This window comes from Anguilla rostrata, chromosome 9, assembly GCF_018555375.3.
Source record: "Anguilla rostrata isolate EN2019 chromosome 9, ASM1855537v3, whole genome shotgun sequence".
Taxonomy (NCBI): domain Eukaryota; kingdom Metazoa; phylum Chordata; class Actinopteri; order Anguilliformes; family Anguillidae; genus Anguilla; species Anguilla rostrata.
In genome coordinates this window covers 27,951,434-28,239,791 of record NC_057941.1, presented here as the reverse complement: position 1 = coordinate 28,239,791, position 288,358 = coordinate 27,951,434, and the positions used below count along the sequence as shown (strand labels likewise).

Below are 288,358 nucleotides of genomic sequence, written 5' to 3'. Positions count from 1 at the left end.
ATATGCTTTTCAACAAAAGACAGAGCACCACAAAGTCTTCAAAATATTACCGGTTTAGCAATATTGCTAATTTTTTAGTTCTTTTCACAACAGAGTTTCTACTTGATATTTGGCCTCAAATGAATGGAAAAACATGTTTGACGGGGCATTAGGTTTGTAACCAATGGAGGAAAAAATAACACAATAGGAGAATGCTGACGTAACACAGATCTTCAAAGCCAGCCAACACACTATCAATCTCTGGATTGCTTCAAAGGACACACCTGTCAAACACTGACATGTTTATGAATAGCCTTGCAAGAAGCACTGCAGCCAGAGAGGCCCTGTTTGCAGTTGTTAAAAATGAAGGCTGTTATAATTGTAGAAAATTCATATTTAAGAGCTGAGCATTGGGGAAACTTTTGTTTGCCCACTACTTCTTTTTTAAATACTTTTTTCTCCGATATGGAACACCCAATGGTATTTTTACTAGTGTTCAATGGCACAACTTTCATATAGTTTCAGGATAATGCAGACAAACATGTGCTCTCCTCCAAAGTACACTGCATGGCCTAAAGTATGTGGACCCCTGACATCCATTTATATGGAGTTGGTCCACCCTTCTGCTGCTATAACAACCTCCGCTGTTCTGGGAAGGCTTTATACTAGAAGTTGGAGCATTGCTGCAGGGATTTCTTTTTGGCCTGGCTCACAGTTGATTTTCCTATTGATCCCAAATGTGTTGGATGGGGTTGAGGTCAAGGTTTTGTGCAGGCCAGTCAAGTTTTTCCACACCGTTCTTGACAAAACAATTTCTATATGAATCTTGCTGTGTGCCTGGGGGCATTGTCATGCTGAAACAGGAAAGGGCCTTCCCTAAACCATTGGGGAAGCACAGATTAATCTAGAATATGATTGTATGCCGTAGCATTAAGATTAGCCTTCACTGGAACTAAGGGGCCTAGCCCAAACCATGAAAAATAGCCCCAGACCATGGGGTTTCTGGATAGTTTTGGTCATATAGTGTAGGTACCACTTCATGTGCTGCTCAATGGGAAGACTTACAAGTATGCCAATCAACCAGTGAGGGTTGCTGGTACAAGATGAGATACTGTCATGCCAGCCAACTAAAGCCTTCCCTTCCCTGTGTGACATGTGAACCAACCGTGTGTCATGCTGTTGCTGGCCACAGTTGGCATTGGCATGGTTGTAATTCAATACCAGTGGGGCCCATTCACACACATCCACCCAGTGGCCCTTGTTCCTCTAATTCCTATTTCAAGGTCATGTACAAATCTTCTGTACTGTATGCTGGTAATTTTCAGGTCAGTCAACAGACAGTTTATTTACAGAACACCAAAGAACATGGGTGGTTATGAGCTACCAACTGTTATTGTTTTATTTTAATATGATTAAACTTGATAAGGTCCACTGAATTCGTATTAATAATAATTCATTAAGAATAATAACTCTGCTATTACTACTACTACTACTACTACTACTAATAATAATAATAAGAAGAAGAAGAAGAAGAAGGAGAAGGAGAAGAAGAATCCATGCCTAGGAAGCATGTGTAAGAGAAAAACAACATTCATCATGGAGGACTGCAGAGAGATAGGTGTACTGTAGGTCCAATTCAGAGAGGCAGAAAGATTTGTAGGATTGGGTTGGTCTACAGAAGAGGGCTGAGGAAAAGATGTACCACTGCAGTCGGTGTGGCTGTAACCTAAAAAGCAACTGCCATGTTAATAGAGGCAGCAGCTTACAGCACCATGTAATGCGACTTCAGCCAAATCCAATGACCGTGCCATTTCTCTTTCATTCAGCCTGATACTGTGTATGTGCTCAAATGACTAAAACCTGGAATCAAAAACTCTTAGGGGGACACGGTATCACTACGACTGTATGAAGTGCTTTCATCCTATCGTTTCTCCTACAAGATTTCTTTCAGATATGTTGGATAAAGTCCTCTCTCTCAACAACACAAATTAAACCTGGCTTCCTTTCCTAGGTGATGTAATATTCTCAATTACTGCCAGATAGGACTTTGGCTCCAGTCAACCTCAAAGGAGCAATCTCACTTAGGCCCAGACCATTACTTCCTTCTTGTTAGCATTCACTTGTGGGCTCCATGTCAATTCAAAATACATACAGTTCAGCCCTTGCACCATGGCCACCTGTCATCCTAATGCAAGGTGACATGTTGTACGTCTTGTATTACTTTTTTGACTCTTTAGGGAAAAATAAAAAAATAGAAACCATTCTGTTATAGGACCACAGTTGACCACAGGCGCAACAAAATGAGCTACAGAATAGCAAAGGAGACCTCAGACTAGTTCTAGTGCCTTGCTCCTACTGATGGGTAGATGGTTCAGCTACTGTGTGAAACAGTTTCATATTTGCTTCAACTTTCTGCTCTTGAAAACATTGAGTTTACTGTTAAGTTTGAACCATGAAGACTGAAAAACCAAACAGATAAAGCAACACCTTGATCACATGATCACAGTGATTGCAGACAGACACACAAACACACACACAAATACAATTTGTTAGATATCATAATCATAATAGAATAAGCAAAGTAGATATCTTCTCTATTAGCTAATACTTATCATTCTATTACTTGTGGTAGGGATGATGAAACTGAGCAAATATAAACATGCATATAGTCACAATTCTTGGTGCAATAAAATAGCTTTTTCTCAACGATTAAGTGGCCAATAATATTTATATGGTACAAAGCATTTGGCCCCAGAGCCACCAATGAAATAATGACCTCACTGTCAGGAGGTTCAGGGAAAACCAATAATGTAAAAACATGTAAAAAGACATACCAGAGAGTAACGGTACAATAGCTGTCCACAGTCAGACTTACGCTTGTGGTAACTCCCGCAGGTGCATTGAGCAGAACAATCAGAAGGATGTTAACATATTTGCTGATATTTTTTCACGTCATTCACGTGGCACGTTTTTGTCATTCACTTTTGACATGTCACATTTCTCCACGTTTCCACCATGTCGACTGTAGAAGAAAATATCGTGATACTTGACCCTTTTTTGGGTCACATATTTTTACTGCATTGGGACAACGTCTTCAGATTGAAAGTCAATTATTAGAGACAGCAGACAGGACCGACCATGGGTGGAGAATGCTAGACAGCCACTGAGGTCCTGGGACTGTGCAGAACTTTGAACTATGGACTCATTGTTAATTCCTTGAATTACAAGGAGAATGATTTCATTATATTATTGAGGGAAGAACCTCATCTTTGAATTTCAAATGGAGTGCTTTCATCATATTCTTGAGGGAGGAACCTTATTCTGATCTATATATTTGTTCCTCTGTTAATAAAATTATAGAAGGGTAATAAAACTGCGCATTTATAAATGTCTCAAGAAAACACTGGCGGTATAAGCTTGTTTGTTTATGGACTGATAATTATAAACGAAAAAATCTCTGCGTGTCATACCGCCAATGTTTGGTTGACATTATGGTTCCATGGACTATGGATCTATAAAAATTGCTCTGTTGCTTGCTAAAGCTATATGACCTCTGGTGGGATGGAACAGTCGCTCCAGGTCAACTTTAAAATGTAAGCCTCAGAGAGTTAAACGTGAGATGTAATTTTTCTTTGGTAATGTCCATTCTAGAGCACCTTTTCATCACACCTGCGATGGGCTTTACTGTGCGCAGCAGAGACTGAACTCTCCCCGGCTCTCTCAACATTCTTATAATATAAGTGTGTATACTTTATTAGCCTGATGTCCAAAAAAAAACTGCATGGCAGTTCATCCGTGAACATTTCTGCTACACGGTGTCCCCAAGGTGCGGCCCGCGAATCAGATGCATGCTGTTCTAATTGTGCGAGTTTCGCTTGTTCTGAGGGTTAAGGCACAGTTCATTTCAGCAGGGCTCCATTTATTTGAAGGGGCTGACACTCCTTGGCGAAACCACTGCATTAGATTAAGCTCACCATCACACATGCCAAACCTTGAAACCTTGTGAAAATATCTTGGGAAAGAAGGCATCTGGTCCTTCTCAAACACTCCGCAAACCCCATGTTTTTGCTGATCAAAGACATTGAATCAAAGGGCCTAAGACTTGTGATATGTTAAAGATTGATTTCTGTGATTTAAGCTTTGAGACACGTTTAGTAAATGCTGCAGAAACATAAGAAACAAAGATTAGTTTGCAGCGTGCACGTGTGTTTCTAACAGATGTCATTTAATTATACTCTGTTTTTACAATTTTGCATTACATACTGTATATACTTTGCAATCAAGGTGCCTTATTCAAGTGAACAACAGCAGAAAATGATACACATAGGAATTGTGAACCTAAGGTCAGGAGTCCTGTGTGTGAACCATGATTCAACACTAAAGTTCTGAATATGCAATTATATAGACAAGTACAGTTGAGTACAATGTTATTTCAGCTTTTTTAAATGCTGCGCTGGCTTCTCATGTCATAATAACGTTTATCCAAAGGCCCTATGATTTCAGCGTTGTGAGATGTGGACTTACAGATATGTCACATGACCAATGACAGGAGACCTTTTAAAACCCTCTACTGTGACTCTCTGTGCGGCATTGGATCGAGTGGAAATTTGTTTTCCTTTTTTGACTCATTCTAATAAATATCACCAATGTTTTCCCAGGATTCCAAATGAGCCATTTTCTTTTCTTAGCCTCTGACTTTTGACCTAAAGACATTTTTTGAAAATTCTTCTTGCTTAAAAAAGAGCCCTCAATTATTTTGGAGAAAGCATTTAGTGGAGTTAAATGCTCAATTTACCTCGAGTGCTGATGTGTTGACTGGCCCACAAGAGGCTGCACTTGAAGGACCTGGGTTCATATCCCTGGGGGAGGGGGTGGGGGGTGCTTATCCAATAAATAGCAAAAAAACAAAAACCAAGGAACTCCATTATATAACAATGTAAAATTGCTTTTATTAAAAATTGATTTGTTGAAAACCCTGGCTTCAAAGAGCACCCTTTTCTGAAATAATGTCTTGAAAGTTTTTTGCATTCTAAAGAGCAAGCTGAAAAGCTGAAGAAGTGTTCCTGTAAGTTTTTCCTCACTTGTATTCATTTTAAATACCTCAGTAAAAACATTTTTGGGAAGTTAGTTTCCTTTAACACTAAAGCAACAGAGAGAAAAGATTAATGTTGAAATCTGTTGCATAACGCTTCCATTGAATTCCATCATGACTTTATTAGTTTACAAACATTTCATCTATCAGTGATAGTCTCTTCAAGAGATCTCATCCAGATGCTGCTACACACAGTACTTAGTTACTCTTGTCTATGTCCAGACTCTCAAATACTCCACCGTATCTCAACAGACAATGTTCTATCTGCAAATCTCTTCCATTTCCTGGATATTCTTTCCCTAGATCTAGATCTATTTCCACTCTGGCTCCAAAGTTGTGGACAAAAAATGTCATCCAAGTATGCTTTATTACAACTTTAAATGCCCACCTTATCCCCTCACTCTCTTCCCCCTACTCCATTGTTTAGCATTTCTCCTTTTCTAGGACTCCTTTTCTTCTCTTGTTATTTGTTCTGTTTTAAAATGTTAATATATATTTTTACTGTTTTATACTTTTGAAAAAATCTTTTTATTATTATCATTATTTGGAATGTGTTTTTATGGTATTTTCAAATATTTTCCAGGTCACACTTTATACTGACAAATGTAAAATGGCATGCTGTAGCAAAACACTTAAATATGGGTCTTTATTCCTTTTCAGACACTAGGGTATATTTGAACGAAAAATGACTGCGATGAAGATCGGTTTCCCAATGCCTCTACCTCAACATGTTTGCAGATTATTCCAAATCAGTTTTATTTTTATTGGTCAAACGGTGTAGCGCAGTATAATGCTGTGTCTATTGTATTGGATTATATTTGCGGCACATTTTGGAGGATGTCTCTTTACCGTTCTCATTAAACTCAACCCCTTAGGTAATTCACATTTTGTTGGCTCAAAATGTGAGTTACTCACCATGTACACTTCTGTTACCCATTTTAAAAGAATGTGCTAAAGATAATTACTATTCTTGTTGTTCAACAACATGTGCAATACGTGCATGACGCTGAGCGGCATTATGCCACAGTTTCAACCATTGTTTGATCATCACACTGCTTCAGTCCAATCACCTTTCCAACCCCTCTGGAACACCGTTGATTCTCAGACAGCAGGCTCCAGTGACAGGGGCATTGAGCCAAATTACTCATGCAATCTCATTTTCTCAGATGCTAATCAGTAACATAAGTGTGCATGGAGCATGCTCCCTCAAATGGCCGGAATAACAACAGTAATAAAATAAACTTGACCAGATGTCCTTGCCTGTTTTTGGGGACTTTAAATGTGTATTGTAGTGGTATTTTGTGAAACTGATCCCTTAAAAAGAACTGGCTGTTTTCCACTGCTGTGGTGCTTTGTGTTCCCTAAGAAGATAACAAGGGAATGTTACCCTGTTTAAGTAACAACTGTTCGTCGCACCCTGGAGTTCATCTGTAGGGGGCTGCTGATCTGGACAAATTTATTGGCTTCACCTCACAGGTGGAGCTCCAGTGCTTGATGACTAATGTGGCAATGTTTTTGCGTATTAACTAAAAAATTGCTATTCATTCACAAAACATTTGTAACCAGATGTGGTTGAGTAGGTTTGTGTTACAAGAGGGATGCTTATCATTGGGAAAATTATCATTGCTTATGTGAATAAAACAATAGGCTGACATCAAGGTATTTACAACAGAAAAAATAAATAAATAAATAAATAAAATAATATATATATATATATATATATATATTTAAGCTGAATTATTTGGTAAATTCCACATTATTTATTTCCTGGGTTCATTGAACACTGTTGTTTTATAGGCCTTAAGTTATTAGGTTTTTCTCAGTTGCTTTGACAATGGTGGAAAAACAACACTATTTAATTTTATTTGAACACTTGTCTACACTTTATAAAACAGTAGGAGGGGTATTGCACTGGTAGGGAATAATTTATCTAAGATTTCAATTTAATGAATGAGCATTCTTTGAGGAGGTGTAACATGTGCAAGGCAGTGCAAATACCTTGACTTCGCCACTGAAGAAGCTCTTCCAGATAGATAAAATGGTCAAGATAAAAAGCTGGACTCTGAGTAATGTTCATAATTATTTATTACATAAAAGGTGGGGAATGGGGGGGGGGAGGGGATACTTAAAACAATACAAGCATTGCCACAGCACACCAGTTCTGGTCTGAACCACCACAAGGACTTCTGTCATCTAGTGAAGCTCCTCTCCACACAACATTGTCTCTTGTGAATCTGTGCCCCTATCCCTCCCACCCCCCCTACCCGCAATCCTCAATCCCCTCCAGTAACCACAGCAATCAGCAATCACTTTCACTTTATCAGTGTAAACAGACATGTTGGCACACAAAAGTGGGTATTACTTTATTCACAATTTGAGCGTGTGTCGCAGGTCTCTAAGGATCTATATAAATAACTGTTACTATCTTTTTCTCATGCATGGCTAATCTGACTATTTGTTTGCTTTCTGATAATTTGTCAGTAATGTCTGATGACATTACACAATTAAATTTGGATCCTAAGCCGTGGTTTTACTGTAATTTGAAATGTGATGCTATGATGTACTGTTTTTAAATCCCAAAAGGAGCTGTGTCCAAACTTGAATCAAATTACATTAGATTTGACCTGAATTGGACAAGTGTTTTCTTAAGCAACATTTATGTCTGGCCTGTCTGCCTTGGAGTAGCTATGAAATTGTTTGAGACAGAAAGTTACATGCTATCAGACTTGGCGAGGGACGCAGACATTCCAGCGTTTTTCCAAATTAGAATCAATGTGATGAAGCAGCAATAACATGTTCATTTTCCCCAAGAGACAGAGCTGGACCTGAATGCTTTTTCTGCTTGTGTCCTGTGCTTTGTTCACCCTTTTGCAACAAAAATATATGTCAGTAATGAACGACATGAAGTGTGAAATGTTCGGTATTAAATCAGCGTTATTTGAGTTAATTTAATGCTAACTATTTTGGTGCGTACTGTAATACATCAAATAATTACATTTGAATACACGGAGGGACTCCATATATATTCACTAATACACACCAATATCTTGTCATTTTTGCTTAATGCATTCTGATGATTATATTCAGGTATATCCCAAAATTACTACCAAAGATTTTGTAATATATTTCTATGTAGTATGTAATTAATTTCTCAATGCAAACTACAATATATTACAGATTTCAATGAGCAGGTTCTTATTTCATAAACAAGTATCAGTGTGTTATGTGTTAATAAGATTCATATGAAAAGTTAAAAGCTGAAAACCAGTATTGGGGATGCTAATCTGAAAATTCTGTAAACTAAACTAAACTAAATTAACTACCACTTACTCAATACTGGAAGTAAAAGTAGTTTAGGTAGGGTCAGAATTTGGCATAAACAGCATTAATCCATGGATTATTCATCCTGCCTTGTGTCAATGGTGCTGGCTGGTGAGCAACTGATCATCATTTAAATGCGACAGCATGTCTAACAGGGTAGTTTATTTCAAATGGATACTTCCAACAGGATAATACACCATGTCACAAAGCATGCATCATCTCAAGATGGTATCATGAACATGATAGACTTCTGTTTACTCCCCTGGCCTGCAGGGTCCCCAGATCTCAATTAAATAGAGAACTTTTATGATGAGGTTGTAGGGCAGTTTACTTCAATAGCCTGCACAGTCCCCAGATTTCAATCCAAAAGAGCCCATTTGAGATGAGGTGGAACGGGATGTTTGCAGCATGAAGGTGTGACTATGGTACTGCGTGACATTGAGTCAGCGTGAACCAAAATCTCTAAGGAATATTTCCAACACCTTGTTGAACCCATGCCACAAAGAATACAGGCAGCTCTAGAGGAAAAATGGGGTCCTTCCTGGTACTCAATAAGTGTGTCTTATAAAGTGTCTACTCACACACATGCATCTCCTGTTCATTTAAGATGGCTGCAGTGGTGTGGGTGCTGCAAGCTCCAATCTGTTTTACTATGTTGCTTTACTAAGTACTTTTATAAGGTACCGTCATGATTCTGAGATGATTTGCCACTAAGATAATATGGAATATGTTTGGAATTCTATACAGCAGTTAACCCACTTTGACTCAAAAACTGAGATGATCCAGGTCAGCCTTAAGAACATACAAGGATCATTGCCTACACTCAGAAAACAAGTTTTCAAACTTGAACAGATGATCAGCTCAAATGAGGATAAATATTCAAGATTTGTTAAAACATGAAAAATACATGGAAAAGAAATTTCTTACCTGAAGGACAGGGCAGAGGATGTGGAGGTCCTCAAATCTTTGCTTTCTTCTTGTCCCCAAACAAGCTGAAGGTCATGATATCCTTGGTCAACTGATCCCACTCCTTCTCGGCAAGGAGAACTTTCCAACTCCCCCGGTCATTGAACATGCTCGCCATTCTCCTACATTCCATTGACAAGATTCAACAGTTGGTCCAAGGCCAACTGTAGTGAAACTACTTTATTTCCAGAATAAGATTAGGACCCTTCGGTTCGCAGGGAGCAGGTGCTGATGTACGAGGGAACGCAAGTCCACATATATCCAGATTTAGGTCCTGATATACAAATGTCAGCAGTTTGATTTCACAAAGAAAAAAAGACTTTGACATGAAATACTCAATGCTATATCCATCCATGTTTAGAGTGAAAGTTGAGGGCAGATGAAGGCTGCTTTGTTGCCCTGAAGAAACTGAGGGTTTCTTTCAAAAGACTGCAACCTAAATTCTCCTTAAAATAAATCATCCAATGTAGACAAGTGTCCTGCTACCTCTCCTGAAACCCGATTTGCATGCTAAGTACTATTTATTTCTCTCTTTTTTGATTATTAAGGATGTATCCCTGTGCACCATGGACTTTCTGTATAGTTAATTTCTAGGCTAATAATTATACTTGTTTGCTCAAGATCATTAAAATGTCTTAGTTAATATTTTTATATGAGGAAAAACAACCAATCATTGTGGCTGTGAATTGAATTAAGTTGGTACTTTAAGAACTAGTAAGTTGTACTGTATAATTACCATATGAATTCTTTGTTTTAGCTGCATTGTTTATGGAAAACATACTAAATTGAAGCTGAAATCCCAATGATCATTTGCAGTGGGATCTGGGGAATCAAAGTGAGTATCGAATTCATGAGATTGTATAGTCAATCATATGTGGAAGATGAATGGGTGGCTAGATGTGAAGAGCATTTTTGACTAAATGTATATGTATTTAACGTATATGTTATTCTTCACACATTTACACAGCTGCGTATATGCGTGAGCCATAGCAGTAAAGGTAGTGTTCCTGCTCAAGAACTAAAACAACACATTGAGAAAATTAAGAGAATTTTGAGACCAGTGATGTCACAGTGATACCATGCTCCACAAAGAACCCCCTTTAAACCTTGACACAAAATCAAAGCCTTGTACTCCCTTGACGGGGATATCTGTGCTCAGAATCATGCAGTTGTCCGCTGTTCCAATAAAGCTCCCCTGGGTAATTGAGAACATAGGTTTTTTGGTTCCCTTTGGACTCCTTAAAGTCCACAGTCAGGACAAAGGTCCCCCTGAAAATACACACTGTCCCCCATTAGTTTTATGAAGCTCGTTGTTTTATTCATTCAGTGTTGGATGATGTCATAGGTCCCATTCCAGGTTTATAATCTCCTTTCCCTTTTCCTTATACCACGGTCTAATAGATTTAGTTTTCTTTAAGCTCCACTAACCCTTATGTTGTAAATTCCAGCATGAGTTCCAGGGGGAGGAAATTCAGCTAGTTCTACCTCCAGGGAATAATAATTACTGAGACATGTATACCATGGCTAAACATGGTTGCTGTCTGGAGTAGAGGAGGGTAGGTGACTCCTCCATCACGACAATGCATGCGGTCAGCAGTAAATCGCTGTTCATTATGGCACAGTTCTGCCTGCAAATCCATACTCTGAGTCAGAACACACATCAGTGGGCCCCAGATAAACAATGAAGGGCCTGTCTCCCTGTGCTGTTCCATGCAAAAATAAACACTGTTTCCAGGGTTACTAATTGTGAACGGTGAGGATTCAGGTTTGCCCAGAGCAGAGCCATGTGATTGTGTGCACTGTAAAGGCTTAAAGCTTTTAAAACTGATCGAAAATCCTTTAAGACAGAGACTCTCAAACTCAGTCCTGGGGTTCCCTTTGTATCCTGGTTTTTTGTTTTGGTCAATTTTGGCTCTTAATTTTGCGCAAGATATTTTATTTTCGTTTTCAGGTGTTCACACTTTCTGAAATTACAACCCATTAATTTCACCTGTCAATGTATGTTACTGCTTGTTACTACTTTCTTAAGCAATCATTTTCTATATAGTTTAAGTGAAACATTAGTTGATTTGACTGATTAAGAGTCCAAGGATGTGAATATGAGATATTTGTCCATAACATGTAGAGCTATTTCTGAGATTTTGGCCATATGAGGGCAATTAATCCCTCAGTAGTAGACATTAAAAGTGTCTAATTGAGAACATTTGACAGCTTGCAAAAATTCTGGGGTTGCAGTTGTGGCTGGAATGAAAACCAGCATGGAAAGGGAGAGCCCATGCCTGAGTTTGAGAAACCATGCATTAACTTACAAAACATTAAACAAGCAAAAAAAAAAAAATGTTTCAGAAGCCCTGTGTTCTAGATCTTCATGATGGATGTTTGCCTTTCTTCTTTACTGTAAGCAAAATTCTGGACTGTGTCTAAGGGTATTCTGAGGTTCCCTCCCAGGATGTCACTCCCACTACAAAACTCCCTGTCTGGAGGGAACTGGGGGGCTGAATCCATAAAATCTCACTTTCTCTTTCTTTCATATTAACCACCACATGTGAGCCATTTTAACAGCTGTCCAATGACTTTTAGAAATGGATGTATTTACTCTGCTGTTGAAAAATGTGCTGAGATGCAGATTTAAAAGCGCGTGACCATTTCCATTAGCCAGAGACAGGGGAGATCTGGGACTGGTGCATTACAACGCAAACTTTTTCAGTTTGCTTTGCAACTGAAATTAGCATAGCTAGACCTGTGCCTGTAACATCTCAGAGTAGGAGTGCTGATCTGGGATTGGTTTTGCCTTAAAGCTCATAATGGATGAGATTATGTATTTGGGCGGGGCACACTTCATCCAAGATCAGCACTCAAACTCCAAGAGACTTTTTTAATATGGTCAATGGCTATAGGCAGGGCCATCTGGATGACATGCAAGGCCCTGTGCGAAGTCAGCACAGCAAGGCTTTTATCATGATACACCTCTTTTTTTTATTTTTTTTACACGCGATGCATTGTAACAGATGCACTCATCATGCACCCACTATTGTTGTGATGTTTCCTAATCTACGCTGCTCTGCTGATAGACAATAATAGAATACTATTTGTACTTGCACTGTGAAACAACAGCAGCGTCAAATGCCCAAAATTTACATATAACATCAGGTCACATATAAGAAAGGGCTGTTCTATAAATCAATTTAATGTCATCACATTGCCTACCAGTGTGCTAGATTTTATATGCCTTGACTAATGGTAAACATGACTTCATGTGTGAACATTTAACATTTAAAAATGTTTTAAAGGCAAAAAAAAAGAAGAAAATCCCTGCCTGGTGCAAGGCCCTCACAGCCGTGAAGCTCTGTGTGACTGCCCCATTCAACCCCCCCTAGCGACAGACCTGGTATTACGCAGAGTGTAGTAACCTGCGGTTCTCCTCCAATACCAATACTCATATCACTGACCTGCTTCTTTTCATACTGCAGCCCACAACGAAGCTTGCATAAAATGAAATCCTTTCATATGCGGCTTTTGCATACAGTCCATCGGTGCCCAATCGAACCAGCGGGGGATGAAACGGGGCCCCTAACCAACTGAAACTTCCATACCCTGCGTGACACAATCACCATTTGCGCAACACTCTATGGGAGTGCCACCAACAGTTGGCACTGGCAAGGTTTGGCTTTGATCTTAGACTATGGGCCTCATCCATGAACCACAACTTGGTTTCTTAACTGAATGAGCCACCCAGCTGCCCCAAACATGCCAATAATATAACTTTCCATTCACAGAGATACAGTATCTAGACAAAGTGTATAAAGTGAGGAGAGGAGGAAGCACTGAGCTCTCTGCAAGAGATGAGCAAAAAGATCTGGTGGTTGACAGGGGAAGTTATGTTTCTTGATGACCTGTTGCAAGACAGTGCTACCAAAAATAACAAACAGGCGCCTTCCTGTCAATAAGCTGTTGTTGACATTTCACCGCCCGGTTATCACAGAGTTTGTTTTTTCATGTAGGAATAAGTGAATCATGAATAATGGAATTGGCTTATACAGATTCCTGATCCTAATGTGGCGTGGCTGGCTGCTGTGCCCACCGCCGTGACCTCAGAGTGAGTTCGGCACGGGGTCTGGGGAGACACAACACAAAGCAATTTTACAAACAATTCGCACTTAACTGGGCCAACGTTACTGTAACGTGAACATTTCCGAAGCTGCAATGTCATGCTCCAGTTATTATCGCTCTGGCTCTGCTATATCTGAGCCAGCTATGATTTTGGTTCAGTTCATTCAGTTCATGAGCTTCAGCAAAAAAATAGCATGGTGGTAGCTCAGGACAGCGAGGTTCAGATTCAGTGTGTGTTTATTTTTTTAGTACGGGGCATACTGAAGGCATTTATAAACTGCACTGTATGTAATGTACTGAACAGAGCATTTCCCCACCGAATGAACATTTGTGAGTTTCCACCTATAGATGTAAAAATTATACTGAAGTGCAACACTGATTCAGCACATCATTGATTTTAGTGCAGGCCCTCAGCAGAATGCTGCACTAGTGGCTAAGGCCCATAAGTTCTAATGAATTTAGTGGCACCGTAAAAAGGTTAAATCATACTTATCTCATCCATTCACAGAATGAACAGGCCCTTCTAAAAACTCTCCGCGAACACATGCTAATTTTCAGCGGCATTCATTGTGGCACCAGTGTGAGAAATGCAGTCACTGTAATCTTCTGATCATCCTCTTTCAGTGGTCCTTCAAAAAACTGAAACTGTTTTTGCCACAAAAATAAGTACAAAAAAACAACAGTTAACAACCACCACATATCAAACATAGCTTACAGACACATTAGGGACATTTTGGACCATGGTCATAAATAACCTCTTGCTTGCAAGCATGTGTCAACATCCACCTCAGTGAGTTCCAACAAAAAGATCTGTCCACTAGGCTAGGCTGTTGCATAATTTGTTTAATTTTCATTTAACTGGAACACAAATTATTAATTACACATTAGTCTGGGTCCTCCGCTTGCAGGTCACAGCAACATTGACCGTGGCAGAGATCCCACAACCCTCCCCAGCACAATACATCTTGAGTTTGTGCAATTTACGGCCCGAAAAGAAGCTCAAAGTGCCTCTTGCTCTCATTTTTCTCTTCTGATTATTTTCCTTTGGCGTAGGTTCACTCATCTGGTCTGTATCACTGTCTTAGATGAAGAAAAAGCAGGTTTATTTATGGTTGGACACATACTGCTGCGTCTTGTGCACAGGCCCGAGAATGTGGCGTGTGATCACGCTGTCAAGGCTGCTGGCACATCTCAGATCAGCACTACATCAAAACCCTGTTACTTCGTGATTTTCATAAACAACAAAAAAAAGTTCCGTCCTTATTTTTTCCTGAATGTGGTGGTGATTTCCTACTTGGAATGGCATTTCCTCTTTGTGAATGAAGAGATGGTAATGTATCAAAAAAGATACAAAGTGGAAGTGGAAACTGAAGTACACTGCATTACTTACTAACACACAGTATTGGTTTCCCTTTTGCAGTAACATTTGCACATCACGTTTTAGCTTTCGCAAGGATGGTGAAACAGTGCCCTACTTTTACAACATTTGATGATTTTCAAGCGCTTGCTCAACCTTTTCCCTGAGATTTTTTAAAATTATTTTGCAAAGGTGTTGTACAGGCCAAAAAAACCATTACTGCTTAGGTATCTGTACTGTATCTCAATTAAGTTCAGTTCAATTCAGTTTTATTTATTTAGCAATTATTTACTAAGACACAGTCACAAAGATGCAGAGGAAGTTAAAAGGAAAATTAAGCAAAAACCTGAATCAGAGATACTAAAATATGTCTGAAATACAGTATTGCTTTGGAATACAGAATACTATATATAGGTGAATACACCCTAAGGTTTTGCAAGAGTATGAAAGTGTTTCAGTATTTTCATAGACCAATGAAATCAAATTATTTTGGACTCTGGAACAAAAACAGCACTTTGCAACTTGGCAGTATCTAAACCTCTGGGTTCTTTGGGCAGCCAAGAGTCGACCTCCTACACAATTTCTCAGTTTGTCTCTTATTATAATAAGAGCTCTGAACTTTTGCAAGCGATTCCAAAATACACAATCATAAGGCAAAAATCAAGCCTAAATTTGAGACTTGAGCAAACATAATGAAAACATTTTGGTCAAACAATGACAACAAGTCAGGTGGAAAATAGTTTTTGTCTCAAGGTTGAGTTCAATGTAACAGAATGTTTGCTTGTATTTGTGTATTTTGGGCAAGAAGTCAAACTTAGAGATTGCCACAGATTTAAACTATACACCAAGCAGTCCTTTTGACTGTAAAGTATAAATTACTTCTAAATACAAAATATAATCCAAATAGTGCAAAAAAAGACATATCAATGAAATAGCCATTTAATAGGTTGCTGTGGCATAACCATTGATTAAACACACTGCTCTCCCCGGGGGTTGAAACTTACAGTCAGACCATCTATGGTTGCTCAGCTGTTTTCCCTTAAAATTAGTGTAAATTGGTGTATGGACGGCACCTCTTTGCTGTGATGTCTTTTGATGAGAGTTCCATGATGACATCGCCTCAGACACTGGTGCTTCTAAGTTGACCTGCTGACCTTCTCAGGTCACTCAATTTAACCATAATTATAGGCAACAAGGCCTACCCAGGATTTTTAATATAATTGATGACACATATTGTATGTCATTAATTTATTTTCAGAAGCTCTTTTTCTGCTTCAAAATAATTTCTCGTTTTATTGTCCACTAAAAAGAAATTGTAAGTATAAGAGCATCTCCCAAGTGATTATAATGCAATGTAATTTATAAGCCCTTGCCACTACGGATTAGTTTAAAGGTGTCAGACTCTTGAAGTTTAGTAGGGCTGCAGTGTGTACTGGGTTTTGTCGTGTTTAACCACTTAAGTCATTGATTAACTAAAAGGTCCACACATCTTTCACTATTACAATCTGATAAACAAAATCTGCCAATATTTTGCTTCTTTAGCAAGATAACATTACTCTCATTTAACAGATACTCTTCTTCAATTTGAATCAAATCTACTGGGAACTGAACTTGCAACCTTTGGGTTACAAGCCCAGTTCCTTAACCACTCTAGAACGCTGTCACTATAAAAACAAAACCAGATTTATGCGTTCACAAGTTCACACCAGCACTTCTCTCAGATCACAAGATCGACCATCAACGGGCAGCTTTAGCACAGCAGATAAAATGAAACGCAAAACCTTTTCGGATTTTCCATCTGCTAATTGAAATGAAGATATGCAGGGCATTGTCTGATATCAGTCATTAACCTGTAATACTACAGACAGCAATAAACTGTAAGTGGCCGTGTTATTCTGTTACATTAGTAGCTGGCAACTGGTCGTGAATGGAAACTTCATAGGTTTCAGCTCGCATGGTTAGATGCATTGCATGCCACAGGCAGAATGGAGGAAAGGGAGTTAAATCCTGAACCCCAATGGCAAACTGGTGGCAGTTTAAAGTAAAGGTCATAATTCAGCATTGTGGCATAATAAAAAACGTGGCATGAGCAATGTGCACAGATGTATATTAACTACGCAGCATATATCACTTCACCTAGGGCTTAGCCTGTGCAAAATTGGGACTGGATTTATTAGCTGTGTGGATTTCCACATGTGCCGTCTCTCAACTGCTAGGGAACCTTTATGAGGTATTAAATTAACAGGTGGGATGTTAAGATGGACACAATCCGCTTTTCAGGATAACTCTTTCTCTGAATACACATTATCTCAGTGGAGTCTGTATAAAAGCTATTTTAATGGTGTCCTTTGTCTGCATGCTTTATGTGGTGAATTTATTTATTTATTTATTTTTACAGGGAAACTGAAAAAAATTGACAGGAGGGAAAAAGCATTCTCAAAAAGAAGATTTAGAAACTGATTGCTGTCTAAATATTTTCCATATGCGTATGGATTTTAAAATGGTGATTGTTCTCACAAAGGCTGTGCTGGGTTTTGTGCAGCTCAGCTAGAGCTTTAGTAACACACCCATGGTGTTTAGTGTCCCAGCACTGGGAACAGAGCAGCTGACATCACACTGACATCACGCTGGCCCCGGCTCCCTCTGCATGTATCCTCAGATTTGAAAGTAAAAAAAAAAAAAAAAAGACAGGAGGATTCTCTTCTGCTGTTTTATTTTTTTGCAAAACAATACAGCATTGCTTCCAAATGAGCCAGGTTAGTGCGGCAACAGCATAATGACCTCTTCCATGCTACTCAGGGCACAGAGGTCACCCTCCATATAAGGAGAACTGATCTGCCTGATTAGGGCGATACTGAATCCACACTCAACATTTCTTCTGAAGGTGCTACAACGCTGCACTGTAAAACAGTTTATCCAACTGTTATCCAACGGTTTGTCTGTGGTAAACCTGAACTGCCGGGCCAGTCAGTATTAAAATCCACACCACTTCCCCGGATTGTGGAGATGATTCAAAGTGAATTATGTCAGCTCTGTTCTCTTTAGAATGAAGGAGTTTGTTTTACAAATTTGGATTTATTCGTAGAAAAACTCATACTCTTTGTCCATGTTCCTTAATGTACCAGTGACAGATGTCTGTGCAGGTGAACTTCTTTTACATCACTGGATTGTCCCATTTTGCTGTTCCCACACTCTTCTGGAGGCAAGGTTCTGGCACTTCTTCAGGATGTCCATACTGTTCCTCACTGACAAGTCAACACACTCACTAGTGCATACTGGCTTTGGTGAATTATTTATAAGCACTCACTTGTTGAAATACCATATGTACAATAAATTCAGTCTACCTAGCTTCTGGCAGGTTGTCTTGAAAGAAACTCTCTCACCCCTTATAGCTCTGTCAATCAGTATCTTGCTGGACTGCTAGTTTACCTTTGTCTTTGTCCTCTGGGGCATTTTGTGTTGTGTAGTTGTGTAGTTATTTGTGCACCATTAGGGACATTTCTTCACCAACTAGTGCTCTACTCTACATATAGCTTGTTTAATGAGAGATAGAGATTGTGATGATAGTGTGTTTCTCCTCCTGGGATTCTGCTCAGAGAGTGTTCATGGAATGAAAGATATTCTGCAAAAAGCGAGTACTTTTATCGTGTGTTAGGTGAAATCCTTTCTGAGTTGGTATGTCAGAGAAATCGAGCCTCTTGTCAGATATCCCTATCACATGCCAAGAGTGGTTTTATTGTCCTGGACATGTTGAATTTGTGTCTGGATGGACACCATAAAACATCTTCTGCTCCCACATTCCTTGGGGGCTCTGGTAATCTGTATTTTATGAAAATGCTCTTTTGTTTTATGGTAAGCGACTTGGAAACTATCAAAGACGTGTTTCAATTTACAAAATAAAATGACGATGATCCACTGTGACAAATAAAGGCCTCTTTATTGGAAGAAATTTTGTTCTCGTTTTAAATCCTCACAGCCCACACTCGATGAAAAATGTAGGCTATTGATGGATTTTAATGAGAACCCTGACCTCCTAAAGTAAGGTGGCCAAATTTTAAGTTTAATCATGTCCTGTCCTGACACATTCTTTGCACTATTTAAGTGTATGAGTGGATGTCCTACAAATGCATAAGATGCTTATTGTACAGATAAAAACTCAGTCAAAGTTGAATTAACACTGAATCTGCATCCATTGTTTGAATTGTCAGTTATTAGACAGATGTACTGTAAACAGAAGACTAAAGCTCATAAAGCACTGTTGTTCATTGGACACACGGCACTGTGCTTCCTCTTTTTAAATGCAGTTTTTCTGAAACGTGTTCCAGGCTTTAATGTTTTTTAAATGAAATCAAATGTGCAATAAAACTTAAGGCGACACTGCAGGGAAATTTGTGGTTAAGCATGACGTCATTACAATGTAAAGGTGACTGAGTAACTTTGGCGGATGAAAAATGAAGTGCGATTAAAAAAACATTGAAGAAGCTCTCGACCGATGCACTGTCCATGCTGTTTCTTTTCATGAGGTGCAAGTGATATATACTGCTAGCCACAAAGCTAATCGATAGATATCCGACAGGAAAAGTTACTGGCCATCTGGGTAACATTACCTCACGGATGAGACAGAGTCGGAACAGCTGATCGTATTTGCTCAGATGAGAGTAATTTGCTTTTGCTGTGATTTCATAGAACCTGACCATGGGGGTCTGCGTAAGCAGCCTGCCAAAAACAATAAACGCAAAAACGCTGCAACATGTAACCTTGAGCCAGTGCTGGGGCTTTCTTACTTTTTTGTTACTACTGGGTCAGTGAAAAAAATGACATTCAAAATGATATAAAACTGTGCATAAAGTAAAAACTCAGCTTTAATGCAAAATGAAATTGATTCCAGGCCTGCTACACTTGAAATTTAGGACGCTATACATAAATGTCCTAGAAATGCATTGCAAAAGCATGCCTTACAATGCCCTTCAGATATTTATATACCAATGAGGCAATGTGTTATGAGAAACTGTATGAGAGACTTCATGATTCTTCTCTATTTTGTCATTTTTGCAATAAACTATTGTCATTTTTGCCTTTCGGCAATTTGGTTTAATTTGACTGAAACACTGAAGAATGTGTTTGTCTACAGAGTTACAGTAACAACTAATTCCACCTATGCCTGGCAGCACACCTCTTTCGGGGAAATCATTCACTTAATTGTAACCCAAGAAGGAACCCAATGAATTAGACATCTGCGCTGCCAGTTTTACAAGATCCCGCATAGCCAAGCTAAAATTGTGGCGCCTGTTTGTTTAGCTGAGGCTGGAAGTTGATTCTGTTGTCTGTGCTGACAAAGGAACAGAAGGAAATCAGGGCTTGTGCGCCTTCATTGCTTTTTATTTTTCTGGTAAATATACAGGCTTTTCAGGGTTTGCGGCAGACAACTGACATCTGCGTTGAATTGTTTGTCAAACCAAGAGCACAAATTTGTAGTGTAATGGTCTGTTCCCGTGAAAAAAGATTTAAGGCACTTACTCTTGTTACAGTTTATGACATTGTACAATAAAAAGAACAAACAAATGGTTTAATTATATTTGATTGTATTTGAAATATAATTAAATAGGGACATTATATAAACATATTGGGAGTGTGACACAATTATTTGGCTCTGTACTCCAGCACATTGGATTTGAAATAGTCTGTGTATGAATTACAGTCCTTTTTATACACAGACCCCCTGCCCCCCCCTTTTTTTAAGGGAGGAAAAGCAATTGGACAATTATCTGTTTCTTGGCTAGCTGTGTATCTTTGCATCATTATTTCATGCACAACAGAGCTAACAAAAGAGTTGATTTGAAGTGAGGAATTTTCATTTGGAATCTGTCGCTGTTGTATCGACATGAGGACCAAATAAGTGTCAATGCAGTTAAAGCAGGGCACATGAGGTTGACAGATCAGAAGAAATGGATCGGAGACATAGCCAAAACACTGAGTGTGCCAAAATCAACTGTTACAACTGATCAACTGATACATTGTTAGGGAGAAAGAATGCTCTGGTGAGCTCAGCAATAGCAAACAACCTGGTAGACCTTGGAAGATCACTGCAGTAGATGACTGAAGAATATGTCCAATTGTGAAGAAATACCCCATTTGAACTGTCAAACAGTTCTGTTGGTATATAATCACTTTGTAATGCTTCTTGGTGGCAACAAGCATCTGCATCCTTCATCCTATAAATACACGTTTGAGGAGAAGTCAGGGTCCTTGAAACATGGAAGCAAATCTGTGATTTGCCCCTTGCATCTATTAAGCCTGACACAAGAGAAAACATTTGTGTATTTTATGTTAGTGTAAAAGTAACCTCTTTCAGGTGTTTTAAAGATGCTTATGACATATTTTCACCCCAGAAATGTATGTATTACTTATTGTATGCATTCACTGCGTGTTTCATGCATTAATTGTGTGTTACATTTATTAATTATAGCATGCATGGATGTGTGGAAACACACATTGATTGATTTAAAGAAAGGGACCGAGAAAGCGTTGCTATTAAATTGTCTTCATGGGTAACCATGGTGATGTGTTCTTAGCCACACATGGTCACAATTACTGTGCCTTCATCAGTAACCATAGTGATGAGCTGTTAACCATATATTTTTGTAAAACTTTTATAAAAAGCAGTGCTGTAAAGAACTACCATTATGCAATTAAAAAGAAAAACACATTTTTATGTGCGAAAGTGTTTTTAATATTCTTCCCATTCCCCACCCATTCTTTTCAGAAAAATTTCATCATTTTGATGTTTATAGCTAGTTATTATTTTTTATTGCTTCATAAAGGTGCTGGTAAATGAGTCCATTTAAAATTGAACTTAATTTGTTCCCTTTTTAACGTTTATCTTAAATTAATTGTCTTTATGCACTTCTGGGCCGCAGTATTTATTTTCACTTGTAAGCAGAAAGGCATTATCACATTTCTGAATGAGGACTGTAATGAAGCGAACGTGTGACATAGGCACCAGCAACACTCCCTCTTGAAAGAAGCGCATCATTTCCTCTTGCTGTGAGTGCAGTGCATCTGTTCTCTGTCACTGGTACATGGAGTTCTGCACCAGTGATACAGTGAACCCCAAAGCCATGCAAACATCTGAAAAGGATTTTGAACATTCCACACATTCACTTGACAGGACAACTGATGATGGAAAGCCTGCTGTTTTGGTGTAGGGGTGTACTACGTATCATTTCAAATGCAATGTCTTTTAGGGGTACCCACTGTCCCCCAGCACCTATCCAGATGCCCCCCCCCCCCCCCCCAAGAGATCAGGCATGAGGGAATCAGAAGGCAGACCCACAGAAATCGATGAACACATGTTGTTCTGTGTACTTCAATGCAAGCCATCTGGACATTGAAACAATAGACCCCCGTGCAGTCCACATAAATGACACTGAGTGATGTTGTAGTGAACTGCACATGAGCACGATCAGTGGCACTTATGACAATGCAGATGCAATTTTTATTGTGCGTTGTGGGTGGTAACAGGAAATATACCATGCACAGGAGCTTTCCTGACAGTGTGAATGCAGTTAAAGTTCTTTTAAAACACAGCCACATTACACAATAGTGCCAACCCATACCTGAGAACAAAACTATCTGTATCTTTACACAAGTGCTAAGAACATCATGGAGGAAAACAACTACATCTGAGCAGTTTCCATTTTTTTTTACAATTCAAACCAGTGAACATTTCCAGTATTGTGCTAACCAACTGTGTTTTTCATTATGTGTTTGGGGGCCTCAAATTTGGGTCTTAAAATGCCTTCATTATGACTTAATCCATATGTGGGCTGATTTCCCCCAAAAAGTTTCACCCATTTCATGTGTTCTCAGAATGTTTCTCAGAATTAGTTAGTTTTCACTAACTCGATGCATCAAAAAACTACAACAGAAACAAAAACAGTTCCCTACAAAACCCAGGCCGATTGGCTGGGGAACAAATCCGAGACAGCTTTTGAAAACAATGAGGACAAATGAAATCATCTGCTCTGTTCAAGAGGGACACATGGTATCGTTAGAATGCGAATCTGGAGCCATGTCTCCCTTGGAGGCCCTCGGAGGGCTCTTCATCCATCTGTGAGAGGGGCACGGTAATGATGTTCTTCTCTCTGATGGCAGGGGAGGTTGCTTATGGTTCTCAGTATGAAATCCAGGCTGAAGTGCATGGGGCTCTTGTTTCAAGTTAAGACTTTACCACCAACACAGCTGGAGCTGTGAGACCAAAACATCCTTCTCAGCTGGGAGCCGGGTTGCACAGAGGTCTTTCCCTGACCTTCAGCTACACACACACACACACACACACACACACACACCCATACATGCAAACACACATACACATAAGCGTGCACATACATGCATGCACACAAAAAGGACACACATACACTCAAGAATGCACACACAAGCATGCACATGCACACCCCCACACAGAGACGAATACACGCACAGGTACAGGCAAACACACACATACACACAATGGCATGGACACACAAGCAGATTGACCACGTAATATTTATTGAATTGTCTTTTGTTTTCAAGAATGGAAAGGAATTTTATTAAGGAACACCCAAAACCCACAGAAACATATGTGCACAGTCAAATAATAATAGTCTATTTCTTCTGAAGATTATGTTTTATGGATGGTCTGTCCTGTGGTCAAAATTCAGTCATGTTATGGTTGATGTTGGTAATGACTGAAACCCTCTGGAATGACACAAATACAATTTCTAGCATAAACAATATTAAAAATGCCTAGATGGTCCTAAGCTGACCTAAAACAGTCCCAAACAAGTATGTGGTTGTGCCAAGCATGAACAGAGTTTTTAATGATATTATCACTATATGAAACTATGGGCTTCATTTATGAAACAATGACATACCACTTTTGCCAATTTTTACACCTATCTAATACCAGACAGGACTCCCCAGTTTTTTGCAGCATGGATTCTAGGGTAGACTGTGGCCATAAAGGGGTGGATATGGTCAGAAATGATGCTTAGGTATGCTGTGGCATTCAAATGGTGCTCATTTAGTATGAATGGCCCACTTAATGTGTGCCAAGAAAAATTCCCCACACCATTACACCACCAGGGCGGCACGGCGGTACAGTGGGTAACACTGTCGCCTCACAGCTAGAAGGTCGTGAGTTCAGTCCTGGGCCTTTCTGTGGGGAGTTTGCATGTTCTACCCGTCTCTGCATGGGTTTCCTCTCGGTACCCGGTTTCCTCCCACCGTCCAAAGACATACAGATAGGCTAATTGGGGACTCTAAATTGGCCATAGGTATGAGTGTGTGAGTGAATGGTGTGTGTGCCCTGCGATAGATCACTTCATCTCCTTCTCCCTCCCCCTCTCTCCACATCCTCCCTCTCCTCCTCCCATCCCCACTGTCACTGTCCGCCGTAACCTCCGCTCCCTATCACCCTCTTCTCTTGCTCCCAGAGTGACTGCTTCCCTCCCCACTCTTCAATCATTTTCCAAGCTCCCCACTAACTCTGCATCCTCCACCCTAACTTCATCTCTCTTCTCAGCACTCAACTCCCTATGCCCCTTCGTCCCTAGGCCAGCACGTTCATCCCCTCCCAGTCCCCCCGCACCTCCAGGGCCAGCCTCCGCGTTGCTGAGAGGAAGTGGGCCAAATCCAGGGACCCATCTGACCTCTCAGCCTATCAGTCTCTCCTGACAGAGTTTTCTTCTGCTGTCACTGCCGCTAAGGCAAAATTCTACCAAACTAAAATTCGTAACTCCATTTCTAACCCTCGTCAACTTTTCTCTATTTTCTCTTCTCTCCTCAGCGTGCCACCTCCTCCACCCCAGTCTTCCTTCACTGCAGATGACTTTGAAGCATTTTTTGACGAAAAGAAAACACTTGAACGTGCTGCAGCTAACCAAATCTCTGCTTTCTTCTCTCACAACAACCTGCTTGATCCCCACCAGTCTGGCTTCAGGCCTGGCCACTCGACCGAGACTGCACTCCTCTCGGTCAGTGAGTCACTTCATGCCGCACCAGCAGCCTCCCTCTCCTCTGTCCTGATTCTTCTAGACCTCTCTGCTGCATTTGACACTGTGGAGCACTCTATCCTCCTGTCCTCCCTGGCAGCAACAGGGATCTGCGGCACAGTCCTTGACTGGATTGAGTCTTACCTCTCTGACCGTTCCTTCCAGGTTGCCTGGGCGGGTAAGGTATCACCACCCCGTCCCCTCGCCACCGGAGTTCCCCAGGGCTCAGTCCTCGATCCCCTTCTCTTCTCCTTGTACACCACATCCCATGGCCCTGTAATATCTGCCCATGGCTTGTCCTATCACTTCTATGCCGACGACACGCAACTCTTTCTCTCCTTCTCCCCATCAGACACACAGGTCCCTGCCCGCATCTCCGCTTGCCTGAGGGACATACAGAGCTGGATGGACAATCACCACCTGAAGCTCAACCCGGGAAAGACGGAGCTAATCTTTATTCCTGCTCTATCCTCTCCCCTCCTCGACTTTTCCATTTCCCTAGGGGACACCTTAGTGACATCACCCTGTGCCAAGAATCTCAGAGTGGTGATGGACAACAGGCTGTCCCTCTCCAAGAACATCGCAGCAGTAAGCCGGGCATGCAGATTTTTCCTGTATAACATCCGCAGAATCCACCCCTTTCTCACCACCTATTCAACCCAGCTCCTGGTCAAAGCAATGGTTCTATCCCACCTGGACTACTGCAACTCTCTTCTGGCTGGACTACCGGCATCTGCCACCAGACACCTGCAACTCATTCAGAATGCTGCGGCTCGTCTGGTCTTCAACCTCCCCAGACACTCCCACGTCATTCCCCTGCTCACTACCCTCCACTGACTGCCTGTTATAGCTCGCATCAAATTTAAAACATTGGTCCTAGCATACCAGGCAGTCAAGGGATCAGCCCCAGCATACCTCCACAAGATATTCAAGCCCTACATGCCAGCCAGATCCCTCCGTTCTGCTACCTCAGGATGCCTAGCACCTCCCCCTCTTCGCACCTGCACTTCCAGAACACGTCTCCTGTCTGTTCTGGCCCCACGATTTGGGATGACTCCTGTGGAGTCAGAACAGCTGAGACACTGACCCATTTCAAACGACGACTGAAGACTCACCTCTTCAGGCTGCACCTCTCCCCATCCCTCCCTACCCCCTGTAAATGACTGTAAGCTTAGGGTTGTAACTAGGCAGCTGTTTCGTAGGTGACTTAGGCGCATTAACTGTCTTAACTACTGCTTGTATTTTTTCCATAGACTGCGTTGTTGCCGTTCTTGTTGTTTAGTGTTAATCAGTTTAACCTTCAGGGTCCAAGTTGAACTATGCGGTTGTTCCCTGCACTTGGACCGGTACTTCTCTCTAGGGGTTTCGTCATACTTGTTCCTGGTTATGGTTATACACTTTGTTGTACGTCGCTCTGGATAAGAGCGTCTGCCAAATGCCTGTAATGTAATGTAATGTAGATTGGTGGCCTGTCCTCTTGCCCAATGCATGCTGGGATATGCTCCAGCACCCCCCGCAATCCTGCCCAGGATAAACAGGTATAGACAATGGTATAGACCAGTGGTGTCAAACTCGTGCCATGGAGGGCCGTGTGTATGCAGGTTTTCATTCCAGCCTCAGATCTCTGATCATAATTAGTTAAATTATTTGCTGATCAGGATGCATTTGTGCACATGGTGATCCCGACGCTATGTGACACATTGTCCTAATAAAAATTTTCTATATTCTGTGCTTCATGCAGTTAAACGCATATGGCTGAATGAGTAATTGGACTCAATTAAGGCAGCATTAATTGGTTGGAATGAAAACCTGCATACACACGGCCCTCCATGGCACGAGTTTGACACCACTGGTATAGACAATGGATGGATGGATTACACCACTAACATAATATGGCATGATAGATCCATGGAGTCATACTGTTCTTGCAAAATTTCGACCCTATCATCTGCATGTCACAGCAGAAATCACGATTTGTCTGACCGGGCAACATTTTTCCTCATTCTGCTCATTATCCTCTGACCGCTCTCACTAACAATGTGTTTTTGAAAGCAACCACAAAACAGCCACTCACTGGATGCTTTTTGTTCATCATACCATTCTCTGTAAACTCTTGACAGTGTAGTGTCTGAAAATCCTAGGGGGCAGCTGTTTCAGAAGTGCTGGAACCACCACATCTGGCACCAGCAATTATTTCATGGTCAAAGTTGCTTAGATCACACGTTCTGGCCATTCCAGTGTTTAGTTGAACAACAACTAAACCTTTTCACCATGTCTGCATGTTTTATATATTTAGTTGCAGCCGTGTGATTAACTGTCTGGTGGAGCAGGCTATTTGCATTAATGTTCAGTTGTGCCAAATAAAGTGACCACAGATTTTATGATCAACTTATCCAGTGCAGTCTATAAGTATTTGGACAGTGACACATTTTGTTATTTTGGTTCTGTACTCCAGCACACTGGATTTTGAAGTAAATATTATCTGCTCAGCTGTTTCTTGGCCAAGGTCCTTTTGAGAATTTTTTTTTCATGCCAACATTATCAGAGACAAGGTAAAATTTTCATTGATACTCAAATACCTTTATGCATCACTGTTTTGGTGCCTCAACAGTGGGTCATATATACAGGTTTTCAAAAAGAGGTGCAAGAAACATAGGACATACTAAAATAAAGAAAAATAGTTCTGGTCCGCAACTTAAATAGTTTATTGAACCAGAAGATGCTGACGTGTTTCGGAGGACAAGCCCTTGTTCAAGCAATGAGAGCAGTAAACAGGCAGATAAAGCTCCCTGCTGAGGTTGTATAATCAAAGGATGATCAAAAGCACATGTAAGGCTAATGTCAGCAATGACTAAAGGACAATGACTAAACTATGAAGAGCCAATTAGTCAAATCTGCTAACAATTAGCAATGAATCAAGACACTGTTAAATATCTTAAGTACATGCTCATCTCAAGTATCACATTATGTTATTTGTTCTCCATTGCATCTGCATCCATTGTACTTGGAAAGACTTCACCATATGTAGCTCATTAAGGAAACATAACATAATAGGATAACATATACTGATGGTAAAAAATCCAAAGTTTCCAATACGTGTCCACAATCACAGACAAATATTTATAATTCAGATTAGTGCACTGAAGTTTGGTTCATTCTTTAGACTCAGTTGTGTACTACACCTCCATTCTAAGCAACAATGTCACAAGATCACCTCCTTTCTTCCATAGCATTGTTTTATGCAATAAAATATAATTATTTGTGGAGCCAATCACAATCCATAGACTCCACGCATCTCCATAAAAAAACCTACAAAATATAATAATATGCATAATTTAAAATGTGACAACCTGTATGATGGGGAATCTGATTAGAACTGTGCCGTACAGACAATATATAATTAAGTCTAAACTCAACCTTATAGGTTCCTCAGTTCCTCCATCCACACACACACACACACACACGCACACACGCACACACTGTTCAGTTTTTCCAACACCTGAATGGTATTACACCTTATGTGGAATAATTTCAGGAAAAAAATTATGATCTTGAAAGATCACTAGAGTGAGCTCCTGATCAAATATTTTCTCAGACAGCTTCAACATGTTTTTTTTTTTGCATGCCTTGCTAAATTATCACCAATAGCTTTTCATTTAGATTAATTACAAATATGTACAATATATAAAAAGCTTGTACCAAGTAGGTATATGTGAATGAAGTTGAACCTAAATAAAACCTTGAAACTAAAATATTTATCACCCTAAGTCGATACTCAGTGGATGCTCCATTGACCGCAATTTTTGGATCGGTCCCTCCATTACACTGTAATGGAAAACTTTTTTGCCCATTCTTCCTTGCTGCCAAAATTGCTTGAGCTCTGACAATAGCCCTGGAGATTGGTAATGGGGATCAGTAATCTTCACATCTCAACATGAATTTTCTCTTGGATTCAATTCTGGTCTTCCAATGAGGCATTCAAGGACATTAACATTTTTTTTCTGAAACCATTCCAGAGTGATTTTGTCATCTACTTGGAATTACTGTCCTGCTTAAATATGGATTTTTGACACTGTTTTAGATTCTTGGCTTACTCCACAAGCTGGTTTTCCACTAGAATTTCCAGATACTGTGCACCATCCTTTCCTCAATCCTGGAGTACTTCTCACTTCCTACAGATGAGAAGCATACTCACAATGATGCTCCCACACTTAAAACTTGTCATGGTGTTGACTGGCTGACATGTTATTTTTGAAGTGGTTTAGAAGTGGCAGTTTAAATGCAATTTTCAACCACAAACCCTGTCCCCCCACCATGTCTGCAGTACTACATGCTTGATCAGTAACTCCAGGGGGGACAAAAGAAATGGCTTGTTTTTTCACCAATCTAGGTAACCTGTACACGGTCTGGGTTATTGTAAAAATATGAACACTTGTTCCCACCTCATACGAAGACAAAGTCAGCATCGGCATCATGGTTGCATCCATTTTGAAACAATTGCAACTTTTCAAACGAAAACTTGCCATTTTCATTTAGGGTTGGCATAACAATTGGGTGAACTGAGAACCCTCATTTAGAATGGTTGTTGTACTGGTTGGGAATAGATTGTGTTAATTATAAATATTAAGTTTCCAGTTTGAAAACTCAGATGGCAAAAAATACAGTGGTCAATATTTTTGCCCTTTAATTGACGAAAGCCATCAGTTTTGAGAAGGTTTGTCAGCCATTGGCTTCTGTTATTTGTACGATCATTTCAGCCTTATTACTGTCTATTATCTAGAAAATACTTGAAATAGTAAAAATGCTGTATTTGTCTTCTTCATTATGTGAAAATGAAAAAATATATTTACAGCAAGATAAATGAAAGGGGTTTCATCTGTCTTGTTCTAACACATGAAAATGAAAGAGGGAGAGGCAGTTTTTTCTCTTGATTGCTTGACATTGCATTTATCATTTAAAATTCCATTCATAACTTAAACCAGTGCAAATACAACCATGTCCAGATGGAAGATATTGATGAATTACCTGCAAACCCTTCAAAAGTTTTTATAATGGTTTTTAATTCTCAAGGCCAAAAGTGCACATTGGTATGTCTGTTCTTATTTTGCTTGAGTGCATAGCTAACCAAACAGAGAGTAAATATTTTTCTAATTGCATTTTATGAAGCCTTTGTGTTTCAGTTGGAGATAATCGTATGAGGAACCATTAGCATGAGTAAACAGAGCTCATACATGCACCTTCTGGACCCTAAAGTACTGGGGTAAATTAAGTGGAATGTCCTTTTGATTGTTTTATGCATTGTGTGTGTGAGTAAGAGTGCCTTGTTCATATTTCACATTTCCACACTGTTAATTACAACAACATGACAGGGGAGCAAATTAAATCTACGAAAGATACTATCAGCTTTATTTTAGGCCCAATATTCATGATCACCTAGATATGCCACAATTTCAAACAAACACTTCTCCACTGTGTGCAGCCAGTTTTCCTTGGACAACAAGGACAGGTGAAGCCTTTGAGGTTGAGATCCCTGCCTTAGGGTATCACAAACAAGTACTGTTTGTTTGTCATATTTTTTATTAATGGCTTACATACTGTATGTCTAAAAGTGAACCATTCAAAAAAGAAAATGGTACACACACCACACTCACATGGACACACACACACCCAATGCACCCACACACGCACGCACACACACACACGCACATATATATATAACACACAGTGGCCAATTTATGTACGTCTATCAAGTATGCTCCGCTCTTCGCTGCATGGATTCAACAATGTACTGGTAACATTGCTCAGGGATTTTGGTCAAAGCTGATTTTATAGCATCACAGAGTCCTGCAGATTTTTTCGGCCACACATTCAAGCTGACAACCTCCTGTTCTGCCTCATCTCAAAGGTGATCTGTTAGATTGAGATCTAGGGACTGTCCAGACCATTAGGAGTCTGAGAAACTGAAGTCCAGTTCTTTTTTAGATTGGCTAAAGGGTCTGCAGACATTCTTTTCAAGGCCTAAACTGACTGCCAACTGAAAGGAAATCACAAAAGCCTGCATATTCTGCAACCCTCCAGGACTGGAGTTTGAGACCCCAGGTCTATCTAAGAATTTTTCCGTAGTACCGTATCCAAGAGCAAAGATTTTGTTATACGCATATTTAAATTTGTACTAATATAAAACAAGTGGGAAACAGAAACAGAGAGTGAGATAAGGGAGAATGAGAGGGCAAGCACTTAAGAGTTCTGGTTCAGAGGCGTTGAACTTTTGAGATAAACCTAAATATCCCAGTGTCTCATAGGGATTTTTAGGGACACAGTTGCACAGACATGTTTTATAAGGTGTTTATCTTATTCTCTGCAATGAGGTAATGGCAACCCAAGTAAACCTATGTACTAATTTTTAATGCGATTTCCTGAAGTCCATCCTGTATAGGTCCTTTTAAAGATAAGGAACATGTGTAAATTTGTTTAATTTACTTTTGAACCAGTTTGTCACTGTTGTGCCCCCTCTGTTCCTACCTGTGCCTCCTTGGTTCCTGCCTCGCCATAGTTTTTGTCCTTTCTCACATCCCTTAGTTTGGTCTGCCTGTGTATGTCTCGTTATTTAATCATTGTTCCCACCTGTGTCTCGTTATCCCTTCCCGCTCTGGATTAATTGTGCATTGTGTCCTCCTGTGTCTTGTTATCCCCTGTCTATTTAAGTTCTTGGTTCGCCTGACTCGGGTGCTGGTTCATCTTGTGTTTCTGCCTCTGTGTGTGTGTGCGCGTGCGTGCGTGCGTGCGTGCGTGCGTGCGTGCGTGCGTGCGTGCGTGCGTGCGTGCGTGCGTGCGTGCGTGTGTTTTTTCCTGCCTGTGATCTGCCCCGCCCGTTTATGTTCTGTGTGTTTCTTGTATTTTGAGAAGTTCTGAGGAATTTTTGAGTTTTCTTGGTTTTGCCCCTCGTGGCCCCTTTGTTTGTTTCTGTTTGTTTTTTGAAGCAAAAGTCTTTGTTTAAACTTTCCTTTTGAGTTTCCGTTTTTTTCACTCCACACCTAGGTCCTCAACCCCAAACTCGTGATACAGTTATAGTATTATTAAATATTACCAGTATTAATACCTGGAAACATGTGTTGGTGCCATTTCCAGGTGACATGCCTAAGTTAAAAAATCTATATCAACAACATTCATTTAAAATTTCTGAAATGGTTAAGATATTGTCCTGATAAGTCATGATTCTTTGTTGAAATTGCATTAGATTGAGTGGACAGTTATTATACTACTGTGAGCACACAGCACTAGCAATAACAGTGATTGTGCTCTGTAATGGATACATCGGGGCAGTAAAAAATTATACTTGCAAAAGGTCTTCAATAGTTTCTTTTATGAAGAAACACCAGGGGTGGCTGTGAAAACACACCTGCACATAAAGGCCATCGAAACAGACCTTTTCGGTTATTTGTAACGATGGCGACGGCATGTCATCATGTCTAAGATCACAATAAAGAGACGGTGGGTTTTGTTTTCAATTCTGCGGTTTCATGTGGTCCTAATCAGCGCATTCCACTTACGTGTGCTGTGGAGTCATTCCGTCAGAGTTTGTGCATGTGACACGCATCATTGCACAAGATCTCGATTGTATTACAAGCGTGGCACTGCCCATGGTCTGTCCTGGTCTTAACTTTAATTGAAAAACAACTTTATCTCAGGAATCTCTTTTAGCTTTACTGAAAGGCAGAATGACAGTGAAACAGATACATTTCCACAACCGTGTCGGAAAGGGTACAGCAATGCAACTCAATCCGCAGGGAACACTCAGGAATATTACTATGCTCCGTAGTTGCTCCAAAGAAGACACAAACTGTACCACACATAGATCTTACTGGTAATAATGCCAAACTAGCACTTGCTGGCTTCTTCCTCTGGTATTGTTTTCATGGAAATTCAGGATTCAAAATATGCTTTTTTTAATGGTATGGTGATCAGGCCATGGAGCTCAATGTCAATCTTTGTAATGTGTTGTCAATTTTATAGTGGCAGCCAGCCATCCAAAATATCTTTTAAAATTCCTTGTTCTCTCAAAGGATGTTAGAGTTGACATAATTTATTATTGGGACTCCCACAAGACAACACCTTCCCCTGACAAAAACATCACATTCTCATCCTTTCATCTACCAGAACACATACAGTGAGTTTAAAAAGCACAGGACAAATTAATTAAATTACAGTAAATCTAAATAAAATGAAGATGTCATATTGTTCTCAGCCTAGTAAACCAGCTGTTGCTTTGGAACAAGAATAATGTGTTTTGACTTGGTTTTGATGAGGTAAACTGCAAAATCTAATCAATAATATATAGTACATAGTTTTCTAAATATTGAATCTGTCAATCACATGCAATGGGAAAAGTTGTATTAAACAAACAGAATTAAAACATTTATAAATACCACACATACGCACATATTGTAAGATGTGTAACCTCTATCTATGTACATTATAAAAATCCAGTGCACTCCAAATAGCGGTACTACACAGGGGTTGGACAAAATAATAGAAACCCCAAAATATATGAATATCAAGTAACAAATAAGGGAAAGAGCACCTTTCACCTTCAGAACAGCTTCAGTGCTTGGGATGCTGTAATACAAGTTCTGAACTGTGTGTAGTGGGATACAGGAAAGGTGTTTGACTTCATGCTGGTGTTCATGAAACCCCTCCTGAATTGGTTTAACAGTGTGTATGGAGGTATTATCATCTTGGAATACGGGGAGACCATGAGGGAACACTGCTAACACCGAAGGATGCACCTGGTCTTGTAAAATGGCTTCATATTCCTTGGCAGCTATACGACCATTCAGAGCGATCATCGATCCCAATGGCTCTCATGAGATGGCTGCTCCTACCATTAGAGATCCACCACCATGTTTAACAGTTGCCAATAAACATTCCTTTGGCTTTCTCCAAACGTAAGCCTGTACAGATGCAGGAAAAAAAAAGTAAAAGACAACTCATCAGAACATATTACTTTTTTATTGCTCAGGGGTCCACCTGTTGTACGCCTTACACCAGATTATGTGTCTTTGTGTGTTAGCCATGGAAACAAATGATTTCCAAGTGGCAGCCCAGCCATAAGTACCAGCTTTATGAAACTCTTGACATACAGTTTTTGTTGAGATGCGGTATAGTATTGAAGTATTGAATCAAGTTCTGTGGTCATTTTTGAGGCTTTACTTGTGGTGTTTAGCAGCTCTCCTGTGAAATGTCTGTCTTTCGTTTTTGATGAGTTTTGACTTGCAACTACTGCTCATTGGAAACTCACACATCAAAGTGCTGATTGTCAGATTTTTATGGCTGACACATACTGCTAATTGGCATGCAACTTAATTTTGCACACCTGCATCCATTGCTTTTGTAATTGTGCTGTGGTTCCATCAATGTTCCTTTTCATGTGGTATTTCTATTATTTAGTCTAATGCCTGAATATTGCAGTGCATACCCAGCATGTCCAGTGATGATTCAACGCTAACAGAGTACTGCACATATGTGTCCAATAGAAACTATATGCACTATGTGAGTTAACATTTTCTGTGTAGATGTATAGATAAGTCATACACTTTGGATTTCCCCATGATACACTCAAGATCATCTCATCAGATAGTAAAATGTCTTGTTTTATAGCTTCACCTCACTTGCACTGATATGCATTTAAGTCTAAGACTGACAGAGGCGTCACTAGGGGCGTGCGGGGTGTGTGGACCGCACCGGGTGACACCATCAGAGGGGGGTGACACCGAAATGACAGCCAATAATTTTTTGTGTAGTGTTTTGATCAATTAAATGATTATAACATATTGTGGTACATATAAATCAGTGGACATGTCCTTAGATAAATAAAGCATGCCAATCGAAATTATATGTATGCATGTACACTGTACATGTTATTACAGGGTTATTATTACTTTTGGCAGAAATATTTGCCAGTTTTATGTATGTGTATATTTGTTGCGCCATGCATACTATGTCCACTATCATTCACAGGGAATTCAGTCATCCATTAAAATGTTGTCTGGAAGAACCATATAGATATATGCAAGGGGAAGACAACAAGTCAAATACACTGTCAAGTGTCAGACCTCAACAACCATTGATTATATATTTTCAATCAGTGATTTCAATTAAAGGACACAGATTTGATTCAACTTAAAATAAAAGGGAACTTGATCTAAGTGTGTTCTATAGCCATGCTGTGCCTCTGGCCCCATAAATAGCTTTGTGTTCTGGTGTCTCTTCCAAGACAAACTCTGCTGGAGGTGGGACCCATAAATCACATGCCTAGATTAGGGTATCAGTGTGACTTTTAATTGCTCCAAGGATGTTTTTCTTATTTGTTTGTGGAGGGGAAACATCAGCATTCTTAGTAATAAATCCAGTTCAATGTTTCTCTCTCTAAGGCCATAATCTGAACACTAGATATCTCACATGCCCTTAAATGGTAAATGGACTGCATTTATATAGTGCTTTTATCCAAAGCGCTTTACAATTGATGCCTCTCATTCGCCAGAGCAGTTAGGGGTTAGGTGTCTTGCTCAAGGACACTTCGACATGCCCAGGGCGGGGTTTGAACTGGCAACCCTCCGACTGCCAGACAATCGGTCTTACCTCCTGAGCTATGTCGCCCTTATTTCTATGATGGAGACTAAGTGCCCCTCAGATAGATGAACAGAGGGAACAATCTCAAGCCTTGGTCTACATAAAGTAGAATTTGAAATCACCACATTATCAAAGGTGATTGAACTTCTCCAGTGTTTCAATGCCAGCCTTGAGAAGACTGTTGCTGCTGTATGGAGCAGGTGAGAGGGCACTGGCAGTGCAGCTTCAAACAGCGCTCAAGAAGTGCATCTTGGATGGGTACAAGACCAGCACCTGCCATGTTCATTTCATATTGCTGGACCCCAGGTTCAAGGATGTTCTCTCCTTGTCATGGTTCTGTGTTTCTGTTTCTGCTTTTCCTTTTTTGGGCCGCCAGATGGCGGCACTTCAGTTTTGTAGTTCTGTTCATTTTTCCCTCATTGCTTTTCCCTGTGTTTAATTGTATTATTGTTTTCAATGATTCAATTATTGTTTTTTGGTTGTCTCCTTATCCCTTCCCTCTCTGGTCTGATTATGCATTGAGTTCACCTGTGTCTGGTTATTGTCTGGTTTATTTAAGTTCTTTGTTTCCCTGACTCGGGTGCTTGTTCCTTGTGTGTTCTGCTTGTGTTTCTGCCTGCCTGTGTTCTGACCTGCTTGTGTTCTGCCCTGCCTGTATTCTGCCTGCCTGTTTCTGTTCACTGCTTCTGCCCTCGTCGTTTGTTTTCTTGTTCCGAGTTTGTTTGAGTTTTTGGTTTTGCCTGTCGTGGCCTCTTTTTGGTTCCCTGTTTTGTTTATTGTTATAAGTAAAGTCTTTGTTTTATATACCTTTTGAGTCTCCTGTTTTTTTACTCTGCGCTTGGGTCCAACCCACCAAAACCCTGACACTCCTCCCCTGCCCAACTGAAGAAGGGAAAAGAATGCCTGGTGTCATAAGTAAAAGAAGGAGATGTCCTGTGCTTGCAGTTAATGACCATAGAATAATATTGTGGTGTGGTAAGAAATAAGTGAATGCTTTTTTGTATTTTAATCTCAAGCTGGATAAAACTACCCAAACCCAAAAAAATGTCCAGAAACCAGAATTTCATCAAAATCACAAACTAGCAGCACATTTTTGGTCACAGTGGTTCGTAAGAGGCAGGATTTTGGTTGGACAGTAAAAGAGTTATGAAATTGAATAATGGCCCAAAGGGACCAGGGTGTTCAGTGACAAATGTCTTTTTGTTCTTAAAAATGAACTTTGTATCTGACTTGCCAACTAAAGCATGAATGGAAAAATGTGTTGATCCTCTTTGCTGTTGTCTCCATGACCACACGCCTTCCTCCTTCCAATTGTGCATCAGCTGTCAATACACAAGTGATTTACTGGAAAATATGTTGCCAGCATCTTTCTCCCATGTTTGGTTTGAATAGTTCAGCAAAACTGTAGGATACAGCATTCTTAACTTGCGTCTAAACTCTGCACGGCATTCACCTTGCCCACAAATAGCACAGATTTGTTCAAGACCATAAAAAACACCCAGTTTTAAAGTGCTCAGTTGTATAGTGGATCTTCGATTGGTCAAAATGTTCTATATGTTGTGACTAGTACAATTGAAGAAGCGTGTGTCTGGTGCAGCGTGGGGCAGTGTGAGAACACCAATGTCATCATTGGGACTTATCAGCATGAATGAGGTGCAATGTGGTAACTGTTACAACTTACGTGATCAAAGAAGCCTCTGCTGTCCTTATGCTGAGGGATGACTGAAATGCAGGTGAGAAAACTGCTTCGGAAATTTTTTTGACCCTCATTAGTTATCAGGATACATTCATGATAAAAATCTCCTTTAAGTAGTACTCTAGACAGGGGAAACTGAACTTCTCAAAACCAATTGCCATTTATCAGTTTAAAGGCTGGATCATGACTGAATGAGTCTGAGATGAGGTCACCATTTCTACATGTCTGACAGGAATCTGCTGTTATACCTTGTGAAAGGGGAGGAAGCCATATTTTTTACTCGCTTTTTACAATGCAGACACACAGTCTGTCCAGTATCCGTTCACGTTGGTCACTCCTGGTTAGTTTCAACCATAAAGGACTGACTAACTGCGGATACGGCTAAAACATATCTGCTAGAAAACAGAAAAAGAGGGTTTCCTAGGACATTCTCCATTTTGTCATCCCTTTTTTCAGTCTTCTTGCCCCCAGCACTAATCCATAGTCCCTGACCAAGCAAAGGCAGAAGTCTTCTAATGAGTTCATGCCTCCAGTCAAACGACAAAAATTGTGCTTTGTGAATGATGTCTTATAGATGCTGGTTCAGTCTGTCACAAAGTTTGGAAGGTTTTATTTTATCTGACTGTAGAAATCTCCCTCTTTATACTATTTCTTTTTTGTATGTAGTATATTTTATTAACATACTAGCTTTACCATTGTGAAATGTGTAAACATGATGCATATACTGTAGTTCATTTATGCCATCTTGGGATAGATTTCACAACAGTCCAGCAGAATATTTGGCAATGTTCTCATCATAAGAGCTCATAACAGACAAATAGGAATCTAAATATTTTGCTTCCACAAAATTCTGGATATTCTTCATCTTTGCTGGGAGTTGCAAGAGAACCTGACTTGATGTTGCAGCAGTTATGGCTTGGTAAACATAATTTGTCTCCAAACGACCACAAACAGAATTAATTCACACCTGCAGATTCAGCTCAGTGCTGTGACTTAATTTATTATTTTTACTGGGGATTCTTGACCACAAGTTGTTGTAGTCTTCCTCCAGAACCTCATTATGCAGGAGGAAAAACAACTGTTGAAATTACGCAAGCAGAGGTTTTATAAGATGTGCACAAGTTCTGTGGGTAAGATTTATCGTAAATAGATGAAAACGAACATTTTATTTACAGCGCCATTTCTCATTTTATTAGTCTTGTTAAAGCACTGAAAATGACGCAAACTGCAATCACTTTACTTGTCCACCCAGTATTTTCATAAGATTCCCCTCTTATTCATGACAGAATGTGCTTGTAGTACTTTTATTAATGTATTTATTCCCCATAAACAAGGAAACAAAAAGGAAAACATTCTTTATTTCTCCTGTATAAAGTGGTCACAAGAAAACAACTCACCAAAATGGACAGACACTTGATAGGATAGTTGCTAACCCCCCCAAACTACAGCCTCAAAAATGACCACAGAAATGAATCAACACTTCTGAGACCCAGTTTCCCGAAGCTGATACTTATGGTAGGGCCACCATTTTGAAACCACTTGTATCCAAGGCTAATGCACAGAGATGCCTCACATGGTGTAAGGAGCACAACACCTGGACCCCTGAGCAATGGAAAAAAGTGGTATGGTCTGATGTGTGACCTTTTACTCTTTTTCCAACATCTGGATGGGCTTACATTTGGAGAAAAGCCAAAACAAGCCTTCAACCCACAAAGTGGCTTCATGAACACCATGATGAAGTCCAAGGCCTTCCAAGGCCTCAAAAATAACCAGATCTAAACATCATTGAACATATATAGAAAGTTCTGGAGTGCAAAGTACAAAGTAAGTGCAAAGTATATTATTCATCCCTCAACCAACCACAAGCTTTTCTTCTTGAAGAATAGTCTAATTACCCCATTACACACATTTCAGACAGCCTGTTTAGACACTTGTGTGAGGGTATTCCAAAAGGGTTTCAGAAGCTATCCTGTTCTGAAGATGAAGGGTGACCTTACTCATTAGCTGATATTCATATGTTACGTGTTTCCATTATTTTGTCCAACCCCTATATACAGTATGCATACAGTATAAGACATTTAGGCCAAAAAAGCAACATCAGTCAAAATCCTTAATTTTACATGAACATACAATGGGCAGATTATTTTACTTTACTTAATGTATACTCAAACGAAGTCAAAACACTTCCGGACAACGAGTGACAGGGTAAGACTGCCTGTAACCAAAGTCAGGTTCAATCGTAAGGACACTGCGTTTACCTGAGCAAGGTACTTAACCTGCATTGTTCATTTATCCACTATATGATACATGTAAGTGCTAGAAGTTTGAAGGCTCTGGATAAGAGCGCGCTATGCCTGTAATGTAATAATGACTTTCACTAAACAGTACTGAGCACATTTCGATTTTGTTGGTGAGCTGGATGTGAGATAGTGTGAAAATGCAACTAAAGGAATAAAATTCAGAGGATACTTAATGGACAGTTTAATTAAAATCCCAGACATAGCTGTCAGATGAAAAACAAGAACTGCTTGGCTGAATTTCAGCATCAGTAAACCCTACACACCAGGGCCTACACACCATTCATTCAACCATTTAGACATTTAGGGCTATATTTTAACGATCTAACCGCACGGTCTAAAGCGCATGGCGCAAGTGAATTTAGGGCATGTCCACTCCAAATCCACTTTTTCTAGTTTAACGGCGGATAATCTGAGCGCAGTGTAAGGCGCATGGTTCAAAGGGGTTGTACTTAGTCTCTTAATTAATCATAGGTGTGTCTTGGGCATAACATGAAATAAACCAATCAGAGTGTCATCTCCCATTCCCTTTAAAAGCCAGGTGCGCTTGCACCTTGGCGGCTTGCTATTATAATGGCGGATTTGCCAAGTAGTAGGAAAGAACGCTTCTTTTGCGATTAGCTAATTCTGATAAATATTATGTCTAACCATTATGACATGTATATATTTTTTTTTAATATCGCGCGTTGTGCACCCGCCTATGTAGGCGCATATTACTATCTTAATAATGCGCCCTTAAAATAACAGTAAAATACTGCGCCATTGACTTAAGACCAGGTTTTTGTTGGTCAATCGCGCAATCGCTCTTTGCTGCCTCAAGATAGCAATGTGCCAACAATGCGCCTGACCACACCTCATTTTAAGACCAACACACCCATGGGCGCTTAGATGGGCGAAAGTACATTTGCTATTTAAACAACGTGGGCGCTGGATGGGAAAATGACAACTGGGTCGGTCTGAAACTAACACAGACACTTGCGTTACGCTTGGCGCCGCTTTGCGCTGGGTGATGTCTTTGGATAGTGGGAAACCGAAGTAGCAAGAGGAAACCCACGCGGACACAAGGGGAACATGCAAATGCACACAGAAAGGCCCTTGGCCAGGATTCAAACTTGGTACCTTCTTGCAATGAGGCGTTACTCACTGCACCACTGTCCTATGCGTAAAGACATTTATCAAAAGAAACATTATTCAGAATCATGTTGCGTAAAACTTTCACATTTTTAATCCTTTCAAAATATATTTCACCTTGCACTTTGCACTGAATCATTCTCTGTTAGAACATTATTCTAGCACTGTTTCAAGCATTTATTGTAATCATTTTTGAAATGATTTGACATTCTGTTCAAATCCTGTTGGTGTGATTTAACGTTTTGAGAATATGTGCTTAAGAGAGGACATGGGGTATGGTTGTTTCCAGAAGCTTTGCGACATTCATTTTAAGATTTACAGAAAACAATATTGATAATTCAAATTCCAAGTTTTGCAGACATGCAGCCAAAATTTGTGGAATGCACGTCTATAGTGTTTAAGTAGTTTAATGAAAGATTATATTCCAAAATTAACATTGCACAAAGCTAGATAGATAAATAAATAAATAAATAAATAAAAACAACAGTGTTCAAAACAATTCATTGAAACTTGTGTAAATGTATCTGGAGAGAATGATATCTGACTTTCCTTGTTCTTGTGATGAATATGCTGTACTAACCTGAGGCAAAAGACATAAGAGGACAGTCTGGAAGCTGCATTGCAAAGGAACTGCTCAGTTTAAGCTGGTGGTTTTCAGTTCAGGCATGAAGTCACATTCACAAGGCTTTGCACACTTGATCCATTGTCTGCATAACTGCAATATAGGACACAGAGAATTGTATGTGTGATCACATGATTTTCCAACAAAATGTTCTCATGATGACATGTTCTCATGATGACGTAGTTCACCATTTTACTCCTGAATTTTAAACACAAAGTATCTATCTTGAGTTGAAATTGTGCACTGGGGACTGTTAAAAAAGAAATTATTTGATGCACTGACCTGTTAGATGTCAACCATTTTACAGTACACATACAAAGTACAAATACAAAAGTCTCAGCTACCTCTAGTGTCTGGAAATGGAAGTTACAGTTTGTGAAATTTGTTTTGGTTAAAAATCTGAATAGTTCATGCAAGTTTCCGCTAAAGTAATGAGTCAATGGTTGAGCTGGCTTAAATCACCCCATCCAATTGGACTCCTAGTTACACAAGATCATGATTCACTATGGCATTGCTGACCTCTTGAACCTTTGTCCAATTTGTTTATCACTACATCAAACCTTTTTTTTCATTGTTGCCCTCATATATCAAACTTTTCTGACCTCTTTGTCAAGTTAGGAAAATTAGACTGCAATGTTTCCAATATTATTCTGGTCTCTTTTAATATGGACTCCTCATACACAAACATTTCATCAGAGGATGCTTGCGTAACTATTACAGACACACTACAGGCTAGGGTGGAACAAAGCCATGCTATTTTGACTCAACTGGCTCTGACATTTGAGGATGACTTATACATTCTATATCTTCTATATCTTGTTTCTTTAGGCTTGCTCCTGTGGGGGTCTAGGCCAGGGTTGTCTGTGAAGTGTATTGTGACAGTTGCTGTGAAATACGCTATACAAATAAAATTTGATAGGACTAGATTATTCAAATTAAAGGTACAGCCATGAAAACGAACTTTTATGACCCGAAGTCACCACAGATGTTACCAAATCCACCAAAACTGAAAAACTGAAGATAGACACTTATCTAATTTCTACATTGCAACACAATTTTCAGCAATCGCACGGACTATACGGAAAAGGAAAAGCAATTTCCTGAAAAGCAGTTACAGCCAGCTTATCATTCAACTCTCCTATGTGCATGCTCTCTTTGCACATAGAGACATACTCCTGATGCCAACACCAATACCCCAAAGTAACGCAGGTAGCGAACCACCATATTGTCTGCAGCCTGCATTACTCCCCACCAGTGAACAATTTAAAAGGAGTTCTACTCAAATATTGGCACATACTGCGCAATGTGGTCAAAGATAAACCTTTGGGGCCTCATTTATAAAAATGTTCTTAGATTTATACTTGAACTTTGTCTTAAGATCATTTCCGACGGTGTGCGACGGTTCAATTCATAAAAGATACTGAGCATAAAAAACCTTGCTTAAGCAGGTTCTAAGAAGGCCATTTGTAACTTACGCACCTGTGATTTATAAATCTCAAATTAACTTAAAATTGACGGCACATGAACATGCCTTACAATCAGCGATTTCCTCTTATATAATGCTAGCACAAATGAGGGTTTAGTCAGGAATAACCATGAACCAAAAGAGAAAAGCAAACTTTTTGGAAGACGAGATCACGGTAATGGTAGAGGAGATTGAAGACAGGCAACACGTATTATTCGGTGGACTAAATAGTGGGTTGACAAACAAAGCCAAAAAGGTAGCTTGGGAGTGTGTTGCCGCTGCAGTGAATGAGCTGGGGCAGCAAAAAGCTCATGCAAAGTTCACCACAGACTTGGACGCATATGCGTCCCAAACTGCAATACCCTTACATAACCTGCAGGAAAATCACTTACATCAAGTCTAGACTTTGCGTAAAGATAAGATCATTTCCACGTCAATGTAAGGTTTTATAAATAACTACTTATATGTGGTTTTCTTTGTAAGTCATACTTAAAGTGACAATCTCGAAGATTTCAGTTTCATTCTCTATGGCGGTGCCAATGGCGAGAAGCGGTAATTGCAAGTGCGTTTTGGGACCTCACTTCCCACAGATCCAACCGGATCCAACCAGTGTCGCCTGTGTGACATCAGTCAGTTGGCACGCCAACTATAACACTTACTTTATAACTTTACTGAATAAAAAACGGTTGTTATAAAAGTAACGTTATGTACATACTCATTCGTTGTCTAACATTAGGCTAACTCAAGATGTCTTTACACTGCCGAGCCGGATTAAAATGTCGTAGCAAACCTGGGGTATTAGTGATGATCAATTTCTGCAAACGTTCTTTATCCACCTTTTGCCCGGTATGAACATCTTTACACTGCAGAGAAGAATTTGCGGGGATTCTCTGTGGCTTGTGCAATTATGTATCTCGTGCACAATAAGCAGTCTTTTTCGTGAATGATTGTTGTGTGATATTTTTGAAACAACTGCCTTGCAAAATGTTACCCCTGGTGTTTCTGGTTTTGCTAGCTAAACTGTTCGAGAATAAAGCTGAGCTGGGTGTTAAATTAGCAATCAGAACAAGAAGAATAAAACAAAAACAAAGGAGATTTCATCAAAAAGGGCATAAAGGCTGAAGGAACATATGAGGAAGCGTAATAAAATAATAACAATGCTAATCCATACTGCCGTATTCTTTTATTTAGTTTTCTCCTGCATGACGTCTTCAGAAATCAGACCCAGCTCTGCTCCACATACCCCGGCTTTATTACGATCATTATAATATATTGATGAACAATGGCAATGTAAATAACGGTAACGTTAAGGCCAGTTCAGATCAATGATTCGCAAGGAGGCGAAACGGTTTTAGAATGTTGCAGAGAAAATTGCAGCAGTGTGAACTGGCTAGTAGAAGAGCCGTTGCCTGCCCTGAGGTTTTAGAACGTTTACAATCAGACGTCTTGGAATTTTGCAAGTTGCACCCAGTCTCGTTGCGAATCATTGATCTGAACTGGCCTTAAGTTAGCTACACTACAACGTTGCAACAAGGTAGCATTGCATTCGAGAGACGGTTTGCGAGGTCGGTAACGGTCGGTAGCGTTAGCTAGCATTTTTTTTTTCTAATTGTTAGCCGACATTAGATTGTGTTCATTACATTAGCTAGCTAGCTAACGCAACGTTACCTGATATGAGAGATGGATACTGTGCGCAACGTTGTCTAAACTAATGTTGTCTTTCTTGACATGGTCCGGTAGCTAGCATTAGCTGTGCAAATAGCTATGTAATTTAGTAAAGTTACATTGTCATTAAATGTAATACGAAATCTGCATCAACAAATAATATGATCTCTCATGTTACACAAAAACTTTTTATGGTTCCATAACTCCCCCAACCCCCCCCTTTCTCTGTTATTGTAACGCATGCAGACACCGGAAAAAACAGTACGCTGCTCACACACAAGTGAGTTGAAGAGCGAGCCTGTTGCGTTAGTTCCGCCTACCTTCTCTGGCGGACCAACCACTGATGGGTGATGAAAAACGTGTCACTAACTGTGCGCCGCTTGTGATTTTTTCCCGGGAATGTCGCCACAGACACCAAGTTTTTTAATCATGAATTATGATAATAATAATAGTATAAATTAATATAAAAATAGGCTCAATCACCATTGTGTTACCCAATGCAGCGATAGATAGTGACTTAAAAGACATTTATTTTTATGAAAATCTTTGAGATTATTACTTTAAGATCAAAATTAATCGTAAATCCGTTTTATAAATGAGGCCCCGGGACACCTTCCGTCGCAGTAGTAATCTCAAGGACAAACACTCACCTTTTCCCCTGCAATAGGTGCCGATTTGAGTCCAACATTATTTATAATTTTATGTGACGCTCCGCAAAGATCCTGCTGCAGTTTGGTATTGCTGAGCTTCTATAAACTGAATGGCAGTTTAGGATCAAAATATAACTTTTTTTAGTGAGAATATGTCAAGATTCACAAGAAGAGGGGTACTTTGGGATACACTTCCCCCTGCTGAAATTCCCATGACATTGTTTTCAACAATATAATGATGTTTAATTATTGTGTATTTTGGCATATTTCACATCGTTTACCTTGAGTAAATACTGGGTCTTTGAAAGTAAACTGTTATTTTCAGCATAGTTATCTCAAGAAATGATTGTACCTTGTATACTTTATACTCTATTTTCAACCTGGAACAATGCAACAAAAGGCCAACATAAACGCACGTAATTTTGTTTGACATAATTTTATCTCACAGTTTTATTTTCCTTTTTGGAGAAGTGCTCCTGTTATCCGGTCAAAATGAACAGTTCACCTAATTGTGATATGCAAGGATTTAATGTAAACGAACTTGAGTTGTCAGTAGCCTGTTGTGCATCAGCCTCAAAAGAGGTAAGAGCTGAGGTCCAGGCCTGTGTGCACAGCCTCTTTATACAGGGAAACTTCTTTAAAAAATGTAGAATAGAACAGTTGAATTTACTACTGTGGCAAGTCAATATATGAGGATTCAATGGAATTTCCTTCAGTAAATTTGTGTAACGGGGATTTAAGCTCTGACACATGCATCAAAGAATTCTATACGCACTGCTCCTGCCCATCTTAAGACATCATTTCATAGGTACAAACTACTGAGGCTTTCAACCAAAACCCTGATACATGTACACGGCACACACATACATTCACAAACACACACACACACGCATGGACTCACGCACAAACGTACGCACACACGCATGGACGCACACACACACAAACACACACACACGTCGTTCAAGCTCAATGCATCTATCTACAAAGTCTGTGTTACATTTTAAACACAGGTTAGGTGCTTGCCCTGCTCTCCCTAATTTTATTCGCGATCATTTTAAAATAACTGGATCAGCCAGTGGAGCACAGAGCAGAGAGCACTATTGCTGGGACAAATGATGTGCTCCACAATTTCTCTTGTGTGTCTAAAGGAGGTCAACGTACATACATAAAGTGAATGTAATTTTCTGTGATTTGTAACAACTTTGTCGTGACTACTCCATGACTTTAGCCAACATTTTCTGTGACAACCCTTAATGACCAGCCTTAATGATTTCATGGCTGCTTAATCTGTACCGTTTGATGATTTCATGCTTGGGGAGCTGAAATAGTGTTATTCTTGTTGTAAAGATTCTCTCAGTGCATCTTTGATATAATCTATAACTGTGTCTCTGTCTTGCTTGCACCTTTATATATGCCTGCTGTTTAGAGGCGTATAAAAACTTGACCCTCATTAATTGCTTGAACTTTAGTAAATTCAATGTAATACATAATCAGCCACACTTACAACACCTCCACCCGTTACTTGTGCGCTCCTCCCTTAAATGCATATGCATTAAGGAGAGAATTGCCCCCTGTAATGATTCATGTATAGCTCCCAGCCCCGTGCGCCAGTTTGATGCATACGGCGCATGTTTTTTTTGGCAGAATGCATCATATCTGCACCAGAAATTGCTTAATAACGGCTTAGTAAATCCGGCCTACAGTCTTTTAAGAGTTGCATATTACAAATGTTTCATTTAATGTAAATATGGTACAGTGTGTTTTAAAAGGGATAATTGGTTTGTTTGTGTCTTATAAATCTGTGGTAGGCAAAAGTTTGGGCACCCCTGGTCAAATTGCATGTTTTGTTTATTTTCGAAGTGAAATTAAGTTGTCACAATCTCTGCAAATATTTATTGTAGCCAGCTAAGAGTCTCTATTCTATTTTTCTCCACTCTTCCTTGTAAAACCTTTCTAGTTAAGCAATACTCTTCTGCCTGCACTACATGTCAGTGATCACCCCACAGATTTTCAATAATAGTCAAGTCCGGGAAAGGCCATTAAACGACCGTAATATTTCATTCCTTTAAAGTTGTCCAAGGTTGATTTTGAGATATTTTTGGAGCATGGTTGAAATAATGTATCCAACTTCTTGTCAGCTACATACAACCCCAGAGCATCCACCCCCATGCTTAAATGATGGCAAGGTATTCTTTGTTATTTAGCTGTAATTTTATCCCTTCAGCTGATTTTGATAACAACTCTAAAAATAATGTTTTCTCCTATCCTTGTGGGAGGGTCTGTTGAAAGACTTTAAAGAGAAGTAAAGAGTTGAAAATGTCCAGCTCGTGGCTGGTTGGTTGGTTTTAATATTTTGATTATTGTCTCCTAACTGAAGCATGTTAATGTCGGCCTGAAGGAAAATGTTCCATTGACTGAATCCCTCTCTCCGGATGCTGGTCAGATTTGATATTAGAACAGGGGCTGAGGGTTTATTTACAATGTTGAAAATAGAAGACTTATCAATGCCTCTTAAGACAGATATGGTCATATATGCATATACATACTTAGTGGCCACTATATTAGGTATACCTATCTAGTACCGGGTATGTCCCCCTTTTGTCTCCAAAACAGCTGGAATTCTTCATGGCATGGATTCAACAACGTGCTGGAACCATCCCTTAGGGAATGGCAAGACACTGGGTTCAAATTTGTGGCGTGTTTGCTATCCATTTTTAACAAATGGTGGATCTTTGCTTTATCCTCATTCTGTCAACACTGCCACCCATACCACTAGGGGGCAGGAAGGAAAGGGCTGCCCACATGTGAATTGTTTGATTACAAATGTAAAATTTTGGAGTACAGAGAAAAATGTTTTTGTCCAAAACATGGAGCTCACTGTAGCTTCAGATTCAACACAAAAGCATTGTGAAATTCTATTTTCACAAAAGGAAGGATACAGTATTGTAAAATGATAGTTACGCTTTCATCTAAAAGCCAGACTAAAGAAGCATTTTTGCTGTCTAACTATTTATTTTCATAAAGTATATTTTCAATGGATGGAGGAGAAAAACAAAATGTTCATACAAATGCAAAAAAATCAATTTGAGCCACCAATTTAGTGTGCTAGAGAAAAATCACAGGACCTCAGAAAATAGTTCCTGTTGCTGAGCGATATTTTGATAGCTACTGATGAACAGCAATCCTGACTTCCTCTTTAACAATATGACTTCAACTAAAAGAGAAATTTTATTTTGACTGCATATATCTTAAAATTTCTACCATTCTTTTTAAAATGATGTTATAGAGGGGAATGGAGTTCACTCCTTAATAGGTGGTTCTAAATCAAATAAACGGTCACAGGGGGCAGAGAGCATGTTGTTCCACGAGACAAACACTAAATAAAAGGAATGATGTCTGCTCATATCAGCCAGAGGAAGAAATGTGAGTATTTTTGCTGTGAAATACCTTTTTGTTTATCCTAAGCCAAAAGAACATTGTTAAAGCCTAGAAAAAAATTCCCAGCCTGCTCGGAGCTATCTCTCATATTGTGCACTGAGTTGACCCTAATTCTTGCTTGCTTGCTGAACTCATTAACCCACTGCAAGTCCATCAAAACCACCGTGAGGTCGCTGGGTGAGGCGGATCATGTGTGAAAATGTGACGGAAGGTCACACAGCGAGTCTATGTGTGATTAACAGGTGCATATTTACTTGCAAATGGACGAGGTTTATATAAGCCGGCTGAGTTTGTGTCTCAGTGAGCTTAAGAACAAATGGCTGCTGGTGGTTCTAAATGGCTGGTTTCTGGTTGACAGCAAAGCCTTTTTTAATCATTTGATTATTTGAAATACTTAGCAGTCCTTTTGTGAGTATGTCTGCAATAGATACGTTGCTTTCTCATGCTCTGTCCAGTGGTTCTTCCTCATACAAGATTGGTTGACTGATTTGAACTTAACTTAAATTGTTATGCAAGAGCAACCAACTTACATTTTATCAATTTACACAGCTGAATATTTTTTACTGTAGCAATTCAGATATATTGAACTGTGGCAATTTTGCAGTTTGCAAGAAGGGTGCTATTGAGAGGTAAATCATCTTACAGAGCTAGAAAATCAGATAGACCAAGTTGTGGACCTATGGCCCTCCCCTTGGATCTTGAATGATCAATGACTGCTGCAGTGCAGATAATGCGTCAGAATTGAAGGTAGCGCTACTTGCTCCTCCTGAACATGAAGAGCCACCAGGCTACTGAAAAGCTGTTATTAAGTTATAGAAACATAATATTGATATAAAGCATATTATTCTTGCATTGAGGAATGTTGACATATGTGGTGCAGAGAAACTTTTATTTATTTAAGCCATTCATTTTCTGTCCAGTTGTGAGAAGGGTTAAGACCATAAAGAGGACAGTGATTTATGTTGTGATGACTGAGGACCAAGGCCATTGTATGAAATAAATCCTATTTAACTATCAGACTTGCTATGCTACACTGTGTACAGAGAATCACAAAGAGTCTGACGTGGAAGACTTTTTTGAGTTGTCAGAAACGCAGTGTTTGTCAGAATTAATTTTTGAGTCTCCCCCACCCCTGTGTATGTTTATGGTGTTTGCCTTCAGTCACTGAAAGATGAGACATCTAGTTTTTTGTGTTCAGCTGTGGTTCTGTGAACCCAAGGAAACAATTACAAAACACCTTTGCTGTGGCACAAATAGCACCTAATTAAGAAAAATTAAAAGCTTCTTAAAATTCTGGGACTTAAATTGCAGTTGGAACGAAAGCCAGCATACATAGGGTTGCCCCAGGATGGACTTTGGGAACCACTGCTATAGAAAGAGTCCATGTAAATTCACAAGGGACAATAGATTACCATTATGGCTAATATTACAATATTTTGCTTATGGAAACAAATATAACAAACACACATTAACCAAATGACGTAAAATGTGACTGTACATTTTTTTGTGCATCACACAAAGCCAAGTTAAAGGGGATATAGCTTTTTGTGATGTTCAGTTGAACAGAGAGAGCTGACAAATGGAGTAACTTCACTGCTTTCTCATGTTCTGCTGCCTGCAGCTATGAGGAAATACTGAAGTCTGATGTGACTATACTTCATTTGGGACTATACAGTAGGTGACATTAGAGAAGACAACAGCTGTTAACAGATGAATAAAATCTACACATTCCTTTAAAGGGGAAATCAAATACATTTTAAACTAGAGAGGCTTGGTAAAAATAGACAAAACTTGGGAGAGTGTGGAGAGACACTCCAACATTTCCTTATTTGGCTTTCAATACTGATTCCTGGCAGGGTTTACTACGTTGTAAAAACACACATGTAAAATAGAGGTCTGAGGCATAGTTCAGGTGAAAATATTCATGCTCCTCTCCAAGCATTATGTTCATACAGTGTGATGTCACTGAATTCCTCTCTCTCTAACAACCCCTCTGACTGAACAGATCTGCAAACTATTAAGCTGGACTGAAGAAACACAAGTCACACGCTGAAGCACATGCTAGACTTTCCAACAACATGTTTTTGCTTTTGTTGCACAAATGAAATCCAAGGAACCTTTTCCATCACTCTTTTCTCATTCCATATATTTATTGATCTAACTGCGAGCCTGAAGTGACCTGTAGTCCATGCAGCGCAGCAGATATGATTCACAGAGATATCAACTGCAAATTTAAGCAAACTGATTCACATACAATGCAGCCTGTAAATACTGTATGTAGACAATGACACATCCATATTGGCTGATCCGCCATTTTTATACATATTTTCCCCATTTTAGGATTACGAATTGCACAGTAATTTGACAATACAATGGGTGGAAAGGGTGTTAAAAATGGGTGAAAAATGAATGTGATGAGTCCTAGTGAAAAACTCAGGGTATTATTAATTTGCTGGACATTGAGTTATGGCTAAGTCAAAAATAAAGTAGGATATGAGTAGTCCCTATAAAACACTTGAAGGTTTGCTGAATTCCATATTTGGCTTATTTTATCGCACAACTTTCAGAAGACCCTGAACACTGAATGGACCTCAAGTACACCCATCTGATTTTGATTTACCAGTCCCTCTTTTAGTGTCAAGATAATGCACGTGCTCCTGCCAGCAGACACCTCAACTGTTGAGCTGTTCCTCCCACTCGTTAGCTTGTGCCATCACTGTCATGTGTGTGTGTGCACGTGTGCATCTTAAGTTGTTTTATTGCTGTCTTACAACTATGTTTTTCACCACCTGTTCAATAAATCACCCATGACATGAGCTGTTACATAACAGGGTAATGTGTGTGGCTCTAGAGTCACCATGGTTGGTCCAGGACCAAGCTGTTTCTTCACAACATGGTTTCTGCACATGAGGTGTGTATGTGTGTGTGCGCGTTTATCTGTGCTTGTGTGCGTATGTGCGCATGCTTGCGTGTGTGTGTGTTTCAAGGAAGTGTGCTGTAATCCTATCACCCACCAGCTACAAATCATTACAAAAAACATTTGCTTCTTGCGTCCATGTACATACCCAGCTCAGGGCAGGAAGACCTGCTGGATGTTTCTATACTGAAATAGCCTGTCTCTCAGTCCGTTCACAGCCCGTAAAAAGGACATTAAATTAAAAGAATATTTCCACCAAGGTGGAAAAGCCTCTCAGATCAATAATCTGGATTATAAATTCCACTCAAGTCTCAAACACTAGCACATCAAGCATGCCTACCACCCAAATAGTTTTGGTCAATTTATCATAAGGACAACGTAGGTTATAAGCATAAGTTTGTCGCCACAGGACTGGGTACATCGGCATTGTACTCAATTCTATTATAGCAGCCGGGAGCGGGCGATCAAGAACTATGGCCTAGCTCTCGGATGCTCCGCCCCTGCCCTTATGACAGCTGTCTTCTGACAAAGTATCCAGATTTGCTTTCTCCACAAGTGCATCATTATACGTAAATTAATTTGTACAAACTAGCCAAAGTTCAGTTGAACATTATGTGTACTGCCTGCTTTACAGTGGCAAACTCACACATGCACTGTATCCTTGGTGAAAAGTTTTTCATTGTGGTCCAAAATAGGAGTGAATCAGTGCTGGTTTATAGAGCTGTTTAAGGAATTAAGTCAGAATAATTAGCGTGAAATCCACATCGGCCTCCCTGGACTGAAGTTGTAAACCCATGGACTATATATTCCAAAAAGACAGTATCAAGTAGAACACGTATAACATAATGGTTATCCCCTGCCCAACCTCTACCAAGACCTGCGTTCTCCATGTTTGGAGTTATTCATAGTGTAACACAGAAAGAGGGTGGCCAGTGGGAAAGAGTGTAGTGTGTACAATTTACCGAGGTCCAGACAGAAAAGTGCAGTTCTCACAGTGAATTCACCAGGCTTTTATTATGAAACTCAGAGTGGAGAAAAACAGGAAGAAAATCAAACAAAAACAAAAGAACTAGCCCAGAGTTGAGCGAAACCAAACTTGCGGTGGACTCTAACTATTATGCCAGGCAGCTACAGTATGCTGCTTACCCAAGCAAAATAATTGTTAGGAGGCAGACAGTGGTCAAAACACAAAGGGGGTACTCACACAGGCAAAACAGTAGGTTTGAAATTGGGTAGTCCTTCAAAGGATGCATAAGTCATACAAAATAAAAAAACACTTCAAAAAGCACACAGCAAAGAATGCTCTCAATGCACACATTAAAACCTGAGGCAACCCCTAACTCCCACATTTCCCGTTGCCGTGTTGGCTTCTTTTATGCTTCACTGCAGAGCGGTAACCCTGTTCTGGTGTTCCCAATGAGGGCATGGCATTGTCACCTAGAAAGGGATATATAACCAGTGGTGTGGAATATACCAGCCTTCCACCAACGCTCCCCCTTCTGCCAAAAACAGTTTTTATCCTAAGTGAGAAACTTTCTCTCGTATGGAGAGCCAACATTTTGTTTCCTTTTATAAATGTCGGGCTTTTGAAACTCATCCTCAAGAAGAGCCGCAGAAAACTCATAGATGTAGACCAGGGGTCACAAATTCCTGCCCAGAGCGGCTGCTGCGTCTGCTGGTTTTTGGTGTGTTTCAGCACTTAAGTGATTAATTTAAGTTTCTGATTGGCTAAACATTGAACACAGCTTGTTTCAAGGGCCTACATTGACTACTGATTAAAAGGAAAAAGCACAGAAACCTGACACAGTGATCGTTACTGGACTGGAGATCCCTGAAGTATACATAGCTGTGTTTTGGTTAATCTGCACTTATTCAACATGACATTATAAACCCATGCCTTGACAGATAACTGGAATCCGAATTGTCTGAAAGTGCTGTATGCTATGTCACAGTTTTCTAGGAACATTGGCTTATTTTTTGTGGATATTTCTACAGTGACATGTGATTCATGGAACCACAATAAACCTGGAGGGGGGTCAAAGGCCCCCAAGCACAGGTCATTTCCTCATGACACCAGAGTTGAGAGCTGAGAGTGTAAATCCAGTGTAAAATTCACACTGTGACATGAGGTGAGCATGTGACCATGTTAAATGGCCTTAGCTTTTCATGGTTAATTTACAACAGGGCTGCTTTTTATCACCTACTTCAGTTTTTTTTAGATGATTTACCCCCTTTTTCTCCTCATTTGGAATGCCTAATCATATTTACTCGCCCCTTACATAGCTGCAACCTTCATTATCAATTAAGAAGAGAGCAGACAAGCAGAATCTTTAGCCAATCAGTGACTTAAACTAGGCTCTTAAGTGCAGGAACCAGGCCCAATTGTAGGCATAGGTGGTATAGGCAGTCGCCTTGTGCACCAAATGGAGGGGAAAAAAGGAAAAATAGAACATGTTGTGTTCAAAGTAGTCGCCAACCGTCACCCACCATTCTGTTGTACTTTCAAAGCAGTGTTAAAGCCTTTGCAACACATAAATTGTATCATATATTTGTAATACAAAAGTAGTAACTTTGACACAAAATGTGTTGAAAATAACAGAAAAAAAGTAATACAAAAAGTGTGTTTTATATTAACACATCCTTTTTGAGAGTGTAGTGCTGGAGTAAATCCAGACTTCACTTGCACATGTACAGCATATGAGAATAGAAATGGCGCTCCGTTTCCATGGCATTCGGGAGAATGCGAAATGTATGATCTCTGTCGGTTGGATCTGTACATACTGTACATTGTTCTAATGAAGGAAATCACATCTCCATACTATGGAAACAGCACAGCAGTTTGGAAAGGAAGGTGAAGGCGTGGGTTGGGGTGGTGGGGGGGGGACACGGAGGGTGTTCTTTTTTTTCAAAACCTGGCCAATGACATTGATGGACTGGTGTTCTGCAGAAAGAGAGAAGGCCTGGCTGCAGGTCTCACTGCCTATTTCAGAAAGCCAGAGCGGAAACACATGCCCGTGTGGGAGCCATTTTCCGCAGAATGGAGGAGAACGTGGTGCATGCCAGCTCTCCAGCTCAAGTCGAGTGCTATGATGTCATTGCTCCCCATTTGCTATTAAAAAACATAAAGTTACCATTGCCATGTTCTAAAACTCAAAAATTGAGGCTTCAAAACTGACATATGCTGTCAGCAATGATTATGATCCAAAGTGCAATTTTTAAATGCAAAATTCAATATCAAACACAGATTTGGGTGTAAGTGATACCTGCCAAAAGAAATGAACTACAATATATGCACATACCAGCCTGTACTACCATGGAACACCTGTACTGCTAAACTGACATGATGAATGTTATTGAATCATAGTCCATGCTTATACAATATTTCTAAAGTATGCTTGTTAGTGTGGATGTGTAACATAAGATTACAAATGGTTCTGACTATGCCAGCACTAAAAGGTGAGACTGGGACAAATTTAGAACATTAACATCCAGTTAAAGTGAAGCTACATATATGCTCTATGTGTGCAAACATTACCAGCACAAAAAATAATTAAAAACAATTATGAGGGTGGCATGTTGTTAAGGCAAACTGAGTATCTGTATCAGCATGATGCTGTGACCCATTAGACACCATAAACATTTTTTGTGTAACCCCTGGGATTATACAATCAGTTTTTTTTAGTTATTCACCCGTTCCACCAGTCAATCAATGTTAGTGCCATCAGTAATGCCAGAGGAAATCGTTAAAATAGCTGGGGTCCATTCAAAATGCAAATACTTTTTGCAACATTTTGCAGTGGTTGTCCTGGACCATAGAAAGTGGATGTAAAACCGAGGTGAAACATGGTGAGGTATAATTTAACGCCAGAGGACAAACATTTAACTCCTCAGTAAAGCCTCCCTGTATGAGCTAGAGACTGTTTTTTTCTCTCCAATCACCAGACCAACGGTGTTGCTCAAGCTCACCTCTCTAATATGTCACCATTTCACAGGCACTTAAAGGTACTTTCTCATAAATTTTACAAAATGGTTAACTGTTTTCAGTGTGCATCAGGCCCCACGGCTTCACCCTGTGGTTGATTTTTGCCAGGATCCCACAAGTGCTGTTAATAGGGTGACCCTCTGTTTACTGTAATGAGTGTGAAAATTTTCCACTTGTTAAAAAGCCATGTGTTCCTTTTTAATTGAATGTTAAATATAAATGATCTCAGATGTTCAAAGGTGTCGTAATTGCTTATTGGAAATCCACATTCTCCACTTACCTGTCAGTATAACTTTTATGTTGAGGCCTGTAAATAGAGAATAAAAAAGGTTAATTCAAATATTGCTATTGTTTACCATGACTAACTTGAAATCTCACTGCATGAACACTTTTTGATATGAACACCAGAAGTCATATTCAATGTATTGTTACTTTTGCTAATCCTAATCTTATGTAATCTACGTTTGTTTTTAATCCTGTACTCTACATGACTGTGTGGCCATTTTCTTTACTACTGTTTTATACAATTAGATAATCAGTGTTGTCCTTGCATGTTTGGACAGTTAGAGTTTTGAACTTGATAAACAGACCAGGTTGCCTAAGAAATACCACCATGACTTTACGATTGTTTTGATGTGGTCCAGAAATGTTCACTCATATATCAAAAGTATTAAGTATTCTTAGTTTCCCCTTTTTTGTTTATGTTAACTTGTTATATTTGAGCTTGTTAGAAAAGAAATCTCTTAAGGAAAGAAAAACATTTCCTGTACCCTATGGTCTATGAAGGCAATATTATAACTGGACTCATTCAGTACCACTGGATCGGATTTCTCTGGGTACTTTGCAAAATAAATGGTATGATTTGCAATACAGGGAACGTTATAGATATTCAAAAACAAGAGGCTCTCCAAATCCTGGTGCTTTGAATTGACTGTAATTTACTGTCCAAAAACAGGTCTAATCCCCACCCCCAAGGCTTTTTATTTATGCGTTTGGGGAATTTTGTTATGTCACACGCCAAGCCAGATGGGGAGGCGTTTTCTTCCTATCGATCCAGCGCAGTCCCGAATACATGAATCACGCCCGCAAGGCGAAGGCACGCTCTCACCCCAGTGGTTGGTGAGATTCTGAACACCGGGTCTCTTCACTAAAGCCTCCCGCCACATAAATGAAGAAATATGGGGGAGGTCAGCTCCGAACACATGAGTGGACACGGCACAGCTCGAGAAGTGCTCCAGACAGGACGCTACTTCAAAGTGTGTAAATCCCGCTGAGAATGCCACGTTTTTTCACAGTCACCTCTCCAGTGAGTGATCTGCAGAGATGTACTAAAGCAAACTGAAACAATCTGGTGTGGGGGTCATATCAATGCAAGGCCAACATTTTTTTTCTTTTTTTTTTTAGAAAGATAATCTTTGTTCATTTATTCCTCAAACAACTGTGTCATTTTCCCTTAATAAAAGTTTTGGTCTTTGTGAAAAAATAAGAATCATTATTTTAAAAAATCTAACTTTGTTTGGGAAACAAAGTAAAAAACAAAAGAGAAGGACCTGTTTGATTTGTATTGTTTGGGTTTTGCTTTTGTTTACATCACCTTGGCAGTTACACTGTAATTGCTATCCATCTTATTTTTCCAGACAGAATGTTAACTTGTGTTGACATTCACTCATTTAGCAGACACTATTATCCAGAGAATCTTACAACACTGTTTGTACAATAAAGTAAGATGTAGAAGAATAGACTGTTCCACAGCTGAAAGAAAGAATCATTGTATGAAACAATGCTGTCATAAGAACTCTGTCCTGCATGAGAGAGACACGTAGATTTGAAAAAGCATATTTTTCATGTACATCACTGTTATTAGTGTACTGTTATATGAGGGATTCCCTTTTGCAGGTCAAACTAACATTATATCAGACTTTCAGTAACACATTTCACCATCAAAGGGCAAATTCCTACCTTTTAATGAAATGATACCTTTCTTAGTCATAGTTTAAATTTAAAAAAATATTGTATGTAAATGCACTAGTGTGATTCCAATATTTGGTACGTGTTCCTAGATTGTGCTCAATTTTCGGTGAAAGTGATACCTGATTTGAGGAATTCCAGTCAGTGGAAATGGTAAATTGACTTTGGCCAGTGGAACGCAGAGTTTCACCTCAGCTCGCCTCCTCTCTCCTTCACACTCGCAGGAGCAGGATAAACAGGAGCACTGAAACTCATAAATCACCTTAAATGACATCTCTACAATCCAGGGAAGGACAAATAATGGTTCTTTTTCAGCTGAGACCCAAATAACATTTACTGGCTGTGGCTGTATGATGAACAATAATAGAATATAAAGTTCTTGTTAAACTCTCGCTGTCTGTATTTGTACTGACGTAGAAAAATTTCTGCCAAAGGGAGAAAATATACAAAACTTATAGTAGCAAGAAAAAACATAGAAGATGGCAGTCAGTAAGGCGCATACCTCCACCTGAAAATTCCTTGCCCCATAACCAAGTTTCATTCAAATCAATTCATAACCTTTGGGGATATCCTGTTAACAGACAGACAAACAGACAAGAGAAGCAGATACAAAATCTCACTGACTTAAAATGTCTACCCTCTTTCTACCCAAAGGTCATCTCACACCCACCTTGAAAACAAAAACATATATTAAATATATGTAAGCAGGGATGCGAGCATGAGGTATTGTGACATTAACAATGTGTGGAGATAGAAATATCTGTCAATCACTGCCTTGTCTGAACCAAGTTCTGGCTTTCACAACAAAACAAAATGACTGGTTCAAATCAGTGTTACTGGTAGCTCCACCCATTGTTGATGTCATGATACATTATGGCTGGATACTTGCAAAGAATTCATTGTTAACATAGAGGTATTGTTGAAAAACAAAACAGTAATCATTTTTGTCATCATATTTTTTTTTTCGAAGTGTGGTGTTCTTCATTTAAATGACCCAGTCTGTGTCACATGGAATCACATGACCTGTGGTATGAGTTACACAGAGAACAGACAGGCATGTGATCTCCACTGGAGTACATTATGTCAGCCCCAGCATCTCATTATACTGCAGTTCAAAAGTCAGGCTCACACAGACATGAGTTAGAGGAAGATGCTTCACATATACCTCAGCAGGTAAACTTGCAGGCACTGATCGACCAGCAAGGGTTGCCAGTGACTGATGGGACACCAACTCCCAGGTGTCCCAGCCGACTGAAACCTTCCCATTTCTGGGCAATGCTAGAGCCAACTGTGCATTGCCCCTTGCACCAACCAGACAATGGTTTTTTACACAGATATACAATGTCAATCTGCAAATGATAAATAACATGTATATCTGCCTACATAGTTCAATATTTGCAGCATATTCCATTTCCATTAGTAAGGTGTGTGAGGGATAAGTCAGCCAGGAACCTGAAGGCATCTAAAGCCATCTCAGATTTCCCATTGACAGCTCTAATGACTGCTCTGTTTTAAAATGAGTTCAAATTATTTCTTTTCCATTTTACAATGAATTAGAAACAGAATACTGATTCAGTCCTGCTTCCAAGAACCAGTTGGATGTATATGACCAGATCTTTCCAAAGTGGAACACTGCCAAAGCTGTAGGATTCAGCCAAGGACTTTTGTCCTTTAACTTGACTCTCAGTTAAATGAACATGTTATATTTTTTTTCTTCTTTTTACTTACAAAGAGAGTTTTTGTCTTTCCAAACTGCCTTTATATTGCAGTCATGAATTATATTTGAATTATGTTTGTGGAATGTCATGGGTTTCCTCCAGCTGGGTTCCATGCTACAACTGGACACCCTCAGGTACAGAATAAGGGACTGACCCATCCTAACGGGATAAAACAACAGCTTCTGCTTTATTGGGGTAGCACGCTTGTGTGAAGTGCGAGGAATTTTCAAACACTGACTCCATTATGACTACACCATGAGCTATGAATCATGAAAGGAATGGCACAGTAGCCTTCATGCGCACACTCCCTCCCTTGGAATTCCACATTGAACAATGCATGAAGTTATGGAAGGGAATTTGTCATTAAGAGTCTCATCCATCATTTTCCAATAAAATGCTTAGGGGGTAATTCAAAGCAAGCATACCCATAGTTCAGCTCTCTCTCTCTAGCTATGCTGTTGACTTATTTCTCAGTATTTGTCATAAAGTTCCTTGCGCTTACTTCAACAGAACACTGTGCTCTGTAGGCCATAGGCATTTCACCATCTGCAGTCACTAAATACCACCATTGGGATTGTCTGTGCTCATCGTGTTCTCCAGTACCTGTGACATGTTTGTTCCGACATATCAAATAATTGGCCCTTCTTAGCAGCATGTCAACATGTTGAAACAGAACATCAATCTAGTTCCATACTGATGACGGAATTACAGTTTAGAAGAATATAATTGAAGTGCGTTACGTCAATACTGACCCTTCTGTTGATGTTCTTTTGAGTGCTGTCAACACTGTAAAGTGCTCCTACAGTACATACATGCATCCCTTGCAATTGAGAAGAAAAAAACGTTCACCATAAATGTTATATTTCAACGCACATTTCCCCATTCTGTTCAGAATCATACAGCATGTTTATGTGAATGTAATTAAAATGTATACTTCACACTGCTTTGCTTGCTGAATTTAATTTTCATGCTCCAGCTCCTTTCTGATCTTGGTTATGTCAGGGGCTCTTGTTTGATGTTCAGCGTTAAGTCATAAGATGGATGTGGAGAGAAATTAAAGCTCAACACTAGGCATGTGGTAATAGAGATATATTTCTGTAGAATGCTGTTATTCTCCTGTCGATATTCCCAAGGGGGAGAAGCAGTGCATCAGTCAACTTGGTCACAGCTGTTTTGGGAACTGTATGTCCTGTGCAAATGGAGTCCAGGCTTGTACCCATTTAAACCATATTTCTGCAAAATCATCCTCCTTTGATTTGACAGGGATTCCTTTTATGCCCAACTATCCTTAACGGTATAGTTCATTTTTGGGGTTTTTAAAATGTTATTTCAGCTTTAGTGTATGTTTCAGATTGACCCAGATCATATCATGTAATTCAAGATATTTTAAACACTCAGGGAATTTTTTGTGACCTGCCAGATTTAAAATGGCTGATATATGGGAATTTGCCTTCGCAGTTTATTCAAGAAAGTCTTGAATGTCATTAAAGGATCAATGTTTACATAATAATTTTTCGTTGCAAGTCTTGAATCTTATTGAATATTATTGAAGACGAAACTGAAAATTCATATTTAAAGATGGCTTCTGAGAAGAATTCATGAATTTTTGAATTCATAAAAGGAACTAACAAGAGGACTACAATAGATTTTTCAGGCTCATGGTTCTGTCAGTAGGACAGGAGAGCTTAGGTGGAAATTAGTAACAGGTACTGTTTTCTTTTCTTTCTTTTTTTTTACACAGTAAGTTGTCAAAGTGCAGAACATCTTGCCAGGGCATGCAGTATAAGCAGAGACCCAAGGGGTGTTCAAGTCCAGGCTTAATCTTGTTCCTAAGTAAATGGCAAGTGTGAGATACACTATAGTTTGTAGTGTAGATGGACTGAATGATATATTATCATCATTAAGTTACGTTCTTATGATGTTGACCATTTTAAACCCAAGTCAGCCATTTTCCTTTGGCTGACTTTCTACACATTTTGTATATCTTGCTGTGCTATTTTTGTGCTATAAGCCGTGTCCTGAACAGATTTGTGGAATGCATATTTGGACACAGTCCAGAGACCAGTTTTTTTCCAGCTTAAGCATGTTTGACAAGGACACATGGTGTTATTAGGCATTTTACTTGAACTTCCAGAACAGTGTGGCAGGGAGAAAATTCATCGCTTCTTCATTCTCTTTTGCTCTCTCTCACCCCATTCCTTCCTCCGAAGGGGCACAGACACAGGGGGAAACACGCACCAGAATGTTTGTGTCACGCTTGAGGTGAGGTGCCCTCAAGCTGAGGTACTGAGACATGAAACACTGGCCAGCCATTCCCAGAGGGGGTAGGGGAGGGAGGGAAAGAGAGAGAGAGAGAGAGAGAGAGAGGAAGAGAGAGAGAGAGTTGTTGTTTTTCTTATGTGCTCAGGTCAGGCAAGGCTATGCATTTCCTCACACTGTACAGTTAGTGCACTTAAACTTGCACTTGCATCACTCAAAAACAACAAAGCAACGGAAACAGAGGTAGGTAGGCAATGTGTAATTTGTTAGAAATCTGTTGTTAATGCTGTTAACACACTTCCATTTTCTATAGTACAAACTGATTTTTAAAACATACATAAAGGGCAGAGAATGTTTCAAAATTAGTATATATAATGATGCTTGTGGAAATAAATGACCTGGCAAAAAAAGCATTTGTTTATAATGTCATGTTATCTTTTTGTCATGTAAGATTTTGACAGTTGATTTCTGGGTGGCTTATTGAGTAGAGGCACTGTTCTAGTGTGTGGATAGGCCCCATGCTCTGGCATCAAATTCAGACCATGCCAGTGTCAGCTATGGCTGAGAGCCCCATAGGGCAGCAGATAATTGGACAGGAATTGTTAGGGGAAGGAAAGTAACCAAGTTGGTGCGATGTTAGTTTGACAGCGATGGCATGGTATATCGGGACTGGTTGAGTGGATCTGTTCTGTTACCAGTGTTTTACTATTCAGAATCATGTAAAGCAGGGTTTTCTGGAGGGCTGCAGTGTCTGCAGGTTTTTGGTTTATTTCAGTTTATCAAGTGCTTTATTTTTCACTCATAGAATGATTAGCTATAAAGTCAATGCAACTTATTTTGTAGGTACAAATTATGGTTGAAAGGATGTATTGCATTAAAGGAGGGCCACATGCAGTGTCTGCAAGTCCTCAAGGAGTATAAGAGTTCTATTCTATATTATTGTGAATGAAAAAAAGAAGATCCCCCCCAAACTACTAATGTATTATTGCATCACTGTGACACTAAGAAGACAACTTACTCTAGCCATAACACTCTGACAAATATAACATTGTAAACATATGAATGTTTTGAAAAATGTAAATATATTTCAAATTATTTTTTTTATTGCTATATATTTGATATGTTTCTGATGGTAGTATATTGTATACTGGCAGTAACCCTCTGTATAGGGCACATAAGGCCATTGGCACAAGGTTTGTAAAACAGGATTCAGGATGCTCACAGAGAGCCACTTATTCACTCAGGAACTGTTCCCGAAACGAGTGCCAATTACCATCTTTTCCGGGAATGAACGACTCCACAAGACCCCTATTACCATCAAATCACATCCAGTTAGTTTAGTACTTAAAAGGCAGGGTCCCGCTGAGATGGAAGACTATGTTAATTGATTAGATATTTATGGGTTTACAGAGAGCTAATGACCACCAATCATTGCATGCACAAATCTGGCGCTGAGCACTAATCCTTAGGCGTGACTCTCCAATTTACTTCATCAGATTAGCTCTTATTCCTTTCAAGGGGATTTTGCACTAATCAGCCACATCAAATAAATTGAACCCTTGTAAAGGCCGCTCATTAGCAGAGTTGCTGACTTAGGTCAAGGACTTGGATCTAAGTCACATTTTTTTTACTTGGAGAATTTAATGGCATTAACTTTACTCAGGTTAATGACTGAAATGAAAAGGTTTCCAAAGTTCCTATTAGCCTGGTTTTCTGCTCAAAATGTTCAAAATATACTGTATATGACAGAGCAACCAATCTGATGGCCTTTACAGAAAGACAGAATTTATTTATAAAGCACGTTTAAATACAACCCATGTTGACCAAAGTGCTGTACAGGCAGGTAAAATCACAAAGTAAGGACAAATCATAGAATAAAAACAGAAACACAGAGTAAAAATCACAGAGTAAAAAGCATAAAAACACACGTATAGGCACAAATCTACAAATCACAGGCATATGCGCACTGAAATCACATCAGGAAGATCCAAACGCTACAGAATAAAAGTATGTTTTCAGCCTGGACTTGAAGGAATCAATAGAGGGGGCAGATCTAATTTAGTGGGGGATACTGTTCCATAGTCTAGGGGCAGCAACAGCAAGGGCGCAGTCACCCCTTTATGTTTTGTCTATAAAAAATACAAAATAAATGAGATTTTTTTTTCTTTTTGGGCTTCTGCTTCTCTTCAGATTAATGAAGATCATTTATGTCTCACATAACTGTCATGTTTATATTGCTTATATCCTCTAGTTGACAGCAGATAATGAAAGCTATGGAAGACAATCTTGAAAGTAATTCTGGAAAAATAAACAGTAAACCACATCTTTTTCATGGACTATAGGCAAATGGAAACCATAGAGACCACTTAAACACTCTTGCATTCTCACTCTTTTAACATTTTGCTAAGTAAGTACTGTATGTGAGAACATCTCATTAATGGTGAATAACCACTGAGCCATGTCATTCCGAACATCATAACCATTAAAATGTCATATATAATATAAATGAATATATGTGAACTGGTGTCCAAACTCCTTCCAGAAATAATATATGATAATGAACTGTTCTCTTGTGTAAGTAAACTCACTGACAAGGTGTACTAAAAGGCTTACAGATGTATACCTACAAGGGACATAACGGAGAAAAAGTAGAAAAGCTGAAAGTAATGACTTGAGACTGGAAAAGAGGAAATTAAGACTTAACTCAAGACTTGCCCTCAAAGACTTAGCCCCTAAGGAGGCTTTGATACTTGATTCAAATGACTTGTTGACAGTGCAACTCATTAGGAAGTTTTCTTAATGTCCTCTCACTGGTTTATTTTCTTTGGATAGCAGAATATATGAAAACCACCCTTCTGTGTTTTTTTATTTTTATAATTTATTATCAGTGCAAATGTTTTGGCTGTGCGTGGTATGTGGAATCTCTGTTGGGAGTGTGTCCTCATCCCACCCAGGAACAACTACACGGACACCTGGAACGTCTGACTGGGAATAAGGCATTTCCTCTGCCGCGTCTGGAGACTGAAAAGCAGGTGGCAGTTTTGGATGATGAGGAAGTGCAATTAATCACCAATCAGGGCACAAACACACAAACGGCCACACAAGGCAGCCAATGGGGAACAATAAATTACATTATGATAAAGTATCTGCTGCATGAATAGTACAGTACAGGGGCAGGACAAAATAATGGAAACAACCAAGAAACTAAGAAGAAGCAGCACCGCCCATTGCTTTCACTATGGCTTCAGCCCTTCCTGAACTGATACAGTACAAGCTCTGAACTGTGTGCATTAGGATATTGGACCGTTCTTCAAGACAGAAAGCCTTTCTCATTCTTTGACGGAGGAAGGAGATGGAAATCTACTTTGTACTGTATCTTACTCGGCATTCCAGTAACTCCTATAAAGGTTCAATGGTATTTAGATTTAATTGTTTGATTATAAATCAGAAAGTGTGGAGTACAGAGCCAAACCAAGAAAAAATGTCTTCATGTCCAGATGTCATGGAGGGTGTTGTGTGTGTAGCTACAAAAATACATACCTCTCCTACAGATTAGTGCATCCTCCTGCAGAGCATAACAAGGCCAGTAATGGGAAGCATCTGCGGGAGGAACGTAGAAAGAATGAGACAGGGCCTATGTTCATAAAGTGTCTCAGAGCAGGAGTGCTTATCTCGGGTCATGTATGTCCTGTCCATGTCCTTAATTGTATCCATTGTGATTTAAAAAGCAAAACTGCTCCTGGATTGATACACCCACTCTGCGATGATTTCTGAATATGGGCCCCAGTGGAAAAAGGTTCAAGTTTCAGGCTTGAGCTCCCCAAAATCATCCCTCACTTTAGCTCAGATTAAACTGTCCAATAGCATTTCACATTACATTGCGTTAATTTTCAGCCACAGTGAAGCACACACATGCCTCACATCATTACTTCCTTACAGAGTGAACTTGTGTGGCAAAGATATGCACTATTTTGTAATTATAAAGGTTTACGACGGGAATTATTTTTTAATTGTTTTTTGTGCATGCATCTGTGAGTATAATGTTACTTATATATATATATAGTATTTTTATAAGAGATAGTTTGAACATTAGAGAATGGAGCCTATCCCAGCATGCATTGGATGAGAGGCAAGAATACACCCTGGATAGGTCGCCAATCAATCACAGGGCAGACACCATTCAGTCACAAACACAGACCTATGGGCAATTTTAGATTCTCCAATTCACCTAACCTTGGCTTTGGACTGTGGGAGGAAACCTGAGTCAGTGGAAACCGACACAGACATTGAAAAGATGCAAACTGCACACACAAGGACCCAGCCAGGATTTGAACCCATGACCTTCTTGCCTCTATGCATGATTGTAAAATATATTTCAAATTTTCACATAAGTCCTCATATTTTCAATATACTGCGGTATATTTCATTTTCTTTAAGGGATGGCTGGCTGCAGTCATGTGTCAGTGTTAAAAATGGGCGTGGGGGCTGTGTGGGTGATTCTCTGGCAGGTTCCTTTGCTCTTGTGGCTCACAATGTTGTTTCATGCAGTTGTGATGAACGTAGCAGCATGGTCCTAAAACGTTTTACACATCCCTCCATGTTCTCTCAGTCTCCATCTCCGCAAATATAAAAACCAAGCTGTTCTCTGTTCAGTATTAAGAAAAAATAATACTTTGTTCTGAAATCTGTGTAAATCTGTCTCCAGCATTATTTTGTATTTTCACTGTTATTTTCAATTCTAGTTAATGCTGATTTATAATTACAGGGCCAATGGAGAAACGCCTTTCTCTGTGAATATTTATTTCTTACTTAAACTCAAGTTTCAAGTGCACTTGCATGCATTTTATCTAGCATTTTTAAAAGATGTATGAACTCTACAATAACTCTAAGTCTATAATTTTCAGTCAACACAACCCTTTTAAATTTATAAGAACTCAACTCCCAGGGAATCATAATTGTGTCTAAACTTGAGCTGTACCCTATGAAATGTTAGACAGATGTAGAATTTGTTTTCCAAATGAAACCCCTGGGAATATATATTTTTTAATGGGTTCAATAAAAAAAATTAGACTTAGATCATGTTGTTGTAAATGAAACAATACAAAACGACCCCTTGAAAAACTATTGGCAAATTTATGGTGTGATGCTATAAAATGAACAAATCAGCTATATAACAAGATTCAGACTAATTTCTTCTTTCATTGCAGAAAACAACAGGAGAAATCATGAATAGAACTGTAAAAATGCAAGTGATTAACACTAATTTGATTTGTAAAAAAAACACAGACAATACTGTGAAGTCAAACATTGATAAGTAATGACCAGCCTCGGAATCCAGACAGTCAAATCCCAAGAGACACTGTCAACAAAAAGGAACAACACACCGAAAGCGGCAGCAGACAATATTGCAGCAATCGACCACACAAGGGACACACCAGCTTAAAAAGTAGCCAGATCCTCAGTGGGTACATTTGCACAAGTGTGACATATTTGGTATAGCTTCTCTTGCTCTTCAATCACTTCCCTGTGTCTCATAGTTCATCGATGAATCACTGCTTTCATCTTAAATCTACCTTCACTGGGTTGATGTGATGGGCAAAAAAAACTGGGTGTATCCAATAGACTGGCTTATATCACATTGAATTGCAACAGAGCAATGGAATGAACTTGGCACACAAGGCCAAAGTAATGACCTGATGTATTTTTACATTACGGGAAGGAGAAAGACTGCATATTTTTTTTATAAAGTCTGAGGTTTGTTACTTAAGTTTTTGTCTGAATACAGGTAGTTTTTTATATGCACATGGTATTGCTAGAGTATTGTTAGAGTGGGACACATGTATTTAAAGGTGCAGAATGTAAGATAGTTGGGTCTTGTTCAGCATTTGAACATAGCTGCATTCTGTTTTTATTATCTCAACAAAAACACTTTTTCAATGTTCAAAAATGCCAAGTTACTCACGCATACGATCTGTAAGTCATTAAAACTTGCTAAATCTAGACCTGCCTAGATATTAGCTATCTTAGCTCACACAAATTAAACAAGATCTATTCCAAAGCAATGCTGCCCTATATTTTCTAAAGTATTTCTTGTAACTTGGTCCTGTGTTTTTTCATCTTACCATCTGAAGTGAATGTGGTCATTCAAATGGATTATGGTAAGTGTTTTTCATGGGTTTTATTGTATACATGATGGACCTAATTGTCTGCATGCCAGTAGATGATCCGTAGGCCTAGGTAACATTAATTTTGGCATTTACAAGGTAGCTTCAGTTATGTTAGCCAAGTTAAAGTAGTTAAACTGTAAACAATAACTGTTAGTTAGGGTTTGGGTGACAACAGCTTAAGTGGGTAAATTTCACTTAGGTAAATCCTCCCCGTAATGTTTCCTTGACACATTGCATGTACTTTAGAAAACAGGGTTGCCAGATGGCTGGGTTTTTTTTTAATCTGAATGGCCGGATTTCAAATATTTCTACATGTCCGGTTTATGTTCCTGACCAGACAATTAAATGTCCAGACCGAGTAATTAATGGAAGAAAATTACTGGTAGTTTGTAATACATTTGCGCACCTGTGACTCCCTGATCTGACCTCGGTTTCTAGGTGGTTCCCCTGGGTCCCCTGCTAGGACGGAGTGTGGCACAGTGGGTAAGGAACTACGCTTGTAACCGAAAGGTCGCAGGTTCGATTCCCGGGTAGGACACTGCCGTTGTACCCTTGAGCAAGGTACTTAACCTGCATTGCTTCAGTATATATCCAGCTGTATAAATGGATACAATGTAAAGTGCTATGTAAAAAGTTGTGTAAGTCGCTCTGGATAAGAGCGTCTGCTAAATGCCTGTAATGTAATGTAATGTAATGTAATGGGTCAAAGGTGGATCTGAGGGTATATATTGTGCAGATAGGGTCAATAAAAAGAGTGATGGCATAACAGGATAAAACTTGTCAAGATTCCGTTCTCACTCATTACAACAATACATTCAATGATGACCAATACCTACTATGTTGATCAAAAGAAATTGATAAGTCACCGCTGCCTATTTGAATAAGTTTATGCGAGGTGACCAAAAGATCAATTACATTCAAGAGATAAAAAATAAATACAAAATACAACATATAGTAGTAAATTGCAGTAAAAAAAATATTTGCAAGAATATAAGATAACAATATTCAGATATGTACTTCTTGCTAAGCAGGATGATGGCTGTAAGGGAAAAAAAACTTGTTTGTTGCAGTTATTGTTCAGCCTGGGTACTCTACCAACAGTAGAAGCTGTTATTCGAGATGGAGGGGGCATGCACTGTCTGACAGTATACTTTCTCTTTTTTGTAAAAACCTGTTTATTTATCTGCTCTGACAGATCTGTCTGTTATGATCCAATGACTGGCCACTCAGGATCACATTTTGGTTTAGTATGTTTCTTATTTAATGTTCATGTTGCGAGCCACAGACTCTCAGTCCTTACAAACAATAACGTGTGTACCCTCAGACAAACATGCTCAATTCAGATAAAACTTTGCACTGCCACACAGGCCAAACTTGGATTATTTGGTATTTTTCCCTTATCTTCTTCACATCCTTATTCATCTTCTGTTTCTGATTCCACTGGCTAATTTCCCTGCCTCTGGGCCTGCGAATACTTATTCTCCACATTAGGCTACATCTGCTTCAAGCATAACCAGCACACTTCAGGCAATCACAACATCTGTTTCTTTATAATACCCAAATGCAGAACAAATATGTTACTGTACATATATGGTACTGAAAGTTTTAATGTCATTTTTAGTGCATTATTAAAGTTACTATTTTTGAATTAATTCAACTCTTTGAAAAGCTATATATGAAGGTCATGAAGTATAATCTTCCATGTGTTTGGAGGTGGAAAGGTTAATGCAGAGTCTTTTTAACTAGGAGTTATGCCATCTGCTTTTTAACAGTGTAAGAAATAATTTTTTTTTTTTTTTGGTACTGAAACATTTGTCTAAGCTTTTGGTTGTGTTCCCAAGCTATGCTGGTATTGTAGCACTCACATACTTTTTATATATATATTTTTTTATTTCTGTCATTGCATACCTGGTAAAAGAAGACAACAGATGGTATAAGATTTCTTCATGTTCAGCTGTAATCCAACCAGACCTTTCACTGCAATTCACTAAGAGTGTTAAAAGAAAGATGAAGTATGCATCTGAATTCTAGGTATTCATGGTTACATACTTAATCAAAATGAAAACACATGACATAACAAACCAAGCGGTTACATTTTTTCCTTTTTTTTTTTACAGATTAATGAGAAACATAAAACCCCTGGGGAGACCTTGTTGAGTGTGTTCCTGAATTTGTCATGAAGACGACCTCCTTCTTCTGGAATGTGAATTTGAGTCTTAATGGACCTTGTTTGCTCTTTTTGGGAACCATGGTTCTACAGGGACCTCCAAATATGGCAGGCATTGAATTAATCCCCACGGAGCGAGATTGAAATGCAACCTGCATTAGAAAATGGACATTAATAGATCTAGCGGGACTACATAATAACTTAAAAACAGCAATAGAAATGAAGCTATCCTTTATTAAGATGTCAGAGGGTCATGCCCCACACTGAAAACACTTCAAAACATGAGAGAGACCCATTTTCCTCAGTCTGAGTCTCCAAGAAGCCTTTAGAGAAGTTAAGTGCTTTCATTCCAAATGTATAATCTTACAGTGAAATAGTTTATGATGTTCTGTTTCCACATAATATTTACGGAACCTAATGTAAACCGACAGGCAGCAATAGCAGGAGGTATTGTGAAGAGAGATATTTCACGCAAGATTGTGAACTGAGCTGTGACTTAGTGATAAACCATATGAGATGATGTAAAACATCAAATCCTGATTGTGCCTATGACAAGTAACCAGACATAGTGCTGCACAGTGAGGGTTCACTCAACAGGATTTTCCTTGTCTCATATCCCCTGCAGTTTGATTGTATCAGCTGTGCATGAAATGTACTCTTTTGAAGCAAAGACTGATTCAGAGTGGGAAAAGCAAGGTCTAGAAGCACATGCTTTAGACGAGACGGCACACCTCTCTGCACTCTCTGAGTACCCTGTGGCAATGAAACCAGCCTACAGATATCACAGGGAATTCCAAACTAGGACCGATTGCTTCTTTTTTTTTAACCAAACAAATATATCTGGGAAGAAAATAACTCAATGGTAAAGCTGGTATTTGTTTGTAGAGATGAAAGAAGGATGAGATAAATGTGTCAAAATGTACTAATCATTCAGAAAACATATCCCATCCATCACACAAACTCTTCACACACAATGATCAAAATTTCACACATTTGTAGGATTCGTCTTGAGTCATAGCAGTAATTTCCCTCCTATACTTTTTCAGTACCTGGCACAGTCAGGGTAGGAGGGCTCTATGGGCCATTTGACAGCACAGCTAATGGCCATTTGGAGACAGAATAATTAATTGCAATACTGATTCCAATCTCAACAGAAATAATAGCCTTGTAACCATGAAGGAATGGATTTGGGAAGCAGTACCATGCAGGGCAGGTGTTCAGAGACCAGCGATTGTTATTTGCCAGGCCTGTTAGAGTTGATATTTCAGAGGCCATGGAGGTGTTGTTGTGTAGCCTCAACAATCCAGCCCTCACTGTTCATAAATCATCTACCAGAAAGTGTATCATAATAAAACAAAATGTCCCATTTGATTGATTGCGGGACATTTAGTCTCCAGTCTTTTCAACGGAACCGCGTCATGGTCTGAATTAGATAAATGAAAACTTCCCCGGCAAGGTCGTATGAATCGGGGCTAAACGACGGAAGAAACGAAGTGAGGAAAGCCATCGTGAAGCAACTGATAAATGAAGGAGCAGATCTGTGAGAGGGGGCACCTTTTTTTTTTTGGTGGGGCAAGTCAATACTTACCTGCGCTGCGCTTGGTGATTAATCGTCAAATGGAGGGAAGAAATATCCAGGCGCATGGTGGAGAGAAACCCTGAGGGTCTCCACGCCATGGGGGTGACTGACAGATCCATGCAGAACACGCTTGCCAGTCGCTGTGTAAACACTGGAAATAAATGTTTGCTAACAGGCAAACGGTCAGAACAATATATCACCAGCCTGGCATGGCCAAGTCAAACAAGTAACCCCCCCACCCCACCCCTCCCTTTCTGGATATGTGATATGTCTCTCCAAACTAACAAACACGGCCTCTTTAGCTGTCTGCTGAGCTTCTCACCGTGTTTGCCTGGGAAACCACTGTGCCTCTGGAACCGCTCTGAGAAACTGCCTGATGATACTGCTGTGACAAACAATCATACTGAAGCTGCTCCAAATCTTCCAGACTTGAGAAAAAAATGGATTTGGTCAGACATACCAGTTACTTTTCACTCTAACGTATTATGCCGAGAAAAGCAGTTGTAGCATCTTTACAGGGAGGGGGAAAAACAATGTGTTTTGCAAAACATTTTTGTTAAATATGTGAAGAAACATAAATCTCTTATGAATTAACTCACTCAGCACAAGGTCACAAAGTCCTTCTTCACAAACATAGTGCAAGCACATAGAATCTGATGTACATTTTGAGTGCCAGTGATTGTACGACAGGTTTGTTCACCCAGTGAGAAATGGCTCATTTCCTAGCATTAGTAAATATACCCGTTGAGACACGTTTGTACTGTTTAACGCCATGGCCCATTGACATTGTGGAGTTTTCGAAGTTTGTTTGCGATTTGAGGTGATGCTGTCCTGCTCTGTTTCCCTGGAGGACCCACTGCATGAAAAACTGAGTTTCTGGAAGATATCCAACCTGTTAAATTTTAGTGAAATTTGGGGTGTGTCGGTCATGAGAGGTAGTTTCCCTGTGTCAAAACGCATATTTCCAGAAGCTTCTTCACACTTTCGGGCCATGTCTATGATCAGGGAATTCTGGACTCGGATATTCCTGATTAATTCATGGACTCTTACCGCACTGAAATTAAATTCAGTGTCCTCAGACATGGATGGCCATGTCTGGTAATTTATGCCTAGTGTCTGGACAAGAACACAAAACTATGTACGTTTCCAACACGTTGGTTTCTGACACTGACACTGCCACACATGGCAGGAAATGTGTCTGTATTTGGACTTGTGTCCCCGTGTAAATGCACCTTTTCATGCAGCGACCTGAGTGGGGAAAATGAAACCGAAGTGGAGCATACTACAATATATTACAATTCCTACATCAATACAAGCTCATCAATACCATGGTCTACACACATACTGAAGAGTGGCCCCATCCAGAGTGCACATTTCCTCTAATATTGGGTATAGCTTAATCAAAAGCCTGTTTACTCTGCATGGCAGATCAATGCTGACCTACTATGGACAATGGGTGAATAATAATGGTCATAATTTCTTCTATACAATCACAGCTAGCAATCATACATCCGTGTGAATTTGCATAGTTGTTTCAAATGAACCTTTTGAGATGTCATTTTCTAAGCAAATTCAAGCATTTTTTTCTGTAGATTGAGTAAACACTTTGTGACCCATTTATATAGTTACAGACAGGTGTGCAAGGCAGCTAATGTTGCCTCTTCTTTCTAAAGTACTTGAACTAACGAACTTTCTCACAGAAAAACCAGACCAGTGTACATTCAAGCCTGCCCACTCAACTGATTATGCACTCCTTGCCCTCACTGAAGTCCTCCTTACTCCTAGGCTGCCTCTTGCTCTTCAGTCCTCATTCTCCTAGACCTGTCTTAGACAGTGTTCTGCCTGACACTGTTATTCACCAGTTACTCCCCAGCACCCCGATAGACCTAGGGACCTCTGGGTCTGCACTCTCATGGTTCACCTCCTGCCTCTCGGACTGCATTTATCTAGGATTGTGGAGGGGGTCTCTGTCTTCACCACGGACCCTCTCTACTGATGTTTCCCAGGGCTCTGTACTGGCCTTCTCCTCATCTCCCTCGACACCGGTTTGCTTGGCTAAATCTTAACATCCCAGAACTTCTACCATTGCTACGCTGATGCTGTCTCTGTTTTCCATCCTCTGACACGCATCTCTGCTTGCCTAACTGACATCTCCAGCTGGATATCTGCCTGCCAGCTGAAGCTAAACCTTGACAAGACCAAGCTTGGAAAATCCTGCCCTCTCCAGGACCTCTCCATCTCAATTGACAACACCACAGTGACTCCTGCCCAGGCTGCCAGGAATGTCTGTGTGACTCTAGACAGCCAACTGTCTTACACGGCCCACATCCTTGCCATAACATGATCCTGCAGGTTTACACGCTACAACATCTGCCAAATCAGGCCCTTCTCCACCAGGGATGCCGTCCAGCTTCTGGTTCAAGCTCTAGTTACCTCCGGCCTCCAACAATGGTCCAGCCCTACACCCCAACCTGTACTCCGACCTAACTCTCCCCACCCTGTGGCAATCTTATCATCACTACTCCAGCATTTATGATGCAACATAAGGTCATAGTGTATCACACTAGATGTTGTTTATATGTTGTTTTTGTTGTTATAAGCATGCAAAAATATTACGGCCAGCATACCGCAGTTGGGGGACATGTTGGCACTTGCACCATAATGCTTTGCGGTGCATTGCCAGTGCATGACCCTGAAGCTAGTCAGGTTTAAAATGATATGGTCCTGACTATCATTTAAGGTTATAACGCATTTATGAAGGCTTAAATATCAATTTAATGCTTATAGTGCACAAACTACTCATACTGAATGCTTCCTAACGTGTTAACATACAAACACTGTTTTCCTGCATCACAGAATTTATTTTCAGTCTTTAAAACAATAAGTGCAGGAAGCAGCTCTATTAGGCAGATTTTGAGACCTGAGTAGTCACACAACACTTTGTTATTGACTGTAAAACAAAATGTAACCATAGTTAGAAATTACATCTATGACCTAACTTCTCCTCAGTCCTTTTCCAAACCATTGACAGCCATAAAACATGTAACAAAAGGGGGAAAAAATAAGCAGAAAAATGAGCTGAGAAGTGAACACCCGTCATTTAAAAATGAACTCAATAACTCCTCTGATTGTAAGGGTTTTCTGACAAAAAGCAAAAAAACATTAGAAAAATGTATTTTAGTGAAAGGAATTTCACTGTTGTACTGTTGAATGCTGGTAAGTTTCAATATTAAGCAGTTCCCAAAGCTTTGCTGTATTGATGCCAAACTTTGTGCCCTTCTTTACCAGGGGGCAAAAGGGGTACACAGCAAGATGCATGAAATTGGACCACTTTGGGGCACTATACCAAGAAAAATCTGTATATGGTGATAACTCCACAATGAGAGCAGATATTTCAACCAAACCTTTCGTGGGCCATTGCAGTAAAGGATGATTTTATTGCAGACAATGAATTGGGCAAGTTACAGAATTGGTTGCATGGAGGCACTATAGCACATGGGCCCTTCATTGCTGCTTGCACCTATATTATTATTATTTTGTTTTGTTTTTAATGAACTTTGCATGATCCAATATGAATAGTATATCTTTAAGAAAAGGTGTGCTGCACTGTTTCTGCCTTGATAATGCAGCCACAAATGGTTAAGAGACCTCAATACATGTAGAGTTAGGAATGCATTCAAGACTATATTTTTATACATGGCTACAGCCCACCAGCCACCACTGGTTATAACTTGTCGTGTTATTCTCCTTGGTAACCTAGGATGTCAGTGTTCATAACAATCCCAAAGAATGATACTATCCCCAACTTCCATCAGATTATGTTAATGAAAGTTGAGGAGGGGTGGGGTGGGGGCTGGGGGGGGGCGGTTGGTGTGTTTGCAAGCACACCAAAAACCTGATCCAGAACCCATCTCAGCCAAGGCCAGCCCATGATGTCATCAGAAATGAGGTCACTACATTATCTCCATAGAAGGGGGGGGGGGGGGCATGGCTGGTCAGTCAGCAAGTGTAGGCTTTCCGCTTCCTCGACCCACCAGCCCTTCTTCTGGCCAAGAGAAACACCCCCGCTTCTGATTGTGTTTTACTTTCACTTAGCCAGTCATCATCCACATGGCTCCATGTGAAAGTTAAACCGAACAGGAGAGGTTATGGGAAAAAATTTTATTGTTAATGTTAATACAGAAGACTGACAGCCTAATACCTTCAGGAGAGGCCCACTGTTCACAAAGGCTGACTGGACGTTTCTTTTGCAAATACCCAGGTCTTTTGTTGAATTGCAAAAAAAAATACAATTAGAAAAGGCAACTGTGATCAAATCTTCTTCCATCAAAACTTTACACACAGTATGTGCCATGTTATCTCTCCAGCCCCAGAACAGACCACCACTGGCAGTAACACTGAACACAAAACACCATGCTTGATTGAAAAATTGAAAAGCCCACAGTTAGATATTCATTAGGTAAAGATATGGCACCAAGTTGCAGGGCAATTTTATTCATTCAAACATTCAAATTGTGATGTCAGATTTATGCAGAAGCAGTGCAACTTCTGGTGAGAAACCTGACACATTTACCAAAATGGATATTCTTTATGTTGCTGTTGGAAACCCATTGCACCAGCACATTGATGGGGACACTGTGCTGTATAAAGTGACATCCTCCAGAACCCTGAATTTCCTGCATGTTTTGATTCCCCAGGCAGCCACTGTAAATATGACTTTAGTAAAACTTTCTCTACTAGTTAAATAAAGGTAACATAATAAATACTGTGTATGCAGCTTGGACGTGTTGCTGTTGCGTTTGTGCACAATAAAAGCACTCCTAGCTTCTGTTAGCAGCATGGAGCCCAGCCTGGATTAGAAGAACTGAGGCTGAATTAAGTCAATTAAAGAAGAATGTTAATGGCAGTCCCTTACATGCAGCAATCACATAATCATGTAATGATGTAAGGGCCAAATGTCCTTTTAGCCTTTCAATTATAACAGAAATGAACAGGGAAATATACACATCATGATTTGAGACTCAAGATACATGGCAATAGAGTGGTGTTGATATGGTGTAAATTATTTTCCTTAGTATACTGTACATAACCTGTACATAAACCTGTCTTATGTTAATGATGAAAGAGGAATCTTAAGAGAAAGAATGACCTATTAGAGGAACATAGTTATAAATTCTGATAATATCGTAGACAAAATCAAAACATGTCATATGTTGTCATGTTCTTAAAAATTTGTGAAAAATGAATATGCTCGTTGAAAAACAAAAAACTAATTTTGTTTTCTTTAATTAAATAATACATCATCAGCACATTTCCTTCTGGCCTAACTGCTTAATTTATTATTCAGCTTAAGAAAAATTACAGCAAAATTTTATTGAGCATGGAAAATGGCTATGCATTCATTCATGTTAAAATAAGGGAGGGGGTAAAAATATCTTTTAAAATACATTTCTTTGTAATTAATACTTAAAGTGCCATGCTAATTTGTATATATACTTTGTAAATAAAATGTGTATATATACTTCGTAGAGGCCTATGTTATTGTAGTTGATATAAAATGGGACATCCCCTACCTCCTCTTTATCATTCTTTAAAGACATGACCAAACATGCCTCTCCCAGGAATGACCTCTCTCTTCATAGATGATAGATTAACACCATTGCTTTGGGACAGCATCTGAGAATTACAGTTTGTGTAGGAAACTGCACCTTACTGACATGTTTGTATTATGTTACCCCAGTTGAACCTGCCCATAGAAAAATGACACAGAGCACGATTGGCTAGCATTTGCAAGCAGCTATTAAAAAACAATTTCACTAGACTAGGCCAAAAGGCAGGGATGACTGTTTTAACAAATTACCAAAATCTTTTATTATAGGTCATCATATACAAACAAGTGGATTTCCGTTAATAGCACAAAAAATAAAAGAGGAATATTGTTATTACCCATGTCAAATCTGCAACTGCCATATGGCCTTGGCTAATGCTTTTAATACTGAGATCTCAACTCCATATATAATGCCTTTAACCAAGATTGCCTTGCCAAAAAAAATCTTTTATATCCAGAATCAATATAACCATTCAGAACACAGCAGACTGTTCAGCGTTAAATTAACTCTTACAGAGTAAATATGGTCCCTGTTGGACCCTTTGGTCCCTATGCACACACAAAACAAGGTCAGTTTCCCACTGCAGAGCTGAGATACAGGGCGCAGGTGCTGTTCGTTTGTTATATAGTTATCCTCTCCTTAAGGATCACTGTTAGGAGAAACTCCCAACTGTGGTTAAAAACCACAGCCTCCCACTGGAACCATTATCTCCTTTGTCTTTTTGACATTTGCGGCATGGACAGTTCAGCTGTTTTGCACATTACTGACCTGCTTCTCCTGACAAATTCTGTCTCCTTACTTGATGCAATAAAGAATGTTTGGCAGAACCCGTATTACATTAAGTTTATGATTGAAATTGTTAGCCTTATTCTGCGGATATTATATAGCGGTTTGCACCAGTCTGTCTCTATCCACATCTAAAAGATTATATAATGGTAAAAGATTTAAATTATTATAAACGTTTCATGTTTTTGTGTGCATAAAAATGATCGTCTCCCCAAACACATCCTGGCATCCCAGTTAAGTAAATTGACTTGACAACAGGATATTTCTGCACTGTCATTTCCCCCATGAGTAAAACTCAAGCTCTCAAACTTCTCAAAATTTCTTTAGTAAATATTTGGCCACATAAATGAATGATAAATTATATCCAAGCTGTGTGCCTTACTCTGGATAACAGCTGTTTTGTCTGCCAAATAAATAGGCAAATGAACTTTTTATATAATTTCCTCTTATTTTCAATATCATTTATTCTTCCACACATGTTCAACACATGTGCTTGATGTCGAGCTACAAAAAGTAAAACTGACCTTTTATATAATTTCTTTTTTCCATTTTCAAGTTAAGTTCATTTCATTTGCATGCATGGTCACCATTTTCCAAATGAATAGACGCCTACAGTGCATCTGCTGACATGAACACACAAATGCTGACACATTCAATAATATTTGAGCCAAACCTATAAATTCAAATACCACATATCTTCGGTGGGAGATATTCAAATCACTCCCAAACATTGGCCTCAAACCATTTAAAATGTCATGTGACATTTTCTAAGCTGACATCATTAGAAGAGACTGCCTGTCAGGGTGTATGATGGTATAATGTATAATGATTAGGGAACTGGGCTTGTACCTCCAGGTTTGTGGGTTTGATTCTAAATTTGGCTGCTGCCATTGTAGCGATGTACTTTACCTTAACTGCATCTGAGAAATATTCTGCTTTATGCATTCGTTTACTGAAAAACCCTAACCCTAACCCTAACTTTGCCAAATTAATTGAAACAATTCGGCAACAAATACTGTGATTCATGCAATATTTTCCTTTGAAGTATACTGTATGTGTTTGTTGAAGCAAATGGAAGTTCTGTGTACTTAGAATTAACTTAAGATGTGAAAGCTCAAGGGGACAGTTGAGAAAGCCCAATGATAAACAAATGATGTGATAACGCAGACAAATAAGCATACCATTACCTCTTAGGTGATGAAATGCAGTTAGGCCGTTGAGACGCCATACTCTTTTCTTTGTGGATGTCAGTTTGTAGTCTTCAAAATGGTGTATTCCAGGAAGTACACCATAAAACTCTCTGGGGGCATTTGCAAAAGAGTGAAAATGCTTTTGCGCTGTCACAGTTACCAGGAGAAACTTCAAAACGATTCACAAAGCACTCACGGTCAGTGGAAAGCAAACACTGATGCACTACACGATGCACTCTCTGGGTCATGCATATTTAATTTCAGTTGATATAAATAAATAAATTCCAGCAACAAGATTAAATTCATGCAAATATGGTGTGTGCCAGATTCTCAAAAATGATCACAAATTTTTACCTCTAATTAACATTAATTTTTAAAAGACAACCTTAAACATGATAGTAATGCAGAACAGTCTATAGTATTTCTCAGTCACAGGTTTTCGATGTGTAAACTTGTCAAAGACCATGAGAGTTGTTATAGTTACAAGAGGAAGACACTACGGACATGTTAGGTTGTAAGAGCATGCATGGTCTACACAAGGGACAAAAGACACACCAAATAATAGACCTACAGTATATAGTCAGGGAAAGGGGATTCCCTTTGTCCAATTTTGTGTGGAGGAAAGTGTTCTTCAGCTGTACATGGCTCCCTCTGTAACAATAGCATACCCTGCCCTAATTCTCAGAAATATCCCTTTTTCATGATTGCAAGTGGTTTAAATCCAACCTAAACACTCCATAAATTGGGAGTTGAGCAACCTGAGAAAAAGCAGTTTCCTTTCCCATGATATCATGCCTTGATGCTGGCTGATCTGCACATTCTTTCAACAGTACAGTTCACTAGGGATTTGAAACTGTTCAAACACCAGTTTGCTGTGAAGATAGCCAACAAACCTCACAGCTGATTTGTGTTCATGTCTGTGAAGGACAAGCAATGAAATGTGTGTGTCCATCTGTGCTCAGCATTATAACCTTCACAGATATAAGAGGTTCCAGACTCAAGTCCTAGTGGGCTGTAGTGTCTGTGGGTTTGTGTGGTTTCCTCTCAATCAATACCCGATTTAGACCTTATAAACAAGGTGTGCTGAACCGGAACTTAAAATAATCATTAAGTGTTAAAACGTACAAAAAACAGCAGATGCTGCAATTCTGGGGGGAAGTATTGCCTGACACCCCCCCACTTCACACCAAAACTAAGCCTGGTGAAGCTGTTCCAAGCCTATGACAGAGCAAACACATAAACACAGTTCCCTTTTAGTTTTATAGAAATAATGACCATGTGTGAGTTGTCCTCCTCTGACATTCTGTCTACTCTCTTGCAATAACCTTGGGATCAGAAAATTAAGAAAAGAAGGTCACCATTACTTGCTTAAAAGGGACAACATTGTGTTTCCCTGTTGTGTCAATGCTGGGATGAACACACTGAAATCCTTGCATACAAAACTGTGAAACGCTCCCCATGATGAATGCTTCGCCCAAGAAAAACAGCTGGGAAATATCCAACATATCAAGAGCTCCATGGTGGAATTAGTAAGAATGCTGTTTTGCTTCCAGATCTTCATTACAGTATGAATCATACAATTTATCATATTCAGCATAATCTCAGATTAACTCCAGTGCATGTGGTATCTTATTAGATAAACTGGCTTCCAACACCTACATGAGTCCTCTGGATGAACCCTAATGTTATAAAATGTAAAACTGAAAGGAGATCCCTTGAAAATTCATTCAAACCACTTAATTTGTTTAATAGATATCCCGTTAAGAATCACATTAAAGACACTCTGAATTTCCTCATCCCTTTGTTTGATCATCCCAAACCCTTGGCCGGCTCCAAGTGTTTTAATACATAGCCATTATCCCAGAGCTCAGAAAACTCTAGAGGAAGTGTTCTAGAACTTGACAGCTGAGATAAAACATTGGCTCAAATGTCCCTGGGTGGAGCGCACATTATTTACACACAATTCAGTTATACGGGCAAGACTGCATGACTGAAACAGCAATTAGAGAACACAGACTTGGCAGAGAGAGGCCATAATGTGTTGCAGACTGTAATGTTAAAAGCAGTCATACCAGCATTAAGCCACAGAAAACTGTGATGCACCCCTTCAGTGCTCCAATAGCCAGTTCATAATTAAATATTTTTGTGGTTAAGGATTAACTCTACAGTTAATCCGTATCCACAGTCAGTTTTGTTAAAAGGAATTCCTTTAAATGTTCTCATCCCATTTCTTGGAACCTTTATACTTAGTCTGCCATGTCAGTTGGTTGCTCAGCAGTGGTTCTAAAGTGGTTCTGTACCATGGACAATGTTTTCATACTGTTGCTATCTAAGAACTGCCCAAAGTTTTGAGAAGATGTTTTTTGTATGCATTACAGTCAGGTGACTGCTTAAAAGTTTCTCCAAATGTTTAGTTGGATGCATGCTGGGGAACTTGCAGAAATTGCAGAAGAGTACATAGTAAGTTGCACAAATGGAGATTCATATTTTTATTGGAAATGTGCAGACATCATGCCTGACCTGACCTCACCTTTCTAAATCATAGAAAAACAGACCCGACCTGGCCCATGCCCAACATCCTATCAGGCTTGGGTTGGACTGCAGAGCCAGTTTATGTCAGTCTGCATAAGAGTGTGGGATAAACGCCAAGATGTAAATCTGTGTAAATGCAAGTGATATTAAATGCATTCCAACATACCACTAGGGGATCTTTTTTTGAGGGCCACCAATTGGAACCGCCCAGTTTTGAAACCACCCAGTTTATGGCTAACTAGCTAAATATGTTCACATAAAACTTGCTGTTTCATAACTTTACATTCAAGCTGATAACATTATTTTGCTGTACTTTCCATACTTACTCTACTTTCTCCTTACAATTATACGCTTTCAAATGTAGCTAAGCCAACTAAAATCTGTCCTACAAACTTTTTTTATAGTTTCACATACTGTAATATGTATGGGGTACATTGAAAGTAAGATTCGGAAGTACATTGAGTCTCTAAATTGTCCAATGAGCAGTTTTTTATTCTTATTTCAGAAAATCAGGAAAGAGTTTCAAAAGCTAACATTTTAGCAGTGATGGTGATTATGAACTGTGGCTCAGTGGCATACTGTAGGTCAGTAAGAGACATAGGGAGGCACTCTACTTCTGTTCCCCCACTTGGAGGAAGGATGAGGGGCTGGCCTCTGATTCATTCTGCAGATTAACAGTGTCCAGTCTGGACAGCCAGGCTGAGGGAAAAAGGCAATAGAAATGAGTCATCTGGACACACTCATCAGTCACATCCATGAGCCAGTCTAGGACGCTGACCCCACTTCCCCTCTGTGTGAGCCCAGCAACAAGGAGGATAGGAGTAATCTCCGAAATGTCTCTTGAATACTCCCGTTTTTTTTTATCCCAACAGCAAGCTCAGCAAAATGTGCTTGAACAGCCGTGAGTGCTGCTGAGTGTCACAGCAGAATCTTACTCTGCATCTTATGTGATGGATATAAGGTCGGCACAGTTCACTACTGCAATAAAAATGTTAGACCAGGATTTGATGTTGCCACACAGAGTGGGGGACAACCTGAACAGTCAAACCATTAAGAATGTGGTCTATGTTTTACAGCATAAAGAATACAAGTTGTATTGATAAGCTTTGTGTAGTAGAATATAATTTCACAATGGATACTGATATATAGATTTTAATTGTATTTCTGGGAATAGCAGTAAATTATATATTATAAGAGATATTGTATATTGTACATACAGTACATTAGCACTTTAAAACTTTTAGCACTACTCTGTAAAGTATCTTTGTGCTAGTTCTCTGTAAAAAGCACTATGCAAATAAAAATTTAATTGAATCGAATTGAATTGAATTGAAAAATTGAAGATCAAAAAAGCAGAGTAATGCACTACTATAAAATGCTGGTACTTTTGAAAAAAAAAAGGAAAAATCACCCCACTCCTTACTACCTTATATCAAGCACATTATGCACTGAAAGGAACTGGTTTGTTCTGGCAGGGGAAGCTGGGAGAGTCAAGGACACATTTTAATAACAGAATGCCTTTATCCAATTTCTTTTCCTCTTCTAATCCCTGGCTTGGACTTCAGCGAAAAGATGTGATTCTGTCCAATATCAGAGGTGATAAAGGACCTGGACATCTGAGGCAAGTGTAATACAGACAGGCTCCTGTCTATATACCAGCAATTTCTACAGGAACAGAATTACACTAGATTAGTGCAATTCTAACTTAAAAATATTAAACCTGAAAATTCACACATGCATGCAGAATCCAGGTGAAGGATGTGTGTGCTTTTATTGAGTGGGTCAGTTCATGTTTACATCAAAGTCTATCCTGAGGTAGCACACTGCAGCAGTTTCCTTTGCTTTGATTTACAATTTCCTGACACATACCGTGGAGTGCGAGTGTGAGTGAGTGCAGTATGGAGCAGAGAAGGACACTGGGTTTTATGACACACCCCAGCACTGAATATCCCAATCACCATCTGGATGGTCCGTTCTGTCAATCAATGACATTTTATTCATTGGTCTCGAGTGTAATTAGTTAGCAACAGTGACCTGATTTTACTTCAAACACCACTGGATTTTTAACAAATGTAAATAAATATAATTTTAGTTAAATGATAAATGTTGAATATCATTCCATCCTGGATATTCACCACACAGTATCATTTTCAGTGTAAAATCAACTCTTATGGAGCACATTGTGATTAACAGAGCACAAATAGCATCTATTGGAACCTCATAAACACTGTTAGAGTTGAGTTAACACAAGGAATTTTGCCTTGTGCTGCACGGAAAGAAACTATGGAAGGCATTCATATACAGCTCTGATTCATGTGGGACATTATGAAAATGTACTCAGTAAAATTGTTTTTATATGCAAAAACAAAGGTGTGAAGATCTGAGTAGTGTCTGATTTTAGTATTTAAAAAGAACTATCATTTTATTATTCTGCGCATAATTGAATAAAAATGTACAAAACATGTTTTAGAGGCACTGGCAGCAGCTGGCCTTAAACGGATCCTTTTAAAAGTATGATTGATCACCGCACAATTAAATATTTAACACGTTTTCCTCATGTAAGAGTCTAAGGGGCGATAAAAAAGCTCTTCCTCAAGTGAGGATACTACCTGAGGACAAACACCTGAGTGCTACCTGACCTTCTGGCCTGACATCCTCTCGGCCGGACACGGTTGTCTCGTCAGCTGTTTTTGTTCATAGCCCTTTGTGGGGGGGGGGGGGGGTCTTGGCATTGAGTGTTGTCCAGGGAACCAGAGCAGACTAGACAGCCCTAAATCAGAGTATCAAGAGTCAAGAGTGTCAGAGAGTCAATAGTATCAAGCTGTTTTGGTGGAGTTCCATCAACAACATAAATAAAAGCCTCCTTTCGACAAATTCAAAAGTCCAGTCTATGTAAACCAAATGTGCTTTTGTGTTGTATAATAATTTTGATCACTACAGTGCATTGCCCTGGAAAGCATAGCAGTGCCTGTGTGACTCCATCATTTCTATATTCTTTGGGTTACCCAAAATACATATGATTGAACAGAGAGAAAACAGTTATAATTCATTTGTTCATATATCTCTCTGTTCTCCAGACCTAGGTCAAATACATGTTTGAAATACTTTAACTCTTTTGTTGCTGATAAAATTCTAAAACACAAATCATAGTGTATTTTCAATGAAAAATGTACAAAAAATGAAATGTACAGTTACATGAAAGAAGAGAATTGTGTTGAGATTCTACTATACAGAACATTCCATGTATAAAATAGATGTTTCTTTCAAAACTGTCAGTCATGTGCAGGAAAGGATTTTACTGGTGAAAAAGGGTTAAAGCATTTCAAATAGTTATTTGACCTAGTTTTACTGTTCTCACAAGACTCCCAGCCATTAAAAACAACATCGTTCTAAAACCTATTGCAAGAGTAGCACTGTGAGTCTGTGAGGTCAAAAAGTGTTGAGTCTCCCAGCCACAGCCAGTGGCTGAAAGCCCTTCAGTGTTTCTCTAAACTTGACACCGATCCTGTATTGAGCTTTATATCTGATGACTTTAAAAACTACAGTTATGTTAAACTTGGTTATTTAGCGAATTAATTACATTTATTCATCAAAATGCAATATATGGGACCAATGGTGTCCTACGTGGTCCTGATCAATTAAAGCTGTTGGCCAGTTATTTGGTTGTTGATTGACAGGTGAAAGCAAAACCCAGCAGATAGCGTGGCGCTTCGTGGTTAAGAGTGAATGCTATTGCATTAGGTGATCATTTTACCATGAGGCAGGAAGAGAAAATTCCATATGCATGATTACACAACAATCAACGTGAATGACGAAAATACGTTTGCTTTGCCAACCGTCAGGGAATGAAAACTCTTGTGACTGATAAGACTGTTGTATGAATTCTCACGGAGAGTGGCACACCTGCAACTGAGGTCCTCGAGGGCCGCAGGGTCTGTTGGGTTTCATTGTCTCAGCACTCACTTAAACGATTAAAGCAATTGCTTTTTGACAGAGAACTAATTCTGTTTTGACGACTAAACCAGGGCTATAATATCTACAGGTTTATATTTTAAAATTTTTAACATTTTACCGTGTTACTATTAGCGAACTTTTTATTTGTATTTTGACGGGTGCATGGTTTCTTATTCCGTTTGCTGTGCGGCGTCGGGGGTTGTGCTAATCAGCGCCGTTTCGTGCTAATCGGCTACTCAGTATCCCTGTTGAGGAAACTGTGTGCTGTTTCAGGTAACTGAGTGTAGTAATCTTCAGAACCGCCTGAGGGCGCTCCGTGATTGCTTTTGATTACGACCGATTGTTTGCACCTGATTGAGAGAGCTTATATACACCTGAGAGCTGTTCGTCGCTTTAGTGTCTGCTTACGTACACGATAGCCGGTAAAGAGAAAAGCTCTCTTAGAATAAAGTGTGGTAAGGAAAAAGGTTTAGGATATTTGAATATTGCTTTTTTTTGATTAGTAGTAAGACTTCAGTCCTACTAGTCACTTGGCTGTATTCTTTATTTTCCTTTAAACGCCGTTTTTGCCTTCCTCGTTACGAGGCACCTTTTCTTTGCTTTTCTCCCGACTGCACTGCAGTCTTTCTAAAATTCTACTCGCTCCTTACGCCTTAGTTTGTTATCCCGCTGAGACTTACTTCGTGTTGGGATATTCTCGCTTAGGAGTTGAGGAAGGAGTAATGAAAAGAAAAGGCTGAAGTCTCTTACTGGTTTTCACTTCGGTCGTATCTTAAAGAAACCCCCCTTTTGAATTCAATGAAGTTGCGTGTGGTCGTTAACACTTCCCCATCCTCACATGCACGTTCATTTGTTTTCCAGTGCGCTGTGTTAATGTCCGGTTATATCATACCACATTTCAAACTGTCTGTAGTAAGGGAATTGTTGCGATGCGTGGGGGGTAGGACCCAAACGCAGAGGGTGGAAAAAAATGCAAAACTCCAAATGAAGAACAAAAAGAGTTTACTTGACACAAAGGGAACAACAGGGAACAAAAAGCCTCGCAGGGCGACCTTCTACAACGAAGGAAAACTACAAACGCAGGAACAAAGGAAATCAAGAAAATACAAAAACACTAGGAAACCAAGACATAGCAGGAGCACAAGGAGTAGGGACATGAACAGGGCGCACAACAACCAGACTTTACCACATAACCACAAGGATCCAGCACCTGAGTCAAGGGAGGGGGAAACTTAAATAGAACACACGCTGATGAGACACAGGAGGGCACCATGAACAATCAGGCCACAGAGAGGGAAGGGAAAACGAGACAATTGAAAACAATGATTGAACAATTGGAAACAATCATACAATTAACACAGGGGGAGCAGGACACAAAACAGAAGTGCCGCCATCTGGCGGCCCAACAAGGAAAACGCAGACAGGAAACACAGGACCATGACAGGAATCCCGGTTATACTCACGGGCAAAGGCCTGCATTGCACTGATCATGGTGTTTATATGCCTTGTGGGTAGTGTAGTTCACAGTGGGGTTTATTGCAGAAGGGGAATTGGCTTCAGTTCTGTTATTGTGAAGTATTGGTAGTGGGGTGTGTTTGTGTTTGTGTATTTTCATGTTTATGTGGGATTGCAAATTACACTTTTTATGACTCCTGTTTAGTTCATTGATTTTAATGGTAATGTCCGTTCTGAGGGGGATATACTTATTTTAGGCCTCCATTTGGATCACTAGGGGAGAGATTGTGATTGAGTGAAGAGCCTACTCAATCCTACTGAAGGATTCACTGTTCACCCTATTTCTGTTGTCAGCCTCCTGTTTGGTTTCTGGCGATCCTCACATGCTTCCACATTTAATTCATTTAATTCATAGATTCCCCACCTCCAGAGGTGGAAGGTCCAGGGGTCAGAAAGTAAAAGTGCTGATATGTGTTTCCTATACCCATCAACTGATTTCACTACCGTGTTCTACCTCCTGGCTGTATAACTGTGCCAATTAGCAAAGCCAGGCGATTAAAACAAAATATAGGGGAAGACTTATTGTCTTAACCAGGATTTTCCACCTCTGCCCAACTCATATAATGTGCAGCGAGCTTCTGTGTTGGTTTCATCCGCTGAAATGATGTGAAGAACTTCTTCATCCAACTTCATTAAACCAATGAGGAGAATATATATCTCTTGCTTGTAATCACATTTAACCATCCTTTACTGTGTAACTGGACAAGACTGGACAGTACAGATAACTGGCCCCTCTGGTGTGTTTTATTGGGCTGACAAATAGCAGTGTATGTCCACATAAGGAAGAAATAGGTCAGTTATTTCCATATCACAGCTGGCTTGTGTGCACAATGTTGATTTAGAACATTTCTCCTCCAAATCTTGCTGATGAATATATCTTTCTGACAAAGAGTTGGCCACGAGGACAAATGAAAATTAAGCATTACATTTTGATTAAAGAATGGCTGAAAAAAAAAAAATTGGCAGGAACAATACAGATGACCTTAAATAACTTATTTTTATGTACAGTACAGACTTTTTAAACATTTTACTTGAAGTGTAGTGAAGCCCCTCCTTTCCAATAAAGCAGTTGTGTATTCTCCACATGTGGCACACAGTATAAATGTTAATGTTAATATGTAATCCCACATAATAAAGGATATATTGCATCCTTTACATATTCCTACGGAGTATTCATTTGTAGTAGAAATTGGTGCAAAGTCAGGAAATTATTTTGCAGTTTGGCAGCATATAAAATTTTAATACACACCATTTAAACACTCGGTTATCATATACAGTATTTCTTTTGTACCTCTTGCAGATTAGTGTCTAGCTAAAATGTGTTTATATGTGAAAAACTGTGAAGACTGACTATGTATAGGAGACACCCTGGAAAGCAAACTGACATTATTACTGGAACTCAAACCATGTATTGTGTTACCATGTTAACAACATACAATACGTAGTCAATATTTTAATAATCAATATTCTCAATCATGTACTTTCATACATGTAAACATTAATGGAAGGATGTAGGATATACATGTACTTTACAGAGTGTTGTACAAAACATTCTTGTAATTGATACATCATGATGGAAATATTTCCTAGATTTTTGAATATACATTTTATATTTGTGACATGTTTCATAGATACTGAAACATGCAATTTGAATATCATATTCCACAGCATAATAGTTTTTGCACTCTTGCTGGAGTAACTTATGCAGATCAAATTCTCGTGAGTAATAGATCCACATCCCCTGCATCCGGCAGGCGGCAGGGATTTGACGAGGGGAAATAACGCAGGAAAAAAGATAAACCCTGAAGAAGACCTGAGAGCAGACCATGAAAGGAAGGGTCAGTAATGAGGATATCTGTCCTGACATATTTCCCCCATCATAATCTTTTCTCTCCAGTCAGGGAACCAGATGTCAGTCTCCTGTAACTGCCTTGTGGTTCAGTGCCAGGGACCGTATTAGCCCGTGTGCTTGCTCACGATAAGGGTGAGGATGGTCAGCACTGGTATGAGTGCTTATAGTCTGCCAGTACTTTAGGGATCATCTGGCACTGCTTATTTACCATGGGTGTGGTAAAACAAGTCATATAAAACCGCCCGATGCCTTATGGAATGGACCTGTCGTTATTGAGAAGAAGATTGCGTGCAATGTCAGTTGGTGTTCTGGCTTCAGGGCTGACCCTAAACAAGAATATTTTTCTGGCTCCAAAGTGCTCCACCACTAAAAAAGAAAAAGAAAAAAGAACCTGAATTGTGCGGCCCATGGATACCAACAGCATTACTCAGTCACAATTTTTCCTTATGCGGCATTCTCCAAAGGAAGGATCTATGTGCATAAGATTGACCAAATAGACTAGGGGTCCTTAAAACTGGTCCCAGAGAGCCCACAGGGTCAACAATCCTTAGAGGCTCAAGACACAAAGGTGAGGAGAGCTGTGTAATTAGTTGCTTTAGTTGATCAAATTACTACTGTATTCTTGGGTCTCTGATTGTTGATTTTAAAGGTGAGAATAAAAAGTGTCAGACCCTGTGGCTCTCCATGACCAGTGCTGTGGTCCCCTAAGGCAACTGGCGGGTCATGATTGAGAGAGGCTGGGGTGGCTTGCAAGATACACATGAAAAAATAACTGCACTTTCCACTGAGATTCACTCCACTGAAAATGTTATATGTACAGTAAGTCCATGTTTAATCATATGTCAGGCTACATTTTTATAAGAGGTGGGTCACAGGAAATTGACTCAGTCATTACATAGGTTGCGGGTGCAGAAAGTTTTGGAACTACTGATGTAGGGACCACTTTAGAAGCAGCTGTTATGGTAACCGTTAGAGCAGTTCAGCATCTCCTTTCAAGTACAGGACCTTGGCTGAGCTCCATGGAGACGGTTTTAGGGTCACATGAGAGCTTGAGGCAGAGAACTAATGAGATGGATATATACCAAACATGCCATATTGAAATATGCAATGTAGACAATTTAGACAAAATGCTACAATTAAAACAAAGAATCTTCCCTTTAATATTCTCGGTGTTTGAAATGAATATGTCTATCCCATGAATGGGCACAAACTTTCCACCTTGACCTCATTCTCAATAGGTTCCATGATTCTCTACAACAAACCAAGTCAAAAGTCTGTTTAGCCTCTGTTTAACAAGATTTTCCTTTAACCTCCTCTTAAATCATGCTGTCAGGAGGGATATTTTATTTCTGGCAAACCTCATTAGCCTTGTTTTTCATCATTTGGCCCTTTTGAAAACCACTGGAGAAACAAAGAAAAGAGATGAACACTGCCTTTGTAATATAAGCCCCAGGACTGCCACTGTCAGACTCATGCTAAGCTCAGGATGTGGGTGGATGACACATTTGTAAGCATGACACATTTGTTCAAATGAAATGAAGAGATTGTCTAATGCCCCTCCACCCCCCCCCCCCCATATTTGTATCCTATGTTCTCCATAATGACAGATTCCTTCAAGCAGAACAGCTGTGGGTGTTATGAAAGAACGTTCCGTCATGCGGGACAGACAGGCTGTACCATTGTAGAACGGGCACGCCCTGTCATAAACCTAGGGCCGAAACACTTCAAACATTACCAAAAACTTTACTGCCCCTTCTGAAAACCAACCTTTAAGAAGCAAATGTAGATAAGTGGTGCCTTCTGACCTTAGCACACATGTTTCTCCACTGGAAGCATGTTTGTTTAATCTGTGATTCTGTGATATACACAGATTCATGCCGTGCGGTTACGAGAATGTGCAAATCGGGGATTTTTCTGTGCTGAATATGAGTAATGCATAAGCTTGTGTAGCACAAAGCATGCAACTCTGGTACAATCCAACATCTCGAGAGACAAATTAATCAAAATACTGCCAACAGCAATTAAGAGCACCCACACAAACTGCATGCAAACAATTTCCAGCCAGCAAACACGCAGTAGCTTCCCATTAGCTGCCCACTATTGGCATGGCTGTTGGTGCATCTATGTTTTGCACATTGGTACTGCAATGATCGACTTGTGGACTGAGCTGGTGTGCAAGATTTATGTCATCTGTGACTGCTACAGAAAGGCTGCTACGCAATTTGCCCAAACGCTCTCTGCACTTTAAAGGTGTTCGAGTTTGTTCAAAAGACCCTGATTGTTACCCTAGTCACAATATTGCCATGCCCAGAAGAAGCAACTTGAGAAAGCATAATGAAGGATACTCTTTAGTGTTCAAACAAAAACAAAAATGAGTGCAAAGCATCCATTGTTTCAGAGAACAGTTAATAATTACTAATTAAATTCTGTGTGATCGCTCATTAAAATGTATGATTTCAGCTCTTATGACCCATGGGAGGGAAAGTGCAGAATGGTAAGCTGTTTGTGTACTTTTACTCCACAACATGGCAGAGAATTGTCTGAGACACGTCTCATAGCTGTGTCAAGCGTCGAATCTGAGCTACAATAATGATGCTCATTCTTTTTTTAAACTGAAAACTTTACTCATCAAACATCTCTAATGAGTACTCAACATTAATATGGTGCAGACCATTGTTGGATACATCCAGTTTTAGACAAATTTCCTGCAAGTGAAATTAAATTTGTACATTTATTAGTTTTTTTAATGCAGTTCTCAGTATCAGCTTGTCTAAAATTAAGATCTCACAAAGAATTGTGGTGCAAATGAACACAAAATCCTAAATAACTAGAAATGATTGATTTAAATTGAAATCAAATATACATACAGTCGACATAGGATTCTTCAATTTATGATATGTCAGTATCATTTGCAAGTTTTCACAGGCAGTTGGCTGGTGTACAGGTAACATTCTGATGATAGGTAACTGCGACAATGAGTACATAAGCAAGAAAGAAATGCGGGAAGAAATCTGTCTTATGTTTTCATCCGTTTCTCCTTACCCTGCCCTAACTTGGAGAGAAATTAGGGAAACAATGTGTCCTACAAAAATGGAAATCCATATCTGAAAGAAATGAAACCTCCTGCAGTTCTCAACCTAAAGGCATGTTTCTCTCTCTCTCTCTCGCTCTCTTTTCTGTGTGTGTGTGTATGTGTGTGTCTGTGTCTGTGCATGTGTGTGTGAAAGTTTAAAATTATGAACATTAACAGATGAGATTTTATCTAATTGTATTCACAGAAAGAAGATATTTGTTCGGGGAAAACTAGAGATACGCCGACGTGGCCAGAGACTTGAATTAAACAAAAATTAAATTAGAAACACTCCCAATGCATAGTGGCTTGTTCTAGTTCAGCTTTTAGTGGATACAGCCTCTGAAAATAACATACCGATGCCATGAGTTGTGAGCACAATACGTTGCTCGATAATGCGACATTGCCAACGAAGGTACAGTTTACCCAGCAAGCAAGGAAGCACCTTTCGGACCACTGTCAGCATCAGCTGTTTTGCTAATCATGACAACAGTGGTCCAATAGCCAACAGTGGCAGGACCATGCACCGCTTGCTCATTTTCCTGCCTGTAACCTCTGACCCTCAGCTTGACTGCCTTGTCTCTACAGTCCACTAGCAGACCGTTGTTGATGACGGGCAACAACGGGCATTGTTTTCTTGCTGGATGGGCGTGAAACAAATACAAACAGGCAGCAAGTACCTATACCTTATTTGCTGTGTGTGTTGCCCTGGAGGTATGCTCAAGACGAGTATGGCCCAACTAACTGTACAGGAAGACATCTTTTCCTTTTATTATATGACTTTAATATATCCCAATGACCTTACAGAGCTGGTATTTTAATTACCAATGTCCATGTAGGGGTTCTACCGGCAGTGCCACTCTTTTGTCAGAATGACAAAATAGGGTAATGTTTAGCAGCTTGTATTTAGTGATTTATTCAGTAAAATCAACAGGTGATGAATTACACTTGAGCATATACTGCCATCTGCTGGTAGCACCAGTCTACATGCTTATGACGGTAAAATGTTCAAAAAGTTTGTCGACAGTGCTCTCTGTTGGCACGAGTACAAGATGCAAAAATTGTGGTCTGTCTTTCTTCCACAAACACTGTGAGCAAACGAGGCAATGAGCCAAAGAGGAACTGCTTGCATTTATTAGCCTAATTATAAAATAAATGGCTCATTTAGAGATGGCATTGTGAGGGGTGCATGCCACAAAACAATTACAGATGTATGAGCAGAGTCAATTCAATTTCAATTAATTCAACTGAAGTTCAAAATGCATTCGCTGTAAAATCCTCATTTCTCAGTACCTGGATTGAATTTCAATTCATTTCCTGAAATCAAATTGAAATAAAAATGACCTCGACCCTGATGCACAACAATAGTATTGTGCCGTTTTGTTGCACACAAATGTGAGACTTTCAGCGGTTTCTGTTCAAATAAAGAACATGCAACAACAGGATGTTGCGCAGGATTTAAAAGTCTTGCAGCTCAGACTTTTCAGTAAACACGCCAATCCCACAAGGAAATGGAATATATTGTAATTCATTGCACTTAGGTGAAATAATTTGAAAATGCAGTGCATTTACAATATCTGAAAACAGCAATAAATTAACTGTTTGCCCATGCATTGTGAAGTGTTGCAATACATTGATTATATATTTTATTTCAACAGAACATCACATTAATTTAGCATTCAGCTTACACCGTAAAATAACATAAGTGCGTTCACTGGAGTTATATGAGTGATAAGCTTATGTGATATACTGTACGTCAGCATTATATTCCATTTCTGTCTTCTGGTTTGCCATTGTAATGTTGATGTATTGGATTATGTTATATTTTTATTTCTCATTGTAAAGTATTTCACCAAAATCACCAGGACATCATAGATAAAAACTTTGCTAAGTATCATGGGAAACAAGATAAAGTTCACACAACTCGACTGACAATTAGGACGAGTACCAATTTAAAACAACTGATATCAAAGAACAACTGGTTCGGACCAAGGTTAAAGACTGTTCCACCAGGACAAGGGTGAATTAAATTCAGCTAGCATTCCTCAGGCTACTGCTGCATTAGCCTATCCCAACAACATGCCAGGTACTTGCTGGCTACCTCATAGTCACATGTGAGTGACATGCCTCTCCTCCAACTGAAAAGCAGCTCTCCTGTAGTACTCTTAACACCTTTGTGTGATAAAAATGTATAGTGGCAAACTGGCAGAGTGTCAGTGAGATGTCAGTAGAAACATGATAAACTTGTTTGAACTCTGTTTTCCTGGTGTCCATAAATGATATGAGAAATATAATTTACTAAACACTTGAACACATAAATGTGACAAAGCAGAAAGGGTAATACTTGGTTTCATTCATTTTTGTGGTTGTCTATTTAGTTTTTGTTTTTAAGATGTTGAGCAGAAACTGACTTGAGATTGGAATTGGAATCAGTAAAAAAAGATAGTGTGTGTGTATCAATATTTACAAATTCCACGTTTCACACGGATAATTTCAAGATAGAAGTGATAACGATTGCACCCAGCATAGATGACTGGCAAAGAGAGAGGACACAAAAAGGCTGAAACAAGATAGATTATTCAAAGTTTAACAGCGTGCTGGCAACAAGCACCAGTATGGAATTTCCATAATGGAAATAAGACTTCAAATAAATCTAAGTCCTATCTGTGCTCTTAACTGGCCTTTTCCCCTTTAGTTCTATCATATGGTTGTTTGCCTTGCGTTATGCAAGATTAAGCATCTTTATTTCTGGAGGACTAACGTTAAACAGATTACTCACTGCTGCCAAAAGCAAACGCGTCAGACGACTTCAGAAGAAAAGATGGTCGTGGGCCATTATGTAACCTTAGACAGAACATGTGTTTTCCATGTAAATGAGGACACAAAATCTTGGGTTCACTGAAAACTGAAACAGTTCTTCATTATTCACTTTCAAACACAGCTTACTATGAGTTTCCCTCGCAAAATTAAAATTCTGACTCAATATTCATCAAAAATTTCAGCCCAAATGATTAAAGGTTTGGTCAGGAATTCATAAGAAAGCTACATTTCTTGCTCTGCAGATGTTTATTTTGGCCAAACAATAAAGTTACTTTCTACGAAAATATTTGTGAATGTGTACTAAATATGGGCTGGGCTACAGTTTTCTTATTTTCAATTATGCTATTTTAATTATTTCTTGAAATTTCATTGGATATTTCTGAAATTTCATTCTATTTAACTCACCTGACAGAAGTGCATATTTCAGTAGTACATAAAACTATATTTTAATTTAATCACTGTGGAAGTCTTCTCCGTGAGGTATCAGCAATCAATTTCATTACAGCACCCCTCCCCTCCAGCTTTGTAGGGCCTTAACAAAACTTTCAAGTAAGGAGTTGGACCAGGGCTGTCCTGCAGGGCAGCAATGTCTGTGGGTTTCTGTAGCTCTTTTTGATGAGCACCCAATTTAGGCCTTGGAAACCTGGTATGTGGACTCTTGCCAATCAGTGACTTCAAATAATCACTTAAGCACTGAAACAACAAAACCAAAAAGCCAGTGGACAATGTTGCCCTCCAAGACTGAAGTCTCAATCCCCTGGGTTAGACAAACAGAGAGTGTAGATCTCCCTTCTTCCTCTCTCGGCCCCCAAGGTCATCAGCCAGGTTGATCCACCTCACTGTGGGGATGTGGGGGCCATTCTGACCCAGAAGGTTCGAATTTGACAGAAGCACATTAGACGGCCCTGACTGTTGGTTAACCTCTTGGGGTGTCCTGAAGTTGTCAGTGATGTAATTCCTCTCAAATCAGAACTGTATCCTTTGAAATCGAACCACCTGTCTGGTTGCCACGGCTGTGCATTCTTCACAGTCTGTTGACGTAAGGTGATGCTAGGGTCACTGCAGAGATAAACATAGGCAAAGTTGGCAAACTGAACGGTAGTAAACAGTTGCCGGAAAGAGCCACTGCAAATTCAGATCTTAATCGGCTTCGAATTTAGACCCAACTCCCCAGTGGGCCATCAGTCCAGGGGTAAAAATGGAGTAATCGTAACCTACTAAAAGAATCTGAATGTGGTGCACCACAGCAGAGGAGCACATTCTCGCTGAGCAGAGTTTGTCATAGGATTTCTTCTCTTTTTTGCCAGCAAATGACCAGAAAAGATTTCAGTTAGTCAGACAAATTATCTAAATTCCTGCCATATCTATTATTTATATTTTCATAACAGGCAGGGGTGTATAAAGACAATTAATAATCTTGCATTTTTGGACTTGAGAACAACAAATATAATGCCTATTTGCATCTACAGGCATTCAGTGTGAGCACATAAGACGATAAAAAAACAATTTGCTCAATATATCAAGCTGAACTTTACGCATATTCATCACGAAAGAGTAAAAACTGGCTATCTATAACAAGCAAAAAATAGGACTATGATTGCTAACCTCCAGCTTAATTTGGCTCTGTCCTTTCATTTGCAACAATACAGGAATGACACAGGAGAACAACGCAAAGCGTTTTATTTCCACTGGTCACGAGTCACAGCAAAACCATAACGTTTTGACACACAATTTACATTAAGAAAAGAACATTCTAGAACAATATTAAATTCAAAGTCGCTCAGCTGTTAAGCAACAACCAGGATGTATCGAGTGATTGAAACACTTCATCGTGTTTTAGACAGCACACCACGTTCGCATTCTTTCATCTTTATCACAATATCTCTCATGTTAACACAGTCACTCAGCCAAAGCTCCCTCCTCTGTCATCCCAGCGCAATGAGAGCAGTCCAAGGTTTGTTCTGATCTTAATTTTCGGAGGTCCATCAGAGGACAAGTTTTATCCTTCCTTGTGTTAATGGTGGATAGATCATATTTTCCCTCTTGGCTGGGGTATTTTAGGAAAAAAGATCCTTTTTTCACATGCACGCACATGTTGTAGATCATGTTAAGGATCTACATGCTATTTTTAAAATGTATATGTATCCCATGCCTATGTTTCTAAATAGATACTGCGGAACATGGTTATCAAAGAACATGCACAACTTGGGTGTTCCCATGACAATATGAAACATTCATGTTATATAAAACAGGTTAGCAGCCATATTGACTGGTATAGTACAACTAAAATATATGGAGTAACTGCCGTAAGATTGAACAGCTGTGATGAAAATACAGCTAAAGTGTGATTGGTGGGCAAACAAAAAAATTACCCACTGGTGGCAAGAGCAGCCAAAGCATCGATTTGGTTCAGTGATGCACCCCAAGGTCCAGAGAACCCTGACAGTACCAGTGTTGACTATGGGCTGTAGTCATCTGAGGCTATCAGGGCTTTAAAACTGAATTTATTTCTATCCATTTAGTCCAAGGAGAATAGGAATTTAAATTATTCTGTTATTTTGTTTCGTCCGCAATATAATGGTCCTGAACGGTTATAACAAAATAGAAAACGGTTACTTTTGTTCCATTTCTCCCACCTGGCAAACATTGAAACCATCCTATAAGCCTCTGACAAAACCTATTTGTGACCGTGTTTTTTAAACTTAGGTAAAGTGAAGTTATTTTTTAGTTGCGCATTGATGGCTGGATCAGAGGAAATGTAGGCTAGGCATTTGTTAAATTGCACAGAATGAAAAAATAAAAATAAAAACATCTTTAACGGTTACCTACATTTTCACTTCAGATTTCTGCCCAGGGACAGTAATGTAGATTTTGTTTCAGTTTTCGTTTTTAATTCCTGCAAAATATTCCTTTGTTTTTGTTCCCATTTTTGTTTTCAAACACTGGGGGCAATACATAACCTGACCACAGTATTTCCCATTGAGTGAGGGTTTTGGTTTGTATAGGATCTTCCCATTTTATTATGCTTGAGTGAACTCTCCAGTCAAATGCTCACCTGCATTTTGTCTGCACCAACTGCACAAGAAATATATGTGAAGCAGTGGTGGACTGTGGAGTAAATATAAGCAGTGGCTGACTGCATGCACTGAGATGCCTGTAATGTAATGTGACTGGCCATTCAAAATGGTGAAAAAAGGAACGCACAGGCAATAATAAGGTAAAAACACCAGTCTTGCTTCACTTAGAATAAATAAATCTAATGTAAGTTGATTATGTATGGGCCTAATACAGGTGTGTCCATATACTTATGATTTATTTGATTCCATGAGAATCTCCCCTCTTTTCTCTCTCTGTCTCTCTCACTCACTCTCACAACACAAGAAGTACCTTATGTGACACACCAGCTGTTCTCATCAGGTTGACAGAAACGTGCGTGAAAAGACCACAAACTTATGAACAAAAAATAAATAAATAAAATAAATAAAAAAGGAAAAAATAAAATCCACTCATGCCTACAGTGTCCTGCCAAGGCAAGGGGAAAAGGCCAGAATATTGTTATCTCTGTTAAACAGAGACAAGCTGATCCTTCAGTATATGAAAACAATGTGCTTGGCTACTTACTGCACAAACAGGATTCCTGTTTATCATTCTCTTCTACCAGATGAGTTCTCAAACCCCCAAAAATGGGATTTGCATGCAAGGAAAAGTACGACAAGAAAGTGAGACGGTAATATATTTTGTATAATTATTAGTCTATGCAAATGCAAGTGAACTGAAGTGTTATTTAAAGAACAGTCATTTTCAACAGTCATTGAATTCATGGAAGATAGCAGAACTAGGAATCAAAAGAATGAAGCAGTCTCACAATAAAATTGTATTTGGAATCATATGAACCAGGCTTTGCATTTTGACTGTAGGAACCAAAAATGCGTGGCAAACGACCTGCACTATAACTAAAGAAGAGATTAAACAACACAAAGCAGTGAATATTAATGACCATATCACAACAGAGATTAAAGGAAACACTCCAAATATTAAACTGGATTAGTTTACTTTTAAGGCTATGCAAATACTGAGATGTGTTATCCTGACACTATTCAAAACGTAAATTAAACACTGTGATATTCAGTGACACGTGACATGTGTCTAACCTTAATTTTGCTGGCAAGTTCATCTTAGTGCTCTGACAGAAAATATTAACAACTGGAGTCATTTATGGCAATATCAGTGCATGCATTCCAGATAGTGAAAGAAGGCCAGAATGCTGAATGAGCCATCTTAGTAACATGCTATGAGAGAGCACATCTGTGCCAACATTTGAGTTTTCTACCCATCTGGGAAATCCAGGCAGCAATCACATAATAAATACGCAGACAGTACGGTCACTAGTTAACAGTAACATGGAGGGGGGTGGGGGGGGGGGGGGTGTAATGGAAAGACATGGTCCCAGACAATGAAACTTCATCGTGTATCTTTCAACTACCATGGATGGCAACATACTGTACACCATGCGCAGAGCACATGTACAGCCTGAGGACAACTTTAGGGTTCATTCAGTTCATCCAGCTCAACATCCACATCAAAGGCCACTGCAAGGAATTATGGGAGAAGAGAACTGCACTTCCATAAATTTGCTCAGTTTTAAAACATAAATATTCAATATATTATGCATGAAAAACACTTATCAAGACAATTCTATTCAGTTGAGATTTGAAATAAACTTTTATGTCGAAAGCAGTTTGGTACCGTTCAGCAGACTGCCAAACATAAGTGAGCTTGAAGTGAATATCCTCACAGAACTTCAGCCCTACAGTGCTCATGTTTAAAAACAACATAGGCTGTACATCAATAGGAAATTTTACTAAATGTTTAGCTATTCCTTTGAAAAAGGTAAATACACATTTTTGTCTTACTCACTTTTTCCTTAATTTACACTCTAAATACAGGAAAAAAAGTGATTAGATGTAGCCAGGGAAGTAAAACATAAAACAGATGTTAACACCATTAGGCCCTTCATGTTAAGAAAGGCAGGATGATATAAGAGAGGATGGTATCAGAACACCAGCTTCCTACATAGAATTTATGTATGAACAGAATTTATTGGGCCTCATTCACAGAACATTTATTACTTTTGTTCATAAAAATGTTTGTACGAGAAACTAATATGGGATTCATGACGTGCGGATCTTCGTTTTTGTGCATATCCCAGGTGTATTAGATGATGAATGCTGACTGTTTGTAAACTTGCAACCCTGCTCATGTGATTAGCATAAGGAAACAGCAACAAACAAATACAGATAAGAAAACAATTATGAATGCCGAAATGTTACCGGAAACATTCTTACACACAGTTTACGATCAAATATGATTGGACACATTTCATGAAAGTGGTGGCTGTACACAGGTGACTATCAAGTCAGGTTTCACTCTACCTGTACATTACAATAGGGTCAAAAAAGTATTAATTTGATTAGTGTACACCTGTACAACGTAGCTTAAGTTTTTTTAAGTGTAAGTAATGATATGAATAATAATATGAACAAGATAATAAAATGATATTGCAGAAAAATCTAACTGCACTTATTTGGCAAGTTTGGCAATCAGTCTTGGAAACAGCAGGTAAACAACAGCAGCCCACCAATACCGTCCAAAGGGCCGGAACTGCAGATGTGGAGACGTCATGCTTTCAGCTGTAGGCTGGAACATTAACTTATTACAGGCCTACATTAGGTGAGAGCAGTGTGAAAGATCTCCCCTCTCTTTGATTATACACTTGGTAGTGATGCACCCACACATGTCCTCAATTTAGTTGTGAGCAACGTACACATGAAAAATGCAAGTTCCATGAATTGCTGTTCGCAAAAAAAAGAGGCAATTTGACGTTCAGTTTTTTTATTGTTCTGAAAATGTTTTCATTAGCACTCATACAGAGAGAATAACACCCTGTGTGTTGGTCATGCCAACAACATAAGCAACAACCGACAGCATTTCAAACAGCCAAACTGTCACGGTGCAACAACATGAATTTACTGCACACTCACCATAAAACTGTAGCACATGTGCAATAACACAGCATTACACATTCAATGGAAAAGGACTCACATCAAAGGACTTCTCTTTGGAAATAACACAGCACTTTCTTTGACCTTCATATGAAATACTGTATCAGATGAATGTAGTTTTATTAGGTTCAGTTCCATAAACACTATTTCCCTTGATGCGCAGATCAGAAAAGTTGGCTAGTGGCGTGATAGTGTCATTTCCTAAATCCAAGTGTACTGTACATAAAGACACAGTAGAGTCAACATTACAAAATTCGGCCAATTGAAATAAGCTCTTTTGCTTTTTCACTAAAACTTGACTGGCTGTATGGAACACAGAAATGGATCCAGTTTCAGTGAATTTGGAGACCGCAGTAGATTGTAGTGTTCTCTGTGTATCAGGGTAAGTACCACATGGTACAGACAAACCTGTGGCTTCATTACAAATTGCCAAATCAAGCACAGGCAATGTAGCTAGATCATTTACTGTGCTATATCACATGATGAACCTTACATTTGAGACTTAGGACAAAGCACTGCATCCCACAATAAAGACAGATGTGGAGGGATGGGGCCAGATGGGATCAGGAATAACAATCCATTTGAGAAGGCTATAGTTCTGACGTCCTGGAATTGAGCAAGACCAAATCTTTATAAGAACTTTTGAGAGTTTGTGAAGACTTCCAGACTTCCCAAAGCGTCAAATAGGTTTTTTTGTTCTGCTGAAGCAAATCAGGACTGATGTTCAGACTATAGGCTTGTAAAAGGCCATGTGGAATTTTAGAGCAATCAATCAATGATTTTGGTTATAGCTATGGAACTTATATTCTCAATGAGTACCAATACTTTGATACAGAGACTATTACTACATATAATTAACTGAATGACTAAATAAATAAATAAATAAATAAATAAATAAATAAATTCTGACAAATTTTCAAATGTAACTATATTTAATGTCTATATTGAAAGCCTCTTCTCTTATTTTAATACCGAACAACACTTTATGTTAGTTGATTGTAAATATTTTAGGCAAATATAATAAGGACTCTGTTCATGCTCTAACCTCAGATAATATGTTTCCAACTGCAGATGATTTTCAAACCCACCTCTTTATGGGGTAATCTGGTCTGTGTCTTGCTGTGTAAAAGTTGAAAATATATTTCAACAGTACCTATTTTTAAACAGCACCTACTAAAAAGATGACTGAGGGCCTGTAGGAAATAAGTTTTTTTCAACTAAAACATAAAAAAGTTACTGACTTATTAGTTGACTTAAGGCTCATCAGAAAATTGAGGGGAAAAACACATTAAGTCTTATAGATCAAGAGTCCATTTCATTGTAATGCAATAAAGGGAAATAAGACATTCCTGTGAATGTACAATATTCAGAACTACTGAACCACAAGATGAGGTAGAAGTAACAAATTAAATTGAGCTGCATATATATGGTATAACTGGTATACACACAGACTAACAAAACTATAAAAATGTATTAATTTTTTCAATGATGAAGGAATGCGTTTCTGTATTTCTGTTATAATTTTTTAACGCCTATGGAATACTAAGTGCTTTGTTTATAAAGCAGCCTTTTTAAATACAAAGTGTTTTAAGATTTATGTTCATTCATTTGCATATACAGCAAGAGCTAGGGGGGATTGTGTTTCCCACTGGAATGATCTTCCACCTCATCCTCATTGCACTCCTGATTTCAGATGGGAACATTTCTTTGAAACTTTAGAACAAACCAATATCATTTTGTTTGCTTTCACAAGCAGGTCAACCACCACCTGTGACTTCAGCCCTTTACAAAACGTCACAAAATGAGGGCTACAAACAAATGAGTGAAAGCTTCTCGTTTCTCACGCGACCGAGCACAGAAAGACAGGGAGAAGAGTTACAGGACTCTCAAATACTACGGATGTGACTGCGACACCAGGGAACTTCAAAGAGCGCAACAGCAAATATTACAAGCCCTCAGCACTGGTTTCCTGCACACAAGACACCAGACCAAACTAACAACACATGTTCCTTAACAATAAGCACAATAATAATAAGCAGAACACAATGTGCTAAACATCGAGCGGAAACACCTAGAAAACACCCTGCTCGGCCCCCTCCGGATACTGGGGGCGTTCCCACGAACCCTTAATACCAGAAAGAGAGGCCGCAGAATGATTAGAGTAGTTTGTGGACTGGATGATTATTGTAGTAGGTAGGATGTACTGTGAACTGAGTTGGACTGATAGGAGACTAATAAGGGAGTCTTAAGCGTAGAGAGGTCCACAGATTTAGATCCTGGCAACTTGTGGAACAGGTGTCCCGGTAATTACAGCTGTGTGGACTGGTGTAATGGCTGGATGCTTTAAACTGGTAACAACAGGCCAATTCAAGCACCTCGGGCTGAGAAATTCAGCACGCATCATCGCAAACCACACTCAGACTAACCTCACTCTGCAGGTGCGCTGACTTTGTGAACGTGGTTATCCCCTGCTTTTCACGTCTGTGTATGGGCATGCGTGTGTGGGTGTGGGTGTGGGTATGCCTGTTGGTTTTCATGCATATGTTCATTGCCTATGTTTGTGCATCCCCTAGTGCGTGTCCGTGCAACTGTGTGTGTGTGCGCGTGTGTCTCTGTGTGCATCTCTGTTATCATGCTGATGGCCTCCTTGCTGTCCCGCACAGGCTGCTCAGTAGCGATCTCTGAAAGACCTCATCAGAGGACTCTGGGATCAGAACCTCCAGCAGCAGGTCACACACGCTGTACACCAGGTGCCTGTAGAGACCCAGAGAGGGGGGGGGTGGGGGGATCAGAGCACAGAACCACAGAAGAGCTCACACCAGGCACACGCTCAGACAGAACAGAGGGGACAACCAAGATACTCCACTCCAACAGAGACTTCTCAACTCACCACACATTTTAACTGGAGTACACAGTCTGCCATGCTTTTGTATCCGTTTGTAGAGATGGAATCACAGTACAGCAAGTTTCACAGGTGGGAATCAAACCCCGGCCAAGGGGGGGTGGGGGCAGATTCTTATATGGGCTTGTGAGTTGGCGGCCCAGTGGACTCCATCACAGCTTCGACTCCATTAGAGCACTTGTACTATCTATCTGCCATCTGGTCTCCAAATGGAATTTTGGGCCCAAATCTTTACGACTTCGTTAAATCAACAGCCTCAATTCAATTCAGTGACACTCGAGACGGGAATGAAGTGGGAATGCATTTATCCTGAAAGAAGTAATTAATTAAAAGACCAGTTGCACGCACACACACACGCAAACACACACACACACACACACACACAGCCTAACACCAGCACAGAAACAGGGCAATTTTCAACAAGACAAATTCATATTCATCAAAAAATAAAGCATTGCTCATTCATTGGGTACAGCTAATTCTTATAAAATCTGAGTGCCGTGCAGTAAAGCAGGGCACGGTGCCGTTCTGTCGCTTGTCTGACTTTCCATCTTTTACCAGGCTGTGTTCTGGCTTTCTGCACATCCCTCAGGGGTCTGCAGGTTCAGCCAAGCCCATCGGAACAAAACAAAAAAATCACTAATGCAAAACACAAGTGTGACCTCTTAATGAGTCACTTAGCATACTTGTGATGGTGTTAGTCTTGGAAAAGCATGTTCCCGTAGGAAAAACAGGACATTTTGGGATAACTGCGCATCGAGGCCTTTTGGTAAGGCTTCTTCATGGTGCAAGCTGCTGGTTCCATCTCCTGCTACAGCAGTTATTTATGTTAGTCATGTAGGTGGCTGTGTGTGTGTGACTGTAATTGTGTTACACATTTGTGATACCATGATTGTTTGTGAGTGATTGTGTGCAGGTCTGTATGTGTGCTTGTGTAACACAAGTATGATAAGTGGTTGTGTGTGATCCTGTGATTGTGCTTTGTGATTAGGTATGTGTGTGTGTACACGTGGCTGCGTGTGGGTGATGCTGATTGTGTTATACATCTGTCATGGTGTGGTTGCTTATGAATGTGTTATACGTGGCTGATCGTGCAGCTGTACATGTGTGATCTCATAATCATGCATGTGTGATCGTATGGCAGTACCTGTGTGATTGTTTTGGTTATATGTATACAGTTGTGCTGTGTGATGACATTCTATGTGTTATATATGATAGTGTAGTTGTGTTTGTGTCATTTGTGTGATGGAGAGGTTCTGCATGAGTGCCCTGCAGTGATATATGTGTGTGGTGATAGAACTGTACATGTGTGATCTTGCGTTTGTACAAGAGTGCTCTTACAGGGCCGTCTGGGTAGTATAGAGGTATAAGCACTCGCCTACCACCGCAGAGACCCAGGTTCAATCCCCGGCAGCGGGGTCAGACGTTCCTATGAACACAATTGGTAGTGTTCACGGGTGGGAAGCCAGTGAGGGTATGAGTCCTGATCGTTGCATTAGCGACTCCTACTGGTTGGTCGGGGCGCCTGTTCAGCAGGGAGGGGATCTGCTCTCCCAGTGAAACTCGTCGTTGTCAGGTGAAAAGAAGTGTCTGGCGACTCCACATGTATCGGAGGAGGCATGTGGTAGTCCACACCCTCCTCAGACCAACAGAGGATAGCACATCGACCAAGGACCGTGATTCATACGGGGAATTGGTATAACTTGGGGAGAAAATGGGAGAAAAATGGCAACAAAAAAGAGTGCTCTTGCAGTTATACATGTGTGGTCATGTGGTTGTACAAGGGCGCCGTTGCGGTCGTACACGTGCGACTGTGTGTGCAGACTCCGCGTGAAGATCACCTGTTGATCTGGGGGTCCTGCAGAGATTCCAGGACGGCCTGCCAGCTCAGTCTGTACTTTTCAGAACCCAGCAGGTCTGGGATCAGATCTGTAAACATGGAGGAGTGTGAGACATCGAAGCGAACAGAACAAACACATAAATCTTGCGGACAGAGACGCGAATGTGACACAGGGGGACTGCGGCGGAACGACCTGTTCTCAAACCGCCTCTCCCACACCGCGGTGTGCCGACTGTAGGTCAGAGCAGACCTCCTGAAGCCCCGATATAAACTGGGCACAGTCTGTCCTATAAGGAGCACTGAAGCTTCTACTCCCTTCTGCTTCTATAACCGTACTAAAGGCTAACATTTATTTCCCTACAGCTTTGGTCTTACAAACGTTTTTTTTTTTTTGATCTGTCACAGATGGACTTGGTTATCCACCAGTAATTTGGACAAAAAGTTATGGACATTTGCCTGATAATGATTTCAATGATTGTAAACATGAAAGAGAAATAGGGGCGACATAGCTCAGGAGGTAAGACCGATTGTCTGGCAATCGGAGGGTTGCCGGTTCAAACCCCGCCCTGGGCATTTCGAAGTGTCCTTGAGCAAGACACCTAACCCCTAACCCCTAACTGCTCTGGCGAATGAGAGGCATCAATTGTAAAGCGCTTTGGATAAAAGCGCTATATAAATGCAGTCCATTTACCAAATAAAACATTTTCATTTGAGTGTATAATATGAGCATGCCAACTTCTCACACATTAAAATAAAAATGAATGAAAGGTAATCTAAGTATGCAAACCAACCATATATAAATCAAAACACCATTAAGCTGTTCATGAATTTGCATTCATACCTACAGTAGACTCCCAAAAAATGGGGGGGGGGGCATAATAATTCCAACAAAATTTTTTCAGTATGGATGTGAATACTCTCAAATTAAAGCTGACAGTTTGCCCTTAAGCCTCATATTCATTGTTTCATTAAAAATCCAATGTGCAGGAGTACAGAGCCAAATAAACAACATTTGTGTCACTGTTGAAATACTTACAGACTGTACTGTAAGTGACAATGACAGCAGATATACTGAATTCAAATAGCATATTATTGAGAAGAGGAGAAGAGAGAGATTTCTGTTCTTTTGCCATTCATGTTTTGCCTTTTTGTAAACCCATTGACTAAAACAAAACACCAAGATTAAAATGGAAAAAAAAGGTAAAACTGACCTTTGAAAGGTTTCAATAGATACTGATGTGAGAGTTTCTTTAGACACCAACCTAGGAACAGTTTCAATAGCGACTGACCTGGAAGCAGTTTCATTAGACACCGACCTAGGAACAGTTTCAACAGTGACTGACCTGGAAGCAGTTTCATTAGACACTGCAAGGACTGCTGTCTGGTCTCCTCCTTCTGCTGGCTGCTGCGGGCGGGCCGCGGCTGAGTGGGGAGGGTTCCCTCGGGCCAAACGGCTTCCTGGAGAACCCGCAGGTAGATTACCCAGCAAGGGGTACTGGTCAGGTTAGCCATACCCACATCAAGCCACCTGGAGTCACACAAACACAGGAAAGGTCAATCAACCTGGTGACCACCGTGTGCACCACCATCACGCACACGCACCTTACACTGCTGTTGTGACGTAGTCTACCTACAGAATACTATAATTACCGGACACCATGTGCAGCTGGATGCTTAATTGTGAATGAGGTGAGGTGCTGTTGGAGCCGACTGCAGTATGGGGGGGGGGGGGGGGGTTTGTGGAGGGTGCTGATACTGATAGGACTGATGGTGGATCGGGAGGGGTTCTAGCAGAATAGAGGGTGATTGAGAAGCAAATTCACTACAAACTACCAGTACATTTCTTCCATCAGTGACTCAGACCAGACATTATATTATCTGGTCGGGATCACATTCCAGACACGTACACATAATTTGAAAACCGGACATCTGGCAGCCTTAAATGAGCGCAACATGAAACATAAGAAAGATGCTGCACGCAATGCAGATCTATTGCAAAACACAACATGCTGTGTTCACAACGGGGTTTTTATTATTATTTTTTGCTTCTCCATTTTTTACCAATTTGTGGCGTTACTCGTTCTGCTTCTATGTCATATCTCAGGGTCTACCTTTAAAGGCAAAAAATAAATCTCTGCCTGGAGTGAGGCCATCAGAGGTATTATGCACTGTGTGACAGCCCTATTCGACCCATGAAGCCATAGGCTTTACAAACTTACATTCTGTCATACTTGTGCTGAATAGAGAAGTACACTTCCCAAATAATACAAAAGGTTCAAGAATGATATTGCTACGATTCCTTTCAGTAAAATGCATTAAAATCCTCCTTGTTGTCATGTGCTAATGTCTCAGCCTATTGGCATGCTACCTCTTGCTGAAAAAATAATGCAATTAAATATTTATACTAATGTTCTACCTTTAAATAATAATAAAAATAAAAATAAATTAGGCAGAGGACACATAAAAATAGAGATTCGTACACACAACACAGCTATTACAGCAAAAAAAAAACTATTTTCATGTGCGTTTTTTAGTAAAAATGAGTGGCAACGTAGACTGAGTGTGTAGACTGAATAAATGCAGACTCTGGACAGAGAAGTAAGAAAACACAGTTACAAAATCGTTTAAAAATGTATTTTAAAAAACTGGATAATAGAAAACAAATCATAAGATCACAACACATATAAATCATCTTTAAAGGCGTAAAATGCATTCACAGTGCATTATTTTAATTTAACAAGAGTGCAGACCACAAGTTTAAGCAATATTCAACATTCAGAATTCATCATACTTGATAGAAGCAAGATAAAACCATGACATAAGGAATTAATATAGCTCACAACAGAGGGTATACCATAACTTGGAGAACTCCACAAAAACATTTAAAGAAAACAAGTCCCTACATGTGCATTTTCCTTAGGATTTCCTGTCCATCGTGTGCTTTTTGAATTGCATAACTGAATTAACTCTAACATTTTGATTTCCGCACTCCGCAAGGCTGGCAGTTCAGAGGAGGTGAGCTGGTCATGAGGGAAAGGATGGTGCGGATCTTTATGCTCAGTTTCCATCACACCCTTCCAATTTACTGTGTTCTATAACAGAAAGACCGGCCCTGCAGCCATCACATGGTGAAGGTCTCACATCTGGGCTTCACAACCCTGTATGCTTGTGAAATTAAAAAAAAAACTGTGCAGAAGCCTATTCATCCCAAAACAATCCTTACAAAAAATACGACTAATACCTGTTTTATGCTGCTTGTGTTGCTTAGGTAGTTTTTTCACTATTATTACACAACTAAAAGGCAGACTCAAAGTTTCAGAATAAGCAGAAGTGTTCAGCCACAGCAAAACTAAGAATTCTACTGATGCCATTGGTAAAGTGGTGCATTCCACATGCAAACCCGAATGCATTTGATAGAATTGGTACATCTGGCTTTAAATATTTCCTAAAAATCCAACAATGTAGCAACAGCAAATAAAGACAACTTTAATGGAAGTTAAATGGAAAAGGTTTCAACTGAAGTTTTAATGGAAAAAAAACAATACCGTTACTGGGCACGTTGTTTTGCGTAGTGTATCACCAGCTTGTTAACGCCAATGATTTACAATAGTTAGCAGCCGATTTGACTAAAGGAAAGTTTTATATTAACAGGAATTTCATTTTTATAAATCCACACAGTACATTTTTGTCCCCCCTCGCTTCCAAGTTTCGCCACAGGAAGCCTCACTGACACGCATCCATTCAAGTCCGCTTTGAAAACCCTTGGCGGGCTCGATTAATCATCTTTACGTAACACCGCTGGCACCGGCAAAAGCGCAGACTCGCGCAGATTAATTCTCTTTTTTAACAAAGCTGAACGTTTGTGGAAACTTGTGGCTCTCGGTAGAGTGCCGCCTTCACTATCCCCCATGTGACTGCGTGTTTTATAGCCGGGAGACGCAATCAATATTTCAGGGGTGCTGGGAGGCTATACAGGAGTTTCAAGTGCGCGCACATACACACACACACACTCACTCACTCTTTCTCTCTGCAGGACATTACTACAATACACAGGACATCGTGGTTATTATTTTCCAATCGGAAATATATGCTTATTTTCTCTGCCTGTTAAATGAATCCAGAGGGAACATTAATAATAATACGTGGTGAAAACCCGTTTTCTCCTGACTGAAAGGTCGGAGTTTGGGGAATATAAGGCCCGGATAAAGAACTTCAGCGAGGAAATAAAAACCGGACGCGCGTCTGGCATGTGATGATGAACGGGTCTGCCCTGCGAATGCGAATGAGGCAACCCATCTCCATGCTTCGCGCTGCGCCCCCAGCCCTCCAATTTATTTTCATTTCCGTGCTGGGGATTCGATACGTTGTGTCTACGAGGTACCACGCTCTTCTCGTAGGTTACAGGATAGGAAGGCTGCATGCTGTTTGACTGTTTATTAAATCCACATGTTTCCTTTCATCCCCCATGCTGTCAGCTTCCTGGGTATTGCGTCTTTGAGTAATTGGCGCTGCAATGATGGCAGGCTCCGGGCAAGACTTGGACTCCCCTGGATTTCAAGGCGCTCACCATAAACATCAATGTCAGGTTACATAAGGCAAACCACTGTATGTGTCACTAAATCAATGATCAGGTAAGGAACAGAGGAAGAGGAGGAACAAACAAACAACGTCAATTCAAAATAAATAAATAAATAAATAAATAAACATGCCAAACATGGAATTTTTGCACCATATGGCACAATTAAAATATTGGTCACAATGCTGCAAGCACCTCAAATACTTTTTGTAAGATGTCTTACCAGTTTCAGCAATAGCAATGCTAACCAACGACAGTTATCTTTCCAAAAAATACCTTGATCCATTTTATTTTCAAATGTCACTTGGGGTCTTCCCATATTTTCTTTGTATTGCCTGTTGATAATCATTTTACACCAAAATCTTTCCTTTCCTTGGCTCAGGTAGGTCAATGACTATTTAAAATAAGACCACATAGAAATACATCAATATTTCTTGCTCCCAACTGAATTTCAATTCATTCTTAGTTAAAACTCATTTTCAAAAAGGAACTATCTCTGCTAATCACTACAAAGCGCCCTATCATTTACAAATGACTGGGCAATATAAATATTTTAGTTAACTGGCCACAAACGTTTTACACACAAGGACCATATTTGGTAGGCATAAAATAGATCCTCTGTCACCACTATTGGATCTGGTTGAATCTGTCTGCACGTGTCATTTATACTAACACTAACACACATAGAAAAATGACGCTCTGGAGGAGACAGTTTAATTGTCAATTATGAAATCTATGCCACTTTGTTTTTACTTTCTTGCCAATCACAGAAAATTAAAATCTCTTGCAAATAAAATGGTCAACTGTGATAAAATTAGAAACTAGGCTTATGTTTAAAATGGTTGAAATTAATATTAAAATTGTATAGTCAAACTATAAAACTATACTGTTATCTTTTTAATATTGACTTGAACAGACTTCAAATACATGCGATTAAAATGACAGTGTACGCTAAGGTCAGCGTCGTAAATCAGCACTTTACACTTCTGCATAAATAATGTTGGCTGCCACAACGTATTTTAATCCGGCACTTTGCATGTTCTTAAAATTGGTCTGCGTTTATCCGGCAATTCAATCCAGGCCAGATATTTTCCCTTTAAATTCTGATGCTGTTCTGGGAAACGGAGGGGAGTGTAACGAGAGAGCCTGACGAGCCAAGTGAAAAGAGGAGGGAAAGAGTGCCCGGCGCAGATGTGCTTTGAAGATGCACGTGGGCTGTGCATTCGGGCAAACGGCTCCGCATATAATTCCATCATAGACCTGCAGCTACATGGGGATGGAATGGCCTGTCAGGGCTGCCAAGGCCTGCCTTGCTTAATCTATTTGACAGAACAATCAAAGGCATAATATCACAGTCTGTGAAGGTACTCTTTAATTCAACCATTACATGCAAAGAAACTCTTTTCGGAAAAAAAAAAAAAAACCCCAGAGGAAGTCTTTATAGGAACCAAGTGTTTCTCCTGAGCAACTTCATAATATTTTTCCTGCTTTGCCTCTGTGACTGGTCTGCACTAGCAGGGAACAAGCTCAGCAATGCATGACCCCACAGGGCCCTTCAATCAAGGCACTCTGGGCCCCCAAGAGAGATCTACTGAGGACCTGTCCGTGGGCTTACTTACTTGTAACAAATCTACTTTGATCTAAAAAGAAATTAAAACCAAACAGATTTGCACATATTCACATTCCACTTAGTTGCCTCCTCTACCACTACGCGTAGCTGTGCCAGAACACCAAACTGCCTCCAGATGGCCTTGCCTGTGGCAGCTGACTTTAATCCTTGCAGTGAATCAGAGTTAGATGCCCTGAAGCTGAACAAGACACTTGGAGTGGATATCAGATGGATGCTTTTTTAAAATATACTTTATAGTGGAGATCAATTTGACCATATCCCAGGATGAACTGTTCCAGGGAAGCATGGGTTACAAAATGGCAAATAAATAACCATTTTCTCAATCTGCCCAGTTAGTTCTGAGTAACACAAAATTAAGTGTGTGTGTGTGTACTTGGCCGTGAAAAAGTATTTGCCCCTTTCCTGATTTCTATTATTGCATATTTGTCACACTGAATGGTTTCAGATCTTTACACAAATGTCATACTAGACAAGGAAACCTCAGCAAACACAAAACACATTTTTAAAGTATCATTTAATTTAAAGAAAACACCCATATCACCCATGAAACTTGTTGCACCACCTTTAGTAGCACTAACTGCAACCAAATGCTTGTTATTATTTGACATCAGTCTTTCACATTGCTGTGGGGGTATTTTAGCCCACTCCTCTTTACAGAACTGCTTTAATTCAGACACATTGGTAGGTTTTCAAGCATTAATTGCTTGTTTCAGGTCCTGCCTCAGCATCTCCTTCAAGCCAGGATTTTGTCTAGGCCACTCTAAAACTTTAATTTTGTTTCTTTTCAACCATTCAGATGTGGACTTGCTTTTCTATTTTGGATCACTGCCTTACAGTATACAATTACAGTACACTTCAGCTTCAGCTCACGGACATTCTCCTTAAGATTTTTTTGGTATAGAGCAGAATTCATGGTTACTTTAACAACGGCAAGTCGTGCAGGTCTTATACTTATATTTGAATAAAATATGAATATGAACAAAGATTTCTCAGTGGACGATAGTGTATATATATATATATATATACACACATATATATATATATATATATATATATTACTCATTTCAAATCAAAAGCACTTTGCAGTTTTGTGTTGCCTGACAAAGATAAATGTTACAGACTGTACACTAAAGCAAGCCCGGTTCAGTGTCAACCAAACCATCGGGAAGGCATGCCTAGTTTACAAACAAAATCACAATGTGTTAAGTGCTGCACAGTAAAACCGTCACTTCAGCTTGAACAGAGTTTACACAAGCCAGAAATGAATAAAATATGCTGTCAGAGTTCATCAGTGTTGATTTAACACAGTGAACTTTGCTGTGCAGTTAGCAGAGGGGTCATTAGATGAGCCCTAACAGAAGACAGGCCCATCAGAGATTAGACCAGTTTAGCACCTTTAACACTAGCACGTAGGCCTCAGTGTGTCCAGGAGCCTGAGAGCACCCCCCAGAGGAGGCAGGGCGGTGACCTGCGTTTTGTATGACTCTTTCCCATCTGTGTGACAATTATAGGGGTCACTCCAGTTCACCCCTCCCCGATTTGGCAGTCAATTGCTTAGGCAAATGCAGACCTGCCACAGGGTCAGACTGTGACACAATGGGGAAGGACTGCAGATCCCACAGTGTGACACTCCCAGCAGTGACCGTGGCAGGGGCTGCACACCAGGGCCATAGTGTTCCCGCACAAGGGCCTGGGAGTCTCACAGTCATTAATACTGTGTGTTGGCTGGATGTTGATTGGTCTGGATTTTGAAGGCAGAATCATTCAAACTGAGACTAAATTGAAATGTAAAAAATAAATCCCAAATAATTATCTCTCTCTGTTTTAGCTTTTGGCTTTGGCATATATATACACACACACACACACACACACACAGTATATGCATATGGTTTTGCATATATTTATATATATATATATATATATACCGTATGTGTATATACATATATAAATATAACCAATATGATGTATGCGATTAATGTGGAAATACTTCATAGGTGTGGCCTGCCACTGTGTGGTAAGAGGTAGTTACTACATAGAGAGGTGGTACATGACTCAGCCAAGACTCTGAGGAGGCTTCAGAGTTGCTGAAAGCACAAGAATTCTGCCCCTATTGGCTGGACCCAGTTTGACATCTCCATGATTTTCCAACCTTTGGGATTCAATTGTAGAGATAAACATATTTCTGCTCACATTATGATACTCATTCAGCAATCATATTTTTATTTTTGGATACCAGTTGAAATTTCTTTGTGATGTGTTTTTTATTTATCATTGCCCAGTGTCACCTCTCAGCTTCCCTATGCATGGCTCCTCTCCCACGAGGATGTGGGCATGAATGTACAATGAATTGTAAGCATGAATTTTTGATTATAATTATGTAACTTTGGTACTACATTTATGAAAAGGAATTCATAGCTTGTAGATTTAAAATTAAATCCCTTATTAAATAACACTGTTTTACACACATCAAGAAAAAACTGCATCTTTCACCGAAAAAGTCAGATATTACCTTGATACGGACTGAGAACATTTTCTGGGCAAGAAGCCAGAACAAGAAACAGTCACAGAGTTACAGAGAACTACACAGCCCGGAGGGATGATATCAAACATCTTAAAAATTTAAAGGGGAAAAAGAACATACTAATTTATCTCAATTTTGGTACCAGCGAAACCTCTTATAAAAACCATATTCCAAATTGTTGTTTGATTGCAGTAGGAACCTCAGAAAGTGATGGTACATATTTTTATTTCAAGTTTAAAATTGGCCAGCTCATAATAGCCTTCAGCGGAAGGACAGGGAAGAGAAAGTACTAGGCCTAGCCACCAGAGAACAGAAATCTATCCAATAGCATTTCAACACGTCTGCGCATTGTTAAAATTTTGTGACCAGAAATTGACCAGACGGATGTGAAATATTTCCGCGTGTGCATGTGCCCCCATAGGGAGTAATAGCAAGCCTGGTCTGAAGTTAATATAGAACTCTAAATATTCAATGTTGCTGTTTCAATGAATGTTCGGATACAGCTAAAATAATAATTGTAGCATTTGTATGTATAAAACTAGGTAAAAGTTTGTAGCGATAAGTACATACTGCATTGTATCAGGCTGATTTTCATGGATTTCATGGGTGTTACAGATGTTGAACATTTTAGTTATTCTCGACATTACAAAAAAATGAAAATTCATAATATACAAACAATAATAATACTTTGACATTAATGTTTTTAGCGACAAACAGCATTGTTCATCTACGGATTTTAATGCCAAGCATGTATACCCAGGAATTGCTATGTACAGTGCAGGGCCAAGCTGAACATTTTTTTTAATGTAACCATTTTAATGTAACCATTTGCGCCGTGGATACTGAATGACTGAAGGAGGTCAGCTTTCTGGTTAAAGACTGCATGCAAATCCAAAGCCCAAAACTGAATTTATTTTCTGGATTGTAGTACTATAATTCTGTTGCTTGATGTCCTCTGGCATGTGTTGGGAGACTCTCAGTGTTCTATCTGCATTGCTTGGCATCCAGAGGCCGCTGAGAGTGCAGTACCCCCCCCCCCCACCCCCACCCCCCACCCCCATCCCACCCCTTCTAGTTGATTTGGAGAGATGAAATTACAGATACTGCTAAATGTTTGTCCCACTTTGTCTTCTGGCCATCAACTAACAGCAATCTCACCAGTGTTTTGACACTGGGGCTGTCATCCGTCCAAAGCCTCCCGGAGACTGGCTTTTGCAGGCACTGGCCTCCTGACACCTATATTTCAGAGTCTGCTGAGCATGTGACGGGAGCTGGGGGGTTTTTATTAGAAGGAATCTCCAGGGGCACGTGGTCTCTAGCTCCTTCTGACACGCAGTCTAAGAAATGCAATGGCCAGACCGGCTGAACCTCTTTCGGATATACAAATAAAGTCCAATATAATTTGCCTCCAAAAAGTAGGCATACAGTATGAATAATGTGCACTCCCAATTACAGCCAATAATGCTGAAAAAAATCAACAGCAGGGGAATGACTTCTCAGTTGTCATTGCAGGCCAACTGGCCATTCTGGGGTGTGATGAAACTTGCAGGCGAGCCATGAATCAGGGCTCAGAGACATATTAAAACCGTTGCTTCCAGAATGATTTACCACTGAAATAACCAGTATAAACAGGTGTCTAAAACTAACATTTATGAAAACCACCACCTCACACCAACCAACCCCTGCTCCAACTCCCTATTAGAGGCATGTATTTCTCGCCTTGCGCGACTACAGCCAGGGTGGAGCCAAGCGCAGGCCCCTGAGGCATACCTGCGCAATCCAAGCTGGCTGTTTAGCAAATATCCTGAACCCTAAGGAGAAGCAGGGCACATGCAAATATGGATATACAGAGGAGCAGCCAACCACAATCACTTCCACAGGTTTTCCTTCTTCAATGAAGAGGACAATGCAGAACAGTCCTGACAATCTAGGAATAAAATAAATATGACCAGCTTAGATAAGTGTGTTTCAGGCTGCGGCAGTAACACTGTTGTCCTGAATGTAGTACTTACAGTCAGTGAGGGCTGCTCATCTCCAATCAGCACTAGCTCTCCTATAGTACTGTGTGGTTGTACTGTGGGAAATAGGTACAGGTTCACAAGGGATTGTATGGGAGGATGGGTGGATACACATGTGGAGCAGAGGTGACAGAAAAGCACAGCATAATGGCTGATTCCAAATATTAGAATAAGGGGGAACAGTAAACAATTTTTCTAATTCATCTTACTTCAGTCTTCAAACTTAGTCATGCACCTCCAGTGCTAGGCAGGTACTTAGACTGTATTTAATTCCTTCAAATGCAACATAAAATAAACATAATCTTAGATTTAATATAGTTAAATCATTAAACGCATTGAAAATGGGTCACAATCTCAAGCCACTGAAGAAATATTTGGCCTGGATTTACAATTCCTATTTACTAAATGCCAATAACACACGGATTCACAAATAAAAAAATTGTCTGTTGACAGAAATCCAACAGTTGAGATGATGGCCCCCTTCATTCAGTGGAACGTTACCATTTGTGGAAAAACGATCTCACAGAGACCTTTTTTTGAATCAAAATTGGCAAGCAAACCTCTGGATGAGAGAGAGAGTGCAGGAGAGGAGCAGGGCCGCATTACTCGATGACCTAATGTCACTGAATGTTTATGACATGAGCTCGTGTCCTGCTCATGTTACTCCATGGGATTGTGTTACCACTCAAGCCCCCTTTTTAGGATTCTAAAAATATCCTCTGTGGGCCGTTGTGGCCGGGCCGGGCCGGTCTGGGGGTTCTTGCATCACGAGTTTCTGAGTTTTCGGCTGGAGGGGGAGCAGGGTGGGAGCTGCATCCCTCCGACCCACTGCGTCTGTCAACAGGCAGCTTGATATAGACATCTCATTGTGTGTCTGGGAATGCGGGCCCCTGGGGCTGCACTGATTTCGGGCTGCTGGAGGGTGAGAGGGAGGGCAGACAGCCCTTTATAGTAGTTTGAGAGGGAGCAGCGGCACAGGAGGATGAATCCAGTGTTGCATTTTTGTCCCCTAGGGCAAAGGCCTGCTTGGGTGGACCCCTCTGTGGGTGGAGCCTAAGTCTGCAACAGCCAGTCAAGTCCCTGAGACTCACATCCAAGAACATGCATATACATTACAATAAAAGTGTCAGAGGCTTATTTTGCCTTGCAGATAGCGTAGAGGTATAAACCATACAAAGAAAGAGGCAAGCAACCCACATCACAAATGAAATGCCTTCCTCCTCGCATGTCATGTTCACTGATGACCCCTCTGCTGGAACAGACAGACCTGCCCCTACGCAAATGGAATATGCTACAATATTCTGTCAGCTTTTTGGAAAATGTATAGTGATAAATATACGTATATATAATCAGAAAATAGTGACACAAATTATTATATCAAATAATAAATATGCCTAAATATTAATAGAATTATTTTGATTTTTTGTTATAAACAATTCCAAAGTAATGGCAAAACTTTTGTGTTGCTGCTGTCTTGATCACATCTTCGGAGCTGCCACAGCCCTTATAAGCTCAGGACAGTAAGACATGGGAGAGAGTGGGCCACAGTTCTCTATATATAATTCTCTATATATCATTTCTTTAAATATTGTAATACATCAAAGCAGCAGTAATTTATATCTGTGCCCATGCATTGTGAACTCTTGCATTGTTGTTTCAGACGACGATTACATATTTCAATACAAAGCCGTATATTTCAATCCAAGGGCATGCCCCACCGTTTGATTTACACTTTTTCATCCCTTGGAATCTTAAATTGTTGTGTAACAGTCGTCTGACAGGCGAACGTGCATTAAAAATGAAGACCTCGGCGCAGCTGTAGCAGACTCCCACGGAGACCCTCATCCGCAGGCGAAGAGCACGTCTCTTCTCACTGAAGCATGCGAGGGAGCGCAAAAGACCTTGGCGCTAAGAAAACACTCTGTGCCGTTATAAATCTGCGGAATCTCCACTTCAGGGTCAGAGATTCAGACTGGGTTTGGAGAAAAGTCTCCGCGACAGAGAAAGGCATTTTGCATTATGTTACGTGGAAAAAAACACGCCCAGGGGAAAGCAGGAGACACTCACACTTGGGGGAAAAAATACTGAATTAAAGCACACAGCCTTCCAGTTCAGCGAAATGGAATTCATTTGGTTCCAGACCAGCTCAGAACACAAACATGTTTCTGCTTGGTACCATTTTGATCCAGATGTTTACTTATACTTAGAACCAGAAATATGACACTGGTCAATAAATGTCCTAATGTCAGCCTAATAATCGATTGCAAAACTCCTTTTTTTTTTCTCAAGAACTGAAAGGTCCAGTCAGATTTGTGAGCCTGTCCCACCAGTGAAACATCATTGGTCAGTTTCAGGAGAGTCCTAACAAGCATGCATCTCTTCCAAAGGAAGGCCAAGCAGCTGCCAGTTCTTTTCATTCAGCAGTCCTCTAGCTAAGCTGTGAAGTCACTAGTCCTTGCATAATGAGTCTTGGACAAACCTGCCGACCAACACCTCCCCCTGCTCCCCCCCCCCCCCCCTCCCATCAGCCAGAACTGTAACCAATCACATGCTGCCCAAAGGGGCTGATGGCCATATTTGGGCTTAGCGCAGACAAAATTCAACTCCTGACCAGGGGTCTCTTCATAACATCAAAGAATGTAGGATGCACTGCCCAGTAACCACACAATGTACCAATAAAGATAAATTTATGTACACTTCTGCTGTTGTATCAAGCAGTGGGAATCTGGTATATCACACTGTCTCTCTCTCTCTCCCAAAATACTGTTTCCCCTGTAGACGAATATTTTGCTAAGCAAGGACCTGGAGAGTTTTGGACATTAAGAACTCAAATGACTCATCTGACATGTAATGTCCCGCATCTGTTGAGCAGATGGTAATAAAAAGGTGGGACGTTCTGCTGAAATGCCTTATGATAGGCAAGGTATGTCACAGAAGAGGCTGTCTTTTGTGTGCCATCTGCCCAATGCAAAGTCTTCAGTAATAACAAGGGCAGTGGGGCAGCAGGGCAAAACAAATGAGACAAACCAAGTCTTTTTTTTCTCCAAATAAAACACTTGCTCTTGAGTACTTAACAAGGTATTTGGAAAACAAGGCAGAAGGAACTCTCAAGTGAGTCAAAAAAAAATTGGATTTTGGATGGCCACCAGGTCTGTTTTTTTCTTCCTTTTTTTCCCTTTTCTTTTTCCTTAAAAGGGACACAGTTCAGGGTCCACATATGTGAGATGGTGCAGTCGATCTCTTGGATGCCCAGAATTATTTTCAGCTCCATTCCTTAACTTCTGGACAGAACTGGACCTGGTTTACTAAAGGAGGAACCCAGGCTGCTTTTTAAAAAATGGTCTGCCGAGATCAGCGAAATTTTGCAACACAATTGCAGCAAACTCAACTTATGTAGACAGAAACTGCCCCCCACTACCTCCCAGCAGCCACAAAGGCAGCCTTCCCTTCATCAATCTGCCACTAGTCCCCCATCACCCCACTGTGCTGTTTATCAAAGTATCAATTTGGCCTTAAAATAAAATGTAGGTAAATGAAGGAAAAAGAGGGCATAAAGAGGGGCAAAAAAGCCCCCTGCAGAGCACAGACTTCATGCAACGACGCCCTGAGTCCTGGGACAGCTCAGTGATTTGGCAAAAGTGCACATCAAAACACACCAGCTTTCTAGAAACAGACTTTAGAAATAACATTATTAAACCATTTTACTTTAGCTATTGCATCAGTAAAAATGCATGTCATTATTCTGCAAATGTGTATTTTTGCAAAGAGTATGTATAACAAATATATATTTTTATATTGGCAAAGACTAAATATAATTTGGTAATAATCAATGTTCTGTTATGCCATTAACAAAACCTTGAATTCAGGTATTTTCATGCGAGCCCGATAAACTCTTTTCTATAAGACAGCTTAGTTTCCTCTGTGCTATTCCTTCAGTTCTCCTGGACTTCCAGGACATACTACAACAGCCAGTTCACACCTTAAGGGGAAATGTGTTATATTTACCTCATGATTTACACAGGAGTTAGTCAACACTAATGCTGGGTTATGCAACCAGACACCACTGGGACATGGGTTCTCTGTGAAGGTCATGGGATAAGACTTATTTACAAATTATAGGAATTAAAATAAGCCGGCGTTTGGCTGTATCAGGTTCAGCCCTCTGTGTGCTCTGCAGCATGGTGGAGACTACCCATCCGGCTCGAATCGCAGAGAGCCATCACCAGCCAGAGGACCAGAAGACAGTCCTGTCAATCATTTCTGAGGACAGAGAAACACTATTTTCAGAATACAATTTGTGGTGAAAAAAGCCTACAGACTGGGCCTTTCTGTCAATGTATGTCCGCTTTAATGTACAGCAGGCATAGTCAGATCTATATAGATCTATTGTTATAAATAAGTAAATACTGTATATAAATATATAATGCAACGATCATACATGATCATAACATAACTCTATCATCAGGGAGACCCCGTAACCACCTCTCCAGAGGATTATTTTGAAGCCTTTATTAACTTATTTGGGCTGTTCCAGGGTAACCCAAGTCATTAAAGGAGAAGTGATAGTCTCGTGCTAAACATTGTGAGCTGGGATTGTTTCATCCAGTATCCAGTCCTGGCTGTCGTGTACCTTAAACAGCACACCCAATGCACAGACCCCACTTATGAGCCTTGCGTCCAGCCAAAGTCTGCACACAGGCCCAGAGTTGTCACTGGGATGATGGCTCCTTGCTTCTGATGCTTGACTCAGTGCTAGCAGGAAGCAGTATAGTTGACTGTGCCTAGATCACCACTGCTTAGTGCACTTTCTTCACCACCTCGCTGCCTTAAACTCTCAAACCCCACTTGAATTGCTCAGATTGTCAGCCTTTCACACTGTAACACAGTAGCTACTGTAAGAAATTGCACCCAAGGGAGTCATTTCTTTTATGAACAATTATTACCATTATTCCCTCTCTGTCAGTTTCACTGCAGGTTTTATTTAACGTGATACCTAGCATTGTTTAATGTACCGTTTTGCATTTAAATATGTATATTAATGATTCAAAGCATGCACAACATTTAGTTTCTCACTTCTGTGAGCCATTTGAATAAGCACTATACCTTATCCTTATTTACCTTTATCAGACAAAATAGAACCAAATTCATCAGCCTAGCTGACTGCTTTCAACATTGCTGTTTGGAGGTCACATGTCATGTCTCAACTCACTTTCTCTGCTTAACATAAAAGAATGAATGATGTAAAAATCTGGTATTAAACACAAAAGCACAAACAGGGGTAGGTCGGTAACATTCTATTTAGCAGTTTGGCAATAAAAGCAAACCCATAATTCTAAACAATGCTAGATTCAGCACCTCTGAGATTAAAAAAAAAAAAAACAGTCCACTTACATATGTAACATATGTACAGTGTACCTATGGTTCTCGTGTCTTCTTCAAGGAAAACAGAAAAAAGAACCAGTCAAACTCCAAATATGTAAAAATAAAAAAAACTTTAAGGCTGAGCCATAAAAAGAGAAAAACAAAAACACACATATACGCAAGAGGAAATTGCCATTTCCAACATTCTCTGTTTTGCCATCTGCGACAAATATAATCATTAATCAGAAGAAATAACTGCCAGTCGCTCTTGAGACTGAGGGGGAAAAAACTATTAATCAGCAAACTATGCATTTTTGGCCTTCAATACGCATGAAAATGGCAGCATTCCATTTCACTTTTGGTCTGCCTTTAATTAATAAATTGTGAAATACTGTGTATAAAAGTATAACATGAAAAAAGCAAACAGATCCACATTTTCATGCCTTTTGCAAAGAATCCTACCGACAAGGACAGTTTCATATTATCTGATCTCAAGGTTTTCATTTGTGTAGGGCTTCAGGAAGAGCCACACTATTGTATGTTGTCATAATTAGGAAATTGGTAACTATTCCTGCTGGAGCTAGTCTGCTGGAATGCAGATGGTTTTCAACATTTATTCAGTGAACATAATTTCACTTTAAATTAATTTCAAACTTCCTCAGTGTAAGATGCCAACATGAACCTGTGGGGGTTTAAATTGTGATATGGGGGTGGATGGGCCTCACAGTCTGGTACGTGGCACCCCTGCAGGGTAACGCATAAGTGCGCAACAACAGTAGAACCACGCATGGAAGGATTCAGTCAGCCAGGATGACCCCATCTCATCTCTCTCCAAGACCTCTACACCAAAGAATGTCTTATATTCTCGTTTTTGCCATCATTTTACTGCATAGCCAAACAGCCCTCCCCTCCACATTTTTTTAATTTACAGTATTTTACAGATCGTGTTTCCAGCCAGAAAAGCACATGCAGTGCACTATTTCTTACATTCAGGTTTCTAACAAGGAAAGGTCAGACGACCCCTGACCTGACCAGATTAAGATTTCTGCTTCTTGCCAGTTATACAGTACAGACAAACAATATGGATGGGGGGAAAAAAACCAGGGGCAATGATTTTCTCAATAAAATACACCACTGAAAAACAGTCGGTTAAAAACAGTGTTCCTTTTAAATGGTTTTACCTAAGATAGAGGCAGAAACAGATTCAAAAACATGAAAACATCTGGCTTCAACAAAAAAAGTCCCAATTCACCTTCCATGACCTCTGACAGCTGGTCAAATTGAAGCAAAGCAACAAGGCCAAGAAAGGAGAATCTTAAAAAAAAAATTTTTTTAATTTGTGACATGTTCCCTGTCAACTATGGCACTGATCCTCTCAGCTTCCTTTCTTATGAGGTGGTTGCAGGAAGAAACAAGGAATTTGGAACCCAAAAAGGAATGACCGCTATTCTCTTTGTACTCCACTCTCCGTCAGATACTCACGTGGGACTGAAACAACAGGCCACTGGCACTTCCTACAGTGCGCAAATCCAGCCTCCAGCAGGTCAGACCTGCATCTGTGTAGTGGATACGTGTGTATCCAGTACTGACGGAATGCGCAGCACAGAGGTCACAGGCAGAGCTAGCCAGGAAAGGAACCTTAAGAGGCCGAGAACCTTCCAGTGCTGCATTCATTTCAAATAATGACAACTTCTGACCTTGTTTCATAAATGCACTGTTTGGATGTCTATAAATGTCCAAGCCACTTGTCCTCCACTTCTTGTCCTATGCAGTGATACCTTGACTTCCATTTCTCCAGTTCAGGTCCTTGTTAGTAACAGTGTTAGGAACAAAATAGAATTCAGGCACATCTTATGACTATGCAGGAACAGGGCAGAAAAACACCATGGAAAGGGGGAAATTGAGTCCACACTAAAACCTTACTGGTCCCTAAGTGTATTTATTTATTTTATTATCCTTTATTTTAGCATGAAACCCCATTTTACATGTAGATCTAAAACTTTTTTTTTTACAAGGTGGGAGGGCTGACATAAAAATAAATAAAAAAACGCCATAAAACGCCTGTGTGAACTGTGTCAGCGAGTCATAAACTGTTGAATTACAGAGCAGTATTTGCAACATGTAGACTTGTATGGTAATGCTGTTAGGCTAGAAGATAATATAATGCACACCCACTATGAGGAAATTTGAGTCCTTTCACATCTCTTTTAGTGACCCAAGGATCCTCAGACAAAGAGGAGGAACAATTTGGTTTTGAAGCAATATCCTATGGAGGAAATCAGGAAGGGGGCACATACTTTTTCACAATACTGTAAATTATAGAGCAATGAGTACAGGTCCACTGACAGAATCATACGTTCTACAACTGCTCACTCAAATTAAGAGGAAGCATGCTTGCTAAGCCACAAGGCAAACTGTGCGTGCAAACAAGTATTAGTCTTGGCATGACTGTGGTCTTAAAAGGCTGCAGCATGCTGTTCAGCTGTAATTAGCTCCATTCATCTGAAATTTACTTCCAGAGAAGTTTTACCACTCCACAGCAAATTACACCATTTGATCCAAAGCATTTTTACCAAGCAGCTTTTCTCCCAGAACAGACAAACTCAGTGAGCCTCGTTCACAAAACATGAAAACTAACAGATTTGATGGTTAACTGTGCTTATGAACATGTACATGAACAAAAAACAATTTGGCATTGATATCTATAAGGACTGTGCCGATATGTTTCCGGAGCGCGATGAACACACAATACACATGACCTTCAAGGCGGCATGCCTCTTACGGGATTACTAAAGTGTTCCCTCAGGCTGATCAACATGAACAGGTGCACGCATCCAACTTATGAACAAGTGGCATTCATCATCTGATACACCTGGGATATGTACAAAGTGAAGGTCTGTGTATGTCTCCACTTTTCTTAAGAACAAAAGTAACAAGAATTAAAAGGTTTTGTGAATCAGGCCCAGTATATTCTATTCAAATGTTTTTTCCAACCTATTTGTGTTTCCAACAGCATGTTACTTATGGTATTTTTCTATAATTATTTTCATCAGACTTTTGAATTTGTTTTTGCTACCATTCTGCTATACACTCACCGGCCACTTCATTAGGTACACCTGTTCAACTGCTCGTTAACGCACATATATAATCAGGCAATCACGTGGCAGCAACTCAATGCATTTAGGCATGTAGACATGGTCAAGACGGTCTGCTGAAGTTCAAACCAAGCATTAGAATGGGGAAGAAAGGTGATTTAAGTAACTTTGAATGTGGCATGGTTGTTGGTGCCAGACCGGCTGGTTTGAGTATTTCAGAAACTGTTGATCTACTGGGATTTTCACGCACAACCATCTCTAGGGTTTACAGAGAATGGTCCAAAAAAGAGCAAATATCCAGTGAGCTGCAGTTCTCTGGGCGAAAATGCCTTGTTCATGGCAGAGGTCAGAGGAGAATGGCCAGAAAACAGCCCTGCAGCTACTTTAAAACTCAAGTCCAATGATGTTAAATCCAAATCCTTTTGGATAGAAAGGCTGGTTTTAATCATAAAGGGATGACGCCCATCCCCTCACACACACACACACACACACACACACACATCCATACACACACCAAAAAGATACAAAGTGACAAGATCTCACAGTAAAATAAGGCCACAGATGGGGTACCTGTCAATGAAGGTTCCAAACAGCAGCCTGATGGTCTTCTGGACATTCTCAGTGCACAGCCAGCTCCACTGGTCCTTCATGAGCAAGCACAGGATGTTCAAGGCCACGTCTGCTAGCGCTGTCTCTGCTGGAGTGATCACAAACGCACGTTCACACACAGAACATTAACCGCAGTGAATCCAGAGCTTAGAAATGCAGAAATACATTGGCAGATAACGTAGTATAGTAACTGAGGTATCAAGCTTTATATTCTTCCCATATCAGTCCCATATCACAGCATTGTTTTGTATTGGACCTACGTGAGTTTGAATATGTTTGAAAAAAGAAATTTCAGGTGTATAGCAAATGAGCATTCCCATGTTAATAAAAGAATTTTGACAAAGAAAATGCCAGATAGAATCCTATCATTTTAAGTTGATATACATACAGTACCTATGCCAGTATCACAGCAGATACAAGAACACAATCACACTTAGGACCTATGCAGCTGTAACTAAGAGCATACAGAAACACACTGTGTGTGAACCACAGCAAACAAACAATCCAGAAAAGTTCCTAAACCACTTTGACCACAAATATACAATCACACACTGAAGTTGAGCAAATATTAACTATGACCCTTGGGCACTTGTGTACACTTGCACTGTAATAAAAAACACTGTTAAGAGGGAGTCTTCCACTGTTACTACACACACACTGTGGAAAACCTATCTGGCCATGTTTTAGGATCTACACAACAACTACTAGACCTAGACCTATGTATAAATACAGAAAGAAGCAGCTTCTTAGTTGTAAGTCGGCTGTACATTTTAACTGCACCTGAATTTCCATGACAACATGAAATTAAAGCCTAATCACAAAAACTATACATCATTCTAGAGAAATCTGCTATCTGAAAACTGGGTTTCAAACTGACACCATTTGCATCTTTGTCTTTACTGAATCAATTAAGATTATGTTCCAGGCTCAGGGGTACAAAGAAGTAGGCCTACCCCCCACCATACCCTAAATTTGAATACAAAGAGGTCAGGACCGATGACCAGATCACCTGCATCCCACACAATGTGGCATGAACCTATTCTGACCACAAAACAAGACAAGGAAATGTCTTGCATGTTCCTTCTAGACCCCAGCTGAGGGTGCCTTTGGGAAAAAGTCTGGCTCATGCATAATGTGACACTGCCCTCTTGTGTCCAAACAGCCGAGGTGCAGATTTTTAGATAGACGCACACAGACAAGACCCAGCATAATGAAGATGTATGAAGCAATTGCAGACCAATTGCAGAAATTGCATTATTCCTGGATGGAATCTGATACAATAAACTGAAAACTGGTGATAGGACATATCTGATGTTTCATTAAGAGCAGAAATACACATTAATAGTGCAGTTCAAGATAAAGGTTTCCCTTTGTATGCCTATCATTTTTTAAAGTGCACTTAACTCAATCTCCAAGTTCACCCTAAAACAAAAACAACATGGTCTAAAATGGAAAAGGTTTATCAAGAATTTTCTCTCAGTTCTATTAGTATTTAAGTTAGAACATAAAACACTTTGGGCCTCAAGCACAACACCAACACAACACCTCAGGCACTGGCAGTAAGGCAGATACGTTTCACCCTATACGCAGCTAACAACTGAACAGAAAACACATTATGAAACACACAGGCACAACGAGACAATGAATTGTGCTGTATCCCACCAGCTCCCTGCACTCTGTTCTCCAGACACGCGGAGCTGACCGGGTCCCTGTTCTCCTCGCTGCCCTTGGTCTCCTGGAGGTCTCGTGCCCTGCTCAGGGCCTTCTCCTGCTCCTTCAGGAAGCCCTCCAGGGCGGTTAGGGAGAGGCCATTGAACACCTGCACCAACAGGGCAGACACACAAAGGAAGGCGCAATACACATCAATACTGTGTCAATATATCAGAAATGACTGACTACGTCAGGGATACTGAAGTCTGGATCTTGTGTCCAGTAGTCTTGCTGTTTTTCATTCTACCCATTTAATGAGAGACTGATTTAGACCTGGGACACCAGGTGAGTGGAAACTCTGGCCAATAATGGCCATTAATCAATAAATCTACCATCGATCGAAAAAAAACCCAGCAATACTACCAGACTCGAGGACCAGGTCTGAGTATCCTTGCATCACATTCTATTTGTGCGGGTGGCTACCCCAGTCTTGAAGTGCCACAGGGTCTGCTGGTTTCTGTTTTTCACTTTAAACACACATGAAATACGATACATTTCATTTCCAAAGCATTGAATAATAATTCTACAGCAGTTGGAATTCTGCAACACAAGAAAACACCACAAGTATACTCAATAATTGTTAGAAGGAAGATATAGAAGGAAGACATATACATCACGTATATACACAGGGTACACTGTACATTGACTTGACATCACACAGCATACATATACATTACATATTATCCCCATCAGTGGTGCCATATGGTCTGCCCCTAAAGCCCTGTAACAGCATCCACAGTGTCCTGTATCGCTCCTAATTTGAATAAAGCTCTGAGATGCGTGAAAAGCTCTGTATGGCAACCAAACATGAGGGGCAGGACGTACGATAACACTCACTGTGTTCTCTTCATTGAAGCAGTACTGCACCTTGGGCTGCAGCTCGTCCAGGTTGAGAGCAGGAGAGATTTTACTGGAGAACCGGAGGCGAGACCTGGCACGGCGCGGCACAAAAAATGGCCCAAAATTATTAAGAGAATGTTTTATGGATTTTAGCATGAAATACATTTAAATTTTGCCATAGTCATGATAAAAAATGATTTAAAAGGGTAAAACCATAACAGTATACTTAAGCCAAATCACCCTCTTACTCAAAAGAAGCAAGCAGATAAAGCTTGTCCTTTTAGATCATAATAGCATATTTTTTTATAAAAGCTTATATCATAAAAAGCATAACATGAGGACGATTTCAATGGATATGCTGGGCAAGAGAAATCCACTCAATCTTCACAGTAAAAGGCTTGCTTGTACCAAGCCATGTGCAGATACTGCAGCTCACCGAGCTGTGGAATCACAGTAAAAGTGACAGGCAATATTATGATGATGAAGGCTGACCTGGCATTTCAACTTTTAATATTTTTTAGTGTGTGCCAAAATAAAATAAGTGCAAATGTAAGTACTCCAGATGTTTATTTGTGGGGTATGCTACCTCACACATTTTTTTTTTAGTTTTAACTTTGATGAGAGTAAGAGGAGGTCAACTTCAGGGCAGGTCTCATCCTCCTCTCAGGAGACGGAGAAAGGGATGCAGCCGTACTTTGTTTTCTTCCCGTCGGACTGTGCTTTCCCGTCGGCCTCTCCCTCCGGCTCCTCTGTGGGGCTCTGGGGCTCAGAGCGGGGGAAGGCCGTTTTCAGGGTGTCCACGATGGCGTTCACCACGATCTACACATTTGTGTGTTATCATAGAGAGAGAGAGAGAGAGAGAGAGAGAGAGGCGAAAGGAACACTGACAGTTAGCCATGTGCCACAAGTGCTACTTGTCAGATTTTAAGAAGGTAATTTTTTAAATTTATTTAGCAACCATAAGTTTCTCATAGATGCAGTCACTCACCTATTGGAAAAAGTTTCAAGCCAAAATCTGACAAGTGGGTAAATTTTGTTTCTGTCACTTTTAGTTTAAAAAAAACTTGCGGGGATCTAAAAAGTTGCTAAATCACAGGCAACAAGGGATTCCCTTGGAAAGTGCTAGGAGAATGTGCCAAGCATCAGTATCATAAGCAATACAGACCATGTTATTTTTGTGTAATGATTGGTGCTTACAAATACATTTTTTATTTAAGACCCGACAAAGTAAAAATCGCAAATGGTAATGGTAAGATTAAGGTCTTGTTGTCAATCAACTACCTTCTTTGATTAAATGGACATGATACATATCATATGTTATAGCAGGGATCAGAGTTTACATTGTTCAAGTGGTTCATACTGTATTATAATAATAATAAAATCATAGAATTTAAATTTTACTGTTGGATAAGGGACACAAGGCAACATGTGGAAGGAGATTACATATACCTTATCTATCCTTGATACAACAAAAGGTTTCTTCACAAAGGCTATTCTCGCATCAGTATTAAGAGCCAGAAACTCCTGCACCTCTTCACTGTTGGCAGTTTCAGGAATATTACAGAGTTGCTAAGAGACAACACAAAACAAAATACACAATAACAAAGTACATGATATAATAAGGAGATAACTTAATCTGTAATGAAAATAGTACTGTACAGTATACCTGTATATACAGTATAACAAATGTCACAGGCTCATTCCCTACCTTGAGAAATGTCTCCAGTTGGCCTTTCCGGGCCCCTACTTTGTCAATGTCCACGTTTCCAAAGGAAAGATCCGGAAAAGGTTTCTTGGGCCCTTTTACATCTACATTTTAAACAAAATGTCATTCCTTTTCAACAGAAATTTACCACACCTCCAAATTTGTCACTAAGCAGCCTGTCAATTTTTTTCTTTGTCAACATTTCAAAGATGGGATGAGCACTCCAAAGCATATTTCATTGACTTTATTTAATCCTTTATTTCTTTATCAGGAAAGTTGACGGATAAGATGCTCTCTTTCCAACAACAGCCAAGCCAAGAGGATCAAGTCTGAGCCTGAAACTTTCAGGTATTACAAGATTAATCTGGTTAATGTCTGGAGAGGAGGTTGCCTCTTGGAGATACATTAGCGTCTGAGTGCGTCTGCAGATCACAGTCACAGTAATAATCATGGAGCTGTTTGATGAGTGTTTCTCAGAATGCTCCTCACTTTTTATCACCTTCCGCAGGTCAGCCTTCTCCTCCAGGCGAGTCTGCAGGTTCAGGAACTCACTGTAGCGCCGGTTCACCATGTGGTAGGCAATGGAATGAAATGTGCCTGGGTTCTCTGTTTCTACTGTGGTTTCATACTGCATCACAAAGGCAGGGACAGTCAGACAGAAACAGGAACACCCCAGCCACACTACCCACCCCCCACCCCCGCCCCCCTTACCCGACTAACCATCCATCATGCAACCAAAACCAGACAATATCAACAACACAAGAGCATGCAAATGCACCACATTCAGAAGAATCACAGAGACATCAACCTCTGAATTAAGGACTGACAAGCTAACCAAAGGAAAAGAACCCAGAAATAGTATACACAATTATCAAAATTCATATTTTCATCGATTCAAATATGCAAACATTAAATAAAAACAAGGCACACATTCCATTGATAATAACGCTTGATGCACTACTAAAATTTTATAAAGGGAAATGTCTATTGCACTATTATTGAACAATGTGAGCAAGTCAGCATATGGTGTTTGATATTTGAGAAGGGAAAGACCACAATCAAAGAATTTGCATGAGAGATAGCAGGTCAATTGAAAGGAGATGTATTGTCTGGAAAGCTAACATAAAAAAGTAGGCTACTGAATATTCTAAAATGATCCCCATTACCAGTGGTTTTACTACTGGTGATTAACTTAAAGGAAGGATTATAGTTATAAAATGGGACTGGCCTAATTAAAGAATAGGGCTACCATAACGTTAGGTAGACAATTTCCATTAAATAATTAAACTTCATAAATGATTGCATTTTCACATCAATCTCCATGTGAATGACGTCCATTTCCAATGGCTTTGCACTCTTCTCAGCTCTTTATTTTGTTTTTTTCAGGACTTTAACAACTTTCATACCTTGACTGTGTAGAGGGTGTAAAGGTGGGAGCCTGAACCCTTGTGCTCCTTGGCTGTGATGGTGCCAGTGATCCGCAGGTTCTGAATGACCACTGGGCCGTCCGGGCTGGTGAGGGGCTCAAAGCTGAAGGTGGCCAGAGGGACCCCCCCAGCAACAGCACCTGAAGTCTGCGGGGGACCTTCGATGGAGAGGTCATTCAGGTTGCTTCGCCCTGCTTGTTTCATGCTCCCTGACTCCTTCTCTGGGACTCCATCTTGGTAGATGTTTCCCCAGCTACTTTTCCTTTCTGCTTTTGTTCCTTCTATGCTCACTTGGTTTTCAGGCTGGTCCAGGTCTTCAGTGACCAGCACCTTTGGGCAGCAACCCTCCCCTAGCCCTGGACAGCCCTGTGGCTCTTCATCCTGGTCTGCAATACCAGCAGTGTATTCGCACAATCTGTCTGTCAGCCCTTCTTCTGGGCCAATCAGGATCAGTGACTCCATGGAGCTTTTCTTGAAATCAGACATGGGCGACTCCTGGTCAGAGTCAGACTCTTGATAGAAAGGGTTAAACATGTCAGGTCTCAGGTAGTCCAAGGTGCTGCCTGCCCCTGGTTTGCCATGATTGGCCACACCTTCCTGCCTGGCCTCCTCTTCTATGTCCTGCTGGTAGTACAGCTCAGCACAATCAATGACATCATAGGCAGCTAGCTCAGGAGGCGGGGTTTCAGTTACAAGGGGAGTTTCTGGCCGAACTGTCAGGTTCAAGAAGCAGGGGACATCAATTACTTTGTCTTGCTGCTGCTGGATGGTTAACAGAGGTGGGGGTGTAGCTTCCAGGTCATCCACATCTTCCACGGCTTGCTTGCTGGACTTTGTGAAGATGTCGATGATGAGCAAGTTCAGCCAGTCAGGATCGGACATCTTGGCGATAAGGGGGAGGAGAACATTGCAGGTGATTAGCTCCCCAACTACAAACCGACCTGTTCTGGTCTCCAGGTGAGGGGGCGGGACCAGCACGTGCAATAGCAGGTCAACTATGGCCCTGGCATAGTTTAGCTCAGCAGCAGAGCTCTCCATAGCTGGGTGAGCCCTGCACACTTTACAATATATCTTCCAGAGGCTGCTGTCCAGGCAACGGTCATCTTCATCTCTGTCCACCACCAGGTTCTTCTCCTGCTCAGCCAGGACCTCTTTAACCCTAATGTAGCTCTGGAGGTGGCACCCACACAAGTCCAAGACCCTCTGTGTCAGGGCTTTCCTGTCCACCTTCTGCGCTCTGGTCTTCAGCCCTTGAGCCACAGCCAGCATGGCCCTCTGCGTCTCCACCTCAAACTCCTCCTCTGAGGACACGGAGCGATACCACGAGGACACAAAGTCACGGATGATCTTGCAGATGGTGCTCTGGATCTCGCGGTCCAGCTGCAACTCACTCTCCGGCAAGTTGGGGACCCTCTTCAGGGAGATGAAGTGCTCCAGGTGGAGCACGCTGTTGGCATCCAGGACAGCCTGGTACCCCAACCAGCCGCCCAGCACCACCAGGAGGCTTGTGAACATGCACAGCAGCCAAATGTTCACCAGCAAGTGGAACAAAACCATCCAGGCCAGAAGGGCCCCCAAGCCCCACAGTCTCCTTTGCCCCAGCAACTCTGACAAAGCCCATGGACTCTGGGTTACAGTCTCAGGTTGAGACATCTCTCTTTGTGGCCCAGATATCTACATCAAAATATATGTGATTAATCAATGATCAACACCCTTGGTTTTGTATCTATATCAAAATACATGAAATTATATCATACATATCATATAAGTAGGCCTATATATCATGAATCAGTCACCACCATGTTTTTGTAAACAGCTATGCTTACGGTGGCTCTAGGTGGTGAGCTGAATGTATTAAAATTCAAAATGAATTCATCTTTTTTTAAACAAGATGCTTTACTGGACAAAAAAAACATGTAAATGTATTTTCGGACATAAATGCAATTCCTGACATCAATCGAAAATACACGATTAGCTATAACCGCGCGCGTCTCCATCAATTGGTTATTGCTTGGTATACAGTAGCCTATGTTAATTAGCAGGCTAGGTATCCTGATCCATCGTATCCACTCATTTCTCAGACTGCAAGTCGCCCCCTCTTTCAAGGTAGTAGCTAGTAATACGCCTCTACCAATATGCTGGCTAGTTCATTAGGCAGCTAGCGCTAGCTGATTGTCACAGAAATCTATTTATCCAGCATAGACAGCAAGATAGTAAACCAATATTGGTGTTGCTAGGTTTCCATTTAGATGCCATGCAACCCAAATCTGGAATGGAAATATACCGATTATTTAATATTACGTCCAAGACAAGATTCCTTCAAAATTGCTGTTTGCGCTGGAGCAAGGTAACAAGTTATTATTAGCTCCTAATCTAATTTCATGGTGACCAAAGCCGTAACGTTAGCAACCGACACCGTGTAGTTCTGCACGTAAATCGTGCCGGTCGACATACCTTTATGTCACAGGACAATTCAACTGAACAACATCGGCAAAGAAAAATAAATTTAGCAATTCGCTTTAAGTGGAATAATTCCGCGTATTTAACCCCAATGGTTTACTCAATCTTCCAGACACCTGTAATGTTTACTTCCCGTAATACCAGCGTGACGTTTCCTGGGCTCACCAGTGGTCGAAAAGGGGGAAACGCGTTTCAATAATGTGAGTAGTCTAAACCAGAGAGGATTTTGTCTCTGGCTGAAGGCACCCAAGGATTTGAGTCCCTGAAACATCTTTAAAATTAAATGCCAGTGCTTCGGTGCAGTAAAATTATAACGATATCGATTACGTTAAAAATGCCTTTCAGTGGACTGAGATGACATAACTTTGTCTGCGGCAACGTACGGTCAACTGACGTGATCATAGTGCAAACTTGTTCCTACTGTAGCCTACTGGAAACTATTGGAATAGTTCCTGTTGCAAACGTTCCTAGTAATATGAATTAAAATAAAGTCGTATGAAAAATGCCTTCAAGTATTCCAGGTTATTTACCCCGCTCTTTTGCAGAATTATCCATTCTTTTAAAAATACACGTCGCACAGCAGGAATTCTTTGGCTGATCTGCTGTGTGCTTGCGCCAGTTGCATAAGCGGCACAGGTCCCCTGCGTGAAAACAACGTGAGAACACAATCCGATAGGCCTACCCTGTAGAATGGCAACAGGTCGGGCTTTATTTTGAATAGAAATACTCATAGCCTAACTAGCATTTTTTGTAATTTACAAGTTAATTTGTTCGGTCATACTTAACACTACGATTATGACATGCATACAGGACCATAGCCTAATGCACTACAGGGCTTCACCAATATCTCCTGTTTTTGAATAGAAAATAAAAATGCAGAAAAGGTTATTATATTATTACTCTGAACTGGTTATAACAATAGGCTCATGTTATTATCATTATCTTTATTTCTGAAGACTTAATTTCCCAATGCAGGTTTAATCATCTAGGAGTAGGCCTACAACAGTTCAATATTTCAGAATGCAGTGTGATTATATGTCAGTCTTTATGATTTCTGTGGGATAAATTTAATTGATAAAATGTATGGTGCAAACCATTCCCATTTGCCACTGGCTTTTCCAGTGTGGAAAGTCTCAATTTTGTTCGCAGAAATGTTTCCGTTGGAAGGGGCAGATTGACTTGTTGCACTGCCAGCAGTTTTGGATCGGATGTGGACCAGTGCCCATGTCTTGAAGGCAGTAGGTGCACTCTTCTCCTGACATCCTCTGGGACTTTATCAGCTTGCGGAGGTCCTTGCATTTGGCCCGGTCCATACAGCAAGCCACGTCCACAATCTTGATGTTGTTGGGGTCCCACACACAGTCCTCTTCTCTGCCGGATTTGATGCTGCTGATGTTGCTCTTTGGGGGAACCCAGGCGCAGTCATAGCCATTCTGGTGCCAGGATTTCTGTAGAGGGTGGTTGTCGCAGTCAATCTTCTTCACTTTGCCCACATTCACCCGCAGCTTAAAGACCACCTTATCTTTCTTATCCACCTTCAGAGGGTAGCACTTGGCTTTATCTTTGTTTCGACTAATGTATACACCTGCCCCCAGGAGACCATCTTGGGAGCGCTGGAAGCCCTGGGTGATGATAGTTGTGGCATTTTTGATGTGCGTGCCATGGTACATGGTGTAGACATGCCCCCCCATAGGCTCCTCACCCCCATGCAGTGGCTTTCTGCCTTCCACCACTTGCCACCCTGAAAAAGTGACTGGCATCTTCAGTTTTAATGAGAAACCTGGGAGAAAAAAAACATGTCACGCAAGACATTGAACAAGAGTAATTGCACCCTTCAGATATTTGGAGTACTGTACCCCTGTTGGTGAGGACTTGCAATTTTCAAAGAGAGAGGGATGAGGAAGATATACAATGTCACTGTACAAGCCAAATTCCTGTAAAATACCGCTGGTTTGTGTTCAGAAGTTAGAAGTTCACTCATTTGAAGTAAAAAAAAAAAAACTATATTTACAGTATATTTAAATAATTTCAGAAGCTAAATAATTCATCAGTTTAGGTCATAGTATTGTTTATGGTTATATATTTTTTTCTTTTAAGGCCTAATGATGTATGTACGGTAAACTGTATAATATCCAGGATTTGTATTTTCTTGCATAGTAAAGTTCAATTGCATTTGTGCTTTAGATGTTACTCATAGTAGCCAACTCAGTGGTCTGTAATGTTCTGCCACTATTAGCCATATAATTCGATTTAATATAGTTTCGTACTACTGTAGGCTCTGGAAATTAATGTAAATATACTTTTTTTTAAATCCGATATCATTTAAAACCACCTATTTTATCTGTACCTAAGCTCATTTAAACATTTACACACGCTCACTAAATGTATGTCGCTATTATTAGTTGTAGCTACATACAACAATAAAAAAAAATATTTTCAAGGATTTAGGTTTCGTTTATCTCTCGTTTTTCTGCTTTTGTTATAAGATTTCTTAGAAGATGCAGCTAATTTAACTCGTAACATTTTGTAACACAGAAGGTCAGAAAATATAGGCTATAGTTGCAATTCCCATCAAATTTAACTTAATACAACTTACTGGTTTAAACAAATGTTGTATTAATAGCAGCTGCTCACCTTTGTTCATTCCTTTTATGCGGTTTTACTAGAAAATTCGCACTCTACGATAACGTTTCATTAAAATAAGTCATTAGTACTATTTTCCCGGTGCATTACACTAGAAGAATTAATAGACAAAAGAAAAGCACATCTATAAACGTTTGAAGTACAGTACAAACCTTGAGTGATTTTAAGACACCTTACAAGGACTGGTCTGGTCGTTTGTTTCGCTTTCGATTCCCAAAAAGCGAAGGATATGTTCTGTCTCACACCCTACTAATAGTTACATTACATTACATTACAGGCATTTAGCAGACGCTCTTAACCAGAGCGACTTACACAACTTTAGTTGTATTGACATCAGATGCAACGTGCTATGTGCTTTATACAAGTGCATTGCCTTTATATCAGTTAATTGCTCTTTTTCTGTCAATTCATTACTTTGTGAAATAAATCACTTAAATTTCAGTACTTAACTCTTTCCCATGGTTCAGAGTCTACATTATTAGCCTGTACATTTGACAGAAGTAAAAAAAAAAACGTAAAAAAAATACGCTATAACTTACTCGTTTTACTTTTTAGAATTGCACGTAGTCTAACTGGTAGCAATTGCATATGTTTTATAAAGCTTGCAATGTTTAATAGCAAACGTGAATGCACATACCTTGGTAAGTAGAACCACGACGGGTTTCCAGAAAGCCTCTAACGCTTAGAACCTCTTTAAATGCCTCTTACGATCAATATTCCCTTTTAAGTTAGGAGCCGAACAGATCACACGTTCGCAGCAATGAGCCCGTTTACAGCCCCGTCCGCCCTGGCAACACGCACAATACGCATGCGCTTTTGATGCTCACAATCAGTCTACAACTACAATTCTTGTATATCTCGATCTCATAAAAAACACGTTTTCAACGTACAAAAATGCCAAGTTACTCACACATACAAGACCAGTCCAGGCCTGCCATTAAAAGTATTGATATCAAAATGACGCCAAGTTACGGTACTACAAACAATATAGGCTATCTTGCCTCACCGAAATTAAATAAGATGTATTCCAAAGCAATGCTACCCAATATTTGCTTTCAAGTCACTTGGCCCTGTGTGTATAAGCATGTACATGGACAGGCCAAACATATGTGTGGATGGCTCTCTCACAGTCAAGATTGATTAAATAGGCGTGTATTTGTATTGGTATGTATGTATTTCGCTGGGGGGCATGGACTCGCTTATTTTTAGTAGGTCTGCTGCTCTCTCTCTCTCTTTGTTAGTATCCTCATCATCTGACGTCATGATTATTTTCTAACTGCAAGGCTGGTCGGGTAACTGGCTGCAATAATAGGATTTATTTGGTACGTTAGCAGTCTGTAGTCCAACACCTTTGCAATGGTCACTTTGCTCCGACAGAGCGTGCGCGATTCAAAGTTTGAACAGGGAGTCTCCGTAGCGTTTGAGTTACTGCAGCTAAATTACTCCATCAGTTATTCACACGTCTCGTAACGAGGCTAAATCGCATGCGACCTACTACAACGGCTAACTATATACACAAATTTATCTCATTAGGATATACCCCTTGAAATGCATCATCTCGTATCGAAGTTACCGAACATGTTTTACCGTTTTATGTTAACATTACGGTCACATTTTTGTGCTTGATTATTACTCCTACTGGTTACAGAACCACAAGCACAAGGTCGTAGCATCTGGTTCAATCCAGAGACTGTAAAAAATATGGACAAAGCTACTGTGACGTCACCCATTGCCTCTCCGTGGGTCTGTAAAACACGTTTTGAAGCTCAATGGCGGGCGCGGCCATGTTCTCGATTTGGAGCCAAAACCATAGAGTTAAGCGGTCTTGTGATTTTTACAATGTGATTGACAGTCCGGTACGGAAAAGCCCATCAACCTGAACGAACGATTGCAGAACGAACTTGAGGCTAGCTGACTGTCTGCCGTTATGTTTTAAAATATATGATCAAATGTTTACGGAGTTTAATTTCCATCCGTGACTGTACCGTGTCATGTAATAACGTTATATGTATGACATTAATCATACAATTATGTTCAGTTATCTTCAATTTATGTTTCTCGGCAAAACGAATATGCTTAGCTAGCATATCAGTTTGCCAGTGAGCTAGGTAAGCTATCCGTGGTTAGCTCACGCATTAGCAATATGAACTACAGGGGAAGAACATCGACTGCACTGATGGTCAATCAATCAGAGATGTGTAGACTACTGGTGATTTGACTAGGCTAATTTTCATATAACTGTCTGGTAGACCTGCTGTTAACCAAGCAAGTTATCGTCGTAGGTTTTCGCCACAGTCAAGTTAATGAGCCATTAACTGCTACTACTCCATCGCCGTTTGTGGTGTTTACTTGCTGGGTGACGCTAGCTGACCGATCGTTCGCAAGTCACTTTTTACCGAATAAAAATTAACACTGTCAGCGGTGATTAACAAATCTACCAAGTATTTTAATAACTGATTTACAGGCGTGTAAATATGACAACGCACTTTGAAGAGCAAGTTTTCCACCTGTTGCATAAAGACAAAAATAATGTACATTGAATTTCTAATTATTATTATTTTCTTGCTAGCTTCTAGCTTTCACATTCGTGCAGCATAGCCCAGGTAGACATTTACGGAATGTACACGACTGACAAGCCGTCAAACACGTTTGACAGATGGAATATTTCCCGGTTAGGGTTAGCTAGCTAGTCAAATGGCTTGGTAGCCGAAGTTGCGAACTGTTTTAGCATAGGCTACTGGACTACCACATATAGCAAATAAGCGTTAGCTGATTACGCTTTCTGCCAACTAATTATTTGGTTAAGTGGGCTAAAGGAAATAGTAAAAATGACTCGGCTACCGCAAAACTTCAGAGGAGGATTATTTTATGGTCGTCTAGTGCAGCTGTAAATAGCACACGCTATAATGAAACCACTACAAAATGGGATGCCTGCATTTTCTGACTTCGCACAGGTGGACCGTGGTCGGAGCCGCAAATGTGAAGGCCAAGAGACGCCACCTCCCACCCCAGTGACCACAGATTGTAGACCCTACTGTAGCTCAGTCCTCCGCAGTAATCCGGAAGTGACGCAAGCTGTACCTCATTGGTCCAGAACAAATATTGGCACTGTGCCCAAATGACGCAATAAATCATGAAATCGACCCATGGACAGTCATAAGACGAATAAAATACACCTATTATGACTGTTTGTTCTTGTGAGAAAAAATTATTGACTTTGTATTTTGTTCGCATTTGTACCGTAGACTTACATGGAAACCGGATATGAAAACACCTATACTGGAGCCATCCGTAGTGGCGCTAGTAAGCAACCAGGAACTACAACACCAGGAAATGAGCTTCAAAAACGAAGTCTGGTTTTGGCCGCTTGGTTCAATCCGAGGGATGTAGTTTAAATACCGAATAAATGTACGGTATTGTTTTGTATTAATTGGTTGTTTTCCGTAATTAAATTACAATATTTTTTTTTTTGCGTAGTTTCAGCTGGCATTTCGTACCTGCGTATTTTGACCAAGAATTGCATGGTTGGTACACAAAATGCGTGCAGGTTGGCAGGTCTGAATATAGTCTGAAGCCATTCACAGACTTACCTTTAAAGTCACTTTAACTGGTTGCACCACCTTTAGCAATAACTGCAACCAAATGCTTCCTGTAATTTGATATCAGCCTTTCACATTGCAGTGGAGGAATTTTAGCCCACTCAAAATTACTGGATATTCTCCCTAAGAATTTTCTGGCACAGAGCAGAATTAATTCTTCCTTCAATAATGGCAACTCATCCAGATCCCGAGGCAGCTAAGCATTCCCACACCATCCCACGATCACCGCCATGTTTGACTGTTGGTATGGTGTTCTTACTGTGAAATGCTGTATTTGTTTTACGCCAGACATAGAGAGACCCATGTAAAAAGTCCTATAAAATCAGTCCATAGAACATTATCCAAAAGGGGTTCGGGATCATCCAGGTTCTAGGAACAGTAAATAGCCAGGGAGTTCACTGATAACGAGTGGGGGGGCCTTTGTTTCTGAGCTATTTTTATGGAACAGCGGTGAAATAACTGAATAGTGACTTTCGAAAGGAAAATGACATGAGAGGGTGATGAGTGCAAAGAAAGTATGTTGCATTTTAAACAGACATCTGATGAGTTCACTTTTATTTCTCTTTTTAAATTTTTAAAATTTATTTATGCTTTTTATACAAATTGTTGTTTTTTTATTAGATGTTGTTTATCATCTGTTTTTTAAATTTATGAAGTTGGTGACATAATGGAAACTTCAATCTGTTCATTGACAATATCATCAGTGACTTTGCTCAGAACAGGTTCTGTGACTTCAGCTACACCTCTAAAGCTAAAATACCAGTTTGGCCACTTAGCAGATTCTAGCTTGTATTTCCCATACTGTTCCCCTCTTCCTGGGATGACTACAGGTGGTCTAACTCTCTGTAGAAAGAACACAGCTTCATGTTGGGAGTCCTCAATTATATCTGGCAGGGGGGACTCCTGAAAATGAACAGAAATGATAGAGCTCAATGCATTGCAGAGGGATAAGGGTTTGGAGACACAAAAGTCTGGTTGACAATCTGGTGGTTTGAAAACCGTAAAATATTGAATGGCTGACAACTTAGTATCATGCTTTGGCTCAGCAGACACAGCGATCAACAAACCAACAATGCATCAGAAAATGTAATGAAGTTGCAAAGAAATTATATTTGGTCAAATTATAATATTCCACAATACATATGAAGTGTCTACTTATGAACAATTGATAGCTTGTTACATTTCAGGGTTTTTAACTGTTAGCAGATGCAGGGCGCACCCATGATTGAATTTGAGAACCCCTGGTCCACAAAATTTCAGTGGTGGATTTGAATGTTAAGGTCATACAGTATGTCAGAAACAGCTAAGCATAGAATAAATATCACACCCCGGGACTGGTAGTCAATCAGATAAATGAATATTATCAATTAATTTACTATGTGCAAAATTCCTTTCTTTTTATTCAATTATGGCCTGACAGGAGAAAGTGCTAACTGGTGACATTATAGTAACCCAGTCACTAAAACTAAACCATCTGTGGAAATACGCTGAAAGCAAATGGCAACGAGCCAAACCTGTATTGTGCTACTAAGATTAAGGACAAACAACCCAAGGATGCAAGCATGTTTTCAGTGCCCTTAACTGATCGAGACTGGCTGCAACAAGACACAGCATGCACAGGGGGGCAAGACCAAGTTTTGGTGATGTCCCAAGTGTGGATATGGGAAGATGTTGGCAAGGGATTTACATGGGCAGGCGGTGAATGAAATGTTTGTCCCACACCCTTAGCAGCTTACCGGTTGTTTTGCATAAACGTATTTCTGATTTCCCTCTTCAACGCAACTCAGAACGCACTGCTGCTCATTGAGGAGGACATGGATTATGATGGCTACTCCCTTGGGTGTGCTTTGGCAATTGTTCTTATACATCTGGAACAAGAAGCAGCTATCATCTGAAAATTGGGGAAAAAAAGTTAAAAATGGAAACAGCAAACAAACAACTAGTTTGTTTTACACACATGTCCATTACCAAAGACTAGAATTCAGGACCAGGATTCATTCAATAAGTATTTGTTTCAAGTTCAATTGTTCGGGGCCTCGGGGTGCCTTGTGCTGAAAAAACGCTCATTCCACAGCAAAAGCGGTAGCCTTGTGACTGGGTGTTTGAGCTATGGTCTGCTATGGAGAGCCACATTGGCACCAGGGAACGATAGGGGTTAAGCCAGCTAGTCCTGTTGGTCTCAACACTCTCTAGCAGCCACTCCTGGTCAAACCAGGCTCCTGCAGACACATAAACCGAGAATATACTGATCTCGTTATCCTCCAAGGACATGGGCAGTATATGACTGCTGGTGCGTCTGCAGGGCGGACAATAGCAAGAATAGGCGCCACGTGAATTGGAGGGGTCACATGTCTGCCACCTCCTTATGTCGGCAGGAAGGGTTGCTGGCAGGAGATCAACAAGTTAATCTGAATTTGAGGTTGGGAAAATGGTATAAAATCTGGCATAAAATAAATTAAAACAAAAAATTGAATTGTTCCCTTTCTCTCTTTATAATCTCACACACAGAAGAGTGGGTAAATTTTAGTGTTGAACCAAACAGTGTATGTGAAGAAAAAACACTTGCATTTAATATTCAGTCAAAATTGAGAATAAATGCTAATTCAATCATAACCTCAGCCTTAGGACGAGGTAAATAATGCATGTGTATATGTTGTAGTCTGTATTCCCGGTCACTTGTCTCCCCAGTACTGTCTCTGTGTCTGTGTTCCCTGAGCTGCTTCACTCCCCTGTACTTGTGTGATTTCACTATTCGGGTGGTTCCGGGTTTTCGTGGTTTCCCCCCTTCTTTCCAGTCTCGCTTTACTTACTTCCTGCTTATTTCTAGTTTTACTAATTTCTACTAATCCCTACTAACTTATAGATTGTAAAGTACTAACCTCACTAATATACTAACATGTGAATATTACTAATGGACTAACACACACTAGTTTTGGGTTTTTGATAGTTTAGATCACTATACTAATACATTAACCAGTCTCCCCTTTTCCATGCTGCGCTGTAGCTCCGCCCCTTTTCTTTCTAGCCTGCTCTAACGCTGAGTTCTGCAATTGCCTGCACCTGTCTCTTGCTCTAACTGCACCTCTCTCTCTCTGCACGTGTTTTACCTGCTTCACCTAGGCCGTCTATTATCATTGTTGTCTATGTGATTCCAGTCCGCGTTTTGTCAGTCCCCTGTCATTGAATTAGTTTTCCTAATGTTCTTCACCTGGATGTTGTTTGTTACTCCTCCCTCACTCACTTAACCCCTCCTTGATTGTTACCTTCCCCAGTGTATAAATGTCAGTCTTTTCCACCAGCTCAGAGTCGGAACGTTGATCGAATTCATTGTGCCGATTATTAGTAAGCCTTTGTCTATCGAGATTCCTGCGACACCCCTTTGCCCGACTTCGAGTTTGCCTGCCCCTTTTGGTTTTGTTTGCTTCTGGTTTGACCTTCGCTTTGCCTTGACTTCTCTTTTGCCTGTCCCTTTGTACCTTCGCCATTCTGATCTCCTGGTTTTTGATTTTTTGCCTGTCTTTTCACTATTCTTTTGGAAACTCGATTCGGCACCGTCCTCTCTCTGATTACCTGGCTTCGAACCTCGGACTGATTAAAGACAACATTTTTTGGATTTCCCTGGTCTGCGTGTGGGTCCTTACTCAGAACATATCATGTATATATTTGATTATTGCTTTGAACACTGAAATATAAATGGATTCATGTGCTATATCACTGACAAAATGTTGATGCCAGGGCAAGGCAAGTTTATTTATACAGCACATTTCATTTCCAGTGACAATTCAATGTGCTTTAGAAAGAACATATTGTTCCACCAATGTGGTGCATAATAACAATGCAGTTTAGAAGACTGGATCCAGAAGATCTGAGAGGTCTGGAGGTTTTGTATCTCAAGAGCATGTCATAGATGTATTTCGGGGCTATATCATTTAGTGGTTTATAAAAAAGTAGCAGAATTTTCAAATCAATTCTCGGACACACTGGAAGCCAGTGCATAGATCTGATAACTGGGGTAATATGTTCAGATTTATTTGTATTAGTTAAAGCTCTAGCAGCTGCATTCTGAATTGGTTGTGGTCTAAGTGTGTAGTGGTTGCCAAGAGTGAAGCAGATTTACCTGATACGTCATTTCTGTACTCAAACTTCAAGGAGCCGTTAGGTTCCACAACGAGGAACTGGTGGTCCTTGTTCTTGATTATTTTCCTGGTACATCTGTCCCTCATCAGGGAATCACATTCATCATCTGTTGGTCAGAAGCAGAATGAGAGGTTACTCTGCTCAGGAGAGAGTATATCAGCTCAGGAGAGGGTATATCAGCTCAGGAGAGGGTACATGAGCTCAGAAGAGCTTATATCAGCTCAGGAGAGGTTACTCAGCTCAAGAGAGATTACTCACCTCAGGAGACGGTATATCAGCTAAGGAAAGGTTACTTACCACAGGAAAGAGTGTATCAGCTCAGGAGAGAGAATGTCAGCTCAGGAGAGGGTATATATCAGCTCAGGAGAGAGAATGTCAGCTCAAGAGAGGGTATCAGCTCAGGAGAGAGAATGTCAGCTCAGGAGAGGGTATATATCAGCTCAGGAGAGAGAATGTCAGCTCAGGAGAGGGTATATCAGCTCAGGAGAGGTTACTCAGCTCAAGAGAGGGTATATAAGCCGAAAAAGGGTTACTCAGCTCAGGAGAGGGTATATCAGCTCAGGAGAGGTTACTCAGCTCAAGAGAGGGTATATAAGCTGAGGAATTGTTACTCAGCTCAGGAGAGGGTATATCAGCTCAGGAGAGGGCTGTCACTGTCACTGGCTGTCACTGACAAACTGCAGATTATCTAGTTATTTTCCTCCTTCCGGATTTCCTATATTATTGAATATTTGTCACACTGAATGGTTTCAGATCTTCAGATTAAATGTAAATGACAAAGGGAACCTGAGTAAACATAATTCAACAAGTTTAGTTATAATTTCATTTATCTAATGAAAAAAGTTATCACGTTTAACGGGCAAACGGAATTTGTGGCTGAGTCTGAAGTGAAATATCTATTTGCAATGAAAGAGGTTATTTATCTAAATCCACCTTACATTGAAGCGTCATTAAAATTAAAAACCAAACAGAGTTAGTCAAGAAAAATATTTTTTAATTAAGGACACATTTTAATTTATTAATGGCCTCTGAACGATCTTTTAACTTTTCCATAAATTATTTAAAACCCAACCAATGCACTCATGTTGATGTGTTGTATTCACAGAAAAGCCAACATTCTAAATGGCCAAATCTTTCAGTTTCAATTATGCAATTCAATTATAAATTTCAAGGTTTTACTTTTTCAAATAAACTATCAAGTTATCACGTTTTTTGTAGCCATTCAACTCCAGGCTGGCCTGGGGTTTGCCGAGTGATTAAATCAAAGTTCCAACGCTCCATAGATCAGCTTTAGCGAACAGAATCCCGCATACCTTTCAAAATGTTGAAGTCAAATTACCGCTAAATGTATTAATGTAAAATGCTCTACAGAATATGCTGTGTGCAGCGCGAGTGTTAACGCCGGGCACCCACCGCACGCGTAGCGTAAGCGGCGCGTAAGCAGCACAGCGCGGTGCGTAGCGTGTCTCCACTGGTTCCGTGTGTGGGAGAGATGTTCGTGTTTCTTCGGTGGTGTTATGTCTTGCGCAAGAGGTGTAATGTCACATTCCTATTATTCTGCGCAACGTGTTGTGGCAGTGTTGTTAGGTTTGTTGACACTAACCTATATAACCACATGTCCACCGTATCTTTACGCTACTCTTGCACCCGCAAACCAAAACTCAAACAAAACTCATGACAACTGTAAAGAATGAGTAGCCTATGTTTGCGTCTGAAACTCTTGGTACATTAATAATGGAAACTTATAAACGATAACAGTAATGACCAAAAGTGGAATATTTTGGCTGATACTAAGAGCAATAACATTAAATGGAAAATGCTCCAGTGATGCATAGCCTATTGTAACGGTTTCTAGTGCGCTCGCGGTCGATACGCGTGCGGTGGGTGCCCGGCTTTTAGTCTACTATGGCGCACGCACACGCAGAGACTCCACAGCAAAAGCATCTGCTCTTCTACTGCATGTGTGAACACACACGAACACACTTGGTAGCTAGTGGAATCTAACGTTAGTTAAGTATCACGAAAAGCCGTGGATTTGTACCATATTTGCTCTGAGGTCAGATTAATAGGCTACCATGCAGTGAGGCTGCTCCGTGAACATGACTGGATGAAATATTTGGCTTCTTAACTCCGTGAGAACCTGTTGTGTTCGGGGAAACGCTCTCTTTTGGGTGTGTGGGAGAGATGTTCGTGTTTCTTCGGTGGTGTTATGTCTTGCGCAAGAGGTGTAATGTCACATTCCTATTATTCTGCGCAACGTGTTGTGGCAGTGTTGTTAGGTTTGTTAACACTAACCTATATAACCACATGTCCACCGTATCTTTACGCTACTGTTGCACCCGCAAACCAAAACTCAAACAAAACTCATGACAACTGTAAAGAATGAGTAGCCTATGTTTGCGTCTGAAACTCTTGGTACATTAATAATGGAAACTTATAAACGATAACAGTAATGACCAAAAGTGGAATATTTTGGCTGATACTAAGAGCAATAACATTAAATGGAAAATGCTCCAGTGATGCATAGCCTATTGTAACGGTTTCTAGCAGCGTTAGCTGGCCAACGAAAGGCAATAGAGTTAACTGTCTCGCACGTTCACTGAAGTGAAGTGTATAGCCTATGAGGGACCCAAAACTGGAATGGGGTGCAGTTTCTGTCGCCTCTTTTTTGCAGACACTGACACTCTCATAGCTCAATGTTTCGCACTTTTGCATTTAATCAATAGGCCTACACCCCCATGATATAGGACTATCGCCATCTCTATGTCTCCTATAGCTTTCTTCAAATCAGCTGTTATGTAGGCTATAATCGGACTCAGCGAGTTCACTTCACTACCCTGCTTGGATTTCAGAATGACGTTAAATTCCTCACCAACCGTTTTCCTCCACACAAACCGCATCTCGTTGTTGTCCTCATTCTCTGGTCCTCTCTTACCTGAGACAGCAATTTCTTCAAACGCAATTTCTTCGCCCTCGTCTCCAAAACCTCCTCCACTACCTGCCATAGCGACCCACATTATACCGCACCGAGATCGCAGTCGTTCAAAATAGCTTCTTGCAATTGTTTGTATAAAACTGAATTTAGCGCCACTTGTTTTGCTCTCCGCTCAATTGTGGATGTCGGCAACCACTGAATGTCCCAGTCGGCTTAAACGTGTCCTTGTTCGGCGGTGGCGGGGGCGGGGGCGGGGGCGAGGACGATCAAATGACCTGTCTGGGTGTATGCATTGACGTCACTTTCCCACTGGAATACGTCCCCTCAGTCGGGACTGATGGTGCATTCGGCCGGTCCTCGTCAACTCGTGAAGTCGGTTATTTCCGAAAGAACCATCGGAACGTGGATTTGCGATTGCTATTTTGTGTCAGGTATGTTGGATTTTTGAGTAAAATCATACCTTAATAATTTATATGGTTGGCTAGCTAATACTATCTAACCATCCCCCCTTTGTTTGTAGAACACAAGGCTCATCATCATGGATGTTTTTTAATAAATGCTGACAAAAACTTTACAGTTACACAGAATATAAATGAAAGATGCTAAGTATTTAATTGATAAGTAGTCAGTACAGTACATAACTTAAGGTATGATTTTACCCAAAAATCCAAGATACCTGACACAAAATGACAATGCCTTTTCAGCTCGTAAAATGGCTGAAGTCATTGAAGACAGACCATATACAGATAGACGTAAAAATCAGTAAATCAGAGGTTAAAGGAGTAAATAAAATTAAAATTAAAAATGACTGCAAGAGGAGTGGGTCAGGGAAAAGTAAGGATCGTCATTTGTTTAGGATTAATGGTTCTGAAAAACAGGACCTGAAGGGGGGAATGGGAAGGGGGGCAATGTAAACACCGATTAAGATTAGGACACACAGGTCTAAAACAGTAGCCTAATCTTTTTCTTGATGAATAAACAAGTTGACAGAAGATGCTCTTATTGTGGGGAACAAGAAACAGCAGCCCATGTAGTAGGCAGCTCGTCGGTCCCAATACTTCTCATTTCCTCACCTCCTTTCATCCAATCTACTGCCACCATTCATCTCTTATACCAAATGACAGTGACACTAGGGAAGCCATTACTATTACTAGCCTTTTCGTTATATGTCTGTCAAATGTGTGTATCTCTCAAGGTGGATTATACCAGATCACTGTTAACCGACCATGTGGTTTTTTTTTAAATTCTTGTTTTCAAAATTACCTGGAAGGTCGACTTCATTTTCTCCAAGCGAAGTACTCTGAGTCATCACTGTTATTTCAGGCCATTCGATCAGTGATGAGGACCAAAAAAAAAAAAAAAAAAGAAGACGTCAGTGACATGAGTGATGGAATAGCACAGCACTAAAAACCAGCTGATGAACAAAAAATATATTCTGTCAACTAATCAATATGCAATAAATCAGTGGTTCTCAAACTTTTTACACTGCGTACCACCTCAGAAATATTTGCCTCTCCAAGTACCACCATTATGACAGACATTAAATTACAATAGCGTAGGCCTACCCTATTCAGCTACACACAGTTCATGCAGGAGGCTAATTTATTCCTAATAAGAAAATTATTTATTGTTGACTGTTCTCAGCCACAGCCACGCTGTACACAGGGGTAGCACTAGAACGGGCACTTAAACTCTTACACGCAACTCTCATACAATGCAAGGGGCAGCCCCTCACACACACAGCAAGTGAGAACATTGAGAATAACAACTGTATTTCATTCAAACACACACACACAGCAAGTGAGAACATTAAGAATAACAACTGTATATCAACAACCTGTTTGAAAATTGTTAGGGTAAATACAAATAATGTTAAAAGTTGGCCAGCATGTTGGTGACTATTGACAACTTACATAAGCCTAATGAGAAGGGTGCGCCTGCCTCTGCAAACACAGTCGTGCGATGTGTGGGTCAATCGAGGTTAGCTTCAGTCTCAGGTTTGGCTCAGCATCCATCCTGCTTCTGTATTTCATTTTTATTACGGCAAGTGAAGAGAAGCCTTTCTCGCACAGATATGTGGTTGCAAAACGAAGGAGAAAGCGCACAGCCTTGTCCGAAAGCGCAGGGTATTCGCTGTGTTGTTGTATCCAAAAGTCCAGCAACGACTGACTTCTGAAAGCAGACTTCAATGTTTCGTCGCAAGACAATTCTGTTAAACTCTCCTGCTCACCAACAGTGAGGTCCTTGGGCATTTCAGAGGATTCGAGGCTGAACGGGTTTCTCATCCAGTTGTTCGCTTTGTCCGCCACTGGGAAATATTTGCGGAACTGTTGTCTGAGCATGACGAGGTGCGCAACGATGTTGTTCCTGACTCCATCATCAAGGGTCAGGTTGTTGTCAGACAGAAACTCTCCAAAGCAGGTAAAGCTGAAACATCACTTACCTTGACTTTGATTTTTAACAACTCCATCTTTTTCAGCATTGCGTTGATTTTGTCCTGCACATCAAAGACATTGATGGAGAGTCCCTGTAGCCCCAAATTCAGTTCGTTTAAACAAGAGAAAATGTCCGACAAGTATGCCAGTTGACTGAGGCACACAGTATCTTCGAAAATATCTGATAAGGGGAAGCTTTCGTCCTGTAAGAACATTTGGACCTCTCTGTGCAAATCGAAAAGCCTCGAAAGCACCTTCCCACTTGATAGCCACCTTACTTCCGTATGAAGCAAGAGTTGGACATGCTCGCTGCCCATCTCATCGCAGAGCACATGGAATAGACGAGAATGCATTGGTCGGGCCTTAATGAAGTTCACAGCTTTCACAGCCGAGTCCAGCACAGACTTCAATTCTTCGGGCATCTTCTTCACCGCCAGGGCCTCACAATGGATGCTGCAGTGAGTCCATCGCATCTCCGGTGTCATAGCCCTGGCGCTGTCCGTGCAGGCTCCAACACACTTTTTCCAATCAAGCCCATTCTCTTGGACAAACGCATTCAGGAGCTGGAATATGGGCTCGGCTGTAGTTCTGGTCTACAGTGATTGACAGAACAGAAAGTCCTCCTGAGCTGCACCATTATATTCATATCTGACGTAAACAAATCTGCAACATCAGTAGTCTTGTCTAGCTGGATGGAATAATAGCGACTACTTTTAATACGCTCAATCAGTGTGTTTTTAACATCATCTGCCATGGCTCCTATTCTTCACGACACAGTGTCGTTGGAAAGTGGCACCAAGTTTAACTGTTTGGCAGCCTTCTCCCCCACACATGATGCGTGTCATCACTTTGGCTAATGGTAAACACAGTTGTTTGCCAATTGTGTGTGGCTTACCGGCTTTCGCTATGCGGAAGCTTCCTGTGCTTTGGCTACGGGTGTAACACAGGATTGAATCGTGGACGTGGACTGCTTCAGGTCGACACGTTTTCTTAGAAAAAATCAACTGGTTTGTCTTTCAGCACTGCATGTTTGGTTGTAAGATGCCGTTTGAGATGCGATGGATTCATGCATTCATAAGAACATCACCACATACCACACACTGCAGCCTGGGCTCTTCCCCCGTCCCACTCCAGCTGAATCCAAATTTGACATAACTCGAGTCATATTTCCTTACTGTTTTGCACCGTTTGCTACTAGTAGGTGCTGTGGAGACTTCACTGGCGCTGCTGAAATAGCCACTGGCGCTTGTGCTCGGTTCACTGTCGTCCACTTCAGTTTCTACAGGGTTGCTCGAAATATTCTCCTCCTGATCCGCACTTTTCTTCCTATTAGCTCCCGTTTGGAGCCACGATTGCAGTGTTTTTGAACCATTCATCATTTTAGCTACCTCCGCTTAATATCTTGCCATCACAGTTTAGCTTGTAACAATTAGGCCTACTAATCGTGGATGTTTGCGCGCGCTACTACCCAACTACAGGCTGATATCGAAAAAAAAAAATTACAGGAAAAGCAAATCTTGTTTTAAATCCCATTTCAATGATCTCATGGTTAAAGTATTTTCATTTGTAGTAGTATTTTGATAGCATTATATGTTTTTAAATTAATTTTATTTCATTTTTAAAAAATATTTCGGAGATTCCTCCGCGTACCACCACTGGTACACGTACCATAGTTTGAGAAGTTGTTCAGAAGTAATCTGATAGGATTTCGGCTATCGGATTGGATCAAATCTTGAAAATGGGTTGTTCAAAGGATGGATTCAAGGTGGATTTTTAAGGAACAAAAGGTAATAAAACTTTAAAATTGGTCAAATAATACAATATTTGCATCATGTAGTAAATATACATTTATTTCTATTTTGCATTTGATTTGTTTAACCGTTACAATGATAAAATAGATAAAGTAAACATGAGGCTATCTATTAAGCCTTTAAGTACAGTAAAGTAAAAAAAAAGGATTTTGGCCCCATAAAATAATCCCCCAAACAACTGTCAATATCAGACAAAAATAATATATTTAATTTTAACTGTCATTTATCACTTTATATTAATTACAATGACACAATCATCAGAGATGAGCCAGTCAAAAGTAGTTTCTAACAATTGCATCCCTTATTGCACATCCAGTCAGTCCTTCATTCTGAGAGAACGCCGGAGGTTGGTCCGGGTCCTCAACAGGCTCAGGTGCATCATAAACGTCATCACAGAGAGGGACAATGCGCCTGGTAGCGATGTTGTGCAGGACAATACAGGCAAGTATTATGTTGCACGCTCCCTGTGGTTCCATCGCAAGTAGTTAAGGCATGCAAAGCGCCTCTTCAGAACTCCATTTAAACGCTCAATTGCACATCTTGTTGTGCAATGAGCACTGTTGAAGCGTGCCTGCTCAGGTGTGTTTGCTGCAAGAAGAGGGGTCATCAGCCATGGTAGGAGTGGATATGCACTGTCTCCTAATATTATGCCATCCGGTCGGTTGGTTTGGTGCTCTCTGTATAGAGCGCTGTCCCTCAGGATACGCGCATCATGGACAGACCCAGGCCACTTCACAAGGCAGTTTGTGATGATGAGGTCAGCGTCGCCGACAAGTTCGATGTTGATGCTGTGCCTCCCCTTTCGGTGGACGTACTCCCACTCCCTCTCATGAGGTGCTTGTATATGTACATGAGTGCAGTCGATAACCCCAATAGTATTGGGCATGTTCCCCAAAAGAAAAAACTTTCGCTTGGTCTGGGCAATCTGGTCATCCTTTGGAAATGAAGAAGAACTTTCTTTATTTTGCACAGTTAGCCTTTTTATGATTTAAAACATGTGTTCAAAATATCCACAATGTATTTGTGAATAATGTATATTTGTTTGTTTTTATTTATTTGTTGTGGGTCAGATGAGGGGTCTGACTGTTTAAAAGAAATTGAAAATGGAACAGGTTGTTTGTATTGTTTTATTGTGCTGTTTTCTGTCTCTTCAAATAAAAACACTTGGTGACCCCACGCGGGCTATTCTACCTGTTGTTCTTTACATAGCTAGTATCCTACATTGTGATGTGCAGTCCCATTTAGAGCACTGGTAATCTGGATTTGGTAATCTTGAAAAGTTTGTATCTGGATCAGGGTGATCCAATTCAATGTTGCTTTGAAAAACCAGAACAAAAGTAAAATGGATTACCTGATCCTGGATAGCAAAACATGGGATTTCCAAATCCGGACCATTCTGATCCATATTAAACTTTTTGAACAACTGGGCCCAGTGCAATAAATTAAAGGAAAAGGCTTCAGTCAGGAGGATCTTTCATCAGTGTGCAATCCTTAAACAGACTCATAATTAGGATTAGATGTAAGATTACCTATGCAATGAAATTATTTGAATCAAACAGATATACAGTATTATATATCAATAGCCAATGAAAACTAATAAGGTGATATACTAGTACTACAATTGCAGGCCTATTTTCGAGCCCTCGTAATATTTAGAAATCACATTAATTCACTTCATAAGGATTTTTATTTTTTATTTTCCTGCTTATAAATGAAGGAAATTCCTATGTCTTTATCCTGTGACTAATTAGCAATTTAATAAAGCTAATTATTAATAAAGCAATCTAATAAAGCAAGAAAAAAGAATGTAATGCAGGTGGTCCGTTCAGGCAGTATTCACAGCATGGTAAATTCACAGCTTTTGAATTCATGTCTGCAACCAACAACGTACACAAAATTCTGAAACAGATAGTGGCATTAAAGAAATGATAAATAACTGACTAACTACATTTCATTTATCACACAAAACACAATACATATTCAGAATTAGTGTCAGGGTTGCTACTGAACTAGATAGGTAGCAGCCTGGTATAGTCCACATGGAGTTACATTTTGCAAGTTTGTGTCTCTGAACAGTTTGCATGACTTACAAATATTTGTTTCCCTCCTTTTCACTACTGCACACAAAACTATTTCATAGATATCCTATAGCCAAATGTCCAAAGGCAACACTGAGAATGGGCTACATCATTTTATAGCTTTATTCGTAAACTGTTGTGACAATATTCTTCCACTACAATACACTTCACTATGTTTACTTTCTACGAAGTGCATTCATTTTGTGTGAAACTAGAGTCATCCCAGTCAACTGACAGTCCTCCCATCCCACAGCAATGCTAGAGCCAACTGTGAGTCACCCGTCACACCTACTCTGCATGCTGGGTTCTCTCGTTTGCTCGTCTGTTGCAGAAGGCTGGTCAGTAGAGTTTGGAGGGTCGTCAGTTGGTGTGGTGTGCTTGGACAGGCTGGGTCCTGCAGTTTATAAAAGGTGCCCACATCGGCCTCCTCTCCCTTCCCCCATCTCCACGCTTTCATTTTGGTTTCTTTGAGTTTGCACTTTACAAACCCTCACCACACACATCCCCCTCCTCTAAACACCACATACACCACTGATCCAACAGATTTTCACACTGATTTTTTTTTTTTTGATTTTTCATTCAACCGAGAAGTTGCTATCCACTCACAGATATTAGCTTATGTGTAATATTGCTTTGAAGTCATTCCTTCACAACTTTATCTTATTGAATGTAACTGATCTAGGGCATAGGCTACATTTAAAAAATGTAAATTCTGTGTGAATATAGTCATGGTTGGCAAACTATCAAGCCAGCAATGCATCCCCCTAAAAACAAATCTTAGAGGCTAACAAATTTGTTTAAATTATGTAAAAGGCCATTTGAGTTCTTTTCATCCAACATCACTTGATTTCAGAGTGTTCTTGAAAAAAATAATTTGGATTAAGATTTAAAGAAAAGTGAGGTAAAGTAGGCTAATAATACACTTGAACCAGTAAACATAATCTCATAAAAAACACGTTTTCAATGTCCAAAAATGCCAAGTTACTCACACATACAAGACATACACCGTCTATAACTCATTCATTCAGACTGCCAAAATCCAGGCCTGCCATTAAAAGTATTGATATCAAAATGACGCCAAGTTGCAGTACTATAAACAATATAGGCTATCTTGCCTCACCGAAATTAAATAAGATGTATTCCAAAGCAATGCTACACAATATTTCCTCAATTCTTTCAAGTCACTTGGCCCTGTGTGTATAAGCATGCAATACATGGACAGGCTAAACATATGTGTGGATGGCTTTCTCACAGTCAAGATTGATTGAATAGGCATCTATATGTCCAATTTGTATTGGTATGTATGTATTTCGCTGCCCAGCCTTTCTGTTGCGTGAATGATTGTATGTTTCTTGGTATAAATGTCTGTTCGTAAATGTGAATGTAACATGCTCCAAGGGAAATGTCCCCATGGGGATAAAGAAGTTCTCTATGTATGTATGTACAATATGTATTTTACATGCAGTATTTATTGTACGTAGCAGATATACAATCACTTGTACATTTACTCAAATTCAGTTCAGAAGCAAGTATAAACATATGTTTTCTGGAGAAAAATGCTTCCTGTAGTTACTCACCAGCAGTTTTCTACATGAATTTCAATGTGTTCCATTAGGCAATTCGAAATATTTGACACTTTGATCCGGCACAAAGTTTGCATGACATTGTAAAATGGTAAGATTACAAAACACAGGGCCAAGTGACTTGAAAGAATTGAGGAAATATTGGGTAGCATTGCTTTGGAATACATCTTATTTAATTTCGGTGAGGCTAGATAGCCTATATTGTTTGTAGTACCGTAACTTGGCGTCATTTTGATATCAATACTTTTATTGGCAGGCCTGGATTTTGGCAGTCTGAATGAATGAGTTATAGACGGTGTATGTCTTGTATGTGTGAGTAACTTGGCATTTTTATACGTTGAAAACTTGTTGTTTTATTATGATATCATTTCTTTTTGCAAAGCGTTTTATTATGAGAGTGAGAAATGCAAAGTGACCCTACCCTTTAAGAAACGGTTGTGGATTATGGCTATCCTTGTGTGAATTTGTACAGTCTGATTAGCATGTACCATTTAGCAGTTTCTGTTTGCTATATATGTAAAACAGTGGCTGTGACAAAGGGTGCGGTGGCGTAAGTGTAAAATCATCAGAAACGCAGGTGAAATATGGCCAGTGTATGTACTCACGGATTTGACGGCCATCCAATGAGCCTTGATTGACAAAAGAATCAGCAAGCCCGTAGAATTAGAGCTCCCTAGGTCGCAACTTGTGTACCCTTCTGTCCTGATCCGTTGTCTGTTATTTCGTTGAGATGCTCTTTTAGTGTTTGTAAGGTTTATAAGCAGGTATCTGCAGGTAGCAATCCTCTTCACTTGCTAAGCTAGAACCAGAAAACTTGATAGTGGAGAATAGGAGCAGACGTATATGTCCCAGCAGGCTTTGGATATGAGAATATAACAACAGTGTGAGAGAAATGAGGAGAAATGATGAAATTGCGTAGTTGAAACGATATGTTTTTAGCAGAATGGGCATGTAGGTGAAGGTTGACATGATCACAGACTATAGTGCGAAGTAAATGAAGTGACCATGAGCGAGCTTAGTTTCCTTATCGAACAGTATATATAACAGTCTGTATAAAGCAGTAGTCATTAAAGTGGAGGATTAAGTAATTTGTGAAATCTGTTGCACTGATGTGCTTTTCTCATGTTCAGTACTAGTAGTTATAATTATGAGTGAGTCATGATTTTAAATGTAATTTTTTAATGGGGAGTTGCAGAACGTACATACGTAGTAATTGTTTGTATGTGGCTAGATAGAGAACAGGGCGAGGTAACATGAATGTAGAAACGTGGCGTTTGCTGATAAGAAGGTTTTGTACGGTAGCCAAGTGAAGAAATATAGTTAGTAGAAATGGCACAGTGGTGAACTGGTGTAACTTTTTAATAAAAGGAATACATTTGCCATCATGAAATGCATATGGGTGGTCGTGAGTGAGTTTTGGTAAAGAAAATATAAGCGTAAGAAAACGTTAGTGTAAAAGAGGAAATTATCTGCCTGAGGGCGAGGCGGGATTCAATCCTTCAACCGGAGGTTTACTAGTCTGTGACTTTGTTAGTGCAGCACCATGACATAGCTATGCAATGCTTGAAATATCATTAGCAAACCTGTCCGTGGTTTTAAAGAAGAACACAGGCCAGTAAGCACAGAAGAGCTCCCGTTGAATCCACATGGCTTTGCAATATTGTAGCCAGTTAATAACTGAACGTGCAGACGGTACGTCATAATGCAGTGTATACGTTCGGTGAACGGCGGGTAGATATGGTGCAAAAGCAATAATTGAGAAATAGTAGACAATTATTAGTGAGGGTAAAAGCAGGTTACAAAAATATGTTCCTAGCTGGGCTTGAACCTAGGACCCCATGTTCCCAAGACTGTAACCTCGCCCACTAGGCCACAGCAGACTAGCTGTTTAAATGGGAAATGTTTCAGAATAAAAAGGTATGGGTATTTTGCGTATGTATGCAAGTTTTTGATTGGGTTGTGCAGGTGAAGATTTGGCTGGTGTCGGTAGAGTGTTAAATGGGGAAACATGTTGTTAGTGGGATAGGTGGCAGGAAAAATAAGAATGAGAAGGAGGAGAAGAAGGAGAAGAAGAAGAAAACGCAAAATCCCCTTAGTTTGGGGCTTTATTGTGTGGACATGTGAAGTTGTTTATGAATTCTGTCTGTTGAAATGGGGTGAGAATGTACAGAATTTAATGTTTTTAAGGGCTGAGTGTCCAAGGCGTAACTTGGCGGGACGGCATACCTGCCATCCCAATTGCGACCGATCCAATCCAATATCGGTATCGGGTTCCCATGCTGACGTAATTCACCTATCAGATATCAGCCTGAGGTCACCGATCCACGTATCGATCCAGATTCCAAAAAATCAGTCTCTGATGTTTATTATAAATTATAAATATGTATCAATTTTAAGCCCATAGTCAAAACGTTTTCGCACATCATAATTAAACAGTTCTACAAAGTTATCCAGCAGCCTCCTTATTTTTTTCTCCCAGAATTCTTTGCGGTTGTCATTTTGTGTCAGGTATGTTGGATTTTTGGGTAAAATCATATCTTAATAATTTATATGCTTGGCTAGATAATACTAAGATACGATTTTACCCAAGAATCCAACATACCTGACACAAAATAACAACCACAAATCCACGTTTCGGTGCCTGGATTCGAGTTGTTTCTGCGAATTGCAGCGATGCATTTGCTTCTCTTTTCTTTAGCTTTCGGCAGTCTGTAAAAAGATAGCTCCGATTTCTTGTTGAATGTCCATGGACCTCTGGTAAGTTGTAATGATCACTGTTGAGTCCAACTGCCTTTAATTTAAGCAGATAATCGTTTGTTTTACTCCCGGTTTTGCAGTTTCCTCTACTAAAAGCAGCTCGCAGCATGTTTTGCCACTCAGTCCCGACTGAGGGGGCGTATTCCGGTGGGAAAGTGCCGCCAATGCATACACGTCGCTGCTGATTGGGTAATACCTCTGACACACCCACCAAACCAGAGAAAACGTTCCTCAAAGCCCGTTGCACACCATTTCGAGGAAACACGTCGTTCAACCCAGAAACCGTAGTAAAACGGTGCGCACCATTTTCAGATTGAACGTGCCCCAGGTTATAACAGTTGATGCACAAAACCGATAGGCAACGTTAAATATGCGGCTAAAAGCGCTTTTGTCAGGTGAATGTCTTCGTTGCAACTAGTTACATCTAGCTAAGCATTTTTGTGGTCATTGGTGCAGCATTTAGTAGGTTTGGAAATATGAATGAAGGTAGGCTATTTTCTTTAGAACTACAACTGTCAGGGGACTGATCGGCCGTTCGCGAGTATCGCACACAACGTAAACTACGCGAACTAGGTAGACTACCCGGAAGTACACTCACCGGCCACTTTATTAGGTAGCCTACACCTTGCTAGTACCGGGTTGGTCTTCTGCTGCTATAGCCCATCAGCTTCAAGGTTCGACGTGTTGTACGTTCAGATATGGTCTTCTGCATACCTCAGTTGTAACGAGTGGTTATTCGAGTTACTGTTGCCCTTCTATCAGCTCGAACCAGTCTGGCCATTCTCCTCTGATCTCTGCCATGAACAAGGCATTTTCGCCCAGAGAACTGGATATTTTATCTTTTTCGGACCATTCTCTGTAAACCCTAGAGATGGTTGTGCGTGAAAATCCCAATAGATCAACAGTTTCTGATATACTCAAACCAACCCGTCTGGCACTAACAACCATGCCACGTTCAAAGTCACTTAAACCACCTTTCTTCCCCATTCTGATGCTTGGTTTGAACTTCAGCAAATCGTCTTGACAATGTCGACATACCTAAATGCATGGAGTTGCTGCCACGTGACTAGCTGATTAGATATTTGCGTTAACGAGCAGTTGAACAGGTGTACCTAATAAAGTGACCAGTGAGTGTATAAAACAGCGACGCGGAGCTTGCGCTGAGGAGGTAGACCGTTGTTTTAAACTTATTTTCGTTTCTCTACACAGTTCTTGCACTTTTATTTCAAATATTCACTTTGAAAAACCCTTTAAGGAGTTGTCAGTTTGCCATTGTAGCCAACTGATGTTTCTTTGAAATTCTCTTATTACTTTTGCTTTTGAATTAATCTATACAAATCTACTTACTAGTAGTTGATAATACATTGCCGTGCACTTGATTTGTTCAAGTATTTCAAAACGTTAAAGGAGTTGCCATTGCAATTTACACTCCTATTACTACCAGTTTGTATTTGAAGCCTACTTAACCTACAGTTCAGATAAATTCCTTTGGAATTTAAATGTAATGCATTTTTTGTATATTTTACAAATTTCTTTTAATAAGAAGTGCTGTGTGTTTATTACAGCCTCATATAACCTTACACATAATAATAATAATAATAATAATAATAATAATAATAATAATAATAATAATATTACATTACATTATATTACATTACAGGCATTTAGCAGACGCTCTTATCCAGAGCGACGTACAACAAGTGCATTAGTTCAAGGTGCAGAGGTGCAAAAGAAACACACTAGAGTGAAGTAAAGATTGTAGTGCCAGAAGTGACCACATAGATCAGGACTCCAACTCTGTAGGGTAACCTGTTCAGCAAACAAACAATCCTGCCAAGTACAAACTAGCACTAAAATCACATTAGCCTAATCAGAATCAGACAAAAACCTGCCAAATAAAAACTAACGTGATCATATTAGCCTAACTAGGTACATTGAGCTAAACTATAGGCTAGGGAGGGGTGGGGAGAGGTGCAGCCTGAAGAAATGAGTCTTTAGTCTGCGTTTGAAGGTAGTCAGGTTCTCTGCTGTTCTGACCGCCACGAGGAGTTCATTCCACCAGCGAGGGGCCAGGACAGACACGATAATAATAATAATAATAATAATAATAATAATAATAATAATAGCATTGTTATTATTCAAGAAAAAAGAGCTCTAGTATCGGAATCGGTATCGGCAGATATCCAAATTCATGTATCGGAATCGGTATCGGAACTGAAAAAAGTGGATCGGTGCATCTCTAAAACATATAATTAAAGTAATTTAATTAATTTAGTTCAAGTAATTAAATTCAGTGCTGATCTCCAGCACAATTATGTGTTGGCATTAAAATGTTAAATTGTGTACAGTTGCTACCTCGTACCTTTTCCTTTGAATCTAACATGGCTTTTGTTTGGTGAGGATGGAAAAAAATGACCACATATGGCTATTCTTTTGAATCCCCAAATGTAAAAAAAAAAAATCGATAGAACTGACCTTATTATGTCTGGATTGTATATGATGGCAATGGATGATGATCGGCAGGCTTTCAATCCTTGCAGATAAATCCCTGGTCCACCACGTGTCAGAAAAGCCCTACAGCACCACGTGTGATAGTCTTAATTCCTTAAAACATATGCACGTGCATAAATATTTATACTACTATATAAATTACAAATAATAATTTTATTTCAATTACGATGACAATTTTCTCTTTTCTTTAAAATACATTTAAAAGCAAGAAAATGGCAGAAATGTTGAATGGCAGTGTGGCAGCAACGTTTTTTGTTTTCTTTTGGCTCCTCCTCTTCCTCTTCCTCTGAGTACATACTTCAAAAGATCCACTGCTGCCACCTACTGATAATGGTTACATTATATTTTGGATTTTTCTGAATGGTATTTTACAAATACTTGACGTGTCTATGACTATTTTCAAGGACTACTGCTTTTCTTGTAGTCTACATGTACATACTCGTAGTCTGGACCCAAGCATCCTACATTCCTAAATGCAAATGTACTTAATTTTCCCTTATTTAGGCCAGGGATCTGTAATTCTGATGATGGAGAGCCAAAGGGTCTGATGGTTTTTGTTACTCAGAACTTGATCAATCACAGCCAACTTTCTTGGTCCTTAATTGGCTGCTGGCAACAAAGTTCAAACAGAAACCAACTGGCTATCTGGCTCTCCAAGACCAATTGCAGACCTCCGGATTAGGCAAACTAATTAAAACAAAAGAAGTAGGATTTTAAAGTGTACTCAAAGGACTTTCAAGCTGAAACTGTTCACACTCCAGTAATAAAGTGTTTCCCTAATATATACCCAGAGTTCAAGAAGCTGATGACTAGCCAGGTTCTGAAGTGGATCAGAATCCGCCCCTTTCTCACCACCTACTCAACCCAGCTGCTGGTCCAAGCAATGGTTCTATCCCGCCTGGACTACTGCAACTCTCTTCTGGCTGGACTACCGGCATCTGCCACCAGACCCCTGCAGCTCATTCAGAATGCTGCGGCTCGTCTGGTCTTCAACCTCCCCAGACACTCCCACGTAACTCCCCTGCTCACTACCCTCCACTGGCTGCCTGTTATAGCTCGCATCAAATTTAAAACATTGGTCCTAGCATACCAGGCAGTCAAGGGATCAGCCCCAGCATACCTCCACAAGATATTCAAACCCTACATGCCAGCCAGATCCCTCCGTTCTGCTACCTCAGGACGCCTAGCACCTCCCCCTCTTCGCACCTGCACTTCCAGAACACGTCTCCTGTCTGTTCTGGCCCCACGATGGTGGAATGACCTCCCTGTGGAGGTCAGAACAGCTGAGACTGTGACCCATTTCAAACGACGACTGAAGACCCACCTCTTCAGGCTGCACCTCTCCCCATCCCTCCCTCCCCCCTGTAAATGACTAAACTTAGGGTTGTAACTAGGCAGCTGTTTCATAGGTGACTTAGTTGATGCGCCTGTCTTAACGACTACTTGTATTTTTATTTATTTTTATTTTTCCATAGATTGCGTTGTTGCCGTTCTCGTTGTTAGTGTTAATCAGTTTAATCATCAGGGTCCAAGTTGAACTATGCGGTTGTTCCCTGTACTTGGACCGGTACTTCTCTCTAGGGGTTTCGTCATACTTGTTCCTGGTTATGGTTATACACTTTGTTGTACGTTGCTCTGGATAAGAGCGTCTGCCAAATGCCTGTAATGTAATGTAATGTAATGTAATGTAATGGATCAAGGATAGCCAATGGTGTTGGACACACTTCTTACTCTTAAACAACCCTGTAAGACTTGCAAGGTGCAGTACCTTAAAATGTGACAGTCCAGCAGACTGAAGTCCCCACCATGAAGGCCAATCATTGCCTCTTCTGGTGTGAAGCCTGATGACAGTGATCTGAACAAGTCTGTCTTCATTGGCAGTGTGTCCACCAGTGACAGTCCTCAGCTCCCAGATTTTAATAACTTCTCCACATAGAAGTAACTCATCCACGGCACAACCAGGTCTTTACGCAGAGTGCCTGATTGACTCACCCATCCACCTACCAATGCAGATGACAACCTTGCTGCTAAAAATCTAATTCTGGCACAATTTAAGTTATTAGTCTCGCCCATCAGACTGTCAGTTGGGGCCCTTATCTCCATAGTATAACAAGGCAAAGGGACTACTTGGTGTAGCAGGCAATGCTAAGTTGAGAAATTACTGATGGATACAGTCCATTCCATCGTCTTGGAACTACATCAGCATCTTATGAGACTACTCATGCAAGACTTCAACCAGACTATACTTCTTAGGGGTCAGCACCAGGGTACATTCAGAGGATCATCAGACCCTACACACCAGCCAGACCTCTCCGTTCTGCCACCTCTGGACGCTTGGCACCTCCCCCTCTTCACGTCTGCACTTCCCGCTCCCGTCTGCTGTCTGTCCTGGCCCCTCGCTGGTGGAATGACCTCCCCGTGATGGTCAGAACAGCAGAGAATCTCACCACTTTCAAACGCAGACTGAAGACTCATCTCTTCAGGCTGCACCTCTCCCCACCCCTCCCTAGCCTATAGTTCAGCTCATTGTACCTAGCTAGGATAATTTGATTATGTTAGTGTATCTGGCAGGATTGTTTTTGTATGATTAGGTGTGATTCCAGTGCTAGTTTGTACTTGGTAGGATTCTTGCTTGCTGAACAAGCTTACTCTACAGGGTTGGAGTCCTGATCGATGTGGTCACTTCTGGCACTACGATCCTTACTTCACTCTAGTGTTTCTTTTGCGCCTCTACATCATGAAACCTATGCACTTGTTGTACGTCGCTCTGGATAAGAGCGTCTGCTAAATGCCTATAATGTAATGTAATGTAATGTAGTGTAGCAAATAAAAGATTAGGATCACAGCTAAAACACAGATACATTTAATATACACAAGGCATTAATAAACACAGGGTTGGTTGGCACATGCTATGGGGATGGTTGGCACAATGTTACAATGATGTAGTCTCAAGGAATGACACAATACATAGACAAAATTTTAGCAATTAAATCAAACCAGAACCAGAAAACTTAAACATTCAAATATCAGCCTTTTTAACCAAATAATATTAAAGTATGCCTTTATTGGCCTTTATAAGAACTACAATTACAAACAAAACCTTTTTCAGGTCAGAGACCTGTACCTGCGACCTGATGGAAGGAGTGAGAAGAGTGGGTTGAGGGGGTGTGTGGGGTCGTGCGCTATGGTGAGTGCTCTGTGTGTTAGGTCTCTGTTGTTGAGCTCTGAGAGGTTTTGGGTGGGAAGTCCAATGATTTTTGAGGCGTTATGTGTGATGCGGGTGAGTTTGTTCCTGTTTGTGGCAGTTAGCATGGTGAAGAAACAGGGTGAGCAGTAGAGTAAGATGGGCTGGATGATGCTTTTGTACAGTAGTGACGGTGCAACAGAAAGCGCTCTTAGTTTCCGTATGGCAGAAAGTCTTTGCTGGCTGCGTTTGTGGATGTCAATGGTGTGTTGATCAAAACTGAGTTTATTGTCCAGAGTGAGTCTGAGATATTTGAAGGAGTTAACCAGTTCAACAGTTTCATTATTGATGCATGTGGGGTTGTGGACTGTATGGTCTGGACTGGGGTTTGTGATGACTATTTGTTTTGTCTTGACAATATTTATCTGAAGATAGTTCTCTGTGCACCACTGTGTGAAGTGGGATATGGAGTGCTGGTAGGCTGTAACCAAGTTATTATCATTGAGGAGTGCAAGTATGGCTGTGTCATTAGAGTACTTGAAGTATGTGGTGATGGGTGAGGGGCTGGTGCAGTCGTTGGTGTAGAGTGTGTACAGGAAGGAGCTCAGCACACAGCCCTGTGGGGCTCCGGTGTTGGTGATGATGGTGGAAGATCTTACTGTACAGACTCTGATGGCTTGTGGTCTGTTGGTGAGGAAGCTGTGAACCCAGTGGATGAGGAGTGGAGAAACGTTGAGTTGGTGGAGTTTCCTGATCATCTGGTGGCGCTGGATGGTGTTGAAAGCAGAACTGAAATCGATGAAAAGGATCCGGATGAAGTTGCATGGTGCTTCCAGGTGCTGGAGGAGGGAGTGAAGGAGGCATGCCACAGCATCTTCAGTCCCTCTCTTGGTCTGGTAGGCAAACTGGTAGGGATCTAGGTGTGGTCTGACAGCTAGGAGAATGGAGTGTAGAACCAGTTTTTCCAGGCATTTCATTATATTGAGGTGAGTGCAATGGTCCGGTAATGATTGAGTTCTGAGGGGCGGGGTTTCTTGGGGACCGGTATGATGGTAGATGTCTTAAGTGATTCCCAGAAGAGGGAGTGAAAGACAGGAGAGAGCTCCATGGCACAGTCCCTTAGCTCCCGTGCCTGGATGCCGTCAGGCCCTGCAACTTTGCCTGGCTTACACTGTCTCAGCTGGCAGCGTACATCCTCCACAGAGAAGGGTGCCGGTGGTGTCGTCTCTGGCAGTGGTATATTTCTTAACAGTCCCTCACATTCCTGTGTCATATCTGTGGTGTCAAAACGTCCACAGAATTTATTGAGGTCTTCAGCAAAGATGGTGGGGTGGGTTATTGTGGAGAGGGTTTTTTTTTTAAATCACAACCGGTGAGTGTTCTGACTTGTGGCTGCTCACAAGAAGGGAAAAGGCTACAAAGCCATATCCAAGCATTTTCAAGTGCCATTGGCCACAGTGCAAAGCATCATCAAAAAGTACAAGGAGTTCCACAATGTGAAAAATCTCAAAGGGCGTAGTAGGAAGCCAAAAGTGACCCCTGCGCTGGCAAGAATGGTAGTGCGAGAGGCCAAGAAGAATCACCACCAAGGCCATCCTGAAGAATCTGAGAATTCTTGTATCAACATCTGAAAGCAGACACTCCAGCAGACACTGCACAAGGCTGACCTCCATGGACGCCAACTAAGGAGGACTCGACTTCTCCAAGACAGGCACACAAAAGCTCGCCTAGCCTTCACAAAAGCTCACCTGGACAAAGAAGAAAGATTTTGGTCATCAATTCTGTGGTCGTACGAGACAAAAATGGAGTTGTTTGGACACAGGGACGTGGCTTTCCTTTGGCGAAAGAAAGGAAAAGCATTCAACCCCAAGAACACCATCCCCACGGTCAAGCATGGTGGTGGGAATGTGATGCTTTGGGGGTGTTTTCCAGCTAATGGGCCAGGCAACCTTGTCAAAGTAAACAAAATCATGAGAAAAGAGGACTACATTAAGATTCTGGAGGAAAACATCAGGCAGTCTGCAGAAAAACTTGGCCTTGGGCAGCACTGTACCTTCCAACGAGACAATGATCTGAAACATACAGCCAAAGTGGTCAAGAAATGGTAAACAGAAAATAATATCAACGTTTTGAAGTGGCCCAGCCAGAGTCCAGACCTGAATCCCTTCGAGAATCTGTGGAGGGAACTAAAGACCAGAGTGATGGCAAGGAAGCCTTGCAACCTCAAGGACCTGGAGATCTTTGCAAAAGAAGAGTGGTCCAAAATCCCAGTGGAGACCTGCAAAAAGCTTGTTGGCAATTATAAGAACCGATTGACTGCTGTGATGGCAAATAAAAGCTTTGCCATTGATTACTGAGAAAGCGTATGAATAATTTTGGAATGTTTTGTCAAAATGTAAAAAAAGCATAAAATAGGTTATATTTTTCATTAATATCTCTAACACAATGTCTTACCATCTTATGTCACCTTCTTATGTCATTTCCAGCCAGAATAAACCTATTCGTCAAATAAAAATTCACAATAACTCAAAATTTGGCATGGGTATGAATAATTTTGGGCTTAACTGTATATGTCTGAATGGATCGGTGGGTCTGCATTGCCCTAAGGCTACATTTACACCGTATGTCTTGATGACCAGTTTTTACCTATATCCTTTTTTTTTTTTTTGCCTGTTTACATCTAATTTAAAAATGACTACCAATAGGCTACCTGTGTTAACACGGTTTAGGGCGCGGTCACACATGCCCGAAATTAATATTGGCGAATATTCGCCTCCCGTTCACTTCCATTCTATGCAAGCGAAGGGGCGAATAAAACATTCGCTTCCGGTGGCGAAGCAAATTCGCATCGCATGGAGTTCAACTTTGGTGAACTTTGACCGGCGAATTCGCAGCCTCAACCAATAGCAAAGAAGTGTGTGTGGCTGACCCCACTTGACTAATTGGCTGTAGGCTAGTTTTCTTTAGTGAGCCAGGATGGATGAGACTTTGTTGCTGTGTCTAACCAGCCGGTATTGTACAATGTTGCCAATGAAAACTATAAACTACCCCACAAGAGAGATGCTGCCTGGCTGGCAGTGAGTCAGGAGACAGGCATTGAAGGTAAATAAATGGAAAATGTATCAATAACATCAATTCATATTTTGCGGTATTTGTTAGCTAGCTTAACTTGGCTAAGCTAGCTAACAAATACAACTGCTATTTACTGTCAATAACTTGTACACCAATGTTCTTTCTCCGTATTTGTCCATGAAACTATGATAATGTACAAATGAGACAATTAAGTGAAAACATTTATTTTCAAACGGACTGCAAACCAGCAAACTGATTTCCGTGTGCGTCACATCCTGCACTGCCCACATTCAGCACGAAAAGATAGGAATTTTGCCTCGGCAGGCGATTATGGCAAGCCGTTTTAACATTTAATAGCTAGACTGGATATGTATTGCAGATATCCGTAATTCAATTCTTCCTAGTCAAAAAGAACATTTCAGATATCCACAATGACATTTCCATCCACAGCGCTATCCAGCAGACATTGTCATTTGCAAGCTATCAACTACAACATCAATTCTGTCGTGAGAGCATCAATGAGCGTGGTAAGGTATATAATGGCATTCATCATGTCATTCAGATCCACATCTCGTAGGTACGGGGTAGGACTCAGAAGCAGACCAGGGAATTCAGAAAAATTCTTGGCGATTTATTACAAACAAATAGAGTACCAAAACAGCAACAGTCTCGTGGTGGTCACAAAACAGGCTAGTGTTGAAAATCCTAAAATCCAAATAGGCGAAGGTACAAAACAGGAGCAGAGGCTAGGTCAGGTAAACAGGCAGGAATCAAAAAACCAGAGACGAAAATACAGAGCAGGCAGGCTAAATTCGTAACCGGGAAAAAAACAGGCAGAAGTCGAAAACCAGGAAATAAGTTAAACAGAGTAGTAAGCTCGAACGGCACTGAAAAAAACAGAGGCACGATCTGGTAAAGACTACACCAGGGGTGGCCAACCCTGGTCCTGGGGAGCCGCAGGGTCTGCTGGCTTTTGTTTTCACCTTAAATACAACAACCACTTAGACAAAAGAAACCAGGTGAGGTGAGTTAACTGTGTAATCAACTGCTTTAATTGATCAATTAAGCGCTGAGTAAAAACAAAAGCCAGCAGACCCTGCGGCTCTCCAGGAACAGGGTTGGCCACCCCTGGACTACACGAACTAGCAGGGTATAAATAGCTGGCGAAATAATAAAAAGATGAGCTGCAGGTGGGGACGGTGGCTGAGGCTTGATTGAATAATCGACTCATGAACAGGACTTGGCAGAATGGCTGGCAGGAACTGACGCGCGTAATACGCGCGTAGTGCGCTCGCGGTCGATACGCGTGCGGTGGGTGCCCGGCTTGAGGGTGGAGCGTGGGCGGGACCAAGGAACACATGGGACCTGTAAACAAAGCAAAACCATGCGTGCACCCACACACACAACTCACGCATACATACCAAAATGAAAATAACAGAAGAGAACTCGGAAATCGAATGCTGACACCAGAACATCGACATGCAATAGAATTTTAGGAAACTAATGAAATGAAGCCAAATCCGATGGCAAAGTGATGTCATGTCCTGAAGAATCCGATTCTGAATGACATTGATAGAGAGTCTGGATCCCATTTCTTGACTAGAGATGATACGTATGATCGCAATACCAAATATACTATTAAATGTTAATCGGCACTTATACTTTAGATTTAATATCTTATTAGTTGACTAGTACAATCAAGTTATAGATATTTGAAAAGCCACAATTTCTAACTCATAAGATGTTATTGTTGGACATTAATTACTTCTGTACTGATAATGACATTTAGTGACGAAGCTCTATGGATACCTACAAATTATTCTGACTAGGATCGAAGTTCCACTTAAGTATGAAACATGTGATAAAAGCCTAATATGCATACATTAAGGTGAAACAGACTAGTCTGAACAAGTTTTTATTTTTAAATATTTATTTAGTTTATGGAGGCTTAGTGACGAGAATACACAGAGATAGATCGTTGATTCTTGAAGGTGCCTAACACTCTGCTGTTCTGACCTCCACTGGAAGATCGTTCCACCATCGTGGGGACATCTAATTACCATTCTGACTGAGAATACAATTTTGACTAGGAAAAATGCTATTATGGATATCTAAAATGTAATTACAGATAGGAGTGTGGTTCGATTAAATGTTAAAATGGCTTGCCATAGGCGATGGTCATTCGCCTGCATTCGCACGTGTGACCGCGCCCTTACGTGTGAAAAAACTCGCACGCGTAGCCTACAGGAGGGTTCTGATACCACGCCGCCACAGCCATATAGCCATCTGCAATGGGCACAAAAAAGACAGAAATAATCATTCCTGCTATTGCTTTTCGAAGCATCTTAGGTCGAACGACGAAAATCCCCTGTATTTGAAACTGACCGTGAAGAACGCCTGACTTGTTTACAATCTGGACAGATGCGAATGCAAGCGAATCTAGGCCTATCGTTGTGACCCCTCGCAGCAGTTTCGACACAGGCAATGCAGGAAGCGCTTTCCTAAAATTTACCGTGAAGACTTCCTGACCCGCAAGCGTAGAAATGTCACGACGGAAGTACAATAATGTCGAGAAATACCATCTTTAGAAAAAAAGCTTATGCTGTCACAGCATTTAGATCAAACCTGCCGTGCGTCAAAAAAACCTAAAAACAAACAAAAAAAAAAACACCCCGCTCAACCTGTTTATAATGCCACCACAGCGCGGAGTGTTTAAACCATAGCCTACACTGTATGAATGTGACCCAAAACAGATCTGAAAATATCCGATCCCCCATGCGCTTTTTCCTGTTTATACGTTCATAATACAATAGGCCTAGCCTACATAAATTTGGCCACTTTTTTACCAGGCGGCGTAAACGTAGAGTTAGTGTAGGCTACCAAATATTGTAGTTATGTGTTACACATTTTTGTTTTCATATTTCTGTGCCACCCCAAAGTAGGCTAATTAGTGGTCCCAGGCTGGCCACTCAATTGAAGATGTTATGGCTCTGCCACTTAGCGTTTGATACTTTCGACAGTGCATTTCCCTGAAGATGTTGCGCGTGCAGACTACCACTATTCACAGTATAGATGCGCACACACATTTCACGAGCGGAGACCTTTTTCAAAGAGCGGATTGCTTAACCGCAGCAGACGGGGGAACCGATTTGAATGATATTACAAAATCAAACAATTATAATGATTTGAGGGAAGAATGTCTGGGAAATCCGTTAAATCCTTAACTTTAAATTGCAAGAGAACAGTCGGTCATCTCTAAATGCCGTGCGGACAGCTCAAGTCAGGATATGAACTTCAGGGGACTCGTTGCTGACGGAAAGGGCCTACTTCCCTGAAGTAGCGTTCTCTCTGCAGGTGCTACAGAGCTGGAGCAGCTCGTACAACGTCCATCTTTCTGCGACGCTCTGTGACAGCTCCACAGCCAACTGTGTACAGCTCTCACGTTACAGAGAAGTCGGCTGACAAGACCAAGCGTACTCAAAGCCCCACCACTAGTCTGAAGCTCAATGTGTTTAACCATGTCTTCAGCGAAAACGCCTTTTTCAGGTAAGACTGAATATTGAACGACGTTTACGTTTGCGATTGTGTTATGCAGTTGTCTCTGCGGTTCTGAGCTCGGAAGTGTCTTACTTCAACGTTTTCCTCTTAATTCGGGCCTGTAATCTCTTTTCTTGTTAACTGATTTTGAAAATCACTGCATGTTTTTCCAGGACCGTGTTTATTCCAGGATGTGCATACACAAATAATGTACAATTCTGCGAGTTTTAACACGCTGCAGTTTAAGTAGTGGCATAGAGGCTATGTTTTGTTGACGGTAATTGAAAGAATAATAAAGTATCTGTTTATTTAGCATTTATGTCTTTACGTTTTGATTTAACGCGGTCCATTCAGCTACAAGTTAGTTTATTTGGGAACACTTGTCAACGTTCAATCAAAATGGCTATAGGCTATATATATGTATATATATATATATATATATATATATATATATATATATATATATATAGCCTCTTTTCCCTCTGTTGATGCTCCTAATATAATATATATATATATAAGTTCTTTGTTATCGTGAATTATATAACAGTTTGGCTGAATACTCGATTCTGATTGGTCCAAGGGTGGGCATTATTTCTCAGTAAAGGGACACCTCGGCCTTTTAACAGTTCTAAAGTCAATGCGCTACAAAATCCAGCATTCTATAAGCCGGACACCCACCGCACGCGTAGCGTAAGCGGCGCATTTTAAGCAGCATGGCGAAGCAGCACGGCGCGCCGCGTCGTGTGTCTACACGGGTTCCGTTTGTGTCGCGCAAAGGCTTGCAGTCTGCAGCGGGATTACTTCGTGTATTTCACGTTTGTTCACGACTGTTGATGATGGGTAAGTGAATACTTGGTGAGAGGCCTTTTTCAGTTTGTTAATTTGGTAATATTTTCTTAACTTGTGTAAATGCGTGAGAAAGTAAACGCTATTACCACGAATTACCATAAACTTAAATCGCAAGGTAGCCTAAATAATAATCAATCTCAATCTATATTAATTGATTTTCTTGTTTAACAAGCGTGCCAACATTATGAAGAATATGTAATGACCATAATAATAATACATAATCCGTAATCAACCTTTGGGAATTCCCGTGTGGTCTTGTTATTCACGTCAAAGCATTTAAATGATCAGATTTAGTAAAATCAGCTAATAATCAAAAAGATTCTTAAAGCAGTTAAAACAGCAAAATTATTTTTTTCGATTTTGAATTGTTGTTACGTCCCCTCTCCTTTTCAGTGTTCAATTTCGCAATACATGGCAACATTGAATCACGGTTCTAGTTACTGGCTTCATTCAACCATCCCGCAAAATAGGCATACGGAATCGTCCCTTATTTGGACAGTAGAATAGGCGATCCGTGTTTTGACCTAAAACCTAGGGCTGCGTTTCCCAGAGTCTCCTTAGCGCTGCTTCCGTCGTAAGGTATACCTTAAGAGCTTCCTTTAGGTCTCGAGCTGTTTCCCGGCGCCTCCTTAGCTAAGGTATAGGCTACCTTCTGAAAGGGATACCTTTGAAAGGGTGGTCTGAGGCACTCGTAAGCTGTCCCTTACCGATGCGCTCCGCTCCAATCATCCTGTCACAGTTTTAGCCTTATTATGCCAACATTTTGTTTTTCAAATCGAATGGTTGTACTACAGTGCGCATCTAGTAGCACATCTGCATGCGAAAATGACATAGATAGTTTAATAACTTTACGAAAATGAATTATCCAATCAACGTTTCTGTGCATAGCACGTCATGAGAATGTTGTCGTTTCACCTGTCTATTCCCATCATGATGGTAATTAAGTATAGGGCCTATCCATAATGTTTATCCAATTTGTGAAAAAAAGTTATTTATTTATTTATACACAGTGGAGCTACCTGAGGATATGGCTTTTCTGACTGCATACCCTGTAGAAATTAGTTTGTTTGTGTGTGAGTCAATGACCACAGTGACTTGGAACAAACCGCCGGTTTATTAAGAATATAAAACCCGTGTGAACAAAGGCGGCGTTGAGTGAGTCTACACTAGGTTATTTTTCTATACTTTATTATCCCCATCTCACCCTTTAACCGGCACCTTCTCCTTAAATGATCACATTTGCTGTGAATAGCCTGTTTTATTATGCCTCCGCGACGGCACAGCTGTGGCCGGAGGCATTATGTTCTCAGGTTGTCCGTCTGTCCTGATTCTCGTGAACGCGGTATTTCAGAAACACCTTGAGGGAATTTCTTCAAATTTGGCACAAACGTCCACTTGGACTCAAGGATGAACTGATTAGATTTTGGTGGTCAAAGGTCAAGGTCATTGTGACCTCACAAATCACGTTTTTGGCCATAACTCAAGAATTCATACGCTAATTATGACAAAGTTTCACACAAATGTCTAATAGGATAAAATGATGAAGTGATTACATTTTATATCCAAATGGTCAATCTAGCCAGGAAACGGAACCAGGGAAGGAGTGAATTATCACAAGCATGAAGCGTTTCCTCCTGGCTAGACCCCATTGTTTAGAGATTGTACTCAAGCTGTGCCCTTTCAATTGCAAGCTCTCCCCTAAGATTTAGGTGCTGAGAGCCATTGGAAAGCAACCATGGGTGACTAGTAATTATAATATGTGAAGAGTCATTGATCTAGCCAGGAAAAGGAAGCAGGGAAGGAGTGAATTATCACATGCATGAAGACTTGATGAAGTGATGACATTTTATATCCCAACTGGCTACTGGTTGGCAGAGGCATACAACCGCGAGGCGGTATTTCTAGTTTATGTTTGTTGTAAATTTAACACACTTGAGACACCGAGCAAGATTCCTCTTTCTCTGCCTATCTCTTTCTGTCTCACCATCTTTCACTTCTCTTAATCTCCCCTCCCTGTGTGAGTTTCTCTCTCTCAGCAGGAGCAGTAAGCAGCCTGGGCTCTGGGGAGGAGCAGCACAGCAGAAGTGCTCTGGGCCTGCCGTGTATCGCCCCTCTGGTGCGGTCGGTGGAGGAAACACCAGAGCCCATTGAAACCACCGTCCGCGGGAACATCCCAGCCTGGATCAATGGCAGCCTACTGCGCAATGGCCCGGGCAAGTTTGAGTTCGGCAAGGAGAGGTGAGCAGAGCAGTGATCACATGCCCATCCTCCCTCGTCCCGCCTGGGCTATATGGCATGTTTAAAATCAGCTTCCTTTCCATGTTGATTTTTGTGTCTGCAGGTTTGATCAATGGGGTAAACAACATGCCAGTGATGTACTGCACAGTCTTCACTTTGTGAGAGAAAAAGCAGAGGAAAAAGTGCATGACCTCTTAGGGCAGAACGAGCTGGTGTTTTATGGAGTGCTGAGCTCCTAACGGGTTCACAGAGACCTTATGCAATAGACAGAATGTTCCATTACATTTGTAATGTTCTGCCAATTGAACGGGCTGTTCTCTCTAAATCAATTCAGTACATTTTGAAATACTTTTCTGATTTTTCATGGGATTGTCCTGGGGGATGGGTATTTTGGCACTGCTAGGTTGATGTTGGGGTAATGTATTGTAAGGATTTAGTGTGTGTGGCCTTCATAATGTGGTTAATTATCTTTGTCCTCTTGGTTGTCCTCAGTGCACCAAAACCATGTTCACCTTTTTGTTTTGGTTCTCTTAAATACCCTTAGTCATTATAAACCCTTATCCTGAGCAGGCCTGAGGATGGGCACTCCCTTTTTTCTCAAGCTTTGTTCCCATTTGTTGTCCTATGGAGTTTTACCTTTCCACTTGTTGCCCTAGGCTTATAAGTAAAGATATATTTTGAAGCATATTATGGCAAATGTTTTGTGGAACTGATCATATAAATTTGACTGAGTGTGTCCACATTCTGACATTTCTGCTTCTTTCAGCTTCAGACACTGGTTTGATGGCATGGCCCTTCTTCACCAGTTCAAGATGGAGGGTGGCCAGGTGAGCTACAAGAGTCATTTCCTGCGTAGCGACAGTTACAAGTCCAACAGCGAGAACAACCGTATCATGGTGTCAGAGTTTGGGACCCTCGCCATGCCGGACCCCTGCAAGAATTTCTTTCAGCGTTTTCTGTCCTACTTCGAATTGCCAAGTGAGTCTCAATGCCATTTGAGGTGGAGTGAATCTCTAGGTTGTTTGGTCACATTCATGCCAGTAAAAGCAGCATAGCCACAAATAACCCACCCTGGATATCAATAGCTTTCTGGCCCACCCTTCATCCTGTGTCAGTAACTTAGAGGCCATCCTAGATAACACACTCTCATGTTCTCTGGAAGAGCATCTCAACAGCATGGTCAAACTGTTAGATTATACAAAACTGTTACAGTACTGTAGCGGGAAATTTTGTGGATTTTGTGTCACCCATAAGTGGTCACTATTTATAACTATTTATTCCTTCCTCGGTCTTCTGCAGAGCCCACAGACAATGCTAGCGTCAACTTTGTCAAGTACAAGGGAGACTATTATGTCAGCACGGAGACCAACCTTATGCATCGGGTTGACCCTGAGACCCTGGAGTCAAAGGGGAAGGTACTGTACACTAAGCGTCATACTCACAGGAATTACAGGGGAAATGGGATTTTTTCCCCCTGGCCTAACTGACTTTGTGCTAACTCATGCAATATTTACACTGCCCGATTGGATTGGAGATACCCCATGTTGTCACAGATCCGCATAAATAAACAGTGTGAGGACGACAGGTTTTGAATTAACTTAACATGACATAACATAATGATGAGAACAAGGCCATTCAACCCAACAATGCTTGCCATTTTCCGACTAAATTAGTACTGTTTACCTACAGTCTAGATATTATCTAACACCGCATGAAGCTTAGTCTTGAAAATCCCCCAAGTTTCTGCCTCTACTACGTGACCTGGCAGGCTATTGTTTTCTATATATGCCAATATGACATTAAATGTATCTCAAATTGGGTAATTATGTTGAAGATTCATTTTATAGCTGCTTATAAGAATTTTTTCCTGTCTACAGGTGATTAAATTAAACCACAAGACATACAGACATACTGTAGTTTTAATTAGGAATCAGTTTATTTAATATGATGACATGACAAATGGACTAAACCTCCTTGTAAGCGGAATGGTAATAACTTTTAACAGTTAACACATTCCTATATTTGCATTAATCCAATGAAAAATTGTATCATAGCAACATAATTGTTACTGAAGAATGCTTCTGTTTTTCTTCTTTAATCAAAATTCTGTTCGCTGCTTGTTGCTTCCAGTTGCGTTCAGGAAGGAAAGAGTCTTAATCGAATTTGATGGTGAAAGACAGTTTATCTTTTTAATTCATGGTTACAGGTCTGCGTGGTCTTATGAGCATCTCCAGTCTAACACAACTGTCATTGAGAGATGGCACAGCTTAAGTACAATCTTTAAAAAAATGGTGTCTGGCCAGGAGGAAAGGTCACATCAATGTGATAATTCACTCCTTCCCTGGTTCCTGTCCATGGCCAGATCAATGACACTTCACGTATTATAATTTCTATTCACCCAGGGTTGCTTTCCAATGGCTCTTGGCACCTAAGTCTCTGGGGAGAGCTTGTATTTGAAAATGGGTACTCGACACCAAGACGGAAACAGGATTAAACGGATTACTCTGAAACTCTGAAAACTGTAAAAAAGACACATTGCTAAAAAACACCAAAATCTAACAGTTACATAATATTTGACATAACTTAATTGTGATTTGCTCATTAGAATGACAGCAGTAAACTATTTTAATAAGAGGAGCCAATTGTATGTCGAAGGACGTTGCAGCTGTATATTATATAATCTCTTCTGGTTCCCAGGTCTGGTAGTTTTCAGGCTTCCAGACTAACAGCGGTGAATTATAGTGCACATGGGCAAAACCATGCCCTGCTCCCAGCTGGAATTTTTCTGTGTAGCATGAAGCACTTGACCTCTCACACTGTGTTCCCTCAGAATTATGTTCCCAAAGTTTTCTTTACATTTTCTCTTCTCTTCCCTCATAAATTCGAAGTGGCATAAAGACCCTTTGCAGTCAAGTTTTTGCCTTGCATTTGAAGTGTTTATTAAGTCAGAAGATCTCAACTGATAAAGTTTTTATCCCCTTTGGTACTTTTAATAAGTACTGATTAAAGGAAATGATGGTCTAATTGTACAGGGTCTTTACTATACCAACTTTAGTAGCATTATACACTCATATTTAGCCATATCTTTCCTTTTTGAAGGTGGACTGGAGCAAGTTTATTGCTGTCAATGCAGCCACAGCTCATCCCCACTATGACCCTGATGGAACGGCATACAACATGGGCAACTCGTACACTGGTAGAGGTCTGTGACATTCCTCCATTATCCCATTCACTGTCTGTGAAATTTCATGTGTGTACAATGAACTTCAGGCTTTAGAATTTGAATAAAATAGGATATTTTTTAGTTTTCTGGACTGCAGATCATTAAAATTAAAATCCCCTCATCAAAGGGTCCTCACAAGCAACCTTACGTCATAAAAGCATAGGTGTGACCAGGGATATAATGCAATATAATGTGGGAAGCTCCAGTTCATTTAGAAGTCATTGACCGCAGAGGTTAATGGACAACTTCTGTTTCATGTAACAAAGCTGTCATACGTTTGGAGGAAAGGTAGGGGGTGGGATACAAAGGGGGTTCCAGCCAATCTGCTGTATGTTCAGTAAGTTACCACAGGCCTGGAAATCTGATAAATTTTTAGATTAATCAATAACCAACATGGCACTTGTGTCAACACCATCCATGTTCTTTCTGCAGAGAGCTAGTGGTTTCCAGTATAGTTTAAAGGTCAGGGAACTGGGTTTGCAGTTCTAAGGTTATAGTTTTGATGGAGAGGTGGGGCACTGCCATTGCACTATTGTGCAAGGTACAGAACCTGAGTTGTTTCAGTAAATTTGTAGCTGTATAACTAATTAATATTTTGTAAAAAAAAAAGAAAAAAAAAAAGAAAAAAAAAGAAATCAGTGAAAAAGTGGTGTGTAGACATGCAAAACTGGTTTAAAAGCAGAATTGCCTTTTCAGTGGTGTTACTATGTATCCTATGTATGAATCCTGGAATGCCTCACATTATCCTACTTGGACACAAACCAGATCTGGATCTGATATGATTCTCAGGGGCCTTCTATAACATCATCCGTGTGCCTGCGGGGAAGGCGGGGCCATCCGAGACCCTAGAGGGCGCTAAAGTGCTGTGTTCCATCCCTTCAGTGGACAGGGCTAGACCCTCTTACTACCATAGCTTTGGTGAGTCTTCTGCTGCCACTGGTCGATATCGCTTAACTGTCCCCCACAGATGATTTTTGCTGAATCATTCAATCCTACCAGAAACAAATTGTGTATTAAATCCATGCATACAATAGCATTCTTCTGACTATCCTTCAAATATTTATTTGGCTGCATGTACAGTGCCATGAGAAAGTATTTGCCCCCTTCCTGATGTCTTCTTATTACTGCATATTTGTCAGGCTGAATTGTTTCAGATCTTTACACAAAGTGTAGTATTAGACAAAGACAAACACAAAGCATATTATTAAATTATTTAATTTATTTAATGAAAAAAGTTATCAAACACCCATATCACCCATGTGAAAAAGTAATTGCCCCTTAGTTACTCAAGACCAATTAACCTAATTTAATTGATAATTGGATTCAGCTGATTGAACACAGCCAGGATTAATTGCAGTCAGCCCTGATGAATCTAAATCTCTCTCATATTGTACCTTAACATTTGGGTGAATTAGTCACCACAAAGTTTCTACAAGCACACTATGCCATGATCAGTGGTGAATCTTCCCAGGAGTGGCTGGCCTGCCAAAATTTCTCCAAGGGAGTAGCGACAACTCATCCAGGATGTCACAAAAGATCCCAGAGGAATATCCAAAGAATTGAAGGCCTCTATAGTCTCGTGTTCATGACTCCACAAAAATAAAGAGACTGGGAAAAAATGGGATTCAAGTGTGAGTAGCAAGGCAGAAACCACTGCTAATAATGAGAAATATCAATACTCAGCTTACATTTACAAACAAAAAAAAAAACAACAGGATGATCACCAAAGCTTTTGGGATAATGTCTCTATGCACAGATGAGTCAAGTGGAAGTTTTTGGATGACATGGGTCCATTGCCAAGTCAGATATAAGCACATTCAGCATTTCACAGTAAAAACACTATACCAGCAGTCAAACGTGGTGGTAATGTGATGGTGTGGGAATGCTTTGCTGCCTTAGTACCTGGGCGACTTGACATTATTGAAGGAATCATGAATTCTGCTGTGCACCAGAAAAGTCTTAGGGCGAATGTCCAGTTATCTGTCCATGAGCTGAAGCTGAATTGCAATTGGGTTATGCAGCAAGACAATGATTCAGAACACAAAAGTAAGTCATCTGGATGGCTGAAAAGTCCAAATTAAAGCAGTTCTGCAAAAAAGAGTGGGCTAAAATTCCTCCACAGTGATGTGAAATCAAATAATCAAATTATAGGAAGCATTTGGTTGCAGTTATTGCTGCTAAAGGTGGTTCAAACAGTTATTAAGGTAAGGGCAATGGCTTTTTCTCATGGGTGATATAGGTTTGATAACCTTTTCATTACATGAAATAAAATACTAAAATATTTTTAAAAATGTGTTTGGCCACTCAGGTTCCCTTTGTTTGATAATATATTTTTTCTAAAGATCTGAAACCATTCAGTGTAACAAAGCGCAAAAATGGAGGAAATCAGGAACGGGGCAAATACTTTTTCACCGCACAGTATGTGCCGTGACATTATTTCACCTATTGTTTATGTACTGATTGCCTTTTTCTGTTGTTTGTTGTTCAATTAGTTGCAAAACTTTGTAGTAATCGCAATAATTAATAATAATGGGATTAATAATAATGGTTATGTGAGTAATTAATCAACCCCAGATATGGACACATAATTATAAAAAAGTAACAACAATAGACTTTCAAACTAGAAAATAATACAAAGTGGCTTGAAAGCAAATCTATTTATAAATAGGACGGTGGCATACTCACCCATAGTCGTATTATCGCCAAGTAGCTACAACAGCAGAATGCTGTACTTTCCCTTCTGTATGTACATATGGTTATGGTATGGTTCCTGTTTCAGCAATGACGCAGAATTACGTGGTGTTCATAGAACAGCCCCTGAAGATGGACCTGTTGAAGATTGTCACCTCCAATCTGCGTGGAAAGCCCATAAATGATGGAATCTACTGGGACCCCAGTTTGGAGACGGTGTTCCATGTGATCAGCAAGCACACTGGGAAGGTTAGAGCTGCGTGGCTGAGCACGGGTCTACAGCCCGGGATTTTAGAAATCCATGTGCATGTTGGAGTTTTTCAGACCCTTACGCACAGCAGCTAACACAGATTTTACTTTTTACATACTTGGCCTTTATAGTGTACAGCTGGATGTGTAATGAACCGTTTCCAGTTAAGTATCTTGGTCAAGGGTACAAGGACAGAGCTGCAGGATATCCTCGGCACCTGGGTAGACACAGAAGGATGCGCACAGGGACACACACAGCCCGGTCAGCTAGTGTTTGTTTTCACCTTATAAATAACTTATTAGTAACCAATACAGCACTAAGCAAGCAGGTGAGGTCACTGAATTGCCTAATAAACTGCTTTAATTGATCAATTAAACACTGACCCTCACAAATTTTTTTTCCCATCTGTATGGAGGTCCAATATATTGACTTTCTTGGCTGTTTTAACATTTTTTCATGAAATAAGAAACTTTTTCTTGAAATGCAGTAGTACAATATATTGTAATTTATACTGACAAATGTATTAGACAATCTATAAATATACCAGTTATTGCTACTTTGCTATTTACTACAGGGTCTGCTATTTATTTACTTGGTTCTTAGTTGATCAATTAATGCAATTTTCTATAGACATAATTTTATTTTGATTTTAAGGGGAAAATGAAACCAGCAGACCGTTTGGGTGTCCAGGGCCAGGCCTGTTGGCCCTTGGTTATTAGCGTGCAGTGTGTAAGGTGAGACTGAACCACTCCCTCTCTATCACAGCCAATCTCTGTGAAGTACTACACCAAGGCAATGGCCAACTTCCATCAGATTAACGCTTTTGAGCAGGATGACTTCCTGCTGTTGGACCTGTGCGGCAGTGATGATGGGGGGGCTGTCAACGATTTCCTGATCCAGAACTTGCGCAAATCCGGAGAGGCCTTGGACCAGGTAAAGCACAAACGCACAACCACATATACGAGCAAATTGTCATTTCAATGGCAGCTGCTGAGCTGAAAACTGAGGAGGCAGAAAACGACTCCTCAAACTGATCATTGGTCTTGATGTGTTCTCTGGTCTGAATAATCAATTGGCACATAAATGCACAGCTTCTTTCTTCATGTCATGATTAATTCAGTTCAGAAAAAATCAGTTTTAATCATTGAGTACAATTAACAAAAAAGATGCACTACTCTGTTAACTATTGCATTCGTTTTCAGTACAACTTCAGAGTACATATATCTACAATTTTAAACAATGTTGAATTTAAAATGTGCTCAATTTTTGTGATTGTGGAGAGACACAGGGAGATGATGTTCAAATAGTCCACATTTATTTACGAGGGTTTGGCAAGATGTTACAGCCAAGTGAGCAGATCTAAAAACACTGTCATGACAGAGGCTCCCCCATGTGAGTGGGGATGGCAGATTTAACCTGTGCGCACTGATTACCTCACTACGCACAGGTGCAGCCACTCCTGCTCCCGGGTCCAATTAGCCTGGCCAATTATCTAATTAATAACCAATTATCTAACTAGCCAGGTCTAATTAGCTTGACCCAGGGCAGGTGTGGCTGCTTAAACCAGCCATCCCCACACCACAGTGATGTAAATACATTATCAAAACAGTCAAACAGTTATCAGTCTCCTAAGAGCCTAATTGAAGAGGATTGGCTATAGCTGATGGTATGGACCATTTTGTGAGTTCATCACTGTATTGCTAATGAAGGAAAATTATTGAAAACTGGTTGAGATCATCAGTATAAGGGGAAGTTTTCTGCCTTCTCTGTTTTATGCTCAGGAGCTGTTAATTGATTCAGAATATGCACAAATATGGAAAGGCCGTGGGCCAAGTTAAGCAGAAAGGCATGTGTGTTCAAATGTGTGTGTATTTTGTCTTTTTCCCACATCAGCTGTATGAATCATTGCCCAAAGTCTTCCCTCGCCGATTCGTCTTCCCTCTCAATGTGGACGCCAACACGCCAAGTGGTCAAAATCTGAACACCATTCCTTCCAGCCTGGCCACTGCTGTCAGGGTTGCCGAGGACAAGGTATTCTGGGAGTCTTAGATGCTGCAAGAGGCCTCGCCATCTGCCTCATACTGAGTTATATTTTTCTGAAGTTTTTAATTATTTGAAAAATTAATAAAATTTAAAAGTATGAGAACTGAAACACTGATTGTGATTTTAACTTGATCATTTAAAACAAAAAAAATCATCCTGTTGCTATGAATGATGGCATATTTTTGCTTGCTTCTCCCTGCTGTGTGTGGCTTTTTCCTTTTTGTTTGTAAATGCTTCTCTCATCCCTTTTTTTCTCCAACTGGGAATTGTACATCATGCTTACTGTAAGCTGCAATGCTCATCGCCTCATACCTTATTAATTCAGGAGAGCTCAGGCAGGCATCTACTCTAAATGATGTGATGTTGCTTCTTATCACGCCATAGTTCACAAGTTAGGCTCACGCAGACGTGAGCTAGAGGAAGACAGTTCGGATCTATTTCGACTTAGCAGGTTCACACACATGGTTAAGTGTTTACAGTTACACATGTAAAAGGTATATGTGTTTTCTAAGCAGATATTCAGACCCACATTGCTCACGTGCTTATCTCTGATATTGGGAGGCACTGACTTTAATCTGAGTAAAGTTACATTTTCTAAATGCCCCCCCCCCCGCAATATGATCACTAATCACAAAATGCTATATAAGTCCCCTCAGTAGTGTTATTTTTGTGAAGGGAGGGTGTAGAAAGTATTGAAAACGGGCATGTTAATTTTGACACCTTTAAATACTTTTCCATTTTGTGTTTTGTCATGCACATTCTAGCGCTTTTCTCTGTCTTCCTGTAATATGTCTCGATAAATTTTCCCTTTGTCTATATGATAAAACCGCTATAATTTAGAAATTCAAACTTTGAAATTGATTTATCCTTTATTTAAAGAAAATAGGTTTGCACCATATGGTTTTGTAATCTTTATGAAATTAGGTCACTGCTAATGCAGAAATCGATGCTGTAATGCTGGATGCGTCTGACATTGCTGGCCATCAGTGTAGCGGTAGTAGGCTACGTCGTGAAAATCACGGCCTTTCTCGCGTTAAACAATTACATTGGCTAATGACACACCCGCAGTGGCTCACGTGGCTCTAAAATATCTGACCTGCCCCCCAAGGAGATTTTTCTCCAAGCAACCTTTCAGTATAGCTGGGGATGCTGTGTCTCCCCATCACTCTAGACTGCTCCCAGCTCATGTGCTGGAGCTTGTCTTTACAAAATACAACTTGGGAAAGTTTGAATAAAAGCATAATAGCCGAAGATGTATTCTACCCAGGGAAGCTTTTCAATTTCTTCTTTAATTTACCCAAGCTTATGCAAATCAAATGTACAGGTAAAGTGGGGCTTCAACAAAGAGGGAAGAAAAAGTATTAACAAACAAAATCAACAGAACATTTTAGCCTTACATTCTTTAGTTTTTTATTTCATTGGGGGTTAATTGCATATAATAGTTCATAATGAAGATGAGACATGCATTTGCCAACTGCTTTATCTGCAGGTGTACTGTACCCATGAAGAGCTCCATTCTGAAGACCTCCATGAGTATGGGGGCCTGGAATTCCCACGTATTAACTATGACAAATTCAACACCCGACCGTACCGCTACTTCTACGGCTGTGGGTTCAAACACCTTCTTGGGGATTCCCTCCTCAAGATGGACCTCCAGGGAAAACGGCTGAAGGTCGGTTCCCAGTTTTTTTATTTTTTATATGTATTTACTTTGAGGTCACTCTGTTAATGCCACCACTCCTCTTCAGTAGACACCCTCTCATGTTCTCATATAAGTCCACAGGTGCCATATATTGCAGTATATTCCTTTTGTGTGAGGGTGCTGATGGTTTTGCTCAGAATTTGATGTTAACAACGGTCCGTTCTGTGATTCAGGCGTGGCATCACCCTGGGCTTTTCCCGTCAGAGCCGGTCTTTGTTCCATCACCTGACGCCACAGAGGAAGACGACGGAGTCATTCTGTCTGTGGTCGTCACTCCCACACAGGTCAGATACTCCTTGTGCACGCAATAGCCAATATCATGATAATTAATAATCATTGGTATTGTTAATTGGTTGTTAATTATTGTTATTAAATATAACTGTTCTAATTGTAGTTATCGAATATAAAAGTGTAAAGTATCCTACTGTTATAGAAGTATTTCTTATATTGTATAGTTAAGTTGAAGTTGTAGATGTACTCTATTTACCCTTTTTTCTTAGGGTTCCTTTTCTTTATTATTTTATCCAGGAAAAGAGTACCTTCCTTTTGGTCCTGGATGCCAAAACGTTTGAAGAGCTTGGCAGAGCTGAGGTGCCTGTAAACATACCGTACGGTTTCCACGGAGTATTCAATAGCAACAAATAGTACCCTTGCTTTTATATCGCAACTAGTCCCATTTTAATAATCGTTTTAATTTAGGAATAATTGACTGTGTATCACTAATTATACTGTTGGGCTGAAGGAAGAGAGGAAGGTAAGAGAGGAAGAGGAGGAGAGGGATAAACCACTATAGGCCGAAGCAAGGATCAACCAGACCTGCAGAACCTTAAGGTTCAACTCTGTCAAAAGACCCTATTTCTGTTAACAATATATACAGGTGCATTTCAGAATATGACACATTTTATATATGTCTGATTCAAAATTTTTTGAAAATGCCTGATTTAATAGATGCGACCGCATACGCGCATGCATCCATATGTGCATGCATCCACGCACACATCCTCACACAAACACGTGACCTCTTCTTTGGCTCGTGACTAACCTTTCCACAAAATCTTGTGCAAATCTGTGAATCAATTTGGGAGTTATGCACCTTTTTGTGATAGGCCACGCCCATCGCCACGCACCCTCTTGGTCAATTGGCCTGAAAGTTACTCAGCTCTACCTTCGGTCACGACCGACCTCCATGCCGAATTTCACCAGCCTGGGGTGAAAACTGTGCCCGCCTCGAGGTGGGACACTTTTGTGGACCAACCGACCAACCAGTGACGTAGGTTTCGTTTGAACATTGGGGGGGACACATTAAGCTGGGGGTCTGGGGGTCGTCCCCCAGGAAATTTTGAGCTTCATTTCCTGCATTCTGGTGAACTTTGCAGCAATTTTGCAGCAATTTGTGCCTTTTCTCCATCAATTTATGGTGGAAGTGTCTTTATTTATGTAAAGGAAAACACAAAATTCAAAGTTTTTATTGAATTTTATTGGGGGGGACAAATGCACGTGTTCTAAATATTGAGGAAGACGTATCCCCTACATCCCCCCCCCGAAATCTACGCCTTTGCAACCAACCAACCAACCGACCGACTGACAGGCAGAGCTATAGAGCTGCGGTCGCAGCTAAAAAGTATCATGTGCCTTATTGGAATGAATTCTTCTGACATGTTTGCATTATTCCAAATGTAACCCTTTTACAGATTTTAAATTTGTTTTTATTGTATAATGTCCATTTTATCTTTATATTTCACTGTAGTAGTTTTAAAATGACACTATTAAAGTTAAAATGGCTTTTAAAATTGCCTCTGCATTGTTTTTGCAAATCAGCTGTGAAAACACTTACCTGTGAATTCTGTTTCATCCAAGTCCTGCAGAAAGGCAGTCATGTTTCCTCTAAATCAGGGGTGAGGAACCACAAGACTCAAGGGCTTTTTTTTAAGGTAAAAAAAGAAAAGACAATAACAGTGAAGTAAAATAGCAGAAATAAATAAGTCCAATAATAAAAGTGAAATTAACTTTGTAAAAGCCAAACTAAAAAAATATATAAGTCTAAGTATAAGTCTAAGATGTCGTTTAAAAATGGTGATAGATTCTGAAGCTCTCAGGTCCTTTGGCAGGCTCTTCCAGAGGTGCGGATCACACTGCAGGGCCGAACAGTTCTGAGCACGGAGAGGAACGGTTCCAATGGTGTTTCCACCTGGAAACGGTTTGGCGCGGAGAGATTACAAATCGTGCCCAGCACGATATTTTCGGCACAGTTAGACAACCGTGCTTAGTGCAGCAGAACCGTTCGGGTGGGCAGGCTTAATGATGTATTCACTGATTGGTTTCACATTACGTCAGTTTTGTGACTCCGCATACGGTCTCTTTACGTCCTCTTGCGTAAGCTAGGTCGGTGGAGAAGCTAATATAAATAAAAATGCCAATCAAAAATCGTATTCCGTCATAGCAACAAGATAAACCCGACAATAGCCATAAGATATACAGCAGTGAAAACGCTGCTCACTGAATAACGAAATAAACGGGACAAAGTTTTTAAAAAATGATACCATGTCATTCTACAGTCAATATCTGGGACTAAATATTGAATAAATACATAACCTTACCATTGGTTTTACGCGTAGAGATGTCTCACGAGTGGTCATATATTGTCTTGCACAATCCGTTTATGAAATATATTTTGTGCATTTCTGATGCCTGGGTACATTCAAAATAGCTGTGCTACCACATATATCGTTTACGGCGTTGTCGCCGTTTTTAGTACAATCTGGCTTGATTGACAATTAATTTATTCAGTAGGTGAGAGTAAGCTTTCTAACGATGTATAACATGTCTAATTTTGCTTTCGGAATAGCGTTTCATCGCATTCACTTATGCATTAAGACGCTGCACCTAACGAAACATCAACGATTTCTCTTAATTTCTTGGAAAATACTATTATTATTGAGGACTTCTGGGCATAGCTAAGCCGTATATTTGCTGATAGACCTATCTGACATCGTTTTCTGGAGAAAAACAGAAGCGGATTGAACTCGTTGAACTCGTTGATTTACTGTCTCTGTCTCAGATAAAATTTCATCATTGCTATGTAATTATTATATTACTGCTCAAAGTATTTCGGTTATACACGTTATTTTTGGATTGAGTGTCTTTAAATAGGTTAGTGGTATTATATAATGTGGATATTTCACACTGTAATGTAAGTGTTAGTTAGTAGTTTTTTGAATGCATGCAATAGTGATGATCAGTGGAGCATACGCTAAGAAGAAAAACCAAAAACAGACCAAAATACACAGAATCCTCGTCCGTTTCGTCAGCCAACGAAACATAACAAAAACAAAACAGTATGGGGAGCGACGACAACAACTGGCGCATATTACATTCACAATGGAACGCCGTCGCTGATCCACCGCGTCACTTGCTGACCTCACTAGATACTTCCTAGTCCTGGTTTTAGCAGCCCGACAGTGGAAACAGAAACGGTAACCGTTCCCACGAGTACTGAGCAGCGCGGAACGGCACGGAGTGGCCCTGGTAATGGTTCGGCCCGACTGTGGAAAAGCGGCTATAGACAGTTAAAGCTGGCTCCCCACAAGTCTTTGTCCTAGCCCTTGGAACAACTAAAACGCCACTGCCAGAGGACCTGAGGGATCTGAACAAAGCATATTTTAAAAGCATGTCTGAAATGTAATAGCCCTAGTCCATTGAGTGATTTGAAAACCAATAAAAGAACCTAATCTTTTAGTGCCATGGAGAAGATACCAGTGTGCCGGGAATGATTTACTATCACTAGAACTTCATCTTCTAGACAACTGAGTCTAGTGAGCAGGTGGAGGGCTTGAGTTGGAATACTACTTTCCTGAGCACTTCTCTATCAGCGGTTCATAGTGTGTTCATGCAAAGGCCTGTCAAACAAAGGTGCGCACATATCATTCTTTATATCTTGTTTTATACTCAACCTGGTATTTGTTATCTTATCAGTACAGCGAATTCATCACATCTTGATGTCAAGGTATTGTCAGAGAGACTTTTTGGAGCAGAACAGAAATCCGACGCTACCACCACGCTGCTGAGAAATGTAGTTAAACTAGTAACGCTGCTACTTGTAGTGACGCTACTGCCCAACACTGGTTAGTGGTATTATATAATGTGGATATTTCACACCGTAAACTAAGTGTTAGTAGTGTAATAGTTTGTGATGCATGCAACAGTCAGTGCGTTTACATGCAGTTGAAATCGATTAGTTTAAAGGAAAGTTTTGCGCCCCACCAATTTTCAGCTCACCAGTCGTCGCATTTATATGCTTTACAATGGGCAAAAAGCATATTCCTTTTTGGAGAGATTTTGGATATGTTACTAAACCCCTCGCTATTTTAGACCACTGTACTGACGGAAAACTTGTAATTACCACTTGAAAATAAAGCAACAGTGAGTTTCTTGCGTAAAAAAGGTTGATTTGTAGTGAAATTGTCACGGTACGGAGGCTAGGACTCAGGCGCAGAGTGGGAAAAAACACGAACTCAAAAAGGGAAAACTAACAAAGACTTTACTTACACGACAGGGGACAAAAAAAAAAAAAACAGGAGACCAAAAGGCCACGCAGGGCACTTCCAAAAAACACAAAACAGAAAACTCAAAATTCAAAACACACACAGAGCAGAACACAGGTAGGACAGAAACCAGGCAGGAACTAACAGGCAGAAACATACAGGCGGAAACACAGTCACACACACAAGCAGGTCAAAACACAGGCAGGCAGATACATGTAAGTCCGAAACAAACACTAGAAGGAAACAAACACAAGGAACCAGCACCCGAGTCAAGGGGACAAAGAACTTAAATAGACAGGGGGTAACAAGACACAGGTGAACTCAAAAAACAATCAAACCAGAAAAGGAGGGGATAACAAGACACAGGTGGGAACAATAATAGAATTACGAGACAACAATAATACAATTAACAGGGGGGAGCAGGACACAAAACAGAAGTGCCGCCATCTGGTGGCCCAACAAGGGAAACACAGACAGGAAAACACAGAACCATGACAGAAATAATTCTGTTGTGATTTTAGCAATGCATAATTTATACATTTTTGGTTGATTTGGAGCTGAGTACACTGCTTAGTTTTTGCTTCATAGATCTTTAGTAGTTCTACATATCCACCCTTAGATTTTATGAACTTGCGGCCAAGACGTTTTTGATCCAGGACGTATACTTTAACCTGCTGTATATATGCAATCTCCCAGTATTTCATTGCGAACTAAAAAATAGAAAATTCATTTTAGATTTTTTTGAATAGACAATTGCATTTGTGGCAATTTATTTCTTCCAAAATTATGAATATAAACTAATCTAAGCTAGTATTGTAAATGGTACAAATGTCCTGCTTCATTTAAGTCATTTTTCAAGTCTGTGTGGTGTTCACATCTGGAGTTATAAAGCTTTAAATAGGGTACCCCCTAAATGGGCAAGGATTGGCCAGATTTGGCATGTGCGTTAAGGGTTAATTGTATTTGTTTTTTCGGATCGATTCTGAAAGTTTGTTGCAAATACGGGGCGTGGTCAGCGCTCTCATCGTATTGTTCAATGGAATCGATTCTGAACGTTCGTTGCAACTACGGGGCGTAGTTTGCGCTAAAGTGATATGGGGGGGAAATGACGCGAGGGGACAGATAAGTCACGCGACTAGTACAAGCAAGCATCACTTGTCTAGCGCAGGTATCCAGCGCGTTTAATCATGTCTTCGGTGAGAATACCTGTAGGTAAGAACTGAATATCAACTGTGTTTGTTTGCTGTTGTGTTAGTCTATGTAATTTCCTCTGCGATTTTGACCACAAAGAAGTCTGTTGCTTTAGTTTTTCTCTGAATTCAGACATGGAATTTGTTCATTGAAAGTTTGCATTTGGAATCCCATTGCTTGTTAATTGATGGAGTACGGGCAAAATCGGATGGCGCACACACCGTTCACTCTCCATTCACTCACACCTATGGGCAGAGTCTCCAATTAGCCTACCGGCATGTCTTTGGACTGTGGGAGGGAACCCAGGATCTTCTTGCTTTGAGGCAACAGTGCTACTCACTGCACCACCGTGCTGCCCTGCGTGTGTGTCAAGGAACCCAAATGCATGCAGTTGTAAAGAGTCTTTTAGTGACTACCAGATTGGATAGTTTTCATATAGCTAGCCTGCATCTGTAAAGACTGTATCATATGGAATTGCATTGAATTGCCTTACTTTGTGTTAACTTTTAAAGCTATTAAGACTGTTAGATGTACCCTGCGCCACGTTAGTTTGTACCCCAACGTCGGGGTTAAATGTAACACTTCACTCTGTAGGCTACATTTTGGTCAGATTGCTAGTGAATAGTATGTCCTAGAAATTTCATTGTGGTGTGTAATCCTAGCCAAGGGATGTGGGTTGTTAGACTACTTGCCATTTAATTAGTCTGATCGTTGGCACGCTTGATAATAAAGGAAAATTACTAATGAAAACAGGTTGAGATCGATTAGTTTAAAGGAAAGTTTTGCGCCCCACCAATTTTCAGCTCACCAGTTGCCGCTGAATAAAACGTTATGTGGGAAATAGAGTACCGCGAAATGAGCGACCGTGAGCGACAGTAAGGCAGATTCGTCGGAAATCGTTCAAAATAAAAGTCTGCCTGTGCGAAAGCGAGAAACGCGTATCTCAAAGTTTATTTTCTAAACTAGCGACGTTTTGACGTGTAAAAAATTTCCGTTATAATTATAATGTCAATTAAAAAGGCAGTGTATAAAGCTTTTTTTATATTTCTGCCATGTTGATTCTTGAAAGTGCAGTAAGTCTAAATATGACATACCACGATCTTGCTTTTTTAGGAGAATATAAAACTGATTCCAGCATATTTATCATAATTAATTGGTCATGTTACCACTGAGGTGTTCTAACAACTCTAGATGATAGCTTACTGGCTAATTGCTATAGGATAAACTGTGAGTTTATCCTATAGCAATGAGTTTGTTAGTACACAATAAAATGTCCAGTGCTAATTCAACTCTAAATAGATAACATTTGGACATTTACTGCATACAGCCCTTCACTAAATTGACATGATGACAAAGATATCAAATAAACATGATAGAAAATGTTGTGGTTCAACTAAACAGTGTATTCCTCTCTACTGCTAGTATAGGTCAATGGATCGTGTATATCAGGCTCTGCTACCTCCCCTGGACATGTTGTCTCAATGATATGGGGGTGTTTTGAAAACCTTGGACCGTCCACTCTTCAGATATGGTGTCACGTATCAAATAAGCATCATAGAAAATGTGGCTGGAGTTTGAACATGCAGTACATAGGGCGCAGTCCGATTTTTCCTTAATTAATTTCATTTTGCTGAACGTGATAGTGGTTTTATCGTTACTTGTAATTTACATTGCAATCAATATATTTATATAATTTATAATGATCAGAACAAAGCGGTCTTTACACAGAGCATTAACCCCGGGGTATATGTGGAGCAGAGCCGGGTCTGATTTCTGTGTAAAGGTGTAAGCCGGAGAAAACTAAATAAAAGAATACGGCAGTATGGATTTAGCGTTGCTATTTTATTACGCTTCCTCATATGTTCCTTCAGCCTCGATGCCCCTTTTGATGAAATCTGCTTTGTTTTTGTTTTATTCTTCTTGTTCTGATTGCTAATTTAACACCCAGCTCCGCTTTATTCTCGAACAGTTTAGCTAGCAAAACCAGAAACACCAGGGGCAACACTGTGCAAGGCAGTAGTTATATCACAAAACAATCATTCACGAGAAAGACAATGTTTATTGTGCACGAGATACATAATTGCACGAGCCACAGCGAATCCCGCGGATTCTTCTCTGCAGTGTAAAGATGTTCATACCGGGCAAAAGGTGGATAAAGAACGTCAGTGGAACTTGATAATCACTAATTCTACCCCAGGTCTGCTACAGCATTTTAACCCGGGTCGGCAGTGTAAATACAGCTTAAGTTAGCCTAATGTTATACAATGAATGAGTATGTACATAACGTTACATTTATAACAGCCATTTTTTATTCAGTCAATAAAATTTTTTACAGTTACCGTGGCCAAGGTGCCAAATGACTGACGTCACACAGCGACACTGTTTGGAAGTGAGGTCCAAAAACACACCTGCAATTACCGCTTCTCGCCATTGGTACCGCCAAAGAGAACGAAACCGAAATCTTCGAGATTGTAACTTTTAAAAAAATGTGTCTAATTTCCTGTTTTCATCCCATTTCCCTTCTGCCTGACAGTCAGGCACGCTTGATTGCTGTGAAACATGGCCAATCTGCTGCTGTTGAGAACTTTATTACATTAAGCGTGTCCATTCATTTGTGGTATGGTCACGTAAATGTCCAGTAGTCCAGTCCATTTTAAGCAGGGAATTTCGCTTTAAATATCTGACAGACAATGGTGTGGATCTAAAGGCTGGATATTTTGTCCAGATATGATATTAGTATATTGATTTCACTTTCATGCCAATAGAGCTTTCTATACAATTTGGCTTATATTTTTATGTGATAGTATGCCTCTTATCAGACCCTAAAAGTAAAAATCACTGTTTACTGTGCTGACAGGGAGCCAGCAATTGTAATGAAGAAACAGTGCTCAGTTGCAAAACGTCTGATTGGATCAGCTGTTGGTGTCTGGTGGTGGGATGCTGACTTGATCAGATCTTGATACCTATGGGTCAACACCCAGCCAGATCCAAAGGTTAACCCAGTGTGATACTGTATGCTTACAGAGCAAATTAATTTCCTTGATGTACTCTTTTGTCTTGATTGTATCTTTATTTGATGACTTGGGGTTTTGCTTTTATCTTTTGGGTATTTAAGGGGAAACATGGAATGGTTTGGGAGACTCGTCAACACGCTTTAAATATATGCATATAACCATCTCACTGCACACACAATTTGCACCATTGTATATTGCCATTCTTAACACACTGTACGATAAACTACATTCATTTTGACCTCTCATTCCTATTTGACTCTTACCACCTGGCAGTTTTAAGGTCCTAACATACACATAGAACTCAGGATATCTGCACCCTGTAGTCACATGTTCGCATCTTCCAAGCTAGACAGCGATTTGCATAAAGCCACACTACTGGTGGACAGCAGTCTCCTCCGTCTATGCGCAACTGTTTGCACAGAGGAAAGGTAAAAAGGCTATTTTGGACTCAGATAATTGAGAACATTAAATGAATGCCATTCCAGTCGCCCCGGGGAAGACTACATACGTTCCTTCGCCACTCAGATACTTGCTCTTTGGTTTGAGGAGGGGTTTCTTGCAGTTGGTGACCTTGGTGTATTTGCAGTTGTATGTATGGACGTATGCAAGTTTTTCTGTTTTAGGGTGTTTTTATATTCTTTAAGAGCTTGACAGGACTTCAGGTGTAAATCTGAGTTGTATGTTTGGTTAAGTTTTTGATTTGATAATGTTGAATTGAATTGATAATGTAGGGTTTTGAACTTTTTGTGCATTCAGTTTTAAACCATTTTTGATTTTGGTTCAGCTTTTACTTTGTTTGCTGTATTTGCTGCTTTCTGAAAAATATAATTGATATTTGTAATGGCTAGATTCAAGCCCGCTCTGTTTTGATAATGAGTATTGATGGACATGTTAATATAGATAGTTGACTCAGTTGATGTTATTGCTTTAGGGAATTCATCTGTGCTTGTTTCAGCCCATCGGTATGGTTAAGTTTGTACGGATTACTGGGCTGTGTATGAGTTTCTGGATTCTCTGATTCTTTTCTTTTCAGAAATATACTGATTTTATTATGGTCTGAAAGGGTTTGTTCCCTGACTGTGAATGCACTGATGGAGGCAGGGTCCATGTTGGTGACAGCATAGTTACCAATGCTTGTCGATGGCCGCGCTGTTTGCTCTGCTGGTTCTGGTCATCTTGTTGCTGCGGAGGCCATCTTGTTTCTCTCTCTCAGCAGGAACAGTAAGCAGCCTGGGCTCTGGGGAGGAGCAGCACAGCAGAAGTGCTCTGGGCCTGTCGTGTATGGCCCCTCTGGTGCGGTCGGTGGAGGAAACACCAGAGCCCATTGCAACCACCATCCGCGGGAACATCCCAGCCTGGATCAATGGCAGCCTACTGCGCAATGGCCCGGGCAAGTTTGAGTTCGGAAAGGAGAGGTGAGCAGAGCAGTGATCACGTGCCCATCCTCCCTTGTCCCACATGGGCCATACAGTGTTTTTAAATTAGCTGGCTCTACATGTGCATGTTTCAATCAATCAATCAACCATCCCATCAATCTATCTATTTATTTTGTCTGTTATTTTGATCAATTGGTTAAACTGTATAATGCACTAAGAACATGCCAGTGATGTTCTGCATAGTATTCACTTTGAGCACTAGAAAATGTGTATGTGCAGAAGAAGGCTACGTTTTATTGCTCCTATCGGGCTCATGCAATAGACAGCATGTTCCCTTGTGTTTATAATGGTCTGCCAAATTAACAGGTAGTTCTCTCTGAATAATTTGGTACATCTTGAAACACTTTTCATATTTTCATGGGAATGTTGTGGGGGTTGGAATTTTACCACTGCTAGTTTGGTGTTGAGGTAATTTATTGTAAGGAGTTGGTGTGTGTGGTCTTCATAATAAGGTTAGTTATATTTGTCCTCTTGTTGTCCTCAGAGCACTACAACAGTGTTCTGCTTTTGTACTGGTGCTCTTAAATACCATGTGTTAGTCATAATGAACTTATATCCTGAGCCTGCCTGAAGATGGGCCCTCCCTTTTGAATCTAGTTTGTTTTAAGGTTTCTTCCCATCTATCATCCAAGGGAGTTTTTCCTTTCCACTGTTGCCCTTGGCTCATGAGTTGGGGTCTGTTGTATTATGGCAAATGTATTGGGAACTCATCATGTAAATGCATTTGATTTGACTGAGTGTGCCCACATTCTGACATTTCTGCTTCTTCCAGCTTCAGCCACTGGTTTGACGGCATGGCCCTTCTTCACCAGTTCAAGATGGAGGGTGGCCAGGTGAGCTACAAGAGCCATTTCCTGCGTAGCGACAGTTACAAGTCCAACAGCGAGAACAACCGTATCATGGTGTCAGAGTTTGGGACCCTCGCCATGCCGGACCCCTGCAAGAATTTCTTCCAGCGTTTTCTGTCCTCCTTCGAAGTGCTAAGTGAGTCTCCATGCCATTTGAGGTGGAGTGAAACTCTTGGTTCATTGGTCACATTCATGGGGGAAAAAAGCAGCTCAGGGAATTTTTTGCAGTGCTTATGAATTCATATGCATTGTCACCATTCACCAGCACAGTCATGCCAGTAAAAGCAGCATAGCAAAATATAATTATAATTATAAATATAATAATCCCACCTTGGATAACAGTAGCTTTCTGGCCCACCCTTCACTCTACTGTATGTCAGTAATTTTGAGTTCATTCTAGATAACACTCTTGCATTTATTATTATTATTATTCTATCTAAAAAACATAACATCTCACTGAGAAGATCAAGGACAGGGAGGCAGAAATGTAGTATAATTACCAAACTAGCCTTGTAATCCAATGGTTGCAGGTTACATTCTCAAGGTAGGGCACTGCTGGTGTACCTTTGAGCAGGGTACCTGAATTTCTGCAGTGTACATCCAGCTGTATCCTCGTTCGAGCAAAGACTTAAATGGACACACTGAGTGTAGAATATACAGATGCACCAGTATGCAGTGAACTATGAAATTCTTGACTCTGCAGATGGATAGCTCATGTACTGTAGGGGACAAGTTTGTGGTTGGATTTTATGGAGTATGTGTCAGCCATAAGTTGTCAAACCCATTTTTAATAACCATTTATTCCTCCCTCTGTCTTCTGGAGAACCCACAGACAACGGCAACATCAATTTTGCCAAGTACAAGGGAGACTATTATGTCACCACTGAGACCAACTTGATGCACCGGGTTGACCCTGAGACCCTGGAGTCAATGGGGAAGGTACCTATCTTAATACTTACAGCAGGAATCAGCAACTCATGGTCCTCGAGGGCTGAGAACTGCTGGTTTTTCACCCTCCCTTTGCCTGGGAGTCAGGTGTGAAGACAATCTGGCCAATCAGTAGCACTAATCACCCAGGAGAAAAGAAAACCAGGGCTGGATTTGGATTTGAGGGCCAGAGTTGATGATCCCTGACTGATCGGAATTACAGGGGAAAGGGTTCTTTTTTTTCATGGCCTCACTGAATTTGCTCTTCCTCATACGATATTTACACTACTCCATAGTGCATTGGAATTATTCAGTGTTGTCACGATTCCCATAAATAAACTGTGAGGAAGCCTGGTCTTTGAATAGTTTATTCTAGTCCATGCCATTATGAAATTTCTCAAACTGGCTTTGAGATCTGACAATGTCTAAACACAAGCACTGGAGGGATGATTTGGAGTGTCCGTTTTGTAGTGGACGTTCACTTCAGGTTCAGTTCTGATTGGCTAAACTGTTACACAGCTGATTGTAAAATGTCCTGTTGGTTAGCAGTGAACATGATCACAAAGTTATCAATACTGAGTCCTCTCATAGAAGGCAAAAAATAAAAAAATAAAAAAATTTAATCAACTGACCAAATACTTTTTATCATAGTTTCTATCCCCTTAGGTTTTATAAATATGTAATGATTGAAGGAAATTATGGTATGATTGTGCAGGGTCTTCACCATACTCATTTTTTGTAGCATTTGAAATCGTTGTTTTCCTCATTTAGCCATATCTTTCTTTTTTAAAGGTGGACTGGAGCAAGTTCATTGCTGCCAATGCAGCCACAGCTCATCCCCACTATGACCCTGATGGAACGACATACAACATGGGCAACTCGTACACCTTTAAAGGTCTGTGACATTCCTTCATTATCCCATTCACTGTCTAAACTTTCATGTGTGAACAAAGCATTACAGCCTTTAGAATTTGAATAAAGTTTGGTACTTTTTTGCCTGAATCTCTGGGGGACCTTCAGTGTCATGAAAAGCATATGCTCCCTTCCTGATTTTCCTCTGTTATTGCATATTTGTCACACTGAATGGTTTCTGGTCTTTAGACAAATGTAATACTAGTCAAAGGGAACCTGAGTAAATGCAAAAAACATTTTGAACATTTTATTTAATAAAAAAAGTTGAATGCCCATGTCACCCATGTGGAAAAGAATTGGCTCCTTAAAAGCAGCGATAACTGCAACCAGTCGCTTCCTATAATTTGACATGTCTTTCACAATGCTGTGGAGGAATTTTAGTTCCAACGAATTGGGGGAAAAAATGTTTTTGAGCATAAACTACTTATTTCAGGTCCTGCCATAGCATCTTTATTGGGTTCAAATCAGGAATTTGAAACTTTCATTTTATTTCCTTTCAGCCATTTAGATGTGGACTTGCATTTATAAATAAATAAATAAATAAATAAAAAGTGCCATCCACTCCCCCATGGCACTTTTATTTGTTTAATTTATTTATTACTATTATTTTATTTTATTATTTATTTATTAAATACCATGTCCTGTAAGTTCAGTGTCTTTGTCTTTTCTAACTGTTTTTAATATCATGTACGTATCTGTAGTGTCATTCTTCTATCCATTTTAATACCATGTAAGGTGACCTTGAGTGTTCAGAAAGGTACCTGATGATAAAATATATTTTTGTTTTTTGGATCATTGTCTTGCTACATAACCCAATTAGGCTTCAACTTCAGATCACAGACAGATGCATGCACGTTCCCCATAAGAATTTTCTGGAAGAGAGCCAAATTCATGGTTTCTGCAGTAATGACAAGTTGTCCAGGTCCTGAGGCAGTAAAGCATCCCCACACCATCATACCAACAAGTCAAACATGATGGTGGTAGTATGATGTTCCTATTGTGACATGCTGTATTTGCTTTACTGCATTTATAATTGGACCTGTACTGTCCAAAAGGTTCCACTTAACTCCTCTGTCAATAGAATATTATCCCGAAAGGCCTGGGGATCATCCAGGTGCTTTTTGCGATCAAGTGATCAATGGGTAGAGCCAAAATGAACAAACCATATTTTCTTTACGAAATATGGTTTGTTAATCAATACATACAATAAGTATTTAACACAATGAGAATATTAGTGATGTAAGATTGGATGTCTTACCGAGGCACAGGAAATAGAGAGTAATGGAGCCTCATAATGCGTTTACTCTTCGGCCATGACAAAACTAGCAGTTGACTGTGGCTCTGATGCCACTATTTTTGAAGGGAAAGAAATGGAGCAATCAGATTGCCAATAATGAAACCAAACCCTCACCTCATCTACAGTTAATTTATTCTTATGGAACCAACCCCTTGAAACAGCACTGCAGTTGTGCTAATCTCGGAGTCACAGAATTACTGAAATTGGGTTGGACACACTTTGCCAGTGCCTTGAGTTACCGTTAGTGTTTGTCAGTTGCGCCTTGACTGCAAAAATAGGCCCCTCCGTTTCCGATGTTAGAGATTGATGCTTGTTCTTTTGCAACTAGCTCCAGCTCTCCTCATTCTCCTTAATCTTTTTGATGTTACCTTAGCAAAGGTCACTTAATAAGAAGCTTAATTTCAATCAACTGTGACAAAACCCATCCTTTTCCAATTAGTCATTTAAAAACAACACAGGGCCCTGAAAGCAGAGAATCCTGGAATACCACACATTATTCTGCTTGGACGCAAACCAGATCTGGATCTGATATGATTCTCAGGGGCCTTCTATAACATCATCCGTGTGCCTGCGGGGAAGGCTGGGCCATCCGAGACACTAGAGGGCGCTAAAGTGCTGTGTTCCATACCGTCATTGGACAGGGCCAAACCCTCTTACTACCACAGCTTTGGTGAGTGTTCTGCTGCCACTGGTCCACATCACTCCCCTGTTCCCCACCGATGATCTTTGCTAAATCATTCAATAATACAGAGGGAAACAAATGTGGTATTTACTGTACACACTGTACTTCATTGACATGCATAGGTGGATGTGTTCATAGAGTAGGCCAGATCCCTACAATAACATTCTTCTGGCTGCCCTTCAAATAATTATTGGGCTACACGTACATGCCATGATATACATCACCTACTGTATGTACTGCTTGCCTTTTCCTGTTTTTGGTCAGTTAGCCTGTGCAATCCTTTTCCTTTGTCATCTGTAGTTTCTTTGGGTTCAAGCAACATGCATGTGACGGCTACAGAGCGAGTCGCACAGGCAGGTCGCTGCGCTAAGCCCAATTCACCCCATTTATCATACATTTCCAAGTACATTTTTACATATCATTTAAAATAACTTACCACACGGTTTCTGTTTTTCACAATCCTTTATTTACTTTCGTTTTATTAGTGAGTGCACACACTTACAATTAGTTTAACGTTAAGCTTACGATAATGTATTACCTGCGTTTAAGTTTCATTCCTGCAGACAGGGTTGCGGGCGGAAACAAGGAACATTTATTTGTTCCTAGTGGAGGGGCCGATAACTCCACTGCATCCCTGGCCCGAGGGGACCGCAGGACCCATTGTCATCTTAAAATTATTATTAAAATGTATTTATTTTTTCTTTTAAAATTATTAGTCAACAAATGAAATACAAATATGATCTATTATGTATATTTTGTTGTCATTCCTCAGATACCTGTAATAGCTATTTTACATATTCATGTCACCTTTTTTTCTGTATTTTGGTGCTGGCCACCATTATATAAATGAGTATTTTGGGCCCATTGGTCGGTCTTGTTTTGGGGCGCCGAGGTGTGAGTCTGTTAAGCCAAAGGTTCCATAATTGCTAATCTGCTGTATTTTAGATCTCTGTATTTTAAGAGGCAAGAGCAGATCTAGAGACATTTGTTATTTAAACATTTGATACTTCTTTTGTTTTTTTGCTTTTTTTTTTTTTACACGGTTTTTTTTCCCTTGTTGGTTTGAGACATTTTTTTGTGGTCAACCTGTGCTGGGAACAATTTATAAACCCCTAACTTTTGCACCATTACAATGCATAAATTAAGTAATAACTAACAATATTAATTCAACTGCATATGTACACTGAATTAACATCAGTATAAATAAAAGACTGGGGGGGGGGATGGAAAAGGGAGAGGCTTAGAAAGCTGGAATATAAGCAATAAAGACGTGAATATAAATAGGGCTATGGCATACACAGCCATAGTCATATTAGCCCCATGTAGGTACAACGGCAGTATGCAAAAAATAACACCAGACGTGCTTCAGTCCAGCTAGTAAAAGGGGAAAATGTGGACTGCACAGCCAGGACAGTGTAAGGTACATGCCGAGGGATGTTTTCCCTTCTGTATGTATGAACGTATGGTTTCTGTTTCAGCAATGTCTCAGAATTACGTGGTGTTCATAGAACAGCCCATGAAGATGGACCTGTTGAAGATTTTCATGTCCAGACTGCGTAGAAAGCCTATAAAAGATGGAATCTACTGGGACCCCAGTTTGGAGACGGTGTTCCATGTGATCAGCAAGCACACTGGGAAGGTTAGAGCTGCGTGGCTGAGCAGGGGTCTACAGCCCAGGGTTTTAGAAATCAATGTGCATGTTGGAGTTTTGCAGATGCTCTTATGCAGAGAAGCATACACAGCTCTCGTTTTTACATATACCTCTATGTATACAGCTGGATATTTAATAAAACCTTCTGGGTTCAAGTATCTTGCTCTAGTCAGACACGAACAGACACGCACACACAGAGCATGGTCTGCTAGTTCTTGCTTTCACCTTAACATCAACAACCAATTCAGATCCAGAAAAGCAGGTAAGGTGACTCAACTGCATAATAAACTGCTTTAATTGGTTCATTAAATACTGACCCTCAGCCTCACACTTTTTTTTTTTTTTCTTAGTCTGGAGGTCCAATGAATTGGCTTTCTTGATTTGTGACAAAGAAATCCTGTACAGATAATATTTTCAGTTTGACTACACACACCAAAGATATCAAGACATAACACAGACTTATTTAATGAAATAAGAAAACATTAATTGAAATGTACAATATTGTAATTTGTACTGATAACTGCATTAATAACTAGCACTAATTGGTATATATTCCAATATATCTACACGTTGGTCTCATTGGCATATATTTGAATATAACCAATATAATGTTTTAAGCAAAAATGACAATTTATGGGCATGTACTGAACATATATTAGGAGTGCCTCCATATAAATGTATTGATTAATCTATTGCAGTATATTTCAGTTATTTTATTTTTACATTGACAGTACCAGGGCTGGCCATCCCTGCTTTAATTTCTGTTTAGGTCTCATTGGCTCTGTCCTGTCACCCCAACTCCAGCATCGCGTTACAGACAGAAGAAAGCTTGTCTCTGGTCAGCCAACGAGCCGCATTATCTTGTATCAGCAGGGGATTGGCAAACTAAGCTCGTGGATGGATCCAGGGTCTACTGGTTCTTTTTCTTACTCTTACTGGATTCTTGGATCTAGACTGATTGCTGATTTTTAAGGGAAAAATGAAACCAGCAGACCCTTTGGGTGTCCAGGACTGATAGATGGAGACTGAATCACTCCCTCTCTATCACAGCCAGTCTCTGTGAAGTACTACACCAAGGCAATGCTCAACTTCCATCAGATCAACGCCTTTGAGCAGGACGACTTCCTGCTGTTGGACCTGTGCGGCAGTGATGATGTGGTACCCATCGACACTTACCTGATCCAGAACTTGCAGAAATCTGGAGAGGCTTTGGACCAGGTAAAGCACAAACGCACCGCCACATATACGTGCAGATTGTCATTTCAGTGGCAGCTGCTGAGCTGAAAATTGAGGAGTCAAAAAACTACCTCTAAAACTGAATATTGGCCTTGACCTGTTTTCAGTCATTTTCCTTAAAAGAAGATCTGAATAATCAATTGATTGTAAACACACAGTATGTTAGGGTGATGAGAGAATTCAATTTAGGAAAATAGATCAAAATGACACGATCTGTCCTTTTCAGATATTTTCTATGTATATTCTCAGAGTATGAGAGCAGGGAGCAGAGAATACATGTATTCACAATTTTTTAAAATGTTAATTTAGAATGTGAAAAATTGTGATATAAAAAAAAATGACGTTTTACTTGCTTAACAGCCTAATTTAGGAGAACTGGCTTTAGCTGATGGTATGGAGTATTTTCCGAACTCATCACTGGATTGCTAATCAAGGAACATGATTGAAAACAAGTTGAGCTCAATAATCAGTAAGTTTTCTTCTTCCTCAGTTTTCATCTCCGCAACCACCCACCACTGAATTACTTGATCCAGAATCTGCACAAATATGGAAAGGCCGTGGGCCAAGTTAAGCAGAAAGGCGTGTGTGTTAAAATGTGTGTGCATTTTGTCTTTTTCCCACATCAGCTGTGCAAGTCCTCGTACAAAGCCTTCCCTCGCCGATTCGTCTTCCCTCTCAATGTGGACGCCAACACGCCAAGTGGTCAAAATCTGAACACCATTCCTTCCAGCCTGGCCACTGCTGTCAGGGTTGCCGAGGACAAGGTATTCTGGGAGTCTTAGATGCTGCAAGATGCATCACTATCTGCTTCATGCTTCTGCTTCATGTGCTCATACTCAAGTTTTAAATTATTAGAAAAACTTATTTTGAAAGTATGAATTGAAACACTGATTGTGATTTAAACTTGATCATTTAAAACAAACAAAAAAAATCCTGTTGCTATGAATGATGGCATATTTTTGCTTGCTTCTCCCTGCTGTGTGTGGCTTTTTTGTTTTTTAATGCTTCTCTCCCCCCTTTTTTCATTCCAATTTGGAAGTCTACATCACGCTTAAGCTGCAATGCTCATCGCATCCTCTGTTGTTGATTCAGGAGAGCTCAGACAGGCATCTACTCTAAATTATGTGATGTCAGCTGCAATTTCTCTTGTCACACCTTAGTTCCCAAGTTGGGCTCACACAGATGTGAGTTGGAGGAAGACAATTTGGACCTAAGCATTCACTTTTGTGTATCAATACGAGCTTGTAATATGTTTGTAGACAAGTTCAATTTCTGATTGTAACTCCATTTCAAAGTTATTCTGTGCATCGGTGTGTTCATATTTTGATTATCAGTTGACTTCTGGGGCAGCTGGAATAAATATGTTACATTTTAAATGAGGATTGTACTGTACATTGGTATAAAAGTACACTCAGACACTTGCAATGTAATCAGCTGTATCTTACAATACCAGCGCTACAAACCTAAACCTGCTGAAGGATCTTCATTAAGGGTCTGTGTTTATGAGACATGCATTTGCCAACTGCTTTATCTGCAGGTGTACTGTACCCATGAAGAGCTCCATTCTGAAGACCTCCATGAGTATGGGGGCCTGGAATTCCCACGTATTAACTATGACAAATTCAACACCCGACCGTACCGCTACTTCTACGGCTGTGGGTTCAAACACCTTATGGCGGATTCCCTCCTCAAGATGGACCTCCAGGGGAAACGGCTGAAGGTCGGTTCTGTTTTTTCTTTTCTTTTATTTTTTTTACTTTCACTTTGAGGTCATTCTCTTAGTGCCACCGCTGCTCTTCAGTAGACATCCTCTCATTCTGTAAAGGAGACCATTTTTAGTTGCCATTCATGGTTCATGTGAAACTATTTGATCCTGGGATCTAAATATACATTTCAGTGCCTTCTGAAGACTCATCAAACCATAAAGTGAACTAAATATACCCTTATGTGTATAACCTGATTAAATATCCCCAAAAAGTATTTAAAGAGTGTAAAACATAAGATGATCTTGCTTCTACCTGAAACACATGGTTCAATTCCCTTTTTGTGTGCAGATGTTTTATGAAGTGTAGTTATAAAAAATGCACAAATTATTCAAGACGAACAAATTGAGTAGGCACAGCATAGGTATTTAAGATGGATGGAAGTGTAATGTACGACAGTACTAAAATGTTTTTAAGATGTAACACTTCACAATATGAGCAAATATTAAAATTGACACTTTCAGATATTGCAATATATTGTGTTGCTATGAAATATATTTATCTTAATATTAAGAAAGTCCATGTGCCATATTGCAGTATATTCCCTTTGTGTGAGGGTGCTGATGGTTTTGCTCAGAATTTGATGTTAACAACGGTCCGTTCTGTGATTCAGGCGTGGCATCACCCTGGGCTTTTCCCGTCTGAGCCGGTCTTTGTTCCATCACCTGACGCCACGGAGGAAGACGACGGAGTCATTCTGTCTGTGGTCGTCACTCCCACACAGGTCAGATATTCCTTGTGCACGCAATAGGCTTGACAAATTGTCATGATAATGAATCATTATTGGCATTGCTGTTATTGTTGATTGATTATTGTTATTAAATATAACAGTTCTAATTATAATATAAAATGGTGAATTATCCTAACTGTTATACAAGTATCTCTATTATTGTAACAGTTATTGTATGATTAAGTTAGTTGTAGTTGTTGATTTACTCCATTTACTGCCCCCCTTTTTTGTATACTTTTACCACCACTCAATTCTGTCTTCTATGTTAATTCTTTGCAGGTTTAGGAACTGGGGGAAAAAATATGGACATAAAAAGGATTCCATTTGTATAAATTATTTATATTGAATAACTAAATATTATGCACATTGTTTAATTTTTTACATGGATGCAAATTGGAGCCAACACAGTGTCTGCCAAATGTATGTAATGTAACAAGGTTTGAGTCTGAGGATTCATGGTTCCTTTTATTTATTATTTTATCCAGGAAAAGAGTACCTTCCTTTTGGTCCTGGATGCCAAAACGTTTGAAGAGCTTGGCAGAGCTGAGGTGCCTGTAAACATACCATTCGGATCCCATGGAGTGTTCAATAGCAACAAATAGTGCCCTTTTTAAGTTGTAATGTATACCTTTTGTCATATTTTACTATTGTTGTTTTAAAAATATTAAAAATGCTTTAAAAATTGCCTCTGCTTTGCTTTTGCAGCTGCATAAAAAAATCAGTGGTGAAGATGCTTACAGTACATGTGAACTCTGTTTCATCCAAGTCCTGCAGAAAGGCAGTCATGTTTTCTCTAAACCACAACACTCAAGGGCTGAAGTAGCTTCTACAGTATCTATTAAATCACATTTCCACCTTTCCACCAACTCTGATCATGACAGTTTTATTGTGTTATTTTTTGGTATGCTGACAGTTTTTGACCAAATAGCAACTAAATGTTTATGAAGTGTGTCACTGAGTACAAGTTCAGAATGGTCAATATCCACAACTAAAATGCTACTCTATGCACAAGACTTTAAAAATGACACCCTTTAAAAACATTGAGGTTTTATGGCCAAAGATTAAATGTGATCTTGCATTCTGCACAAATTACACATTGACTACCTTTGGTTGTAAATAAATAATTAAATAAATAAATAAAATTAAATGGAGTGGTACTGGGATGTCTTGCGTGACATCATGATAGGCTGACTACTTGAATAACCAGTTTTAGACTGAAGGGAACTTTGACAAGGTGGACTCTGTTTTATAAGTTTTATAAGCACACTAATATAACAATTTCTAAAAAATGAGAGTTCAATTGGTTCACTTTTGAACAATTATACGCATCTTGAAAATAGGCTTATACTTCTTTGCAACTTTTAGTACACCAAGTATTCTCAAGTAGGCTGCAGAAATTATACTAAAATACTTCACTAGTAGTAAGCCACTAGTGCTCACTTAATGTTGAGTTTTATTAACTAAAATGTGAGCCAGTTTAGTCCCAAATATGTCAGTCAGACTAGTTAGTTGGCCTATATTTAAAGTGAACTTTTTTTGTAGTCCACAGTTTTTCATTTTTGTTTTTGGTAAGGATGGTTTTATGGTCTTAAACACTCCATGCTATGATGCTATTATGCACATACTGTTTTACTAAAAGCATCCTTGAGAGTTTTTGATCATGGGTGTGTTTGAGTCCACCTTGTGGTTCCTGCTCTCCTCTCTCTCCTCGTTGCACTGTGTGCACACAGTCTAAGCCTATATGCAAGTTGTGCAGCTGTTTTCTGGCAATCGCTGACTCAGGTTTTTTTGACTCACTCTGACTGGGTCGGGTCGGGCTTGAATTTTCAGGCCCTTTGAGAAATCTATAACAGTTACTGTCTGTATCAGTAGATGTCAGTGTTCAGCTATAAGTAATGGTCAATACCAATCACAGATAGCCCTGTACTGCAAGGGGTTGCACCACTCCAGTAATGAGGCTTGCTTCATGGCCTGATCTTCAATAATCATGATGCAAACACACCACAGATTGTGAATCAAAGAAAAGCTTTACCTTCTTTGGTAAATATGAACACGTCACTCCCTCGAACCAGTGTAAAATATTTTGAATAAGATTACTTTAATCATCTTGCCAGCTGACTTGCTTATTTTTCACTTTATTGACAAGGATGTACATTATATTTTGTTTCAGCAGTTACCTTAGATTATCTGAAGTATTTATATGAACCAAGGCGCTTTCTATTTAGAGGGTTATGCTACATATTAGGCTACCTACGAAATTATGCAACATCTGCATCTAAAAGCAAAAATGTTACGTTCCACAGTTGTTAAAGTTTATTGCTATTTGCATCTAATGTACATGCTCTTAGCTAAGCTTTAGTTTAAAAAAGTATAAAGTATGAACGTTCAGGCAAGACTTGTGAGTCTGAGACACACTGAACAATAGTGTTAGTGATTACATATTTTGTAGGACTACTCGGAAGTTCCTTCCGCCATGAGTTTCCTCTATGGCAAGCCCTTTTAATATTGAATAGCTACGCTTGAGCATCCATAATTACATTTTAGATGTCTACAAATGCATTTTGACTAGTCATGATAAACTAAATAAAAAGCAGAACGTGCCACTAACTTTTTACTTTGATATTGTTCTCCGTTAGTCGACATCTCGCTATTTTTTTGGTGTATGTCCTCCTTCTATATGATCTGCAAATTGATATTTCTATGGACAACGGACAAGCTTCCTACACAGGTACCTACATTATAAACCAAAACATGTATAGAAAGTGATCATAATATTATACGACAAATGTTGCTTTCTTTATCCAATAAAGACTTGAATCCATTTCTAGCATTATTTCTCATCTTTGCGTCCCTCAGCAGAGAGAAAACTGCATGCACAGCTTTGGGGCTGCAGTTGAGCTGGATGCTTGCCACACATTCTGGCAGTGATGACTGTTTTTCTTTTTGCTGAGCTGGTATTAAGACCTGTGAACTCCCATTGACGTGGGATCAGGCTGTACTGCTTCCTGTGTCCGGATATCCCCATTTCTTCTGACAAGACACTTGAGTGGCTGCGTTTCCTGAACAACTTTAAAATACAGGTCCTTTTCATGTTGTTGTCAGCTCATCGCTTGTTCTGCCACAGGATGGAACCCATCCATTTTAGGAACTGGTTAGGAACAAACTTAGAATATACAATTTCAGCATCAGTGTTCCAGAGCAAGACTTTTCATGCTTTATTCATGGTTTAAATATCAGATATTTATGTGGTAACTTTAAAAAAATTATTTCAGAATGCAAAGTCCTTTTGGTGTCTTAATTTTAAAATAAGCCCAACCATTTCAGCTAATGAATAATCTTCTTTCATATACAGTTTTAGTTAAAAATAAATGTAGCTTGTATTTATTCCATTACTTACAGCGATGGAAAAAGACATTTCAAAGATCTCAGAAAATAAAGAGGGACTTGATATTATACTTTCTGTGTGTTTCCCTACATGCAACTGGACAATTTTGGGTGTTTCTGACTTCCATAATCAGCTGGCAGCTATGCTTCAACCCAACCTAAAAGGATATCACTGCCTTTAGGCACTACTGTCATTGACACACTTCTGCTATTGATTTGTGTTGGCTGCTGAAATTTTTAATTGAACTCGATTAATATTCACAGTGCTTTTCAGTATGATTACAGGGATTTTATCTCAAATATGTTTGCTTTGAACACAGAAAAAGCATGTGTGAGTACCTTAGTTTGCTGAGAACCTCTAAATGTTGTTTTGAAACCCTCATCAATTAAGATGAATTAAGCACTTAAGTAGGTTTGGAGCCTGATCATACAGTACAGCCAAGGAAGGAGAAATATACAATATAGACTAGGCTACATTACAGATGCATGTTTAAAGGACGAAGAAATGTAAATACAGCGCTTATTGTCTTCTGCCTTTGTCATTTCATGCAAATTCAGAAATGTCAGTTTGCTTTTAAAGGGAGTCTACACTGACAGTTGGTTACCTCACTGAATGGTGCTGGCTGACATTTCTACCTGGATGGCTAGCCACCACCTGAAGCTCTACCTCAACAAAACTGTGCTGCTCTTCTTCCCATACAAGACCTCCCTACTGCGTGAGCTCTCAATCACGGTTGATGGCACCGCAGTGACTGCCTCTCACTCTGCAAAGAGCCTGGGGGTGGTCCTGGATGACCAGCTGGACCTCAAGGAGCACATCTAGGCAACATCACGGTCCTGCAGATTTCCTTCTGTACAACATCAGAAGGATTCGACCATGCCTGACTACACACTCTACCCAGCTACCCGTCCAGGCTACGGTGACCTCCCACCTTGATTACTGGAACTCTCTCCTTGCAAGCCTGCCAGCTTGTGCCATACAGCCACTACAGATGATTCAAAATGCCACTGCCCGACTCATCTACAACTTTCCCAAATTCTCCCACGTCACTCCACTGCTGCGATCACTCCACTGGCTACCGGTTGCTGCCAGGATCCGGTTCAAAGTCCTGACCCTCACCTACACTGCAGCCAACAGGCTCCTATCTACTTGCAGGACATTATTTGATTCTATACGCCTGCTTGACCACTCCGCTCTGCAGCAGCAGGGCGCCTTGTACCACCTCCCATCCGAGTAATGGGATCGCAGAGCTTCTCCACCCTAGCTCCCCAGTGGTGGAACGAACTCCCCCTGCCCTCTTCGAACCTCTCCCTCACTACCCATCTTCTGCCATGGTCTGAAGACTCATCTCTTCAGACTATACCTGAACTACCACCTCTGTATATTTCACTTTAACTCAGCCCCCCCCCCCCCTCCCCCCTTTTCATGACACACTTTACATGTACGCCCATTCCAGCACTTTTTGGTAATTTGTATTTGTCCTAATATTGTAGCTTGTTCTTCTGCCTAGTTGGCTTGGCAGAGGTTATGTCAGAATAGTGTTCAGTGTGTGAACTAAACTGTGTTCTTGGCTAGAAATAGCTGTACAAAATAAGTCTTGTATCTTATTGAACCTGTGTTTTGTAGTTGTCCATGGCCATGAAATGCACTTTTGTACGTAGCTTTGGATAAAAGCGTCTGCCAAGTAAATGTAAATGTAAAATGTAAAAATGATGCACTTACTAGAAGTAAAACAAGTGGGTCGACCCTACGTAGGCCTATGTAGCCTAGTGTCAACACAAAGTTTACAGAATGAATGAACGAGTATAGTATGGAAGACTAAGCAAGTAAATACAACTTTGATCGAACATCTGGGATACATTAGCCTACTTAAGAGTAAGGGCAGTAGCGTAAATGTGGGGTTCCGTGCGACCATTTTGGTTAGAATGCTGGTAATTGTCCATCCACTAAACATGTTCGATGCGACAAGTAAAAACACCCCGAAAGAACAATTTGTCTCTGTCAAAACTGCAGCTCGCCTATAGCAACAGCTTCATGCTCTGGAGAGTGCACTCTAATTAGTTGACAAACACATTTGTTCCGTGAGTGACTGTGTGCTCTGCGTATGGTTATATTCTTTCAAAAAATCTGTATTTCGTCTTGAAAATAGAAGGTTGTGTTATAACATCCACTATTTCTAGTGATAGCAGAGATCTATCGTTTTCTTTCCATCATATTATCGTCAATTCAGTGCGCGCTTTGTATGCTCACTTTTGAAGGTCTGTTATGTTATAACTGGGACAGCTTGTTGAATAATAGCGAACTTTAAGTTGCTACATTTGGTCCATTCACTGGCTTTAGTTTAGTAGTGTGTTCCTGTGGTCTTCAAAGCTGTTTTAGGCCTAACATTTCAAATGGCGTTAGATTTCGAGAAATTTTCTGTTACACCAGGCATTGTGCTGGTAATGCTTTAGTGACAGCCAAGCTTCTTCCACCCCACTCACTTCTCGTTCCGCTGCTCGCCGCCCGAAGGCGCTCTTAATCGCACGAGATCACTCAAGAACATAACACACAAACATGGCGACGCGGCAGCCGCACAAGATGCCGTTCCGTGCACTTTTTACGATATTTTTATTACATGCCGTAGTTCCCGGTTGTTTTTCTACACTTCGGCTACACAAAGACGAGCGTTTTATTCTGCCACAAAACAGGGGTTTTTCGTGGGTGAACGCAGATGAACAGCATCTAGGAATGGGTACCGAGGCTCCGAAGCAAGCGTTCCAAGGAGCGAGAGAGCGTAGAGCGGCATCGCAAATGTACCAGCACCGTAACCGCCGTAGTGATTCAGACTTACCGCCGCTCAAGGTGTATGGAAAGGTAAGGTTTTGTTGTTACCCGGTGTTAATTTTAACTTGAAACGATACTTTTATTCGTTATAACTCGAGTTCAGATATCTTGCAGCGCTTCCGTGATGAGGAAGCTTAGTTAGCTGAAGTAGCCAGTTATTGAATATGATGGGAAGGTTGCAGTTTCTTAATGTTGGCTTAGGTAGTCGCAACCAGTGTGCTATTCCACTAGCCAGCTAGCTAGTAAACAGCTAACGTTAAATGACTTCGAACAGCAATTACTTGTCTTAAGTTAGCAGTTAACTCAGATATTGCATCTATCAGGTGTTGCGTCTGTCAAGCAACCGAGCTGGCGGTGTGTTGTTGGCAAACGTTGATCACTGCAGCCTCTAATTAGAAATAAACAGCCAATTAGTCTTTCGACTACAGCCATTTACTTAGTTTGTAACTTCACTTGGGTACGTTGGCTCAGGTGGTTAAACTAATATTATGTACGGTTGCCATCTGAAGTTGTTATTAGCTTGTCACAGTTGATGGTCGTTAGCTATCCGGGATACAGCTAAAATGCACAGGTCACGGAGTTTACTTATTTTAGCTAGCTAAAATTATTAGCGTTAGTTAGCATAGCTGAACTGAAATATGTCTACATCTTGACTCACCACAAAAGACTTGGCAACTTTAATAATGGATCATTACGCTTCCGTGAAAAAAATGATAAGAAGGAAAACGGCTTGTTTGAACGACTAACTAACTAGACCTAGTCTAATTCACTGACTAAATGGAGAGCTAGCAACATATTCCAGCATGTAGATGTGTAACTTGGTCATCGCACAGTTGATTGAGCTAGGTTGTACTTAATTTGAAGTTAGCTGACTTGGTGTTTGCTAGCTGCTTTTGATGGATTATATATTTTACGAAACTGGTTTCCGACTTTTTAAAAGATAACAATGATGTGCACAGTACTTATGCTATACCTGATGGCTTCATTCGCGCAATTCTGTATTTGCAACATTGAGACAATTGAATAAAACCAACTAGATATATTACTTGTTTGATACTCTGCCCGAGCTAGCGAACAGCAACGAGGAAAGAACGGTGAAGGATATGTTGTGCAATTCCCCATGTGACGATGAATTTTCATCACACAGACGAGTTAATTTGCCAAACAATTGTTCCTGCTGTGTCATCTTGTGGTTTTGGTGATTTTCGAAACCGAAATAGGTACATAAGAAATTCAAGGTCTGCTGTGCTTTAAAGATATCGACATGCACCAATTTAAGGACCTACGTCGTGTAACCCACACACAAACTGTATTCGAATATGATTCCCTATTTTACGAGTTGAATTTGATCTCGACCAAGGTATTATCTGAAATGTGATATCTCCTGTTGCCCTTCGCCACGCCCCACGATGTTGTCGACTGTAGTTTCACAACACAACTGTTCAATGTTTCATCCCCCCCCCCCCCGCAAAAAAGTTTACTCAACTTACGCAGCTCCCTCATTTGAACGCGCGATAGATTTACGTTTCCTTTCTCGATTTATATTAAATCTAGATATAGGTCCTCAACAATTGCGTGAGATTTGGGAAAGTTTCTGAAGCAGCGTGTTTATCCATTTTTCATTACGTGAATGCATATGCATGGCAACACATTACCATTTTACTTCAGAGAACCTGCTTGTTGCCCATTGCCTACGTCATATACCCACTTTGTTTATTCTTTGGGACTCAATTACTTTTACCATGGTATGATTGTTGGTGCCAGACCTGGTGGTTCCAGCATCTCAGAAGAAACTGCATGAATCCATGGGTCCATACTGCCTTGTCATTAGTGCAGGCTGGTGGTGGTGTAAAGGTGTAGTGAATGTTTTCTTGTTAAGACATTAGGCCCCTTAGTGGAAGCTGAGCATTATTTGAGTACCACAACATGCCTAAGCTTCGTTGGTGACCACATGTCTCTTTATGACCACATTCAACCATTTTTGAAATGGATACTTTCAGCTTTTTGATTTGCCATGTCACGAAGCACACATCATCTCAAGCTGGTTACACAAACATGATGGTGACTTCAGTTTACTCCAGTGGCCTAAACGGTGCCTAGATGTCAATGCAGTGGATCACCTTTGGGATGAGGTATCCAACATGAATGTGTGGCTGAAAAATCTACAGGAGCTGTGTGATGCTGTCAAGTTAGCATGGACTAGAATCCCCAAGGAATATTTCCAGCACCTTGTTGAACCCAGGCTGCAAGGAATTCAGGCTCTTAAGGAGGCAAAAGGGGGTCCTACTTAGAACTAGACAGGTGTACTTAATAAAGTGGTCGCTGGGTGTAAATTGAATCCCTGTTTTTCTTCCTGTAATGAAATGAGTAATTGCAAGGTGTAGTCTGAGCCCTTCATAATGCTAGAAACATCAAGGTTGCTTTTTAGGTTTTTACATTTTGTTCAGGTAGTTGACCTATTGACAGTACATTATTGGCCTCTTGTCATTGTGCTGAAATTGATTTTTTATTTTTTTTTGCACCATTGTAAGAGGAAAAATGTTTGAGTGCCAAACCACGTGTCTTGGTGTTTCTCTTTTGCAGTGATGTTATGACAGTTCTTTCCTGTTAGACCTGTGTCTGTTGGAGATACCCATGTGTCATCCCGTATTACCTGTGGCACTAGATTTAAAGGGCTGCCAAGCCAACATGCCTTTTCCCCAAGGCCTTTTTCCAAACCAGAATTGTGTAAAGAAGATAATTTTGGGGATAGATTTCTTTCCATTTGGAGTTGAAATTGGCATGTGGTACATTGAATAAAGTTTGATTTCATACCAGAGAGAAAGTCTTGTGGCAACAGGCATGCTATGGAAAGCTCCTTTGACGATACTGGAATATGAATTTCTTTAAAATCTGGCTGTACAGTATAAGGCATGTGGAACTGGACTTGAGGTTGCAGGTTAGGTTCCCAGGTGGGGCACTGCTGATGAACCCTTGAGCAAAGGTACTCAACCTGAATTGCTTCTGTAAATATCCAGCTAAAACAGATAAAAGCAGTGGTTACCACCACCATTAATTGTCCATGGGTGTTGAAATCCTGTTATTTATCTGCCAAACTGAGTTTGTCTGTGAAAATTTTCTTATAGCAGTGATTGTGTGATTATGGTGCCCAGAACAGAATTGCGAAAACGCAATTGATTGTTGGGCTGATTTGTCTCTTGGTCCTTGGAATGTTCTGTTCATGTTGCATTTTATACTTTCTGTTTTGCAAACAGGAAGCAGATTCTTTATGCTAACATTTTGCGTTGTGTGCCTAGCAGCCTCTGTTAATGTTGTGTCTCACAGTTCTTGTTCATTAGAGTAGTAACATGTGACCAATGGGGGGGGGGGGGGGGGGCAGCAGTATAGCAAAATAGTTAGGGAACTCAGCTTGTAATTCAGAGGCCACATGTTTGATTCCCAGGTGGGGCTTTACCACTTGTACCCCTGAGCAAGAAATTTAACCAAAATTGCTTCAGCAAGCTGATTGAAGTGTTGTATCTAAAAACACAAGCTGTGTAAGTAATGCTGCGTAACTTGTAAAGTAATACAAGACCACTTTTGAAGGCCTTCTGTGGAAAAGCTTGATTGTTACTTTGCACAGAAGTGGGGATTAAAAACACTTCAGACCTAGACAGTACAGGAATTTGTTAAAATACACAAAACTACACTCACAATGTAGAGGCCTGGCTTTGCTCTACTGGAAGAGGGCCCTAGCAAGCATACTTCCCAAAAAAGTCCTTCAGTCCTTCTTGCACGCTTGCTTTTAATGCAAGCAGTTCAGTTACCAGCAGGTAGGCTACTTCAGTTAAGTCTTCATCACAGGATGTGACACAAAAACAGTTAGTGGTTTAAGTTGGCCCTGATACGGACGGAGTGTGGCACAGTGGGTAAGGAACTGCGCTTGTAACCGAAAGGTTGCAGGTTCGATTCCCGGGTAAGGACACTGCCGTTGTACCCTTGAGCAAGGTACTTAACCTGCATTGCTTCAGTATATATCCAGCTGTATAAATGGATACAATGTAAAGTGCTATGTAAAAAAAAAAAAAAAAAGTTGTGTAAGTCGCTCTGGATAAGAGCGTCTGCTAAATGCCTGTAATGTAATGTAATGTAATGATAATTCTACCAGGTACATAATTGGTTGAAAGCAGTTTGAAGACATTTGTCCCTCTGACACTTAAAGACATGTTTTGCAATCAATAATTTGGGTATAAAGTTCATGGTGAAGCTTGACCTTCATATTCATTTGAGAAATACCTTCCATGTTATGTAGACCTGTGTGTACTCTTCATTTTTTCCCATTCATAATATGGTCACTGGGGGCAATCTGACCAAGGCAGTGAAAGCTAAATGCCCAAATGTAGCCTAGATGTCAATATCTTAAAGATACCTGATATCATTTCTGCCCTTTTTCTGCTTCTTGCTTGTCTGTGTTTTTTGTAAAAATGTGTCATTAATTAACCAGCGGTGTTTGAATGCAAGCTGCTCTGCCTTAAACATAAACACACCTGGACATGCTGTGTTGGTTAACAAATGCAGAGAATGGGAGACTGGAATGGATTGAACACACACGCACGCTCACGCACACACAGACACACAGCTTAGCTTTGCTCAGCCTACTCGGTGTGTCATTGAGTTTAGACTGGCTGTCTCTCTCCTCTCATAGCGAAGCAGCTCAGATCTCACCAAACCAGTTTATCTGAAATAAAGCTTGTTGAATTACTGTTAGGGAAATGCTGCTTTTTTTTAACCTTAAACTACCCTCATTCCACAATGACTTGCGTTTCTCAGCAAAAGTGTAATAATGGCATGTGTCACAGGGACGATGAATGGCTTTATCCCTACCTATCGATCGGAGCATGACTAAATAAACACTAAGTACAGTCTGAGCTTTTTGAAGTCTGAGAACCTGTAGAATGTACTGAAGTGTGTGTAGCTGAGTGTTTTGCATGGATGCTATTGTGTATGCATATTTCCTAAATGTGTGGCAGGGTCCTAAAGCACCAGTGGGAATCTGTTTGCATATTGTATGTTGTGAGTACAAGTGTGTGAGTGTGTACATGTGTGCACGAGTCCTTTCTGTTCTGATTGAGACATTACATTACAGGTATTTAGCATTTAGATGCTCTTGTCCATTTCCCAGTGCTGGGAACCTGCTTTGAGTAGGGTTTGGTCAACAGCTACGGAATGTCATCAAACAGAACCGGTTACGTAAATACTTGTGCCTGCACACAACATTATGACCTTGCAGAAAAAATATTTACATACACACACATACAAAGGCACCCCTTTCCCCACCACACCTTTTGAGGCACTCGATGCAATTCTTGTTTCTTCAGGGAATGTGAAAAGCTCTTTATCAGTCAGTGAGGTTCTTAATCAGTTATTTACCTGTGGTAATGGGCATCATAGTCCTGGCTCACCCCTGTCTGTTTCCCCAGCTGAAGGTGACCCCGCTGTCCTGAAACATCCTCACAACCAGGGACCTGTTTCATGAAGCAGGATTACCGAGTTAGCTGGATAACTGCACTGCGTAAAACCCGGAACCCTCCCAAATCTGGAACATCGGCTGAAGTAAAAAGAGCTGTCCCGGCTTTTACTCAGTGTATTTACCCTGCTTACTCTGTAAGCCTGCTTCGTGATACAAGCCCCACGTCTCTGAATTGACAACAAATACATGTAATTTTTTCTGCCATTTTGCCCTGATTCTGATTTGGACCACATTCGTACGTTGTTCAAATCCAAAATCAAATCTGATACCTGGCCTCATAACTTGCATCTTGCTTGTCAAATCTGACTTTTTGCCCTCAAGTACTTTTTAAAAAAATAAACACTCCCCACATGACACAGTGTTGACTTAAGCCACCATTTCATTGCTGTGTTTAAGGGACATGCGGCTTGCCCAATTGCTGGCCATTGTATGGACAGACGCCTGGAAGGACTGGATTTGAAAAGCAAGTCCGATCTGAGCATCGAAGCCCGTCTGACATCACCGTTTTTCGTTCCTTCGCCTCCCTCGCCGTCTCTCCTCCGGGAGTTCTTTAGGCCGTGCTCGTCCTGCGGTTTTGCCGCGGGCCGCGTCCCCGCTCAAAGCTGGCGCTCTGTGCTGATCTGCGCTGATCTGCGCTGATCTGTGCTGTGCGTCTTTTGGCCTCGCCATTATTGGCCGTGCCTTCGCGTAGCGCTCAGGGCGGGGATACGGACGGGCAGCCAGGCTCTGCTGTGAACCCCTGAGAGAGAGATATGTTACCTGGTGGCCGATGGAATTGGTTTCAGCCGCACCTGCCTCCCATCCCATAGGCCCATATGGCAGGCATACAAAGCACTGTTTAAATGGTGACGGCGGTGTGTCTAATAACTGACTAGACCGACTTCATAAACCGCCATGTGCTGTGCGGCTCAGCATAGTTTGGATGCTTTTTGTGACCTTTTTTCGTCTAATTGCCACAGAGTGATTTAATTTTGTTTTTCATAAGTTGTAACTGCCTGCAGTCATGAGCCTGTGTTCTTGATTTAATTTGCCCACATGCCTTGTGTGGCCTGTATTCTGCCTGCTATGTGTACCAGTTTTACCATTGACATTGCATTATAGCAAGGCCTTTCTGATGCTCCCCTGCAGTGATTATTAGATCCTTTACTGTTTTTTCCCCTGTAAAAAATCTGTTTCCTGCAGCAGTAGAGTCGATGAATGGAGCTTTGGCGCCGAGGCTGTTTTTTGAGCATATGATGAGGTTTTTAATGAATGATTTCATGTCCTTATTTGAGTACATTCAAATCCATATTCCGGTGTGAGGTTTGAGCTGCATTGTATCATCCCAAGTATTACTGGAGATGGAAGTCTAGATATTTCATGCAAAATGGAGTTGATTTTCATGGGCTGAATATAAAGCTGAGAATCAGTCGGGCCCATTTTCTCAGCCCAGTTTGTTTAGGCACTTTACTCGCTCGTATAATGCTGGACTGTGTTTAAATACAATAACAGGACTTTAAAAACCCGCGTATAGCACCCAGTGTAATAAACTGCGTGATAAATGCGAAACTGAGCAGCTGCACTGGAACGGTAGCCAATAGGCGGTTCGTTGTCCTCCCCTACCCAGGCGCAAACTTTACAAGAAGAGTTTAACGGGCTGCAGGCACCACCTCTTGCGTTTCCCCGGCTGCTGCAGCTCACCGCAGTCTTGACATCAGCCGTCGCAAATATGCGCTGTGAGCCCATAATTACACGTGCCTTTAGTTTTCATGAAACCACATGGTAATCGTGACAGTTCTGACTGGGTTACGCACTGAGCGCAGACTAGGGAGGCCGCCGTATGAATCTGAAAGTGTAGCATTCCTGTAAAATACCGTAGTAGCCGTGGTTTCACGGCATCGATGAGTAATGCAAACGTACCGCTGCGCGTAAACATAATTCATCAGCGTTTAGTATGTGTACAACCTCACCATTGTTATCACATTCCCCAGCAGTTTGTGCTTATTAAGAAGTACGTTGATCTTAGTTATTCAAGCTAAGGGCTTCTGAATTTATTTTGAGAAACTGAAAAACTACTGGCAAATTTGTGTTTCAAATAAAACGTGGAAAACCCTTGTTTATAAATCAATTTGTTTTAGCAAAAATAATAGGGATGATCAGGTTATTTCTCACACTGTTACTTTAATCCAAGATTCTGCATTTTGAAAGCAGAAACAAGTGTTTAAAACGTGCTGCTTCACGGAAGTGCAGGTATAATGATTATGACATTCATATCAAGTTTCAAGTAATGATGCATTTTGCCATTGCCGTTATGTACTTTGGCATTGCAGTTGTTGAGCTTTCAATTCACGAACAAAAGAAAGATTTAACATCATCATATATAAATAAGGAAGTGTGGATCATTTCTTTATTTAAATCTGCTGGGCTGTTGCTTGCTATCTACCAGGTCGCTAATGGCTTACTGAACAAGCTAGCAACTGCTACTACTTCCCCTCATGTTTGTTCCCTCCTCCAAATTATAGTCATGCTGGATGTGGATGGCTCAAGACGAGAGCAGTCTATTGATAACTAGTCTTTAGTGTTGCTAACCCCAATTTTATTTTTGGTAGCAATCAAATGGTCAAAGGCATATCATTGTTACTAAGCTGGCAGATTTGCGCAGGATTTCTTTCACTCCCGTTGTGTGTTGTGTGCGTGCTTGCGCGTGAGCGCTTCAAAACAACGCATCACAAAATAAGAATGGCCGTTGTCTTCTTTTCACATTCACAGTTTTTGTACAGGGACCAGCTTTTAAATCCGAGGACTGTACAGCCTGTTACCATTTACTTGGCCAGAGATTACGTGACTATTCCAGCGAAAGAGGAAGGAAAGGTTTTCTCTCTCTCTTTTTTTAAGTCATATGTCTCCTTTTATGTATTTTTGTACTTCTGCTTCATGCTTCTACAGCATACTGTGGTCTCCAGCATTCCTGCCATTTCAGAATGCACGCCAGGAGAAGGACCACAATTGAAATAAGTTTTGGAACTTTTTTTATTGTGTTATGCTGGATACTTTTGCTGGTTTCCTCATTATATCATACATGCTTAGAGATTTTTCCAGTGTAATTGTTAAATCAGAGTTTATCAGAAAGAGCCTGAGCTGCTCTGTGTAGGCTGGTGCTGTTCCAGGTTTAGGGTTCAGTTTGTATGCCATCTAAACAATTTAATGATCAGGCATTATAGTGTTAATGCCTGCTGACCTGCTAAGCACTGGTCTCATGAACCAAAACACAAACCTGAGGCGAAAGCGTGCCTCTGGCCCGGCCCCTGCGGACCGCTCTGCGCCGAGTCTCCTGCATTCGCCGGCGTGGGCTGAGGACAGGTGGTCGCCCGCGTCGGTTAATAAAACCGCGGTCAGACGTTTGCCGCTTCCCGGTACGCTTCTGCAAACCGCAGGCCTGTCAGAGCGGCGGGCGCTGCGGTCAGGGGACCCGCTCCCCCCCCGCCCCCCCGCCCGCGGCGCAGCCACGGAGTGGCGCTGCCGTGTGCCAGGCCGTGCCAGGCCGCGCCAGGCCGCTACAGGCGCCACTTTCCTACGGTTCTCATTAGCAGGCCGACCGACTGCGCGGGCCGTCTTTAAAAATGCACGGCTGTGATATCCTGAGACACATTGAACGGCGAAGATCAACGGCAGCATGCTTCACTTTAAACAAGTGGGCCTAAGCTGCTGTGATTCGCCCTCCACCCTCTGTCATGTGCATCAGTGCGGTCGGAAAGGATGAACTTCGTCTATGATGGGAAATGTAGTTTAATTTTGAGGTCACACAGATGCACTTATTTGGATGATTTATTTTGCAACAGCCATTTGGAGCAACTGTTTGTTTTGTAACAATGGGAACAATGCTAGGCAGCAAGGCAGGTTGTCAACAGCGTTACGGAGAACTCACGGGGAAAGTACCAGTAGTACGACGTGACAAAGTTACTGTGACATCTGAGATGATTAATTATCCCTTTTATTGTTTCTGAACTGAAACAAGTTGTCATGAGAACAGTGGTTCGACATTGAAAGTGAATGAGCTGCAATATTTCTTTGGGTTAGCAGTGTGATTACTGAAAAAGTGTTAAATTAAGTGTTAAATAACCTGATCAGAGTCATACATGCTGGTTTTTTCCTTCCTTTGGCCAGATCATTTTAGTTATTTTTTGGCTGAACAACTCAACGGATTTTAATGGGGGTAAATCAAAAACTTGAAGCAAATGTTCTTGCACACCCACAGACGTGTGCACACATGCGCAACCCATGCACACGCGCACACAAACACACACATACACACACACGCTCCAGAGCGTCATGGCATGTGTGCCTATCGCCCCTTAGATGTCCTGTTCTGGGCGTGTTGTAAATCAGCAGGCTGTCACGCCATTGGCTGTCCTGCCTCCTCACGGTGGCCAGGGAGAGCGTGTGAGAGCACTGCCCGTTCTCACAGTCCCCCAGATACAAGGGAATAATGGCAGCCATGCCCTTGCAAAACCTCATCACGGAAAACCGCTCTCCCAGCACTATTTCACTATACATCATTGTGGAAATGCCTTCCATTATAGCAGTTACTCCAGGGAGGGGAAATTGAGTATCAACAGGCAGAAAGCACCAAGCCCTAATGAACTGAAATGAGTGTTTGGAACTGCTTGGCAATTGGACTAAACATGGCTGTGGAATCTGTACCTCATCGCTACATAGCAGCGCCGCGGGGATGATGTAACCCGTTTCGCGTGTGACATGCGCACATCGAGCCGTCCTATTGGCTTATCCCTTTCTCCGGCTGATTAATAATACATGAGAGTGCTATGGCAGGTTATGCCCTGGCTCCATTCCGTGCTCTGTGCAGACGCATGGGGGAGTGGAGGCATTTGTTTCACTAATTTCCCTCCCACAGACAGAGAGGAAACATGGTGGGAGAGAAAGGATTAAGAGCCAAGCTCATGCTGAGAGAGAGGGAGGTGGGGGCAGGGAGGTAGGGAGGGAGAGGGAGAGAAAGACGGAAAGAAAGAGGGGGAGAGGGAAGAGAAATGGTTGAGGGGGCAGAGTGAGGAAGAGAGAAGAAGAGAGAAAGGGGGTGGGGGCACAGGCAGAGAGAGTAATGGAGAGAATACAATCTCTCTGCTGAGATATCAGATAAAGCCATGCTCAGCGAGGTTATGAGAAGACGTGGAAAGATTAATTGGTTGATGGCTTCACCAAGATGAATGGGGTCTGTTTGCTTTCAAATGAACTAATCTTCTTTAATATGGCTGTGGTTGATGTGGGTTCTGGTTTATTAGGTATTACAGAGCCGGTTTTAAGTGCCTAGACTCTAAGCAAAGGCACACCCACGCAAACAAAATCCCCACATTACAATGCTGCTCTGTCTTCCCAAACTGGCTCGACAGCATGACAGAGATCCTCATGGCTTTCCCTCGGGCCTTCTGTACACCAATCCCACAGTTCCCGACTGGCCAGGTGTGAGGACCTCATCAAGTAAACCCAGCTAAAATGAAGTGGATCCAGTCACAACCAAGTCTACATTGCAGGTTCCAGTCCTGACTGGGCCAGTTGCATTTTAATTCAGTCACTTTAAGGGAAAAAAAAAAATTCACTTATTTAGAAATGCCTTTTGTCTTCCAGTTGTGGCAGACAATTTCTTCTGGGATGTTGGGGGTGAACGAAGAGAAGCCTCGACACTGCGGCTCTGTGGTTCAGGCATTCTCTACACCAAAGCCTAACTGCCCTGATATGTTGTTTTTTTAGTTAGTTAGCCATGCTAATGGGGACACTAGCCCAGCTTCGTCTGCATATTCTAGTGTCGCCTCTACTTTTCATTGTCGTTATTGAGCCTTGCTAGCAAGCAGCTAGTTTTGCCCAAATAACTGCTGCTTTTTCAGCTGTTTTCCCGGAGTGCTTCTTTTAGACTGTAGGCCGCGTCCGTTGGAACCGCCTGGTTGGGCGTAACGTCTTGTGCGCGTATTGCGCTAAATCGCTAGCTGTGGGCTCTCCGCTTCGCCTTGCTTGCCAGCATGTTCCCAGGAAGTGGGCGCTGCCAGGACGAGCAGACGGTGTGCGGGAGGAGCCACTGTCTCTCGCCTGCTTCTCAGCTGAGAGACTCCACAAATCCCCCCCCCCCCATTTCACTTCTGTTACACGAACGGACTTTACTCCAGAATCCAACCGTTACTAGGAGACACACACTTCACTGTCAGACATCCACCACAGTGTTTGTTAAAAATCAATTCACCATACATATAGGATTCAATTCTGCTCCTTCCACTTTTTTTTTTTAAAACTTTTTTTAAAATAATGTTTTCTGGCCCTGAAAAGAGTGTCACCTCGTCGGAATATTCTGCAATATCATCATTCATTTGACCCATTTGTCCATTAAGTCATGTAACATCTAGAGTCTAGTTTTATCTGAATTGCACTACTATATTTTCTGAATCCATTCACTTCAATAAGGTAAAGGGGGAGGCATTATACCTAGAGTGGCATCATTGTTTGAGGTAGGGTTCTGTACATTTCTTTGTTGCGGTATAAAGTATTGCATGTTACGCGTTAGTGAAGTGAAATTGTTCTGCAACATTAGATAATGGACCAGCATGTTGAATAATGGTTATTGGGTGGAGTTCTCCTTTAGGACAGCCGCCATCCTCATTTGTTCTGCTAAGCTCTGAATCACCTTGTCTGGCCCGGCCCGGCCCGGCCCGGTCCAGCCCAGCCCAGCCCAGCCCAGCCCAGCCCAGCTCAGGAGCGCTCTCGTCCCAGGGGTGTAGGAGACCTTGCGGTTCTTCGCTCAAGCGCTGACTGTTGGCTGTTGGTTGTGGCGAGGACGTTCATTCACTGCGTGGGAAGAGAACCAGGCTGTTGTGTCTGGCTGTCTGGCTGTCCGGTATCTCACAGGGAAGACGCCACATTTCCTCCCCAGTCCCGTGCTTTGCCACCTGTAGTTTTAGCCAGCATGGGCGGTTTGACCTGCGCGGTGTTCCTCTCGCTGGGGCTTTATCGCATTAGAATTTAAAATGCTGGCAGTTTGCTTCTGTTTTAATGATCCGTTTTATGGTTTCAGAAATGGACCCCTGTGGTAGGGAGCCTGCGCGTGTTCCTGGTGTTTAATCCCAGCTCATGTAACACTTTATAGTCTTATTTGAAATCCTTAATTGGATTAGAAGTCAAACGGCCAGTTCAGTCTTACGAAACATCCTCTCAACATTCGGAGTGTTAATGACTGGGTTGTGCTTCTTTACTACTTCTAAGATTCTCATGAAGTATTTTGTTTATATTTTTAATTTTTCTTTTGTTTACCCAGGCAGGCCTACTGAGAACTCCGAAGCAGAGAGAGATTGCAGGAAATTTTGTAGCCAGTTTTGTGCTTATGCTACATTTAACACTACACCCTCAAACCAGTTTCCTCCTTAAAGCGAAGCGTCCTCGTTCTCCTGCTCGCACCTGTTATTGCACTTAATTTTGAGTTGTGGGTTTATGCAGTGATATTGTTGCTCGTAACACTGATGATATGGGCTCTACTCTTTGCCTATAAGCCTGTACACTTGCGAGATGAAAGGATAGAGATGATAGCCAGAGAGCCAGCCAGCGCGCTCCGTTTCCGAGTGGTCCGGGCCGGGTCTTGCCATGCGTTAGACACTGCAGAGTTGCGATAGTTGTTCTGTAGGCACCTGCAACCCACGATTCACTTCCTGGCATGTCGGATTTATTTCATGTATTCGCAACATTTGCAATATTTCATTTTCCTGCATTGCTTCTGGCCACAGTTGGCACTGGCGTGATCCGGAATTTGATCCGAGTCCGTGGGGCTCGACCATGTATCTCAGCGAGGTGTGTTAACAGAGAGAGCCACCTCCCAGCCCCCCCCCCCCCCTAAATATTCTTAATTTTGGAAGTTCTGGCTCCCTTCCTCAACATTTACTGTGATTTGATTCTTTTTCTGAACATTTATTTAGGCGTGTTATCACGTACAGTAGTTTCAGTGGATATATAGAAGCACTTATCAACACCTCTTACCAACCCAGAAATTCTTGCCTGTCTGTCATCCTGCTTTTCTGTGGACTTGGTTATGTTACTGTGTCATGTAGAGGTTTGTTAGGCTGATTGCTCACTGACTCAACCCCCACTGTTTCTTTTATTTATTTGTTGGGTTCACAGAGCTGTGTTTTTGCCTGTGGTAATACCTGTAGCAGCACGCAGCCCAGAGGCGGGGGGGAAGAGGGCTCTGCTGTGGTGTGGGGCGGGATGCAGTTTAATATAGCATTTTCTTACTGGTCTAATGGCTCCATTACTTCCTCTATTTAGCTGTGCCATTTCCTGTCTGATACCTACAGCAGACAGTCTCGAAGCAGTGCGATTGGAGCTTTTATAACAGAGACGTAGCTCTCCCTGCTGCTCGAGATTAAAGCTGTCTTCAGCAGCCCTGCTGAGGTGAGACCGTGTCAGTCTGTCTCAGACTACATTAAAGGGACGGTTCACTTGGGTTTTTTTTCCCCCCCATAATTCAGTCTCAGGGAATGATTTTGATTGGCCCAAAAACATTTTATATACAATTAAGGATATTTCTTCATGCTTTGATTCTGACAACCAGCTGGTTTTACAGTAATTAGTAAAGGACATTTAGGAATCATGGTTTTAAGCAAGAATGTGCATTTCATGGAGCTCGATAGCATCTTGAAAAGTGAAGTTGCATTTCCACAGGGCGTGCTTGGGATTAGATGAATTTTCTAGCTTTTATTCCTGATTATAAACATAAATATCAGTTTTTATAGTACTGCGGTACTTCTTTATTTTCCTCTTCACTGCTCCGGCAGTTCGAGCTCTTTGCTCGCAGGACGCCTCCCCTGCAGTAGTGTTGATACAGGAAGCTGCAGCTCGGTCTCCGTGCGTGCGGCAGTCTCTGCTTGCAGGCCCCAAATAGGAAATGGTTGCAGCCAAGCATACATTTAAGCGATTAAGTCACTCTTGAATGAATGATCTGGCAATATACACACATACAACCTCTGGAGGCATGACATCATTACGCAGACTGCTTTGGAGTGCATTTTATTGCATTAGACCGCAAACCCTGAATGCTCCGCTAGCAGCCATTAAAAGCCAGCGGGTCAACATAAACTTCTGTACGTATCTGAAATATCCTTCAGTGCAGGCAAAAGCAGTTTGGGCCGATCAAAAACAGACGGTAAAATTGAAATAATATAAGGCCTTATAATATTTTAATAAGACCTTTATCGTTATAAGCTGAAGTCTGCATGCAGCAGAACTGCCATCTGGGCGAGTTAGAGTCGGAACACCATATGCTGATGGAGGGGCTGTTGCTTGAAGGCTTGTTGCTCTTGCAGTTTGGAAGTGCTATTCATTCTGACAGGCTGCGATTGCAGGTGCAAGGCCACAGTACCGCAAGCCCGCTGTCACTGCAGCTGTGCTCAGCTCACTTGTGTCGTCTGGGAGATGTATTTGTTTTCTGCGAGGTCAAAGGAAGCACAGGCACAGGAGATAAACAGCCCTTTTATTTCTTCTCTGTAAAAAAAAAAGTTTGGGGGTATTGGGAATCCTGTGATGGATATGAAGCGTGATTTTTCTCTCGCTCTCTCGACCTGTGATTAGTAGCTCAGTTCCTGTTGTCCATCGACAGGTCAAATCTAGGCAGCAGTGCTTTACGTGCTTCGCACTAGGCCTGGGCGATGCACCATAGTGATAACTGAGAGTTTTAAGCATAATGACAGTTGCCGCTGCCATGGGGCATAACAGCTTCCTCTCAACTTGTTCTCCTTTAATCATACCTGCTGCGGCAGTGAACATCTAGTAGAAATGCTTCTGGGGAGAAACATTACTACTAATATCTGTTGGCTCTTGTTAACACAGCCAATCGGCAGAAAGGAACACAGCTTCCCTGTGTTCATGCAATGTGCATTTGTCAATAAGTGGCTATAAAATGATAATTATAATTTGGTATAACACCCTCTCCTGGCTTCACTGGCAGAGAGAGAGACATCCTCTCCACAAATCTCAGCCAGAACTGGAGCACGTGGGTCTGCCATAAACACACATCAAGAGCTTCTGCACTCTGCCAGCGGAGAGAAGGTGAAAATGTTCAGCGATAAAGCCACATACTAGTGTCACCTAGAGGCTTTTCGTGTCTGAAAAACCAGCTTTCCCTGATTAACCAGGCTGAATAATTTCCCGAAAATCAGGATACATTTTGAGAGAACCTAAAAGCCCGCAGTGGGAGGTGCCTTCTGCAGTGATGAATTATAGATCGGGTTTGGAGGCATGGTCCTGGCGGGGCAGTGCAGGCAAGCGGAGGTGAGAATGCGAGGTTTGCAGCGGCTCTGGGAGCTACCGTTGAGCCCTGTCGTGTTCTGCCACAGAAAGGTTCTGAGGTTCTGTCACAGATCTTGGAGGGTGAAAGTGATTTAGATGAGGATATGTCTGAGACTGAGGATATTGTTGAGGAGGACCCTGACTGTGTGGCATCCTCCTCTGTTGATGAGAATGAAGCCTTTGAGATACCACATTCTGCCCCTCCTTTTGTTTCTCAACCACCACTAAACCGTCCTGTCATGTCTCAACCACCAAAAGACCCTCCTGTCATCTCTCAACCACCAAGAAACCCTCCTGTTACCTCTCAACCCCCAAGAAACCCTCCTGTCATCTCTCAACCACCAAGAAACCTTCCTGTTGCCTCTCAACCACCAACAAACCCTCCTGTCATCTCTCAACCACCAAGAACTGACATGTTTAGTTCCAAAAATGGAGAACTACCATGGTCTGGATCCCCAGTCCCACAGGGTAGACTAGCAGTCATGTACAAGACATAAAGTCTGCATTTGAACTCTTCATAACACCATCAATGCAAAAGGATATTCTTGAGATGACAAACTTCGAGGGCAGGCGTGTGCATGGTGACAATTGGAAAGAGCTGGATTTGACCCACTAGCAATGCTACATTGGGTTGCTTATTTTGGCAGGAGTGTACAAGTCAAAAGGTGAAGCAACAGCAAGCCTTTGGAATGCTGACACTGGTAGGGCAATTTTTCCAGCTACAGTGTCTCTGGAGACATTTCATGTTTTCTCCCACATTATACGCTTTGACGACAGGGAATAAGGCAGGGTCGACAGGAGCGTGACAAACTTGCACCTATCTCATTCAAGTGAAGAATTGATACCCACGGCTACCTAGTTGAGCTGTTATGTTCATTTTTTATCAAAACTCAATTCTGGTGACTAATTTACTTTTTATTGGTGTTTCTTCATTATTGAATAACTGTTATATTTTACTTATTGATGTTCCGAAGTGTTTTCTGAACCTAAACATTTGAAATGTTTGACATTTTTAATATTTTTTCCTGGAGTCAAATTGACACCGAACATAAAATGTTACTACGCTTGATAATAAAAGGTGTGTTTCTTTCCAAATGTTATTTTTCTTTTTTAATGAGCACTTAATACCAACATAAAGCCCTGCAAACACCAAAACATACTTTGTTTTCCATTTTAGGTCAATGCATGAGATTGTACAGTCATTTGCATATTTCGCAATAGTCATATAAAGTCAATACTTGATGTATAAGGGGAGGATGGGGGAGTCATGTTTTATTTACTGGGCTATTAAGATGGTCAGTAGAAAGGCCTAAAGTAGCTGAGAGAGAAACTTCTGTAACACTTTCAGTTACAATTTTTCTGCAGGTTTATATTGCTGGGGTCCAATTGACCCCAAACATAAAAGTTGTTTGTTAATTTTAACATAATAGGAGGGTTAAAAATCGCTTTATTGGGGGCGCGATAGTGCCAATGCTTGGACCCCTCCCAACGCCGCTTGCAGCTTTAATTGATAATATATTTTATAGCTATATGTCTTGTAGAGGGTCATTGCCTGTCATTCATCCTGCATGTATCACTAGCTAGCTAGCTAGCAAAGTAACATCAGCCAGCTTGCTAACTTAAGTGAACTACTAATTTGATATCAACTGATTATCTTACGCAGTTAGGCTATTCATTGCGAATGACCTGATTGCGGTAATTGCTATTCCCATATTAAGTCTTGTTGACACTGATGCCATTCATTCCTGAAGCATTTAAATCTTTTTACCAAGTAATGTAAGAAATGTCGGCCTCTTCTCGTCGTTATGTTCCAGGTATTTGTCAGTGTGTTTCAATGCTGTAATTTAGCGTGCTGATTTGTACAGGTGCATGTTTCTGTGTGGTTGTTGGGCAGGTTTCAGTTGTGTAATGCCACAGGCTTCCCTCATATCACACACACCTGGGGCTGTTTACAACTTGAAACAAGTTGTGCCGTCTCTGCCCGAAGGAGAACAGTTTCAGGAATTAACGGTTGATCGTGAGTTGAGGAGCTGGATCAGGAAATAGACATTTCTTTGAGCCGTAAATGTCTCTGGAGGGCACTAGTACTGGCTTTACTGCCCAGAATTCTCTTCTGCTATAACCTCTCAAAAAATGCAGAAACTCTTGATCTTATGGCATGTACCCAAGCCGTCTGCCTCTGCTTGAGGTAATGTCTGATTGTCTGTTTTTAACCGAATCGGAATCAGAACAGTGATGTTCACTGTGATGTGTAGGAGATGAAAGGTCTGTAACCTTAGGCAGATGGCCTTTGCAAACATGTGAGTGCTGTAAAAAACAAAAAATAATGTAAAAAGTGCAAACCCATGACAGGGTCAACACGATAATCGATTTGAATGTCCATTTTTCTGTCTATCTCACTTCCCTTTCATTTAGCAGCAGTGTAGCATAGTTGTTAGGGGACCGGGTTTGTGACTCAGGTTGGTTGCTGGTTCTGTGGTGAGGGTGCTGCTGTTCTAATCCTTGATCACGGTACTTAACCGGAGTCGCTTCAGAAAATATCCAACCGCATAAATTCCGTGTATATAAAGCATGTATTTCCAAGTTAGTGCGTACATGAAAATGTAATTCAGTTTAATGTAATGCATGGAGGAATCTTAAGTAAAATCTGGCCTTTTTTTTTTCTTTTTGCAGGCGGAGCTGCAGGACTCCCACAATCAGATGGTGGTGCACTGGGCCGGGGAGAAGAGCAACGTTATTGTGGCGCTGGCCCGGGACCGGAGTGGAGCTCTGGGATCCAGGAGCAGCTCCGTAAGTCCCCCGACAGAGACTGGACCTGGGCAGAGTTATACCGTATACAGGCTTCGACGCGCCCCACTCCACCTGCTCACTGAAAAATAACGTGTTATACAGCCTTTTACTGTGCAGCCTCACCAGATGGAGATTAGATTGGGTTAGGCGCGTGATTATTGTTTACGGATCTTTATGGTCCTTTTCCCTCCCCAGCTCCCTGTTATTTTGTGGTCGTGCTAAGTGGTACATTGAGCTTATTCTCAATGTAATGACTGTCCTGAGACTGCTTCTGTGGAGAACAAATTAGAGTGATAAAGTAACAACATGATTCCTTAGTACGGCAATCACAGTGATGCCAGTAGTTAACAACAGATGTATGACCTATATGTGGCTGCAGATATGAGGCAGTCACTTTTCATTGCATTTAAAGAGTTAATTAAGCAACAGCATAAAGATACTTCTTCAAATGTATGAAAAGGGAAGTTCTAACATTTCCTTTTGATGTCTAGTATGTCGTTTCTAAACGACATATTAGACTCTGTTCTCAGTGTATTTTCACTTGAAGTTGACCTCTGATTGGCAACCTATTGAAAACACGCACATCTGATTGGCTATGTGAATGTGAATTCCATATGACTTATGGAGGACACATGGTGTCCAATTGAGCGGTATGAAGTATTCCTGCAGTGGGGCGGGCCTTTATGGTTTCTGTGAAAGAGAAGCTCGTGTTCCCGTCAGAGCCCCAGGGACTTTCGAAAGAGCCAGAAATTTCCCAGAATTCTCTGGCGGGTGTCAGGGTGCTTCAGCTGCAGAGCAGCTGTTCTCTTCTGTATTGTGCCTGGCTGTTCTGTTCTGTGCCTTGCTATGCTGTTCTGTTCATTTTTGTTCTGTATTTTGTTCTGTGTTGCGCCACTCTGCGCTGTTGCATTGTGGGCTGCGCTGTTTCATTGTGAGTTGCACTGTTGCATTGCGGGCTGTGTTGTTGCATTGTGAGCTGTGTTGTTGCATTGTGAGCTGCGCTGTTGCATTGTGGGCTGTGTTGTTGTGTTGAGCTATGCTGTTGTGTTGTGAGCTGCGCTGTTTCATTGTGAGCTATGCTGTTGTGTTGTTGTATTGGAAGCTGCACTGTGCTGGTAAACTGAGCCCCAGAGGATCCACGCACTGCTAGCAAATCTGGCCTGCCCGCCTGGCCTGGCCTTCGTGTTCAGTCGCATGCAACTTCCCCAGATTAGAAGATGGATTAAGCTATCCATATGTTTGTGTGTGCCGGCCATTACTCTGCACAGCACCACTTAGCTGCTTTTTTTATTGTTCTGTCAATGACAACAACTGAATGGGGGTTAGTTGATTATTTTTAAATAATCCTTGGAAGCCAGTGCTTGCTGACATGTTCTGTCCCACTGTCTATGGCCATGTTAATTGGCTGGCCACTTGGTGCAAACCACACTGCAAGCGAGTTGATGAGATCTGTTATTTTTGACGCATTCAGTTCTATTCACTTGAAACCTAGAGTTGTATGCTTAATGTTACCTGTTGCCAGTCTAGCTGAGTCAGATGGGTTGTTGGAATTTTGCCCAACAGCATTTTTGTTTATCTTTCAGTAGCTGTGAAAGGAAATTTGCTTACAGGTGATACTGTGAACTAGTCATGCTACTTTTTTACAGAGGCTCTGTTTACAATGCAGACAATGCACTTGTTGTTTATGGGCTCATTTCCCCTGTGCGTCTAAGCAAAACGTCCATGTAAATTCCCCTTGTTTGTAATGACGATGATTGTAAGCACATTAGACCATAAAAGTAGGTTTTATAAATACATGTATAAAGAGAGATTTTGTTTGGGAAGATTACTGTCCAATCAAACAGTGCCCCCCATTGACACTAGTAATGTTTCTGTTTGACATAAAGACCAAATTTAAACTAAAGACCAGTTTTGTCGGTGCCTTTTGTAACTTTAAAATTGCACCCATCAAGTGATCAAACTTAAAGTGTGTATTCCAGTGCTTGGCCCATGAAAAAGGGTGAGAGACCTGGAAAATACCACATTCTCAGCTCTGTCCTCTCTCCTGTCTGAGCCAATATTTAAAATTAAGCTCTACTCTGCTCAGCCTGAGGACATGAGTAAATCTAAAATGGAAGGTTTTGAATTTCTTTGCATTGCGGGTGTTCTCTCCAAATGTGAAACTAAACGATGAATGTTAAGCCCTTGGGAGTTCAGTTAAGAAAAGTGGCTCGTTCCCCATTGAGAAAATTGAGCTATTTTTCTCTGCCGATTAGTGGATTTATAACGCACTACGGTTACAGAAGTTTACTAATAAGAATGGAATTATCTCATGGCTGCGTTTCTTGGCTCCATTACAAGGACAGCTGTGTCTTCAGCATCGGTTTAATTGAGCGCAGCTTGCATGTCCCTGTTAGATATGGCCCTCATGTAAAACTGGGGTGAGCAAGAGCTGCAAAAATGTGCACCTGCCTGTTAGCCCAAGCGGTGTCGGTTGGTGCTGATTCAGCATTCGGCAGCCTTTGAGTACATTTCAAAGTTAGCTGGCTGTATGTGTCCCCAGCTGATGGCTCCTGTCCTTTGCTCACGACCTGCTGTGTTTACCTGAGGTTTACTTTCCTATTGGCAGGTCTATGTGTCCTACAACTACGGGGCCTCCTTTGAATCCATCGCCAGCAAGTTCCAGCTCTCCGGAGAGAAAGCGGGGAACAAGGAGCTCATCGCCCAGTTCTACCACAGCCCTGCCGACAACAAGAGGGTCAGTCCTACTGTAAATTCCGTTAATCCCCTTAAAGCCCTATGACAAGGCTGCAGTGAGCATTTCCTGTCTTTGCCAACTTGCCTTTCCTCTCCCCAAGATGAGGTATGTCACAGCCAGATCTTCAGTCACACTCCTGGGCCAGGTAGTTTTTGGTCTGCCCAGTTTTCCTTTGCCTCTTGGTTTCTGGGCTACCACCCCACTCCGTTCTGTACGTGGCCTCGCCATCAAAGCCTGCAGTGTTTCCTTTCTTTGATGTTCCAGTCTTCCTGGAGGGTCGGTCTAATGATGCTCTTACTGTGGTCTTACTGGTAAGGGTGCAGGAGGAAGGACTTAAATTCACTTAGTGACTAGGGGGCTCAAATCCCTACTGCAGTTTTTAATGTGAGCAGGGGTATTATAGTGCAAGATGTTTAATACTGTGCTCTAACTCTCAAATTACTCTGCACAAGAGTTTTCTAGGAAATGAATAAATGCAATTTGTTTTAATCTGTGGAGTTGGCTAATTATCCCTCTCTCCCTCTACTTATCCCTCTCCCTCTCTTTCTCTTTCTCTGCCGCAGTATCTCTTTGCGGACACCAATAACAGCTATGTGTGGAGCACGCTTGATTTCTGCAAGACCGTCCAGGGCTTTTCAGTCCCTTTCAAACCCATGGACCTGCTGCTGCACAGCACAAAGCCAAACCTGGTACTGGGCTATGACAGCTCTCACCCCAATAAACAGGTACAGTACCCCCCTAAGACATGGCATTCCAATGTACAGGTACTGTAAGACACAAGAACACTCCAATATACACACATTTTACACCAGCAAGACATGAGAACACACCAACATAGAGGTACTTTTCTCCTGAAAATCATGAGAACACGCCAATATACAGGTATATTACACCTGTAAGTCATCCGAACACACCTTACGGATACTTTACTCCTCTATTTTGCAGTAGTATTCAGATACATTTCTTCACGACGTGCTCTCCAGACTTGATCTCATCCCACAGTAAGCAGAGGTCACCTCATTAATGGATGAGTCATACAGACCCCATGCAATCAAATGTCTCACTCCAGAATCTGTCAGGGATTTGTGACTCTACTTAATTGCACTGATTACTAGCAGCAGAGATGCTTCAATTTCAGTGATCATCTGCTCCTTCATTAATGACGTTGGTGGGTCTAGACCCATTGCACAGTCAATAATCGGAAATTACATGCTTTTTGTGACAGACCCAGTGGGTAAAACCGCAACTTATTGGGGACAAATTTAGCTGAATGTGAGAACTTTTCTTGGTTCTTGTGTAAGATATGCGTATTGCCCTGTTGCAGCTGTGGAAATCGGACGATTTTGGCGAGACGTGGGTGCTCATTCAGGAACACGTCAGATCCTACTGCTGGTAAGGCCCACGCTCTGTCTTGTGACTGCATCTGTTTTCCCCTCCTCTGAAACGGGCTGTTAGGTCACCCTCCCACTCGGTCTGTGGGGAAAAAAAACATGAGCTACAACTACAGAATCAAGCAGGTGACACCTCTCTGTACTTTTCCGTGAATACACTATGTGTGTACACTTGTGTGTGTGATTGCAATGCCCTTTGCCCACACTGTCTGGCTGTCTGCCCCGTCTCCCCCAACACACACACACACACACACGCACTCTGCCTCTCCCTCTCCCTCTCTCTCTCTCTCTCTCTCTCTCTCTCTCTCTCTCTCTCTCTCGCTCTCTCTCAATTCAATTCAATTCAATTCAATTCACTTTATTGGCATGACAAATTTGTACATTTGTATTGCTAAAGCTTGGTAGATACATGGCAATGTATTAAAAAAAAATAAAAAACAATAGAAGTAACAATACATAGTAACAATAACTAACAGTAAAAAGTTGCAATAACAATAAATAAATCTGCATAATATAAGAACAGTGTGTGTGTGCATGTGTTTGTGTGTGTGTGTGTGCGTGTGTGTGTGTGCGCGCTTGTGTAAATGTTTGTGTATAGGTAAATAGGTGTGGTGTTGTGGTTGTATTCCATCACTCACTGTCCCTCAGACTGTGGCAGGCAGCAAGAAACCTCTCTCTCTCTCTCTCTCTCTCTCTCTCTCTCTCTCTCTCTCTCTCTCTCTTTCTCTCTCTCTCACACACACACACACACACTCAATCTAGCCTCATTAAAACCAGTGAATTGGCAGCAGAGAAACCATATGAGATGAATGCCTTTAAAGACTCTTGATTACTCACTGCCTCTTAACCAGCACTGTGTGATTTAACTCCACAGCACACTGTAATCACACGTTCCGTATTTGAATGGAGCTGAGCGTGGGCTCCTAGAGGGACCGTTGATTGTGTGTAAACCGCTAACACTGGGGGGCTAATCTCTTACAATAAAGTAGTAACAAGTGGAGGAATTTTTTTGTGAATAATTATTTATTTATTTTTTACCCTGGACTGCAGAGAATAAGGTGACATGCTTTTATGTGCATAGCATAGCATATCACAGAGACAAACAAAAATACAAATGTAAAAATAAGCATACATTACAAATGAGTATGTCAAAGGTTCCGGAAATTTTGCCTGCCTACTTTTCTTTGCTTGTGCTATATTCATTTTGGCTGTGGACCTCTCAGTGAGAAAGCAGTATTGATTACGGCAAAAGGGGCATGTATGGTATTAAAATATTGTAGCATTCATATTGAGGTATTGTCAGGTCTTTTGCTCTACTTCTTAGCTTGTCATCATTCATGGTTAACTTGTGAAGGCGCTCTCATGTGAGAAGTTAGATCATTTTTAGCATGGGTTTAATATTTGCTCGTTTAGGTTTGAGGTTACTTACTACCTGGTTACTTTAAGGGCTCTGGGTTAACAGAGTGGAGGGAGCAGTCTACTCAACCCCCCCCCCCCAGCAGGGTTCCTTTGTTCTCCCCCCCCCCCCCCCAAAGTTTTTGTCCGTGCCAGTCTCCCCTCCCTTCAGAGCCCCCAGGAAGACGGCGCGCTGCAAGATTCCCTCCGCTGTAAACCCTCTTATTTCCATCCCATTCACACTCTTGCTGCCAACGCAGCATTGAATTCACTGTGGGAATAGAATGGGGGAATAGAATGGGGAAGGCCACACTCATCCACCGCCCCAGCCTCCCCGCTCTGAGGGCAGAAATGTGCTTTGGGCTCGGCACCATTACAGGGCATTCTAGAACAGCAGCACGGTGCGGAACAAGGCCCAGTCCGAGTGCAGAAGGAGGGTCGGTCCGTTTCACAGTTTTGTGGCAACTTCTGTTTTAATGATTTTACTTAATTAGCTCAGTCGTTTACTTGATCAGAATTTTTGCTTTACAAAATCATGAGCAACAGCTGCAGGTGCATCCCTGACAAGAGTGCACTTTGGCCTGATGTGGGACTAAACCAGCACCCTTGGCTTACAGTAGTTGTGGTAAATGTACCAGTAGTTGTGGTAAATGTGATGGTGGTTGCTTTGCTGTAGCACCCAATATGTACGATCTTTTATTAATCAAGACATATATTTGGTGTCGTTACTGCCAGCGTTTCAGGATGTGGCTTTTTGTGGGGGTGGGGGGGAGAGCATTGAAGTTGGCACAGGATGAACACTCTCACTGAAGCCTGCTTGGATGCACGGTGGCCTTGGCCGCATGCCGAAGAGGTGACTTGAGGCCGCCCTATTGTTCAGCCGGTCACATTTTCTCAGTTGAACAGGATCTGTGCCTTAACTTCTGTATATTCCGTAATGTTACCATAAGAGTGTTAATCTTGTAGGCCAGAGCTATTCAACTGGTGGCCTGGGGCTAGTTGTGGCCCTACGTAGATATACTCTTGGCCCTTCAAAGGAAAAAAAAGGGAAAAAAGCATTTTTCAGAAATGTAAAATTCTGACTATCTAGGTCAGCATCTTCCCAGTTTCAGAATCCCTCCCACTAGTGACATAATACAAAATAACAGCGCTACTTTGTTTACACACATTCACACACTGTTTGATGAATGGTATATGGAAAACATTTGGCCCATAAGCACCATTTCGAAAAGATAATCGGGCCCCCAGAGTACGAAAAGTGGGTCAAGAACCCTGGTGTAGACTGTATATTTGCAATCCTAAGGTCAATTTTATTCATTGTAGCGTACACAGTGGGGTTGGTTAAGGTTTATAATCACTGTGTAGAGGTGTGGCTTTATCATGCAAAGCCTGTGGTCAGCAGCAGGTTAGACAAGTATAGCTGAGTGCTACCTGCTCTGTACTGTAAGCAACGATCCAGGCTTGAGGCTGAACATTGCACAATGCCAAGACCTTTGTTGTGGAAAGGATTTGGTTTCTTTGACGTTTGTTTATGTTTGCATTTCTTTTTTTTAAGTCTGTTTTGTCTGGGAAATACCATCAAGAAAATTCAAATGCCACAACACATAATATTAAAAAGCAAAAGAAGGTGGCTTAAAGTACATCTTAAAAGTTTCTTTTACAGAAATTTGAAGGAGCTCATCTACTACATTTTAAGCTACGTGCACTCAACTTAAGGCTGAATGTTTAATTGTTTACTGCTGTTTGTTTGTTGGAGACCAGCCGTTGTTGAAGATGACGACTTGGTGTTTCTCACTCACTTATGCAGGAGGGCTATGTCTCTGACATTGTATAACATTTCACAGTTCAAGACAAAATCTTTAATTGGATGGTCAATATGATGAAGGACTAGGTGAACTGAAAGTGTATTGAACAAAGTACACTACTGGTAAAAAGTTTTAGTTCACTTTCCTCCTGTTTTAGTACTTTGTTTTCAGTGAATTTGAAGCAGTTTAACTACAGTAAATGACCTTTACTGGCACAAGGTAAGAAATTAATAGTTGGAAGTTTACATAGTTTACTGTTTACACAGTGTAGTGGACTAAATTCTTTACATTTTGCTCACAAGTGAAGTAAAATCAAGGTAGTTTGGGATGAATTAGACAGAAAAGTCAGAGAGAAGCAACGCACATCTGTGGAAACGGCACTGTATGTGTCAGTTTTCAGAACCATATGACTGCCCTTTTAGAAAAAATGGCATGAATGTGCTCAGCAGTTATTACTGCAAAATCTAAGATTTAGATTGTGTTTTGTAAAATAAAAGGTTTATTTCTTTTTTAGCTCTAGTGTCAGAACTGTCCCTAGACTTCTGGGGTCCTTAGGCAAAACATTATTTGGGGGCCCCTCCAAAACATTGGCGCCTTCTGATTCTTCTGCTTTGCAAAGCAGTCTCAAAGGAAGGCGAGAAGGCGGGGCCCTCGGCGAGAAGGCGGGGCCCTAGGACTGATCTCCCTAGTGGGAGGGACAGCTCTGGGTAGTGTATGTTGCTAGTGGAAACCTGTAGCGTCATTTTTAAGGAGCCATTAAACTCGTCCGTGCTGTTGATTGTTAAGGCCTATAGAATATGTATGAACTTCTTGTTTTTGCCCGTTGTTTGTGCAGTTGTGTGAACTCTGCTCAGAAGTGCCCTGCTGCAGCACCACTCTTCATTTTTCTGATAAAATGTTACTTGAGCGCATCTTGTTTAAATGTAATACCAAATTGTCTGACTGTTATTGGACCCTGTTTATTTGTATTTTTGTGTTTTGCTCCTGGCTATTAAGAGTCTCGTTTCAGGCGTGCCCTCTAATGGAAGTTTTATGGTTATAATAATATCCGTCCTTATTTGTATAGCACATCATGCATAAAAGAGCCAAAGTGCTCCACGCTAATATCACGAATGCATTCCAGTAATATTTTACATATTTTAAAGGGCTGACAATAAGGCCTGCCCAGTGGCCTGGCATGATTTATTTTAGTCTATGTGAAGGCAGAGAGGAATGCACTTGCGTGCAAACAAAGTTTGTTGATAAAGTTTTATCTTTTATTGTTTTCTTTGAGACTCTATGACGCCAGTTATCACCTGCGTGGGTGCTAATCGCACTTAGCATTTCAGACTGATCAAAGGTACCGGACTCCAGACGCTGAGTGCGTGGGAAGTTGGACCAATGGCAGAGATAGGAGAGGGAAGGGATCATTTTTAGAATAATCTCTGCCCCCTTTTGTCATCCTTGGTTGTTCACCTGCATATATGTGGGCTGTTTGGTGGATTTGCGGTTATGTAGCGCTTAAGGTTAAAGTGCTTTCTCGTTCATCTGGGGCCAGGTGTATTGTGAATGACCTTTCTGGACCTGCCATTTTAAAATCTGGATTACGATTTGTTTGAAACAAGGACCACTCAATAAAATCCATTTTTAAAATAAGTAATACCCATGTCTGTTTGGCCGGTCCTTTATTGCGATAGAAAGCCCCGTAGACACCCCGTAGATGCCATCTCTTCTGGGAGGGTAGTGTTCGTGTGATGCAGCAAGCTGTGATTGGCTGACGCGGCTTGTTTCCTGTTAGGGGCGTGGAGCCGTACGACCCTCCCACTACGGTCATGGTGCAGAGGCAGGAGCCCCTGGGCGTGTCCAGCGTACTCAGCAGCACCGACTTCTTCCAGAGCGAGCAGAACCGCCAACTCATCCTGGAGCACGTGGACAGCTTCCAGCTCCGGGACAAGTACATGTTCGCCACCACCACCAGGGTGAGCCCCTCTACTACCCCCCTTCATTTACCTGTGACAGTGGCGTCGAGTGTGAAAACACTGGCCTTTCATTGATGAGTATAGTGTGGACAACCTGATTCCAGTGGTCTACCCTTTGTTACTTATGGTCTGCATTTCTTTTGAAATTGATCTTAGATGTACCAGTTTTAAGCATAAGCATTGCATTAATTACGTTTTAGCATTTAGTACACACTCTTATCCAGAGTGACTTACACAGATGGCATTTTTACATAAAATCCATTTATACAGCTGGATATTTAACTGAAACAGCTCAGATCAAGTACCTTGCTCAAGGGTTTAATGGTAGCGCCCCTGCGGGGAGTCATACCCACAGGCTTTTGAGTTCCAAGCCCAGTTCCCTATCCACAGATACTTCATTTAAACCTCGGAGAAGCATTGAAGGAGAGCCTCTCATTTATACTAATGCCGAGTTGCAACAAAAAGAAGAGAATATTAGTTAAAACAATTGCAGACAAAACAAAAACAAACAAAAAAAAACAATAAGATTCAACATTAGGTTCTGAAATTGTCTCAAAGGCAGTAACGAATCAATTTGTTTTGCAGATCATTCCAAGTATGTGGGGCATCAAAGCAAAAAGTAGTCGTAGGTCAGACTTTGTCTTGAGGACATAGAGTACGAGACAGCCTTGTGTGTGATGATTGCCATTATGTACAAAGCCCAACATTGAGCTCAACTTCTTAGCCATATTGTTAACATGAATTTTGAAGTTAAGCTTGTCTTCCTTCCAAATCCAAAGATAAGAACGGAAATAAGAATGGAATTATACCGCATTCCTGCTTTAAGCATTACTCTAAATGTGTTCAGTGCCTCTCACTAGCACATATGAATAAGCCTGGAGAAAAGAGAATTGAAAAAGAAACTGATGCTGACCGATTTGTTTTTCCACAAGTGACCCATTTATTGCCAAATGTTGAAAATGAAATCAAATAGGTTATAATGTATGAATATGTCACTTAATTTATAATAATTAACGGAATAGTTTCCATTCTTATTCTCATGACCATGAAGTAGTCAAGGTACGGTTTGAAGTGATTGGGGTTTTGCGTGGTCTGGCTGTGTGGAACACACTGTATGGGAGGAGAGATGATGGGAGAATGTTTTTCTCTGTGGTTTACATTCTTTTTAACACTATCATAGACCGTGAATGTTCTAACCGCACCACAAGGGCCTTATCTAATCTGTGAGACAGTTGTTTTCTTCTGATTTGCCTATGCCTGTATTTCAGGAAGTACACGCTTGAAACAAACACTGACCTCTTTGTTGTGAAGTGGTTTTGTGTTGTCGGAGCTTTGGAATGGAGTCCTAGTTTTGTGTGTGTGTGTGTGTGTGTGTGAGAGAGAGAGAGAGAGAATAGGTACTACTGCTCTCTCTTCTGTCATTTATTCAGGCCAAAAAGGAGCACAGGAAGTGTACAAGCTCAGGCCCGATTGGCTGGAGTCCTCTGTCAGGGTTGTTATTGGTTGTTCACCCTCTGGCTGTCAGTGAGCACGGCCTTCATTTAACAGAAAGGCCATGAAGCCCAGCCATAGACGTGACATCACGGCATGGTGCCCAGACACGTTGGCTCTGTTCCAGTTTGTGAACATGTCTCGTAAATTCCTTACTTCCCCTCCTTCCTTTTTTTGATTCCTCTTATCGCAAGGAAAGGCTGCATTTATAAAGGCTGCATTTATAAAGGCTGCATTTTAAAGCATTTGAACACAGTAGTGGTCATAAGGCTAGCGAGCTAGCAATGACTGAAAGGACTTGGGCTGCTCGTTGCATCAGTTGGAAAGAGGTTGGGCTTTTCCTACCAAATGACTTGTAAGACCAAGAGGGCCCATTCATGTTTTTAAGGTCTCGCCCTCCCAAGGAGAAAGAGCACATTAACATTTAAGTGTTAATCAATCTTTTCGCCTGAACACTTTTTTTGGGGGAAAAAAAGTGTTAGCTATGCAAACACATTACCATACCCAGCATGCACTTACTGTATCTATGCTAACCTAATGCAGGTCTGGCTCAAGCCTGCGTATGAATGAGCTCTCTCTTATGTTAAGCGGCTTCCTGTTCAGGAGCAACGTCCACATGCTGCTCTTCTTATGGGAGTCGCACTGGTAACAGATGCATGGCTTTGTTTTGTTTTCCCTTCGAAGAGGGTGTGAATTAATGGCGCGTTTAATGGCGCTCCGCTCCGCGTGGGCGGCGGGAGCCGGCATCGCCTCGGTGATGTCAGGCGAACAGGCGCTCAGCTGCTCTCGCTAAGTGGTTCTTGTAATTAATAATAACTGATCTCTGTGCTGCTTACTCATTAAAGGCAGTATAAGTAATGAAGGAAAAGGCCTCTGAAGGTACTTATGGATTTTTTAAAAAGTAGATGATAGAAAGTAAGCTGTTTAGAGTTAACCAATCATGTACTGCTGAGGGCAGAAATTCTTATTATTTTTTTAAAAGTGTATGTATGTGTGTGTGTGTGTGTGTGTGTTTGTGTGTGTATACATACATGTATATGATGTTGACCAGCCACAAATTAGGGGTGGGGGTTTATTTTTAGCTCAGAAGAGGTTTGTCATTGTGTTTGTCAGTCATTTGTTGGGAGAAGATCAAAAGGAAAGGCACACTGTTTATTCAGCAGTTAATCATTCACACCTGTGTAACAACAGTCCTGACCTGGTGACCTTCCTCTTTCTCTCTCTCTCTTTCTCTGTCACTTGCTCTCTCTCTCTCACTCTCTCTGCCCCACCCCCCCATTCCCCCTGACTTTCCCGTTAATAAAGTATTACTATGGGCCAGCATTTTTCTTGCAATATGTAAGAGTAGAATATGTAAATCTGGTCCTAGGTTGCTGCTCCTACTCCTGAGGCACTTTATGAATGTAAACGCTGAGCACCATAATGTTCAAGGGAATTGAGGGCACCTGAGATGGATTGGTGATTTGTCCAGAGTGTGTTTCTGCCTCTCGCTCAGTGTCTGCTGGGATAGGCTCCAGCCCCCCCGTGACCCAGACCAGGAATAAGTGGGTTGGAAAATGGATGGATGGATGGATGGATTATACGTAAGAGTAGGCTTCATGCCCTCACCAGCCACCCCCCACCTCCACTAATAGAATTACCATTAATGAATATCACACATGGCCCTGTCCAGCAGAATCTGCTGAGGCCAATTAAAGCTGTGTGGAAAAGAGACCTTCTCATCGACCGTTTCATCCAGCCAATCACCATCATTTCAGCCTGTACATGCGCAAACACTTTCTCCAAACATCTTTTCTTTCTTCCAGTTCTTGCTTCAGGAATATAACTGGGGGGGAGGGGGGTGGACGGAACGGACCTTGCGCAGTGTTGATAGGTTAGAGTTAGCATGTCTTTGTATGCCTACTAGGGCAGCCACTAAGGACTATTTTTCTATTGATTAATCTATTGACTATTTTACCAATTAGTCGATTAATCTAAACGATTAATTTTCCTCCAAATCAAATTGACCATTTAATTCAAGTTCCAGGGTTTTCCCTACCATAGAAAGGCTTAGGCGCAGCGCCTAAGTGATTTTGCGGAGCGCCTTAAGCCGAATGAACATAAGTCATTTAGGCCACATATCAGAATGAATGTAAAAATAACAGTGATGCGCTGACAAAAAAAACAAAAACAAAAAAAACCGGACAGGTGGCTTTATGGTTTTAAACACTCTGCGCTTTGATGGCATTATAAATAGAAGTGGGTGATTGACGAGCGTTTTTATGTTTTTATGCATGGTAGGTTAAATGCATTTACAGAATATAGCGTTTTTTTCCCCAAAGATGGTATTTCTCGATATAATTGTGCCACTGTGTTAACACATTACTACGGTTGCGGGTCAGGCACTCTTCATGGTAAAAATAAATTTTAGGATAGCGCTTCCGAATTGCTTGTGTCGAAAGTGCTGCGACGGAAACAGCGATAGATTTACCCACTAGCCACATCTGTCAAAAATGTAAACAAGTAATCCAGTTTTCACTGTCTGGAAAAATTTCATGACGTTTGCCAGCGAAGCTAGTTAGTTGACGTTACATAAAGATACCTCGATTGAACTAACGTTAGTATCTAACGTGGCTTGGTAGCTAAACAAAGTTAGGCTGTGTTCACACGTAACATCTTTTTCTGATGAAAACTGCTGGTCAAAGCGTTTTTTCATATATATTACGTTTTGTTTTGCAGCACAAAACAAAACGTAAACAAAGGTTTACATATTAAAGTGCAAAACTGTAGGTTTAAACTGGCAACTCCAACATGATAAAAATAAATAAAAAAGAGGGCTTATTATTTAAGTCAGTAGTGCAACTCCAAAATAAATCCAAGTTTCTATTAAACCCATTGTCAAAGTAAAAAAAAGTTAGGTCTGCATATTAAACAAAGTGCAACATGTTTAGCGTGTAAGAGACAATGGTGTCTAGCTCAAAGTCCAACTCAAATATTGGAATCAAATGTCTGTGTTCTAATGTAGGAATGTCAACACATGTTCTGGACTTACAGTAGGCTAGCTCTTTTCTTGGAAACTTTTCACTACTAACTAACGCTTACATTACAGCGTGAAATATCCACATTATATAATACCACTGACCTATTTAAAGACACTCAATTTCAAAAATAACGTATATAACCAAAATATTTTGAGCAGTAATACTTACATAGCAATGATTAAATTTTATCTGTGTTCAGTAGATAGAGACAGAGATAGTAAATCAATGACCGTTCTACCCGCTTCTTTTTTGCTCCAGAAAACGATGTCAAATAGGTCTATCAGCAAACATATGGCTTAGCTATGCCCAGACGTCCTCAATAATAATGGTATTTTCCAAGAAATTACGAGAAATCGTTGACAACGTTTCGTTAGGTGCAGCATCTTTTACTGCTACCGCAGAGTGAATGCGATGGTAAGAAAATGTTCGGTTACGCTGACATAAAAACGCTATTCCAAAAGCAAAATTAGACATGTTATACATCGTCAGTCAAGCCAGACTGTACTAAAACGGGCGACAACGCAGTAAACAACACGTGTGGTATTACGCACAGCTATTTTTGGAACCGCTGAACCTCTTTCGCAACTGAGTCGGACTCTGCTGCAGCCGCCTTGATTTTTAAAAACTGTAGCGTTGACTGGAGCCAAAAACGACTGACGTAGCAATTACGTAGTGATATTGAAGAAAAACATTTGTTATAATGAATTGAAGCGTTTTAGATACCAAAAAGCTAAATTCATGCAAAAAAAAAAATAAAAAAACGATTCGTCGGTTTAAAATATTGATGTCGACGCATTTTCAGCGTCGACGTCATCGATTACGTCGACTTATCGCGGCAGCCCTAATGCCTACAGTGCCTGCGTGACCCATTTCCTTTGAGCGCTGAGGCTGTTTACTGGAAACTGGGGCTGGGTTTGGCGAGCCGCTCGCCGGTTTCATTTTTCACAGCAGACGGGAGCGATGGATTTCACGCAGATTCCCGCAACGTTAGCCTGCCAAGCCGACCGCGAGGAAGGATCCTTTCACGAGGCGACGGGAGGCCGATACCCATGTGCTGGAGACCGAGCTGCCAGCGCTCCCCGTTGCTTGATTGATTTTTGCTGATTCCTTCGGTGGCCCTCGCTGGCACTGGGATCTCTGGGGGCTCTTTGACCCTCCCCCGCGCTCTCAGGAGGTCTGCAGCATCAGCAGGGTTCTAGCAGCAGTAATGGATTCACATTTCTATGGCAGTTTTTTTTCTCTATCACTCTTTCTGTCTCTGCTGGTCTCTCTCTCACTGTGCCACGTAAATCTCATGGGGTATTTGAGTTGGCAGTGCTATGTTTTATTTATCCTTTATATATCTTGGTAAATCCTTTTTTCCCCAAGGCCAAGATGCCAGTGGTGAGGTTGTCAGAGAGATGGAAATACCTAAAGCCTTCCCTGCATGCTGTGTGCATGGGTCTCTACCTTGGCAGTCAGACTTCTAGTTGAGAGTTTGGGATTACAGTGCCACACAGATCCTTGTTAGTTGACAGACTGGGTGAGAGGGAATGGTTTTGTGCAACAAAAAAATACTAACAAAAAAGTCAATATTTAAAACTAGAATATAAATACAAGGACTGTAATCATGGAGACAAATGTGTAGTATGCCTGCAGCTGGTATAGGAGCAATATCACTCCCCATTAGCACAGAGCTGCAGACCTGGTCATGTGACTCTCTCCTCCCTGCCACTCCCTAACCCCAGCGAGGGCATAATTACTGCCCGTTCAGCTGAGAAACACAGTACCTACCACACCCTGGGTTCATAATTGAAATACTTCACACTCCAGTAATGTTTCCATCACAAGATTCACACCACTACCCTGCACGTCCATCCACCTTTTTATGATGACAGGAGCCAGCATTGTGATGTCATACCTGGCAAATACGGTCTGTAGTACATTAAGCTGTGACTGTATCTCATTCTGTCAAGGGAATGCATCTCGGGCCCTAACCCTTGACTTGGGTCTGATCTCTGTGTCCCCTCTCTGGTGCTTTTACTGGCTCACTGATTCTCCTGCGTTCATTGGGCCCCCCCAATCGGAAGTATTTCATGCTTGTTGAAATGTCTTCAGACCAGAGCTGTAAGAGGTGGTTAGCAAGAGGAACTGCTCCCACTGACTGACGTATGGCAGTATGGACCCTAAACTCGTAACTTCCCCTCCTGGCTGCCCATGGTAAATCTGCACGGAGGTCAAGGCCTGGTTTTAAGAATTGCTGTTTGCTTAGCAGTTAGTCAGTCTTATCTCAGACCGAGCCCTTGGAGAAGCTTGTTTATACACTGCTAAAAGTGGCGTAAGCCCACGTGAACCTCATTATTGCGGTGGTGCTTTTTTTGAATGAAGGTGTAACTGTGGGCGGCTGCTGCACTTGATCCTTTGATCAGGCTGACACGCACACAGTAAAGCCACCCAGGATGGAGGATTTAGAAATCACGAGACAAAAAAAGAACAGCTGCCAAATATATGGAATAATAAAAGCTGGTTCAATACGGCATGAGGCAAATATGTTTGCAAACATTTGGATTACATTAGCCAGCAAACCCCATCATAAAAACAGATTAAAACAGCGATAAAAGACAAGTAAAATAACTGGGTAATAAAGATAAGATGATAAAAGTTATACACAGGAGCAAGTTTAAAAGCTTTTGAAAGAGGCTTAAAATTGTGGCGGACATTGCACTTTTAACAACATTTCCAGGCTTAGGAGTCTGACCACTTCAGCCAGCCATTAGGAACAGTGAGGAGGCCCTTGTTCGATAACCTCAGAGCGCCATTTAGATTATAGAGCATCAGCAGTTCTGCTTTGTGAAGTTAGCAGTTTGCAAGGGTAATGGTGTCTTAGTGCCCTTCTGTCTACACTTAATGAGCGATTATTAGCTTGTTCTCTCGTAGATGGATCAGCTGAATGGCTGAATTAAAATGATAGATCGTCAGTCTGTACAAAGCATGAATTATTGCCCAGTGTTTTTTTTCTTTGTCACGATGCCTGGGGATAGAAAGCTGCATTAGACCTACTCGGCATCCTGTTCCTAAATTTTGAAGCCTAACACAGGAAACTAAGGGTAGATCTTTCACAGGGCTCTAAGGTGACGCACGACTGATATCACGGCCTACGTTGGCCTAGTTACAGCTCATTTCTTATCATGTTTTATCAGCACAATCACAGTCTTCGCACCTCCCATTTATATGATTGTAATGTATGTCGTTAGTGTTCGGTATGTTGTGTGATTTTCCTCACTTTATTGGTGTTTATTGGTCTAGCACGTTCTACATGTGTGTTCCAGATGTGACGGGACTTTGTTCTTCCGTCTTATCCCTGAAGTTGTACATAAATCTGATAATAAGGAAAAAATGTAGTGTGTGTTCCTGTATTGTGTGCTGAAGGCTGTGTTTGATTTGCTTGTGTGTTACTGCCGTATAACTTCAATGAGGCTTAAAAAGGTCTTGTGCGTGCGTGTGCATTTGGGCGTGTATATGCGTGCGTGCGTGTGTGTGTGTATGTATATGTGTCAGAGCAACACTGCAAGTTCCTGTTTCCTTGCTTCTGTCCTTCTTGGCAGACAGTGTGCAGGCTCTTGTGTATCGCTGGCCTGTTGCGGGAGGTGACTCCTTAGCGAACGGATCGGCGCAGCGGATGGAGAATTGGGGCATATTCAACAGCGCTAGATCGTTACTGAACATTTTTAGAGCGTAAATGATGCTGAATCGTACAGCCATTCTCAGAGCGTTGCTGGTAGAACTTGATGAACAGTGTTCATTAACACTGTTCACCGCGACCAATTGTGGCTCGTAACTTGATGCAATGTGTTACCCCGCCACCAACTTAGCAGAGCCAACGTGCTAACCCCAACAACATAGCATATGAAATGCCTTCAGAAGACTGGCGCAAAATGTGGCAAACCATTCTGCAAAGTGCCTGTTGAACAGGAAGTTTGAAAAGTAACGGAAGTCTTTGTCTGTGGGAAGAGCCCCTGAAGGTGTGAGATGTGGGTGAGGGCTCGGTGGTATCAGGTGAAGGAAGATACCGATTATAAACAGGAGGATGAAAGAAGTCTGCCCTTCCATGAAGGAGCCGGGTGCCACTAAACCCGAGCAGTTCTGTCATTGACACCCTTTGTTTAAACTGCTCTCGGGAAAGCAGCTTTAGCTCTTTGTGTGTAGCTGTTTTTCTGTTGAAGGCGAAGTGGTTTTGCGGTGACTGTGTATATGGAACAGGAAACTGGGTCACTGTGTTCAGGTGGGGGGGAACATTATCTGGGTGTGTTTACCTCTCCGACACTTTCTGTTGCCGATTGCGTTTGTGGCAGAGAGAAAGGTGGAGGGAGAGAGGGGTTCGGGGGGGAGGGGAGGGTGGAAAGAGGAGAGAAGTGGGCAAAGATTTCAGTGGCCGCTGTTATCTGGGCTCTCTTGTCTGTTTATGAGGTTTATAGTCTCTGCATTGATAACTGCAGTGCAGTCCATAAGTATTTGAGCAGTGGATTTGAAATGAAACGATGAATATAAGGTTGCAGTGCATATTGTCAGCTTTAATTTTGGGGTGTGTTCATACACACTGGGTGATGAGTGTATGAATCGCAGCACTTTTTACCCCCTCAACCCAAACCCTGATATGTACTTTATCAAGGTAAAATGGACTCGGTCAGAGTTGATCCATTGCAGAACTGTTTGCTCTGTAGTAGTAATTATGGCTGTGCCATACCCAGACGGGACGTCCCTTTGTCTTGTTCAGAATAACCCTAATCTGTGCTTGCCTGCACCCCTAGACTCTGCTGGGGAGCCAAGAACCCTCTACCGTCCAGCTGTGGGTCTCCTACGACCGCCAGCCAATGAGAGCTGCCCAGATCATGACTCGCCACCCAATCACTGTGAGTACACAAAATATTACATTATTACATTACATTACAGGCATTTAGCAGACGCTCTTATCCAGAGCGACTTACACAACTTTTTTTACATAGCATTTTACATTGTATACATTTATGCAGCTGGATATATACTGAAGCAATGCAGGTTAAGTACCTTGCTCAAGGGTACAACGGCAGTGTCCTTACCCGGGAATCGAACCTGCGACCTTTCGGTTACAAGCCCAGTTCCTTACCCACTGTGCTACACTACAATACAGCTGCAGAGGGAATGAGTGTCAGAATGGCACAGGAACCATGACTGGGCAGCCGCTCCTGGCTAACAGCTAGTCTGCTTGCTTAGATTGGTAAACATGATTCTCTGTAGAGTACTGTGACTGTAGCACCTTGGAGCTAGTAGCATCTCTGCATATACTGGCTCAAACAAGTGGCTCAGCTCGATGGACCACAGCTCTGTTATTCTGAACATAGAATATGTGTATTCGTAAATACGTATGTATACATGCAGTGGTGGTATTGTATGCATTAAAAAAAAGACTTCATGAAGAAAAAGTCCACAAATATGAATTTTTAAAAATTAATATAAAATAATGTACTGATGAACACAATCTTTAGAGACTATGTTTGGACATTTTGGGTATTGCTCTGGGTCTGTTTCAATAGTAGCGTCTTACTGAATGGCCCTACTGTTTGTGTCTCGTTCCTCTTCAGGAGTACTACATCGCCGATGCCTCTGAGGATCAGGTCTTTGTGTGCGTGAACCACGCAAACAACATCACACACCTGTACATCTCTGACACGGAGGGCCTTGCCTTCTCACTGTCCCTGGAGAACGTGCTGTACTTCACCCCTGAGGGCACTGGGAGCAACACTCTGATAAGGTACAATGCTAACGCTAAGGCTGTCTGATCAGGTGCAGTGCTGATGCTAATACTCTGATCAGGTACAATGCTAACGCTAAGGCTGTCTGATCAGGTGCAGTGCTGGTGCTAATACTCTGATCAGATACAATGCTAATGCTAAGGCTGTCTGATCAGGTGCAGTGCTGGTGCTAATACTCTGATCAGGTGCAGTGCTAATGCTAAGGCAGTCTGATCAGGTGCAGTGCTGATGCTAATGCAGTCTGATCAGGTGCAGTGCTGATGCTAATGCAGTCTGATCAGGTGCAGTGCTGATGCTAATGCAGTCTGATCAGGTACAGTGCTGATGCTAATACTCTGATCAGATACAATGCTAAGGCTGTCTGATCAGGTGCAGTGCTGGTGCTAATGCAGTCTGATCAGGTGCAGTGCTGATGCTAATGCAGTCTGATCAGGTGCAGTGCTGATGCTAATGCTGTCTGATCAGGTGCAGTGCTGGTGCTAATGCAGTCTGATCAGGTACAGTGCTGATGCTAATACTCTGATCAGATACAATGCTAAGGCTGTCTGATCAGGTGCAGTGCTAATGCTAAGGCTGTCTGATCAGGTGCAGTGCTAATGCTAATGCAGTCTGACTAGGTACTGCATTAATGGTAAAACGGCGTGATCAGGCCCAAAGAAATGTAACGGTTACGGTGATTATTGAAAAGTGACAGTGCTGTTGTGTACGCCTCTGGTCAGGTACTTTGCGAACGAGCCGTTTGCAGACCTGCATCGCGTGGAGGGTCTTCGGGGGGTCTACATCGCCACGCTGGTCAACGGTACTCTGGGCGAAGAGAACATGCGCTCTGTCATCACATTCGACAAGGGAGGCACCTGGGAGCCGCTGCAGCCCCCGACTACGGACAGCCTGGGGGGCAAGCTGGACTGCCAGGTACCTCTCACTGTGTGTGTGTGTGTGTGTGTGTGTGTGTGTGTTTGTGTGCGTGTCTGTGCATGCGCATGCGTGTATATGTCTGTGTGTGCATGCGCGTGTGCGTGCGCGTTTATGTGTCTGTGTGTGTGTGTGCATGTGTGCGCGCTTGTTTGTCTGTGTGTGCACGCGTATGTGTCTCCGTCAGTGTGTGTATGTGTCTGTTTGTGTGTGCGTGCGCGTGTATGTGTCTGTCAGTGTGTGTTTGTGTCTGTCTGTGTGTGTGTGTGTTTGTGTGCGTGTCTGTGCATGCGCATGCGTGTATATGTCTGTGTGTGCATGCGCGCGTGCGTGCGTGCATGCATGCCTGTGTGTGCGTGCGCGTTTGTGTCTGTGTGTGTGCGTGTTTGTCTGTGTGTGCGCGTGTATGTGTCTGTCAGCGTGTGTGCGTGTGTGTGTCTGTCAGTGTGTGTTTGTGTCTGTCTGTGTGTGCGCGTGTATGTGTCTCTCAGTGTGTGTATGTATCTGTTTGTGTGTGCGTGCGCGTGTATGTGTCTGTCAGTGTGTGTTTGTGTCTGTCTGTGTGTGTGCGTGCGCGTGTATGTGTCTGTCAGTGTGTGTTTGTGTCTGTCTGTGTGTGTGCGTGTATGTGTCTGTCAGTGTGTGTATGTGTCTGTTTGTGTGTGCGTGCGCGTGTATGTGTCTGTCAGTGTGTGTTTGTGTCTGTCTGTGTGTGTGTGTGCGTGTATGTGTCTGTCAGTGTGTGTTTGTGTCTGTCTGTGTGTGTGTGTGTGTGTTTGTGTGTGCGTGCGCGTGTATGTGTCTGTCAGTGTGTGTTTGTGTCTGTGTGTGTGCGTGTGTGTGTGGGCCTGTATATGTGTGTATGCATATCGCTGATGATGCCCATCTCCCTCCTCATCCCCAGCTCTCACAGGGCTGCTCTCTGCACCTGGCTCAGCGCTGGAGCCAGCTACTCAACGTGCAGCTGCGCAGAGCAACCATCCTCTCCAAGGAGTCTGCTCCCGGACTCATCATGGCAACAGGTGGGTCTCGCCACGGCAATGGGAGGGGGGGTTACCACAGCAACAGGCCAGCCTCATCACGGCCGCTGTATGGGCAGCTCCATGGTTACTGTGCATGTGCCCGTGAGGTGCCCGCTTTCTGTCAGTGTCTTCACCTTGCAGGCTGTAGCTGTAGCACTTCCAGGCAGTGAATGGGATGGCATCAGTAAGATAAAGGGATGCATGCTTGTTGTGCTGTTTAGCCGTGTTAAAGAACGATTTTACCACTCTGGCGCAGACGAGGCACCGAGCACATAACTCACCACTGACTCTCTCACCCCCCCCCCCTCAAAATCTGGATCATGCGCTTCTCACACCGCCCTCCTGTAAAGTGTTTTCCTGCTGACGGTGTGCCATAGCCCGAAATAAAAAAAGTGTTTCTCATCTGTCTTAGTTTTATTAGTGTTTTATAGTAAATCATACAACATATAATTAAATGTGTTCCTTAAATTAACACTTGAATGCATAAAGGTTTATTAGAATTGCTATCTTTCATGTGACTGATACTGAGATTGTCAGTTTGCTTTTCATTTTGTGATTGCTTTGGTATTACATTGCATTTCTCTGGTGATCAAATGCATATTTGAAGCAGCTCTCAGAGATCTTCAGTTGGACTGGTTAGTGATCTGTCCGAGAAGTGAGCGTATACAAGTACAGGGGCAAGGATCAATTAGAGAAGGTTGCATCAAAACAAACATGCTATTGTTCCCAGTGTGCGTGTTGTCATTTCTTATTGGAGGCCAGGACTGTTTCCTGGTAGAGAGTCACAGGACAGGTTTTATAGCACACGCGCACTCTGCTGCAAGCCGCTTAAGGAAATCTCTGGCTGAAATTCCTCAGGCGCTAGCAGCTCAGGCTAACGGGCTAACGTGTAGCGCCAGGCTGAGCCTGGTACTGACTTAAACTTCTGGGGTCAAGAGGACAGCGCTGACTCACTCTGCTCTCTCCCACGGGCCGCAGCGACGTATCTAAGCAGACCTTTCTTTCTCTGAGCCCCTCGTAAATCCATCGCTGATAAATATGTTTTCCAGTTGAGCCGCGAGGGTTGTCGCCTAGTGCTGTGCCGACATGTTTGGTACAAAGGTCTCAAAGGGACCTATGGGTGGTTACCCTGACGTTCGTCAAACGTGCATTGAAACCGAAGGCGGTTTGTTTTTCACGATCTAGGTCAAATATATATTTAAAATGCTTTAGATGCAAAGACTGGGGAAAGCACCTCTAGATCTGTGAATTTTTTTTCCTTCCTTACCAACAAAAAGCATTACAGTGCTTTGAAAGGAGAAACATAAACACATGAACTGGGATATATTGTTTGCAGTTATGATTTGTTGTGTAAGTCGCTCTGGATAAGAGCGTCTGCTAAATGCCTGTAATATAATGTAATGTAATGATTTGACCCAGATTGATTGGTAATGCTTCATTTAGGGCTAGTTACGGTTTTAATGGCCCGCTGACCATGGTCCTGGGGGACATGGGAGAATTCTGGCTCCTGTCGTTCCTAAAATGGCAGCTGAACTTACATGACAGTGTTACGGAGGTGGTAGCAGTGTGAACCTTATTGACTGCTTTTTCTGGTCTTGTGGCAAGCATCTAGACAGTGTCTCGGATTGGATAGCTGCTGTGTATATCTCTAGCTGTAGTGTGGTCGTCTAGCCGTATTTAATGTACATTCTGTGAGTGGCTTTTTGTGAAACTGGCAAGCAGTTGTAATTTGTTGACCCCCTGTTCCATGTGTCTTTCCCTCTTTAGGGTCCGTTGGGCGCAGTCTGGCCAACAAGCCCAACGTGTACGTGTCGAGCAGTGGGGGAGTGCGGTGGAAAGAGGTGAGGGGTGCTGCAGTGCATCATGGGACAGGGCCACTCACCTGTCTCATCCCTGTTGCAGAGCAAACTGTGTCAGACAATGTACAAATGCAGCACTGAGGTTTGGGGGCCATGGAAACATGCACTCTCATTTAATGGGCGTGTTAAGCACTGTTCACAGAACGCAAACTTTTGTTATAAAGTAGTGGAATGAGTGCTAGCAAGTAGATGCCAGGTCTCTTACATAAGGGGCTGTGTTAGCCAGTGAAGAGCAAGTGAAGGCGCAGTATTAGCACCTGACAGGCAGTGCTTGGAGCAGAGGCTAATGGAGAACGTGCTCTCCCCTCAACCCCCAGGCCCTGGCCGGCCCTCACTTCTACTCCTGGGGAGACCATGGAGGCATCCTGATGGCCATCATGCAGGGCATGCCCACCAAGACACTCAAGTGAGCCTCTCATCTCTGTCGCATGCTGCACGCGATGGTGATGGCTGCGTCTGTGTGTCTCTGTGTCCTTTCTGTCTGTCTCTCTGTCTGTCTGTTTGTAAATATGTCCTTTCTGTCTGTTTGTGAGTGTGTCCTTTCTGTCTGTCTGTCTGTCTGTGAGTATGTCCTTTCTGTCTGTCTGTGAGTGTGTCCTTTCTGTCTGTCTGTCTGTCTGTCTGTCTGTCTGTCGTCTGTCTGTCTGTCTGTCTGTCTGTCTGTCTGTGAGTATGTCCTTTCTGTCTGTTTGTGAGTATGTCCTTTCTGTCTGTCTGTCTGTGAGTATGTTCTTTCTGTCTGTTTGTGAGTGTGTCCTTTCTGTCTGCCTGCCTGTCTGTGAGTATGTCCTTTCTGTCTGTCTGTCAGTGAGTATGTCCTTTCTGTCTGTCTGTGAGTGTGTCCTTTCTGTCTGTCTGTCTGTCTGCGAGTATGTCCTTTCTGTCTGTTTGTGAGTGTGACTGTGACTCTTTTTTAAAGAGTAGTGCCCTGACATTCTTCATCTGTCACTGACACCTACTCACCCCCATCCCCGCCTGGTTAAGTGAAGAAAAACGTGCGATAGGATGCCAGTTGCTGCCGGTGTGTGTGTGGTCTGCATTCTGAGGCGCGTTATGATGGTAATGGCGCTAACCGTAACCGCCGTCTGTGTCCGTCCTGCGTCAGGTTCAGCACAAACGAGGGGGAGACGTGGTCGGAGTTCGCCTTCTCCACCAGCGAAGTGTACGTGTACCAGCTGCTGACGGAGCCGGGGGAGAAGAGCACCGTCTTCACCATCTTCGGCTCGTACGCCTTCCAGGACCACAGCTGGCTCATCCTGCAGGTTAACACCAGCAGAGCCCTGGGTGAGTGGGCGGGGTTTCTACTGCTGTAGGGTCTGCGCGTGCGCCTCGCCGCGCTCGTGTCATCAGGCGCGACCTCGCTCTTCCCCTGTAGTACTGCGGCGTTCGTGCGCAGCAGTATCAGTATCGGTATCGGTATCGGTATCGGTATCGGTGTGTGCAGTGTGTTGGTACTCCAGCATTGTTTTGTGCTTGTACATGCGTATGAGTGCGTTGGTGCTTTTGTTCCCGTGTGTGTGCTGTCCAGGGCTCTACAGTGCTCTCATTTTAGGAGCATTTGCTCCTGAAATTTCATGTGTGCTTACTGGAGAAATAACTCTTGGGACGCGTCAGTGTCCTCCTATGTTTTTCAGTGTTGAAGCGCATGGACTGCTTGTGTGTTACGGCTGTCTCGGTAATATTGCGTGTGTGTCTGTGTTCAGGGGTCCCGTGCACAGAGAGAGACTACAAGCCGTGGTCTCCGTCCGACGAGCGAGGGAACGCCTGCCTGCTGGGCCGCCAGGTGGTGTACAAGCGCCGCACGCCCCACGCCACCTGCTTCAACGGCGAGGACTTCGACCGGCCCCTCAGCGTGTCCAACTGCTCCTGCACCCGCCAGGACTACGAGTGGTACCCGCCCGCCCCGTTCGTTTGGCACGCACATCGCCCACCGTGGTGGGAGGGCCTCTGACTAACCCTTCCTCCGCCCGTCCCTTCTCTCTCTCCCCCCCCAGCGACTACGGCTTCAGGCCGAGCGAGGACCTGTCCCTGGAGGTGTGTGTTCCCGACCCCGAGTTTTCCGGAAGGCTCAACGCTCCGCCCGTGCCCTGCCCCGTGGGCACCACGTACCTCCGCAGCAAAGGGTAAGGACCCCAAAACTGTTCCGCGCCGTACAGCGCGGCAGGGACAGTGTTTACGAGCGATTCACTGAGACCCCCAGCACATGCTTGGTTTGTGACACACTTAACCCACCTCACCTGGTTTCTTGGGTCTGAATTTGTTTCAGCGTGACTGCATTGACCTGCAGACCCTGTGCCTCTCCAGGATCGGGGTTAGGGAACTCGTGGTGTAAATAAATGAATTACAACAGCTTTTAAAAATCTTTTTAAAACCTCCTGAAATCTTCTTTTTTTTGGGGGGCATGGTGTACCGTAGGTTCCAGGTGTTTCCTTGTAATGAGGTAATGAGCATATAAGTTGATTATTTAAAGGGGAAAGGTTAGAGCTCTGATTTTGTATTTCTGACAGTGCCGTTTCATTTACAAGACGTTGGGGATGTTTTCTCCATAGAGCAGCGTCGGAGCGTAGGGAAATGATCCGTTAAGGTGTTCCTGTTTACCATGCGTGAGACAGCAGCTGAGGTGCAGGTGATAATATGGACTTCCTGTGAAAGAAGGCCAGGGATGTTCAGGGTACAGTGTGTCCCCAGCCCTGCTGCTCTTTCCTGTGCTAATAGCACAGCCTAGTGGGGGAAACAGGGATGCACATGTCAGCTGTATGTTATTGCAAAATGTGTGAGAAAAGGTGAACTGGGTTAATGGTGCCTTATAGTGACCAACTTTTGTGTGTGTGAATGTGCCTGACGACCCGTCTGAGTGTTTCATGCAATGCGTGTGCCTGTGAGTGTGTGCGCTTGTGGCTGGGTGTGTGTGTGTGCTTATCTGTGTGTACTTGTGGCTGTGTATGGATGTGTGTGTGTGTGTGTGTGTGTGCTTATGTGTGTACTTGTGGCTGTGTATGGATGTGTGTGTGTGTGTGTGTGTGTGTGTGTGTGTGTGTGTGCATGCGCACATCTCTCAGTCCATTAACGCTGTACGTTTCTCAGGTACAGGAAAGTGTCGGGGGACAGCTGCTCTGGAGGAGACGTAGAGGCCCGGCTGAACGGAGAGATGCTGCCATGTCCTATAGGAGGTCAGAGCTCAGCTTTGGCCCGAGTACTGCATACTTACACACACACATATACACACACACACTGTCCCACCTGTAGCACAGCAGGATCGTCAGAGTTGAGTTGAGTGGGTTGCATTTTAAGCGGCTCTGTGGTGGTCGCCTACACTGCAGCCAACAGAATGGCCCCTGTCTGCTTGCAGGACATGATTCGATTCTATACGCCTGCTCGACCACTCTGCAGCAGCAGGGCGCCTTGTAACCCCTCCCACCCGAGTAAAGGGATCACAGAGCTTCTCCACCCTAGCTCCCCAGTGGTGGAACGAACTCCCTGTCCCTATTTGAACCTCTTCCTCACTACCCATCTTCTGCCGTGGTCTGAAGACTCATCTCTTCAGACTATACCTGGACTAACTACCACCACTCTGTATATTTCACTTTAAATCCCCCCCCCCTTTCATGACACTTGTTACATGTACCCCCATTCCAGCACTTTTTGGTAATTTGTATTTGTCCTAATATTGTAGCTTGTTCTTCTGCCTAGTTGGCTTGGCAGATGTTATGTTAGAATAGTGTTCAGTGTGTGAACTAAACTGTGTTCTTGGCTAGAAATAGCTGTACAAAATAAGTCTCGTATCTTATTGAACCTGTGTTTTGTAGTTGTCCATGACCATGAATGCACTTTTGTATGTCGCTTTGGATAAAGCGTCGGCCAAATAAATGTAATGTAATGGTGAGTCAGGAAGAGGCCCTGGCAGCTGTGTATGGGGCTTCTTCACTGCGACCTGCTCGTAGGGCCCAGCTCCACACACAGCGCCTGCGGCCTCTCTCTGCCCACAGCCGCGCCACCTAATTTCCCCGCTCTGCCCTTTGAAAGCCATTAAGAGAGAAGACAAAGTCAGCAGTGTAAAGGTTAAAGTCGTATTTCATTTTGTGGCTTTTTTCGTTAAATATCATTTCAGTTTTTTATTGGCCCAGACTGTTCTATGCTCGTAAGGATATTTTTGATGTATTTTTCTCTCTGTTTGATGACCAGTCGGCTTTACAGTGTGGGCTACGCTGGCATTTTGGCGTGGCAGGTTATTTATGCGATGGATAGATGCTGTTGAAGCAGTGGGGAGATGCTGACGCTGTTTGTTCCCCGCGCTGCCCAGAGAGTAACGAGTTCATCCTGTACGCCGTGCGGAGCTCCATCCACCGCTTCGACCTGTCCACCGGCACCGACCAGGTGCTGCCCCTCACGGGGCTGCGCGAAGCCATCGCCCTCGACTTCGACTACGACCGGAACTGCCTGTACTGGGCCGACATCGGCCTGGATACCATACAGGTTAGCGCACGCTCACACACACACACACACACACACACACACACACACACAGCCTGTACTGGGCTGACATCGGCCTGGATACCATACAGGTCAGCGCACGCTCACACACACACACACACACACACACAGCCTGTACTGGGCTGACATCGGCCTGGATACCATACAGGTCAGCACACACACACACACACACACACACACACACACACAGCCTGTACTGGGCTGACATCGGCCTGGATACCATACAGGTCAGCGCACGCTCACACACACACACACACACACACACAGCCTGTACTGGGCTGACATCGCCCTGGATACCATACAGGTCAGCACACACACACACACACACACACACACACACACACACACACAGCCTGTACTGGGCCGACATCGCCCTGGATACCATACAGGTCAGCGCACGCTCACACACACACACACACACACACACGCAGCCTGTACTGGGCCGACATCGCCCTGGATACCATACAGGTCAGCGCACGCTCACACACACACACACACAGCCTGTACTGGGCCGACATTTCCCTGGATACCATACAGGTCAGCGCACGCTCACACACACACACACACACACACACACACACACGCAGCCTGTACTGGGCCGACATCGCCCTGGATACCATACAGGTCAGCGCACGCTCACACACACACACACACACACACACGCAGCCTGTACTGGGCCGACATCGCCCTGGATACCTTACAGGTCAGCGCACGCTCACACACACACACACACACACACACACACAGCCAGTACTGGGCCGACATCGCCCTGGATACCATACAGGTCAGCGCACGGTCACACACACACACACACACACACACACGCAGCCTGTACTGGGCCGACATCGCCCTGGATACCATACAGGTCAGCGCACGGTCACACACACACACACACACACACACACACACGCAGCCTGTACTGGGCCGACATCGCCCTGGATACCATACAGGTCAGCACGCGCACACACACACACACACACACACACACACACAGCCTGTACTGGGCCGACATCGCCCTGGATACCATACAGGTCAGCACACACACACACACACACACACAGCCTGTACTGGGCCGACATCGCCCTGGATACCATACAGGTCAGCACGCGCACACACACACACACACACACACACACACTCTGCTGTGTTCAGCACTCGCTCTGACCCCGCCTCCCTCGGTGTGACCTCACAGAGGCTGTGTCTGAACGGGAGCTCGGGGCAGGAGATCATCGTGCGCCGGGGCCTGCAGAACGTGGAGGCCCTGACCTTTGACCCCATCAGCAGGCTGCTGTACTGGGTGGATGCAGGCTCTCAGAAAATCGAGGTGAGACGGGTTGGAGGCGTGCTCCCTGCTCGAGCAAAGCATGCATCGCACACGCCGTGCTGTGATTTTACGTGGAGATCTAAAGAATTCATCAACTGCTCTCTGAAAAGATCTGTACTCTGTGTTTTTATTTCAAATGAGGCTGATAAGATTTCAGCATGCTGCCTTCATTCGTGAAATATAAAAAAATTTAAAAAACACCAAGCACCATTTTCATTGCAAAGACCATATGCAGAAAACTTTAAACTTTTAGTGTTTTTTTTTCTGTTTTTTCACGAAAGGGGCGTAGACAGTCTGTCCTCCTTTTGGGTTTTCCCACTTTATTTAGACTGGGTGAGAGCAGAGAGGGTTACAGAGAGGCGGGATCGCTGCATGTTAAGTGGCTCAGCTGGCAGTCGAAACACCTGGCAGTAGAGTAGAACGGAGTAACTTGATTTCAGGTGAAGTACGTGGCATTCAAGAAATTACATTAACAATTTACATAAATTACGTTAGGAAATAAAATGTCAGAAGAGAGTCCTAAATTGCATTACTGTTATTAAAAAAATTCTAACAAGAACTTCCATACACAAATTACATCGAGCTAAAACACTAAAATGCATTTAGGATGAAACTAAATTCAATTAAACATTCAAATTTAAGCGTGCTGTGGCATTGATGCGGCAAACAGATGTTGGCCCCATGCTGCTGAGTGCTCTCTTTGTTTTTAAGGATAGAGACCTCAGTCTTCCTCCTGATGGCAAGGTCTCAAACAGATGGTTCAGGGGAAGGGAGGGAGGGAAAGACCATAATAGTTTCTCTGTTCTTGACTGTCTGCTCCTCAAAGTTGTTTCGTGGTGTTTTTGTGTCCCTATGATCTTACTACTCGGTAATGTCTCCCTGTCCAGCTTAGTTTTCCTGCTCTTATTTAGAGAGCGAAGCCAAGCTATTAGGCTGAAGGGCAGTGCGGATTAAATGAAGCAGGTGTAAAATTCTTGCAGTACTGACTAATTAGCATTGAATATCCTGAGGCACCGGTGGAAGGACTACCTTGATTGGCATTTGGCTTGAATTTGGCTCCGAAGGTCAGTTTGTTGTCTATGATGGTGCCCGCAGACTCCTTCTTCTGTTCATGCTCCGATGGTAAGGTGTCTCAGGGGGCAATGCTCTTCTGAAGTCTGTGACCATTTTGCTTTGTCTTTTTCTCATTCAAATCGAACAAAATTTTTCATCATATCATTGCTGGAACAGTGTGGAGAATTTGCTCTGATTCGGAGATGTTCACAGTCACTCGTCTGAATACGTAAGAGAGGTAATCTCAGGGCATTTTTCATAACCTTATTATCTTCTCTCTCTCTTTCTCTGTCTGTCTCTCTTTTTCTCTGCCTCTTTCTGTCTCTGTCCAGGTGGCCAGTCCGGACGGAGATCTGCGACGCACCCTGATTAACTCCAGTGTGCTGGAGCACCCCAGAGCCCTGGTTCTGATGCCTGCAGAGAGGTACAGTCCAGCCATGGAAATCCTCACTTCATTTTTCACAGTTCCCACCTTCATGTCCAGTTACCTGCAACTGCAGCTGCGTTCATGTGAGAACTCCACTGCTAATTCAGGAGAGTGTAGACATCTCCACAACAGGTGTTGTTACCAGCCTGTGGCTTTAACATACAGTCTGGGGCACCCGATCCGATCAACCAGTGGGGGGTCGCTAGATAGCAATGAAACAGGGACCCCTAACCAACCGAACCCTCCTGTACCTCCTGTGTGACGCAACCTCCTGTTGCACGCTGCCCGATGGAGCTATCAGCTGCAGTAGGCACTGGTGCGGTCCGGGTTTGGTCCGAGACAGCGGGGCTCCTCCATGCAGCGCAGCATGTTGGGGGGGTCCTCAGGCTGCTGGAAAAATACAGTCCGAACCCCCCCTCCCCCTGGTTTTGGATATTTGCAGTTTTATGTAATTTAAAACAATATGAAAGATTGCAGATCTGCAGGACTAGACTCCCTCACCTCTTTGCTTGCTTAGAGAACTGCCCCGGAGTAGGCCTCTGTGCTTTTAGTGTGTTTTTGTGCTTGACGTTAGCTGTGTTATAGGCCCTCAGAGTGCTGAGTGTGCTGCGTGTGTGTCTCCAGTCTGATGTTCTGGACAGACTGGGGCGAGCGGGCGGCCGGCGTGTACCGCAGCTGGATGGACGGCTCCAACGCCTCCTGCATCGTGTCGGAGGGGGTGCACTGGCCGAACGGCATCGCGGTGGACGAGCGGTGGCTGTACTGGACCGAGGCGTTCGGCGACCGCATCGAGAGGGCCGACTTCCACGGCCAGCAGCGCAGTGTGCTGATAGAGGGCCTGCCCCACCCCTACGCCATCGCCGTCTTCAAGGTTTACTGCCTGACGAGCACATGCTTACACACGCGTGTGCACACTCGCATATACACACACAAAGGCCTGCCCCTCTCCTAAGCCTTCGCCATCTTTAAACTGCCTAATGAGGACACACACAAACACACGTGTGCACTCACATAAATGCACACACACAGGGCCTATCCCACACCTACACCGTTGTCGTGTTTTAGGTTTACTGCCTAACAAGGACTCGCATACACATGCACAAAGGTCTGCCCCCACCCCTACATCGTTCCTGCGTTTAAGGTTTGCTGTCTAACGAGGACGTTCACATGCATGTGTACACACACACACACACACACACACACACAGTCACGGACACGGACCAATCCCTACACTGTTGTTGTCTTTTCATCATGGAAATTCAAAACTAAAAAAAATGTATATATTTTTGTGTTCTTTCAGAATGACATCTACTGGGATGACTGGTCTAGGATGGGAATATTCAAGGCCCCAAAATCTGGCAGCTCGGACGGTGAACAGCTGGTGGGCCGGCTGTCTGGAGTCATGGACCTCAAAATCTTCTACAAGGGCAAAGCCAGAGGTGAGAGTCCTCACAAACTGGGAAAGGACTGAGGCACACAGTCCGTCTTGTAATAGAACATCTCTGACAGAGAACCTGTTGCCTTTCCTTGCTATCTAGGGCTGATTTCACTTCAGTCCGTATTGGCATCCACTGGGGGTAGCTACTGACTGGTGGTCATAGTACTTGATAGTTATACGGTGACAAAGCCGCTCGTTGGTTTAAGGCACCGTGCTGCAGCGCCTGAGCGAGCCCGGTAGCCTGGGGCTGAATCCGGACCGTGTCTGCGGTTGTGGTCCCGTTTCCCTGACGCGGTCTCCGCGCGCGTTCGTTCCTTCTCCAGGGCACAACGGCTGCGCGGACCAGCCCTGCAGCCTGCTCTGCCTGCCCCAGCCGGGCCACGGGCACACCTGCGTGTGCCCGGACGGCGTGCCCAGCACCCTGCTGCCCTCCGGCCAGGTGCAGTGCCAGTGTCCCAGCGGGTACCAGCTGCACAACGGCACCTGTGTGAAGACGGGTGAGTGTGGAGCGCCAAGACGACATCCTGCGGAGCTCGCACACGCGTACGCACACACACACACACACACACACGCACGCGCTCAGATGCTCAGTTGCACGCACACACACTTACCTACAACCGACAGACGTTACTGCGCGAGCAAAATCAGTTGGTGTAGTGCATGGTTGGAGCATATAACGCTGCAGCCTGCAGGACCTGGAGTTGAGTAGCACTATTGTATACAAATCCAACATGACTAGCAAAAGGATGAATAAAACCGTGAGGAGAAATTGCAGTTGTCGGATATCTAGTGTTTAGATTTTGGCCTTGAATTGAGTGAATTGGTTACAATATTATATTGTTTCAAAGAATTATTCCTGTTCTCATCTTCACAAACATCAAAGGAAACATCTTTGGGGCAATTAAAAATCACCAATATCCTAATCTAGGCATGCAATCAATGGGTCCCTCCTCCTGTGAAGTTTGTCTCTGAAGGGACACCAGAACATTAAGATATTTATGTGATGTCAGGGCTCAGCGTGGCTAAAGAATGCATGAAGATCATGTTACTTATGATTACAAGTTTAAATGCAATCTGTGACATTGAATTGATATCGCTGATTGAAAATCTTGTGATTTTAGTGAGCCTACATTCAATTAAGAGTGTATCATTTTGCTTCATGTTTCTAATTGACTCCTTATTTAATTAAATTATGTAGTTCATTAATAATCATTTCAAATAATCATTATTAAATTAAATCAAGTAAAAATGTATTGTATATGCTGGTCAAATATACCACTTGTGTTCAGTATTCAGAGTGCTGAACATTGTAACAAGGCCATTGCCGGTCGGAACTGCTGGTTTCAGGAAACAAACCTATAAAAAATAAACCTTATACTCCTCACTTCCCCTGACACAGTGTACTGCTAGGTTTTTTTATTTTTATTTTTTATTTTCATCTCGTATGAAAAAGACTGAATGAGTGCAGATGTCCCTGTTCTCCCACCTCACTGTCGCTGTCCCTCTGTCCCTCTGTCCCCCTCCCGCTCCAGAGCACACCTGCCTGCCCAACCAGTACCGCTGCTCCAACGGCAAATGCATCAGCAGCATCTGGAAGTGCGACAGCGACAACGACTGCGGAGACATGAGCGATGAGGAGGAGTGCCGTGAGTTTTCCATGGAAATGTGCATTTTTATGTATTTTACTTAAATTATGTGTTTTAGGGTTTTTGAATTGTTATATGCAGTTTTGGCTGCATATGAACGGTGTACTATAAATACTACTACTGCTTCTAATAATAATAATAACAATAATAATAATAATAATAATGTTGAAATATACAGGCTAGCCTATGAACATAGATGGTTTAGAATTTCTGGAAGGTCATTTATGCTGTGTAATTTCATGGTACTGTAGTGCTAGTTTTATGCACTTCACACATGCCAGTCAGTCAGAGAGTCAGTCTTGCAGGGAGCCTTACACCCTTCCCATTGCCCCTCCCATTGCAGCCACCACCACATGTGACCCCGCTGTGCAGTTCCGCTGTGTGACCTCAGGCTCCTGCATCCCACTGGCCTTCAAGTGTGACCACGAGGACGACTGTGGGGACAACAGCGACGAGGAGCACTGCGGTGTGTGTGTGTGTGTGTGTGTGTGTGTGCGCATGTCTGTCTGTCTGTTTGTTTGTCTGTGTATGTGTGTATCTGTCTGTCTGTGTGTGTCTGTGTATGTATGTGTGTGTGTGCGTGTGTGTGTCTGTGTGTCTGTCTGTCTGGGTGTGTCTGTGTATGCATGTGTGTGTGCGTGTGTGTCTGTCTGTCTGTGTGTCTGTACGTGTGCATGTCATGGCGATGTGTGTCTGTGTGCGCGTGCGTATCTGTGCGTGCGTGTCCGTGCGTGCGCGTATCTGTGCGCGTGCGTGTGTGCCTGTGTACGTGTCACAGCGGGAGGGTCATGCTGAGCCTGTTCAGCAGCAGCCTGGTCTCCTCCCACAGAGAGCCACCGCTGCGGGCCGGGAGAGTTCACGTGCGCTCGAGGCGTGTGCATCCGTGACGCCTGGCGCTGCGACGGGGACAACGACTGCAGAGACTGGTCAGACGAGGCCAACTGCACTGGTGAGAGGAGCGCTGCTCGTCTCTCTCCTCCGTCTCCCTCTCTATCCGTCTGCTGTTCTGTCTCTCTGTCACGCTCTTTCTGTCTATATCAAGTTTAATTTCATAATGCATTGTTGGCCGGAAGTATGTATATTAGGACTGCCATAATGTACAGAAACACAAACCAGAGTTGACATAAGGTTTTTTAATTTTTTTTGCCGGCAAATTTCCGCAGAAGGATTTCAGTTTGTTACACCTGCTGAATGATAAATAAAAAGCGTTTGGAGAAAAAAAAAAAAAAAAAAACTCATTCAAAGTTGGAGGTTTTCTTATTTCTCAATGTTCTGAATGTCCGTCTCTCTCAGTGGGGCAGCACACCTGTGAGGCGGGCAGTTTCCAGTGCCACACAGGCCACTGCATTCCACAGCGATGGGTCTGTGACGGAGATGACGACTGCCGGGACGGCTCTGACGAAGAGCCCGCCAACTGTGGTTAGAAACCCCGCCCCCTGCCCTGCGCACGCTCACCATCACAACCACACAAACCCCGCCCACTGTGGTTAGAAACCCCGCCCCCTACCCTGTGCACGCTCACCATAACCACACAAACCCCGCCCACTGTGGTTAGAAACCCCGCCCCCTGCCCTGCTCAGCACAACCCAACCCGCCACTGGTTAGAAACCTGCACCCTGCCTGCGCACGCTCACCAAACCAACACCGCCACTGTGTTAACCGCCTGCCCTGCGACCCCCCATCAACAACCGCCCACTGTGTTAGAAACCGCCCTGCCTGTGCCGCCACATAACAAAACCCACCCCTGTGTTAGAAACCGCCTACCCTGTGCACGCTCACCACCACAACAACACCGATCCTACCCACTGGGATTCGAAAGCCCCCCTCATGTACACACACCCTAGCAAGCACATGAACCCCGTCTATTGAAAACTTGCCACTGAACGAAACACACACACACACACACTTGCCCACCTAAAACCAACACACTTTACTGCACGTTAGCTGTACTTTCTGAGCTTAATGCCATTGCTACTGAACTGCAGGTTGCACTTTGTGATCTGTGTGTCTTCACAGGAGGGAAGCAGTGCAATGGCTTCCTGTGCGCGAACGGCACCTGCCTGCCCTCCAGCGCTCACTGCAATGGCGTGGAGAACTGCCCAGGGGGCGCCGATGAGCAGCACTGCGGTTAGTCCACTGCGGCATCATTTCCCGCTCTGCTTTAAATTCTCTAAAAACCCAACGTTTCAGGCCTGAGAGCAAGTCAGGCCATTGGAATGTCTTGTTTTTTTAAAGACCTTGTGATCTTTGAAGAAGGCCTGAGCTGTGTGGCTGTGCGCCCTCTACAGACCCCCTCTGCACGCGGTACATGGAGTTTGTGTGTCGGAACCGAGCTCAGTGCCTTTTCCAGTCTCTGGTGTGCGACGGCATCCGTCACTGCGCCGATGGGTCCGACGAGGACGCGACCTACGCTGGCTGCTGTGAGTCCCGCCCTCCTGCCGTCTGTCCGTCACTCCCCTGTCAGCAGTGAAGCCAGCACATTTTTAATGAATTAAAAGATGTGAAAAAAGTCACATACCAGAAGAACGCTGCTGCTGTGCCTTTAATTTGTGCTCTATCACATCACGTTGTATCATTAGTGTCTCTCATATTCAAATTCACCCTGCTTTAGTAGCTGGGAATACCTCTTTAAATGCTGGCATCACGTACAGCAACGCATCTGAGCACAAACGCAGGTGAACCAGCAATAAATACTCTCTCTGTCTATCGCAATGTCTACTCATCTCTTTATCATCCGTCCTTTTCCCTCTCTCTCTCTCTCCCTCTCTCCCCCCCTTCTCTCTCTCTCTCTCTCTCTGCAGCGTCGGGTACAGAGTTTGAGAACACCTGCAGCCCATACTCCTTCCAGTGTGAGAACGGCTTATGTGTGAGCCTGGAGTGGAAGTGTGATCGCATGGACGACTGCGGAGACTACTCCGACGAGGCCAACTGCGGTGAGTTCTAAACAGTGCGTGCGTGTGTGTGTGCGTGTGTGTGTGCGTGTGTGCGTGCGCGCGTGTGTGTACATGTGCAAGTGTAATGGCCATATGTGTATTTGTAAGGTAGTTTCTCTCCTTATATTGCTGTGTCGAGTATTTCCTTGTAGGACAGTGACAGTCTCTCTTTGACTGTATAGAGTATATCTATAAGACAGTATCCCTCTCTGGCTGTATAGAGTATATCTATAAGACAGTATCCCTCTCTGGCTGTATAGAGTATATCTGCATATAGCGCAGTTACATGTTTCTGTTTGGTATATATAGAAATATTTCTCTATAGATCATAAGACAGTATCCTCTCTCTTGTTCTTGGGATGTATTTATTTACAGTATGTTGGGATATCTCTACAGTATTCATGCAGAAATAGAGTATTTCTCTATAATTCAGTCTCTCTCCCTGTGGATGGCAGGCTCTCCCACAGAAGAGCCCGGCTGCTCGCACTACTTCCAGTTTGCGTGCCAGAACGGGCGCTGCGTACCCACCTGGTGGAGGTGCGATCAGGAGAACGACTGCGGGGACTGGTCGGACGAGGTCAACTGCACAGGTACGGCCCAGAGGCTGGAAAGTACCCTGCCGGGCGTCTAACCAGCCGGCCACTTCCTGTTAGCGGCCGAGGGCGCTTGTGCCAAATTACAGGAACGGACATTTTACAATCGTTTGAATTCAGTTTTATTTCTACGTAGCGCTCTTAACACCAAGCTGTCCCTGGCCACTGCAGTACAAAGCACAGCTCAGCCAGTTTCAAAATGACTGAAGTTCACCCCCCCCCCCCCCCCACCAGGTGGAGACGCGCCCCACACCGCAGCCCCGGGCCCCGCCACCTGCTCCCCCAACTACTTCCGGTGCGGCTCTGGAGCCTGCATCATCGACTCCTGGGTGTGCGACGGCTACGCGGACTGCCCCGACGCGGCCGACGAAGTGGGCTGCCCCACAGGTGAGGAGAGACGGACGGACGGACGGACAGACGGGCGGACGGGCTGCCTCGGCCTGTCTCAAACACTCACACCAGAAAACACAACTGCCAACGCTTCTCACAGATACCCAGACAATGCTCAAAATGCAGCCGCCGACGCTCACTTACAGCTACTCATGCTGCTCCAAACAACCAGCAACACTCACCTTAGCTTCTGAACCCATACTCAAAACACTACCACCAACACACATACCGGCTACTCAAACTGTACTCAAAACACTACCACCAACACACATACCGGCTACTCAAACTGTACTCAAAACACTACCACCAACACACATACCGGCTACTCAAACTGTACTCAAAACACAACCACCAACACACATACCGGCTATTCGACCTGTGCTGAAAGTACTACCACCAACACACATACTGGCTACTCAAACTGTACTCAAAACACAACCACAGCACGCATACCGGCTACTCAAACTGTACTCAAAACACTACCTCCTACACACATACCGGCTACTCAAACTGTACTCAAAACACGATCAGAAACACTCACCTCAGCTACTCAAACCATACTCAAAACACTACCACCAACACACATACCGGCTACTTAACCCATGCTCAAAGCCCAGCCACCAACACTCAAACTAGCTACTCACCTCAGCCTCAACACAAACGCCAGCATTCATACCTGCGACACACTAGTCAACGCAACCACCAAAACCCTCACTAACTATTCACTGGCTCCTCAAAACATTACCTTCACCGTTCACATCACAAACACTCGATCATCAACACTCACACCTGACTCAACACAACCACCGGCATTCTCACCAGCTACACACACCCTCCCTCACCACTGCTCACTGGCACAGACTCAGTTCACACCGCAGGGCTTTGTCCCTTGAAATGAAACTTTAATGATGTGTGTCATCTAGTTGGGGTAAAGGCAATTATGCATGGAGTATAAAGCAATCAAACGGTGGCTTGGGTTTTTCCAAGTTGTGTAGAATTGTTCATTTTCCGCAGGCCACGGTTTAAAGAGGTCTCCGTCACGCTGAAGAAGGGAATTGAATGAATCTGTTCTGGTTCAGTGAGCTTTAGTTCCAGCTGTAAAGTCAGCTCTTTATGAGGAGAAGGTGGAGCCCAGTCCTCTTTTCCATTCTGGTGGCCAGTCTCTAAGAGTCCAGGTCCCCGGCAAAACTCTCTGCTTCAAATAGGCAGTCTCTGATAGTTCAGAAACCCTGCCCTCTTTCCCTACTTGGGTTGGGCGTTTCCGGCAGTCTATATCCACGTTCTTATTAGAACCCAAGTGGGCGGTCTCTGAAGGGCTATAGCCACGCCCCTCTTTGCACCCAAGTGGGCGGTCTCTGAAGGGCTATATCCACGCACCTCTTTGCACCCAAGTGGGCGGTCTCTGAAGGGCTGTGGCCACGCCCATCTTTGCACCCAAGTGGGCGGTCTCTGAAGGGCTGTGGCCACGCCCATCTTTGCACCCAAGTCGGCTCTGGCAGTCTGGCTGAGCTGGCGTGGCCACTGGCTCTGTGCGGGCCCACCACCGCACTCACGGTGCAGGCCCACGCCCCCCGCTGCCGCACCCGGCTGGCAGCGCTGCCGCATCCGAGGCACGCTGGACGGACGCTGACTGCACCGACCGGTCTGACGAGACCGACTGCCGTGAGTTTGTGTGTGTGCGCGTGTGCGCGTGTGTGTGTGATGTACATAAAAATGTATCATTCATTCAGTTCACAGGTGCAAATGTGCAATCCTCTTTTTTAATTAAGATATTCTTGTGCTCCCTTTTCATGAGAGTTATAAATCATGATCACCCCAGACAGATACAATAGAGTGTAAGGTTCTGTAGATAGTCAGAAGGAATGTTGGGGCAAACAGTATTTAAGTTTAGTTTTGACAGATATTTGGATCGCTGTCTGTGCTTAACCTTCTCCCTCTTCCACCCCCCCCCCCCCCCCCCAGCGACCCGCGGGCCCCTGTCCTGTGTGAACGGGACTCTGTGCACCGACAGGGAGGCCTGTGTGACGGACAGCGAAAAATGCGACGGCTTCATCGACTGCTCCGACCGCAGCGACGAGGAAAACTGCTCCGGTGAGAGAGCCTGAGGGGCAGAGAGGATGGGAGAGGGAGGGAGGGAAAGAGGGAGAGAGGGAGGGAGGTAGGGAGGGAGGGAGAGAGTGAGGAGGAGAGGGAGGTAGGGAGAGAGTGAGTTGGAGGTGCACACGGCTGCCCGTACTGTCACACCTGCTTTAGATACACTGACCCGCCCCTGACCTGCCTTGGCTTCAGATGGGAGGCCCCTGAGGGTTCTTCCACAGAAGTCTAGCTGTCAGAGGCCCAGGCCACTCAAACACAAATACAGGCCTTCATCTTACTTTGTGAAAGGGGCAGTTCACCCAAAGATAAAGTAAAGCTATATTTCCACTTACTTTGAGGTAGTTATTGATACTGATTCTATTACCGATTCTGCTTATTGATTCGATTCTTTATCAGTTCCTTTATCGATGCCTGATACATTTTCTGGGTGTAAAAAGAGTAGGACTACATACAAGTTTTCAGCGTCAACTTACTTTATTTTCCAGCCTGAAATGCGATCAAATTAGTAAATGGCTACATGTCATGTAACGTGCAAGTAGTTAGCTACCTCCCTGGATATGAATTAAATGTTTTTAACAGAAAATAAAATCATGAATGCGATTTTATCCACAAAAATAGCTATACAGAAAGGCAAAATAAATGTCGTGGTCACGATTGCCGTTGTAGAAACCTTCAGTTAAATGAATTCGCATAATAAAATTAACCAAACACGGCTTACATTTTCTGAACCTCGGTGATATAGTGGTGTAAGTACACTATTTAACAATTAGCTAGCTTCTAGCGCTAGGGGCGACATAGCTCAGGAGGTAAGACCGATTGTCTGGCAGTCGGAGGGTTGCCGGTTCAAACCCCGCTCAGGGCGTGTCAAAGTGTCCTTGAGCAAGACACCTAACCCCTAACCCCTAACTGCTCTGGCAAATGAGAGGCATCAATTGTAAAGCACTTTGGATAAAAGCGCTATATAAATGCAGTCCATTTACCATTTACCATTAGCGCTAGCCAGCGGTACGCTTCTATCAACACAACGCACACAGCACTCGTCATACGCTGATATGCTAGCCACCGCTACAGCGTTTTCAGTAATATGGGAGCATGCAGCTGAAATCCTCTATGGAAAGCATCCTCACAGCGATCTTATCTACAATCAGTAGGCAGTGTTGTGCATATCCCGCTTACAGCTCGTTTCCAGCCCAAACCACTGCAAAGAGAGCAAACCTTTTTTTTTTTTGTCAGTGACATTTGCTTGACATCTACAATGGCAATCGCAACCACAACATTTATTTTGCCTTTTTGTATAGCTATTTCCATGGATAAAATCACATTTATTATTATTATTATTTATTGGTAAAAACATTTACTTCATATCCAGGGAGATAGCCAACTACATGCACATGTTACATGACATGTGTATCCATTTGGTAATACGATCACATTTCAGGCTAGAAAATAACCCGTTAATCCAGAGAAATTGTTGAGTTGTCTTAGAATCTTTATCGCAACAGAATGCATCAAGGCTGGCAGTGTCTGCATAGCAACGGACGCTGTAATGAAAATTTAAGTACGTCACAAATGGGTATAACGGCTGTTTTAGAATGTCAGTACGTCACCCGGATCATTTTTGCAGCCCGGATTAGTTTTGTTGTGACAGCTGCCGTCCAAAACAAACACCTGAGGGAGGCGACGTGCTGCCTGTGTGCGTGCCTCCCCCAAGGCCTTACGTCATTGTTTTGCAATGTGCAGCTGTGGTAAAAACATGCTAGCATCGATAAGCGGAATCGATAAGCTCGGAGGCATACGATTACAATGAATAGGACAACTTTGAACCGGTTCTTGATTCCCATCCCTACTCTGAGGGAGTAGGGATTGATTCCCATCCCTACTCTGACTCACATAGTTACTCTTGAGATTTGACTAGTTTTCTAGAAATCTGCTGGAGCTCACCGTGATATAATGGACCTTATCTGGTCCATTGAGTTAAACTTTCTGCAACTTTCTGAATGTAAGGACACAGTTATGAACATCCACTGACCTGGTTGCGCACGGTTTTGTCGAAAACCGCTTTCTACCGAAGTACGCCAACCATGTATGTCCTCGCAGGTTCTCCGCCAAAGCCAGTCAGTATTCTGGGGCACAGTGTCAATTTGAACATTGTTTCAAACAATGTTGACATATAACCTTGTTTATTTCCACATTCAGTTGTTGCTCAGTGGCGGAGGTGAAGGGTAAGCTGGGTAGGTTTGTACAGATGCGACTGCGGAGCAGTTGTTGAGCAGGACCAGCGTATGATTGGCTGCAGCGGGAGAATGCCAGCCGTGCTAACTCTCCCCCCCTCCCCCCTCCCCCCTCCCCCCCAGCCGACTCCCAGGTCTTCAAGGTCCAGAACCTGCAGTGGAGTGCCGAGTTCTCCGGCGCCGTCACCCTCACCTGGTCCCGGCCCAAAAACCTTCCCCCCTCCTCCTGCTCCTACCTGGTGTACTACAGGTAGAGTGTCCTCTGTCAGGACGTACCTGCTTGTGTGAGCCCAATCACCTGAGGTCCCCACTTTTCACTGTCTCACACTTCTTCTGTGTGTGCGTGTGTACATGCATGCATGTCTGTGGGTGTGTGTGTATCTGTGTGTGTGTGTGTGTGTGTGTGTGTTTGTATTTGTATGCGTGTGTCCGCAGGCTTGTGGGGTCTCAGACCTGGACTTCTGTAGAGACTCACAGCAATAAGAGCAGCTACAGATTGACGGTGCTGAAGCCGGACTCCACCTACCAGGTGAAGGTGCAGGTGCAGTGCCTGAGCAAACTGCACAAGACCAATGAGTACCTGTCCCTGCACACGCCGGAGGGATGTGAGTGCTCCGCCTGGCCTGCATCACTACCTCACCCTGAATAACACTGAATAAACCCCGCCCACTGTAGCAACTACATTACCCAAGAAAAACACTACGTAAACCCCGCCCACTGTAGATACTACCTCACTGAGAAGAACACCACATAAACCCCACCGACTGTAACTGCTACTTCACCCAGAATAACACTGAATAAACCTCTCCCACTCCATCTACTACATTACCATTGGTGAATGTAGTCTGTGACCCTTATTGTAATATACACAGTAATTTGTATTTTCAACATTCATCTCAGAACCAGAATTTAAACCAGTTTGGGAGCACTGCTATAAGATGTTAAGGGAACGGTTTAAGAGAAGTGGAGATTCCACTTCCTGTCTGTTCAGTCAGTGGAGTTTCTACGGTGCTGGTCAGCGTTCCATCCCTGCAGTGCTGCAGGTGCTCATGGGAATGTGTTGTCTGTTGCAGTGCCTGACCCGCCCACACATCTTCAGCTGTCCTCTGACAGGGGGGAAGACGGCACGGTGGTCTGTTCCTGGAGCCCCCCCGACAACGCGCACGGCCTAATACGGGAATACATAGTGAGTAGCGCCACCTGCTGGCCCTTCCCTGCTTTGCTGTCGTTTGTAACAGACTGCTGTGGCTGCGTTTCCCATTGAAAATGCAGCAATGACTCCTGCATTTTGATGTCAGGGTTCTTGTGATAATCCTGCCCTTGAGCTTCATCACACTTCCTGACCTCACTGACCAGTGATATAGGGCCAATAGCAGAGGCTTAAGGTGCAGTGAGGGAGTAGTGGAAGCTCTGCTGAAGCTCGAATCGAGAAGCAGCACTGCTCAGTAGCTCTCCCGTCTGCTGCTGTGGAAAACTGCATGCTCGGAATAAACTCCTCCTGCAATGTCCTCTCTATCCTGCAGGTGGAGTACAGCGAGAGTGGAAGTGCAGAGTGGTCATCCCAGAGCAGCAGCAGCAACAGCACCGAGGTGAAGAATCTGCAGCCCAGCGCCCTCTACAGTTTCAGAGTAAGTGACTGCAGCTGAGCAAACACTGTGGACTCTCCGGATGCACAGGTCCTGGGCTGCTGCTGTCCGCTCGGCTTCTTAACTACAGGAGGTTGCTGTTGGTAACCGGGGATTCCGGTGCTGTTTTACAGCACAGGACAGCCACCGCTGCAGTATTTTCCCTTAATGAGTTATTCAAAGCTGCATCAAAGTCAGATGTTTTGGCTTCAGCAGGAGGGAGATGGAGCCGTCTATGTTAAGAATCCACATATAGGAATTTGAGTCTGAAGAATCTAGCATTGCTGTAAACAAAGTGCAGTAGTGATGAGGCAAGGGTGGGACCTCGTGCCCACACAGTAGGCAGAGATATATTGTGTACCGTCAGTTAATTAGCTTTTTTAACCAGTTAAACAATCCGTCTATGGTTCTGTCCGAAGATTGGTTTCACAGAAACAGTGCGATTGGTAATCATTCACCAAAAGTTTAAGGAATATCCTCGCTCTCTCATTACTAGTGAAGTGCAGCTTGAAAGGCTAAGCATTGCATGCTGTGTGTGTGTGTGTGTATGTTTGTTTCTGTGTGTGTGTGTGTGTGTGTGTGTGTGTGTGTATTTCAGGTGGCAGCTGTGACTAGCCGAGGTGTGGGAAACTGGACAGATGTCAAATCCATCACTCCTCAGAAAGGTAAGCAGCGCCTCCTGCTGCCTGCAGTGTATTACTGCTGCACCTAGCGCGTAGCAGAAGAGCCGTATTGATGCAGTGAGAAGCAGGGGTGTGCAATGGCTGTGAAACTATGACTGATTAAGGAGGAGAATCTGAAGACCGCTGAGGCTCTTCTAGAAAACGTACAAACGTGAAATAAAATGTAAATGTATTCTGAGTTTAAACACCGTCAAATTGTGCCTTAAATAAGTGACTGTGACAAAATGTAGGGAATTGCCTTTACACCTTGGTGAAAGTAATTCTTGTTTGTTAGACTTGTTAATGGTAAATACAAATGCATTTAAATTGTGTGAAGTTCCTAGTGGAGTCTAAATGTATTATGGAGCTATGTTTCCCCCTGCTGGTTAGAAGGCTGTATTGTATTAAGTTGGGTTGTTGGGAGCTACTTTGGCCTCACCATGTCTCTCTCTCCCAGCTCTGCAGCCCCCCACTGTGGCCGTGGATGGAATTACTGAGGACTCCATAAATCTAACTTTCAGCTTCAATTCCCAGTACAAGGTCAGTGTGTTTGTATGACAAACCAAATCTGGCTGTAGAACAGCGGTGTAATGGTCAGAGTAACTGGGCTTGAGACAGAGTTCGCAGGTGGGGACTGCCTGATCATTGTTCCCTTAAGCAGGGTTTACTCAAGCTAAATTCTTTCAGTGAATATCAAACGGCATTAATGTATGGTACGCTAAATTTCACATTACATTTGTGTTTGTAATTTTGAGAGAAAGTGAGTGTGGTTAAGTGTCTCCCAGGTATGTGTAGCCTAGCATGCTAGGCTTATAGCTCTTTGTTTCGAGTAAGGCGAAAGCCAACCCAGTTTTGGGGACTTAACGCTGCGAAGCTCGGGGCGGTGAAACGCAGCTGGAGCGGGCGCTCCTCGAACATGTCGCACTTCCACCGTCCTCCCCTCTGTGAGCCTGACCCCAGCCTTATCGCTGCTACAGCCAGCGCTCTTCCCAGGTGGCAGAGTGAGAGTTTCTCAAGATCTGAAGGCCCAGGTTCTGAGACTTCCTACTGGGTGTAACCCTGGCGTGTGTGTGTGTGTGTGTTTGTGTTTGTGTGTGTGTCTGTGTGTGTGTGTATGTGTCTGTTCGTATGTTGTGTGTGTCTGTCTGTCTGTGTGTTTCTGTGTATGTGCGTCTGTGTGTGTATTGTTTGTCTGTGTGTGTGTATGTGTCTGTGTGTTGTGTATGTGTGTGTGTGTGTTTCTGTGTGTGCGTGCGTCTGTGTGCGCGTGTGTGTGTTGTCTGCGCGCGTGTGTGTGTGTGTGCGTGCCTGCATGCACGCATGCGTGTGTGTGAATGTGTGTAATACCGGTGTGTGCCCTCAGGTGGAGCAGTACGTGGCGCTGCTGTCCTGGTTGTTTGATGAGCACATGAAGGAGAGCAGGAACATGACCGTTACAGGAACGACTCTGACAGGTGCAGCCCCACAAATGACCTTCAGTTCAGCAGGGATGGGCAAAAATACACCCGACTGTTAGTGCATACCAGATGCCGCCTCAATGTATCTGTAAAGCTATAGCCAGAATGGTAAATAGCTTTGCACTTCAGTTCAGCAGGTGGCACAGAGGTGTAAACTAACAAGCAATTTTACTTTCATACTGCTTGAAATTCATTCAAATACATATTTAATATACTTGATTTTTTTTTAAACGCTGCCCATCTCTGCAGGTCAGTACTGACATGTCCAAAGATGCAGGGGGTGTGGTTTTTAAACTGGTGGGCGTGTCTTGTGTTTGCAGTGGCTAACCTGACGGCTGGGACAGCCTATGAGCTGGCGGTGTGGGCCCACACCAATGTGGGAGACAGCCCTGCTGCGCTGTCCCGCCTGGAGACGAAGGGCACCCAGCCGGCCCCGCCCATCCTCAAGGCCCGCCCACTCAACCAGACCGCTGTCAACTGCAGCTGGACTGGCCCGCAAGCGGTGGTGAGAAGATGCGCGCGCACACACACACACACACACACACACACACACACACACACAGCGTGCACACGCACACTTTCATATAACTTACATGCGCACACTCATTCATTTGGGTAGTGCACACTCTAAAATTATCCCTGCTTGCACGCACTCATAAAATGCCAGCTGGTGTGTTCTCACACAGCACTCAGGCACACACACTTGCATAGTGCACCACATGCACAGCAGTGCATATAAATGCACAGTCATATAGGCATGACAGCATATACAACTACAGAAAGTCATCATTTCAATGAAGTTTTTCTGGAGTGCTAAACTAAACTGTAAAATGTGTGTGTGTTTTTGTGTGGGTATGTATATTTGCATGCGTGTGTGTGCATGCATATGTATCTGTGTGGGCGTGTGTATCTGTGCGTGTGTGTGTGCGTGTGTGCGTGTGTGCGTGTGTGCGTGTGCATGTGCGTGTGTGTGTGTGTGTGTATCTGTGTATCTGTGTGTGTGTGTGTGTGTGCGTGTGTATCTGTGTGTGTGTGTGTGTGTGTGTGCGCGTGTATCTGTGTGTGTGTGTGTGTGTGTGCGTGTATCTGTGTGTGTGTGTGTGTGTGTGTGCGCGTGCGCGTGTATCTGTGTGTGTGTGTGTATCTGTGCGTGTGTGTGTGCGCGTGTATCCCTGTATGTGTGAGTGCAGGAGTATGGTGTGTTCTTCTCCACCTCCTTCCTGGAGCTGCACCGGAACCCTCACAGCCAGAAGAGCAGCAGCAGCAGCCTGATCGTCACCGTGGACAGTGATGAGCAGTACCTCTTCTTGGTGAGTAGCCATCCTCATCTTCAGTGCCTACCAGTCTCCTCTCCCTGCCAGTATGTAAAGGTTTCTGCTGTTATTAGTGTGTATTGTTACTGGTTGCCATCTGAAAATAGCTTCTGTGTGTGTGTGTGTGTGTGTGTGTGTGTGTGTTTGTGTCTGTTTCTGTGTGAATATGTGTATGCATGGTTTTGTGTGTGTGTCCGTGTGTGTGTCCTTGTGTCCGTGTGTGTGTGCGTGTGTGCGTGTGTGTGCGTGTGTGTGCTTGCGTGCGTGTGTGTGCGTGCGTGCGTGCGTGTGTGTGTACAGGTGCGGGTGACCTCTCCCTACCTGGGCCCTCCCTCTGCGCACGCCATGGTGAAGATGATCCCGAACGGCAGGCTGCCCCCGCGTAACCTGCACAGAGTGAAGGTGGAGAAGACCCAGGCCACGCTCAAATGGCAGCCCCCGTACGACTCTCCCAGCACCCCGCTGGTACGACCTATACCCCTCCCCTCTGTGTGCTCCACACTGAGTGCCCTCACATGCACCCTTATGTGTGAGCTGCACTGAGCACGCTCAGATACACCCTTATGTGTGAGCTGCACTGAGCGCCCTCACATGCACCCTTATGTGTCATCTGCACTGAGCATGCTCAGATGCACTCTTATGCGTGAACTGCACTGAGCGTGCTCACTCATTCTTACATTCTTCTTAGCCAGTAATGGGATAGTGGGCTCTTGGAGCCCAAAATTGGAAGAGCTACTATAAGTTTGCTGGCATGATTATTTTGATTAAGCAGATAATTTTTTATTGATTATCACAAGTCCACGATTGATGGCTTGGTGTAGCTCCATCCATTATGTGGTTGGTGAAACCCCATTGCTGTTCTTGTAGCCGTGTGAATATCACTGTATTTAAATGCTTTGATGTCACATGGCTGAACTAGTTTTCAGCTCCCAGCCTGGATCAGTGTTGTGTCAGCTAGGTAAACCCAGAGCAGTAAGTGCTTAGGGCAGCCCGTCTGACCATCCTCTCGTCTAACCTCACGCAGGAGTACGCCATTCACCTGAAGGACATCGTACGCAAGACAGAGGCCAACTACAAGCTGAGCACGCGGAACAACACGGTGGAGTACACCCTGAAGGGCCTGGAGCCCGGCGGTCGCTACAGCATTACCGTACGCCTGCGCAACATGAGCAAGGAGGCCAGCTACACCCTCAACACCGGTGAGCCCCGCCGCCCGACACCGCCAAACCACCGAGCCCTGCAGCGCTCACCAAAACAGGTTCTCACCAAAACAGGTTCTCACCAAAACAGGGTCTCACCAAAACAGTCTCAACTCAGACCAGCAGCCAAACTCTACAGCTCTCACCAAAACAGGGTCTCACCAAAACAGGTTCTCACCAAAACAGGTTCTCACCAAAACAGGTTCTCAACCAAACCAAGCCAGCACAAAACCTACAGCTCTCACCAAAACAGTTCTCAACCAAACCACAGCCAGCAACTCTAAACAGCTCTCACCAAACAGGTCACAGAAGTCTCAACTCAAACCAGCAACAACATCACTCTCACCAACAGCTCACCAACAGTCAACTCAACAGCACAACCTGCATCTCATCAAACAGATTCAAACCAGCAGCCAAACCTACAGCTCTCACCAAAACAGTCTCAACTCAAACCAGCAGCCAAACTCTACAGCTCTCACCAAAACAGATTCTCAACTCAAACCAGCAGCCAAACTCTACAGCTCTCACCAAAACAGATTCTCAACTCAAACCAGCAGCCAAACTCTACAGCTCTCACCAAAAACAGATTCTCAACTCAAACCAGCAGCCAAACTCTACAGCTCTCACCAAAACAGATTCTCAAACCAGCCGCCACCAACTTTAAATGCGTTAAGAGGACCTCGGAAGACTGCTAAACGGCTCGTCGCTCGCCGCTGTCGAGTGTGTGTATCTTACATGCTTTTGCACCGTTCTAGTGCTTTTGGAGTGTTAGCTCAGCGTCTGAGGCACACTGTTTACGAGTTCACATTTGACTCTTATGTTCTGAAGTCTGCTCGAAGCGAGACAAAATGGCACCTTTTCTCTTCCACTGTGTGGAAAGCGTGTTGAGGAATGTCCGTTTGATTTTCTTCTGCCTCGTCCGCAAGCGCTGTCGTTAGAGAGCTGGACAAGGAGCATATTTCCCATACCCGTATCACGACCTCACTTAAGTGTGTGTACTGACACCAGATCGGCAGTAATGCATTTAAACATGGACCTTTTTGGTCACAGTAAGAATAGGACGTGGTTATAAATGGGTATAAATTATTTAAATGACGTTAAAAACGGGTTTCATTATTTTGAGATTTTCCTGCGGTGAATTGCAGGATTGTGGGAAATTGGGTTTAGTTTAATACAGTGGAGTAACTTTTTCATTCCTGTTGCATAAAACAGTCTAATTTTGCTTTGCTTTTATTAATAACTTTAAGCATGCTCTTAGCGCTTGTAAAATCTTACAGAAAATCATAAAAATACAGTTAATGTACTAAAAGCATGACCTTGGCCCATTGAAATAGTAATGCTGTAAGGCACTGTTTAGGCAGGTTTGCATCTCCAATGAATTTGCGGCGGTGTTTTGATTACTGTAATAAATAAAAAGATTTTTAAAAACTATACGCATAATGCAGCTGAACTGGCTGGGGGGAAAAACTGTTAACCCGCAGCCTTAGCTTGCTGAAATCTTGATTACATTAGTTGTTTTCCACAGAACAAAAGCTATGTTTGGTAAAGGTTGATTTGCATGTGAGTGACGGTCTCAAGAAGCGAAGGCTTTCCCGCTCTTTCGCGCGGTAGCCTGCTCCCCCGTTCATCCTCAGCACACGAGGCTGGCCCCAAGAGTCGTTCGTTCGTTCGTTCGCCCGCTGCATCGCTGCAAGGTCACAAAGGAGTTCACGTGTCCTTGAATTCTCCCAATCCCTCCTACGATTGCCGAAGGGCAGCACCGGCCAAACACAGATCCCGGAGAGGAGCGTCGGCGCAACAGTAAATCTTTTCTTTCTTGTTGATGGTGTTTTTGAGCGCGTCTTTTGATCGGTCATTGACCGACTCCACATTTTTTGGACTCACCTGACACTGGGTGTGTTCCTGCCTCTCGTCAAATGCAGGCTGGGATAGGCTCCAGCACCCCCCAATTCCAATCATTCCAATCTGATGTATCTTCTGAAACATTTAAGGCACATTGCCAAGAACAAAGAGTGTGTGTGCGTGTTCTTGTGCCTGTGTGTGCATGTTTGTGTGTGTGCGTGTGCGAGTGCATTCGTGCTTGTGTGTATGTGTGTGTGTGCTTGACAGTTATATTAATATGACTTAAAAATGCAAAAAATACATTTCAAATGAAGATGTGTAGCCATTTCTAGAGTTGTCTGTCAGCCTAGACTGTACCTTAGACTCTCTGCTGTGTCCTTGCATGGTCTAGTCTTGTCAGAAGCCTGTATTTTATTTTTATTTGTGTGCTTGGCAGACACCATTATTCTCAGATTTTGTTTTACATATCATATTCGTACAGTTGGACATTTGTGCATGCAATTCACGCTAAGTACCTTGCTCAAGAGTGCAACAGTAGTACTAATAATGTATAGTAACATAATATATAAGGTACAGAGAAGTACTTCACTGGAGAGTGGAGGCCTGTGTCAAGTGCACCACACTTCTGTGAGCCGCCCTTGATTTGGCCATAGCTGCTGCTGTAAGTGCTGTTCCCAGATCATGTCAGGATCTGGCTATCTTGGTTCCAAGACTGCTCAGAAAATAATTAGCACTCAGTTGTTCTGCTGCAGGTGAAAATAGCTGATTATGAGCAGTCAGGTGTTGAGCTGCGGGTGAACATTGCTGGGTATGAGCAGCCTGGTGTTGAGCTGCGGGTGAACATTGCTGGTTATGAGCAGCCTGGTGTTGAGCTGCGGGTGAACATCTTGGCTGGGTTAGGTGAACATGCAGCCTGGTGTTGAGCTGCGGGTGAACAGTTTGGCTGGTGTTAGTGGTGAATGCTGGAGCAGCCCGGTGTTGAGCTGCGGGTGAACATTGCTGGGTATGAGCAGCCTGGTGTTGAGCTGCGGGTGAACATTGCTGGGTATGAGCAGCCTGGTGTTGAGCTGCGGGTGAACATTGCTGGGTATGAGCAGCCTGGTGTTGAGCTGCGGGTGAACATTGCTGGGTATGAGCAGCCTGGTGTTGAGCTGCGGGTGAACATTGCTGGGTATGAGCAGCCTGGTGTTGAGCTGCCGGTCAGCGTTTTTGTTTGTCCTCTCCAGTGCCCCTGGCTGCTCCGGAGGCGCTGAAGATCCTGACGGAGAGGGATCACGTCTTCCTCCTGTGGAAGAGTCTGGCAGTGAGGGAGAAGAGCTTTAACGAGAGCCGGGTAACAGGAGAATATTTACCATTATTATTATTATAAAACGCGAATGAGCGGATTCATTACGTAATAGTTCTTTTAACAAAGTAAATATAATAATGTATTGCTTAGTTATTTTTAATTTACATCTTGTAGAAATTCAGTGACATTAACTAATGGGAAGGAAGGCCTTTTAATGCATTTTAAGAAAGTGTAGTGCTAATGGGCTGTGTGTGTGTGTGTGTGCGCGCGTGCGTGCTTTGTGTCTGTGGGTTCACTGCGCGCAGGGCTACGAGGTCCACGTCTACGACAGCGTGACCAACGCCAGCACGTGCCTGGGGAACACCACGGAGACCTTCTTCAAGATCAGCAGCCTGCTGGCGGGGCACAACTACACCTTCTCCGTGCGGGCGCGCTGCCTGCTCAGCGGCCAGCTGTGCGGAGAGCCCGCCGTCCTGCTGTTCGACAGCCTGGGAGCAGGTGGGTGTGGCCGGGGCCTCTAACCTGCACTCCTGGATGCACGTTCTCTCATGTCATTTTATGCCATTTTTACACAGAGTTTGCGCAGTGTTTGTAGTATAGCGCATGTGATGGTGTGCTGTATTGTGTGTGATGTAGTGTACAGTGTATTGTGGAGAGGCCTCAGACTTTTGTTTTTTTTTTGCACTTCATTTAACTCACTGATTGGCTGTGTGGTCCACATGCCTTTGAGTCTGGTGGTTGATAGGAATCCACAACAGCGTGCAGGTCTTGCAGGAGATGCAGTGCCCGTCACATGATGGAGTGTGTGAGGTACTGCGATGCAGAGCACAGGAAATGATGTTCTCTCTCTCTCTCCCCCCCCTCCCTCTCTCTCATTCCCTCTCTCTCTCTTGCCCCCCCCCCTCTCTCTGTCCCTCTCTCTCTCCCTCCCTCCCTCCCTCTCTCCCTCCCTCTCCTCAGTGCCGGGCAGTAAAGGCGCGTCTCAGGGTGGAAAGTCTGGCGACATGGCGGCGGTGGTGGTGCCCGTGCTGTTCGTGCTGCTGCTGGGTCTGTGCGCGGGATTCGCGGTTCTGTACTTCAGACACCGCCGCCTGCAGCACAGCTTCTTCGCCTTCACCAACAGCCACTACAACTCCCGCCTGGGCTCGGCCATTTTCTCCGGGGACGAGCTGGGTGAGGGCTCCCCTCCTGCCCCCTCCCCCTGCTCTCTCATTCTGTCAGACTTAAGGGGGAACTCCGCCTAGAAATTCTACTATCCTCTCACCTCCCACAGCCTCTTCATATTGCCCTACTGCCCCCTCTCAGTGCCCCTCCTACTGCCCTTTCCCACTGCCCTACTGCCCCCTCTCACTGCCCCTCCTACTTCCCTTTCCCACTGCCCTTCTGCTCCCTCCCACTGCCCTACAGCCCCTCCCACTGCCCTTCTGCACCCTCCCACTGCCCCACTGCACCCTCCCACTGCCCTACAGCCCCTCCCACTGCCCTACTGCCCCTCCCACAGCCCTACTGCACCCTCCCACTGCCCTACAGCCCCTCCCACTGCCCTACATGCCCCTCCCACAGCCCTACTGCACCCTCCCACTGCCCTACAGCCCCTCCCACTGCCCTACAGCCCCTCCCACTGCCCTTCTGCTCCCTCCCACTGCCCTACAGCCCCTCTCACTGCCCTTCTGCTCCCTCCGACTGCCCTACTGCCCCTCCCACTGCCCTTCTGCTCCCTCCCACTGCCCTACTGCCCCTCCCACTGCCCTTCTGCACCCTCCCGCTGCCCTACTGCACCCTCCTGCTGCCCTTCTGCTCCCTCCCACTGCCCTACAGCCCCTCCCACTGCCCTTCTGCACCCTCCCACTGCCCTACAGCCCCTCCCACTGCCCTTCCGCTCCCTCCCACTGCCCTTCTGCTCCCTCCCACTGCTCTACAGCCCCTCCCACTGCTCTACAGCCCCTCCCACTGCCCTACAGCCCCTCTCACTTCCCTACTGCACCCTCCCACTGCCCTACAGCCCCTCCCACTGCCCTACTGCCCCTCCCACTGCCCTACTGCACCCTCCCACTGCCCTACAGCCCCTCCCACTGCACTCCCCATCCCCCTCCCTTCTCATTCTGTCAGAGAAAAATAATTTGTTGCATTTGTCTTACCCTCAGAATGATGGAATTGTTTGTTTGACGTGCGTCTCGTAACTAAGGCAAATTTTTCTGTCTGTGCTTGCCACCCCCTCCCCCTCCCCCCTACCGCGCAGGTGACGAGGATGACGACCCCTTGATCAACGGATTCTCCGACGACGTTCCCATGGTGTTAGCGTAGGGCGGGCAGAGCGGCCTTTCCGCCCCTCCCTCCTTCTCGGCCCCGCCCAAATCTCCGCCCCTCACCCCCCCCCCCCCCCCCATACTGGCTCTCTCCCTCCTCCCTCCTTCCTGCCCTTCCTCCTTCCTCTCTGATCCAGGGTGTGCGGTGACTGGCAGCCGCCGCCCAGAAGAGCCAGACGCACGAGGGTTCAGGAACCCGGGACGAAAAAGAGAACGAAAAGAAAGAGATATTTTTTTGAAATACGTACGATGCACTTTTTTTCGAAGGCGCAATAACTTATTTTTTTATATGTACTATGCGTATACGCGCGGGGGAAAGGACTTAGCGGACAGCTACTGAAGCTGGGCCGGCCCGACTGTGAAGGAAACGGATTTACTCCCCCCCGTGGGCGTTTGTGGACTGGCGCGAGGGAGACCGCGCGTGAGAGAGAGAGAGAGAGACTGCCCAGCTGGGCCGCAGGTTTCTCCCCAGGTCCACTCCCCCGTAAAGCAAAAACGAACACCCGTCAACCCGTACAGCCAGCGCAAAAACACACGTGCACAACAACAGCGTAAACGCAAAAAAAAAAGCTAATTTCTGTGAAGGGAAGTGGACATTTTGGCTCTTGATAGCGTGAACTGCACAGGATTAGTGTCACTCAAGTAGGACACCGACTCCATGCTGCTGGAAACTACAGACACGAGGCCTGGAAACTTCTAGAATCGGTGGTACGAACAGGCCTTGCTCTAAGAATGGTACGTGTTGTTAATCTGAAGTAAATAACAAAAAATGCACCGAAGCAGCATGAGCACCTCGCTAGGCAGAACCTTCTAGAGAATCTGCTTTCCCCTGCCTGAGCAGCGGTGCCGGTTTAAGGGCAGAACTGTCACAGGCCGAGTTTCAAAAGAATCCCCCGTTCGCGGACGACGCTCCGCGCCAGCGTGCCCCCCTCGGTAAATTTAGCCCCGCTCCTTAAAGGAGAGGCACGAGGCAGACAATGTGCCTGAAGTTTGGCAGGGCGTGGTTTGGCCCTCCCGACGCTGGAGTGCGCTCGAAGGCCGTCTAACCGGTCTGAGAGCGCGCACCGCGGCCAGCGCGCCGCGGGAGGACCGCCCGCCCGCCAGATCAGCGGCGTCAGCGGGGCGTTTGATTTGGCTGCTCCGCCCGAAAGCCGTCCCAGTGCCGCTTCAGATTTCTGTGAGAGGGAAAGGTGACGCCGACGGCCGGGGAGAGGAGCGCCGGTGCTTCACCGAGCCGGGTGCATCAGGCGAGGCGCTCGCGTTCAGGCTGCCTGCTCCTGCCCTCTCACAAACGGGATGTGCTGCATCGTGCTGTAAATAGAACAGTCCTAAGAGCAGGAGTGTGAATCCCTGCAATCGGATGGTGTGCCGGCGTAATAAAATGGCGGCGGGGCGTTGTTCTCATCACCTTTCACACAGAAACCGGAGCTGCGGCAATCGGTGAGTGTGTTGGTGACCACGAACGGAACAACGGCGACAGTGATTGGTGAATACTTCCCGGCTGTGCCTCAGGGACAGTCATCCACCAGTCACCGTCGGCGCTGTGCTGTTCCTTGTCGCCGGCGTGCTCTTTGATTGGCGGGTTCTGTGAGAGCGGGGATAGCAGCCGTGTCCCATGCCAGGTTTCGTTCTCCCCGACCGCGTGAGCGCAGCTCGGGAGTTCAGGTGGCAGCGAACCTGTGCAGTCCTGCCTAAAGCCAGGAGCCAGAAGCATTAATGTGTGTGAATGTGCCAAGTTTGCAGGAAACGAAGGAAAATAAAGCAAAGGAACTGCTGTTTCTGTGAGCCCTCCTCCCCGCCACCCCCAGCCTCTCTGTTGCTCTGATCGAATGAAGCTGTGTACATGTTTATTATGTCGAAGAGCCATTGTAACTGGATTTGGGGATTTGTTTCTTGTTTTGTTTCGTTTTGTTTCTAAGCATCGCTTTATGAATGTATTTTATAAATGTGTGATTCGGCTTTGAGGCGATGCGGGAACCGATCACGCCGCAGTCCTTGTTGCGTTCAGGAACAGCCGCCCGTCGCGCCCCGTCCCCGACTGAAATCTGCGAGGCGCGCGCTCCGTGGGTCGGCGGGACACGGTGTCTGGGGCGTTCTCACACGGTGTCCTTCACCCGTCCGCGAGGCGTGGGGTCAGCCTCCCGCACCCACGGGAGCGCTGCCACGCTAGCCGCACCCTACCCCCGCCCGGTTTTAGTCAGGGCCACGCGTTTCGGCGCTGGCCTCGCCATTTACCCCCCCTTCCCCCTTGCCCGCGGTTGGCCTGGTAACCATCAGGGCGGCCACGCCCCATCGCTCTCTCCGCCGCCGTCACTGCAGGACTGCTCTCCGCTCGTTCCTCTTGTGACGCTTTTTAGGGTACGTGTGTTCGTCCTGTCAGAATCATAGTGATTAATGATGGTAATAATGGTGTCTTTTCAATGTGATTTTTATGTTTCTGTTCTGTTTTTTTAACCACTTATGCCTTATGAAAGCGCACTGAGTTTGTATGTATTCACACACTGACACACTCACATACACAAGGAAATACCTACAGTAAGAGGACTGGTCTGGGGACAGAATTATATTTCGGTGGAAACCGTTTGCTATGTTAGTGGCCCATTACTGGTATGATGCTTAGCTGGGCTGCATGGTGTCTGTTTTTTGTAACGTTTCTGTTGTCCTCAATTCCATTCCATGACGACACGGTACAAACCCCACCAGTTTCATGTCACCTTAGTAACTGTTTCCATTTCTGTACGTTCTCTAACGAATTTCACGTTTTTTGTTCTGTGTCAGTTTTAACCGAATGTACTTGATGTGAATGATTCATTGCTTTTTTTCCCCCTATATTTTGTTTCTGTAAAATTGGATGCTGAACTGTTTTTATTGCACAAATTGTGATTGGGGCACCGCCATATTTTGAAATTGTTGAAATCGCCTTGCTCACAAGGGCGATTTAAGGGAATACAAGTTAACGTTTCAGGAGAGGTACAGTTACGGTGTATTTTACAGACGGCTTGTTCTGAAATAAACTTGAATTTGTTTGAAATTCTGTTCTCTTTGACGTGGTGTTCGGGTTGTGCCAGGGGAGCAGGGCTGAGACTGGCACGATCTTTTGCATTGCAGGCTTTTTTTTTTCTTATTTTTGAAACCAATGGGTCAACTCATCGTGGTTTATTGCTCTCATTTAGATCTTACGATCTGGCCCAGAAGGAGCGGGGTTTTTACGAGCTGCCTTTCTGCTGAGCGGTGGAGATTACACTGCTTGTGCAGATTCACTTGGGTGCTGTTGAAATTGCAGCCTTTCCTTTTTCATTTGATATGTCCTTTCCAAGGATCTGATTAACAACTGTGGGCAGATCCACTAAGAAGAGCGCAGTTGATGCTTTTTGCGAATGCTGTCCACACCACATCGATAACTTATTTATTAATGTGTTGATGCAAATAGAATAACCGCATAACCACACACAAATAAAAAAAAGGGCTGTTAGCAATGAATGCATTAGTGCTAACTCGCTACGTTAAAATTAGGGTAATTTGACTACAGTAGAAAGTTCTCTGATATGAAACTCAATCTTGTGAAATGTCAGCATTGTAGGTGTTGCTTGAGATGGGATGATCTTAAAAGGAGGGCTGAAGGAAAATGGTCTTCATTTCAACTCGGACATCCAGGACTTGTCGGGTCCTCCAATTTAACAGAGGCTCAATGGTAATGTACTACATGATCAGGAATGATTTTCCCAACAAATTATTCAAATGTAGTAACTGGAGTAGTTGGAATGGACAATATTGGCACAACTATGGAGTCCCACACTGAAGATAAGCTAATAGTTACGCCGTGTGTTACACATGTAAAGTGGATGTTTCACGTAGCCTAGGCCTAATTACTTCATTAGCACATGAGCACAGCACCAGTCAGATTTTGCTCCTTGGAGAAAGCCATTGCCACAGGCTTTCGGATGCCATTTTTGTCCAATGTTTTGAACTCAGCCAAATATCCATGTTCTACTGTGGTGATGACTTTATGATTCCAACTGACCTCCCACAACAAACTGATCTCAGAGGACAGGTTCAACACTAGCTCACTAGTACAATTCTATATTTTTAACTGAAACATTGTACTGCTGCCATTAAATCAGCCTTCATATTTTTTGGGTGAAGTTTTATCTTTTCTGCTGCATTAGTTTAATTTGCTATACAGCCATTAGTTACATTTGAGGCTGTGCCTCGGTCTTGCTTGTGTAAGCACAATTTCTTTTTAAATCTCAAAACAAGTCTTGCCCTCAGGTTGCCTCCCAATGCTCAAATAAGGTAAAAGACTGGTTTTGCTCACTCCCCCTTTTTGAGCAGGTGCCAGGTCAAAAATTCTGTAATATTTACTGGAACCTTGCCTGTCGTTTTACAAGGGATTCATTTTAATTTTGTGCGCACACAATGGTGCATGAATATTAATGACTAGAAAAACAACCATAGAGCAACGAACTAGATCAGTTGAATGACCAGCATTCTTTCTTTTTTTTAAAACATATCTTACTACAAATTCCTGGAATTGGACCATCTTGAATGATTGAAGTATCATAGTTAAGGGGAAAATGGGAGTAGGACCTTATATTTGTCTCTATACAATGAAATAGCCTTCTTAAATTATAGCAGAAAGTGCATTCCACGGGGCAGGTACAATGTCATCTTTGTCATCATGTGATTCTAGTATTGAATGACAGCCTGTAACAATGAATCATTGATGTCTCCATTAACCCAGAAAGGATACGCTTGTATGGAATATCTGTTCTCTTGCGTGCCAAACCTGTTAGTGTCTTCGTCCCTCCGCTGACAGCAGCCAATGGCATTGACAAGTTTTAAGTAATAACTGCACATTGTTTGAAGACTTAGTTTGTTTGAATCTTATTCATGCATTGATTTATAAAGTGTCTGGAAAATGTATGCATGTATTGTTTTATATATAGTATTTGGAAAATGTTTGAAAAGTGCTGCTCTTCGGAGCTCCTGATGATTCTCGGGCATTTTGTCTTTATCTGTGCGTTTTACCACTCATTTAATGATGTTGTACATGAGGAAACTTGAGAGCGGACCATAGACCATTTTATTGAGCACAAACCTCAGAGGATATTTCATTTGATACACTGACTTACATTCAGACACTGGTGTTAAAAAAAGCTTCACTATACAAGAGTTAAAACATGGAAAATGTATTTTGGCATTGTGAACCTTTTTTGAGGAGTATATATAGTGCGTTCATAAAACTTTACTGCCTGACAATGGTAGTGTAAATTTTTCAGACATATTTAAAGAGTAATGGCAGTGGCCAGTTTGCAGTGAAACAAGCAGCCGGAAATGTGGAGGTATCGGGGCAGAGGTGAAATGACACTGTTGGAGGAGAGTTGGAAGATAAAAATAATTTAAAAAATCAGTTCAAAGGGTTTTTTTTTTTTTTTTTTTTAAATACAGGAAAACGGGGCTACGGATTTTCCAAAATCTATGCTCTTCAGTGCCCACTTAGCATAACGCACTGAGCCGGACAGCAAGCGCAACAATGCCTGCCTGTGTGCGACCTTGCCTTTCCCTGCGCGTCTCGCGTTGCTGGAGTTGAAGCTCTCGAGTTTCGTATAATCCCGGACTTCAAACAGCGCCATCAGCGCCGCGCGGTCCCAGCCTTCCGTCCCGCTTCATCTCGCGCCCGCCTTGCCTCCCTCACTGGGTGTGCCCTCAGACGGGGTGTGTGTTTACATCAAAATGTGTGTATCTATCTTTAAATTTTTATACATTTTTTTCACCACTATGTTCATTTTGAATTTTCATTAGGAAATACAGAATGTAGACTTATGCTTTTTATTTAACCATGTGACCATTAGCGTTTGCTCCGGTAGACCTTCATCACTTACTCTGCTGAAGAACTATACACTGAAACCTTAACCATTACATGATGGTTATATATGTATGTCAGGTTGTTTCTGGAGCATAAGCAAGTGTGCGCGTTGTCATTTTTTATTTTCAGGGTGCCGTTTTGGCGCTGCCTTAGGCCAAGAACATTTATGAGATTCTTTGCTCATTCTAAAACGGTATTTGGAGTGCTCACCCATCGGATATAGACGGTAAACCCAGACGTGCAGTCCGCAGATAATTCCGGAGCGTGCTGGTCATGTGGCCATTTTAAAGTGGCGTAAACGTAAGCGCATTTTCACATGGGTCAAATCCAGGACGGCACTAACCCGTCGGTGTGTCCCCAGATGCCCTCCCCTGCACTCCTGCCCCCTCCTCCCTTCTATAAACAGGTCCTGATGTCACGCTGTCTGCCTCCTCTGTCACAATCTCTCCCGTTCGCAGGGAAAGTGCACTTCTGAAGTCACCTGCGAACACTGCTCATCCCTCTGTCCTATCCCAGCTGTCTTGACAGTATAGGTGTGCCGTTGATTGGGAAAGAGCGATTTGTTGTCTGCATGTTTTAAAGTAGGGGTCTGCAGCCCTGACCCTGGAGAGCCACAGTGTGAGCAGGTTGTCATTGTTACTCGGCTCTAAACTGTGTAATTACCTGCATTAATGGATCAATTAATTCTCCTGGTGTCTTGGGCCTGAACTGGTTACTGATTGTACGGTGAAAACACAAACCAGCTGACCAAGAGGCTCTCCAGGGCCAGGGTTGCAGCCCCCCCTCCCAGGGCAGATTGCCGGGGGTGACCAGCTGCAGGGGTACGGTGCTGTGGGGCACAGGTCATTCTAGAACTCTCCGTCTGCGTTCTCAGTTCCATGTCCCCCCCTGGCCCGGGAAAGAAAGCTTTTGCTGTATCTTCACTTCAAACGCTGGCAGAGACAACAGAGGGAATCGAGGGAAGAGGCAGCTTCTGAAGAGGTACAAAGAAACTCAAAATGCTTTCACTTGTTTTCTCATGCAAGAACTGCAAAGAGTGTGCTTCATCATGACAATGGCAAACACCCACGTCAAAACAGGGTTACAGTATACAATACCACAACAGCATAATATGGACATAACGGTTGTCTTATATTTGAGTCACAATTAACACATAACATCATCATGGCCAATAAAAAAAAAAATACACTAAAGCTTGAGTA

At 42.1% G+C, this 288,358-nt stretch overlaps 6 protein-coding genes, 1 long non-coding RNA gene and 1 pseudogene across 23 annotated transcripts in view; 3 read left to right on the top strand and 5 right to left on the bottom strand.

Moving 5' to 3' along the window:
* Nucleotides 1-100,409: 100,409 nt before the first annotated feature.
* On the bottom strand, nt 100,410-133,814 carry LOC135263468 (sorting nexin-19-like). 8 transcript variants are annotated; one of them, XM_064351498.1, is made up of 12 exons: nt 133,285-133,814; nt 130,810-132,504; nt 129,893-130,031; nt 129,407-129,507; nt 129,148-129,267; nt 128,393-128,517; nt 127,696-127,789; nt 126,811-126,967; nt 125,110-125,236; nt 106,682-106,866; nt 105,340-105,427; nt 100,410-103,350 (listed from the first exon to the last, which is right to left on the bottom strand). In XM_064351498.1, exons 2-12 carry the CDS (start codon nt 132,481-132,483, stop codon nt 103,227-103,229), a joined length of 2,934 nt encoding a protein of 977 aa, XP_064207568.1. In that variant the 5' UTR covers nt 132,484-132,504; nt 133,285-133,814; the 3' UTR covers nt 100,410-103,226. The 8 variants fall into 8 exon arrangements, with proteins under 8 accessions (XP_064207568.1, XP_064207570.1, XP_064207569.1 ...); XM_064351500.1 differs by having other exon boundaries at nt 125,110-125,233; XM_064351499.1 differs by having other exon boundaries at nt 130,810-133,814.
* A 405-nt stretch (nt 133,815-134,219) lies between these two features.
* On the bottom strand, nt 134,220-136,747 carry gig2o (grass carp reovirus (GCRV)-induced gene 2o). 2 transcript variants are annotated; one of them, XM_064351507.1, is made up of 2 exons: nt 136,571-136,747; nt 134,220-135,070 (listed from the first exon to the last, which is right to left on the bottom strand). In XM_064351507.1, the coding sequence occupies exon 2, from the start codon at nt 135,048-135,050 to the stop codon at nt 134,424-134,426; it is 627 nt and encodes a 208-aa protein (XP_064207577.1). In that variant the 5' UTR covers nt 135,051-135,070; nt 136,571-136,747; the 3' UTR covers nt 134,220-134,423. The 2 variants fall into 2 exon arrangements, with proteins under 2 accessions (XP_064207577.1, XP_064207576.1); XM_064351506.1 differs by lacking the exon at nt 136,571-136,747 and having other exon boundaries at nt 134,220-135,245.
* A 2,560-nt stretch (nt 136,748-139,307) lies between these two features.
* Nucleotides 139,308-160,050, bottom strand: LOC135263471 (uncharacterized). Of its 4 annotated transcripts, XM_064351509.1 has the most exons (5): nt 159,744-160,050; nt 147,868-147,915; nt 143,650-143,775; nt 141,269-141,423; nt 139,308-140,435 (listed from the first exon to the last, which is right to left on the bottom strand). In XM_064351509.1, exons 2-5 carry the CDS (start codon nt 147,911-147,913, stop codon nt 140,181-140,183), a joined length of 582 nt encoding a protein of 193 aa, XP_064207579.1. In that variant the 5' UTR covers nt 147,914-147,915; nt 159,744-160,050; the 3' UTR covers nt 139,308-140,180. The 4 variants fall into 4 exon arrangements, with proteins under 4 accessions (XP_064207579.1, XP_064207580.1, XP_064207578.1 ...); XM_064351510.1 differs by lacking the exon at nt 147,868-147,915 and having other exon boundaries at nt 159,744-160,049; XM_064351508.1 differs by lacking the exons at nt 147,868-147,915; nt 159,744-160,050 and adding an exon at nt 146,605-147,278.
* LOC135262563 (zinc finger BED domain-containing protein 5-like) lies at nt 148,991-150,418 on the bottom strand. Its single transcript, XM_064349574.1, is given in 3 exon segments — nt 148,991-149,627; nt 149,693-149,856; nt 150,134-150,418. Coding segments are annotated over 3 exon segments (1,086 nt in total).
* Nucleotides 150,281-156,789, bottom strand: LOC135262562 (putative nuclease HARBI1; annotated as a pseudogene).
* A 9,106-nt stretch (nt 160,051-169,156) lies between the features above and the next one.
* On the top strand, nt 169,157-203,481 carry LOC135263466 (carotenoid-cleaving dioxygenase, mitochondrial-like). Of its 6 annotated transcripts, none has more exons than XM_064351494.1 (12): nt 169,157-169,581; nt 172,458-172,659; nt 193,523-193,734; nt 194,422-194,537; nt 195,318-195,420; nt 197,276-197,404; nt 198,895-199,055; nt 200,118-200,285; nt 200,930-201,067; nt 201,841-202,023; nt 202,680-202,790; nt 203,282-203,481. In XM_064351494.1, the coding sequence occupies exons 1-12, from the start codon at nt 169,542-169,544 to the stop codon at nt 203,396-203,398; spliced, it is 1,680 nt and encodes a 559-aa protein (XP_064207564.1). In that variant the 5' UTR covers nt 169,157-169,541; the 3' UTR covers nt 203,399-203,481. The 6 variants fall into 6 exon arrangements, with proteins under 6 accessions (XP_064207564.1, XP_064207563.1, XP_064207562.1 ...); XM_064351493.1 differs by lacking the exons at nt 169,157-169,581; nt 193,523-193,734; nt 194,422-194,537; ... (6 more) ...; nt 202,680-202,790; nt 203,282-203,481 and adding exons at nt 170,100-170,412; nt 173,426-173,637; nt 173,959-174,074; ... (6 more) ...; nt 182,742-182,852; nt 183,097-184,358; XM_064351492.1 differs by lacking the exons at nt 169,157-169,581; nt 193,523-193,734 and adding exons at nt 170,160-170,412; nt 173,426-173,637.
* A 5,208-nt stretch (nt 203,482-208,689) lies between these two features.
* Nucleotides 208,690-284,321, top strand: LOC135262560 (sortilin-related receptor-like). Its single transcript, XM_064349573.1, has 48 exons — nt 208,690-209,037; nt 227,501-227,617; nt 230,226-230,354; nt 230,918-231,079; nt 231,679-231,746; nt 236,723-236,903; nt 246,202-246,303; nt 247,012-247,181; nt 247,902-248,094; nt 248,999-249,116; nt 250,884-250,957; nt 251,293-251,381; nt 252,081-252,259; nt 252,679-252,865; nt 252,970-253,098; nt 254,060-254,145; nt 255,276-255,448; nt 256,659-256,790; nt 258,176-258,267; nt 258,895-259,141; nt 259,571-259,709; nt 260,032-260,205; nt 261,241-261,354; nt 261,698-261,820; nt 262,184-262,303; nt 262,648-262,773; nt 263,371-263,481; nt 263,643-263,774; nt 264,156-264,287; nt 264,743-264,877; nt 265,115-265,462; nt 266,831-266,932; nt 267,233-267,361; nt 269,722-269,848; nt 270,034-270,203; nt 270,672-270,784; nt 271,122-271,226; nt 271,822-271,888; nt 272,343-272,425; nt 273,249-273,339; nt 273,663-273,847; nt 274,533-274,652; nt 274,956-275,120; nt 275,680-275,854; nt 278,923-279,029; nt 279,290-279,482; nt 279,945-280,153; nt 281,217-284,321. Exons 1-48 carry the CDS (start codon nt 208,738-208,740, stop codon nt 281,286-281,288), a joined length of 6,795 nt encoding a protein of 2,264 aa, XP_064205643.1. The 5' UTR covers nt 208,690-208,737; the 3' UTR covers nt 281,289-284,321.
* A 3,666-nt stretch (nt 284,322-287,987) lies between these two features.
* Nucleotides 287,988-288,358, top strand: part of LOC135263465 (uncharacterized) — a 22,066-nt gene continuing 21,695 nt past the window's right edge. Inside the window, exon 1 of the long non-coding RNA XR_010332474.1 lies at nt 287,988-288,137. This is a non-coding gene — a long non-coding RNA (uncharacterized LOC135263465). The remainder of the gene's footprint in view (nt 288,138-288,358) is intronic.

Bases quoted from the DNA above. Each gene is read 5' to 3' on its own strand.
- LOC135263468 (XM_064351499.1), bottom strand. From the start codon at position 132,483: ATGTCTCAACCTGAGACTGTAACCCAGAGTCCATGGGCTTTGTCAGAG. The intron at 130,032-130,809 runs GTATGAAAGTTG...TTTGTGATGCAG, and splicing joins ACACCCTCTACACAGTCAAG to TATGAAACCACAGTAGAAAC. The intron at 125,237-126,810 runs GTGGGATACAGC...TGATCACTCCAG, and splicing joins GAACAGAGTGCAGGGAGCTG to CAGAGACAGCGCTAGCAGAC.
- gig2o (XM_064351507.1), bottom strand. From the start codon at position 135,050: ATGCCAGTCACTTTTTCAGGGTGGCAAGTGGTGGAAGGCAGAAAGCCA.
- LOC135263471 (XM_064351508.1), bottom strand. From the start codon at position 146,686: ATGTGGGTCGCTATGGCAGGTAGTGGAGGAGGTTTTGGAGACGAGGGC. The intron at 143,776-146,604 runs GTAAGAGAGGAC...TCTGACCAACAG, and splicing joins TGAAGAAATTGCTGTCTCAG to ATGATGAATGTGATTCCCTG. The intron at 140,436-141,268 runs GTAAGCTGCTAA...GTTCATTTTCAG, and splicing joins ACGTTTATGCAAAACAACCG to GAGTCCCCCCTGCCAGATAT.
- LOC135263466 (XM_064351492.1), top strand. From the start codon at position 170,286: ATGGCGAAGCAGCACGGCGCGCCGCGTCGTGTGTCTACACGGGTTCCG. The intron at 173,638-194,421 runs GTGAGTCTCAAT...TGTCTTCTGGAG, and splicing joins GTCCTACTTCGAATTGCCAA to AACCCACAGACAACGGCAAC. The intron at 202,791-203,281 runs GTCAGATATTCC...TATTTTATCCAG, and splicing joins TGGTCGTCACTCCCACACAG to GAAAAGAGTACCTTCCTTTT.
- LOC135262560 (XM_064349573.1), top strand. From the start codon at position 208,738: ATGGCGACGCGGCAGCCGCACAAGATGCCGTTCCGTGCACTTTTTACG. The intron at 248,095-248,998 runs GTACCTCTCACT...CCTCATCCCCAG, and splicing joins GGGGCAAGCTGGACTGCCAG to CTCTCACAGGGCTGCTCTCT. The intron at 280,154-281,216 runs CTGGGTGAGGGC...CCTCCCCCCTAC, and splicing joins CCATTTTCTCCGGGGACGAG to CGCGCAGGTGACGAGGATGA.